The sequence below is a fragment of the Podarcis tiliguerta genome, assembly GCF_965153285.1.
Source record: "Podarcis tiliguerta genome assembly, chromosome: 5".
In the NCBI taxonomy this organism is placed as follows: Eukaryota; Metazoa; Chordata; class Lepidosauria; order Squamata; family Lacertidae; genus Podarcis; species Podarcis tiliguerta.
Genome location: NC_139538.1, coordinates 66,713,782 through 67,002,139, shown reverse-complemented (window position 1 = coordinate 67,002,139; position 288,358 = coordinate 66,713,782). Strand labels below are relative to the sequence as shown.

The window sequence follows — 288,358 nt, the reverse complement described above, 5'->3', positions numbered from 1 at the left end:
ACGTACTGTAGCATTCAGCTCTTAAACTCTTGTTATGCCAAGGTGAGGATCACTAATCTGGTTTTCTTGTTCTTCATAGGTGATCACAGCACTGAAAGTAAAATATTACAGCCACGCTGTGGGAGGTGTCATTAAAACATTTCCAAATTGCATGCATCCTCTGTGCCCATCCTGAAGCACAGAGGATGCATCCATCCACTGCTCTGCTGAAAAGGCAAGACGCTTTTCACTTTTAAAAGCAAGTTGCCTCTGCAGCAACCTTTCCTCCCTCTTATTTTTAACTCCCCTGGCTTTTCAGGATCCTCTTTATTATTTTCATTTGGGGTCCCCAGCCAGGATAAGAATCACAGATCCACTCTGAAGCAAGAGGAGGGGACAGCCAATCCCTGTCCAACCTAATCGGAGCACAATCCTGCACAAAATGCGCCCCACAGAGCCAGAGGCAGCCCATCGGTCATGCAGTCTGCCAGAGGCTGCATGACCCCTTTGTTTGTACAGTTCCAGGCAGGAGATTTATCAAGCCCCCTCCTGGTGTGCCTGCCTTGCAGAGTTGTGGGCTGTGTTGGGTGTGATGGATTGCAGGTTGTACAGGCCTGATCTAATCTGATGGCATCTCTCATCCCGGCTTTGCAAGTGCACAGAGGGAGCTGACAGGGCAGAGCAGCTCTTTCCCAACCCGGTGACCTCAAGATGTGCCGGCCCACAATTCCCAGCCCTGCTGGCTGGGAAAGGCGGCTGCTGCAGAGGATGTTTTAGAACTCCTTCCCCGTCTCTAATCTCCTCCATTTCCCAGTTTGTCCTCCGTTCTCTGGGAGGCGATACATGATCCAGCGCCCTCACGCTCCAGCAATGCGACGGCCCAGACGATGAGATGGCACGCATAAGTGCAGCTACACACCACCAACAACAAAAAAGGCCCCCAATTTAGACAACACCGGGAATAGCGCAGAAACGAATCCAGCAGAGAAATGCCCTTTGCCCTTCGTGCTTGGATGTCTGGATGCTGTTTTATGAAGCTAGCCGACCGGGTGCATGAAGAATTAGCATTCATGGAGACCGGTTTGGCAGCTAGAAGGGGAGGCGGGGGGGGGGCAGGGAAACGGAGACCATCTCTGTCTAGACCAGCTACTTCTGGCAAGAAGCCCAGCTTTAGATTTCCTCTCAATCCCTTGAGCTATTGAGGATTGCTCTGGAGTCAGGAAGCAAAATCCAAACACGAGAAGAATCTCCCTCGGACCTCCTTATTTTGGCATGCACAGAAAGTACAGCCATCTTTATGCCCCCTAAAAACTGGTTGTGGCCCTTGGGTGCCCAACGAAGTGGTGAAACAATTTCTGCCTCCCATGTGGCCCTGCTATGCATGGACTCTGACCTGAGATACAGGCTCAATTCGGGGCTTACTGGTCTTATGCACAGCATCCTCGTTATGGATGGCAACGTGCATTACTTTGTATTCCTTCAAAGTGTGGCAGACCAGCTCTGTCGCATTGGGGAGCTCTCCCACTCGTTCTGCTGAGTGGGGCCTCAGACATTGGTGCCAGTGTCCTTTACTGATGGTACCAGTCAGACAAGACATATTCTCCCAGGCATATGGGCATATTTAATTCTATTAATGATGCAGGAACGCAATCTGGGCTTTAGGGTGTGTTTGTATAATGGTTTATTGTATTGATTTTGATCATTATCATGCTTTTATTATGCTGTATTAGAATCATTACACTATATATGGTTGTGGGGGTTGATTTGGACGATTTCTTCGGGTCACCTGCAGGGAGGTTTTGTATCTGGAAGGTTAGAGTCTGTAACAGAAGGAACTGCTCTTGTTAAGCATCCTCTTTACATGTCTAAAGAGTTGGTCAACTACAAGGGTGTTGTGTGTGAACAGGGTGAGCCTGTGACCTGGATTCAGGAACTAAAGTATTAACCATCACAAGAATGGCCAGGCTGCCCAGGTAAAGCAATCAGTGATGGTTGTCAGGTATCCTGGCAGGCAGGATTTCTGCTGGAGACTGCCTCCTTCTCTAATGTATGTATGATTTTTCTTTGGTAGGAGGTCTCTGGCTATAAGGTAGGCAACTTCAAAAGTCTATATAAGGGGAATGGGGGGAAAATAATAATAGTCAGATGTCAAGGAGATAAATTACACTTCAGTTGTGGTGGTAACCTGAGTGTCCTGTCACCTGGCTGGTTCCCTTCTACCCCTCCCATGAGTCATTTTCTGAAGACAAAAGGTAGTCACAGTTTCCTGCCTCCCCCGAGGGAAGATCTGATCATTGTCCTTTGTTCCAGTCTGTGCTGAATCCATTCCCATATGCAAGTTCTTTGTGATCTTGATTGTCTTCTGTCTGGGATCATCAGGGTTGGCATAGCAACTGGGCAGGGCTCCTGTGGATGTGCTGGGATGGTGAAGGGATTATGGCACCCTGTATCAAACCTTCCCCATTTTGTAGTCTTTCCTTCATGGAGTAAAATAAAAGTGGAACAGTGCAAATCCGAAAAAAAAGAAGAAGGAACTGCTCTTGTTAAGCATCCTCTTTACATGTCTAAAGAGTTGGTCAACTACAAGGGTGTTGTCATAGAAGCAATGAGCTTGTGAAGCCTTTGGAATGTACCATTTGTACAGGAGGCTAGTCTCTACACAAACTCACACATCCCTCTCTAGCATCCACCCAGCCCAGCAAAAGACATAATCAGAACATACTCCAGCCAGGCAAGAATATTTGAGGGTGCAAAGCCCCCCAGCCATAGGTGACATGTCTGCACTACCAAGCTCAGCTGCTTGGCACCCCCAAGCCTGGCATCCTCTCGGCCTAATGCTTCAGGCAGTTACCTGGGTTGTCTGCCCCTAAACCTAGCCCATCTGCAATCCATGTGTATTTTCTCATCAGTGAACCCTACACAAATCTGGAGTCCCTGAGATGGTCGCATGGCTCCTTGTAGTCCTCCTTCCAGCGACTCCTGCAGCCAAGCTGGTGACAAACGTGTTGCTCTGCTTTCCTTTGGACCACCTCAGCAAGGCCAAGAGGGGATATTGTTGTCTGGGCAGCCCTGGACCTCCGTACACACTGTCCAGGCTTGTTCCCCAGAGAGGTCACTTTGGTGCTGCTAACACAGCAAAAGCAATGCAGGGGAGGTAGCAGTTATGAGCTACCCTTCTCTGCAGCCACAGCAGGAGCTGTTAACATTCAGCAGTTCACCCTGAGTGGTTCACTCCATTGTCTCTCAAGGCAGACAACAACAAACTCCCTTCCCTCTTGTCCCTCCTACTGTTGATCTGTAGTTCCTTGGGGCGGAGACTTGCCTTTTTATTCACATTACTCCACAGTGCAACATGAATACTTAGGAGGAGGAGGACACTGTTGTCTCCTTCTATCTGTCCCCCCCCCCCCAAAAAAAAATCCCACCTCAGTGGCTCTTTCTGAAAAATGTGAGAATGCTACATGGAGGCACAAAGGAAGCTTGGCCCTCCTGTTGCTGTTGGACTTTGGCTCCCAGCCTCTCTGGGATGCCTGGGATTTATGGGTACCAGAGTTTAACAACATCTGGAGGGCCGCAGGTTCCCTTCCTGGCACACAGGAAGAACTTGATAAACGCAGGCAGGAAGGCTTTTTCAGTCATCCTTTAAGTGCATCCCTTCAGCCCTCAGGGAGTTCCCAGGACTGTCCCATCTTCTGCACTTCTGTATAGCTGCTCCTGCTTCCTTCTTTTGCTGTGCAATTTGAGCAGACCCCCCAACCCCCTCCCTCAGGTGAGCGAAAATCACTGAGCTCAGCACATGCCTGCCTTGGAGCTGGGTGGGAGGGCTAGGTTGGGGGGAGGGAGTGCCTCTTCTGCCTCGCAAGGCATGTCCCTGGCAACCCAAGAATTTTTGTTTTTGTTTTTAACCATTTCCAGGGATGGTAGTACCACAGTGTGTGCTACTTTGCTCTGGAGTTTGATCTCCTTCCAGATGAATCCCAGCTACTGCAGACACGTCAGACAAAAGCAGACAGGGAGGCGGGAGAAATGAGCCAATTGCACAAGGGCAAAAATAGTGTCACTAGGTTCATTCTGACTGCCAGGATCACTGCCATAATTCGCCTAGGCTTTTCTTCCACCATGTGATCTGCCTGGTTTTAATTCCAGTGGCTTTTGCTGCTTTCTGCTGGGTTAAGCATTTGCATTTGAGGGCTCTGCTGAATTCATTTGTGCCATTCTTATTTACATGCTTATCTTGGCAGCGGTCGGTGGTTTTAGGACCGTGAAAGTTAAGACTGAAAAGAGCGGCATATAAATCTTTTAATCAATCTTTATTTACTCATTTAAAAGATTGATAACCCAGCCTTCACTAATACTGATATCAGGGCAAAGTTCAACAAAAGGTCAAATAGCCAACCAATTTAGCGGATAAACAACCAAGGCTGCAATTCTAAGAGGGAGACCAAATACAAAGGTGGCTTATCCACAGGAAAATTAACTACGAACCCCAAAATTTGGGATCCTCTCCAAACCTGCGTCACAAGTTTTGCAGGTTGTTTTGCAGCGAAAACCCCACATTTTGCAGCACCCCACAAACTGAGCAACTGATACATCAAAAACGGGGTTCGTACTTAACATTAACGAACCCCAAAATTTGGGACCCCCTCCAAACTGGTGCCAAACTGTTGTTTTGTAGTATTTTTTTAGTGAAACCCCCAGGTTTTGCTGTGCCCCACAAACTGAGCAATTGCTACTCAAACCTAGGGTCATAGCTATCCCCCAAACCCAACGTTGACCAATTTGCTTCAAAACAGTGCCAATACCAAGAAGGAAGGATGTCTCTCCTTGCCATCTTCCATGGGCCAGAGTCTGCTCCGTCAGATAGCATCGACTGCTGCTGTGTTTGAAGAACAACCTCCCTGAAGGTTACAATCTGCTGGTTTTCCTCTGTAGAAAAGGAGAGGAAATAATGATGATAACACAGAGGACACAATTTGTGTGAGAGCTTCACATCCTCCAGTCTGGGCAACTGGCCAGAAGGATAAAGCTGGGCTATACTAAAACTCTGGCCTGTTCATGGGTATACTTTGCCGAAGTACCATGTTGGAGGACATGAAACAGAACTTGGGCATGCACTTACCAAGGTCAGATCCAGGTGGTTGGGGTCCCTGGGGCAACGCAACACATGAAAGAAGGTACCACAAAGAAAAGTCTTGTGGTATCTTAAAGACGGGGAAGGAACCTACCAGCTCTCTAGTTTGCTTTCACCTGCCTCAAAATCACTCTCGTCCACAGGAAGGATGCAAACCAACACATAAAACTGAGCGGGGGACGACCAGTGCTATTTTTCTAGAAAAAGAGGTTCTAGAATTTGCCGTGAACGCCTCCCTTGTTCTCTTATAATATACTGTCCAACATTTCTCCGATGAAAACAAGGACATCTCATTCCATAATGATAATTTTAGTATTTACAGTATACCCCACACATCTTGCTGGGTTGCCCAACATATATAAAAACGGAATAAAACATTAATTTTTTTTAAAAAATGAAACATTTCCTATACAGCATTGCCTTCAGATGGCTCGGGGGTCAGATAACTCCATACCCTCCAGCATTTCTCCAAAGAAAATAGGGACATCCTGAGGAAAAGTCGGACATCCCGGGATCAAATCAGAAACCGGGACGGCTTCTCTAAATCAGGGATGTCACTGGAAAATAGGGACAATTGGAGGGCAATGGCGCCCACCTGAGAAGTGCCAGAACTGAGTTCCAGTGATTTCCAGCTGAAAACAAATAAAGCCTTGGTGATGGAGGAAGCGACCTCTGGCATCATTTTCCTCCTAGGCAACAGAATATGCTCCTTTGCCACCTTTTGCCTCCAAAAGGCAATGAGAGTGGGAGATGATGACTTCAGGGCCAATCAGGGTGGGAGGTCCTTCAGACTTCTGGAAGTGTTCTGCATGAAACCTGTGTCACCAACTTCTGGAAAACCTGCTCCCCTGTCAGGTTACACATTTTAATTCATACCTTGCCTTCAGGAGGGGACACACAAATATATATAATGTAAGTTCAGATGGCAAGGACCCCTTGCAGGCATTGGCCCTGCTGCAATTACTCCAATTACACCGTGGATAATCTGGCCTTGCAGGGGATCTCTGCATGCCTAATGATCCAAAAGACCAAATGAAACCACAGGTAAGAGCAGGTTGAAACCACAGCAGACACATGCCCCAACTTGCCCCAAAGGGAAACAGGCATCAATCAGCTTGGATGAGTCACCTTCAGTGCTTCAGACTGCTTTCTTTTCTATTTGCCCATTTCTTGGAGTTAAAGTCGCTGGGTGCCTCTTCTTTCTATATAGCCCCCCCCCCCTTGGAAATGCCCCTGCTCCCTTCTTCCAGAAAGTTGTATCTATAAGGAATAACTTAATGGCAATTTTAAAAAATGTCAAATTGCTGTTGTTTTTCTTAAGGAGCAGTAGATGTAGGTATGCTAGATCTGACTGGGCATGCAAACATTGGGTGTTTTTTTTTCCCTTCCTTTAAAGCTGCATGAAGATTGGCTTACCAGTTTTTCAGCCAGCCACTGTAGCTGTGCCTTTAAAAACAGCTTGATCTGTAGGCACTGACAAGTGATTGTGTTGATCCCCATGCTGAGAAAAGCTTCACTTGCTGGTTTGTGAAGTGTTCTTTACTCTGCACAAGATCAAGCACCAGAACTGAATTCCTAATTGTACTTTCCTCAAAGTAAAGTGAGGTACGATCTGATCCTAAGCATGTCTCCTCAGACTGGAGACAAACAATAATTCCTGAGAGGTGAAAGTAACACAAGACGGGCATTCTTCCCCGTGTGATACTCAGGATAGAATTCAACAAAGTTTTACTCAGTGTAGACCCCTGGAAACGAATATACATAACTAAGTTAGGTCCATCAGTTTCAATGGATCTACTATGAGTAAAAGTTAATTAAATGCCACCCTCATCTCTGGTCAAACCAGTTTTGTAGGATTTTAAAGAATCACTAAAATCTGAGGGATAATAGTGTATGGTTACCAGATTTTTTTCAATGAATCCGGGGATACTTTTTTTTTTTAAGCTGAGTGGCAACAGGGAGTCAGTAGTGAGGATGGTGAGGAAAAGACCCTGGGCTCAAGCACACATGCATATTGTATAAAGGTGCAAAGCCCTTCTTTTGCAGGCAGCTGGCCATTGCCCAGTTTTTTAAAAACTCTGTGCATTTATGTTTCACAGGGTGCGAAAGAAGGGCTTTGCACCTTGCCTGGCAGAGAAACCGTGTGCCTTACGCCCCTCCTGGGCAACAGCTGCCCACCCACGACTCCCGAGCCTCCCTTGATCTGCCAAAACAAAGGGGGAAGGGGGCAGGAGATCTGTACCACCAAACATTCCCGATTCTCCTTTGGCAGTGGCGGTGGCAGCGAGCAGCTCCTGAGGCCAGCCAGAGCCAACTGTGCTACCAGGCTGGCTCTGGGCTGCTGAGGCTGCCACTGCCACGTTTCCCAGGGACAGATTTGCAAATCTGGGGACATTCCAGGGACGGAACTTGTCTGGGGACAGATTTGCAAATCCAGGGACTGTCCCCGGGAACCAGGGACGTCTGGTAACCCTATAATAGTGTGATGCATCTATGCTGTACACATTATTTTTTTAAAAAAAGGTTCTGTCTTCCTGTCTTCAATTCTCTGGCTACTTTTGAGAATCATAATAACCATGGTTTATCATTAAAGAAAAAAACACCTGGGGTCAAATGCTCTCCTTCTCTAGACAGCCACAAGGAGGAGATTGGAAGCTTTCACTTCCATTGTCTTACTAACTACAGCGTGTTGTCTTCTTCAATTCTAACAAACTGCAATTAATCTAAATACGGATAGTTTGAAACAAGCCAACTTCAAACCATGGGTTATGAAGATGGCCTGTTTCAACAAAACACAATTAAGACAAACCACAATTTAGGGTTCAGATGGAATATGAAACTGTTTTTTGTTTTTGTTTTTAAATGTTATTGATTTATAGTACAGTGGTACCTCGGGTTAAGTACTTAATTCATTCCGGAGGTCCGTTCTTAACCTGAAACTGTTCTTAACCTGAAGCATCACTTTAGCTAATGGAGCCTCCTGCTGCCGCCGCGCCGCAATTTCTGTTCTCATCCTGAAGCAAAGTTATTAACCTGAGGTAATATTTCTGGGTTAGCGGAGTCTGTAACCTGAAGCGTATGTAACCTGAAGCGTATGTAACCCGAGGTACCACTGTAAAAGTAAATACAATCAGAACAAAACCAAAACGGGAAGCAGGTGGGAAGGGGAGAGAGAAAAGGAAAAATAGGTTCCAGCAAAGCCTGCTGGTCATTACTTCATGTAAACAATTCCAAGTCCGGGTCCCCTCTTTCTGAGTGTTTCTTTCCTTTTTGCCACCTGCTTCATGTGGCTTTTTCATAAATCACAAAAGTAGTCATGTCTTCTGACCACTGAGCAATTGGCCGGGGTGTGTGGAGACATATGCTCCTTCCAGTGTTGTGACACTAGTCTTTGGGCCACCAACGGTGCACACAAAGCCCAGTTTTGTTGCCCCTCTGAGATGACACACTAAACTGTGGCTGGTTGAAACTGGAAGTAAAATTTTCCAGTCTCTTCCTTGTGGCTGCACTATAGAATGGTGGGCGGTGCATGCGAGCCCATCAAAATAAACCGTAGTTTACAACATCCAAATGCAGCCTCTAAAGAAAGCCAACATTTGTTTACATACTCAGATGGGCAGTCCAGTGTGATCCACCGAAGTTCTAAAAAGAGCACATCGGTGATTAAATCCTTAGCAACGGGTGGTGAATGCATTTACACCTGGGCAATTCAAATGTGCCTTTGAGTACCTGCCACACTATGAATGCATGGGGTAGAATGTAGAAAAGAAATGGAAACTGTTTTGCAAGAAATATAGCTTTTGCATTTGGTTTTAAAGTTTAGGTCAGGACTGTTAGAATCCTCTGTTACAAAAATACCCAGCATTTTACTTACTCTACAAAAGATGACAGAACATAGTGCTGTTGTGTTTTTTTCAAATTTGGTTTTAAATGAAGAAGGTTTGGGGAAGCTATAGCTACCAGAATAATACCATAATAAATTGCTTGCACCCTGGCTAGGGGGTAAATCCTGCTTGCCACCAAGCGTGCAGAGGGTTGCAATGGCAGTCTTTAAATTTATGATCCATACTTAAGTATTTTTCAGCCCTTGCAAGCCCCCATCCTATGCAAGTCTACTCAGATGTAAGTTGCTTTCGGTTCAATGGGGCTTATTCTCAAGTGAGTGGGCATAGGATCCCAACCTTACTCTGTAGCTGACTCTATCTTTCCACAATGCGCAGCTTCAACTGTTGTCTACATGACGTCCTTGGAGGGGAAAGCTGTTTTTAATTTGCAGTAACTCTTAACTGTTCCTCAGCACCTCCCCTCCTCCCAAAGATCCCTGTGAGGAGTCTAAACCCACCCTCTCAGCTCTGCCTTCAGTCAAGTGTGTTGCTGATGCGGGGATTATATTCAGTTCCAGTGGACTTGTTTTTTTCGGAAGCACAGCACAGCGTAAAAAGCAAGGTGAAAACAGAAATAGTGTTATGCTGCCATTGATGGTTCTGAGAAAGACTGGTTCAAGTGTTCTAGAGACTGAAGGTACAGAGGCCCATTCACTGGAATGAAACAACAGGAAGCTGCAATAAAATGCTATTTTTCAGCTTTTGAGGAAAGACATCTCTTGGATGCAGCCATCAAGAGTTGCAGGAAGCGGGGGGGGGGGGGGGAATGAAATCTGAAATTAAGGAAAACTGGTCATCAGTAAATCATAAAGTCCAAAGACAGGTATATCATCTGATGTGAGGCTTAGAGAACCAGGATTTACATTTCTTTCTGTATCTAGATTTATCTTCAGCTTTCTCTTCTTACCCTGTTAGAACCCGGATAGACTTTTCTGTCAATGCAGACATGGGATGACTGTTTGTTATTTTAATGTCAGAGCCTTTCAGGAGCTGTAGAGCTGGCAAGGGGCATCTAAATTGATAAAATAAATAAATACATAGAATCATAGAATTGTAGAGGGACACCGAGGATCATCTAATGCAACCGCAATGTCAACTAGATCATACATGACCAATGGCCATCCAACCTCTGCTTAAAAACATCCAAGGAAGGATGTTTCTATTTCCCCACCTCCCCCTCTCATTGCATACACAAGCAGCCATATACCATGAGACTGAGAAATGGCAAGATGGACCTCTCAGGTGGTCTCTTGTGACGTGTAATGACAGGAACCTTGCAGGTAAGGCACCAACGCCCTACTCCTTCCTGGAGCACCAGAAGGACCTGCAAGTCATGATTCTAACATCACAGGCCAGAATCCTTCTAAATCTTTTGGGGGTAGACGGCCTCAGAGCCAACTCCATCCAACCTCCTAATAGGTAGCTCCATGGTCTGTTGTGGACATTCAGCCAACATTCTACTTGTGGGGAAATTCTATGTGTGACTCCGCCATTACCCCTGTATTATGGAATGCCCTTCCCTCTGCCGTATATAAAGTAGCAACCATCAGGTGCTGAAGACATCCTGCAAATACTTATCCATTCGCCCAGGCTTTAACCCAGGCTTCCTCAACCTCAGCCCTCCAGATGTTTTGAGACTACATTTCCCATCATCCCTAACCACTGGTCCTGCTAGCTAGGGATCATGGGAGTTGTAGGCCAAAAAACATCTGGAGGGCTAAGGCTGAGGAAGCATGCTTTAACCCATAAGATCAGTCCCTGTTCTATGTGGCTTTTATGCTGATGTTCCATTAGTTTTAGGCTGTTGGTTTCCCCCCCAGCTGTTGCTTTTATTCATGTATTTAGCCACTTGACAATTACCAATAATCGACAAAACTCCGCTCCCCCACAAAATGTTGCTTTGTCTCCTAATATGATGCAAGTAAATGTGAATCAACATAAAGACACCATCTCTCCTCCCCGCCCCCCTCGCAAAGAATGAAAACCTACATGAATTTGCTTTCGCGTGAGGAAATTATTTCGCTGACAATATATAATGGGCAGCCAGTTTATTCATGTGTTTATTTATTTCATTTACGGATAGCTTTTCATAAAAAAATATCCCAAGGCAATTTGACAATTAAAAAAAACAACCCAATAATGAAAAAGCCTTGATTAAAAAACAACAACATTGTTGTTGAGTCTGACATGGATACAGACTGGGATACAAATCTCCACTTGAAAGATTTCGGCCACTTAAAAGATTCAGCAAGGCTGAAACCTGAGAGCAGTGTGGGAGACTGTACTGGAAAAGGAGGGTAAGCTTTTGACTGCTTTGAAGTCCTTGTTGCCAGAACCATGGGCAAGAGAATGTTGTGGTTGTGGTTGTGTCTCCTTCCTCTTCCCCTGCATTAAGCAGGGCTAGGGTGGGGTCTTCTTAGACTTCTTTCTTTCTTTGTGCCTTTGGGCCTAATGAATACTGCTTTCCCACCCACCCAGAACTGCTATTTGAACAAGGAGAAAGAAGCTGTTGGGTGGGTGCCGGGGGGGTGGTGGTAAAGGGTTAGCCTCTTCCCAGCACCCTCCCCAGGCAGCAAAGAGAGCCATCCTGTGTATTATCGACACATTCAGTAATCACAGGTAGTCCTATGCAGACTGCAACCATCCTTCCTGTTCTCAGCACCTTTCCCTTCACAACGTGCCTCTCGCCATTTGCTTCGCAGGTCACCTATGCTGTCGGCTATGATGAACGCGAATCAAGCCTGCCCTGAATTGTCGCCAGCTTGTCTGTAGTCAACACAAATGACTTCAGTAGATGGAATTGAGGTCAGCTGCAGTGGACCGATTGTCCTGAGAAAATTGAGGTCAAATGATGTACGAGTCCCCCCACAAATAATCTGCGGCCGGCACAAGAATCATGGGCAAAATAACAGGTTGAGCTTAAATCTGTGTCCCTCAGCCACTTGGAAGCCTTTGCCTAGCAGTATGTATCTTCCGCTCCATCATTCCTAAACTAATCCCTTAGGAAGGGACAGTGCTCAAAAATATATACTGACTTCCACAATGATCAAAGTTATCCTTAGCAATGCAGTAAAATAAACATTGAGGGTGTGCTACCAATGAATTAATACAGATGCTTACATTTCCATAGGAAATGCTCCTCAGCCTTTAACAAATTCTGATCTTTGGCTGTTTGATAATAAATTGCAGATCTGGACATACAGGAGCACCATTCAGGTATAAACCTGTCTGAGAGCACCGCGCAGGCATCAGACACAGTTTTAAATTCTTTTATAGATTGATTCACTGGAGCAAAAACCTGGTTCCTCCTTGTTGCCACCAAGGTGACATGCTGAGTCATTAGTGGGATCTACAAATAGAACTAGCTGGCCTAATTCCTTCCCTCCTTCTCTAACCAGTGCTTACATACAAACAGGAGAGGTGTGCCTGCGGTCAAGGATGCCATCTGTCCTAGAAGCCCCCGTTCCATAGCCCTAGGTGTGTGGAGAAAGGCTGTGGTTATTTGTTGGCCGTGGGGAGCAGGGGACACTCTGCACATGCTCAAAGGCATGTTTCGTTAGGATTATTTCACATTTTCCAGGACTCAGAGCCCTGGCATTAAAAACAGATCCCGAGGCTGAGCCCAGGGCACAGATGGTGCGCCATCTGTAGCATATAAAACTCATTTGCATCCTAGGGTCCAGTGGTGTCAAATGCTTAACTTGTCCAGTTCCTTTTCTTTGACTTTGCAAAACGTAAATCTGCTAATACAGCATGCTTCCTAGGTAAATGCAATTTTAGAGCATTTGCCAGACTTTTCAGGGGACGCTTGAAGGAACCATTTTCAGAAAATGCCACTTTTTTTTTTATTAAAGTTAGATGTAAAGAAATGGTCAGGTTGTTGCTGAATCACTGGCTTCAAGAGCAGAACAGTGCAGGTACAGCATGGGAGGAAACACTTCTGGTGCTAGTTCTTAGTTTTAAGGGCCTAAGTGGTTCGGGGACCTGGGCAACTTAAAGACCACCATCTCCCATATGTCTTCCCATCTTCCCCCCACCCCACACCTGCATTCCACTCAACACCTGAGTTTCTGCTGCATATTCTCTCACCAACCAGGGATGATGCCTAGGACCAGAATGACTGAGGCATCTGTCAAGGTGTGCTCTGATACAGGGGCCCTGCCATTCATCCCCTTTGCTGCTGTTGCCTCCTCATTCACCTGCTGGGGCTGCCAGCTAAAGAGTTCCAAAATAAAAGGAGCACTGTATGAGACCAAAAGAAAATGTTGTATTCCCTGCATCTAAACATTAACGACACTTTATTTGAATATACCACCTTTATAATGCATCAGAGCCTTTGCAGTGATGGTGCATCACATGAGCACACAGGATTTACAAAACCGTCCCTGGCAGCCTACCCATAAGAAGCAGGGCCTTTTCAGTTGTGGCACCAACACTGAGGATCATACCCAGTGTTAATCATAAACCAGTGGATTTAAGCAACATAAATGGATCTAATCTAACTAATGTTGGATACTACCCTGAATATTTCCAGCTGCCTAAATAAAACCTGCCTTTTTCAGAGAGGCCTTTTACTATCAGCCTCGGTCCCTTCTGTTTGCTGCCTTGCTGGGGCTAGGCTCCTCTTTTCAATGTTCTGCTTCTGATTTTACTACTTTTTATGACATTTATGAGCTTGCTTAGCTTTGGTTATCTATTTGGCTGCTTTTGCTCCTGTCTGCTGCTGTTTTGGGGCTACTTTCTTGACATGATTCTTGTGTTACTGGTCTTCATGTGGCTAGCTGCTTTAAACCAGGGTGCATGTTTTTAAAATAAAATCTTCATAGGATCTACTGGATATGACCCGAGGCAACCTGTGGACCCTCGGAAGAGAAAGAAAGCGAGCAAGCCAGAAAAAAGGGTGGCATTCAACTGAAAACATATGAATGATTGCATTGCTTTTCAGAGACTGGGACATTTATGGTCGTCCATACTCACAGCCATGCAAGGGCATGTGCTTTTTCAAGAGGGGGGGATTTGAAATGCTGCTTTCCTTTTTAAGACTGTATTTTACCATCATTTTTTTTTTCTAAAAGCAATGGGTGGGGTTAACCTAATGAACCCCTCTCCTCCATCTGTTTGCCCCCTGAACCCCACAAAATTAACTATGGAAGAACCCCCACAACAGCACTCAGGGTTGAGGGGGGATTGTTCTGTCTGGCAAGCTAATAGGTTTGTAGAGGTGGAATATTCAACACAGCATGACTTTGAATTCCAGCCAAGGGATGTGCTCATTTTGACTCATCTGCTGAAGTTAATGAATAGGACTTAAGTTAGCTTTATTCATTTCAACAGGTAAAACTTATTTGAGTACCACACACTCTTTTGCAAGCTTCCACATATCAAGACAATAATACGGATTTTTAAACAAGGGCTACATGTATTTTAACAGATGCAATGTAAATAGCAATAATGTGTTGCCTACACTGCACACACACACAAACACACCTTTCTCTGCAGTGTATATGTTTTTTTGGAGTGACTTTACAATCTATGAGCCACTATATAGGGGGTTTGTAATGCATATCCTGCGGGTCCCATGAGACAGTCCGCAAAGCAGTTTTGTGCGTCACACAGAACCAGAACATTGTGAGAATGTATAAAACCTTTAATTTAGCTTCTTAGAAAAACAGATTTTGAGTCCTCATTATTGCAGGGATAATTTTGAAGTCATAGTAGTAAAAAAGCACTACAGGAGCGGGGAGCGGTAGGGCTTATAAATGTTTGTCATATTCATTATTTTTCAGGTCTCATCATCACTGAAGGCTGGGCTGGGATGCAGGGGGTCTTTTTCCTCAGTAGAAGCCACCATTTTAACATCCATCTGTCTAGTTTATGACAGTGAACGGCTAAGGAAGTGAATTCCCTGCTACTGAAAATACATGCTACTGAACAAATGAATCTGTGGGTTGAACTATTTTGTGTGTCCGTGTTATCAGCAATGATGCTACACAGCCTTGATTATACACCCTTGCCGGTCAGTTTCACAACCCAGGGTGCCACGATATTCCCACACAAGGTCACATGACCACATAGAGAGAACCACATGGTTCTAAGTGTGGTCCGAGAGCTGCTACCTTTTCTTTTATGGCAGCTAATAAAAATACCTGTAAATTTCCATTGGAAGAGGCTTTCAATCATTTCCTTCAGAGTTGTCCAGGAAAGAAAGGCTGATTCATGAATCCACCTCCTCTCTCATTTGCTGTCCTAGGAACCCACCCCATCTCCATTGACATCAAGCCTCTGTAGCAATGCCAGTGTCTGCTTGCATAGAGAGAGAAAACCGGGGGAATATCTTAATAGAAGGCAATTGCTTGCAGTCACAACCAGGATGTCAGGTTCTAACGAGAGAGGAAACAGTGCTGGGCAGATGAAGGGGATAATCTTCTATATTCAACTTTGTTGGTTTACAATGCCTGATAAACATTGGCTTTATGAAGATAAAAGGAATCTGATCATTAAGTCATTGCCTACTTAATCCCTCCATCTTTCTGCTTTTAAATAATATTTTTTTTTACACCAGTTTTTGGCTGAAGAAGAGCTCCTTAGTGTCCAGCACTGAACCCTATCATGCTGCAAAGGATTCTGGGACATTTTATGGAGGAACATATCCAAGGCTAAACAGACACAACACAGGAGATCTGTAATCAAATTTCCTGACTTTCAACAACAATTAAAGCAGACACGGGTCTCCAGTTTTGTTCAGGGGCAGCGGCACAGGGAGAAGCAGATGTTTAGCTCTTCCTTCCTGCCATTCTTCAGCTCAAAATTGCCCTGCAGAACTGTGGGAAAATACAGCCATGAAACAACTACCTATATGATGCGCCCCTGGCCAAAATGCTTTGGACTACAACCACCATCATCCCAAGACAGCTTGACCGGTGGTCAGGGATGGTGAGAATGGTTAGGCCAACAACATCTAGAAGGCACCAATGTGGGGAAGGATGAGCGAAGGCTGACACAAAGGCCATGCAAGCTGGGATCTGAAGTTGCACACCCTCTGGAAAGCCACAGGTTCTCCACTTCTGACATATACAGCACTGACATGGCAGCGGTGGGGAGATCCTCCACCTCTGTACAGTTCTAGACTGCTGAATTTTGCTGGAGGGTTTTAAGCACCTACCAGAGCTTTGGGTGCGTGTTTATAAAGCTTAATGTGGATTAAAGTGCTCTGTCACCCTACAAGCCCACTTCTGAAACTCAACCTTTTGATGTGGCTGGGAAATGCACCCAAAAAGTGGATCCGGGTGAATGCTGGATGAACGCTCCATCGCTCACGGTCATACAAACAACATTCTCATTGTCCTATTGTAGCGCCTATATCACTTGCACCTCTGTTCCATGGCTTGATTTGGGTTAGACCACCAGACTTTTGACTTTGATTTAGCTGCACTCACTTAACTTTTTCTTGGCCAAAATGGCATAGCAGTCCGGAAACCGGAATGGATGGGAGGTGGGGGTGGAGGAGAATTCTGGTCCCGCTAGCATAAAACCATGCAAGGACTACCGATAGCACAGTAGGGCGTCCTCTCTCCCCACCCTATGCACCACTAAATTGGCTGAGGAAGCAGGATCAGAAGAAGCTGCAGGACGTGTGTGTGTGTGTGTGTGTGTGTGTGTGTGTGTGATTATTCCATTGGGCATGCAGAAATGCTAGGACTGATGCAACTTAAATTCTTCTGTGACTGCAATCCACAAACCACAGAATCTGGATTATCTTGGAATAGACGTGTATGTGAAGGGGGGCGAGGCTTATCCACAAGAAGAAAACCCCCGCTCTTTAGCTCTGAATTGGAACAAACAAATTTGTGGAAAACAAAAATGGACTTTTGCTCTGATTGAGTGCTAAAGAGTGGGTTTTCATTGGGGGGGGGGAACTCTGGGGCAAAACAAACAAACAAAACCACTGGACACAGAGCTTTCAAGTACAGTGGTACCTCGGGTTAAGTACTTAATTTGTTCCAGAGGTCTGTTCTTAACCTGCAACTGTTCTTAACCTGAAGCACCACTTTAGCTAATGGGGCCTCCTGCTGCCGCTGTGCTGCCGCTGCACAATTTCTGTTCTCATCCTGAAGCAAAGTTCTTAACCTGAAGCACTATTTCTGGGTTAGTGGAGTCTTTAACCTGAAGCGTATGTAACCTGAAGCGTATGTAACCTGAAGCGTATGTAACCCGAGGTACCACTGTACAGTCCTGTGCCTGGATACAGCAAAGCAAAAGGTAAGCGTGAATAAACCCAGGGAGAGTTTTATAGGTTTGGGCTGTGTTTTATGGCTGTTTTTGTTATGTATACTGTTCCTGAGCATTGTGTGATTGAGCAGTCTAGAAACCTTCCTAAATAAATATGTAAGGGCAAAACGAGATGCTGCCAGGAAAATAATTGAATGATGAGCAATTTGGGGTACCTTGCGAGGCAACAATGGGACCAGGCTAAGTTTAAATCACGAGGGCCATTCTGGAGAAAGATGGAGGAAAACAGTAACTTGTTGAAATAAGGAACACACACTGCTTCTTTTTGTATTTTTTTAAAATAAAAAACTTAAATTACAGGTGGAAATCAGTTTGAATGTTGGAAAAGCAACATGCAACATGTGACCATTTAAATAAATGTGCCTGCCTTTGATGGGAAATCTGGTCACTTTGGGATAGGGCGGACATGTCATTAGCAGCTGAATGACTCAGGATGTGAGCTGGGAATTCCCCAGGTTCAAATCTCACCTCATCCCTGAACTCAGAAGATGCCCTTAGGCCAGCTAGGATCTTGAAGCCTGCCCCTCCTCCATTCTTCCCACTGGCATTATGAAGGTAATAACACTGGCATGCCTACAGGGTTCTTTTAAGAACGATTGAGATAATGATATAGATTGAGTGCTCTGAGCAGTCTTCAAGCACTCTATAAAATGCTGAGCAGCATTATTACTATCAGGTTGAGAGACATTTTAATTAGGATTCTCTAGATTTCTTCTTCATCTCAGTCTCACTGTTTATGTGCATGTGGGGAACATAAACAGAAATACAAAGGCTATGGCAGCCTGGTGCCTTGCTAATGCTTTGGACTACAACTACTATCACCCCAAAGCGGTATGACCAATGGTCAGGAATGATGGGAGTTGTAGTAACAAAAAAATAAATAAATAAAATCTAGAGAGCACCAAGATGGGGGAGACAAAACTAAGGCAAATCTCCTGACACATGGATTTGGACTGGCCCACTTTCCTAAAACTTGCCAGGGCATGGTGGATTTTTGTCTGGGCATGTACCACAACACAGCCACTGATGTGCATGAGTAGGATGGAAATAAACCTAAGTTAGCTTCACACACATTTTAAATGGATTGCGGGGACCAGTTCTCAGGGGCGTCTTACCCATAGAAGCTAGTGGAGCAGGGCACCAGGGTGTCAAGTTCTGGAGGGCGCCAGGGAAGAGGCAGAGGCCTCTTTTGTATTCCTCCCTGCTCTGTTGTTTTTCGATTTATGCAGAGCTGTGAACTGAAACCCAGGATAGGTAGATTTTTAAAAAAAAGGGGGGGTGGGAAGGTAAGGTAAAGGACCGCTGGATGGTTAAGTCCAGTCAACGGTGACTATGGGGTACGGCACTCATCTTGCTTTTCAGGCTGAGGGAGCCGGCGTTTGTCCACAGACAGCTTTCTGGATCATGCGGCCAGCATGACTAAACCGCTTCTGGTGCACAGAGGACTGTGATGAGTACATGGAAACACTGTTTACCTTCCCGCCACAGCTATACCTATTTATCTACTTGCACTGGTATGCTTTCGAACTGTTAGGCTGGGACAGAGCAACAGAAGCTCACTCTATTGTGCGGATTCAAATCACCAACCTTCCAACCGGCAAGCCCAAGAGGCTCAGTGGTTTAGACCACAGCACCACCCGCATCCCATGGGGCACAGAACTCCCATACCTGCTCAAATTTCCTCTCCGTTTTGGCAAGCTTAATTTCACCCCCGGTTATTTTCATTTAAAAATGTATCTGCTCTCACTGAATATTTTTATTTTGCCTATTTGAAAGCATTTATGATATAAAAGCAAATAAAAGCAGGAGCCAAACTTATGGACCAGAGAAAGCGTAGCGAGGGCGGGGGAAGGGGGAGAAAACGAAAATATATGCAACTTGGTTAGCCATCTGCTAAGGCCTGCTGCCACCATCAGCAGATGGGAGAAAAAGTTTGGTGTGCCGGACACAGAAGTTACTGTTTCCCGAGTTACCATTTACCAGGACTGCCAGCTGTTTTAGTTTTGGTTTTGGTTTTGCTTGACTTAAGAACTTAAGAAGAAAGGTTTGGGGAAATCCGAACACTGGCTCATTGCTCTTTCAACCTAACCAATAACTTATTGTGACACCAGGTCGATGCGCTTAGTATGTTCAGAACTCATTTATTTCCCCCCCTCTAATTAATGTGTGAAGCCTGCATTGGACTGGACCCATCTTTATCTAAACAGGGGTCAGCAAACTTTTTCAGCAGGGGGCCTGTCCACTGTCCCTCAGACCTTGTGGTGGGCTGGACTATATTTTGGGGAAAAAATAATGAACAAATTCTTATGCCCCACAAATAACGCAGAGCTGCATTTTAAATAAAAGGACACATTCTACTCATGTAAAAACACGCTGATTCCCCGACCGTCCGCGGGCAGGATTTATAAGGCGATTGGGCCGGATCCGGCCCCTGGGCCTTAGTTTGCCTACCCATGATCTAAACTCAGTGCCCTCTCTTCCAGAAACTTCGGGTGAGTCAGTCCGGCCTTAAGCCCTCGAAAAGGTCCTGCAGTTTATTATATGGAGTTTCCTCCTTTCTGATGAAACGATATGCTTTTTTGCAGCAGCTCCGGGCGCTTCCTCTCCCCTCCCTCCCCCCTCGCTCATGATGCAACTCCCGCAGCAATTTACACGGCTGGGAACCCAGGAGGCGCTAGGACCCAGCCGAGCTCGCCGTGTGAGTTCTGGCTGCGGCTGGACTGCTCGGCTCGAGTTACGGAGCTCCCCGACGTGCCGAGCTCGCCGTCGCACCGACCGGCCTCCTCCTCCTCTGCCCGAGGAATTGCAACAAAACCCGCCCTTATCAGCTCCGCGGCGGTCAGTCGATAGCGCTGCCCTGCGCGCGCCAGCGCCCAGACATGAGCTGACGTCAATGCAGGCGCAATAATAATAATAATAAAACCCCTGTTATTTTTTGGAGATCCAAAGTGTTGGCAGGGTGGCCAACACTTAACGTGTGAACCCGAGTCCGACACGGGTCCCGACCCGTTTTTACATCACTCCTCTTGTGTATTGCAAGGAAAAGCCCGATGGAAATGCGCATAATAACAAGTACTTTTGCGGGCGGTGTGTGTGTGTGTGTCCTGATCTTCGCAGCAACAAAACACGCACACATCCCTCTACAGGCCGCTTTGTGGAAGATTCACTTCTTCGGCTGCTTGTCAAAATAATGTAACCTGACTGCTAATGCAACTGTTACTTTCGTGGCCATATACCTACACGGTTAAGAGCACACTGTAAATAGGAAACGGATCCTTTAAGCTTTGGAAGTGTCTGGAGGTATATTATAATTAAAGTTGGCAGCCAGATGCCAAACCGTTTCTACGTGCGCATCATGTAGATATTCCCTTGAAATCCAAGAGATTTCTCTGGCCTAGGATCGAGGTGTGTGACATATACCGGTGTCCTTCCTTTTAACTACAGATCTATTGTGTGTCTGGGGAAAACAAGATGCAAAAGGAGCCACAGCTTCATGAGAGAGAAAGAGCAGGCCGTGCGTAACACTGGGATTGAGAACAAAGCAGGTAGCTCAATCCGTAGAACTCAGAGACTCTTAATATCAAGGTCTCGGGTTCGAGTTCCACGTTGAGGGGGGGAGAGATGCCAACATTGTAGGGGGGGGGGGTTGAACTGGATGATCCTTGGGGCCCATTGCAATTCTTTTATTCTATGAAAACTACCTCGCCACTGACTCTGTAAGGCTGCGGTCCTAACCCCACACTTACCTGGGTGCAAGCCGCACTTGAATACAATAGGACGGGCTTTTCAGTAGACTTGCGCCGATCCTTTCCTCGTCCATCCTAGTGCGCGTTATAAGGAAGACAGGCCCTACTGGTTTGTAGCGGAGCCTGCTCGCTACGTGATATGGGCGCCCAGCGAGGGATCCATCGCTTGCCTTCCCCACTCTTAGAATCCCATGCACGTTTAAGGGCGTTTACTCAGAAGCAACCCCCCTCTACCCAGTTTGGAAGCTGCCTTATACTGAGACACACTACTGCTCCATCGAGACTAGTGCTGCCTACACTGACTGGCAGAAGCTCTTCTGCAGCCGTAAGCCTTTCCCATCCCCAGCGGGAGTTATTTACATGGCTTTCTCTGTCTGTCACACACAATTGGGGGCTTGATTTCCAGGTAAACGCGTTCGTGGGACCTTCTGCTTGCATGCACCTCGGGCTTCCTTGGGAGCGATGTCCCGTTGAACTCTGCAGGCTTTGCACCCGGGTGCAATTGCAAACGCGCAATTTTGCAATCGGGCATCGAGGGGTGCGAAGTTCAGGGGTGGGTGCCACACACATTGTTATGCGCCCCTTTCCCCCCTCCCCCCCACTTCCAACACCAGCCTATTGTTCTGCAGCCTGCGCCACCCCCTAGCCGCAGCCACAAGCCTCCCCCCGCCCCCATCTCCGTGCAGCCGCAGAACAAGAACAGCGCGGAGGAGGAGGAGAAGGTGGAGGGGGCGTGTCCCAGGCTGCTGTAACCGGGCAGGAGAGAACGTTGCGAACGTGCGCTGCCTCTCCATTGGAGGGGCCCAGCTCCCGCTCCCGGCCAATGAGCTGCGGCGGAGCAGGAGAGCCGAAGCGGCGAACGCGGCGAAGGGAATGGGGCGGGGCTTCCGAGCGCGCACACCCCCTGACCCGACTATTTAAAGGCGGAGCGACGGGGGGTGGAACCGCAGTGCCAACGAAAGGGCAGAGGAGGGAGGTTGGGTGGCAGTGGGGTCGCTCGGGCAGCTGCGCGCCTCTTACGGGTCCTACGGCTCAGCGCTGCTGCTACTGCTTCCACTAGGTTCCTCGACGGGCGCCCTGAAGCCGGTAAGTAGATAGGTTTTCCATTAGATGCCAGTTTTGCAAGGGTCCCGCGGTCGATTCTTCTGTCCTTTATCTTTGGGGGTTGCTTTTAAGACGTAGGGATCCGATCCACTCCGATCCTCACCTGCGCCCTCCTCTTTCCCTTTGCTACAGAGCCGTCGATCCCAGTAGCGGACACCCGTCTTCCGACCCCCGGTGTGGAAAAGCGGCCGTGGGAAGAAGGGCAGCGATGCCAGTCTCGTGGGACAGCTTCTCCTCCCCGCTGCCTCCCATCCCGGAGCAGAGGGAGAACCCGCCCGCCTTCGCCTGGGAGAAGGAGAGCTCCTACCAAGGGGCCACCGGCCGCAGCCACCGGCTGGAGAGCTCCGACTGCGAGTCCTTGGATAGCAGCTTGAGCTCCGAAGCGGGTAAGCGGGGTTTCTCCATCTCACCGGGGGGGTCTGTCTTAATGTCTGCAAAACGGGCTCCTAGGCCTCCATATGCGGGTCTGGACTGGGAGAATTGGGGCCGCGGAGCTGCTTGTAATGGGTATCACGTCTAAGCAGATTGGGGGGAGGTGACTAGGGATGCTGATGTAGGGGGAGCTTTGGGGACCTGCATACATAGACGGGGTGGGGGTGGAGTTCTATCATGTTTACTTAATTCCGTTTAAAAACTCCCCTTCCCACCCCTTTAAAGCAGAAAAGGAGCTCTTCAGTGATTCCCATTTAAGTGCATGCAGAATTGGCCTACTTTAATGAAGCCTTGGAGGAGGATGGGGGTGGGGGAGATAGTGAGCATTATGGGCAACTACAGGTCAAAACAGGAATTTAAAGTGCTATGTGTGTTTAATGGGCAAACCAGCAAGCAGCCACTGCCTTTGTTGCCTGCCTTCTCTAGCAGAGGGGTTGCTGAGAAGCGGCTGCCTTAAGCTTATAATGTGATCTTTTTGTTGCCCAGAATGGCTTCTACCAATTAAAAACAACGAAATGCACAAAGCTGTTTTGATTTCTTGGCGGGGGGGGGGGGTGGCAATAAAGGTATCGCAGCAGCATTAGCAGCAGAGTAGTCACGGGGCTGTTGTCTCTCCTTCATTTGCAGATGCCCAGGAATATCTGGATGAAGTGTCCTTGCCAGACTTTGACTTGTTAAATGATCCGGAGGATGAGCTCCTGTGTGCCAATCTCATGAAGCTAATCCAAGTCAGTCTGAATAAAGCGAAGATCAACTCCAACCGCTCCTCCAGGCTCCTCATGCCAAGCCAGCTGGTCGCCCAAGTTGGCAAGGAGCTCCTCCACTTGGCCTATAGGGAGCCCTGTGGCTTGAGGGGGGCCCTCATCGACTTGTGCGTGGAACAAGGGAAGGGTTGCCATAGTGTGGGGCAGATTGCTGTGGACCCCAGCCTGGTGCCTACCTTCCAGCTGACTCTCGTTCTAAGACTGGATTCCCGCCTCTGGCCTAAAATCCAGGGACTCTTTAGCTCCGGCTCTGCTTTTTCTCCAGGCTTCAGCCAATCGCTGAAGCTCAGCACTGGCTTCAGGGTCATTAAAAAGAAACTGTATAGCTCTGAGCAGTTGCTCATAGAAGAGTGCTGAGAAGTGTCTCCTGGTTGGAATTAAAACTGAGCATTTACTCTCTTAAAAGATAATGGCCAGCACCGGTCCAAAGTGGGGAGGAGGCGTGTTTAAAGGGCTGTGGAACACAAGCCGTTTCCAAGACGCAGCTGTCCTCTTGAGCCACTGTAGGTTAGATTTAGATGGAAGATTGACTTAACAAGTGATGCTAGGCAGGTAGTCCAAAGAGGAGGAGGAAGGCAAGGTTTGAAAATTAAAAACAACAACAACAGCACTCTGCTTTTTAGTAACTGACAAAAAAAGCCCCCTGGAAACAATGTGCTAGCTTTAAAAAAATCCTTGTCTGACACGTGGGACAACTTTAGCAGTATTTTTTTTCCTGACAGCTGATGACATAACAGCAGGGCTGCCACTAAGGATAGATGAAGGTTGCCTGCTTTTTTGTGATAAACTTTTCTTTTTTTAGAAATCTGAAAGAAAAAAAACTTAGATAGTAATCAATGGATATCTGGTGAGTGGTGAGGTGCATGGACAATTGTTTATATGTGTTTTAAGGCCTAAAGGGACCCAAGAATGTGTTGCATTGCTTTGAACAGAAGGGCATGAAGAAGCTCCACTACTGACACACTAGGGCAGCTAAATATAAGGACTTCTGAATGAATGGGGGCGTTAAATCCACCATGCATCATTTATGCAGCTCTGTTCGTGTTTATTTTTTCCCTGAATGAGACCAGTGTGGGAGGCACAGGGCACACAAGGTGGAGTGTGCTCTGTCATGGTTGGGTATCCTGGTGATGTATGTTTGAGGGAGGTGTGAGGTGATGCTGGGCTGGGGTTGGGTGGGGGGGCAGGAACCCTCGCAGTCGGTCTGTAGTGCTTCCATTGGTTACAGTTCACATGGAATACACTTGATGTTCAAGTTTTTGAAGACTCCTATGCAACTGTTGGTTTTTTTACTTTTCTAATAAAAACATTTCTAATAATCTGCTTCTCTCCTTCCTTTTCCTTGCCAGTGTTTTAACTGGGGCTGCAAAAAGGTGATGGGAGTTGGATGATTGACTTCTGAAATGGGCTTTGGGACACTGGAGGTTTCCTAGAATCAAATTTGGCCTGCGGCCTCTATTTTCAAATACGGTTGACTGAGGGGAAAACAATGCACTCAGTTCTCTCCACCCGAATCCCAATTTTCAAACATCTTCTGGACATACCTCCTTCCTTCAGATTGTACTGTCTTAGGAACCTGGATGCTGGGAGCGAGCTGGAGAGAAAAGGCCCTTGCTTTGATGTAACATTGGAATGGACACCTTGGTCAGCAATTCTGTGGTTGCCTCTTCAAATTTGCTAAGCCTAGGGTGCCAATTGACCTGTAGCCGAAAATGCCTGTTCATGACCAGGTTGTCACATGGAGTTTAAACCAACTAGCATATAGGCCTCAAAAGGATATGGGCATGTGTACCAGTACAATGGAGATCATTCCATCAAGGGCAGAAGGCCTTGTGTGTTGTACCTATCTGAATTATCTTCCTTCCCCACAGCTACTCCCAAAGCCACCACAGAAGGGGCCTTGCATCAGATGCTCTGCTGGGGCCATTGTTAGCCATTCTCCTTGCAGGGGCTGTTGAATAGAAGTCTTAAGTATCGTTATCAGCCCTTAGGGACACTCCCTCTGCTGAAAGCAAAGGGATTGGCTTTAAGTTGCCAATGTCTCATCTGTAGGAAGGCAGCTATTGGTATTCCTCCAGTGGTGAATGTGCATGAGAATTCTTCCCTAATGGCTGAAATCAGTGGTACAATAGAGGTTGTGTTTGCTCTAAGAAGGTTACTTGGGGAAACAAATCAAAAACCTCAACAAAAGTAACCAGTCCTGTGTGTAAGTCAGCTGTAGGTTTTTTGTTTTAAGTGGCAAGTTAAAGGCTAATAAAAGGTAAAAGGTAAATATTGAGCCATTGAGTGTGGCATAAGCTGCTGTAATGCAGAGTCCATCTCGTCAGGTTCATGAGTTGTACTTTTGGCAGATAACACCTAGCACATACAGAATTTGGGGAAGTGTACTAAAGACCCGCCTGGAGCCCCTGCAACATAAAGAGTAAAAAGGGAAAAAGCTGAGAGCGTAATCCAGCTGAAGGGCCATCAATTCTGGTGGAAATGTTAGACATAGGCAAACATAAGATCCCGGCCAGATGAGGCTAAAAGCCCACAATGTCCAATATGTTTCAAGAGTGGCCCGTCGGACAAAAAAGTCCACAGCAGAGCATGAGCGCAATAGCCCTCTTCCCACTTGTGATTCCCACCAACTGGTATTTTAAGATTTGGCTGAGTAATCCTTTACCTGACTTTAAGTAGAATCTGGGACTGAAGGGGGGGGGGACCACAAAAGGCAATTATACCAACATGGTATGGGAAAGAGAGACACCCGCAACATCCATGGAAACATGGAAACAGCCCTCCAAGTAGGGACTGTGCTGCCAATAATGGCCCCATGCTACCCAAAGGTGGAAAGAGACCATGAACTCCTGCAAATGGGGATATGCTTGCTGCATTGTGACACCTGTGGATGAGGGCAGCCCGGCAGCCTCACTAGCTCTAGCGCCACAGGCAGCAATGGCCATAACCGTCTGCAGACAAGTGTCTTCCCGATCATATGTGTGTTGTGAAGATGACAGTGGCACACACTACCTCTCTGTTTTTGCTACAGAGTTCTATTTGATAGGTATAAATACACAGAATATGTGATGTGCAGAGCTGAATTCTACAAGTGGCCTCTCGACAAAAGTTTGTAGAATCGCCTAACAAGCCTAGCAGTGCATTCCGTTTCACAGTGCTGACCACGAATGTTTGACTTCAGCTTGATGTCAGCACATTGCGGAATGGGCAACAGGCTTCCGTTTCTCCTTTATGCATTGCAGAAGCAGCATATGGTTGCTGCTAGACAAGCATATTTTCCCCAGGATGAGTCTATCTGCTCATGGATGATGTGAGGCCCTGACAGCTATCATTTTACATATTTATGAGATTCGTAAGACCCCCATCATGACATAACCAGAAAAGGCACCTTGCTATTAGTAAAAGCACATGCACAAACTCATTCCTTCTAGTGAGTGGGGGAAGAATAGCTTAAGACTTACTTCAGTGTTACTTATTCCAGGTACCGTAAGTGAATCGGGTTGCATGGGGCTCAGTTACATTTTAAAGGAAGGATGAGAGCAATCTACAACACAGGTACAATCCACATTCTTTCCTAGGGATGTCCCTGAAATACGACAAACTTCAACTGTGGTGGACCTGTGCCACCATCCTGAGCCAAATCTCTCTCTCTTAACTTAGAACATTGCCACTTTATTCAAGGAAAACTGCTGGAGATGGATAGAACAGAAACAAATGTTTAAAGAATCCCTCAGAAGCATTCTAGTACAGTCAAATGTTTAAAAACAACAATTGCTGTTTGTGACAATGCATTTTGGAATGTTTGGGCATCAGGATTTAGGTGTTCCATTAAAACTGACTTAGTTTTAGATTCTTAAGCAGAACCTCGAGTGAAATTGTTTTAGAGCTTGCTGCAATCCTGCAGAGGATCCTTTCTGTTGATCCTCTGCCTCGGGAGTATTGCATTTTCCATAGGAACCTAGGAAGCTGCCATTGGCCCACCTGGCTAAGTGTTGCCTGCACTGACTGGCAACAGCTCTCCAGGCTTTTGGACTGAGAACCTTCTTGACCTGACCTGGAGATGCTGGTGATTCAACCTGGGGGCTGTATGCAGGTGCTATGCCAGAGAGCTATGGCCCTTCATTGGTGCTGGAAAGTAGGGAAATATTGAACCATAGTATTATAGAGTACTGGTCTATGCAACTTTAAGCAGGACATACCTGCCCCTGTCCAGACTTCCCTCTACCTTCATGACACATTCAGCACATGTATTTACCAGCCATTAAAAAGCTTGATTTCAATCACCTGTCTTGCTTACACCTCTTCCAGTGTTTAGATGCATAAATTAAGTGACATTTATTCATTTAAATTTTAATTTGTAGCTTTATTTTTGAGGAGGTAACAGTATACCTGTGTAGGGGCAACTGCACACCAGCATCAAGGAAACATGCCCGACCTTAGTCCTGTTCAGTACCCTATTGTGAGCTGGTACCTCTGGCACTGTGGGTTAAACAACAAAGCCTAGGGCTTGCAGATCAGAAGGTCGGTGGTTTGAATCCCCATGACGGGGTGAGCTCCCGTTGCTCGGTCCCTGCTCCTGCCCACCTAGCAGTTTGAAAGCACGTCAAAGTGCAAGTAGATAAATAGGTACCGCTCTGGTGGGAAGGTAAACGGCATGCTGGCCTCATGACCCAGAAGCTGTACGCCGGCTCCCTCAGCCAATAAAGCAGATGAGCGCTGCAACCCTAGAGTCGTTCGCGACAGGACCTAATGGTTAGGGATCCCTTTACCTTTACTTCTGAATCAAGCTTGCAGATTGCACTCAGAGAATTTAGCTTTCCATGCAGTTGACTGGTGCACATATTACCACCAGTCATTTCTAAACGAATTAATTCCTCGCTGGGCTGCAGTTCAGTGTGAAGTGTGACAAATAAAAGAACCCAAATTACTTCAGTGGACAATCACAGCTGTTCAGGAGGACACCGAAATCCCATACGTAGATGAAAACAAAGCTCTTTCTCCCTTGCTATCCTGCTCTTCTTCTGGAGTCTCTGAAATGTCAAGAAACACATTCCGGTGTGTTTCTGAGAAGGAAGGAATCTGCTCTGCAGAATTCTGAGAACGCTAGCTTTGGAATGGGACTGGTAGGAGGAGAACAGATGAGATGGCGATTGGCTGCAGGAGGCGAGTCAGGCTAACTGAGCACAAGGCAAGCATCACACGATCCTCACAGGCTGATGGGAGGTCTGCTGCACAATGTAATTCAAAACCCACAGTTATTGCTCTGGAGAAGAAAGTAGGTACAGGTAGTACCAGCCAAACATCCTTCGTCTCTCTGCCAGATACCAGCTGTTCCTTTTGGACCAGCCAGATCAGAAGAACTCAACTCTGTAGGGTAACTCTTGAAATAAAGCCACGGTGGTGTTTTCCAAGTTTTGTAACATCAACGTAAACCCTTTCCAAACCAAAATTGTCCACTGAGGAACTCTCATATCAGGGGTAGCCACTGTGCACCCTCCAGTTGTTGTACTACAACTCCCATCAGCTCCAAGCTGGTATGGCTAATGCTCAGAGATGATGGGGAGTTGTAGCTGGCAACATCAGGAGCTCCACCTGTCTTGTCTAGTTGTCATGGAATCCATGCATGTTGCAAAGGATTCTGGGGACCGTTCTGAAGACACACTAAGTTCACACAGCCAAGCCTCTTAGGCTTCACCATTGAACAGAGAGCATTCTCAGCCTAGAAGACACCCAGTATGTCCTTGTAGCTGTAGGTTGCTGGGGATAGTAATGATACACACCCTCTGTCAATTTCAGTGCAACAACATTCCTAATTCTCCAGAACATGGTTCTGAAACCATGGCACAGAAATGCCTATATAAATAAATAAATAAATAAATAAATACATAAATACAATAAATAAATAAATAAATAAATAAATAAAAGACAAGGATTGAGAGCATATTGTCCTGATCTTCCTAATTTCCTTTGGTTTTCCCTTAGACTTGGAATGAGTGTCATGGGCATGCCTGAATGCTGAAATTGTCTTCTATGGGTGTTCCTGTTTTTGGAGGCAAGACTGCTGCTGCAAAGGCAAAGGACCTTCTTAGTGGTGGCTCCCTGTTTCTCTCGTCAGACAGATTCACCTATCATGTATTTCTTGTGCCAGGTAAACAATTTTTGTTGTTGTTTAGTCGTGTCTGACTCTTTGTGACCCCATGGACCAGAGCACGCCAGGCACTCCTGTCTTCCGCTGCTTCCTGCAGTTCGGTCAAACTCATGCTGGTAGCTTCAAGAACACTGTCCAACCACCTCAACCTCTGTCATCCCCTTCTCCTTGTGCCCTCCATCTTTCCCAGCATCAGGGTCTTTTCCAGGGAGTCTTCTCTTCTAATGAGGTGGCCAAAGTATTGGAGCCTCAGCTTCAGGATCTGTCTTTCCAGTGAGCACTCAGGGCTGATTTCCTTAAGAATGGATAGGTTTGATCTTCTTGAGGTCCATGGGATCTCAAACAAATATCCTATACCAACTTACCTGGAAGTATCATTCCTTCAATGGGGCTTACTTCTAAATAGATATGCATAGGATTACACAGTTGATCATTCCCCCCCCCCCCAATCTGTTTCATGCTATTGATCCTTTCAATCTGTACTGCTGCCTTGGCCATTGTTTTATAACTTTATTTTTATTGTTTTAACTATCTGTTTAATTCCATTGTAGGCCATCCTGGAAGTTTGTGTTGGACAGAAGGGTGCTATATTAAAATAGGGGAAGATGAACCAAACAATGGATTGGCATGAGGAAGTTTCCCTATTTTGGAGTGGTCCATCATGGTAGCAACATAGTGGCCGATAATACGAAATATGAACAAATGTTTTGACTAATAAGTCAAGGTCCATAATAACCAGATCATGCGGAGGATTACTAATAGTGACATGTTGAAATCAGCTTGTTCAACTGAAAATACAGGTTTAGGTACAAGGGGAGATGAGATGTAAAAAACAAAACAAAAACCTCTTTAAAATTCGACAGGTAGGGGACTTGGGAAGGGGTGCAGCCTGGGGTGATGGGGTGTATAATCGGGGGAAGAGTTTCAAGATTAAAAGACAGAGGCCAGATCTAAGATTCCCTATCCCTACTATATAAATTTACCTGGGAGTAAGTCTCACTGAATTCCGAGGGACTTACTTCTGAGCAGACAGGCACTAGATTCCAGTGTATGACACTGTCACTACCGAATGACAAGGGTTGGGGGGAGAGGGCTGCCCCCTATGTCAAAAGACAGCAGTTTGATGGTTAGAAATCATAACATGGGGATAAACAAATTATTTACCTGCTCTGGCTCCTGCCGTTTTAAAATCCTCCAATGCCCTGTAGCACTGGGCATTTGTGGGAGGTGCTTTGTGGGAAATTTTAAATGGCGGCAGGGTGACTAGTATAGGAAGAGACTCATGTTGCTACACTGAGAGCTGGCTTGCCACCACAGATTCCCTGGCTGGATACACACCAAACATTTAAAGCAACACCTCTCCTAGGTCCTGGGAACTGTAGCTTACCCTTCACGGAGCTGTAATTCCCAGCTCTCTTTAACAAATCTCAGTTCCCAGGGTCCTTGGGTGTGCGGTGTATTGCAGCCGCCACTTTCTTTCGCATGTTGTTTTACGTCCTGCCATTAATTTTACCTCAAATATATACAGAAAAGAGGGCCTGTAAACCTTTGTGAGAATCTTGCTTCTCTTTCCTCACCCCAACATGTCTCCCCTTCCTCTGTGAAATGCTAAATGACACCCTTTGCTGAGGCTCTTGGCTTAAAGAGCCTGAATATTGCTGCTTTTTTCCAGCCTCTCATTATGAAGAGCGCTTGAGAAAGCCACCCCCAAGGAACAGCGATGGCATTCTCACTCCTCTTGAGTCACGGCTTTAATTATACAGATGGGGCAAGTGTTCACTAGGCTCCTATTGATCACAGAAATAACTTGCCTTTTCCTTCTCCACCCGCCTCCCGCAACAAGGCTGGAGCAGTGGAGCAATCCTAATTGCTCACCGGGTGAGAGGCGTTGCTAGTATGACACCAGTCATCACCTGAGGTGCTGTAATTACAGCTTGCAAACAGGAGTTGGAGACCGGTGAGCTGTCGTCCTGGTCTTTGGTGACTGCCTTTTTCGGTTTCTCTGGCTGTAAAAGTGAGCCACTAACAGCTCTCTATTGCCCGACCTGCTGCAGGGGAAAAGACACACAAAAAAGACACAAAAAATACCAAAAAAGATAGACAAAACACCATGTTCTGTGTTTTAGTGAGGCGGCACTCAGACTTCGGAACTCCCTGCCTCATTACCTTAGGCAGGTGCCTTGACTGTATTCTTTCCAGCAGCTGATAAACATTTTTGTCTAGGCAAGCCTATCCAGATCCACATATGTTGACACATGTTTTAATCTGGTTTTAATTATTATGATTTGAATGTTTTAAATAGTTGTTTCAACTGGTTTTTTTTTGCTGGTAATTTTATTGTTTCGTTCTTTTTGTAGCCTGCTTTTCGTTGTTGTTGTTTTTAAATACACTCAAGCATTTTGAGAAATAATAATAATAATAACCCTGATGCCACAAATCTTTCCCTATTCCGCAACCTTTTCATCTGGGCACTTCTTAATCCTTCCTTTATTATATGGAAAACATAGAATCATAGAGGTGGAAGAGACCACAAGGGCCATCGAGTCCAACCCCCTGCCAAGCACTTTTACGAATAACCCTGTCTTGTATCCAGAGAGCCTTCTCTGAACAGTGTGAGTTAAGTATCAATTCATTCATGCTCATTGGAATCACAGCTCTAGGGCAGGGGTAGCCAACATGGTGCCCTCCATATGCAGACTACGACTCTCATAATCCCTGAGCATTGGCCATATTGGCTGAGGCTGATGGCAGCTGAGGGCACCATGTTGGCTACTCCTACTCTAGGGACAGATAGAGCTTGCAGGCTCAAAGATCTGCCAATAGTCCCCCAATCTTTCATAGAGATGGTGCTGTGGTACTTGACATTGAGGGCTTTTAGAATTATGTTTACTTCATCTCTTGCAGGCCTGCACCCCGGTATCGAAACAGAAGCAGGAGGTTGGTTTTTTTTTGTTTATTCAATAGCCAGGTTCAATCCCTGGAATCTCCATCAAAAGCCATGTTCAGAGCCAGGGTGGCATAGTGGTTAGAGTATCGGATGGGGACCTGGGAGAGCAGGGTTCGAATCCCCACTCAGCCATGAAGCTCCTTGGGTGACCTTGGGCCAGTCACCATCTCTTAGCCTAACCCTACCTCACAGGGTTGGCGTGAAGATGAAATGGGAAGGAGGAGAACCATGCACATCATCTTGGGCTCCTTGGAAGATAAAGGTGGTATAGAAATGTAATAAAGGAAGAAATGAAATGTTGGGGAACCTAGATGCCCTTCAGATGTTGGATTCCAGCTCAGCCTCAGCCAACATAGCTAATGGGCAGGGATGATGGGAAATGCAGTTCGGCAACATCTGGAGGAACACATGTTCCCGGCCCCTGATTTAAAGGCTCAGGTAGCAAGTGATGGGATATATATATATATATATATATATATATATATATATATGGTATATGATATATGATTTATTTACACATATATACAACTGGAGCCTACAATGGAGGGCCTCACAGCATTAACACCCCAAGAAGGTCTTGCTTCTCCCATAGCCACAACCTTGGATCCCAGCAGAAATCAGGCAGGGCTCTGTCTCTCAGCTGTCCAGTCTGCTTCTTTCCTTCTAGCTCACACACCTCAACTCTGATCTTTTGTCTTTCTAACTGGCAGCAAGTTGAAGTGGGGGCTCACTCATTTGTCCTCAGGCCCAAAGCCATTTCATCTGTTACCTTAACTATCCATACTTTGGCCGGAAAGATATATTTTTGAGACCCCGAGTGCCACTCCCCAGTCAGAGTAGACAATACTAAACTAGATCTACTCAATCTGTCTTGGTTGGCCTCCAAATACCCCACAATCCTAGTTTATCCTTTGCAGAGCTGCAATCGCCAGCAGCCTTAACAAACTACAGTTCCCAGGATTCTTTGGGAGGGGGGATGAAGCCGTGTTCTCCAAATGCATGGTGCATGAGCAGCCATGGTGTGCGAGAACCTCTGTCATATTATGTGCAGCCACCTGTGAACAAGACTCTGCCTACTTTGCATGCTCATCGACATCCTGTGCTGTGCTAAATCTGGTGCAGAATGTGGCTTCCTGAGACACTCAGTGTTCTCTCCTTTAACAAAAATAATAATCTCAAAATAGTACATTACTAGCCTTCACGGTTGTGGGGGAAGAGTTTGAAAACGTGTGACTGGCACATCGATAGACCTTGAAAAAAGAAAAGCCGGGGCAATGAAAAATAATAATAGAGATGTTCATTCTATTGCATGCAGAAGTGAAGAAACATTATTAAATAAAAAATCCTGCTGAAGGATTCTCACCAGGGAGGTGTTTTAGAGTGGACAGGTCTTCTGAGCTCAGGTTCCAGGCAAGGGTTGGCAACTTGCGGCCCCCAGCCTCATTTCAAGTGGCCCTCTGCAAGCATTCAGTTCAGACCTCTGGCCAATGTGATTGGTGCTGCCCCTGGCACAGCAATGAGCAGAGCAGGGAGGAAGAGGAGGGAGGGAAGGGAGTAAATCGGTGATAGAAAAAGACAGCGGAGGGAAGGTAGCAAAGAGAGAGAGACCCTTTTGGCTCTGGGGCTGCTGAATTAGGCTGCTCATCAACATGAGGCCCCAGCTGATCACCCCAGAGGGACTATGGCCCTTGACACAAGCCTACCCCTTCTGCAGGTTGAAGGGAAGCAAATGGTAAGCTGATGCTCATGCATAAATACCCAGGAGCTCCCAGTTTTGCCCAGTGTGGATCTTGTGTTTCCATCTTGTGCTCTGCTGTCCATGTTCCCTGGCAGAATGTAGGCACCATTCAGTTTTGTCAGGTAGGAGATGGATAGGGTCATTTCGACCCCCCTGTGGTAGAGACCACCACCTCCCAATTGGGTCTCTCAGAGCACATGGCCACAACCATGTTGCTAATAGACGAAGCCATGAAAAGGAAGGCTACATTCTGCACCGTCGCTCACACCTAGTAAGCTGGCAGAGTTCAAACGCTTTGCCGCAGCTGGGAAAAGTCAACCATCTCAGTTTAAGGCTGCTGTAGCAACTCGGTGCTTTGGGAACACAAAATCCAGCCAGATTACCTATGCGTGGGCTGAGCTCAGAATCGCACTGGGAAAGTTTCATGAACACCATAAATTCACTCAGTTTCTGCATGGCACATTTCAAATGTTTGTTATATAGCCCAGTTGAGGTGTTCAAAAACACTTGACCAGTTGCAGTTCCAGGGTAGGTTTTTAGAGGGAAGGGGAGGAACCGCTTGGCTAAGAAATCTTTGCAGGCTCTTCCTCCTCTCAATAGTCCCACATCACCATTTCCTCGTGATGGCTGCTGGTGTTTTGTTTGTCCTGTCCCTGTAGGCCAAAGTGCCCAGGAGGAAAGGGCAATATCTGGGCAGAGGCTGCAACTCTTCCTCCTTGCCCCTGTTAGCACTCACCTACCTGGAGAGGACAGGTGAATAGGCTAGGAAGTAGCCCAGTCACAAGCCTCTGGGGTTTTGCCCTGTGTCACCTGCTGGGCTGTGGGCCTCAGAGATACCTGATCCTGCCGAAATGGCCCTGTATGTATGTATTTCTGTATGCATATACCGCCTGATCAGCAAAAGACCTCTAAGCAGCATAAAACAATACATGGATAAGAAAATACTAATAAAGGCAAACTTTGCAAAACAAATAAAAATAATCAAAATAGAGATACTGAGCAGTTTTGAAATAAATATACATCATAAATGTATATTTATAATGTGTAAATTATAAATAATAATGTAAAATGTATATTTATAAATATACATTATATGGTCTGAAGCTCAACATCAAAAAAACGAAGATCATGGCCACTGGGCTCGTCACCTCCTGGCAAATAGAAGGGGAAGAAATGGAGGCAGTGAGAGATTTTACTTTCTTGGGCTCCATGATCACTGCAGATGGTGACAGCAGCCACGAAATTAAGAGACGCCTGCTTCTTGGGAGGAAAGCAATGACAAACCTAGACAGCATCTTAAAAAGCAGAGACATCACCTTGCCAACAAAGGTCCGTATAGTTAAAGCTATGGTTTTCCCAGTAGTGATGTATGGAAGTGAGAGCTGGACCATAAAGAAGGCTGCTCGCCAAAGAATTGATGCTTTTGAATTATGGTGCTGGCGGAGACTCTTGAGAGTCCCATGGACTGCAAGAAGATCAAACCTATCCATTCTTAAGGAAATCAGCCCTGAGTGCTCACTGGAAAGACAGATCATGAAGCTGAGGTTCCAAATACTTTGGCCACCTCATGAGAAGAGAAGACTCCCTGCAAAAGACCCTGATGTTGGGAAAGATGGAGGGCACAAGGAGAAGGGGACGACAGAGGACGAGATGGTTGGACAGTGTTCTTGAAGCTAAATTGACCAAACTGTGGGAGGCAGCGGGAGACAGGAGTGCCTGGCGTGCTCTGGTCCATGGGGTCACGTAGAGTCGGACACGACTAAACTACTAAACCACAACATACATTATAAAAATTAGATATCTAGACAGGCTTGCTCCAACTAGAACATTTTTAGCACGCACCAAAAACCACATAGCGAAGGTTCCTCTGTCTATCTATCTATCTATCTATCATCTATCTATCTATCATCTATCTATCTATCTATCTATCTATCTATCTATCTATCATCTATCTATCTATCACCTATCTATCTATCTATCTATCTATCTATCTATCTATCTATATCTATCATCTATCTATCTATTCAGTAATCTGATCACCTGACATGCCCTGCCAGGTAGGGAAGAAAGTCTCAGCAATCAGGTTGGATTCTTCTCACTGCTTGCCAGGGCTGCACAGACTATTGGCTCACCGAGTGGCGAGATGCAGCATGTGATAATTTACCACTTAAGAAATGTCTCTGTGTATTCACCCTGCATATTCATGTCACTGAGACTGTGTGGGTGCCTGAGGAGCTAAGGAAATGGTGACTTAGCTAAAGGCCACCCACTGCGTTTGCAGCTCAGGCAAGATTCGAAGCACAGCGCTTGCCAGTTTACAGTTCACACTCAGGTTACTTATGTTGCTACAGCTCTTGTTTCTTGATAAACACAGGAGGTCCCTGGTTAAAATCTTGCTATTTTTGCTATTGGGTGCTGCTTGTTGTTTAAGTAATCTTGTTTGAGTAATTATTATAATTGCTATTGTTTTGCAAAGTCATTAGGAAATTGTTATGCTATTGTTTTGCTATGTTTTTAGAACAGTGTTTGTGTAGTGTTTGTTTGAGTATGATTTTTTTTGTGGCACACAAATAAAATGAATGAACGAATGAATGAAAATCTCTCCAGTTCTTATATTTACTCAGCTCCCCAGCTGCAATATAGGAACATAATTTTGGCCTCTTTGGGGTAGTTATGAGAAGCCCTTCTTTAAAATGTTGTATAAATACAACGATTCAATGTTGAATTACTCTGCACCAGTCATTCTCCATTAATCAAGTTACCTGGATGTAAAAATCAATTGTATGGTATACAGAAATAAACAAACATCCCCAGGCACTGTCTCCTCTGAATCTTTTCTGTAAATTCCATTAAAGCTGGAGGCAGAGGTTACTCTGCTGAGAAAAGCCATTAGTAGTTCGCCAGCATCAGATTGTTGCTTGGAAATCCAGAAGTTTATTGCTGCAAGATAAACCCCAGGCAGTTTTTAAACAAACCAATATTGCTTGTTTAAAAGGTCAGAGGGCAATGTGTGCACTCGCTCAGGAAAATTATTTTTTGTTATCAATGGATAGCCTGTTAGTTCTCAAGGTGAACCACACCATCCATTGCCCTGACCATCTTGGAAGATTGACAGGTGTGTTCACGACTATAATTATTTGTGCCAAAAGCTCTCTCTAATAATAATAATAATAATAATAATAATAATAATAATAATAATGCCTGAACCAAGGAAACATAAATTCTACTCCCTCAAAGCCAGGTTTTGCAGCCTGAATACAAGTTTGCAGAGAGCTTTCCTGCTTCCTCCCACCTGATTCTCATCTTTCCCTCTCAACCACCTAACTTGTTTAACTGGCAGAAATGGTGCTGGGATGAAGGAGGCAAAGAAATTCTCTCTGTGTGTGTGTGCGTATATGTGCTTTCCCCTTCCTTCTTTGGTGCCTAACATGAGGGGTATTGGGAAATGTAGTTCACCCTGTGCTCCTAAAATACACTTCTCCCTTACTCTATTTGGGTTGCCATTGGGGAAGCAAGGAAGGTTCCTGGCTCAGGGTGAGTGAGGTAGACAAATGGGTGGGAGGAAGGAATAACTCATTCTTATCTTGGTTTGGATTAAAATCCAAACTGGGAAATGACTTTTGAGGTGATCGTTAAGAGCTGATGAGATTTGGATTTCTGAGCTGGAAAATACTAGGCGTGGCACCATCTCTAATGTTCAAGTCTTCTTTCTGTATAGAAGCGTGCCGCATTATCCTTGTCAGTTTTGCCAGCACAGATTCCCTTAAATAACGACTTCCTCTGATCTCCAGTGAAACTGACCAAATCAGGGGCTGACAGTATTAATTTTGCTAGTGCCCATTTCCTTCATTATCTCAGCTTCTTTGCTGTCTCATGAAAGCATCGTGAGGGCAGGCAACGAAGAAAATGGTTGTGGTGGAATATATCTTCCACAGTTTATTTCAAAATATATACCTGTGGAATTTCCTCTGCAGTAGTGCATCAGATCAACACCCAGGATAGGTGAGGAGGGAGTGTCTTCTCCTACATTAGCTGTGGTGACATGCAGTTTAACACGAGAACAGTGGTACTGTGTGATCACTTGAGTGGAGGAAGAGACCCAAGCGATAAATTGTTTCAGCCTAATTTTGACTGGATCGAGGCCTTAAACTGGTTTAACAGTCTATCCCTGTCCTCAGGGAATACCTGGAGGAGTTGACCTAGGCGTCTCTAAGAATATCTAACCGAGGATTCACAACATGCCCAGTTAAACTGCGGAAGTCACTGTCACAAGAGGCAATGACAGTCACCATTTTGAATGGGCTTCAAAAGAGGATTAGACAAATTCATGTAGGATAAGGCAATCAATGGCTACTAGCCATGATGACTGTGTTTTGCAGTAATTATCCAGCGGTCAGCAAACTTTTTCAGCAGGGGGCCGGTCCACTGTCCCTCAGAACTTGTGCGGGGCTGGACTATATTTTTTTTTTTGGGGGGGGGGGGGGGATGAACGAATTCCTATGCCTCACAAATAACACAGAGATGCATTTTTAATAAAAGGACACATTCTACTCATGTAAAAACACGCTGATTCCCGGGCTGTATTGAGAAGGCGATTGGGCCGGATCCGACCCCCGGGCCTTAGTTTGCCTACCCATGAATTATTTGGTTGCAAGATACCACAGGAAGGAGCGTCTCTTGTGCTCAAGCTCTACTTGTGGGTTTCCCACAGGCCTCTGGCTGGCCTCTGTGAGAACAGGACTCTGGACTAGATGGGCCATTGGCTTGATCCAGCAGGCTATTCTTACGTTCTTAAAGTGCAGTTTTGCAGGATTTATTTTTTTATTTTTTTGTGAAAGTGATGGCAGTTGAACTGGAATAAAGCTGATATACTGTAGATAAACCTATAGTGACCCGGGCATAGCCTATCAGCATGCTCTTCCTCATCAGGGCATCATTTAATAATGCTTCACCTCCAATTTTCTGAATTGTTGTGCTGATAGCAGGCGGCTAGCTCCTAGCTCCTTTGTTTTACCATCCATTTCAAACCCACTGAAACATTAGGGCATATCACTTTAGGGTCCCGAAAGCTATACAGCTTTATCGCCTTTAATTGTTTGAAGGAAGATTGCCTGGGGGCCTTGATACCTTGTCAACAGTGTTGCTTACCCAGCTTGTCTTCTGTCAACTATCCTTTTCACAGGCAGATAAAAGACCTTGTATCTGGCTCTTGATAAGAGTTAGTTCAGCCTTTCCCCCTTCCCCCTCTTCTTAAGCACCCCTCTCCTCATGTTGAAGTTTCCCTCCTTAGTCAAACAGTCTCAGAAGCCGAGGTCTATGCACTGCTGAGTTTTAAAAATTGTGCTGACATCTTTTCTAATGTACCGTGTTGAAATGAGACCCCCAGATAAGACTAAGGCACAAAGATAAAATCTTAGTCCAAAAGCAAAAAATTAAAAAATAGAGAAAAATCCCTAGGTCAGAAGGCCATTTCAGACACAACTTTTTGTTTCATACTCAGAGATAACTTCTATGTTGTAGAGGAAAAACAGATATGCCACCACGAAATGCTGAAACAAGCAAGCCTCTCACTTTACTTTCAAAACCCTTACTTTTTTAGTATTCAGTGAATATAAACTTGTGTAAGAGAGTTTTGCTAGGATAAAAACCCAGGAAGTTATAGCATATACCAACTTCCCAATCCAGGAGTTTGTATTTTTTTAAAAAAATGTATATGTGTCACAATGCAGCAATGACAGCTTGCACTTCACTTTCTGCATGGAGTGCTTATTTATGTATGTATAGACATTATTTGATTTTGCTATCGTTGTTTAATGTACATTTGATGGGCAGTTGCGCATGCAAAGAGATTCCACTGAGAAGCACTTGCAGTTGAGGTATATTGGTTCCATCAGAGCCTTCCCAGCATATTCACAGATGCAAGTCAAGTCAATGTCTCTGGGCGTTGCAGTCATCAAATAATTGCTCAGGCTTATGTGAACTAGACCACAGACAGAATATTCAGGTCAGTCACTTGAACCTGAAATTGGTTCACACACTCATAGGGAACTGTATGAGAAATCAAATTATGTGCACCCAGGTAAGAACCAGAGCTAAGATTGTCTCCAACGTAGAAGAATAAACTGTTTTAAAAATTTGGAGAATAAAAAATTTGCTTATTGCAGCATTTAGAAACGTGGAATTATATTTAGTTAAATGATGCTTAGAACAGACATGTGATGTAGGTGTTATTGACTAAAAACCTGGCATGTGGCCCCTTTAACAGAAGCTGCTAGCTCAGAGGGCTGCCTACTCTGTGTAGGCTTTGAGGCCTCATCAAGAATACAGTTTCTTTCGCCACTAACTCAGCTGATAGGAGTTTCTACCCCAAAAGCTGAAGACAGCACATCAACCCAAAGCATTTAAGTCAAAAAGCACTGTTGTCAATGGGTACTCATAGGATTACCTCAATAAAGTTATACTTTCCCAATGAGTGTCTACAAATGGGCATATCTATAACAGTTCTAAGCTATGCTAGCAATTGCACCAAAACTTTAAATGAATTAATTGGGAATTTTTTTAAAAAATCATAGATTTCAGCAGGAGACTTGAGCACATACTTTGAGTCAGTGGGCCTTATAAACATGACTAACTTTTTTTTGTTGGCGTATAGACTTTTTTCCATATGAAAATTTGTCTACTAACAAATTCTCTGGAAATAAAATGGCGGGGAAATGGTTAGGAAGCTGCCTCATACCCAGTCAGATCACGGGTCTATCTAGCTCACTGTGATCTACATGGACTGGCAGCAATTCCCCGCAGGATTTCAGGCAGAGTTTTCTTTGAGCCCTATTAGGAAATGCTGGGGATTGAACATGTGACCTTCTGCATACAAAGCAGATGCTAAGCTATGGACCTTCTTCGCCAATTGAATGAATTGGTGCAAGTCTCCAAGGTCCAGCACACAGAGCACAATAAGCTGCTATGACAATCCTCGGCCTTCATGCTCCACGACAGCAAGTTGAAATAATAGAATCATAGAATTATAAAGCTGGGAGGGAGCACGGGACTTCATCTAGTCCAATCCAGTTCCCCTGCAATGCAGGAAATCTTTTGCCCAACATGGGGCTCAAACCCACAACCCTGAGATTAAGAGTCTCACGCTCTACCAACTGAATCTGCAGACCTCTGCAAAGCCACATTTCCACCTCTTAATTTCCAATAATATCCTATACATGAGGTATATCTGACCAGCCAAACCGGTTTTCAGACATTCCTTGTTTCAGCGAAATGAACCATCACTTTGAATTTCTCTCATTAATCTCCTTGGACAACTGCTAGCCCGGACCTAATTTTTGTTTGGAATGGGATCGGTTGACTTGAATGAAATTCACTTCCTCAGAGGGAAGGTTAGTCTCCCACACACATCTGGGCAGATCTAGTTTGGCATGTATTTATGCAAGCATTGTGGTCCAGAGACTGCCCTGGAAGTGATTCCACAAGCTTTCAGAACACTGGACACTTACAAGTGAGACAGGGAAAGCCAGAATTAACCTAGCTGCCCCTCCTCACTCACACATGGGAAGGTGAGAGTAAGAGCCTATCATATCTGAAGTAGCGTCTCCACACCCATCGTTCTACCCGGACACTGAGGTCCAGCACTGAGGGCCTTTTGGCGGTTCCCTCACTGTGAGAAGCCAAGTTACAGGGAACCAGGCAGATGTTGGGATACTGCCAGGGAGACAAAGTCCATCTTGACCTCCACGTCGTCTCCGGACGTCCATTGATCTCCCGTAGACACGCAGTATCATCAATTAGCGACACGAGCTCTAGAAATAGCTTCCCACATTCTAGAGCCGATGCACGCTCTTATCAGCAGATAAAGTACAGCGAAAGATGCACCCAGGAGAGCATGATTTACAAGTTTATTCAGCGTTGATCAGAACAAAGAAAATCATGACTGCCTGCTTGAGAGTTTCCGGCAGAGAGAGAGAATGAAAGCAAAGACACAACAGAAACATCCTGTGAGACAGGAAATGCGCAGGCTGTGACACAAACATCCTGCTCCCTTTTAAGGTGGAATGGAAATATCCTAACATCAGAGGGCCTTCTCGGTAGTGGCACCCGCCCTGTGGAACGCCCTCCCACCAGATGTCAAAGAGAACAGCTACCAGACTTTTAGAAGACATCTGAAGGCAGCCCAGTTTGGGAAGCTTTTAATGTTTGATGCATTACTGTATTTTAATATTTTGTTGGAAGCCACCCAGAGTGGCTGGGGAAGCCCAGCCAGATGGGTGGGGTATAAATAAATTATTATTATTATTATTATTATTATTATTATTATTATTATTAAGGGGTGGGCAACCTCTGTTCTAGGACCACGTGTATCTCTCAGTCTCATTTCATGCTGGTAACAAGGTAGAAAGTGGTTGGCAGAGAGGGGAAAGGGAGCTGTCTCCGGTTGTGGTTCCATCCATTGCCAGCTTCTGCCCTGCTCACCGCTATTATGTGCCCACCTGGCAGAGCTCCCTCACTTTTTGCTTTTGCTTCCGAGTTATTTTGCCAGTTTGCCACGGCATAAAGCATGTCCCCCATCTTTGTGGACGGCAAGTATTTTGAATAAAAAAGAGCCGAAGTCTTATTACACCAAAACAAGGTTTATGCAAGAAAACACCACACACTCTTGGGCATGCAACCTATGTGTGTGTACGTATAATCTCCAAATAAAAACATTTTTAATAACTAATGCCCTTCCAAGACGATAAACAGGAATTAGGGTCAATATCTTAAAGGTCTCAGGATCACGATGTCAAAAAAGGCATCGTATCAGCTTTTGGCAGATACTGCTGAGCAGTGCGTGTCTATTCAAACGAAAGTGATGAGTCAAGATTCTGACAACCTTGAGTCACATAGGATGTTCTCCTTGCGAAGGGAAGGCCACTACAATGCCTTGTTGGAAACAATGAGCCCGATATTCGTTTGAAGTCCTTATGAACAATAGGTATTTACATATGGCTGAAACAACTGCATATGGCTGCCCCAGGAAAGGGAAATCACATTGGGAAGAATCAGTTAACGTAATTAGGCAGTGTTGCCCTAATTATAGATGCAGAAGGTTCTCACAGGAAGCCTCAGACTACAGGGAAGCCAGAATTGCCACCACAGATATTCCAGACCAGAGTTTGTAAGGCAGAGCCTATGTAAGTTTTACAATCCAGAATCTGTTTTGAACAGCATATGGTGTATGTTGTGGTATGCATTAAGACTAGCAATCCCTCTTTAAAAAAAGAATATTCCTTGCCTGATCCTGTCAAGGAATATTGCTTACTTTTTGAGGAGGGGAGACAAATAGATTGCTAGTCTTCTGGAGGCTTGACACAAGCTAAGCAGTTGGGAGATTACAGAAATATTGCAGCAGAGTGCTCAGGGCAGCAATATATTAGGGTCAGCAAAATATATACTGACAATTTTAAAAGTGTGACATGCGGAGGCTGAGAGGAGCAACTATTTTCAGCCAGGATTGCTTAACGGGGAAAAGCGCTTGGAGGCAATGCTAGTTATGGCACTAAATACCTGCCATGATTCCTGGTTCCCATGATTTCATGTAAGATGTCTCGAGACCCTTGTGGTGTCAGGCCATTCTCCAGGCAATCTCAGCGAGAGAAGACGGTCCTCAATCTCCTGTCCAGGACACCGGAAAAGAAATAAGTTTGTTAAATTGAATTTCATGCATTGCCTATAAGGCCATTTTACTTAGCTGATGCACCTCCATTTTATACCACATACCTCCCAGACAGTCACTGTCAACCCCACACATCCTAGAGATCCCTCGCCTCTTTTTCCTCAATGCTTTGTTAATCCTTTTGACCTTTCCCTTCTGGTTTTTATGTACAGTGGTACCTCGGGTTACATACGCTTCAGGTTACATACGCTTCAGGTTACACATTCCGCTAACCCAGAAATAGTGCTTCAGGTTAAGAACTTTGCTTCAGGATAAGAACAGAAATCGTGCTCTGGCGGTGCGGCGGCAGCAGGAGGCCCCATTAGCTAAAGAGGTGCTTCAGGTTAAGAACAATTTCAGGTTAAGTATGGACCTCCGGAACGAATTAAGTACTTAACCCGAGGTACCACTGTATAAGTATTATGTCTGCATCCTGTTTTGTTCTTAATTTATTGTATATGGAATGACTTTCTGCATAGTAGGAAAGAAATTATAATGAAAGCTTGTTGAAAACTGAAAGAGAAACAGAAGAACAAAATGGCGACCCCACTTTCCCCATACAGAATCACACTGGAAAGAGGACAAACAGTGCCCTTTATCATACCTGCAGGCAGCAGACCAGCTCAGGGAATGCAGGGCAGGCTAGTTTAGGAGATGTGGCAGGAAGCCACCTCCAAGCACCCGCTGCCTGAAGCAGCCACTTCACTCTGCTTAATGGTATGGCCGGCCCTGCATTTCAGCCAGCTTTTTTGCCTCTTCCATGGGAGGCATATCACCCCATGGAGGGTGGAAATGTTCCCCGAAAGCTTCATGTTTAGCTGGAGAGATGTGAAATTGCTGCTGGCAGCTGCTGGCCTGGAACATGCATCATATGCAATCTCTTACAACAATAGCTTCTGAAAAAGCAATGCTGAGGCTTTGTGGGAAGCTTTGGGAAACAAACATTCCCACTAGAAGCAAGCCCAGGTTTAATCCAGCCTTCTCACCACCTTCCCCCATCCCGTTTATTTTCCATATTGCCAAAGCCACAGGTGGTCAGGTTCGGCCCACGAGCAGAAAAATTGCCAGTGAGTGGGTAGAGGCCGGGGAGAGGCAAAAGAATAAACAACTCACAAACGCTGTCCCATCAGCAACCCCCACCCCCAGCCAACAAAAAAAGGAAGAAGAATCCATGGACAAGAGAAGCTAAGTGCCACAGAGATGCTTCAGCCACAATATTACATGAGATTTGACAAGTGTCTTCATCTTAATGCTTCACCTATCTTATTCATTGTTGTGTGGGGCAGAACACAACATGAGACTTGCAGCTACTAAAATGGCATGGTGGCAGGATTTAATTTGATAGCGGGATCATGGGACTTAGCGTGGAATCTGCTTTAGTGCCAAAGCTTTGGAGTATGTAATAATCAAGTATATGTACAATGCAAGCAGGGCTGGGGAACTTGCAGCCCTCCAGAAGTTGTTAGATTCCAACTCCTATCATTCTTGGCCATTGGCTCTGCTGGCTGGGGATGATGGAAGCTGGAGTCCCACAGCATCAACATACCCTCTAAAATACCTCTAGCCAAAACTGGGACACTCGGGGGTTTTTGGTCCCGAGTTCTTGCAGGAGCCAGCTGATTCATGCAAAAGGGCAAGACCATAAAACGAGTGTCTTTTGGTGACTCGCACCAGAGTGGGGGACCAAAACAATGGGACATTCCTGGATTCAGTCAGAAGCTGGGATGGCTTCTGTAATTCCAGGATGTCCTATTTAAATCGAGACGGGTGAGAAGAAGAAGAGAAGAGTTTGGATTTGATATCCCGCTTTATCACTACCCGAAGGAGTCTCAAAGTGGCTAACATTCTCCTTTCCCTTCCTCCCCCACAACAAACACTCTGTGAGGTGAGTGGGGCTGAGAGACTTCAAAGAAGTGTGACTGGCCCAAGGTCACCCAGCAGCTGCATGTGGAGGAGCGGAGAATCAAACCCAGTTCACCAGATTACGAGTCCACCGCTCTTAACCACTACACCACACTGGCAATATGCATCTGTAAAGCTATAGTATCCTCATACCACCCCCAGGCCTCTCCTGCGCTATATATTTAAATCATATAACTTTAAACAGTCAAGGCTTCCCCCAAAGTATCCTGGGAACCGTAGTTTGCTAAGGGTGCTGAGGACTGTTGGGAGACCTCTCTTTCCTTCACAGAGCTACAGTTCTCAAAGCAGCTTAGCAATGAAACCTTCTTCCTAGGGAAATCTGGGAAATGTAGCATTCTGAAGAGAATAGGAGTTCTCCTAACAAGCTCTCAGCACTCTTAACAAACTGTAGTTCCCAGGATTCTTTGGGGGAAGCCACGACTGTTTACCACTTTAAATGCAGAGTGCTGATGTTGCTCCAGAACAGCTTGCAAAAACCAGGAGTTGAGACAGTCGCTGCCTGAGGGCTTACAGTCGAAAAGGCGTGACACACATACGCCTCTCAGGAGCTGAAAAACAATATCAGGCAGTAGTTCTTAAATTACAGTTCTTAGAAGAACCGGTCAGGAATGAAGCAGTCCAGATAGCCTGGAAAAGTGTAGGTAGGCACTGTGAATGTGCAGTGTCTTTCCTGCACTGAGAGCCAGTGTGGTGTAGTGGTTGAGAGTGGTAGTCTTGTAATCTGGGGAACCGGGTTCGCGTCTCCGCTCCTCCACATGCAGCTGCTGGGTGACCTTGGACCAGTCACACTTCCTTGAAGTCTCTCAGCCCCACTCACCTCACAGAGTGTTTGTTGTGGGGGAGGAAGGGAAAGGAGAATGTTAGCCGCTTTGAGACTCCTTAAAGGGAGTGAAAGGCAGGATATCAAATCCAAACTCTTCTTCTTCTTCTTCTACGAACTAATCCCAACTTTCTCCCGTGATATAGTAGAAAGACTTTCGGACCACAGAGTAGTATATCCAAGGAAACTTCCAGCCTAGCAACTTTGTTTTTAGTAATTAAACCCTGGGTTGGGGAAAGAAGAACAGAGAAGCTTAATCTGAAAATAAAATTGCCTGAGTGCATCTTCCTAATAGTAATGACATAAAAAAGCTGAAATATTATTATTATTATTTATTGAATTTATATACAGCCCTATACCCAGAGCTCACTAGCCAACCAAATGCCTATTCAATGCCCACAAGCAGTACATGAGGGCAAGAATGAGCCCTATTCCATGGTACAGCATTCAGGCATGCTGTTTCCGATCCTATAGGCATCAGGACTGGTAGCCACTGGAAGTAAAATGTTTGGGAGCCCCTGATTTGGAGTAGTGCACCTCTGACGCATGAAAGTCATTTTACAATGAAAGGTTTGCTAGCAGGACCACATTCTCAGTGCACCCTCAGCTGCAGATTCCCAGAGCAGATTGGCTTGGCTGCTGAACTTTGGCTGGTTCTGTTTGCACGCATTTCAGTTGTTCATTTTAGCTACAGGCTCCTGATGTTTTCACACATGTGCCTTTTACTCTCAGGCCTGGTACACCATTGTTTTTCATTGTCTTAAGGCATGTGATATCCCTCAGCCCCACACTCTGAGGCCAATAATACCCACCTACCTTACAGGGCAGCTGCAAGGATACTTGTGATCACGGATGTAAAGTACTTTGAACCCTTAAAAAGAAGAAAAAAACCCTACAAGTTATCATTCTGTTTGACATGAGCTAAAAGCTCTAGGTCCTTTGTTTGTTTTCCTACAGGGGCGGGTCATGAAAAAAACCGACCCCCTACCTGCAGCCTGAAATGGTATTGCCCATTTGACCACTACCAGGACTTTACCATCACATTCTCTTGATGGGTAGACTGGATTGCTGGGAATATACATGGGAGCACTCTGGGTAGAATTCCAGAAAGAAAGGAAGACAGACAGACTCCTACTTGTCCCAACCTGTTTGTACCTAAGCCCTAAATTTGGGGGAGCAGGGAGCTGTTTCCAAAAAAAGAAGCTTTTCTGTGGCTTTTCTAGGAGCCACCAGCAGTTCTTTGTATCGACTAAGTTTTATTTAGCCAGCTCAGCAGTTGGAGAGGAGCCAGAAGCCGCACAAGGTTGTTTTCACGCTGCTGAGGAGCTGGGAGAGTTCAGCAGAGGCATCTGATTAGCCTGGTGGCAAGAACAGGCACTTGGCAAGGCTGACATCAGATTCTGGCCGAACACACAAGGCAAGCGACTGGTGCCAAGATCTCCTTGGCAAGGCTTCTCCGAGGAAGGATTGCACACAGAGCCAAACATGTTTACTACTTCAGGCCCGTAACATGAGACACGGCCCTGGCGAGGGTTGCGATTGCAGAGGAGGGAGCGGCCTGGAGACGGGCATTTTCTGGAACGATCTGAGGAATTTAAGAGAGACGGGGATCTTGATCTCTGAGAAAGGGCCCTGCTTGTATGGAGTCCAGCTCCTCGTGTGGTTTTGAGCAGATGCCAAATTATTGTTCCTGAGCAAAGGGCTGGAGCGAGTACCAAGCTCTCGGCAGGGAAATGCTGGATCCTTTCCCCAAAGTCTGCTTTTGAGGAACTGACATTTACCCTGGCTTGGGTTTCCCGCAATGAGGACTGCACCCTTTAATGCAGTACATCACAGACTCTCTGCTTAAGGAATGATCAACGACCCATCGCACGAGAGGCTTTTCTTTGTATTACTGGCCCCTTCTGCACTGTACATGCGTTATAAGGAAAAAAACTGGTCCCTTTCCCTTATGGGGGACACATGCAAAACAGTATGGTATCCCTGTTTAGTCATGGGTTCTCCCAAAGGATCCTTGGAACTGTGGCTTGTTAAGGGTGCTGTTAGGAGACCCCTATTCCCCTCACAGAGCTACGATTCCCAGAGTGGTTTGACAATCAATCCCTTTTCCCAGGGAACTGTGGGAACTGTAGCTCTGTGAGGGAGATCAGGGTCCCCTCGCAACTGTCAGTCCCCTTAACAAAGCCATTACTCTTTAAAATGGTACAACGCGGGCTCTGTGTGATTGACTGTTCTTGCTTTCCCTCAGGATTTTCTTTTTTTTAAGTAGATTTTCCAAGTGCGCAAACTCCCAATTGAAAGAGTGAAGCCCGGCGCTTCTCATTTCAAAGATAAGATGGCAACATGCTCCATCTTCTTGAGGTGTGGCACGTGCTGCTTTAACTGGTAGGCCCGTGAATTGCTCCATAAAAGCGACATATTGAGAGCCATTAACGTTATTGTTGGAACGATTGCAAGACCTGGTAGATGAAGGAGATCTGGAATTAATTTTAAGTATTACAGTAAGGGCAGGAACAGAAGCAGCTGCGCGAAGACGGATTGCTCCAGACATCCAATAAAGTGGAAAAGGCTGTGAGAACCCTGGACCTCAGCAGAGTCGGTGACACTGACAAGTTCAATAAGCATTAGAAACCTAAGAGGTGCCATCAATAACGTTGAAGCAGAGTGGACTCCCTTTGGAAACTTCTGGAATGCATATGTTAGAAGGAGGAACCTTTGAATTATTTTCTTATAGATGTGCGAGTTGCTGCGGATGGTTTGAAAAACATTTGACCAAAAGTGTACGAACCGTATAGCTAAAAATGTGTATGCGTACTGATTCTTATTTTATTTTTTATAACAACAAATGATTGGTCAACTAAATCTGGGCAGTGCAATGCTAAGAAAGTCTTTGGCGTAGGCAAGGTGGGGGCAGCTGCCCTCCCCCGCAGATCAAGTAAAATAATAGAAATACTTAACTAACAGACCAATCACGTCGGTTCTGCTCCCCCCCCCCAATTTCTGGCTACGCCCATGAAGATAATGTACTAGGGAGTAAGCCATATAAACTTGGTGGGACTTTTCCCCTGAGCAAATATGTGTCCCTAGTTGACTATTCAATAGCAGTAAATTTTAATTGTGGTTGTGATGGAAAGTTGCAATTGGGGGAGGAGGGTTGGACCCCTTTTGGTTCTAGTAACTGTAATATAGTTTAGAGACCTGTGGCTCTCTAAATGTTAGAATCACAGAATTGTAGAGTTATAAGCGACCCTGAGGATCATCTAGTCCAGGGGTTCTCAACATGTGGGTCCCCAGATGTTGTTGGACTACAACTCCCATCATCCCTGAGCTCTGGCCTTGCTTGCTAGAGGTGATGGGAGTTGTAGTTCAACAACATCTGGGGACCCACAGGTTGAGAAAGGCTGATCTAGTCCAACTCCCTGCAATGTAGGAATATACAGCTGTCCTATACAGGGATTGAACCTGCAACCTCAGTCTAACCAACTGAGCTACCCACTTGAGTTGTTCTCCAACTCCCATCACTCCAGGACAGTGTGGCCAGTGGTCAGGGATGATGGTAGTTGTAGTTCTGCAAGGGTAGCCCCTACTTTAACTGCATATAAACTTGATTATTACTTGCTCCCAAAGCCTGGCACTGAAAGTGGATTCCAGGATTTAACCTTGGCAATCATTTGGAGGGCTGCAGGTTCCCCACCCCCGCTGCAAATAAAACATTTATGAAAAATAAAACATTAAGGCAGACTTTCCTTCTAACAATGAGCGTGTGTGTGGTTTCTAAGATATTAAGTTATCTCGCAATATTGTCAAAAGCGAGCTGACAGTAAATCACACTGTGCAAGTTGGAGTTAACTCTTTATCCACAAGAACACAATCTGCACAGACTTGGTGGAGTGTTAAGTCTAATGAGCACAGAAGCTCATCCCTGGTACGTCTGACCCCATGGATCAGTCTCTGCCTCCCCACAGCCATCTACGGTAAGTTCCATCCTCTCCAGGGTTTCCCCCAAGCAATTGGAGACTGTGCCTACGTTAAGCCAACCCTCTCCGCTGCCCTTTTCATGCCTCTTCTGATTCTTGGAGACCAGACTCTCCCAGCTCACCAAGCCCGTTGCCTCTTCAACATCCAACATGTCTTCCTCCCAGTCTTCTCCCTCCTCTCTGACCACTCATTGTCATCCTACCACCATACCCCCAGCTGGTTCTTCCCACCATTCCTCTGCATCCAACCAGCCCCTGACAAATATCTCCTTAAGGGCACTTGCCTAGATGGAGGTATTGGCGCTGTGCAAGTTATATTCCATATGCTCAATTAATTGGCAAATGAATCAATTTAACAGGGATTAAGCAACTAAGTAATATTTCTGGGGCACATAGCACATCATCCACACTGACTGACAGCGTTTCTCTGGGACTGCAGACTAGGGTCTCTCCCAGCCTGAGCTGGAGCTGCCAGGTTTTGAACTTGAGACCTTTTGCATGCAAGGCAGCTTGTTCTGCCACAGAGCCACAGCCCTCTCCCCTGATATGAAGGGCCAAGGCTGTTACCACTCAATTCAGTCAGCTAAATGAAACCCAAAACCCCAAACTGCTGGCTTTGCACAGTCTCTCTTCCCCAAACCAGAGACACCCAGGCCTCTCTCCTGCCAACATTCATTGCTCTCTGTGTTGCCCCACCTTTCATGTCATGCTCTTGCCTCATTTTCACACATGGTAGTGATTACCTTTCTTCTGCTGCTTCACACACACACACACAAACAAACAGAGCGCTGCAGGATCGCTCACCCGCCATTCAGCAGTTCCTGTGCACGGATATATTTTCTTATTAAGTCAGAAAAGGGATGTGTGTGTGTGCCATCTTAAAGTTCTCAGAGGAAATATTAAATCTCTGGAACCTGAGAATTTGTTATTAAAGTATTAACAGCATGTTACATGGTACACTTTGTGAGAGAGTACCAACAAAGCAAATCTGGTCAGAATGTGAGCCCACAAAAGTCATCTATGCCCTTCTACTGGCCAAAGATGCCTTTGAGCATCAGCTGAACTCCTCAAAGCTGTCAAGATACACACAAACTGCACTGGCCCACCATGCTGTAATGTTTAAGGGAATCCATGTTTTATGCATTCCAGTTCACTGGCCTCTAGAGTAGATACTGCTGGGTTCTACACAAAGCTCAGCAGCTCTAGAGACTAAGCCCTGAGGCAATTGGCCAGAGAGAGAGAGAGATCTGGTGGCCTCTCCTCAGGCCTAGTCTGTGCCGAGTTTGTTTCTAAATCAGGGGCCCCCAATCCAGTGAGCCGCATTCAGGAGAAATAATTGCATTCTGTACAAATGCAATTAAAAATCATACAGCATCTAGTACAGCACGTGACAACTGCTGCAATAGACAGAAAAATCATTAAGTGATCCCCCAAGACCCTCAGTAATTTTCACATGATGTGGTGGTGGTTGGGGTTTGGGAACCCCTGTTCTAAATAAAGTGGTTTGGTCATCATCATTCCTGTAAATAATATATCCGCTTTAACCTTTTTATATGTTTATACTGTGTGTCTTTACGTATTTTTTATGTCAACCACTTTGATATTTTTATGAAATAGCAGTTATAGTTTTTAATCAATAAATTTATGCATTTGTTTATTTATATACAGTTTAATGGATTCTCAGCTGTTTCCAAGTATTAAAACTATATCAAAAAACTGTATCAAAAAACTATATAGTCACTAGAAGAAGTTGATATTCAACTTGTTTGTTTTTATTTGTATACCGCCCTTCATCTGAAGATCTTGGGGCGGTTCACAGAATAAAGATACAAAATGAAAACACAAAATACATAATAAGAACAAGAACAAGAACAAAAAAACAACAACCCAGATGCAATGAGCATGGCTAAGAGAAGTCCATTAATTTCAATGGATCTGCCCTGAGGAAACTTTAGTAGAGCCATGATTCAAAAGAGGACCTCAGTCAGCTCCTGTCAAGAACAGTGACATATCTTAAGACTTAGACAGCACTTTATGAATGGCTTCTTCAGCACTCAACATGTTGGGCAGCAGCCCAGGGCAGGTCAACTTGACCCGGGTTGGCACAGCTTTTCTAAAATACATTTGAAAGTACCCATAGGGATTTTCACATAACAGACTGCAGGTCCCAGGATAGCCTGTTTCCATCACATGACAGCAGTGGCAGCATTTAGATTATCAGGTTTACCAGGCAACCAAACAATGGTAAATCACTCCATTGTGCTTCCTGTAACACCATCTGCTTATTGGTGATGGGTGGCATATGTGCCTGAGGACATCTATGCATATTTACAGGTTAAAAATAGGGCTGTCAACCAACTAAATAATATTTAGTATGTTAGCTGCCTATTAATGGATGCATGGATCAATTGTTTGTGGTTATTACTATTCCTTTATGAATTAATCACCTTATAAAAGGTAAAGGTAAAGGACCCCTGGACAGTTAAGTCCAGTCAAAGGCGACTTGGGGTTGTAGCACTCATCTCGCTTTCAGGCTAAGGGAGCTGGCATATGTCCACAGACAGCTTTCTGGGTCATGACTAAACTGGTGCAACGGAACACTGTGACGGAAGCCAGAGCGCACGAAAACACCGTTTACCTTCCCACCATAGCGGTAGCTATTTATCTACTTGCACTGGTGTGCTTTCAAAGTGCTAGGTTGGCAGGAGCTGGGACAGAGCAATGGGAGCACACTCCATTGCGGGGATTCGAACCGACCTTCCGATCGGCAAGCCCAAGAGGCTCAGTGGTTTAGACCTAAGGTAACTTACATCAAAGTAAAGAAAGCCAGGTAGGAGTACTATATTTTTTTACCTGGACCCAACCAGCCAAGCAGGACCAGAGCCACTGCAAACCAGCCCTGCTCATCCTCATCACAGACAGTCACACCAACAGGATACCATGGTTGATGGGAGCAAAAGCCGCTGAGAGATCAAGAAACAGCTGGCTCACATTCCCTCTGCTTTTCTCCTGACCAAGGGACCGGGTGGTCAAGGTGGTTTCAGTACTAAAACCAGGACCCTGGACTGGGCCTAGGAAATCAGTCTCATCTGACAGTGCCTTGGTGGAGGGAAACAAACAAACAACGGAATGATAGAGTTCAATGGCAAAATAGTAAACATGGTGTCAAATCTGTTAATGTTCAAAGTTCAGTTTTCTTTTTACCCATGTACCTTGATGATATGCCTTCATTTGTGTACTTTTTTAAAAGGTTCAAAACATGGTAGAGGAAGACAATCTAATAACCTAGACGTGATTTCTTTTGTGAGAGTCAGCAGAGAAACGGTTAAGAAAGCTGACATTTAATAGTCATCACATCTGATCCCACAGTTGACTGTGCAGGGGGAAGTTCATACCTCTCTTGGCTTTTATTTTTATAGCCTCTCTGGAGACTCTCAAAGACAAGAAGTCCACAGTCAGACTTTTGAAGGTTATCTGAGCCGAAAGAAGTGGCAGGTTTTTCCTTCCTTTGCTCTTTCCCTCAAATGAAAAAGCCTTGTAAGCCAGCAAAAACAACAAAACTTTTGAGGGAAAATGTGTGCTGCGATCCCAAATCACACCCACTGATTAATGCAAAGTCCAATTTGCCAGCGTCAATAATTTGTTCAGGGAATTTGAGCATTGAAATGCAAGGCAGGAGGAACCCAGCCTCGCCCTTTCCCCTCATTTTGAGAACTGATCAAAAAGAGGAAAAGGGACAAAAAAAAATACGGTAAGTCACCTTCCTGGTCAGGGCCTGCCCAAGACATTATGCTGCCTATAGGGGCAGGAAATGGTTCTCTCCACCTTGCAAGGTCAAGGTGGCTCTGTGGTTGTAAAATGTTGCATTTGTTGCATAATTCTATTGTTGTAACCTGCCCTGTGACCTTGTGGCAAAGCTGGGTCATCCACACTAAACATTCTCCCAAAGAACCCTGGGCATTATAGTTTGTTAAGGGTGTTGGGGACTGAAGCTCTGTGAGGGGTAAATTATGGCTCCCAAGATTCTTTGCAGGAAGCCAGGGCTGTTAAAGTGGTGTGTGTGTGCTTTAAGTGTACAGTGTGGACTTCACTCAACAATTAAATGAAAGTGCATAGCACCCAAGCTGGTTAAGTCATTTTTGCACATGTGGCAGAAAAGATCCTACAAACCTCCCTTTCCCTTGGAAGTAGAAATATAATGATGTGTCTCTTCCCCTACTGCATATTTATGAACAAAAACTCATTTTCTCTTTATTTGACCAGAGCTGAAAAGAGGAATGGATTTGAGACAAACGTTTGGCTTTTCCTTGATGCAACGTATCCTAAAATGTTGGATCAGAGGGGGGAAAGTGTGTGTGGCCTGTCTTTTTGAGAGACATGCCTGACTGTGATGGAGACTCTGGGTGTGGTTCTCTCCGTAGCTCAGTGGCAACCAGTTGGAACCTTTGTTTTCTTCCCTATGGAATACGTCACAATTGTTTTGCTGAGCTGTTTTTTCACAAATAAGTACAGCTATTGAAATTTCATTGACTCCTGGTATTAGGATAGACCCATTGCAAAGTTTGCCCACATATTGAGCACCCTTCACAAACCCACAGAATACTACAGAGGCAAGGTGCCACCTTGACTTTGAGGCAATGAGCAGCCATGAACCAGAAATCATTAAACCAAAGATTTTGGATTTAAGCCAACTTGCTTTCCAATCCTTTGTTATTGTTAAGATAGGTCATTAGAAATTGAATGCTCAGAGTTAAATATTCTCCCTGAGTTAAGGAACACTGGGTTGCATCCAGCTAAGTTATATGCAGAGTAGATCCACTGAAATGGATAGACCCGAGTTCATGCCCATTCATTTCAGTGGGTCTACTTTGAGTAGGACTAATATTGGACACAGCCCATCAATGGAGAGAGGGGTGATTATGCTACGTTTACTCTGAGATATCTTAATAAATTAACACCAGTGTCAACTTCCCTCCCAAGGCAAATAGCAACCACAAAGACACCAGAGTGGAACTGTAGCAGAGACTAATGTTAAATTCTTCCGGACTGTGGTCCCAGTCTGGAGCCTCCTCCAGCAACTGTTATTTAGTAAACGAAAAGCAAACACACAAGGATCAGTCACATGACTGACATCACCATTTGACACCTCAAAAACCCCTGAGGCAGTTTGGATGAAAATCTGCTACCTGGTCATGTTCAAGGTACTGGTATTAACACAGGGGTCAGCAACCTTTTTCAGCCGTGGGCTGGTCCACTGTCCCTCAGACCATGTGGTGGGCTGGACTATATTTTGAAAAAAAATAATGAATGAATTCCCATGCCCCACAAATAACCCAGAGATGCATTTTAAATAAAAGGACACATTCCACTAATGTAAAAACACGCTGATTCCTGGACCGTCTGTGAGCCAGATTGAGAAGGCGATTGGGCTGCATCCGGCCCCCAGGCCTTAGGTTGCCTACGCCTGTATTAACATATAAAGCTCTATACAGCTCTGGGCCAGGCTACCTGAGAGACCATTCAATGAATTGCTGCCGAGAGGTTTTTTTGCTGCAAATCTCAAATATCTCAGAAACCAGCTCTGCAATAACTCAGAGTAGGGCTTTAAGCATAGCTGCCCCTGTTCCATGAAATAGCATTCCTTTTGAGATATGGCAGCCACCCACTGCCTGCAGTTTGTGGAAACAATGGAAGAGATTTTTGTTCCAACAGGCTTTCCCAGCCAGATAAATGGGCCATCGCTGAGTGCCTATTTTGTATGGTTTTAACATGTATTTGCCGTTTTAGAGTTTTTAATTATCTTTAGAGTAAATCACTTTAGGATGGTTGTTTAGAAGGCAACTGATAAACGGATGGAGAATATTTAGCTCAGTCTGTAGAGCATGAGACTCTTAATCTCAGTCGTGGGTTTGAGCCCCACGTTGGGCAAAAGATTCCTGCATTGCAGGAGGTTGGACTAGATGACCCTGGGGGTCCCTTCCAACTCTAGAATTTTACGACTCTGTGATTATGATGTTAACAATAATAATGAGAGTTTAGTACAATCAAGGAAGCCACAGCAGCCGTTTAGCAGTTGTAGGTCAAGATGAACCAGGATTGCTAGGCAGGGTATTTAAGGCAACCATTGACTCATAACTCAGCTAGATAGGATGAGCTGTCAGCGGTGAGCAGAGCAACCCAAGAAAGGCCTCCTGTCTCTCATGACACCAACAGTTGAAGTCATGTGGCGCTGGCATGCATGCTGCAATGCAAAGCAATTCCGTGCAACACAGGCCACCGCTTTTGCCGCAGCCGTTGCATCATGAAGGCATGCTCAGTAAGCACTGACATGGGCAGTATCTGATTTTCAGAAGTGAAAAGTCTTGACTCATCCCACTTATTAAGAAAGTTCACGAGGAGAGGAGGGGTAAGTTCCTTATAAAGGCATTCACCCCAGGCACACCGAGGTTAGCTGTGGCTCATGTTAACATTATCTTAGATCAACCTAAGGCCCATGGGCCAGATGCGGCCCAATCGCCTTCTAAATCCGGCCTGCGGACGGTCCGGGAATCAGTGTGTTTTTACATGAGTAGAACTTGTCGTTTCTTTAAAATTCTGTGAGGCCTGCCTGGTGTTTTTACATGAGTAGAATGTGTGCTTTTATTTAAAATGCATCTCTGGGTTATTTGTGGGGCATAGGAATTCGTTCATTTTTTCTTCTTCAAAATATAGTCCGGCCCCCCCACAAGGTCTGAGGGACAGTGGACCGGCCCCCACCTGAATAAGTTTGCTGACCCCTGTCCTAGATGCTATGGATGAAAGGGGATCTTCCACAGGTAGTAGCAGTGAAAGGCTGACCAGGCTAGGTTAGCTGCAATGCATCTTGGGAACGTCAAGATGATAAACAAGACTATCACAGCTCCCAGGATTCTCTGGGGAAAGCCATGTGCTTTAAATGTGCACTGAATGTGCTTTACAGTATGGATGTGACAAGTACTTGCTTTCTCACCTTGGTCAGTATTTTGTGGGATAAATTCAAGTACATACAGTGGTACCTCGGGTTACATATGCTTCAGGTTACATACGCTTCAGGTTACAGACTCCGCTAACCCAGAAATAGTACCTTGGGTTAAGAACTTTGCTTCAGGATGAGAACAGAAATTGCACGGTGGCGGCACAGCAGCAGCAGCAGGAGGCCCCATTAGCTAAAGTGGTACTTCAGGTTAAGAACAGTTTCAGGTTAAGAACGGACCTCTGGAACGAATTAAGTACGTAACCAGAGGTACCACTGTACAGTAATTATAGATTTATGCAATTAAATTGGATGAAAGCGTTCTGTCACCTTAGTGCAACAAATCCACTTTAAAAAGCATCAGATTTTCTGTGCTTTGGAAAGTGATGGGAAAAGGTATTGAAAGGTGTTTATTGAAAATTCATCCTGATTTCCTTACACAGAGTCTGACTACGTTCTGCTCTTTTATTGAGCATTCATTCTTTTATATTTGTGGGACAGTTATAGGACAAGGAACACTTATCCTGATTTGCTTGTGTGGGAGATTGCAGTCAAACATAATTATCCACAGCTGCTAGTTAATGCATGAAGGGGTTAAGTACCACAGAGTAGTATTGCTAGATTGTCTCAGTTAAGCCATGCCCCCTCTTCTCCAGAGAGGAAGTGAAGCTCCCTTCCTCTTCCTTCCTTCCTTCCTTCCTTCCTTCCTTCCTTCCTTCCTTCCTTCCTTCCTTTCTTTCTTTCTTTCTTTTTCTGCAACATTTAACCAATGAAGGAGGACATGTGTAAGGTTGCTTCCAAGCTTACAACAAGCGTTTGGAACTATATTCTGTATTTTCTACCTGACAGTATTTCCCCGGTATTATCCTTGGTGCTGCATGGAACAATGCACGACTGACACCTTAAATCTGTAAGTAAATCATTTTAATCTTACCTCACAGTGTGTGGCCTGCTCATTCCCAGAGGGATAGAAAGAGGTCAGCTGTCTTGTGCAGCTGAACAGGATAAAAAAGGTTTAACAACCTTTATTCCTAACCCTATACAGGCAACTCCCCATTTACAGGGGGGGTTACGTTCTGAGGCACCGCGTATTTATGTGAAATCATGTATATTTGAAACACCATTGGAAAAGCCTGCAAATACCCTCTAAACATTTGGAAACCCTCAAATACTCCTAAAAAAAAAACCAGCAGCACTTACTAAAGGAGTTGGAGACCTGAAAATAATATCAATATATTTTACATCTGACAACCAATGCATCCCTTTGGTTTCAGATAGTACATGGGTAGATGAGTCTAAAAGGCCCGCAACACACATTTTCATGCCCCTCTAGCAGCTATGGTAGCTCATTTACCAGAGGTGTATACTCAATTCTGACCAAACTACAATACAGTGGTACCTCAGGTTACAGATGCTTCAGGTTACAGACGCTTCAGGTTACAGACTCCGCTAACCCAGAAATAGGTTAAGAACTTTGCTTCAGGATGAGAACAGAAATTGGGCAGCAGCGGTGGCAGGAGGCCCCATTAACTAAAGTGGTGCTTCAGGTTAAGAACAGTTTCAGGTTAAGAATGGACCTCCAGAACGAATTAAGTTCTTAACCCGAGGTACCACTGTATACATAAGGAGGCTTAGTTTGGTCAGAATTGAATATACACTTCTAGAGTTAACACTAAATTAACTGCTTCTGTTGCTGGACTACAACTCCCATCATCCCTGACCACTGGTCTTGCTGGCTAGGAATGATGGGAGTTGTAGTCCAACAACATCTGGGGACCCACAGGTTGAGAAACACTGTGCTAGAGGGCTGTGAAAATTTGCGTCCCAGACTTTTAAGGATTCAGGTAGTTTTGAGCCAAGAACATTCAGCAAGTGAGGAATGCAGCGAGTACCTGGACTGCAGCTAGATGCACCAGTTTGCAGCTATCAAATTGCTCAAGCGTCCCTTTGCTACAGCAAAAAAAATATGCTGGACTAGACAGGCTAGTAGTGTGACTCAATGTAAGACAGTGTCATAAAGTCGTATAGCACCGGGAAAGAAAAAGTGCGAGCGGATGATTACACAACACCAATTGAAACATTAAAAAAGGGGAAGAACTATAGCTCAGAGCCAGCATTTTCTAGGCTACATGCAAATGACCGTTTGCCTTATGTGAGGTCAGATTCCTTGCCCATCTAGCAAAGCACCATGTGCTCTGATTGGCGGCAGAAGCTTTCTAGGGTTTCAAGCAGAAGTCTATATGACAGCAACATTTAAAATGAAGATGGTAAGGAACAGTATGGTAGTGGCAAATTCGGAAGTGCACAGCCGTAGCCACGCCCCCACAGCCACACACCCTTATAGCCACGCCCCTTCTGCAAACTTCTAAGTTAAACCATAATCCTGTCATCATGCAATAATTATTATTAGGGATGTGTTGCAACAATTAGTACAGATTTCCATGTGTTCCCTTTCAGCGAGAGCTATTTTCTGTGCATATTTTATTTTGAAGTCACTTTGTTTCCCTTTAAGTTCCATTGCACGTAACGGAACTTGCACGCTATTCTCTCGAAATGGAAGCCCCTTGTATTTTTAGTTCTTAAATGCTAAACTTTGGAGCATGTGGAACAGCTCCTCTGTGTTCTTCCCATGTACTTTCTCCAGAGTGACCCTAGGAACCAATTCTCTGTGACTGACACGCCTCCATTGACTGTCATTGGCTCCAATCAGCACAAAGGGGGATAAAATTGGTGTTTTTAAACTGTTAAAAAACCCTGTGATCCTCAGATAAATGGTGGTATAATAGTAATAGCAGTAGCAGTAGTAGTAGTAATAATAATAATAATAATAATAATAATAATAATAATAGCTCAGTTGGCAGCACATGAGACTCTTAATCTCAGAGTTAAGGGTTCAAGCCCCACGTTGGGCAAAAGATTCCTGCGTTGCATGGGGTTGGACTAGATGACCCTTGTGGTCCCTTCCGACCCTACAATTATATGATTCTAATGCTTATTGTAAGTGTCTAAAAAGCTCCCCTTTCATGACAATTGGGCAGTTCTAGGACAATGGAGACAGGGACACTGCTGAGTACTGAAGAAATAATAATGGGTCTTCAACCCTCTACAACTTCAGACCACTTACACACCTTTTTTAAGGGATGAATCTGGAATCTTCTGAATGTGAAGCATGTGCTTGGAAAAGATCATTCTAGGCTTGTTGTTGTTTAGTTGTTTAGTCATGTCCGATTCTTCGTGACCCCATGGACCAGAGCACTCCAGGCACTCCTGTCTTCCACTGCCTCCCGCAGTTTGGTCAAACTCATGCTGGTAGCTTCGAGAACACTATCCAACCATCTCGTCCTCTGTTGTCTCCTTCTCCTTGTGCCCTCCATTTTTCCCAACATCAGGGTCTTTTCCTGGGAGTCTTCTCTTCTCATGAGGTGGCCAAAGTATTGGAGCCTCAGCTTCACGATCTGTCCTTCCAGTGAGCACTCAGGGCTGATTTCCTTCAGAATGGATAGGTTGGATCTTCTTGCAGTCCATGGGACTCTCAAGAGTCTCCTCCAGCACCATAATTCAAAAGCATCAATTCTTCAGAGATCAACCTTCTTTATGGTCCAGCTCTCACTTAAGGCAGATTCCTATATTAACATTTTCCCCAAGGTAGTGTTTGTTTGCCTGTAGGCAAATTACCTGTGACATTCCAGGCAAGGTGCAGCCTTTTCCCCAACCTGCTTCCTCTCAGATGTTTTGGGCTACAACCTCCATCAGCTCCAGCCAGGATGGGCAACAGGCAGGGATGATGAGAACTGCAATCCAATAATATCTGCCTCTTAAGGAAGGCTGTTTCTAGGACCACACACTGAGGCCTCATCTGCACTCTCTGTTTTTTCCTTGCACCAGTGTCCACTCATGAGGCGGACTGTAGAAGCCCACTTGAATGGTGAAATCCTCTGGGGTGGCACCCCCGTGGGTGCCCACCCACCTCGGCGATGGCGTCTTCCAGTGAGGTCTCATGAGATCTCTCAAGCTCTTGCGAGATCTTGTCAGAAGCTGCTGCTTCATGACCCTGGTAAGTGAGACTTGGGCAAAGCGGGCAGCAGGGGACAACACATTCCTGTTTTGCTTCAGGCGGTAAAATGGGATGGGCCACCTGAGGCCTGCACCTATATTTAAAGCGGTATCACACAACTTTAAACAAGTCATGGCTTCTTCCAAAGAATCCTGGGGACTGTAGTTTGTACAGAGCTATCTGGGAATTGTAGCTCTGTGAGGGGAATAGGGTCTCCCTACAACTCTCAGCACCCTTAATAAACTACAGTTCCCAGGATTCTTTGGTGAGAAGCTATGACTTTTTAAAGTGTAATAAACAAAAATCTGCCCTTATTCCCTTATAGGGGACACAAGAGCCCTTATAGAGTCCTTTGTAGGTTCTCCATCGGTCGGAAAATATAACAGAAGCCAACCAGAGAATATTGAGAAGCAAAGCAGCTCGTAAGCTTGATCTTTATTGAACTGTTGCAACAGGGTGCTCCCCTCACACGCAGGAAAGGAGGAGGACCCAGAACAAAGGTGTGCCCGCCCTTATATAGACATTTTAAATTGCCCGCCCTGGAGTCCAAGACCACCCCCAGAAACATCATACCTACATCACAGAAGAGGCGGTCTGCAACAGAAAGCTGAGTGCGTTGTTTATCTCCTGTCTGGCAGGTTACCTGTTAATGGTTACTTGATTGGATACCCTGGGGAGCCTGGCCAGTCTTTTGCAATGATAAATACTTAGTTCCTGAGCCAGGTCACAGGCTCACCCTATTCATACACAGGCATACCCTTAAGGCAGGATTTGTGAATGAAAAGACAATGGGGAGGCTTTTCCATTTTCCTTCGACCTTGCAGAGAAATATTTGAGGTCAATTTGGGAGTCAAAATGGTTTCAGGGTGGTTTTCCTGTGCTGTTTCAGACATGTGGTTTCTATATTTATGTACGTGTTTGCCTGGTACATTTATGAACATTTATTATATATATATAAGACCTTAATTTTTTTATTTCAAAAGTAATATGATCCTGCTTTAAAAGTTGGCTCTGGGATCCAACAGGAAGTATATGTAGAAAAGAGAGTGAAAGAGCGATGTTTTCCTGCTTTAGTTGTGTTGTTAGTTTTTATTGTCTTATATTGTATTTATTTTGCTTTGTGGCCCATCTAGAGGCAGCTATATAGATTCAGTTAATAAATAGCTAAGAGTATTGTATGCAGGATCCAGGCACGTAGCTGCCAATTCCTATCATGTGTGAAATGGGTGTTGGTCAAGGGGTGTGTGTGGAGTGCCTTCTGTCTACGTGGAACAGCCTGGGATTTCCTTCTTTTTTTTACTGGACATTGGCTAATAGCATCTGAAGCAATTGTAAAAAGTGAATAATGAGGAGTCAGGGTTCTCTAAACACTCCCCAGGTGGCTCCATGAGTCACAAGAAGCCTGTGAATTGGCTTGTAACTGGCAGGAGCTTATGAAGCAACAGAGGCAAAGAGGTGCAGTAAGAACTTTTTTTTTTAACCCTCCTCTGAACAGAATGGTCAGTGTGACATTCATCACGTATTTTCACCCCAGGCCATTAAGGCTGACTCTCCTGCACTGTCTGGAACTTGCAGCAACTGAAACCTTCCAATTCCAGTACATTGGTTATGATGTCCTTTTCAAAAAACAGACGCTTTACTTAATGCTCTTATATTTCTGATTTTTGTTCAACGTAGCTTATCTGGCCTGCTAGGTAGAGCATTTAAAATAGGAGGGATTATTTATATAAAGGTCGTTCTATGGGTGGACAATTTTGCTGCCAGATTCAGGGGACCCTCTTATCCTGGACAAGGGGGAAATAAATGAATAACATAGCTGTTTCTGATCTTACTTGGGTGTCTTGAGAACTGAGCTCTTTTCCATTTTTTTAAAAAAAGGTATTTATTTCCCAGCTTTCTTCCCTAGGAGCAATGGGAAGTACAACGGTAGGGATCATTCAGTCTGTAATGTAAAGGGTTGAGTTTGTTCTCACTCAGCTACCCATGGGTGGTGATGGTGTCGCTTAGCAAACAGGCTGAGTAGCATGATCTGCACTGAGGTGGCACATGCTCTGATTGGCCTGTAGTTCTGAGGGAGTTTTCCTGTGGTATGTTTTTGCTGAATGTCTTCCTGTTATGTACAAGGCCTGAACTAAGGAAGACTAATTTCTCCTTAAATTGTGTATGGTTTTGTTCAGTTTCCTCAGTAAAGTATTCTCAAGACTTTTGTCTCTTGACTCCAGCTGTGTTGTTCATGTGACTTCACTTAACAAGGGGTTTTCAAGTACCTTCCCAACTCCAGGATTTCAGATAGGGTTCTCTCCTGGTCCTACCTAGAGATGCAGGGAATTGAAACTGGGACCTTGCAGATGCTCCACCATTGAGTTATGGTCCTTCCCAATAGTAAAGGTAAAGGGACCCCTGACCATTAGAACCAGTCATGGCCGACTCTGGGGTTGCGGCATTCATCTCGCTTTACAGGCCAAGGGAGCCGGCGTACAGCTTCCGGGTCATGTGGCCAGCACTTCTGGCGAACCAGAGCAGCGCACGGAAACGCCCCTTCCCAATAGTACTAGCGTACAAATCCCTAAATGGCTTGGGACCCAAATACCTAAAGGAGCATCTTCCCTTGTATCAACCATCTTGGACCTTATGATTGCCAGGGGAGACCCTTTGGGTGGTTGTAGTGTTGAGTGCTGCCCAGTTAGTGTTAACCCACGCCAGGACTTTCTTGGTGATAATTCCCTGTTTGCGGAATACCCTCCCTGGTGTAGTGCAATTTGTTCCTTCTCTGTCGCTTCCCTTATTATTAACATTCAGGATTTTTTTTTTTTAAAAAAACCATTTCTGTTCATCCAGTCGTTTGATAGCTGAAGGATACTGTTCCTGGCAACCTTGAAATTATTAGCTGTGTGGGTGTGTGACTGTTTTGAAATGTTGTTAGATGTTCTTAGTGTTTTGTTTTTTATTTTAAACGTATCTTTATTTTATTTTTAAATGTACAGTATTGTTTTATTAGTTCTTTGTCTGCCCTGGGCTCTTTTAGGAGGAAAGGTGAGATAGGGATTTAACAAATAAGTAAATACATTTATAATATTTGGACTAATCCAATGGATGCTTCTCAAGGCTCCTACGGGTGAGCTGTTCATCGTCCTGATCTCTTTGCCCAAAGCCTACAAGGAGGTTATATGAAGTCCATTCTTTATTGTGCATTGTGATTAATCTGTGGAAGTTATACGACAATCAGCACCCGTCATAATTTACTTGTGTGGAGGCTATACATCGTCCTGCCAATCAGTTGTTTATCTCACACTTTTTAGTGCATTTCCTTATCACTTTTCTGTTTTTCAAAAAGGGAGTCTGTTGCACCAGAGCGCTTAAGTCCACTTTAATCCTTCAAACCTCATTTTCTAGTATGCAAATTCCGTATCCCTCCCACAAAATGATGGAGGAGGCAGTAGTCGTAGATACTCTGTGTCATTGTTTCAGCAATGTTTCGTGTTAGGTGCTAGCTCTTCTGGGGCGTTTTGGCTCTGGGGGCTGTGTGGTTTCACGAAAAAGTAAGATATCCTGCTGAGTCAGCCTTGCTTGAGTCTTCCAGCCTGTTCATGTCATCTGATGATTCAAAGTTAATTGCTGGTGTAACCCTGGAGGTGTAGTAGAGATGGGAGGGCTCAGCCCAGTCGCCTGATGTAGAGTTCCACTGAAACACTCCTCTTCTGCCTGCAATATGGCAATCAGTGACATCACATCCTGGCCACACTGTCGCTTCCTGCTGAGAAGAGGCTCAGATCACAGCTTGCCTGAAGCCTTCCAAGCTCTGTGGCATCTCAGTTCCGTTCGGTGTAAATTGCACCGGTCCTGTTCCTTCTGAGTTCAGCTTCTTGTCAGTTACGGACTGTCAGGACTACGGGGCATACCCTTTAAAATGAAAATAGGGACATTTCTCATTCCTGCCCCCTCCCCAAGTGATACTCCTCAACCCACCGTTTTTGTCGTGGAGCATTTCCTATCAGAAAGAGGACAAGTGTCACCGCCCCTTCATCAATGGGACTCAGCACACATGTTCTTCACTGTCCTGAGAAAACCCCTTAATTCTTGTGTTACTTCATTTTATTCTTTGGGAGGTTTCCGTCTCCTAACAGCAATAAATGAATTTTAGAAAGGAGCAAGATTAGATGTGGACGCACAAAGCATTTTTTCAAGACTCCTTGCGCCCTGCTGCACTCCCCCTTTCTCCCCACCCAGGGTGGCCCTGCCCTCTGCCTACCCCCCTGAGCCAGAATGTCATGTGGGGCTGGGCCTTGTTGGTGGCAGTCTCTCTTCTGCCTTCTTGCCTGCTTTCTCTGCTTTGAGCTGCCCAAGGGAGAAGGCCAGCAGCAGCGGCCACGGAGAGAGCAATGGGATGTTCCCATTGCTGCTGCCCCTTAGGACAAACGCTGGCTCATCCTCCTCTCCGAGCTTGGTGGCAGTGGCGCTGGCGGGGAAAATAGGGTTTTCCACTTACCCTGCGCTTTCTAGGCATGGGTTCAAGGGCTTTTCCCTTTGCCTGCCACCCTCCCTCAGAAAACCTGCTCTTTTGCTGTAAATCAGAACAAACAGCAAACCCAGTTGCCATTTGTTTGCGGGTTTCCCTGCGGTGGGGGGGGCAGGAATTGGAGGTGTAGCTAAGCCCATAGTACAGTGGTACCTTGGTTTAAGAACAGCTTAGTTTATGAACAACTTAGATTAAGAACGCTGCAAACCCGGAAGTAGGTGTTTTGGTTTGTGAACTTTGCCTTGGAAGCAGAACATGTTCCGCTTCCTGTTGAGTGTGTTCCCTTTGTAAATTGAGTCCCACGCCGTTATGAGAAAGCACGTCTTGGTTTAAGAATGCTTTGGTTTAAGAACGGATTAAGTTCATAAACCAAGGTACCACTGTATCAGTGAACATTGTGCACTGCCTTGAGGGTGAAGAGTCAGGCTGTAATATATATATATATATATATATATATATATATATATATATATCCCACCGGGTGCTGTCTTGGATCCTAAAATCTTTAACTAAAGGTAGTTTTGGAACACTGATTCCTTTGACAAACGCTAAATGCATATTGTCATTTTGATTTTTCTAAAAAAGAACAAGAAGGCTCCGAGCCGCGGGGCTTGTGTGTGTTTGCCTTGGATCAAAATGTAGCTCGGCCAGCTGAGAGTCATGCCACACTGCACCAGCCTATTTTGAGTCAAGGCATTGGCCACTTAGAATAAAACAAACAAACCCCTGCAAGGAAATTAGTCACCCGAAGTCTCAACAGGTGAGGAATGAATGAGTCCTATTCACGTGAGCCCTTCCCTTGCCATTCGCCAGGAAGGGTGTTTGTGATACCAGTCAGGCAACAATCCTGATTGTGATGACAGGCAAGCAACACATTTGGATTCATTTCCAGTTACTGCACCTGAAGAAACTGACCGTGTTTGTCCCTAGCATTTGTGCGGTGAGGCTCAGTGCTTTGAAGATACAAAGTCTTGAGGGTCAGCCTTAAGTTAAAAGATCTCAGAGACTGAGGCGAAAATAGACAATGGAGATAGGGTTGCCATACGTCATAAAAATCCAGACATATAAATTGTTTGTTTCACAGCAATTTTGCAAAAATAAAGCTCAACAAACTTTTCTGTCCGGATTTTGAAATATGACTGGAGATCTATGGCCACCTCTCTAGTCTAGGGTGACCTGTCATGCCCATCTCAATGAGTCTACTTTGAGTATGACTAATGCCAAATACAACCTAGCTACTGTAATTGAAATTGAAATTCGGTACATCTAGGCAACAGGGGACGCGGGTGGCGCTGTGGGTAAAAGCCTCAGCGCCTAGGGCTTGCCGATCGAAAGGTCAGCGGTTCGAATCCCCGCGGCGGGGTGCGCTCCCGCTGTTCGGTCCCAGCGCCTGCCAACCTAGCAGTTCGAAAGCACTCCCGGGTGCAAGTAGATAAATAGGGACCGCTTACTAGCGGGAAGGTAAACGGCATTTCCGTGTGTGGCTCTGGCTTGCCAGAGCAGCGATGTCACGCTGGCCACGTGACCCGGAGTGTCTTCGGACAGCGCTGGCCCCCGGCCTCTTGAGTGAGATGGGGGCACAACCCTAGAGTCTGTCAAGACTGGCCCGTACGGGCAGGGATACCTTTACTTTTACCTTTATATCTAGGCAACATCAAAGCCTCTGCTATTCCTTTTTATGGTTCCTTTTCTTTAAAGCAGACTTGAACTGACCAGCCAAGGCACTTTAATGATTATTTGTATTGTTTTTTGGGGGTGTTTTGCATTTTATTGCTGTAGAGGGCCCTAATATGGCAGTACAGAAATACTTTTAAAGGCATGAATGAAGGAATGAAGGACCCCTTCAAAACAGAGGACTCTCCTTTATAAAGTATATCTGCTTCACAGCCCTCAGAATCCTGAATGCAGTGGGGTATTTCAGAGCAATCTGGCAATGCTAAAACGATGCTTGCGTGTAAGTGAGTTTCAAACATCCACCTTCTTGGGTCTTTCCCACGTTTTTCAAGCCGCATGAGAGTGGCTCAGTTGTACCTGAGTGTTGCAATTTACAGAAACTTTTAAATGAGTGCAGGGTTTGCAAGTCCCCCACCCAAAAGTTGTTAAACATCGGTGTGCTTGTTGAGGCTCATTTAGCAACTTTGTGGGACTGAGGTAGGTTAACAATTGGGCAACTGTGGCTGTGCTTTTAATGATGGCTTGAAATGCAGACATGATTCATCTCAGTGCTGCGAAAAAAGTCATCTGCTAAGTACTACAGTTAAAAGCCCCGGAGCAAACTAGGCCCTTTATCTCTCATCACTTGGCAACCCTAGAATTACAAAGGATAAGCAGGACAACCCACCACCACCAAACCTTCACTTGCAGGTGAAGTTGGCAGCAAAGTGCATAGGCACCAACTCCTGGGGAGGTACAATCACCCCCCCCCCAAAAAAAAACTTGAGAGGGCCAAGGGCCCCCAAAATTGATGGGCATTGCTGCTGCATCTTTTGATCAATTATGTGGGGCGGGGCTTACCTGTCCCCCCGCCCCTGCTCCAATATTTTATTCAAGTTGGCACCCTGGCAAAGTGTATGGGTGTGTGTTGCTGACAAGGCTTGCAACGTTCGCTTGCTTTGCTGAATATTTGTGCCTACTGGTTTACTCTCAAACCAGTGGACGATTGCGCCTGCACAGATACACAGGTCATTTCAGCAGTGCAGGGGAAGAGCTTCAGCTCAGTGGTAGAACACACAGGCTTTCCATGCAGACAATATTGGGTTCATTCCCTGGCTTCTTGAAGGAAAGCTAGGCAACGTCCCTGCCTCAAACCCCAGAGAATGGCTACTGATTGGTAGACATGTAGGGCACTTCCAGATGACCTGTTCATTGAGCAGTCATCCTGATTGGATTATCTTACATCAAAGCAAGGGCTATCTCACACTTTCCAGGGCAATTCCCCATCACTTTCCTTGCCACAGATGGGTTTGTTCTGGATAACGGCCCAATCAACTATAGTTGTGCAACCTGTATTTGCTGGCCTGTGATTGATTCCTGCCTGAAAATAGCAACAGTCTGGAAGCAGCTACTTGTGTTCCTATGCATGGGCTTTATGTGGACTCCAAATCAATGCTGGCTTGCAAAAAGTAAGTAAAAACTGATTCTACTGTAACTGTATTCAAATCACCTGAAATAAGGGAGGGAGTGCCGCTTCTACTGGCTTGTTTTCCTTTTCAGTGTAAAGAAGTAGAAAGGGTCCTTAAAAAACCATGGGAGTGGCTCTGAAGTTCCAAAAAGTAGTTCCCCCAACTTGGGAGTGGGGTGTATTGCAATTTCAGCATGCATAAGTCAAAGTATTTCATTCATTGGGGATTGTGAGGCAGAATATATAAACTCAGGGCTATTTGCAGTTGCTCATCTTTCCAGCAGCAAGTGTATGCGAATGAAGGTTACCAAATTTTTTCCAATGAATCCGGGGATACTTTTCAACTTCCTACTAAATAAATAGGATTTTGTCAGGGGACTGATTTGTAAATCCAGGGACTGTCCCCAGGAAACGGGGACCTCTGGTAACCTTAATGTGACCGCTGGCTCTTGTGAGATGGAGGTTATTTCAGAGAGATTTTCTCAATGTCCAGGAGTATGACTGGGGACCCCTGAGGGGTGAACGAAGGACACCATGCTGCTGCTGCTGCTGCTGCTGCTGCTGCTCTCCTTTACCCCAGTATTCCAGGACCTCAGCCAATGTGGCTCCCCGCCCCCCCCCCAGGAGCCAAAGTTCCTGCTCCCACTTCTGTAGTAGCTGGCATCAAAAGGGAGAACATCTCTCCTCCATCCCCAGTTCCCATAACTTCTGTCTCACTACTTCTTCATTCTTCATCTCCATCTGAGCCTGCCAATCCATACCCAGTTCCCCATGGGTCATGGGACTCATGCTAGATTCCATCATAGCAATGCCATAACACCACAGTCCTTGGGGAAATCAGAGGGACTAATAAGAAATTGTGTGTGTGTGTGTGTGTAGGCAGGCAGGCAGGTAGGCAGGCAGGCAGGCAGGCAAGCAGGCAAGGAGGTCAAGCCAGGCCTTTCCCAAAGCTTCCCATTTCTCCTGCCCTAGTTTGAACTCTTCTCATTCCAACCACCAGTGTTGCAATGGAAAGATGGAACTACATTACAGTCCCATAATAAAGGCTTTCTTTATTGGAGTCCCACAGAGAAGAAAGCAATTCTATGATTGTAGAGTTAACCCACTAGTGATGTTGATGAGTCAGTGGCGTAGCGTGGGGGGTGCAGGGGGGGGCCAGCGCAACATCGGGGGGGGGCGCTCACACTTGCAGCTCTCTGCCCCTGCTAAAATCCACGGGTTAGGGGGCGCAAATTACTTGCCTTGCCCCGGGTGCTGACAACCCACGCTACGCCACTGTGATGAGTCAATGAGTTCAGAAGATGGAAGTTGCACTTCTTCCTATTGCAACACTGGTGGATGAAATTAGTCAGGGAAGAGTGAGCTGAATGCTTTGGAAGAGATCTGGGCTGTCCCTAAGTATACACACGCATGGACACACACAGAGAGACACACACAGACAGACATGACAGTGAAATCTGTTTCCTATTGGGTCAGGGGTTGGAAAACTGCAAGATACAGATTAAATCCTTTGTACAGCGCCTTCCATTAGAAATCCTAGAGTAGTTAAAAACAATCTAAAAAATCAGTAACAATAAAACCAGAAAATATTCAGTCCACAGTAGATAACATACATGCTATAAGCTAGGCAGAACAAATGCTTACCTGTTTCAATATGTGCAAATGTAGAATTGCCCCATTAACAGCACGAAGGTTGATTTAAAGAGAACACTCTTCCAAGCTTGTTTCTATGGGTGGGTGGAGGGGAATCGGGTACCAAGAGAGGAGATAGAGTGTTGACTTGATGAGAAAGGAGGAGGACCAAACCTCCACTCAGAGCCACAGAGTTCCTTGGCTGGCTTTGGGCAAATCATGTTCCCAGGCTTGCATGGGAGAAATTGTCTCTTGCTGAAGTGATAGGGAACCAGTATGGTCCTCTAGGTGCCAGTGGACCACATCTCCTTGACCATTGACCCTGCTGTCTGGGGCTGATGGGAACCAGAGTCCCACAATGTCTGGAATGGTCACAGGTTCGCCATCATTGGAATGAATGGACCGCTGGTCTAAGCTGGTATGTTACATTACAGCGAGAGATCTACTGGCTGTGCTGCCTAGGGCTGATGGGAGTTGTAGCAGAAAACCTAGGGTCGGCAAAGGCTGCCTTATAACAAGGCTTTTAAAAGTAGCAAGTGCTTGCTGTTCCAGAATAACCAAGAAGACACGGCCATACCATGCTGATTCTTCCAAAAATACCGCAGACTCCAGGCTGTAGAAATGTGAGGAACTCTTCTGACACACATTTTTCTCCAGTGATGCTTTGAGTTCCTTTTAGTCTGCAATAGAGGATGTTTTAATATGTTAAGAGTCTGATAAGCCATAGAAGAGAGCCTTTTGAAACAACTGAACGTCTTTTCCAGCCAATGAAGAGTTTACAGATCTGGAAAGCGCAAAATCCAATTTACCATATTTACTTGAGTCTAATGCGCCATTGAACCTAATGTGCACCTCAATTTCCAGAACCTTGAAACCAAAAAAAAGTATTTGCTGGCAAATGTAAATGTGCCATCGAATCTAATGCACACCTTAATTTTTGCAACATAATTTGGTCGAAAAAGGTGAGCAATAGAGTAAATACGGTAAGCACCACTCATAAAAAAACATGCTGCAAGTATAATTGTTGGGGTTTGGGTTTTTTTATGGCGATGATGATAATGAAGGAGAAGGGACAAGCGATACGTAGATGGAAAGGGAAATGGATTTTCCAGGTCAATCACAGGATGGATTTTAGTGCTTTAATGAGAAATGTGCTTTTAGCCCAGATTGCTAAATGGAGTCTCCACATACGGAGTCCAGGGACAAGCAAGAAGGGGAGCCAGTCGCCTTCAGGCCCTGCTTCTGAGCTTCCCTATCAGACGAGAGATAAAAGTTGGGCAGTTGGACCATGGCTAGGCAAGTCATATTCCTGTGGAATCCCAAAGTGCAATGCTAAAGAGGCGCAATCTGATGACTGATCATGCTCTGGGCTGCACCCCACCCCAGCAGCAGACTCAAATGCTTTATGTGCTGGGCCACTGCAGCAACGATCGCAGATTGCAGACCAGGCCTGTGCAGGTGCTCAGAAGTAAATTCCAGGGAAATTCAGTGGGGCTGACTCCCCAGCAGGACTGCTGGGAATTGAAAGAGGGATGGAGGCCAAATGCAGCCCGCTCTGGCCCTCAGGAGTCCCTCCAGGCCACCTCCCCCTCACAGGCCACACCCACTTTGAGGTGTTTTCTCTTAGCTGGAAGGCGTTCTTGAACTCTGACACTGCTTCTTGCATGCCTGGATGGACAATGGAGAGCGGTGCTTAGGTCAAAACCAGCTGTGCAAAGGTAATATTTGCATTCCTTGATCCACCCATGCAGGCCTCTGGCTCTGCCCACCACAGGCTTGTGGTCCCCAGGAGGTTCAGTTGCCCAAAGGGAATGTGGGCCTAGGGTTGGAAATGGTTCCCATCTCGCTGAATGAGATGAGCACACCTCAGCAAATTGAGTAGCATCATAGAATTGGAAGGATATGCAGCTGCCCTTTAAGCGAATCGAACCTGTGACCTTGGGGTTATTAGCACCATGCTCTAGCCAGTTGAGCTATCCACAAGTAGCATCCGTAACTGTGCCTGATCTGCTCCTCCTATCGCTGAATTTGTCTCTCCTGGCTCCCACACTGGAAACTGCTTCAGCAGGGCTGCCTTTCACATTTGGCTTTATCAGCGGAGCTTTGTGCCGTTTCCTGGGCAACAGCGTGCAAAGGGAACACCAGGAATGCGCAGGCGGCAGGCCTGAAGCCGTCTCCTGACCTGCTCCCTGCAGGCCCCAACGCAACCACTGCTCCAAATGGAATTTGTTCCCGCGGCACTTTATAGACAGAGTGTTCCCCTCCCGGCAGCGCTTGCATGGCACAGAGGCAGCGTGACGACAATGGCAGCTGAGCCGGCTGCCCATTTATAACAAGGGCTTGTTTATTTCTCGACTGGGGACACATGCGCGGAGCAGGGAACAAGGGTGGGGCTGTTCCCACAGCTTTCTGAGAAAAGGGTGAGCTAATGTGTCCTCGCCAGAGAGAGGCACAAAACAAAAACAGCAACAGCAGCAGCAGCGCATGCAGCAATGAAGATTAGCAAGGAGAGAAGCGGAGCCCAGAGCTGGCAGGGAAACAGCAGCAAAGAAAGAAATGCAGGGACCAAGAACAGAAATGGAGAAGGGAGCCACAAGCCCATTTATTGGGGAGGTAGCCCAAACGGAGCTAATGCAGCTCCTGTTTGTCTATCGATCCGACTCTCATCCGGGAGTTGGAAGGTATCTCAAGGGTCATTATTCCGATCCCCTGCAATGCAGGTATCTCAGCTAAAGCATCCATGGCAGATGTCCCTCCAACCTTTGCTTTAAAAAACCCACTTTCCGAAGAAGACCATTCCACTGCTGAACAGCTTTTGCCACCAGGAAGTTATTCTTGAGGTTTAGTTGGCATTCTTGTAACTTGAAGCCTCCAGGGCAGCAGAAAACAATTGGTTTATGCAACTGGGATCTAGATCATTGTGTGTGATGATTGCACATGTTGTTGTTGTTCAGTAGATTAGTTGTGTCTGACTCTTCGTGACCCCACGGGCCAGAGCACACCAGGCACTCCTGTCTTCCACTGCCTCCCACAGTTTCGTCAAATTCATGTTGGTCGCTTCTGTAACACTGTCCAGCCATCTCGTCCTCTGTCGTCCCCTTCTCCTTGTGCCCGCCATCTTACCCAACATCGAAGGTTTTTTTCCAGAGAGTCTTCTCATGAGGTGGCCAAAGTATTTGAGCCTCAGCTTCAGGATCTGTCCTGATGATTGCACATACGTGTGACAATTCTGACACATGCATGACCATTACTTGATGGTGTGTTTGTGTTAATGAACATCCTAGGTGTAATCCCATGGGTATAACTTTTATTATTATTATTGGAATCAATTCATACATGCAGACAACAGTCATCAGACACTGGGTCACAGCCAATCACACTGCAGCATCATGGTGTTTTACATCAGTGAATTTAAAATCACACAAAGAACTTAAGCATTGCCTCAAATGAAATGCTCTTTAGTGGATGTTCATACATTCAGCTGCCACAATACAATGTTCCAGTACAGGGGAGAGCAGTTATATCTGTGCAATGCCTGAATCAACCTTCTGTAATTTCTACATAAATAACAGTCAAGATTTATAACAATGGTAGGACATATTCAGGAAATATGGCAGGCCATGTCAGCAATATACCGATGACACACAGCTCTGCTAAAGGTGTGGCAGTGGATTGCTGGTGGACCGTTGTCTTGCCTCGGTAATGGACTGGATGAGAACCAACAAACTGCAGCTCAGTCCAGATTAAGACTGAGGCACTGTTAGTGGGCGACTCTCAGGAGGGAGACTGTCTGCTTTTAAAGGGGTTACACCCCCGCTTAAGGAGCAGGTGTGTAGCTTGTGGATGCTCCCAGATCCATTGCTGTCACTTGAGGCCCAGGTGGCCTCGGTGGCATGGAATGCCTTCTGTCAGCTTCAATTGGTGGCCCAGATGCACTCCTATCTGGACAGGGGTAGCCTAACTTCTGTGGCCTATGCTCTGGTAACCTCTAGGTTAGATTACTGCAATGTGTTAGACATGGGGCTGCCTTGGAAGATGGCTGAGAAACTTCATCCGGTGCAAAATTGAATGGCCAGGTTGTTCACAAGGCCAAGATGAGTGGAGAATATAATACCAATCTTGGCCCGACTGCACTGGCTGCCGATTAGTTTCCAAGCCCAGAGTGCTGGTGATGACCTGTAAAGCCTTACGTGGCTCAGGGTCACCTCCCTACCTTAAGGATCCTCTCTTCCCATACGAACCAACCCAGACTCTGTGCTTGTCATCCGAAGCCCTTCTCTGTGTCCCCCCTCCAAAGGAGGTATGGAGGCCAGCAACATGAGAACGAGACTTTTCTGTGGTGGCTCCCTGTTCGTGGAATGCTGGCTCGCTTGATGCAATCATTACATGCCTTTAGATTCAAGGGGAAAATATTCCTCTTTACCTATGGCCTTTGGCCATAAAACAATCTATGGGCTTTAAATAGGGTGGGGACTGTTATTCTGATACTTCTCTGTGATTCTTTTATTTTTATTATTTGTAAATTGTTTTATAATGTTGTGCACCACCCTTGCTTGATTTGTGAGCTATCAGGGAGTAAATTTTTTCACAGCGCAGCCTCGCAACCAGAGAATCTAGCGGCAGCTTAAAGATTAATACATTTATTGGAGAATAACATTTCATATCTGCATTGTCTGATGCATGAAGTGAAATCTTAATAGGCAGGTCTACGAGGAGGAAATTGGAAGGTGGAAGTTAAATGGCAATGATACACAAAAACCTCTGATAATTAGAGCTTAATTATATGCTAAATAGGCATGCCTTTAACCTTTTACAGCAGCAGGTGATTGTTAAAACGATAATAGAGTCATCACCTCTAATGGGACAGGAAACCTTGCCCAAGCAACAGTCATAAGATATCCTGGGGTAAGCCATCACATGTGTAGAGCCGTGGCATTAAACTTCAGCTGTTTCCCTTGTATTTTCCCATTGAAGTTATTTTGTTACTGAACGGTCAGTTACAGGACATCCTAGGAGGTTAAAATGTCTGCTCACTGGCTGTTGCTGACGTCAGATGTATTCTTTTGCATGGAACTCCCCTGCCTATCCTTTCATAGTATCATAGAGTTGGAAGAAACCACAAGGGCCATCGAGTCCAACCCCCTGCCAAGCAGGAAACACCATCAGAGCACTCCTGACATTGTAGAAGGCAGAAGAGCATCTTTGGCGGATGATGGCATAAATCACTTTGGAAGAGGGTTAGGTGAACGTTGTTGCAGATGACATTACTGGGTCCTGTTAAAGGAAGGCTTTTTCATGTGGCACCCCCCCCCCAAAGCATTTATGGACATAACATTCAGTTCACATGCTGGTGGTTACTGCACACATGTGCAATTCATTGCATGCGCCCACACTGAGAAGTTACAATCAACCGCCGCAACTTCCCAGTCAATGAATTGCAACTCTTGATGCCCATCATAATCTACATGCCTTCTCCACCACTGCGGTGTTTTCTGATACGACAAAGCATAATTTGTGGAGTAGTCCTATCTCTTAATTGTATAATGAGGAATAAATATTAAGGAAGTTTGCTGGGCATGCTGGGCATGCCTTTGATAGATCCGCTACTAGTCTGGTGATGATGCATAGCAGCCCTTTTTTTTCTGTGGTGCAGCCACATTTATGGAACACCACGTTTATGGAATTCCTTCTTGGAAGAAGCCCTCTGGGCTTAGAAAATTTAGTTAATTAAATGCTGCATTTCTTCCAAGCCAGCTTAAAACTATGGGTGGGGGAAGACTCAGAAGTTTTGGTTGCCTTTGCAAAGAAGGAAAGCTCTTCTGGGAGAACTTTTTTCCTGGTGCAAAAAGCAGACACAGGATGCCCCCCCCCCAATACTGACTAGGATCACAGCAGGGGGCAAATGGGACAAGCTTGGGAGCCCAGGGCCTCGTTTTAAAAAGTACACATATTCACGTAGCTGCTAATCGCTTGAATAGGGATCATGTCTCATTTGGCCCAGAGACCTTGGCGAACTGCGCTGGTTCGAGGAGACAAGCGTGTTTTGGATACACACCATATGTCTGACTCTGTATAAGGCAGATTCATCCATTCAGATTATATAGGTGCAATGCCCCACAGTGCTCCTTAGTAAATGAATTCGCTTGGCACAATAGTAAACCCTCAAAATGGCACCGCGGGATAAATGAGATCGCCACCCCAATCTTCAATGCATCACATGGACCGAATCTTAAGAATACTAATGTAGTTTGGAGGAAAGCTGCAAAATGCTAAGGGGGGGGGGGGGAGAGACTAATATCCAGTTACATCCTTTGCCTCTTTCCAAGCCTAACACATCCTTTCTCTTCTCATTGCAAAATACAGTTCTTAGAAATATAAAGGGTGGCCTTTGGCCCACAGTCCAAAATCAACATCTCCCCTCTCCACCCCCAAATTCCTATCGTACTTCACTTTCAGTCCAAGGGCAATTCTACATATTGCCCCTCTCATAGGGAGGAAGCTGGATTTAGTTTCTTGGTGCTCAGATTTCATGAGCTGCCCTAGTAATGAGGTACGATCAAGAGTTTCAGGACTCGCTCTCTGCATGCATCAGAAGCGATGCATGAAAGTTATCTGAACTGGGGCAGAAGAAACACAGAACCGGCCAGGCTACATGGAGGAACCCCCCCCCCCCAGGCCATTGACAGATTTCTCAAGCTAGCATGGAGCCTGGCCATCAGTTTTCCTTTTGACTGCAATGTTTTGGCCGCCTCCACCCCTCCTGTCAAGATATATTGGGGATCCAAGGCAAGGCATAAATCATTTGTATTTTGCAAAGTGGTGAGCTGAGAATTTCCTAGAAAGACCCTGTTGTCAGCCTCCTGATATTTCCACCCACGCCTAGTTGTTGTTGTTGTTTTCTTTCTGGAACAGCCCTCCCTAGTAAATGGAAACGTACCATCGAGAATGCCAAGAGTTCGCCGAATGATTTCACAGCCCCGTTTGTGATTCTCAGAATCTGGATAATAAGAAGACCTAGGGGATGTAATACAATCGCAGTGCCAGCAGAACGACCTTTGGCTGAGCTGCTGGGGACAGCTATTGGAACATTTGCCACTTAATGGCTTCCTGCAAGATCAGGGAGGTGGCCCACATTCCCAGCTCTCCGTGGGAAAGCAAAGAGACAGAAGTTCATTTTCAAACATGTGAAAGTGCCTGCATGGAACGCGCTAGCCGATTGGGTATCATGCCGAATCCACACGTAGGATTGAACTTGGGACTTTCTGCATGCAAGGCAGATGTTCTGCCGACTGAGCAATCGATGTCCCGACTCCCCTAGTGGTGCAGCAATAAAACTGCAAGAACATTTGCAAAGCTCAGCAGGGTCTGGTACGGTTTCAAATTGGATGGGAGACTGTTGAGATTCCTGCATTCAAGAGGGTTGGGCTAGAACTAGATGAACCCCCAGGATCTCTTCCAGCTCTACAATTCTTCGATTCACTGGCATTGCGTGACATTTGCACATGCACATTTCATCCTATATGGAATAGATTTTCAGGTTAGGAATTACTTGATGTTTGCGGTGGTCCTAAGATTCCAGATGCATGCCCAAATGACACTGATGGGATTCAACTTTATAGCTTGTCCTTCCATTGTAAAAGTTGGTCTGAAGCACCGGTAATACAACAATAGGCAATCCAGACCCAAAAAGAGTTGAAAGTTCTTAATTACCTACTTCATTGTATCTTTGTCATGGGAGAGGAAAGGGGGTGCCACAGGGGCACCACAATTGATCTTGAATCTGGGCATCCCTGCAGGCAGAACAGATAACCTCTCTTCCTCATCCCTCCTTCTTGCAATCTTCCCCATATTCCACACTTCCAAGCTAGATCCAGGCAATGGGGAAGAAAATAGGTTGTGGAGAGAAATCTTAAGGTGGATTCTATATGGATGGACCCTAAATGCATAGAATTTGCAGCACATTATGTGCACAATTATCCATGACTGGGTAAGGTGGCCAGATGGCAACTCAAAAGACTCCACTGGTTCCTTTCAATTCCCTGCTGACTCGGAGCTGCAGCTGTGGTAATTGCTCCTTCCACCTCTTTTTTCTCTCTAGGTCATTTCATCTGCCACCGTTCCCCGCCTGCTGTTCAACCTACCTTCTGCAACAGGAGGGAGAGGGGCAGAAGGAGGAGGGGAGGAATGAGAGGGAGAAGCCACCGATTCCTTGTTTATCGATTCAAGTGGGGATTTAAAAGTACACTGAGTGTGTGTCTGTGCACGTTGTGCCAAGAGAGAAATTTCGAGTCTGCAATCTGCCAACCCTCAGCTTGCTTTCTGTATAGGAATTTTGTCACACGTGAAACAGCCCATTTTCTTTTGGATTGGATGCCATCTGCGATTTTATAGCAGTAAGATGGGATTCTGTAGTAGAAGGAACTGCTGAGGCGATCAAACCAGTCCCATTGTTAAGCTAACGGGCCTAGCAAGCCTCCTAAGCACCCCTTTCACATGACTAAAGAGTTGGCTGTGTTGTCATAGAAACAACTAACCGGTGCTGCTGCCAGATGGACAGGGCAGGCCTTCACCCCTCACCTGGCTGGGCCCACATCTGAACAACCCTTTACAAAATTAAGCCTCCCTCTGAAATCACTCATAATGGGAGCACTCGAAGCACTGTCTCAGGTGCTCAGGCTGACAGGCTCTCCAACAAGTTCCTCAGCCTTGCTGTGTCTAAGGCTGCCAGGCAATGCACAATTAATTACCTGGGAGCAAGCCCAGGTAATTGAGAGACTCAGGTCTGAGGAAACATGCATGGGATTTTAGCCCACAGGGTAGTGCCACATGTGAATCCATGGCTTCACAGTCATGTGGTGTGTGTCAGCTTGAGTGAGAGGTTACTTAAAATCCTGATGTGCACACTCACTTACTCACTGACACACGCATGTGGAAGGCAAACAAGCCGTGGAGATGCATTGGAACGCTTTATTTAAACAGATCGCAATATAGATCTGCGGCTTATCTCAGCACACAGGACGTTCTCTTAAAATACACATTGATTTTTAGATGTAGCTTTTGATAGCAATGGAGTTCAGAATGATTACCAGTAAAGCTTCCGTTTATCATACCCGGTGCAGCGTAGTTCATAGTTACGCCGAGTCTGTCAGCATTGCGTACTGTTCTATTCGAAGCTTAAATCTGGTCGCAAAGAGTCGAGGGAGAAAGAGCCCCCTTATATTTTGTGATTAGAAAGGTCTGGAGTGGGGCGGCAGCATGGTTTGGTGGGAGTCAGGGGTTGGAGCTTGTGGATTTCCTAAAATCCGCTCTTAAATTTGACTGCATAATCGGAGGTGTCACCCATACATCTGATGGGATGGTGATGAAAGTTCAGGAGCAGACTTAAAGGCTGCTTTCTCTTTGTGACGGGCCATTTCAGGTTGCAGAAGAGAAGGCGGCATTGTCCTCCCCGCTTAGGAAGCACGTTGGTTCCTACTGACCTAGAATGTCTTCAAATGCTTCCGGGTGCAACTAGATATTTGTGTGGGCGTGAGCCAGACTCTAGTCTCCTTGGTCTTGCTCTGGGTGGCTGCCTGTCAACTTGCTTGTTCCTGTTTCTCTCCCTCCCTTTCTTCCTGTCAGTCTGCCACCTTCCCTAACCATTCCTTGTTCCATCCTTGCTCCATCCTACTTTGGGTGGACTTCTTGGCTTGGAAGCAGTAGACTTTGCCTTCTGATTGACCCTCCTATAGATCTGCCCCAAGAAACCCATCCATTGCTGGTCCCGATCCTGCTGGGATTCATTCTTTCAGCTCCCTGACACCACCCAGTGCTGACACGGGCAAATTATTTCTTCACAGTTCCTATCTGTTGCAATCACCCGCAGCACCATTTGGACAGAAGGCTTGTCCCGTGTTAAGGAAACAGTCCTATCAATTAAGCGATCCTGTTCACTGCACCAAAAACATAAAAGGAAGTACTGTTAAATCCACACTTTGCTTTTCTATAGGCCATTTTCACATGCATATTAAATAATTCCCCCTTTTTAAATACAGTGATTAAGAATGGCCATGTGATTCTCCGATGAAATAGTGTGGGAATTCAGGAAACACCTGAATTGCACTTTTCTGTGGGGTGTTGACATCTCCCCCACCCGGCTTGGTGGATGACATCCAGCTTTTAGATCACTGGTTGCTTATCTATCCCTGATATGAATGGTTATTGCTAGAACTGTGTCCTGTTTTGAAGGGGTCGTTGTTTGGGAGTGGAAGCTATTCAGGCAGAAATTCAATTGGTCAAAAATTGTACCCATTTTTCCAATTCCATGCTACAAATTCTACCAGAAAAATTTGATTGGTGACTGGCCAGACAGCCACAGACAGATGGCAATCTGGCTGCTAATTATATACAGTGAGCAAAAATAATAGCAGGTATTCCTCGCTAAGGTTTTTTTCCCTACACAACCTTCCATTAAGCCAAACTTCTCCTGCCTTTCCCTTGTTAGCAGAGATGTCAGAGTTACAAAAAGCTGCTCTGGCAAACCTGTTCTGCAGATGGGAAGTATGAGGTTCTGTCTGATAGGTCATTCAGTGCTAGATAACAATGGTTTACAGCCACCCTCAGTTCCGGGACATTTAAAATGTGGGTTGCGCAACACGCTACGTCAGTTGCAATGTTAATCTCCACTGGTTGTTTTCCTGCCTCTCCAGCACCTGTAGCAATAACCCTGAGGTTGTAATTAACTCATCGTAGTGGTACCACTTTTAAGAGGAGAGATGGAGAAATTGAGAGTGCAGAGAGTTGCAGGCAACAGTGTTGGGTGTTGATCTTTTATGGTAGGAATGCCCACTTCTGTGTTTTCATGGGGCTCTTTGTTCTGCAGACAATGAGAATCATAGAATCTGAGAACCATAGAATTGTAGACTTGGAATATGCAGTTATCCCATATGGGATCAAACCTGCAATCTTAGTGTTATCATCACCATGCTCTAACCACCATTCTCTAACCAACGCCAAGTCTGTTCAGTTCAGGAGCAGACTTAAAGGCCACCCTAGATGCCATAGAACTTAAAATGTATTTTTTTTGTATAAAAAAAACAAAATGGCCATTTTTCATGTTCCTAAATACCTAGGGTTGCCATATCTCCAGCAGAGCTCTTTTTTTTTTTTTAGTAAAAGCTACAAGAATTTTTGAGTTTTGGAGGTTTTTAAAGGCATTTTTAGCACAATTTAACTCCCATTGCCAGTTTTCCAGGACATTTGCCTATATTTCCAAAAACAATCCAGGATGCCATTTTCGGAGGCAAATTCCAGAACATGGCCTGGAAAATCAGGATGCATGGCCAGCCCTATGTAATCAGAGATCAATAAGACTTACCTGGGGAAGACTTACCTGGGGAGGAGAATCAGAATTGCAGCGGCAATTTTAGACGCTATGCTTAGAAGAACAGGAGTGTAAATTGACAGGTCTCAAGCAACAGGGACTACCATTGAAATGTGGCATTCTAATAGAGCTCTGAAATCTCACGAGGTTTCCTAACCATGGAAAAGCCTTGCTGGTCATACTACAGGCAATGGCTTGGACCCCAAGATGCCGTCAATTAGTGGAAAGGTTGTTGTTGTTGTATGGTCGTTTAGTTGTGTCCGACTCTTCGTGACCCCATGGACCAGAGCACGCCAGGCACTTCTGTCCTCCACTGCCTCCCGCAGTTTGGTCAAACTGATGCTGGTAGCTTCAAAGACACTGTCCAACCATCTCATCCTCTGTCGTCCCCTTCTCCTTGTGCCCTCCATCTTTCCCAACATCAGGGTCTTTTCCAGGGAGTCTTCTCTTCTCATGAGGTGGCCAAAATATTGGAGCCTCAGCTTCACGATCTGTCCTTCCAGTGAGCACTCAGGGCTGATTTCCTTAAGAATGGATAGGTTTGATCTTCTTGCAGTCCATGGGACTCTGAAGAGTCTCCTCCAGCACCATAATTCAAAAGCATCAATTCTTCGGCGATCAGCCTTCTTTATGGTCCAGCTTTCACTTCCATACATCACTACTGGGAAAACCATAGCTTTAACTATACGGACCTTTGTTGGCAAGGTGATGTCTCTGCTTTTTAAGATGCTGTCTAGGTTTGTCATTGCTTTTCTCCCAAGAAGCAGGAGTCTTTTAATTTCGTGGCTGCTGTCACCATCTGCAGTGATCATGGAGCCCAAGAAAGTAAAATCTCTCACTGCCTCCATTTCTTCCCCTTCTGTTTGCCAGGAGGTGATGGGCCCAGTGGCCATGATCTTCCTTTTTTTGATGTTGAGCTTCAGACCCTATTTTGTGCTCTCCTCTTTCACCCTCAATAAAAGGTTCTTTAATTCCTCCTCACTTTCTGCCATCAAGGTTGTGTCATCTGCATATCTGAGGTTGTTGATATTTCTTCCGGCGATCTTAATTCCGGCTAGGGATTCATCCAGCCCAGCTTTTTGCATGATGAATTCTGCATATAAGTTAAATAAGCAGGGAGACAATATACAGCCTTGTCGTACTCCTTTCCCAATTTTGAACCAATCAGTTGTTCCGTATCCTTTCCATATGGAAAAGTACTTCTGCTCAATTCCTCCTTCCTGCTGCGGGACATTTTTTGTACCAGGTAATGTCTGGAGCCTGACAGCTGCTGTGTTGTATGGCAATAGGGTTCATTGGCATCCATTTGTCTTGGGAGAAAATGGAAGAGTGGGAGGTTGCAGCGCTTGCTGTGGCTGTAGAGACCGATATGGGAGAGACATGTTTTGTTGCAGCCGAGGCACCTGAAGGTCTCTAGTGGTTCTGCTGCAGATGCACCGTGATGTTACTTTTCTCTGCGCTCCTCCCAGCAGTCATTCCTCCTCTGGCCACTGCTATGGATGCACAACCTGTCTGTCTCCAGGCACTGCAGTCGCCTGCAAGGAATTCCCACATGGCAGCGTTGATGCTGCCAGCCTTCATGTGACACTTGCAGACAACTTTGTAATGCAGAGTTGGTCTGCCTACGGGCTTGGTGCCTGAGACGGCTCCCTGTTGATCATGTCCTTGGGAGATCCTGCCAATATGCCTTATGGTAGAACCTCATAACGGGCAAAGGCTTAGGGCTAAAAAGACAACAGAGACCCGAGCTATAGGCTTACTGGAGGGGTTGCCATCCTGGCGCTTGTTGGTGCCTGCAGAGGTCTTCCCTGGCACCCTCTGGGTCCCTTCTGCCTGCTGAAATAAGGCTTCAAAGCCCATATAATAGGCTGTGGGTAGGCAAACTAAGGCCCGGGGGCAGGATCCAGCCCAATCGCCTTCTAAATCTGGCCCATGGACAATCCAGGAATCAACATGTTTTACATGAGTAGATTGTGTCCATTTATTTAAAATGCATCTCTGGGTTATTTGTGGGGCATAGGAATTTTTTCAATCCCCCCCAAATAGTCTGTCCCCCCACAAGGTCTGAGGGACAGTGTACCGGCCCTCTGCTGAAAAAGTTTGCTGACCCCTGTAATAGGCTGTCATCTGTGCTTGGTTGTGGGGTGTATGTGGTACGCACAACAATTTGCAAATGTGCTCATGGACCCCAAATGATTGGTGACCCCTGGGCTTAAGGGCCATAGCTTGATGAGAGGTCAGTGTGGGCTATGCTGTTTGCCTTTTGGCCTGTGGCACCTCAATGAGGCAATATGAGTATCGCCTTTAGCTCACCTGCCACTCCTAGGCAGCTGAGCTTGCTCCTGATCTAGCGAGGAGATGTGCAGCCACAAGCCTTCCGAGTGGCGCACCGCACGCCAGCCAACTGGGAAATGTGTCAGGGAGTTTGTTTGGATCCATTTCGGGACATGGTCAGATCACTGAACGTGCACGCGTGGGGGACATGGGAGGTCAGCTCCAAAGAAAATAAGGGACATAGTGAACAGGCAGAAGAGGATAAGTTGCTTGCCAGAAAGGCTTGCTTGCACCACTAGCAGGCATCAAAAAACGAGCCCATCAGCCACCCAGGCTGGCCTAAGCTAGGGGCTCAGTAAACTTGTCTGGGTTTAGTTGTTTTATTGTTTTCGGAAAGTGAAACGTAGCTCATAAATAACTTAGAACATTTGCCAGAAATCAGGAGATCCCAGAAATCACGCATTCCTAAGGGAAAGAAGTCATACCTAAAATATATTTATAAAGGCCGCATCAGAGCATAATTCCAGTTCTGAGCTGGTGGAGGGCAGCGACTAGAGGACTGCTTGTTTACGTGAGTGATAAAAGGAGATATCATGCTGCAACAAATAAATCTTGCTACCTTAATCAGTAAACCTGCCTGAGGGTGCCAAGTACCTTAGCAGACGTGGTTAGCGGACTGTGGATCACAGTTGTGACGACAATCTTATCTCTGTTTCTCAATGGATTGTATTTTGTTTTACAACATCACTGCCCCATGTTCCATACCATATTTTTCTTCTTTCCCCACTTTATTCTATGTTGGTCAGTACAACTCCTCCAAGGTGTAGCTTTTTATTTTCTTACTTCCTTTAGACTTTTGTTGATTTGGGCACCTGAAAATTCTAACTAGGGTTCATATGAAATAAGATAAAAAGAAGAAGAAATTTGGGGATTCTCACTAGAGCAAAATAATTTTACTGGGTGGGGTGACACGAGCATAGTCCCGTCTGCGTAGGCCAGATGGCAAGAAAGGGAATGTGGTTTGGCTGTGTGCTCGGGGAAAAAACATATATTTGGGGAAACAGGAGGGGACAGATGGAGTGTTCTTCCAGAAAAACAATCAACACTTTTGATTGCAGCTTCCCTGTGTCTTTTGACAGCTGCACAACAGGAAGAAATGCATGCACTGCAGCTTCTCTGACATTGCAGCATCTGAGTCCTTGAAGAAGCAGCACCAGGTGAGTTTCTGCCCTGGCCTGGGTGGGTAGGTAAGTGGGTGACAACACCCCTGTTTGATGACAACCCCACTTCACTGATTCTGATATCACCCCGTCGTTATTTTAAATGAAAACACCCATGGAAACTTATTTTGCAACTCTCTCGCATCTCCTGGATTTTCTTTGTATTGTCACACCTTAAAATCATCAGCTGCGAAGTAGAATTCAAGAATAAATTGACATTCCCAGTTTGGGGGAGGGGGAGGACAGGATAGAAATTAATTCAACTATTATTATTATTATTATTATTATTATTATTATTACTACTACTACTACTACTATCCACAACTGATATTTATGCTTTGTTCTGCTCTGTAACCTTATAACTAGCAGTTTCATTTATCTTAAGGGGTTTTAAAGCAACATAAGCCTCTTAAGACACTCTATCACTTAAAGCAGAACGTAATCACATCACCACATTTTGTTTGGCAAACACACACACACACGGACAGAGACAGGGGACAGGGACACACCAGGAAAAGGAAAAGGACGCAAAAAGCCCAGATGGTTCAGGTCAAGGCAGAGTGGATTTTCCACATGCTAAAATAAAACGCAAAACTGATGCATCAGGGCTTTGATGAGCAGAGGTCCCTGGGCAGGCATCTGCAACAGGAGCTGGCGCTGTTATGCCTTCTCCCTGGGACCTTACAGGCATGGAGTTTATGGTGGGAAGAACAGCTGTGGAAGGAGGGGGGGGGAAAGAGACCCCTTCAGGATTTCAGAGAGGGCACGTAGCTCATGTCCCACATGGCGAAGATAAGAAATGTTGGGGGCGGGGCGGAGGGGGTTGTAGGAAATGGCTTAGGAAAACCCAGCAGCACAAGCTAAACTGCAGCTGCAGCAACAGCTCAGGGTGGCTGGGGGGCGGAGAGGAAAACTGCACACAGTCAGCAGATTCTGCTCCTCTCCAGTGAGAAAAGCAAAGGGCTGCCAAACAAATTCCTGCCTGGAGGGAGCGGGGGCTCCTCGCAGCTGCTCTCCGAGCTGCCTCCAGCTCTCCAAGAAGTTGGCTCCGTGCGGGAAGGGCAGAGTTAACTCCGCAAGGCCTTACATGTGGTTCATATCAACAGAAGGGAACTTGGCACCAGGAGAACACGGGCTATCAATTTACCCCAGTCTGGATGACGTTTCCTCCTCTCTCTGCTTTTCTGGGTCCTTGCACACTCAACACACAGGAATCAATACATTGGCTGTAGGTGGATTTATTTTTTTCTGGGCAGCAATGTTGTTTAAGGAAGTTTGGAGTGTGTTTTCTAAAGTCACCGTTCCACTTCAAAGTGGACAAGGTGCTATAAATAAGCATGTTAACTGTATTGAAAACACTCAGAGGAGTCAAAAACTGAATACAATGCTTTAAACAGCAGATCAAATGTCAGGGGTCTACTACACCAGGAAAATGCCTTTGGAAAACCCAAATATCCAGCCAGTTGGACATTCCATTGGAAGGATTCCACAATGCAGATGTTGACAGAATCATCATCATCATAATTTTATTTATGCCTCGCCCATCTGGCTGGGTTGCCCCAGCCACTCTGGGCGGCTTCCAACATATAAAAACATAATAAAATGTCAAACATTAATAATAACAATTTGATCCAATACAAAAAAGTCACAATAACTTTAAAATAAACCACTTATATTGAAACAACAATCCATTAGAATGAGAAGGACACGGGTGGAGCTGTGGTCTAAACCACTGAGCCTCTTGGGCTTGCTGATCAGAAGGTTGGTGATTCTTATCTGCATGACAGGGTGAGCTCCCATTGCTCTGTCCCAGCTCCTGCCAACCTAGCAGTTTGAAAGCACACCAGTGCAGGTAGATAAATAGGTACTGCCGAGGCGGGAAGGTAAACGGTGTTTCCATGTTTCTGTTACGGTGTTCCATTGCACCAGAAGCGCTTTATTCATGCTGGCCACATGACCCAGAAAGCTGTCTGTGGACAAATGCCGGCTCCCTCGGCCTGAAAGTGAGATGAGTGCTGCACCCCATAATCACCTTTGACTGGACTTAACTGTCCAGGGGTCCTTTACCTTTTACCTTTTTACCATTATAATCTAATAGTAAGCAGTAAAATTAAATATCAGCGTATAATAATTAAACCGTTTACACTTATAACAATAAACAATTGTTAAACTATAATCAATAAAACTAATGGCAAGTCGCACTGCACAAAATACCATAAACATTACAAGGACATCATCCTGCCAGTGGCCAAACCATTTTTTAGCCAACAGGAACACCCTCACAGGCGGATGTGGTCCTCTTGACCCTGGTCTCATTCTCTAGTCTGAACGCAAACTATGGTTTGCGGTTCAGTCGTCATAATAAACCATAATTTTTGCTGTGGGAAAAATATGAGCTGTTGTGGGGCAGGAGGTACAGGGTGCTTTTCTCATTGCTATCCCTCGAGCTACAATTCCCAGTACGCCCAGCAAACTAAAGTTCCCAGCATTCTTTGGTGTGTCGGGATGTGCTTTAAATGGATGGCATGTAAGTAGCCCAAACATCTCGTGGTCTAGAGAGGGAACTTCTGAGTTTACCCTGAATGCTAGGGCAGGCACTCTCCTTTAACCGAGTGTGCATGGGCAGAAATGGCAACATTGCTACCCAGTCACACCAATCTGGATTGATTCCTGCATTGCAAGGGGTTGGACTAGATGACCCATGGAGCCCCTTCTAACTCTAAAATTCTATGATTCTTTGTTGTTTTCACTGGGTAGGTCTCATGCCCAGCTCTCCTCCTATAGTTCCATCCCTGCTATAATGCAATAAAACGTTTGGGCAATCCTAGGCCCTTTAGCACCATATAAAGGTAAAGGGACCCTTGACCATTAGGTCCAGTCGTGACCGATTCTGGGGTTGCGGCGCTCATCTTGCTTTATTGGCTGAGGGAGCCGGCGTACAGCTTCCGGGTCATGTGGCCAGGATGACTAAGCTGCTTTTGGCGAACCAGAGCAGCGCACAGAAACAGTGTTTACCTTCCCGCCGGAGCGGTACCTATTTATTTACTTGTACTTTGATGTGCTTTCGAACTGCTAGGTTGGCAGGAGCAGGGACCGAGCAACAAGAGCTCACCCCGTTGCAGGGATTCAAACTGCTGACCTTCTGATCGGCAACCCCTAGGCTCTGTGGTTTAACCCACAGCCCACCCGCATCCCATTAGCACTATATAATACTGTGCTAAACATTTGGGGAGGGTAAAAAAAAAAAGGTGACCAGTATGAGCACCCCAGACATGACTCTTGTTCCAGGCTGAATAGCAGCACTCCTGTTTGGGGCTGGAGATACGCTGCAACAATTTGTTGTGGGTCCCTGCTCCCCTTACCACCACTAGCCAATTATATTCTATGTCGGATTTTAATCATAGCCAGACTATGCCTGCGCTGTGGCCTTTCTCCACACCAGGTCAGGTTTAGATTATTTGATGGCGCTCTCTACCCCAGGCCTCGCCTGCTTTCTTCCTCTCTGCTCCTATCTTAATACATCTCCCGCTGAGTCTCAGCCAACAAGGAAGTTGCATCTTACTTCAAGGCAGCTATATTTCCTCTCTTAACAAAGGCAGGCTAGAAGTCTGCTTCTCCCCCACCCATCCAGGCCCAGGCAAAGCCAGGGACGGGGGTCCTAAGGCAATTTCCTGATGAGTGTCAGCTGTCACACTCTGTCGCACATTCAGTAAAGATCTGAAGGGCCTGGCGATGAGTGACTGACCGTAATAATGCCACACGGAAGAGAGAGAGAGATTTGGGGCTGGCCCAAGACGTCGGGTGGAAATCGAAATGGCACTCCTTGTCACAAATTAAAATTGTGGTGCCAGGCCCTCAGAAAGTTTTCTTTTGGGGATGGCCACAAGAGGACTTGCCCTCCCCCAGAACCACCCATAAAAAGCAGGAGGGTGACAGGGCAGCAGAGGTAGTCCTGAGGCTCTGAAACCAGTTGTTAAAGTATCTATTGACTTGGACCTTGCTTGTTATTTTTTTTGACTGAACTTGCCTAGAAGGAGGTGAGGATTTTTCAAAAGAAGGCTGTGAGCCAGTGTTGGTTAAAATGGGGGCAAACCACTTCATTTGTACTCGTCTTCCTTTAAAATGTGTTCCCAAGACTTTAATCAGACGTTGTTGTTGTTTAGTCGTTTAGTCGTGTCCAACTCTTCGTGACCCCATGGACCAGAGCACGCCAGGCACTCCTGTCTTCCACTGCCTCCCGCAGTTTGGTCAAACTCATGCTGGTAGCTTCGAGAACACTGTCCAACCATCTCGTCCTCTGCCTCTTTCCCAACATCAGGGTCTTTTCCAGGGAGTTTTCTCTTCTCATGAGGTGGCCAAAGTATTGGAGCCTCAGCTTCAGGATCTGTCTTTCCAGTGAGCACTCAGGGCTGATTTCCTTAAGAATGGATAGGTTTTATCTTCTTGCAGTCCATGGGAATCAGACATTATTTATTATTAAATTTTATATTGCTTTCATATCCCACCTTTCATTGAAGAAGCTCAAGGTGACATACAGAGTTGTCCTTCTCCCCATTTTATCCGCACAAGAACTCTGTGAGACAGGTTATGCTAAGACGATAACACTCTGGCTAGTTTTTACTTTTTAAAATGCTTTGCATAAAACAATAAGTGTGGCTCTCTTGTTCCATTTTCCTCTCTTTTCTAGCAAGGCTCCTGTGCTGCTGTTGTTGTTGCGCGTCTGTGCGTGATTTTCTTGGGTTGCAAAAATATGTGCATTGACTCTATATTCAGGTCGTAAAGTCTCTTCTACAAATCATTAATATTGTGCACAGTATAAGGCTGAGGAGCATCGTAGGCAGAAAATTAAACAAGGGAGCTTGCCACCCACTCACTGCACACCTTAATGTGGCGTATCACCTGATGAATTTCTGCCTGGCACATGCCAGTTAAAGGCACAGCAACCCTGCCAGCAAAGAAAGTGGCAACTCTATCAGCTTGAAAGCATACTTCCCTGTCAGCAAAACTGGTGCGAAAAAGGATAATCTGAACGACTTTCCTTTTTGGGGAGAAGGGAGAACCGAATACCAGCCACCCTTGTAACAACTGTAGGTAGAATTGCTGTTTTCGATTCTAATTTTCCATCCCTTAATTGAATGGATTGCTGCCAAGGACACCCACTCTGTTTACATTCCATCTGCTTCTCCTGTTTTTCAGTAACAGCTTGGTGCAACAGCCTGCAGCTTCAGCTCCAGGCAGCTGGGGAATAGACACTCTCACTCTTTCTCAGCATCCCATCGCTTGTACTTAAACATCTTTATTAATGGCTTGAAGGAGGTGAGTAAACAGCACATGATGTTCTCAGCGCCAGGTAAAGGCCAATATATTTTACTTCCAGCTGTCTATCAGCTACATATTACAGATGGAAGTTGCAGACCAAGGGAAATCTGTAAATCACCCAGGAGAGGCAGTTTCAGGAGGAGATGCTCAAGCCAGGGGCAGATTTTGGCAATATGGCATGCAAGGGCAAAAATCCCACCCACCCCCAATTTATTTTCACAATAATTCCTTTTGGCACAGTTGCTTTTTTATGGATCTTCTCTCCAGGTACCCATATAAATACAGTGGTACCTTGGGTTACAGATGCTTCAGGTTACAGACTCCGCTAACCCAGAAATATTACCTCGGGTTAAGAATTTTGCTTCAGGATGAGAACAGAAATCGTGCTCCGGTGGCGCGGCGGCAGCAGGAGGCCCCATTAGCTAAAGTGGTGCTTCAGCTTAAGAACAGTTTCAGGTTGAGAACGGACCTCCGGAATGAATTAAGTACTTAACCCGAGGTACCACTGCATTGTTGTTGTTGTTTAGTCGTTTAGTCGTGTCCGACTCTTCGTGACCCCACGGACCAGAGCATGCCAGGCACTTCTGTCTTCCACTGCCTCCTGCAGTTTGGTCAAACTCATGCTGGTAGCTTCGAGAACACTGTCCAACCATCTTGTCCTCTGTCGTCCCCTTCTCCTTGTGCCCTCCATCTTTCCCAACATCAGGGTCTTTTCCAGGGAGTCTTCTCTTCTCATGAGGTGGCCAAAGTATTGGAGCCTCAGCTTCAGGATCTGTCCTTCCAGTGAGCACTCAGGGCTGATTTCCTTAAGAATGGATACGTTTGATCTTCTTGCAGTCCATGGGACTCTCAAGGACTACCTATACCACTGCATAGGTATTGTTATTACAAATACTCCCTGGGCTCTGTGGGGAGGGGGGAACGACCCACACTGCCCTAAATCGGGCACTGCTGAAACAAGTAAATTTGCATGGGCTTGTTTTTTTGCGAGGAAAGGCCTGCCAAACTTGGGGTATCCTCCTTCAAGCATATTTTTCCAAATAATTTTCAGATTCCACCCCAGATGACTTCCTTTCCCACAGGTGCTACTTATCACTGTGTGGACATTCCCTTTGAATATGATCACTAACTTTGGGCCAAAGCTGTCCTCTCAAAGGTTTAGCATGAGCTGCGCCCCGGACAAATATGCAGCAGCATGCTGTGTGGCTCAACAGCCACCTCCGTATCTCAGTAGGGAGTCCCTAAACATCACCACCCGTCTCTTCTTCCTGCAGTGCTTGAGTCCCTGAAGGGTTGAGAGCCTTCGTTATGGTATCCCATACCATACAATGTGCTCTGTGTGTTAAGCACATGCTGGACCTCTGCCACAGCAGGGCCTGTGTTGGTCAAAGCCAATCCACTTCAGGGAAAGTGGGCAGGTTCCAGACCCTTTACAACACTGTCATCCAATGCAGTTATCCCCCCAGAATAGCAAATTATTGCTCTTCATAATATTTCTTACCCACCTTTCACCCGGGGTCAGTTACAACAATCTAAAAATACAGTATTAAAGGCAGCTGAAACGCTAGGCATTCACTTATACGAAAGTAAACAAGGCTCCACTTTGGGGTTTTGTCTTCCTGCAAGCTTTAGCCAAAAATGTCAGCTAGCCAGTGCTTAGGCCTGAGTTTTGATTCTTGGTCTTGCTAGAGTAGGACAGAATATCAGGCAACAGCACAGGCTGAAAGTTGCTGCGGCTGAAAATGTGTTCTTTGTTAGATAGCCTGACAAAAATGCTCAGCCTACAGCAGCTTTTCACATACAGAACTAGAAAACTCTCTGGCTTATGTTGTTTGTACCAGCAGGACACTTAATCCCTTCTGCTGCTAACAACTGGGTTTTGCCAGTCTTGAAGGGCAGAAGTATGTGTTCAGCACTAAAAACAAGTATCAGCTCAGCATAGTTCATTGTAAGGGCACTTGGCCCAGGAGTGCGCAGTGGGGCAGTGAGTGGACGACTCCTCTTTGCTTTGACCCTTGCATGACATAAATGCTGGCAGACAGTTTCCATGTTATAAATCTTTATTTATAGATGTACAATTGTATAATTCTAAATTAACAAACACAGCCTTTGCAAGTATCTCTCAGGATCTATGCTTTTTTATTGCACATCGCTCATAACATCCATGGCTATCTATCTACTTAAGAAATCAAAAGGTTTGTGGACAGGTAGGCACCGGGATTGCCAATGCCGTTTTCCGAGACGTCGGCAACTTCATGCTGAATGGGGTGACCCTCCAAACACAGTTGGAGCTCAAGGGATCACTGCAGGTTAGTTAACAGGACTGAGGTTTTAGACAAAGATGTGGCCCGGGTCTTCCATCACAAAACAACATGGGGCAGGGCGGTTTTCTTGTGGCTTTAAGTACACACTGAGCGAATCCGTCCTTCAGTGTGGGCAAACGTATGGCAGGTAGCAAGACTGATTAAAAGGCAAACTCAGTGGCTTATCTTAAATGAATATCCAGTTTGTCAGCTCCAAAAGAACAGGATGAGTTAAAAGGATATATTACCAGTTACACCTAACCTGTCATTTGGTACCTGGTATTCTATTTTGAACAAGCGAATTTCCAGAAGGAATTCTGAATGCTCTGTATAGAAAATGCCAATGGATGAAAAGGAAGAGCAAAACAGAGAGGAATCCAGCTGGTGTGGTCAGTGGCAACTCAGCGTAACTAAGTCTTCTCTTAACAGGACACATTTGCCTTGGTCAAGAGCACCTATTTAGTTCCACGCAAGAGGAATGAATGCAGGCTAACCTTCCTCCTTAGATGACAATGGAGGATCCAGCACAGAGACAGGAGGAGCACACAACTAGATTCGTCAGAACTGTGAGCATAAACCTTTACTCAGCTGCATGTAGTCATGTTAAAAGCACAGTATCTGCTTCTAAAAACACAAAACAAAACAAAAAACAGGATGGGCATCACTAAGGGAAATGAGTTACTATTTTTTAAAAATCCAATGGAAAATAGACTATACTGTCTGGTCAAGTAAAAGGAATAGTGCCAGTCCCTTCTTTTAACTTGCTCAAGCAAACAGAGACTGTAGCAAAACCTCTTCTGACAAAAAGACCCTGTTCTCTTACAGAAACCGATAAAGGGCAAAAGCCAGCAAACAAGGCTGCTATGCCTTAGACCTCCCTTCCTTGGGCTACCAAAGCCCCACCAGTATGAATGGAGGATGTGTATCAGGGGCAACCCACTTTGCTCACAGACACCAGGTTCCTGGAATGAAATCAGCAGTCGCTGTTTGCCAAGAAAAGGAGGCAGCTTTGCTTACAACTTTATAGCACTGCAAGATGGAAATCATCTTGGGGGTGGGGGGGATGGCCAGGAGGAGGTTTCCACGAAGAACGTCCATGTACCAGAATGAACACTGATTAAAAGGCAGAGAACACAGGGACTGCAAAACATAAAAATAAGAAGTTCCACGCGAAAAGCACAAGCAACCTCAACAAAGTAAAGGGACGAATCTCTCTCCTCGCTCTATGAGCATCAAGCCCTCTATTGAAAGGTCACGGATTTAGACCACAAATCCAAAACTGGGCCGAAAATTGTGTGTAGAAAAAACTTCCCTAGCAATTTTAGTGATTCTCTTATACAAAAAAAGGGGGAACAATTTCTCCAGTAAAACCAAGCTATTAAAAAATACAAAACTTGTGTGTCATCAGACAAGGTTGCTTTATGTAGGAAAGTTTTCACGGGGTCAAACAGAGAGAGAGAGGGAGAGAGGGGAAAAGGCTAAAATTCACACATCTTGGGCTATGAAGTTCGGCGAAATAATGAAATAATTTAATTCTATCCCTGCATAGTTTAGAAGTACAACATATTTACAGCTATAAGTTAATTCTAAATAATTTATCTTGCTTTTTAAAATTGATTTTTTTTCTTTTTCTTTTTAACTCCTACAGATCTTCCAATTTCTCCCACTCTCTTCGAAGTGACCAGTGCAATTTCAAAAGCTCTCTGATTTTCTCCAGGCTTTAAAAGAAAAACAACTCAACGCTTGCTCTCAGAGACATATGACAGTTGATAGTGAAGGAAGCAGAAAAAAGACATGGTCTCCCCCCCCCCTGTTCTAAGAAATGTCCGAGTCTTAACGCTGGACAGAGACACACAGAGAGAGAGAGAGAGAGAGAGGAGCGGGCAGTTGTGCGTTGCTAATTCTCCAATTCCATTTTAATTTAAGGTCTGATTCTTTAAATAGAAAGTCTCCTTGGCTCAGTGCACTTCCCCCAAAGTCTTGAGGCATCTGAAGAGTCTGAGAATAAAAGCAGTAACAGTATTAGAAGGATAATGACAACCCCAGAGAGCATGTTCCACAGTTTCTCCCACCCCTATAAACTGGACTAACTGGAAATGCTAATCTGCACATTTAAATATATATAGTCTTGCCATTTGACAACTTGGTACATGGGGAAATTCCCATAACAGTCAACAATGAGGCCTTGCCACTTTCTAGGTAGAGGAGCTATTAAAACAGCATGAAGCACCAGAAGAAAGAAAAACCAAAATGTGCCCATAGCTTCCGAAACAACAGGTGTAGCGATGCAGTCCAAGGCGTCCTTCCAATTTGTGTGGGTTCACCCAAGCAGATGTCTGCATGCATGCCTCAAAATACAGAAGAGGGTTTGGTGGGGGTGGACAGGTTTGAGAAAAGTGATTGCGCATTTTACTTACCCCAGGAAAACCAGTGTGCCTTCACTACCTTCTGTTAAACAGAGTTGTCTCACTTCCGAAACCCTGACCAAAACTCATTTGTGGCTGGGCTGAACTACTTCAGACTGGAGTTGTAACCTAGCCATAGCTGTCAACGTTTCCCTTTTTAAAAGGGAAATTCCCTTATTCCGAATAGGATTCCTCGCAAGAAAAGGGGAAAGTTGACAGCTATGAACCTAGCCTACTCCCATAGTTTTCTACATAGAGGGATTTGTTTTCTGTATGGAGATGCATTCAGTCATGGGAACCCCCATCTGCATTCTGAAGTGGTACAGCCCAGGAACAGGTTTACCACCCCGCTGGGTCAAATTACAGACTGTCCTCCTGACCTCCTTGCCATTGCTTCAACTGAAATGCAGCTGCAGGGCATCTGAATGGGATTGGGTGTTGTGTTGTCTGGGGAGGGGGGCGGGGTGTTAACCCTTTCTGATGTCAAACCTACCCCCCAACCACCCAAAGCTACTATTAGCCTGGCTGGAGAAACATGGCAGGTGCCTGCCTTTTTTCCTAATTGGCCTAATAACAGATTCCAGGGCTGAGCAATTTTGATTGGACAAAAACGGCCTGGGGAGAAAAGGTTCCCACAGCATCATAGCCCTCATCCACTCGGCCCCCCTACTGGCACAGCTGCTTTTAAATTTCACAAGGTTTTTGAAACTGGAAATTTCAATCACAGCGCTTCTGAGTATTATGCAGTTTGACCCTTAATGGGGAAGGAGAAGATACACTCCTCACTGGCATATTTTTATACAGATCTTTTTTGAACTTTGCGCTGGTTTTGTATTTTAATTTCCTCTACGTCTCTCTATTCCAATATTTACAGGGAAATCTCACCACAAAGCGATAAAATCCTTGCCATTCTCTGCAACCTCATTTGCACACATTGTATGCCACATTTGTACACCAAGCAGCTCCTCAAATGGTTCCGGAGATGTCACCATGCTGCTGCAAAACCTGCTTTTATTGATTGTTTGCAACGACACAATGAAAATCGCAATTCCTCTTTAAAGAGGACCCCCCCCCCAATTTCCTAGTTCTTTCGAGTTCTGTGCTGGTACCAAAGAACCATTTTTCCCATTCAGGAGGCAGCAGGCAGTACAAACGGGCTTATCACAGGTGGGCAAAGTGGCCCAGTTGCTTGGAGCAGCTTCAGATGTCAGAGAAGCACCTTCAACGGAATGAGAAGTTACTAAACTGCTCATTCCACTAACGGCGCTTCCATGGTAGTAGCTGGAACCGCTTTCTTTTCAAATAAGTTCTGAAATTCTCAGCTAGATGAGAAAGTAGGAGGATGCTCTCAAATAAACATGTGACAGGCAAATCAGCTGCAAGGTCATTTTGTTTTGATCCCAAATGCTATGGAGGAGAAGCTGAAAGGACCCCAAAAGGCTAAAGTACAAACCAAGTCCTGGCATTACGTGTGACTTCTTGATTAAGGGATGTCTGTGCGTGGAAAAGAAGACCTACATCTATAAGTTAGACTAAGCCAGCAAATAAGGACTATGGTGCCGTGCTTGAGAATCATGGGGGGGAGGGGGGAGGCATTAATCACCAGCTCTTACTTAGCTCTCTATGGACTGTTTCCGCAATAGTTATCCATGCATAGATGCCTGAACTTCAGACAGCCTGCTGCAGCTTGGCGTGCCCATCTTCTGTGCTCTCTGATACAGATCTGAATCTCCAAAGTAACGTGCCCGGTACAGCAAGCCTTCCTCTGCAAAAGAAAGCCATTACCATTGAAGCAATTGTCACGAAGGCTGGCAAGCATAATTATTCCCTTGGGCCTGTATAATACTTGTTCCCAGATACTCCCCACTGGAGAGATGGTTTGCTTCCTAGTTGCTTCTGGAAAGAGGACATTTCCCATCACCTATCCCATTTTGTCATGAGCGGGGAGCTGTAAGGGAGTCAACAAAAATATTCATCTACTGCTATGCACCTACCTCAGACATTGCAACTACAGCTTATTTTGGAACAGGGCAGACACCTTGGTCGCTACTGAAAGCACATCAGAACCTGTCTTTGTCTCTACCTTTTGGAGGATTATATCAGCAACGTTATTGTGCTGACCATAGGTGATGATGATCAGCTTTGTCTAAAACAAGATTTAGCTGTAGCAACTGAATACACTGGACCGAGGTCCTTCCGTGAACCAGACTTGTAAATATGTCAAACTTGTCTTTTCTTTAGATCAGAACCTTCCAACACCTTTGTCAAGCTCTAGGGATGGAAAAGTCAACTTGGAGAGACAGCTTTCTCTAAGGGATGGCCCAGTAGCCAGCCTGAAAACCAGATCTAGCTCCACAAAGGTCTCCACTCACTTTGTTGTTTTTCCTTCCAACAGTTATTTCGGAGATTTGCAATATAGTCGTCTTCCACGCTCCTCTCCACGTTTTTCAGATTTGTCCCAGTGTATTCTTCTGCAAAGTTGTCAGCTACAAAGTAAGATACTTTCAAGTGTTCGGTTGTTCTCTTGTATATATGGCCGACCGACCTGGGAAAGGGGAAGAAATAGAAAGATCTAAACCAACAACACAAATGGGTTTGAATAAGGAGATAATAAGCCATAGATCAGTCTTGCTAAAATGAGAGGCCCACCCAAACCAAATGCAGGACCCTCGGCCATGTACGGTGGCCTGTAAGGTGGAAAAAACAACAACCTCAGTTCCCCCCTGTCTAGCAAAACCAAAGTGGTTGTGAAGTACCTTGCAAGCCACAGTACCTTGCTCAATGGGACACAAACTGCAAGGGCAGAATGGACTAGGGACACGGGAGGCATTCCCAGCAGGATAATACTAAATCTATTAAGCAACTACAATTTCACTTACTGCACTGAAGTACTTTGAAAAGTGAATAATAGTACACATATTTTGGAACAGAAAAAGTGTCATTGACTTCATCAGTCTCTCCTCAGACCCAGCAGTATGCTCTTGCACCTTCTTTTGCCATCCCCCCCCCCCCCCCATTTATCATCCTATGCCTGAAAGATGTTCGGTCGCATTTATCAGCTTGGGACCTCTGGGCTGTCAACTGAGGCAGGCAAGCCATCTTCAAGAAAACCTCTTTGCTCTGCAAGCGAACTCCCGATATAGGTTCCAGTACAAGAGGTGGGTGCCCATTAGCTCACATTCACTTAATATGGCTGATGACAAGAGGAACATGGGGGGGGGTTCACCCTTCCTGATGGCAACCAACCCTAAAAACACCAGCTTGTGCTAACAAGAAATGACTTTCAAGTCCCATTATTCACCTGGAAAAAGAAAAGATCTGCTCTTCCCCTAAAGCAACAGGAGGCCAGACTAAAATAGGCTGCTGGCTAGATTGATAAGCTTGCCTGAAAATATTCCCTAACATTGTCTCTAATAAGCAGTTTTTCTTCTTCTAGGGAACAGAGTATAATTTCACAGTCTTTTAAACAAAATCAAAATACATTCAATTTTCTTTTTTAAAAAAATGCTGCCTTTTATCTCTAATGCAAGAAATCTGCCCATGGCAAAATTTACAGGAGCTTGTACTCCTGGAAGAGGAATTTTGAGTGATCATCTGTGGAGTGACTCCATCTCTCCGACTGACCCCCAACAGACACACACTAGGATGAAGAGCATGAGGTCACTTGGCCTTGTATCAAAATCCAGCAACAGGCCAAGGGAAATGCAAAAAGCAAGACTACCTGTACCCAGAACATAGGGTAGTAGCAAATATTAAGGGGGGACTTCTCAAGGGTTTATTTACACAGGTGACGATTTACAAAGAGTATTAAACTGATCACTTGGAAGCATTTAGATGGCTTCTGAACTTTTCAGCAGCAATGCACTTCCTTTTACCAGCCAAGACAGATGGTGAGCTCAGCTTAACAGATTTCCCCAAGAGCAGCAGGGTCTAGTGCAAAGCAGTAGCTGGCGAGTCAGCATCGCCCCCTGCTGGCCGACACTGCACATTTGTCAGTCATAACTGCTGCGGCTGCAATGACGGAACGCTAGCAGAATGCGTTTATATTATATTCAGTTGCTCAGACAGGGGATGGGATCGCTGCCAAGATGTTTGCCACTTGGATGAGGCAGCTAATTTGCTTGTGATGAGCCAACAGTGGAATTGATGCATTTGGCTTTCCATCCAAATCTCTATGGGGGAAGGATATGCAGTTTGATAAAAGGAGTATGAGAAAGGAGGCAGCTCAAGGGCCCTAAACACAAAGGGGAAATCACAGGCTTAAGGGTTCGGACCCTTTTCCTGGCTTTTTCCAGACTACTAAATATACAAAGGGACCCGGAACAAAGTATCAAACCTTAGCAACGAAGGTAACGTAAGGACCACCAAAATGAATTAATCCAATCCTTACCATTGATGGAGTGGAAGCAGTTGAGCGACATCACCCAAAAAGCCTTTATTTAATAAATATACACAAGGGAAAGCCTGTGTTACAAGCTACTAGCTTCCTCCTGTTCGATGCTACTTTGGTAACTGCTTTCGACATGATGCTGCAGCAAATGCACGTTTGCTGCTCAAGGAAGCAAATAGTGCAGATGTGGATTTTCATTCAAAATCTACCCCTGCCCCATGGCTTGTATCAAACAGAAGCCATGCACTCAGTACTGTGGGCCCAATTCTGCAGAACTCCCTCCTCAGATCAGACCAGTTCCCTCCCTATTGGATCTTCTGATTCTGGGTGAAGACATTTTCTTTTTTTAAAAAAACAAAAAACAAGCCAACAAACCAGCATGTAAGCCCCCCCCCCCCCCCGATTTTATAGCTGACTTCAACTGTATGAATCTATTGTGTCTATTGTATCTCTTTTGCAACCTTATTATGCACTGCTCAAAAATTAGAGTCTTACATCTATGTAGCATACATCCATGTTGCAGTTTGTAAAATGGGGTGGTAATATTTTAAATCTAATCATCCTCCCTGTGTTACATATTTGGGCTCCTGTACATATTCCAAATCATTCAGATGGCTCCCTTCTGTCAGGGGAATATCTTCCAAGAAATAACAGCACACCCCTGGGGGTTTCCAACCTACTTAATAAGGGTGGAGACAGATTTCACTTGGGCATACAGAACCTGAGCTCCTTAGCAGTAAGCTACCCTTGCCTACTCAGCCTAATTTTCAAACATCCCATCTCACAGATAAGCGCCACAGCATCCTATCATGGGCACAACATTCCCAGTGAGCCACTCCAAGTGGAGTTTAGGCCAGAAAGGCGCATTGCAAAGGACAAGCCCAAACGGAGCACTCTTCTCCGTCCGTGGCATCTTGTTCTCCTCGCCATCCCTCCCTTCCTGGAAGGCAGAATGGAAGGGAAAGACCAAAACAGATCAATAAAAGAAGGACACCTTCTCTTTCTCATGGGCTCAGGTGTCCAGATGCCCTTTCCCTTCTAGAAGTGGAAGTAGCAGATGAGAGAGGAGACACATTCATCACAGGATCAGATCCAGCCTGTGGCTTGCAGAGAAAGCATGGGGGGGGGGGGAAGAGTCCATGGAGTAAACATTCAGAAATGTTCTCCTTGCAGTATATCTAGTTCTTTCCCAGATAGCACCATCGTCAGCCTTAATCAGCTGGTCAACTTGGTCACTGCACCATGAGAGCTGAGCTGAGCTTATAGTCTCAAGAACATTACAACTACTGAAACCTTTCACATGGCAGAGAAGACGCCAATTATTACGGAGGATACAGGTTTTGTCTTTCCCCACAAGATTTGATAAGCAGCTTGCAGGAATCAAGAACCTCAACTTGACACCACAGGGGAAAGCCTGTGGGAAGAGGTGAAGGGTTCTCTTCACTCCTGCAAAACCTTTTTCCCAGAATAGTTTTTTCTTAACCCCTGCATAACTTGGAATGCCACCTGACACTGATCCATGGAAACCATGTGGGATCCTAGAAGCTTGTGCCACTGTCACTTGGAAAATTTATAAAATGAATGCATGAAAAATTCCAAACCGAAGATCTGCCGATGTGGAAAGCAACACAAGGGATTTGTTAAGTAACACATTCATTTGGGCAATGACCACAGAATGTCTCTTTCTGAAACAGCAACCGTTTTCATGATAACAGATATAGTCGGGTTTCTACAGAAGACATGTGCAGACAGATTCTGATCTAGGGGAAGTTTCACACAAGTGAGTCCTGCCCCACCATGCCTCTTGAAGTATTCTGACCACGTGCAGATCTAAAGAGTTTAATCAGCATGAGAGAAAGAGACGGAAAGGAAAAGAAGCAACACAGGGGAAAGAATGCATCAAACAAAAACAGCAATTGGCAAAAGACTTAAGCCAACTGTGTAGAAGAGTAAAGGGAACTAACGGTCTGTGGCTCAAACTGTAAGGTGGACTGGAGACCATCATCTGGCTGAGAGCAGAAACGATGATGAGGATGAGAATAGGCATCAGCTGGACAAACAGCCCAAGGCCACCCTAGGGAGGAAGAAGGGAAGGTCATCAGTGCATGGGCATTCACAGAAGGGCCTCATCATTCTTGCTCAGACCAAGCCCCGGGTGAGGGGAGGAAAGGAGGGACTTGATGTTGAAAGACCAGCCATTGCAACGGTAGTAACACCAAGCACTTTCACAGCACATTAAGAGTACTCAAAAGTTATTCTGAAGGCATTATCTCAGCCATAATTGTAACGGAGATGTGGCCCTCCGGATGTTGTTGGAGCTACAATCATAAGGACACAAGGAAAGCTCTGATGCCAGCGGTTCTCAAGGCCAGAGCTCAGGGATGATGGGAGCCGTAGTCCAACAACATCTGGGGACCCACAGGTTGAGAAAGGCTGGGTTAAACCATGGAATTCTTCAGTCCAGCATTCTGTTTCCACAGCGGACAACCAGATTCCACTGGCAAACCCACAAGCAACATGTGAGTGCAGTCATACTTTCCCACTTGCGTGCCCCAGCTACTGCTATTCCAGAGCACGCTGCTTCCAATACTACAGGAAATATACAGCCATCATAACTAGCAGCCACTGGTAAGTCTCAATGGACAGCCATCCACAACGGTTGGACATACTGGCTGGGGTGGCAGGCATTCTGAGCCCAACATCATTCGGTGGCCCACAGAGCCCCCAAACCTGCCTTTTAACATGGCTGTAAGGTAGGCCAGTATCATAATTATACCTGTACACCAGATGGGGGCAGGGACTGAGAAAAGTGTCTCTCATGCCTAATGCCCCAAGCAAGTCCAGAGGCAAGAGGTGAACATCCTAGTTCACAGCCTGGCACTTGGCTCTTCTGCATTTGAATTATGAAACTTTAAAAAGGTACTCAGTGCAGTGCATCGGAGGATGCAATTGTACTGGTAGTTAAACACAATTGAAGACAAGCAGTCACTCGATCTCTATTTGGCAACTCAGTCCTAAGGGCGAAAGCTGCAACCTGGGGGAAAAAATCGCAATCAAATATAAAAGCAAAAACCCAATGGGGTTGCTTTAGCTTTCGGTTAATTAACAGTTAACAAACCAGCTGGGACAGAGGAGTACGGAGAAGCAATGTTTTACTGGAACAGGTCAGTATGTTTTGAAGCATTTTTACTTTCTCTTCCTTCTGGCCGCAACTTACATCGCCTTGATGCTCCCGCCTGTCTTGCCTCTGGTGGTAGGTATATCGCATCCTGCCGTTGCTGTATACGTGAACGTTACCTGTGGGTGAAAGCGGGAGTTGTTAAGAGCAACTAATAATACGGTGTCAGCAAACTGAGACAGCGTATGGCCGAGGTCACAGCAAAATTTGGAATATTTCACTGCTGGAATGGAATTTCACCAGGCCCTAACAAGTGCAGCGACAGGTTAGAAGGTGACAGTAAGAGCCCCATGACAGGACAAACTCCATAATGGGAGAGATGACAGGCTGGGTTGTTCCAAAGGCTGCAACAGAGAAACCAGCTTAACCAAGACTTTATACTGAGTTACGCTCATGTGTGGAAGATGCGTTCCACTGCACTAATAGGCAGGTCGTATTTACGATCAGGGTTCTAATCCTTTAGCAACTAAGCCCTTGGTGCGTCAAAGGAAATATGCATGGAAGAACAATGCAACTTTAAAGGCTTTCTCAAAAAGTCACAACTGCAAAAGTAGCCTAGGCTATTGACATAGGTGCAGTTCGGCTCGAGAGAAGAATGACAAAACTTTGTCTTATTTGCAACTCTTACTTTTATCGCAGGGCATATGCCACCGGGCAGGTAGGTCACCCGGCGCAGAGTCGTGAGTCTCTCGCTCAGGAAAGATGGGCGGTGGTCATAGAAATGGACCTTCACAGTCCCTTGGCGTTACTTTTACAAGCCTGTTCCCCTCATTCCTGCATGTCCCACTTTGTGGCTCTTAAGACAAAGGATCCCCAGGCGGTTGCTATTCAGCCACCCCACTCCCTGAGCCGGGGGGGCTCTGGTTCCCAGGAGGTTCATCATCTCACGTGGCTCTCCCCGACGTTCCCTCCAGGCAGATTCCACCACTCTCGGAGGCTTCCTGCTGCAGGCAGAGACGGTGCACTCCCTGTGTCGTCTTCCTTTGGGCTCTCTATTAAGGGTGGGGCCTGCCAGGGAGACTCAGATAAGTACAACCCCCCTCCTCTCCTCCAAAGCCCTTCCTCAGTTCTTGAGAGCCCTACAAGTCACTCGGCCTCCGTCTCATCTCTCTCCCCCTTCCCTTTCCTGCTCTGGCTGCCTGTTCACCATATCGTCTCCTAGACGTGGTCAGGAGCTGGCACCAAACTGACACCGACACGCCGGTCAGAAATTACTCCTTAGAAAGAGGAGGGAGAGGACAGGGGTTTTCTTAAGACTGGTGCAGGCAATGACACCTTTGCTCCTGGAAATCTGCCTCCTGATTTCTTGGCTAGGCTCCCTTGCATCTGTCACACATCTGCCACTATGGAGCTTTCCAATCTTTAAGGGACATTTAGTACTTTCAATAGCCAGGCTCTAAGGCATGCTAAAATCCCTCCAAAAGCTTATGATAGAGAACAGCAACCTGCTGGGGATCACAATAGGTTAGAGAGCCAAAAGCTTTGGGAAAGTGGAGGGCAAGGAGTACATGCATCAGTCTGGTCCCTAATTTTTGTTTCTTAAGTGCCTTTAAAGCTCAGAATTCCAACATGCATATCAGGCATAAGACACACGGGAGAGATGGCGAGTAAACAGTGCATGTTCACGGATGTTTTGGAAACTGAACATGTGCTTGCCCCCTTTGGATCTGACATTGCTGCTCAAGGAGTACTTTTTGGCGAGGATCTGTGCTGTGGAAACATTGAAAACAAATGTAATTTGGCCAATGTGTGTTTTTCTTTGAAAAGCACCCTAATATTGCACCTGTACATCATCTAGGAGTCTTTATCAACACATAAATGTGCATATTTAACACACTGGCTTTGATGCTATATAAATATTTTTAAAGATTTTTTTAAAGCTGTAATTTTCCATTTGCTTTTTTCCATTTGTTATTTCCATTCAGCTGCAAGCTGTAATATTAGAAACACGCTTATTGTTTTTATGCCCTGAAGATTTGCGAATTCCTACAATGGGCATCTCATCAATGGGCCGCTATCCATTTCTCTCATCTACCTGAAGGGCTTTTTCCACTGAAACATGCACTTCTTTTGTAACACACAGCTATGGAACTAATAAAGCTTTTTGCAAAGGCCTGGGATTTTCTGCCTTTAGGAATACAGTACATCAGACTTATATTTCACACGAGTAAAGATAGGAGCGGAGATATGTTAACAGTGACTATTGTCCAGGCAGCACAAAAGCACCAGCAACTTGCATTTTTAAACTAGAGCAAGATATGGTGGTTTAATCCAATCCCTGGACCGCAAAGCCTTTCTTTGTGGCATGCAAAACATTTAGAAAGCCACAGAGTCTTGTTTCAATGCCAAGCTTCGTTGAACACAAACACCAGCGAAGTGACCAGGGGAAGAAATCATAAAACCACAATGGCCAGGGACCATAGAGAAAAAATTGGGTGCTCTTTCTCCATGTGTAATCACACCATAGTGCATGTTTTAGGCGAGTGGGCTGTCAAATGGGAGCTGAGTAAATATTGTTTCATCGCATCAGTTTGGATCCAAATGCTAGTACAGAACTGAAGGTAGCAGGTCATAGGAAGCGCATATATATACAGGGTGAGTCTTTTAAAAGAGGCCCCATGGAACATGTGTACTCTGTATCCACAGGGCCTCTTTTAAAGGACTCACTGTGTGTGTGTGTGTGTGTGTGTGTGTGTGTGTGTGTGTGTGTAGGCTAGAATTCAAGGCTAGAACTCCTCTCTCTGATATGTCCGCTTTCTATGTGCCAAGATCTTTTTTTATTCAAGGATCATTCAATCAAACAACCCCCCCATCTGTACTTTGAAGTGGTACAGTTCAGGAACAGTTTTGCCACCTCATCTGCTGTTTATGTGAACCCAAGAGTGACTTTAGACCTGGTTAATGTGTTGGGAGGCCTACGGCACCATTTCCTATATAACCTGCTACCCTTGAGAGGTTGAACTTTAGCTAGATGATGCAGATCAGATCCATTCCTGCTGGCAGATGGCAGAGCCTCCGAATTATCTAGTGCGGAAGGAAGAACAGGAAGGAGCTCTTACGAGGGCAAATGGCCGCGGACTAAGCAATCTGTCACCAGCAGCTCTACCAATTATTGAAACCACAAACAGTGTACGCTGCGGAAAAGGAACCGGGACGGCAACTAATTCCAAAGGATTCAAGCAAGGGAGCCAAGGCACATGCTGCAGGGAACTCAACCTCTCCCAAACACTCCATCCTTCACCTCTCTAGTCAATTTTGACCCCAAGGAAAAGGCCTTCCTAGTATGGGGATCATATTGGGCCTCAGGCACAGCACCTCTCTATGTTGTGAGTTCTGCAGGATGAGAGGGGGAGGCCCACAACACCTCCACTCAGCTGGCTGAATAATCTGTCCAGTAGGCAGCAATGATTTTCCTTTCCTTACCCCTGGGATGGGGACCCTGTTGCCCCCCTGATGTTGGTGGACCTCAGCTCCCTTCATCCCCGACCCCTGGCCATGCTGAGCAGGGATGATGGAAGTCCAACCACACCTGGAGGGCGACAGGTCCTGTCTTCCACCTACAGGGAGGGAAAGCGTACTTCAAGCACAACACAGCCCCTGAGGGAATCTTTCTCACTCAAGAGCTCCATTTTCGCTTGTGCAGCCCAAGAAGGCAACCGCACCGTTGCTGGGCTGGAGTTGTGCAGCGCTCAGGAATTTGGGTGCCTTCAGCAAAGGACAAGATGGCGTCCCCTCTTCATTTCATGTGCAGAAGCCAACTGGGCTGGCAGGCGACTCTTGCGCCAACGCCAGTGACAGGATCGTGTCCTCCACCATACCTAAGGCAGCAGGTCATATCAGGCCTTGTAACAACAGAGAGGAGTGGCTGAGGAGGAACCGCCAGGGAATGCTGCTGCCCACCAATGTCCTCTACCTGAGGCAGTTGCCTAACAGTAGGGCCGGTCCTGGTTGCACCGATAAGGAAACCTAGGAGGGTGTATTGGGTCAGAATGGTTTTCATTTTCATGCAAGGTTAGACAGGAGAGAAAGGAAGCTTCCTTAAAACAGTAGTCTCTTTCCAACTCAACTTTAAAGGGAAATGCCACCAAATACCTTGCGGAAGGGTCTTTCACCCTGCTTGCTAGAAAGTCGAGTTGTTGCTCTAACATCTGGATTCTATTAGCACATCCCTGCTCAACTGGGGGGGGGGGGTTATCTTGCCTTATCTAGGGCCTGCTTTGGTTCTGGTAAGTGACTGTGGAGGGAAGCCAGCTGAGTGGGTGACTCCTCATTTCCCCAACCTTCTCCCCACCCCCCACCGGATTTAAAACAAAAGGCTTACTAGAAGGAAAGCCACCACCAAAGAACATATTGAAGAGGTCTTCAGGAGAGATGTCGGCCTCAAAGCCTCGGTTGAAGTCCGTAGGGCTATGCCCGTGCCGCGTGGGACTGACTTTTGCATCTCCAAACTGGTCGTACTGCTTCCTCTTCTCTGGATTACTCAATACTGCGTATGCATTGCCAATAGCTGAAATGTAAGAAAGAAGAAAGGATTCGTATTTTTGCCTCCAGCGACAGCAAATGTCAGCCAGTGGCCTAAAGCCAGCAAACTGGGAAAGTCCCCAGTTCGTATCTCACATCAGGCAGGAAGTAAGTGGGTGGTCTCATTCAGCCCACCTGTAGAATGGGGATAGTGAATGCAGATATACCCTACATATTCATTATGAAGTGCCTCGAGCATTTAAAAGAATGTGTTTTTGATACTCGTAATAACAGCAGCCTCTCTTCTGTCTGCTTTCCATCCTTCTCTAAGTTGATTTTAAAGCCCTTACTAAATCTCCATTTTAAAAAGGCATCTAAAGGATAAATGTGCATGAAAGAAAAATCTGGCCTACTGATGCAGTGGGTGCAACCGGTTTGCTAAGTTCATGGAATCATAGAATTGTAGAGTTGGAAGGGGCCCCAAGAGTCAACTAGTCCAATTGAATAACAATAAGAAGTTTTTGTTTTAATGGCCTGCCTTTTCATAATGGTTCTGCTTTTATTGGAAAGGGAGTTCATAAATGATGAACGAAGTCCAAGCGTTCCAAACAGGCTATGCCAAGAATTTGATAAGCTATTAGGCCCCATCCTGATCACCTTTATGACTTGACATATTCTTATGTCCTGGTTCAATTTTATTGAGGATATATCTGTCAGTGGCTCTACATTCTGATGCAGCAAAGCAGTTATTTTGTTCTTGCAAGCACACTCCTAAGAAAGAAGAGGGCCATAAACAAGGTCCGAAGGCAAAAAATGTCACACTTATCAGAGATCACTGGGGAAAAGGAACACTAAAGCACCAGCTAACCTCTGAAAAAATATTAACCAAGAGATTTCCAGAAAGGAGTGCATGCCTCTTTCCATTCCCCCAAAGGTAAAGAGGTGAACTTTAGTGGGCACGTGGGTGCTAACACAGAGAGGGTAAAAGGAGGAATGAAATCGGCTTTGGTAAAGATAACCTCCTGGAAAATGGCCCTGTCAGGGAGGATAAAGCATTATCTTGCTTCATGCCAGAGTTGTGACATGCAACTCTTAGTAAAGCCTTCAGTAAACATAATAACAAAGTCTACAGGTGAAGAAACCTGCCTTTCGCCACCCTGGAGGACACACTATTGAAGAGCTCTTTTTGTGCCAGATGTCTAGACAAGTGCAGTTTTAATATAACCTGAGCACACAAAGGGTCAATTGGACCCTTTTCCTGTCAAATGAAACAGGCCTAGATTTAGGATCCCAAAAGGAACCGAACAGACTTGCTTTCCGTTTTCCAATAACATATGGGAACGCATTCTGTATAATTATTCCTCCATTATCAAATGAGATCTGATCCAGTTCCAATTCTGAAAATCAGGAGGGAACCCCCCCCCCAACCAGAACCTTTGGATTTTAAAGCTGTGTTTGAACTCAGCCACCATGATGATTTCCAATACAATTAGGAGTAGTAAAGAAGCTATTAAGAACCTAGAGAGGTAGTTTAACCCCCCTTAGTGCAAGGGTAACTTTCTGCCACTGAAATCAAGGGGACTTGCAGGACAGTCTTAGATGCTGCAATTTTAAGAAGTGGTAGAAAAGTCTCAGCGTCAGATCCACGAATGGGACAAATAAGCTGGCCTCTCCTATTACACACTCTCTCTCCTAGATTTTTCAAGGTGTTTACAGTGGCAACAAGCAATACACTAAACCCCCGATCTCCAAGACTTAAATGCAAAGACATCAACAACAAACCCACTAATTCTAACCAAGAAAAAGCTACTAACCCTCATCTCTTGACCTCTGCCACCCCAAGGTACTACCTTTCATGGTCCCGAGAGACGGCTCACAAAAAAGAGACTACCTTTTACCTTTAAAGGCCTCCGTTGCACCAGGTGCATGATTCTTATCGGGGTGAAATTTCAGTGCTAATTTCCGGTACGCCTTTTTCAGATCCTCGTCGGAGGAGTCTCTGCTCACACCCAGAATTTCATAATAGTCTTTACATTGTTTTACCCTAAAAAGTAAAGAGAAGAGCACATAGCAGCTGTTAATAAGAGACAGAAAACCTACTTTGAAAAATAGTTTAACTTTCCATTTCCCCCAAATTACAATTCAGACTAATACTGTCCTCTAGTTTAATTTCCTCAACTGGTTCAAAAGCATTCACTGATGCTACACCATTAACTGGGACATCCATTCACCCTTTCCCCATCAGAGGTTCAGCTACCCAGCTTAACCATTTGCTACTCACCTGCAGCAAGCAACACCTGACCCCTTGCAAATCCTAAATTGCCAGCTGCACCTGCCTTCCACACAAGGATTTCTCTTTTAGCCTTCAAGCTCTACTGTCCCTTTAAGGCCAGAAGAGAGAGAAGCAGAGTTGTGTGTGCAAGCTGGCTCAGCCCTGAGCTGCGTTTAAGGGATGCAAGCAAGGTTTCTCACACAGTTCTGAATTTGAACCTTTTAAACTCTTCTGTCTCAGCTCACTGATGACTACTTCTTTAGCACGAAGGGGCACAGATTCCTCACACGGAGCTGCATGTCTGCAGTCTGCTGCTATGCATGTAAAAAGATCTGTGGGCTTGGACACTAATCCAACGCCAGCTCTCAAAGAGGAGCAGGGCATCCCTGACTCTCTCCCAAAACCAGCCAACCAGGGAAGAAGTTCGGCCGCCACCTTAAACGGCCATATGTTCCCTGTCCCTTTACGAGGTGTCTGGAGGCTGCAAAGCTCAATGTCTGTGGTCAGGAGGAATGTTTCTTTTACTCTCCAAGATGCAGGATAGTCAGGCTTCATGACATGGAATTCACTTTGGGGAAGAAGGGCCTTTGCAACAGCAATTTCACTCTCCAGACTCTGCACTGCTTCCAGGCGTCTGGTGCTGCCACCGTGACATAGCACTGTCTTTTCTGGATTTAAAGCAGCAGCTCTCAGGTGGCAGGACAAATTCTCCCTCTAAGAAGCAGCAGTAATGCAGGCAGAAGCTGCCTACGTTCTGTCCATAGCAGATACATTTGAAGTCTACATTAAAATAGATTTCTATGGTCACAAAAGCTGTGGAGATGCTGCTACCCTCAATGGCTTCCCTATCCATCCCCAAGGAATAAGCAGGTCTACATGCACATTCATTGGTGCAGGAAGAGGTCTGCTCCCTATCCTGAAAGGAATGAGGAAGTCTGTATGCAAGTAAGCACATTATGCACACGATGAACTGGTTTCCTACAGTGCAGGTGATAACCCAAAGCTTGGCTACAAAAAAAACAACCCAAACATACAAAGTGCAAGAAAGCAACTTACAGATAAGCATTTGTATGCGACTTATATGTGACTTCTGGGTTCAGTTCTAGAGAACTGGCCCTCAAAGATCAGACGCAATGCAGTGAAAATGCTGCCCCCAAGTGACACAACCGTGCATTACGCTAAAAAACAACAACTCGGAAACAGCTTGCCTTTATCCTGACCCAAACTTTTGGGCATGTTCTGTTAGCTTTAAAATTCAGGGCTTCAAGACGAACTTCCTTCATATTAGGGCAAAAAACACAAAAGACCAAATGGCCTTGTATAAAGAAATACCCTTCCTCGTTGAAGGTCAATGACCAAGCAGACAACTGGTTTTGTAATATAAGAAACCAAAAGTTAACTGAGACTCACAGTGCAATCCTATACATGTCTACTCAGCAGTAAGCCCTACTGATTTCAGCTGGACTTACTCTCAGGTAAATGTGTAAAGGATTACCTCCCAAGTCTGAAGCCACATGATGCAGTTCTATTCCTGAAGCTAAAGGGATCTGTCTCTAATGAGAGATCATCTAGGAATCACATGTAAGCCATAGAGAGTTCTCTGGAGGAAGAGCGGATTGCAAGTGTAATTTAGAAACCATACACAATGCCCAGCAAGTAATTAACCCCCATAATAAAAGACAAAAAACCACAGGGCTCTAGCCCTTAGATCACAGCTTGCTTAAATTCTAGTTGTAAGGCTAATGGGTGTGCAATCTCTGATACTGAAAGGGGTGCTTGGATAAGGGTTCTCTATTGGGAACGGTCCTGCCAACCGCTGTGGCTCACCTCTTCCTGTTTCAGCCTCCCCAGGTGCTAAGGTCATCAAATGAGGCCCTAGTCCACCTGCTAATACTATATATATATATATATCTCAGCTTGTCTGGCTCAAGCGGTGGCACTTTTTCAGTGTTAGTATCCTTGCTACACAACTCCTTCTTCAGAGAAGCTTGGCGGGTTTACTTGAATTGATTCTTAGAAGCCAGCAAAGACTGTTTTCTTTTGGAAAACTTTGAGAGAAATTACCCATTGCCCACGCCGCCTTAGGAGAATTTAATGGGAATATTAAGTTGTTTTGATGGACTTTGACTGCATTTTTATAGCTTTATGGTTTTGTTCTACTTCATTCAGCTTTTACAACCGGATGCTGTTGTTTTTAGGTCTCTGTCTAGGATCGTGGGTTTTAAAACAATGTTTTCCGCATGCTTTTAAAACACATTTTTAGTTGTTTTTCTTGTAAATCACATTAAGACTTTATTGCACATTAAGAAATAATTAAAAGAAAAATAATGCTTTTAATGTACTGTATTTTAGTACATGTTTTATTCACTGATGCATATATTGTACGCAGCCCTAGGGGCTCATCTGAGCTATTTGGAAGGGTATAAAGTTCAAAACGGGTGGCGCTGTGGGTAAAACCTCAGCGCCTAGCACTTGCCGATCGTATGGTCGATGGTTCGAATCCCCGCGGCGGGGTGAGCTCCCATCATTCGGTCCCAGCTCCTGCCCACCTAGCAGTTTGAAAGCACCCTTAAGTGCAAGTAGATAAATAGGGACCACTTTATAGCGGGAAGGTAAACGGCGTTTCCGTGTGCTGCGCTGGTGCTGGCTCACCAGAGCAGCTTTGTCACGCTGGCCACGTGACCCGGAAGTGTCTCCGGACAGCGCTGGCCCCCGGCCTCTTAAGCAAGATGGGCGCGCAACCCTAGAGTTGGACACTACTGGCCCGTACGGGCAGGGGTACCTTTACCTTTACCTTTTTTAAAGTTCAAAAGTAACACAGGAACAAAAGGAGGCTGCCTTAATCAAACCGCTGGTTTATCTAGCTCTGTATTGTCTACCCCAGCGGTTCCCAAACTGTGATCCATGAGCTTCATTCAGGTAGTCCGCAGCCTGCCTGTGGATTTGCAGTTGAAGGTGGGAGACACAGCCATCATGCTAAATAGTCATGTTTCTTTTTAACTGCATTTTTATTACATCTTCTATTTCTTCTGTTGTAATTTACTGCATTATAATCATAACCAGTATGGTATCCCACAAGACATCCCCTCCAGCAATTTTCAAGTGGTCTGTGGGGGTGGAAGTTTGGGAACCAAATAAAATAACAAGTCCTTATTGTGGAATTTCAGCAACTTCAGCAAAAGCAGCCCAGCTCCTCTTTGGTGAATGCAAAGAAGCAATTTCTAAGGTAAACAGACCTGTCTTACAGTAGATGTTGCTCTCCATGACTACGTTGCCATAATTCATTGTAAGTCAGCACCTGCACCCTGAACCTACCTACCAAATGTGACCAAAAAATGACTCTGTGATAGCAAGCTAGGGCCCTCCAATACACAAACAAAATCTGATGTGTACACTTACCTCTTAACTGCATCTACCTGATCTTGAGTGTAACCTTTACTGATATCCCCACCTGCCTCTCCATTGGCTGCAGGGATGTCCCCACTCATTTTTCTAAGGTGGGGGTTTGTGGATTCCTTGGTTTGCGAATGGCCATTTGATGATTTTTCACTCCTGGTGAGAGAATCGAGCAGCACTGCAAGGAAGAAAACACAGCAATGGGTCAAATTTCTTCCGCTCTTTCAATATTTTCATTTCTTTCATAGTTACTACCAAACGTTCTCATATTCCCCCCCCCCCTTTGCTGGTCCACTTCCAAAAAGCTTCAGTAATTTCATCCAATTTTATTTTTAATAAATCTAGGCAGCTGAGATGTTCACTCTTTTACATCCTTACAGAAAGAAATGCAAATCATTTGTTGTCTAATCTACTTATGCCAACAAATCAATAACCCCTTAAGCTTTGAATGTATCTATGGGTTCATGTTCAATCAGAGGGCACAAGAGGAAAATTAGAAAAAGACAACCCGGTGATTAAAATCAAATATATAAAGTGATTATAATATTTAAAAGAAAGCACCAAACTAGACAGTGTTCAATAATAAGCAGAACAACCACCCCGAATTGATACTGTTAGCAAGATCCACATGCCAACAAGATCCTTCTGCTAATGATAATGATAATAAATAATAATAATAATAATAATAATAATAATAATAATAATAATAATAAATAATAATAATAATTTATTTATACCCCGCCCATCTGGCTGGGTTTCCCCAGCCACTCTGGGCGACTTCCAACAAAAGATTAAAAATACATTAAAACATCAGTCATTAAAAACTTCCCTAAACAGGGTTGCCTTCAGATGCCTTCTAAACGTCAGTTGTTTATTTCCTTGACATCTGATGGGAGGGTGTTCCACAGGGCGGGTGCCACTACCAAGAAGGCCCTCTGCCTGGTTCCCTGTAACTTTGCTTCCCACAGTGAGGGAACCGCCAGAAGGCCCTCTGTGCTGGACCTTAGTGTCTGGGCTGAACTATGGGGGTGGAGACGCTCCTTCAGGTATATTGGGCCGAGGCCGTTTAGGGCTTTAAAGGTCAGCACCAACACCTTGAATTGTGCTCGGAAACATACTGGGAGTCAATGTAGGTCTTTCGGGACCGGTGTTAGGTGGCCCTGGCGGCTGCTCCCAGTCACCAGTCCAGCTGCCACATTCTGGATTAGTTGTAATATTGTTTATACTATCACTCATCCTACAATATTGTATGCTTGACCTGCTTTTACTATCACAGAATCATAGAGTTGGAAGGGAACCTGAGGATCATCTAGTCCAACTCTCTGCAATGCAGGAATATGCAGCTCTCCCATATGGGGTTCGAACCTGCAACATTGGTGTTATCAGCACCACACTCCAACCATAGTTGGAGTGAAAAAATCTGAGGTAGCTATCAAGTTCACAGGGTAACCTTAGGCCAGTCACTCTCTCTTTCACAGCGTTGTTTTGAGAATGAAATGGATGGTGGAGGGAACCGGGGAACGACTATAAATGTCACCTTGAGCTCCTTGAAGAAAAGGTGGGATACAAACGTAAAATATAATAACTAAAAATAATTTGCTAGCCTCTGACAGTGAGTAGTAGTTACCCACATGGGATAATGAAATAGCATAAGCTAAGTGGTTGTTCATTTTCTCTCTTTTAGGCTAGCAGCCTTTAAGGCTACAACAGCAAGAAGCACAGCCATGTGGCTAGATGACTGTACTCTGTCCACTGCTCAACACAGGACAGCACTGAACCCAGGTCCTGGGCCCAAGGGAGGCAACAGCAAAACTAAAGGCCAGTCCCTGTATTCCTCCTACTGGGAGGAAAGAAAGAACAAAGGGATCAATATCCATCACCAATTCCCCCAAGTTCTTGGGCCCAAGAAGCTAAGGTTGCCAACTATAGATCTGACCCAGCCAGGCTGTGTCTTTTATAGCTAAATGTGCAGACATCAGCAAGTGGAAATATTTATCTCTATGCTATGAAACATTTTCAATACCAAACTACTGTTCAAGGTGCAAGAGCAGACCAGGCTGCGTTTTTTTGTCCTGGTCAGTTGGCAGCCCAATAGCACTGTTCAAACAGATGTGTCTATTTCCCCAGCTTTAGAGGAAATAAAGCAAATAAAGGCTTCCCATAGTGGCACCGCCAAAGCCAGTCAAAAGAGCACCATTAAATCCAGTCACAATGATTTTATACAACTTCTCAAACACAGTCATGTCACCTCCCTTCAGATTAGTACTGCTGTATGCTTTACCCTTGGGCAGGGAAAAATCATCTCTCTATATCGCACTGGTTGGAACGTTGGACTAGGACCTGGGAGACCAGGCTTTGAATTCCCACTTGGGGTCATGAAGCTCACTGGGTGCCCTTGGGCCAGACACTGCCTCTCAGCCTAACCTACCCCACAGAGTTGTTGTGGGGACAAACTGAGGAGGGGGAGAGTCATGCATGCACCATGAGCTCCTTGGAAGAAAGGGTGGGTTATAAATGCCATAAATAAAGGAAGTATTTCTAAATAAGTGCAAATAGGTTTTGTATCAAATCTAATGTAAGTTTCTATATCTTGCAAAGGGACGCGGGTAGCGCTGTGGGTTAAACCACAGAGCCTAGGACTTGCCAATCAGAAGGTCGGCGGTTCGAATCCCCGCGATGGGGTGAGCTCCCGTTGCTCAGTCCCTGCTCCTGCCAACCTAGCAGTTCGAAAGCACGTCAAAGTGCAAGTTGATAAATAGGTACCGCTCCGGCGGGAAGGTAAACGGCGTTTCCGTGTGCTGCTCTGGTTCACCAGAAGCAGCTTAGTCATGCTGGCCACATGACCCGGAAGCTGTGCAGCAGCTCCCTTGGCCAGTAAAGCGAGAGGAGCGCCGCAACCCCAGAGTTGGCCACGACTGGACCTAATGGTCAGGGGTCTCCTTTACCCTTATCTTGCAAAACAAAACAAAAACAAGCACCAAATCTGGAGAGTGGATACAATAATTTGTTCTGTCAACATTTATAGGCGAGCCAAAGTGGTCACTGGCACTATGCACACCCCTTCTCCCCAGTTTAAACACCAGATCATCCATTGACCTAATGGCTGTAGGGAAGCCACTGCCTCCTTGCCTGAGTTCCCTATCAGCAAATGGGATTTTTAAAACGACCCATTTCACAGGGTAGATCTGATGATGAAAAATAAATTGTAAGGGATTATAATTCTAAAGAGGTGATTCACAACTGGGTGGTGGCGGCAGTGGGGAAATAAGCACTTATTGCAAGCCTACATTATTGCAAGCAATTGCGCAGATTGAGCTACAGTTCCCATAGGCATTGGTTGGCCACTGTGAGAACAAAATACTGGACTAAATGGGCCACTGAAGTGATGTAGTAAGTTCTTCTTAGGTACTTAATTATACATTTAAACTACAGAAGACATAAGTGACACCTTATCAAAAGCCTTCATTTTGTTTTGTTCCTGTCCAGCCTTAACGAGCCATTTTTAATTAAGGAAAAATAGGTTAAAAACAAACTTTTTAAAATGTTCCAACCCAAGGAACTATGACAGAAACAAAAAAGGAAGGGAACATGTCCACAAGCAGAACTATAGGATTGAGCTGCTTATGACTTTCAAGAAAGTTCAGGTAAAACCAAAGTGATTTCAGTAGGAGAATGCCGTTTGTTATATTTTCCCTGAATGCCACAAAATTCTTAAAAAGAAAGCACTTCTTCATAGAAATTAGCATAGCATCCACATGTGGATTACCAAATCAATCCTAAGTGTGTACACACCAAAAACTGAAGCCGAGCAGTTCTTCCCAGTCACACACACCAAAATCTGTGAACACTATCCCCACACAGGCATTCTTGTATAAAGTTAAGCTGAAATATAGAAAGGGCCATCTGCAAAAACAAACCTCCTCTTTTGCTTATTGTTTGTATTATCCTGCAACACAGGATAAAGCATTTCCTCATTCAAAGTGAAAACAGGAAGAACATCATGACATCACTGTGTAACCAAATCTGATTGGCTATGAGATAGGCTGACTACCTGATTCCCAATTGGCTGGGATCACTTTCCATGAATCAGCTGCTCTAGTTTTCTTAAAGCAAGATTGAGGGCCAAGCCCCCACAGCAATATTTTAAGGCCAAAATAATAATAATTTCACATTTGAATATTCAATACATCCTTATTCTGTAACTATTTTATTTCTGTCTTTCTTGGTAAGGCTTTTAAAGATTGGTCTCTTAATATTCATTTCCTTTCTCTCAAAGTTGTAAAATATTCCTGTTCCATGTCTGAGGGCTAAGGTGAAATAAATAGATGTTAGAAAACACTATGTGAAATTTTCTCTGCTCCACATCACAAAATTGACAGCAGCAGAGCAAGGGGCGGCAACATTTCCTTTTTAACAGTTGTATGACAAACAGAAATTCAATACGTGTATCTATCCCTAGAGATGAAGCAACTAGAAAGTGAACTTGTTTACTCAACTTTCAAAGACAGAAAAAGCAGCCACTCTAATTCTGTATTACTAGATTGCATCTGTTTGGCTCCCCGCAAAAACGTGTATTGTAGGAATGGGAAATTAGACAGTAGGAAGGTGTGGGGGGGGGGGGTTTGAAGCTGAGTGAAAGACAGAGGAACCCCATATTTCTGTACTGTAGAGGGGTTTCTGTGCTGTAACTAAGAATATAGAGCAATGCTGTAAGTTAAGGGGCTGGAAAGTTGTAATGCTCCGAGAGATGGGTGGCAAAGTGCGAAGCAAGAACAGATGAGATGACCACTCCATCCAGGGGGGGAAAGAGAGGAAGCTGAGAAAACAGAACCACAGAAAGCAAAGATTCTGTGCTACCATCTTAGCTTAAAGCTGGACAAGTTGCTTAAGAGCTGAAGGGTCAACCGGAGACCAGGAGATTGGGGGGCAAGCAGTGGGCAAGAATGTGTGTAACCATTTCAGAGAGGATAAAGAGCCTCTCTCTGAGGATCAGCCCAAGCAATCCGTACAGCAGTAGGCCAACGTCCTGCTTCAACCCCAGTGACCAGCAAAACGACTCTCGCAGAAGCCCACGATAAGGGAGGGCATGGAGGAAGCAGCCTCCAATAACACCTAGTATGCTTGAGACACACGCGATTTCCAGCGATACACTGGGGGCCAACGGTGGTAGATTTCTGCTTACCGTATGGATTTGGCGTCGTTTCTAAAAAGGAAGTGGCTAAACAGGGGACGGGGGAAGATGCTCAATTGTGGGGCTGAAGGAAATCAGCTGCTACGGATACAAGAGCGAACGGGGGGCTTCGGGGAAGGGCTGGGGGACCACGATGAAGGGGGTTGGGGGGCGAAACCCCAAACTAAGGCCTAGAGGAAAGATATAGCGAGCCACTGATTTGGGTGCCGGGGGAGCCTAAGCGTGTCAGATCTAACAGAGGAAGCAGCAGAGAAAGGGGGCGCCGGGGGGCATACAAGGGGGCTATTCCGCTCCCTCTATTGATGTAGTGTTGCCCCCCCTTCACCCGCGGCGCGGTGGCTTCTGGGAATTGTAGTCTCCCCAGCCCAGCTTCGCAAGGACCAGCGGCTGACTCCTCCTGCTCAGGACTCCCAGGCGACTCTCCCAGCCAGGTCTCCCCTTACCCCCCGCGCCCGCCGGGAAGTCTCCCTCCAAGACCCGCTTCGCGGCCCGTATCCCGCTCGCGGCACAGAACCGCCAGGGACTCCAACTCCCACGGTGCCCCGCGGCGTCGCAGCTCACTGCGCACGCGCAGTGCGGGTGAGAGGTCATTCCCCAGCCTCCACAGGCCCCGCCGGCCTCCCCAGCCCTTCCCGCCCCTCTCCGCCCCCGCTCACCGCGGACCCGCTGAGACGGGTAGAGGCGCTGCGCCTTCTCCAAGAAGCGACGCGCCTTCTCGACCTGGCCGGCCTTGATGGCGCCCACCGCGATAGCGATACAACGCTCCGCCTCGTCCCTGTTGGATTCCATGGTGGCGGCGGCAGCGGCGGAGGAAAGCGCCGGCGCGCGGTGATGTCGTCACGCGGCGATGGCGCAGCGGCCCCTGCTGGAATCTCCCTAATTGCGCCCGCTAGAGGCTCTACCGAACTCTTTGGGGTAGCCGCGGTATTAGGTGCCGTATTGACCAGAATAGCCGGGCAATAAGCGGATAGGGAACCTGTGGCGGATGCGCAGAAAACCAGCCAGAGTACCTGGAAATCTGCTCTTGAGAAGCCCGAGGGTTCGTGCCGTGGCGGAGAAAAAGGATCCCGCTGAGAAAAGCTTTGTTAACATTGAGGTCGCGATTCTATGGCCAATACAAGGGGACTTCCAAGGAAACCCGCCTAAGATTGCTGCAAACTGCGTAATACGTTCTTGGTGTGTGCATTGCTCAGTTATCCCTGCATTGCGGATGCTGTGTAGTGTCAGATTTGATGGCAACAACGAAGGGATACTTTCATGCTGGATGTTTCATTGTGTCAAAATTCCAGCTTTCATGATCGTTTTAAACAGCAAACGACCAGAGTTGCACAATTTCAGTGTTTACCATTGTTATCAAATATCATTCAGCTTCCCGGGGTGCTTTTCTACACCATTGGGAAGGGGTTACAGAAGAGAGACCTCGTTTTTTTAAAAGCTAGCCTTTCACTTTGTATAGTGAAGTCTGCAAATTTTTTTAAAAAAGTTTCTAGCACTGTTATATGCAGCTGTATGAGGAAAAGTGCAGGCAAGCTTCTACCCAAACTTATCTCACCATCTAGTGCTCTCACCAATGAGCGCAAAGTCACTGGAATGATTGACAAGCACTGGGCCTTGAGTGTATGTCAAATCTTAATTAACATTTAAAACTAGCTCCCCAATTTGAAATTCATAGAATGCATGCTTGCTCAGGAAATATAACTAGTTGCTTTAACATTTGACAGTTTCGTAAACACAGTAGCTTTTTCTGTGTATGTTTTTCTGGCACTAATTTTCCACCACATTAAGCGCTCTAAATCTCCAGCTATGGGCTTGGCCTCCATTCTTTATAATTCATGAGATGATCATTCAGAATCTGAAGCTTAGCTGAAAATTAAACTGCAGTTCCATGATAATTGGGGACTTGGATATATGTGCCTGTGATGATTTACCACCTTCAGAAAGTACCAGTTTCATTATGTTATGCATTTGATAAGATGAACTATTGCATATGAAAATCCATGCCATAGTCAATTTGTTTCCAAGATAGCAAATTATATTAAATCAGGTCAGAACATTGGTCTGACTCTGTTTAGCTCAATGCACTGATTGGCAGTGGCTCTGCAGAATTTCAGAGTGGTGAATTTCCCCACCCTTGCTGAAGATGGCCAGGGACTGAACCTGGACGGAACTCTTTGCAAAACATGTGCTCCCACCACTAAGATATGACCTTTGCCACATGTAGTACCAGCACTTTCTGGCTTCTTAGACAGGTATGTGAACACTCTTAGACACATGGCACACATATGCAAGAAAGGAGAATCCAACTACAAATACAAGATGGGTGACACCTGGCTTGAGAGCAGTACATGTGAAAAGGATCTAGGAGTCTTGGTTGACCACAAACTTAACATGAGCCAACAGTGTGACGCGGCAGCTAAAAAAGCCAATGCAATTCTGGGCTGCATCAATAGGAGTATAGCATCTAGATCAAGGGAAGTTATAGTGCCACTTTATTCTGCTCTGGTCAGACCTCACCTGGAGTACTGTGTCCAGTTCTGGGCACCACAGTTCAAGAAGGACACTGACAAACTAGAACGTGTACAGAGGAGGGCAACCAAAATGGTCAAAGGCCTGGAAACAATGCCTTATGAGGATCGGCTAAGGGAGCTGGGCATGTTTAGCCTGGAGAAGAGGAGGTTAAAGGGTGATATGATAGCCATGTTCAAATATATAAAAGGATGTCACATAGAGGAGGGAGAAAGGTTGTTTTCTGCTGCTCCAGAGAAGCGGACACGGAGCAATGGATACAAACTACAAGAAAGAAGATTCCACCTAAACATTAGGAAGAACTTCCTGACAGTAAGAGCTGTTCGACAGTGGAATTTGCTGCCAAGGAGTGTGGTGGAGTCTCCTTCTTTGGAGGTCTTTAAGCAGAGGCTTGACAACCATATGTCAGGAGTGCTCTGATGGTGTTTCCTGCTTGGCAGGGGGTTGGACTCGATGGCCCTTGTGGTCTCTTCCAACTCTATGATTCTATGATTCTATGATTCTATGACTAAACATTGGGAAGAACTTCTTGACTGCAAGAGCTTCTTTGACAGTGGAATGGACTCCCTCAGAAAGTGGTGGACTCTCCTTCATTGGAGGTTTTTAAGCAGAGGTTGGATGGCCATCTGTCATGCATGTTCTAGTTTAGATTCCTACATTGCAGGGGGTTGGACTAGATGACCCTCAGGGTCCCTTCCAATTCTACAATTCTTTGATTCTATCATGGGCTATTAAGATATTCTCCCCACAGTTCTCCTTACAATAAAAAGCAGCCTTCTGAAAGTTTAGAAGATAATCCTAAATTCAGTTTTAGGCGATAATAAGTTTGCATTAAATTCAGACTTCATATCTAACCAGCATTATTTTTAAATGGAAATGTTTATATGTGAAGCTTTCTAATTTTTTTTAAATCAATTTTGATCCAGCACACCTACTCAGAGGAAGGAAAGCCGAAAACAAACAGTGAGCATTAAAGTATTGATAACTTGGCATACACAGTATTATTCCCTTGATCTCCTGTTACAGAACTAATATCTGATTTCTTCCAGCTTGGATACTTTTCTCAAGTGTGAGATTAATGTGCCCAATAAAATAAAAGCAATTTTGACACACAAGTATCTAACCCCTTGTAGGAATTCAAGTAATTTTGAGTTCTCTCTCATTTCTTTTTGTTAGTGATCACTGGACAGAATGATAGTTCTACCACGCAGTTTTCCAGTACTTGATTTTATTCCCTTTACAATCCACAAAGATGGTCCAAATGATTACCTTGCATCTGACGGAAAGGAACAAATGCTGTGGCAATTAAGATGGCTCCCAAACAGTTTCAGACACTAAATTCCCATGGTGTGTTCTGACAACACATTATATATAACAACCTTGCTGAAGCTAAGAAGGTGTGTCTCTGGACCTTTCAGTGAATGGGAGGCTGCTCAAAACCTCTTGTAGGCTCCTCTTTGAAATCTCTGGATGGAAGGAACCAGGCAGAGGGCTTTCTCAGTAGTGGTGCCCGCCCTGTGGAATGCCCTCCCATCAGATATCAAGGAAATGAACAACTATCTGACTTTTAGAAGACATCTGAAGGCAGCTCTGTTTAGGGAAGTTTTTAATGTTTGATGTTTTATCGCTTTATTATTATTATTATTATTATTCTGTTGGAAGCCGCCCAGAGTGGCTGGGGAAACCCAGCCAGATGGGCGGGGTAATAATAATAATAAGTTGTTGTTAGGTTGTGTATAGCTGTAACAACTTCTTATGTTTGGTCTTGCTCTAGTATTATACTTTCCTGGAGTTTTAATTTTAGAGAGGTTCAAGAGGTTCACTGGGATAACGTTTGTATGGGGGAAAAGATCCTATCAGAGGAGGCTTTTGAATGCTCAGGTTCCAAAGCCCTCACATTCCCTTTTTAAAAAATAATAATATGTTATTGGTTTTCAACAACAACAACAACAACAACAACAACAACACAAATTGACGTCCCTCTAGTCCCTTCCCTGGTTCCATTATTTGTCAACATGCTGCATGTCCATTATTAAATTTATAACATATTTAAATCACTATTATCCATTCATTGTAAAATTACAATGAATTTTAAAACCCTGCTAATGTATTAACCTGTGTACAATGCTTCTGTATGCTTGCAATAAACACCTTCCATTCTTCCTTAAATTCATTGTCGTCTCTGCTTCTTAGTTTCATTGTCACAAAGCCCTCCCATTCCCAGCACAAACACCCCTGACAAAATTGACAACTACACCACCAAGCAGTTGTAGTTAATTTCCACCCCAACAGAAACAAATGGGATTGATCTTGCTTTTATTTTCCAACGGGGCTTTGGAAGTAGTTCTTCCTCTACCACGGACTCTGTCTCCTCTCCGACGGCTGTAGGATTGCTCTGTTAGTTGCCTGGAAACTAGGTTTGTTGCACACCTACGACCATTTACTTTTAAAAGCCTGCCTTTTATCTAAAATTAAGGCCCAGTTCTGATGGTCAGGGTCAAGCCTTATTAAGTGTTCCTGTGGTGAAAGGGGGAAAGAAGCGGAAAGAAGTGGCAGACAACATAAGGGAGGTCTGCCAAATGTTCTACGCACATTCATCGCTGAGTTTACAACAGTGGCAAAACATGACGACCCACTCCAGCCCTACACATTGCAGAACTCAGCAGATGGCGTCCGACTGCTTTAGTGTTTGCATATGAACTCAGGTCTGTGATGAGCTCCAAATGCATGTGCTCAAGCTGTGTATTCTAGGCAAATATGGTAATAAATACGTATTTCAAAAATCATATTATTTGCCAATATTGGCCCAGATTATATTGGGGCAGGGTAGAGGTTAGATTCTGTGCCCTGCTGCAGTTATGCAACTCTGCATCCTTTTGGTTATTTTGAATAATGTATTCAATTTCTGGTCATCACGGCAAGAGGCACTTCGTAACTTATAAAGTAGCACTCTATGCGTTGGCAGCTAAGAAGAGCAGGAGGAAAGAACTTGATAAAATAGTGGTCAACTGCAAAGGGGATTCGGATATTTAATTTGGCACATTTTACTAGAGAACCTTCTGCTATTCTATTTTATGCAGCAAGCAATCTTAGTAGTTGTGACCGTGGTTTTTATTGTATGTGTGGCGCCCAATGATTTTTATGGTTATTGCTGTTTTTCCTTTTGTTATTTTTCTGAATGATGCCATGGCCTATGGCTAGGGCAATAAAAGTCGATGATGATGGAAAGAGGCAAGGAGATATGCAGAGTACTGCATATCATCCATTTCTTATTGGATTCTGCCTTGTATTTTATTATTTTATTGGTTTTATATTTTTAGTGATGTAAATCAATAAGCTGTGAAGTCTACAACTGATAACCAAATAAATTCAAATTAATCCATATAAAGATTACATTTATGAAATGGGAAATGTTACACTAGCAAATAAATAAAAAGTACGGTATATAAAGCTCCCAACTCCTTGCATTTATTTCATTCCCATGATGCAACAGATAAGATTGGCTCAGCCTGTCTAATATGCCAAAAATAGTAATACCCAGTTTTGTTTTCCAAAACCTAAGAAGGGTGTGGGTTTCAATTTCTCCCTTCTTGCTGAGTGGAGGTTTGTTTACTTCAGGCATAGGCAAACTCAGCCCTCCAGATGTTTTGGGACTACAGTTCCCATCATCCCTGACCACTGGTCCTGTTAGCTAGGGATCATGGGAGTTGTAGTCCGAAAACATCTGGAGGGCCGACTTTGCCTATGCCTGGTTTACTTCAATCCATAAGCTTGAACAGTCTTTGAAAGGGGAGATCACCTGAATCTACCTGGCCTGCCAAGCAGATGGGGGGGGTGTATGTGAGAGTCACTCACTCTCATCAGGTTGAGGTTTTTTGGGTTTTCCCCTCTGCTGAAAGGTCACCCATTAGACATGCTGAATCAACTGCCCAAGACATTCCTGTTTGCAACAGGCCAGAATTTAATTATGCACCTTCATTTTGTAGCTATTGTATCAGAGAGGTTAATTAATTCCAAAGCTGACGAAGCTTGGAACCTATTAGACTGAATTCAATAGAGGCCAAATGGCAAATGAGAAGGGAGAGAGTGTGAGGCCCTTGTGTCCTAGAGATTAATTAGGACTTGGCCACTCTTAATGCAATGAGGCAATAAGTTGGATTTTTGCCGGCTCATCTTGGAGCCAGGATAACACAAGGTTGTTGCCCCAGAACAACTCACAAGAGTTTCCAGAGGGGCAAGAGGTCTGTAAAAGAAATTATTATTTGAACCAGGAGCCAGGAAAATCCACCCATGAATGTTTCCATGGTGAATTGCAGAAGTCTAGAACACTAGATCTCAAGGTCACCCAACAAAATAAAATAATAATAATAATAATAATAATAATAATAATAATAATAATAATAAAAGGTAAAGGTACCCCTGCCCTTACGGGCCAGTCTTGACAGACTCTAGGGTTGTGCGCCCATCTCACTCAAAGAGGCCAAGGGCCAGCGCTGTCCGGAGACACTTCCGGGTCACGTGGCCAGCGTGACAAAGCCGCATCTGGCGAGCCAGCGCAGCACACGGAAACGCCGTTTACCTTCCCGCCGGTAAGCGGTCCCTATTTATCTACTTGCACCCGGAGGTGCTTTCGAACTGCTAGGTTGGCAGGCGCTGGGACAGAGCAACGGGAGTGCACCCCGCCGCGAGGATTTGAATCGCCGACCTTTCGATCAGCAAGCCCTAGGCACTGAGGCTTTTACCCACAGCGCCACCCGCGTCCCTCTAATAATAATAATAATAATTTATTTATACCCCGCCCATCTGGCTGTGTTTTTCTGGAAGCCAAGCATGCTCCATTTTGAGTGTTACGCTGGCGACTTGAGTGCCACACTGAGGTCCGTCTGTTTTTGCTATTTATTTTGTGTTTTTGTTTTTGTGACTGTGTGGAACCCAGTTCTGCTACTGATTGATTGATTGATTGTGTGACTGCAGTACATTGTTCATTGCTTTTGTTTTTATGGATCAATGGTCTCATTAGATAGTAAAATTCATGTTAAATTGCTGTTTTAGGGGTTGTTTTTAAAAGTCTGGAACGGATTAATCTGTTTTGCATTACTTTCTATGGGAAAGTGTGCCTTGGTTTTGGAACACTTTGGTTTTGGAACGGACTTCTGTAACGGATTAAGTTCGAGAACCAAGGTACCATATTGAACCCAAACTTATTACATGGACGTATTTTTCCAATAAAGCCCCATCATGCTGATTGAGGAGAATCACAAGAACTGGTGTGGCCAAGCAGTGCCATCAGCAGATAACTTATAGTCCAACCAGAACAGGTCATTTCCAAGAACAGAGGAAAGAGAACAGTTTGTTAATGGCACTACAAGCACTTAGCAGTAGATTTTTCAAGCTTTGATGGATTTGTTAGCTTTATCATCTGTAATAAGGAAATAATCAGCTGCCCCACCACCTTGCCAGCACAGACCTTGCCCTGAAGTGCTGATTACCAAACGCCTCTGACAAGACACACAGCTCTGATGAGCCTATCTGGAGTCATGTCTGAGTGAGAGCCACTTAAAAAGCCATCAAGGATACAGAGTGGGCATGCCATATTAATAATAGACAAAGCCCAAAAGGAAATTAATGTTGGAAATTATTAAGACGGGAATTAAATAATAATATGTAACATCTGTATAGCGGTTTCAAGTGTTCAAAGCACTTCACATGCATTTTTTAGCTGTAACACTTTTTACACTCTTGTAAGGCAGGGCTAGCCAAGGTGGAAAATGTTCTTGGACTTCCAACTCCCAGCCAGCATGGTCACTGGTCAGGGATGATACTCCAACATCTGTGGGGAATCACATTGCACTTAAGTCAGCATTATCATCTTCCATACTGCAGGTGGGCAAGTATATGAGGACATTGTTCTAAACCTGTCAGAAGACTGTGTACATTTCTCAGATGGTGCCGTCCCAAAAAGGATATTGGTGGGAAATGACAACGATTAAAAGAGTTGGAGCATCCATCATATGAGAAATGTTCAGAGCTTTATAGTTTGAGGGGGGGAAATGACTAAGGGAGGCCATGAAAGAGATTTATAACATTATCAACTATGTGGAGAGAGGAAGAGAGAGAAATTGATTTTCAAGTAGTTGTGGGACCAACAGAAAAAGAAAGTACATCTTCACACAAGTTATGGAGTCAGTTACGGAATTCACAAATATATTGTTGCATATGTTGGCTTCCGTCTGTCTCGGGAGACAGTGGAGGAGAGTGCAAGTCAAACTGTTGGAAGGTTACAGTTTCCATGTGGCTGTGGAGATAGATACAGGAGAGACATGTTTTGTTGCAACTGGGGCAGATGAAGGCTGTAGTGCACCAAAAGGGGAAAGCTCTTGTCTCATAACATCTTTCTATGTGAATCTTGGAAGACATTTCCCCCCTCCTACTGTAAGACTGCAACCCTACACAGAGTTATCAGGAAACGCACCTCACTTAACACAGTGGATTTATTTCCGAATAAACATGCATAGGATTGTGCTGCATTTAATCTTACTGGCAGGATTCTTCTTCCCATTGCTCACCTCTTCTTTTCTACTTCCTTTCAGCATCACTTTGGGTTGGAGAGGCAGGTCTCTCTAAAACAGGGGTTGCCAATGGGGCAACCATGGGAAATTAGGCTTGACATACGCATTCTGTTGTAGCCCATAAAATACTTGGTTGTGGGGTGTGTGGGGTGCTCACAACAGTTTCTCTGGTTTGCAAATGTGCCCATGGGCCAAAAAAAGGTTGGCAAGCCCTGCTTTAAAGATATTGGGGAGAGGGGGCAAATCTCTGAAAGATGTGCCATGCTCTGTAAAGTGAAGAAAGGATGTCCTTTCTAGACTAAAGTCTAGAAACCACCTATATGCTGGGGTATGGGGTATGAGGGAGATAAAGAGGAGAACAAAATATAGCAGCCGTGAGATCACACACAAAGCTGTTTAGTTTATTTTAAAATGGTCAAGGTCCTGGTCAAATCATGACAAAGAGTGATTTTATGGAGAAAATGGCAGACTTGTCGTTGTCAGAGTTTCTCTTCATTGCCATTATTGTGGAGGAAATATGGAAGCATGGCTATTTTAGTGTTTTCCACAGTGGAAGAAATTAACAATTTGTTTTGGAATTCCCTGCTGGGCCATCTCTGCTAATGAACACATGTGATAGCAGTGATGAGTGCCATGACAGAACACTGATAAGATGAGGCAATTTCACACAGTAATGAGATAAGCTCTTAAAGTCACCTTATAGTTACTATGGCTTTTTTTATTATCTAGCATTCTGTGGAGGAAATAAGAAATTTCCAAAGCAGTTAATTTGTGTAAGAATTCAGCTGCAGGGCTTGGTGCCAGGGGCTGAAGTATGGGTTTTCATAAGGCACTTAAATAATTTCAGGGTGAAGTGAAGCTCTTAAGTCTGCGAGAGACCAACATTGTTGGAGGAATATACTTAACAGAAGTGTGAGGCGAATGCTGAGAAGAAGAAAGGAGGGAGGGGCAAAACAGGGATAATCTGTATTCAAGCATGCCAGCTTATTCTAAAAGAAGTGTGCTTTGCAACGGCAGTGTTGAGAGATAACACTTTGTGAAAGAAACTGTTACCCTCAACACCGCCTCTGACAAGAAAGACAACATGGGGGAAATATGTCAGTCAGAGGGAATGAGCCATAGACATTGTCTTCCTGCAAAAGCCAAATGGACTTTTTGTTCCAATTTTAGCTCAGGTTTGTCACTTCATACACTCGCATGCCCCTCCCTGCAAGATTCCTGGGAACTGCAGTTTGTTAAGAATGCTGGGATTGCAGCTATATGGAGGATAAATTACAGTTTCAAGGGTTTTTTGGGAGAGAGGTTGTGCTGTAAATGTATGGTGTATATGCTCAACCTAAATTTTCCATTGGGAGGGGAAAACATAATGGTTTGCGTCCAGCAAAGTTGTCCTGTTAGTGCAAGGGCTTCTCCCTGCACAACAGGACTTTCTCTTTTCACTTCGTCCCCCCAACCCAACCCAATCTGCTCCAGAAGGTTAGAGGAAAACCCAGTACAGTCTGGGGAGAACACACGGGACAGGAAGTCCTGTTGTTCAGGTGAAAGTCATTTGTGTCAACAGGACAACTTATCTGGATCCAACCCCATTGGTGCCCCAAGTCAATGACCTCCAAGAAGTCACTCTTGCAGTTCCTTTTCCCACACCACAAACCCACCTATTAAAAAATAACAATAATCTAGGAGAGAAAAATAACTTCTGTTCTCTGTTAAAAAGCTCCCTGATTCTGCAAGTGACTGCTGTTTTATCGGATATGTACAGAAGCACATTGTCCTCCTGACTCTCAGTCGTTCCTTATCAGGCACAAAACTGTTTGACAGCTTAAAATATCAAGTTACATTTGCATTTGGACAGAGAATGTACAAATAACTGAGACAGAGAGGCACTGAATTGCCTCATTTAGATTACCCTTGAAATCATCCAGGCACCTTCAATCGGATGCTTTTTTTGGTCTACATAACTATTGACCATATATAATAAGGAGTAACTGAGCGACGTGGAGCTCAGTGGAGTGTAAACAGCTTCCCCTGCTCATTGCTGGAGCTATGGGGAAAGTTACACTCATCATCTCCATGATGTATGTGGGGTTGCTACCCTATTTACCCAGTCATCAGCTCTGAATGTTCAAAATGCTGGAGGCATTTTCCGTGTTGACATTCATACCTATTGTACACATGGATTTATGCCTCAGAAAATGCTTGTGCCTTCTGCGTTGGAAAAAAAACATGAGCTCTGTCACATGCTAGATTCTGTAAATGAGTCCTTATATCAAATGTCACAGTATTTATTGTAAGAAAACTGGTTTTCCCAGCATGAAGCCTTGGCTTGAATTCATCCTCTGCTCCAGTTATTCAGTCTACCGTAACTAACACAGCAGAATTGGGCTCCCCACTCTCTTATCTCCTTGGTCAAAATCCTGGTCCATACTCTGATTGACCTCTGTGGCCTTGGCCGTTTCTTACTGCATCTCGCTGCTTTCTCCCTTATACCCAAACACTCCACTGCCAAAAGCATGTGCCTTTATCCCTGCCCCTTCTCAAACCCATATACTGGCTCTCCTTCCCTTTCTCTTCCTAACACTAACACATTCTCTCTCTCTCTCTCTCTCTCTCTCTCTCTCTCTCTCTCTCTCTCTCTCTCACACACACACACACACACACACACAGCTCTTTCTGACTCTCTCTGGCTTGCTACTTTTCTTCTCAGTCACGTCACTGCCATGCCCTACGCAAAATTCTGGCTTTGTCTTCTAATCAGCCATGAGGTGGGGCCCCTTTTCCATCTCACACAGAAGTCCCTTTCCTTTGTTTCCCTTAATGGCCCGTCACCCAAGCTATTACCTAAACATAGGAAGCTAGACTAGCTTATATTTCAACATTTGCTGGATCCAAGGGTTAGAAGGGTCTCTCATACAGCCAACTTCCTCCCCTTCAACTCATAAACAATATCCTTGCCACCTTCAGCTACCAGAATTATCAACCTCCCTCAAATTGTTGTTGTTTAGTCGTTCAGTCGTGTCCGACTCTTCGTGACCCCATGGACCAGAGCACGCCAGGCACTTCTGTCTTCCACTGCCACCCGCAGTTTGGTCAGATTCATGTTTGTAGCTTCGAGAACACTGTCTAACCATCTCGTCCTCTGTCGTCCCCTTCTCCTTGTGCCCTCCATCTTTCCCAACATCAGGGTCTTTTCCAGTGAGTCTTCTCTTCTCATGAGGTGGCCAAAGTATTGGAGCCTCAGCTTCACGATCTGTCCTTCCAGTGAGCACACAGGGCTGACTTCCTTCAGAATGGATGCATTTGATCTTCTTGCAGTCCACAGGACTCTCAAGAGTCTCCTCCAGCACCATAATTCAAAAGCGTCAATTCTTCGGCGATCAGCCTTCTTTATGGTCCAGCTCTCACTTCCATACTGGGAAAACCATAGCTTTTACTATACGGACCTTTGTTGGCAAGGTGATGTCTCTACTTTTTAAAATGCTGTCTAGGTTTGCCATTGCTTTCCTCCCAAGAAGCAGGCGTCTCTTAATTTCGTGGCTGCTGTCACCATCTGCAGTGATCATGGAGCCCAAGAAAGTAAAATCTCTCACTGCCTCCATTTCCTCCCCTTCTATTTGCCAGGAGGTGATGGGACCAGTGGCCATGATCTTCGTTTTTTTGATGTTGAGCTTCAGACCATATTTTGCGCTCTCCTCTTTCACCCTCAATAAAAGGTTTTTTAATTCCTCCTCACTTTCTGCCATCAAGGTTGTGTCATCTGCATATCTGAGGTTGTTGATATTTCTTCCAGCAATCTTAATTCCGGCTAGGGATTCATCCAGCCCAGCCTTTCGCATGATGAATTCTGCATATAAGTTAAATAAGCAGGGAGACAAAATACAGCCTTGTCGTACTCCTTTCCCAATTTTGAACCAATCAGTTGTTCCATATCCAGTTCTAACTGTAGCTTCTTGTCCCACATAGAGATTTCTCAGGAGACAGATGAGGTGATCAGGCACTCCCATTTCTTTAAGAACTTGCCATAGTTTGCTGTGATCGACACAGTCAAAGGCTTTTGCATAGTCAATGAAGCAGAAGTAGATGTCTTTCTGGAACTCTCTAGCTTTCTCCATAATCCAGCGCATGTTTGCAATTTGCTCTCTGGTTCCCCTGCCTCTTCTAAATCCAGCTTGCACTTCTGGGAGTTCTCGGTCCACATACTGCTTAAGCCTTCCTTGAAGAATTTTAAGCATAACCTTGCTAGCGTGTGAAATGAGTGCAATTGTGCGGTGGTTGGAGCATTCTTTAGCACTGCCCTTCTTTGGGATTGGGATGTAGACTGACCTTCTCCAATCTTCTGGCCACTGCTGAGTTTTCCAAACTTGCTGGCATATTGAGTGTAGCACCTTAACAGCATCATCTTTTAAAATTTTAAATACCTTATTTTTCGCTCTATTGGACGCAGTTTTTCCCCTCCAAAAATTGAGGGGAAATGTGTGTGCGTCCTATGGAGCGAATGCAGGCTTGTGCCATAGCCGCGCGCAACCCCTCCGGCAAGGAGAGGCTGCATGGGGCTATGGCTTCTTTAGCCCTGCGCAGCGTCTCCCGGCAAGGAGAGGCTGCAGGGGGCTAAAGGGGAAGGCAAAACAGCGAGTGGGATCCATCCTGCTGGCTGCCTTGCCTTCTTCCATAGCTGCGCGCAACCCCTCTGGCAAGGAGAGGCTGCACGGGGCTATGGCTTCTTTAGCCCCACGCAGCCTCTCCCGGGAGGGAAAGGCTGCATGGGGCTGAAGGGGAAGGCAAAACAGCGAGCAGGATGGATCCCACTCGCTGCCTTGCCTTCTTCCATAGCTGCGCGCAACCCCTCTGGCAAGGAGAGGCTGCACGGGGCTATGGCTTCTTTAGCCCCACGCAGCCTCTCCCGGGAGGGAGAGGCTGCACGGGGCTGAAGGGGAAGGCAAAACAGTGAGCGGGATGGATCCCACTCGCTGCCTTGCCTTCTTCCATAGCTGCGCGCAGCCCCTCCGGCAAGGAGAGGCTGCACGGGGCTATGGATTCTTTAGCCCCACGCAGCCTCTCCCAGGAGGGAGAGGCTGCACGGGGCTGAAGGGGAAGGCAAAACAGCGAGCGGGATGGATCCCACTCACTGCCTTGCCTTCTTCCATAGCTGCACGCAAACCCTCTGGCAAGGAGAGGCTGCACGGGGCTATGGCTTCTTTAGCCCCACGGAGCCTCTCCCAGGAGGTAGAGGCTGCACGGGGCTAAGGGGGAAGGCAAAACAGTGAGCGGGATCCATCCCGCTCACTGCTTTGGCTTGTTCCATAGCTGCGCGCAACCCCTGTGGCAGGGAGAGGTTGTGTGCAGCCTGTACGCTGCTCTTTGGGGCTGGGGGGGAAAAATATTTTTTTCTTGATTTCCCCCCCCCCTTAAAACTGGGTGCGCCCTATGGTCCGGTGCGCCCAATGGTGCGAAAAATACGGTAGTTCAGCTGGAATACCATCACTTCCACTGGCCTTGTTATTTGCAATGCTTTCTAAGGCCCATTTGACTTCACTCTCCAGGATGTCTGGCTCAAGGTCAGCAACCACACTACCTGGGGTGTACGAGACATCCATATCTTTCTGGTATAATTCCTCTGTGTATTCTTGCCACCTCTTCTTGATGTCTTCTGCTTCTGTTAGGTCCTTGCCACTTTTGTCCTTTATTATCCCTCAAATTACTGCCCCCCTTTTACTACACTGTCCCCTTATTCCTGGGAACTTTTCCCCATTGTGTTACTGCCAATCTTCCTTCACATGGTTCCTCAAAATCTGCAAATCTCTACGTCATAAGTGTTTTGGCCTACTCTTTAGTCCTGATGTCCAATTAAAATGAAGTCTAAATACATGTAAAATGTAAATCTGGATGGCTAACCTCTTGGGCTCCAACTCCCATGAGCCTCAGCTGTTGCTTGCTCTCTATACCTCCTCAAACTGCAGTCCTCTTAGGGGAGGTTCTTTAAATAGCATCAAGACAAAGTGAGCTTTTGTGTCTACAATCCATGGTTCTGACAATGGCCTCTGAGCTCAGCCAGGCCCTTTCAGAGGTGTAGGTCACTTCCAGCTTTTGACACACAAAAACAAGGTAAGGCACCAAAAAAAGAAGTGAGCGATTTATTTCTATAATCAGCTGATCTGAGTTCATCAAGATCTAATCTTGTGCCATCAGAACTGGCATATTTTTTATTAATATTTATAAACATTTTTAACCATTTAAAATGATTAAATGCCCATCAGTCAACGAGGGACACATGTGTTTTACCAAACATTTATCAGTTTTGCTGCTCTAAGCTGAGAGTGTGTGCATGCCACATTTTGGTCTGATGTACATAAAACAAGTTGAGAGACTTATCAAGTGCCAAAATAAAAACAAAAATGATCAAGTGTCTAAATCAGAGTTGTCATCATCCCCCACCATTTGAGCCTGAGGCTCAGGTCACATGGCCTTCCTGGCCCCCCCATGACCCCCCCCCAAGGAAAGGTGCTTGCACCTCCCAGCAAAGCAAGTTGTATGATGAGCCCTGTAGAACTGGGTCCCAGGGACTCAGCCGCTGCCTCATTACAATTACACCTATATCACCTTCACACGCAGCCATACATCACCCTGCTTGTCAAGAGCTCCCTTCTCTGTAGGAAATAAAGCCCTTCATGAGGAATGATGCATTACCATATATTTCCCATCATCCAAGCTTTATCTGTACAGGTCCCATTACTATGGTGCACGTCACAGAGGCATTGGTATTATGGAGGCAAAATTGGTTTCCTTTTTTCGAATTTGGATAACCTTTATATCCTGATAACGAGGGAGCAGCAGCCCATTAACCTGCAATATGCCACTAAAATCATAACCCTTTCCCTGGCTTTTGTCTCCGCTGCTATCAAATGCCTGTCATTTGTGGATAATACGGCATTCTCTTAAAACCTGGGGGCTTGGTATGAAGAGGAGGTTTCCATACATTTGGAGGGGGGACGTACCGTCAGACTGTTAGCCCAGTCTTGTCTACTATGACAGGAAGCAGCTCCTCAGGGTCTCAAGCCAATCTTTCTCCTTACCTGCCACCATGAGGTACCAGGAGCTTGAATCTGGGACCTTCTCCATACCTGTGCTCTGCCACAGCTCCTCCTTAGAGGCCTCTGCTGATAGAATGGGAACATGATGTGCTGACATCCGTATTGCTTTATTTATTTATCTGAAATATTACTAAGCCACTCTTCACCCAGCAGTTTTGTTTTAATTCCTTTCCTAGGTGGCGCTGCGAGTTAAACCACAGAGCCTAGGACTTGCTGATCAGAAGGTCAGTGGTTTGAATCCCCGTGACGGGGTGCACTCCCGTTGCTCGGTCCCTGCTCCTGCCAACCTAGCAGTTTGAAAGCACACCAGTGCAAGTAGATAAATAGGTACTGCTCTGGCGGGAAGGTAAATGGCGTTTCCGTGCGCTGCTCTGGTTCACCAGAAGCGGCTTAGTCATGCTGGCCACATGACTCGGATGTTGTACGCCGGCTCCCTCGGCCAATAAAGCGAGATGAGCGCCACAACCCCAGAGTTGGCCATGACTGGACCTAATGGTCAGGGGTCCCTTTACCTTTAGAGACCCCTAGCAGGGAATCTTGTTTTTCCACAGCTGCCACACCCTGCGTCGGCATCTTCATTGATCTATTATGAACCCAAGGTCTTGTTCCTGGTCTGTCACTGCCAGGGCTTTTTTTTCAGCCGGAACTTGCCGGAACTCAGTTCCATCCCCTCTCAGGTGGGCACCATTGCCATCTAAGATAACAAGAGAACATTCTAAGAGATTCTAGAATAATAGCACCGGTCACTGTCAGTTCAGCGAACTGGCCCCACGCTGACATGAGCCCAGTATAATCCAGCCATGCTCCCATCTAGGCACCAACCAGACCAAGGTGGCTGCAGCATGTGTGTGCTTTTATGTTCACACCATGTTCCTTGTGCTTGAGTAACAAAAAGTCTTGGATCTCCAAAGCAGGCTTTTTGTTTTAGATATTCTTTCAAGCTTGCAGCACTACTGGCTCCCTTTTGACCCATTTACCTGCCCAGATATTTTTTATTTCCACAATGCCTGACCTATAAAGCTGTATACCTCTTCCCATATTCACATCCCTGTGCCCTAAGATCCTTAATGGAGGCTCTTCTCGGAGTGCCACCTCAGTATAAAGGCTATAAAGGAGGAGGCCCCTCATGGGGATTATCTGGCACCCACATTAATAACCTTATTGTGTCAGGTAAAATGTCTTCTATTCTCCCAGGCCATTGAACATCACTGAATATCATTTTAACATTAGTCTCTGCTGATTGATGGTGGTTGGCTGGCTTTAGCTCCTATAAAAGGTGGCATTTAGCTCTTTTCTGATGTGTTAAACATTTCTGTTGCTGTAGCTGGCCATTGTTCTATTCTTTTCATTCTGGGTTTAGATTCACTGCTGAATTGACTGCACTTCTGTTGCATTCTGTTTTTGATCTGATGTATTGTATGTCGCTTAGAGGAAATTGTTTTATGAGGTAATTAATAAATATGAATAGGTAAATGGATGATGATGTAGGAGGTACAGGAAGGGGCCTGCAGCACCCACCATTTTAAAAATACTGAGCTCCTTTCTCATTGGACTCAAACCTTATTTTAAACTGCCACACAGTTCTGTATAACACCCTGCTCACTACTCACACCTCTGCCATGGCTCAAATTCACACTTTCCCCATTTCTTTTATCCAAGCCTCTGCCTTATTCTAACCTCTAAAAGGTAAAGGACCCCTGACAGTTAAGTCCAGTTGCGAACGACTCTGGGGTTGCGGCGCTCATCTCGCTTTGCTGGCCGAGGGAGCCAACATTTGTCTGCAGTTTTTCTAGGTCATGTGGACAGCATGACTAAGACACTTCTGGTGAAACAAAGCAGTGCACGGAAACGCTGTTTACCTTCCCGCCGGAAGTACCTATTTACCTACTTGCACTTTGACGTGCTTTTGAACTGCTAGGTTGGCAGGAGCCGGGTCCGAGCAACAGGAGCTCACCTGTTGTGGGGATTCGAACCACCAACCTTCTGATTGGCAAGCCCTAGGCTCAGTGGTTTAGAGCGCAGCGCCACCCACGTCCTGTTCTAACCTCTGCTGTTGTCTAAAACTGCCATTCAAAAGCCAGCCTTCTGCATTGCTCCCTTCCCCAACCTGACTTTATGCAAATCCCCCAACCAGGTGTGTATGATGACAGCCTTACATGTTGTTATGTACTGAGTTGAATAGGATCCAAACTGCAGCAGTCTGATTGGTCCTAGAACAATAGGATCCAAAATGCAGCAGTATGATTGGTCCTAGAACAATAGGATTCAGAATGCAGCAGTCTGATTGGTCCTAGAACAATGCAGCAGTATGATTGGTTGGCAGGAACCACTCAATCATGCTCCAGATAGAAGTGAATCCACAACCTGATTGGCTTACAGTAGAATTCCGGAATTAGCCAATCATGTGCAGCCCATTGTGTAAATAATGTATATAAAGCAGATACTTTGAGGGGACTTTCATTCATTCCTCCTCACCACTATGAGCTGAATAAAGAGCATGAAATCACTTTGCGACTCTGAGTATATTTCACATGTTTATGTTTATAGGAAGACGTTGTCCTATATTTAGCAGCTGGCTTAGGTTTTATGGAAAGTTATCCAAAGTTCCAAAGGTTTGTGAAGCTCTGGGCTCCTCCACACTTCCGCACATCCCGCTGTTTTATCCCAGGAAAAACCTGCTCTTTGCCGCTGAATCGGGCTCTCCCTAAATTAACATTTGCTCTGATTCAGTAGTAAAGAGTAGGTTTTCCTGGGGAAAGCAGTGAGGCAAACAGAAAACTGCTTGTACCCATGCCTTAGAAAGCACAGGACAAGCAGAAATCTCATCAGACCTGTGCTTTCTAGGCACAGGACTGGCAGAAGTGTGAGTGAGCCCTCTCATTCTACAGTGTATTCTGGTTTTGTCAGAGCTATCCCTTCTGGAGCTTTCTCTTCAGCAACACCAGTGTAATTACTAAATACATGAGCATGCAACACATTAAGCTGAGGTGGTGGTGGGAGGAAAAGAAGCAGCCAAGACTGGGGCGAGAGACAAGTTTACATCTTGAGGCACCTTACACCTGCTTCAGCTCATTCCAATTTATTGGCAATATCCTCTTTTTCAGAGCTAACTGTGTTTAATCCACAATCTTAAATTGCCTTTTCACATCCAAGGGAGACTTTGGGGAGCACTGCTTGTAAAAACAATAATATGGGAAGAATGTTGGATGAAGAAAAAGGCCCGTGTCTGTTTACGGATGTAGGCCGGAATCCTGCTTTGAAGAGAGCCCAGGGAAGCAAGCAAGTTACAGAACTGAATCCGTGTGAGGGAGATTTATGCCCTGCTGTACAGTCTAGAGTATTTCACAATTACCTAAACAATCAAGTTCTGGCCTCCAGTATTTCAGAAGTACAGCACATTAGATGAGTCTGCAGCCAGCCTGGATGGTTTTCCGTGTAGATGCAGTGTAATTTCTTGCAGCCTTCTGGGCCTGATTCTGTACCTCAGCACATTGCTACTGGAGAATGAATGGGACAAATATTTCAACATCCATATTCTGAACTAGGGATGTGATTAGTACCCTGGCCCAGGAGCCCGGCTTCTATGATCAGTTTTGCTGTGCCACTGTGCCCCCACCCCAAAACATAGCACCTGGTCTATGGTAGACGTCATTTACTGTTGCTAGAAAAGCAACGAGTAAACCCAGTTCCCCCTCCTCCCTCCACTGGTTCTCTTTAAAACAAATAAATTTAATTGTTTCATATCCTGCCCTTCTTCCCCAAGGAGTCCAGGGAGGCAAACCACAAGTGATAAAACAACAGAACCATCATAAGAGCAATTCCAATGCACATGCAGACTAGGAAGGTCTCAACTTAAAAGGCTTGTTGAATAAGGAAGGGGTGCTGAAAAGAAAGCAGAGATGGTGCCTAAGAAATATTCAAGGGAAGGGATTCTGTACTAAAGCCCCAATTCCTACGTATTGCAGTGCTTCTGTACTAAAGCCCCAATTCCTACGTTGTGCAGAAGGAAGCTCCTGATAAGAGGGCCTTCTTGGTAGTGGCGCCCATCCTGTGGAACTCCCTCCCATCAGATGTCAAGGAAATGAATAACTATCTGACTTTTAGAAGACATCTGAAGGCAACTCTGTATGGGGAAATTTCTAATGTCTAATTTTTTTACCATTTTTAATGTGCTGTAAGCCCCTCAGTGGCTGGGGAACCCAGCCAGATGGGTGGGGTATAAATAAAACTAGAACTACAACAACAACAAGAATAATAAATGATGACTATCTTTGTCTGCAGAGCCCACAGGTCGACTGGATATATAAGGGATGAGATGATATTTCAGGTATACTAGTCCCAAACTGCATGGGGCTATAGACACCAAAACCAGCACAGCACCAGATTTGGGGAGGTGCGGGCAGGGCCAAGCCAAGAAGGCTAAAATTGAGAAGATCCAAATTTTAGCCTTGCTTGGGGCGCCATATTACCAAAGATGACCAAAGTCTGCCCTGACCAGCACCTCAAACTTAGCCCAGTAACTAAAGATTTACATGTTATATTGATAAATAAAACTTTTGTGCTGGTTCTGCCCAGCCACTAGATTATTCAAGAGTTGGCAAGTCAAGCTTCACTACAAAACAAGGTTATTAACTTCATGAAAGCCATTACAAATCCACATGTGGATTTCTGTAAAAATAAAGGGAAAGTGGGGTGCTGTGTTTGCAAGGTATCAGTTTAGTTGCGGAAGCAAGCATTTGTGTTGCCATAGCTAAGACAGGTGAGGGTCTGATGTTGTTGGGCTTTAACTTCCACCAACTTCATCACTGACCATGTTGCTGCAGCTGGTAGGAGTTTGAGATTCTCTTAACATCTAGAGGGGACCATCTGGCTTAAATTTGAATCAGATCACTCACCTTTAAATAGCAATGTGTAAAGGTAAAGGGACCCCTGACCATTAGGTCCAGTCATGGCCAACTCTGGGGTTGCGGCGCTCATCTCGCTTTATTGGCCGAGGGAGCCGGCGTAGAGCTTCCGGGTCATGTGCCCAGCATGACTAAGCCACTTCTGGCGAAACAGAGCAGCGCACAGAAACGCCGTTTACCTTCCCGCCGGAGCGGTACCTATTTATCTACTTGCACTTTGATGTGCTTTCGAACTGCTAGGTTGGCAGGAGCAGGGACTGAGTAACGGGAGCTCACCCCGTCATGGGGATTCGAACCGCTGACCTTCTGATCGGCAAGTCCTGGGCTCTGTGGTTTAACCCACAGCGCCACCATTTGAAATGTGTAGATTTCAAAATAAAAATGGTGGACTATCCGAACCATATCTATATACTTTGTTCCTGATAGAACAGTCTTGCTCCAGAAGGATCTTGTGGTACCTTCATGGTGACTTGAGGGATTTCCCCTTCTCCACAGACTCTGGCATAGAGGGCCCAGCATTTGGATCTCAGCAAAGCTTTAATTTATACCTGTATGACATTTCCACTGCTAAATATGAATGTATTGACAATTTAAAAATCACTTGAGGCCTTCTTCAGTTCAGTGTTAAATCGTTGCTTCTACTTTGGGAGTAGTGGCATTAAGCAGTTGCCAAGTTGCCTGCAACTTCTTTTTCCCCCTCACATTGTCTCATAGCGTGACTCCATTCCAACAGCCACAAATTCCCATCCTCTCAGAAATCTCATAAATGAGCTGCAAGCTCATTTGGCCGGCAGATGGCAGAGTTGTTCCTTCAGCTTGGAGAGCTTTGATCATTCCAGCCACTGTATTGTCCTGGCAGCCTCAGGGAGGAAGAAGGTCTTTAGCTGCAGTGCAGGCAACTCCACTATGAAAATATCCTTCTTATTTATTTGTTGTCCGGACTTTGGCTTCTTATGTAATGCGCTCCTGGCACCGCACACACCATTTGTCACAGCAGCTGGGGCTTATGGTCAAGGAAGTGTGTTGACGTAAAGTGAAGCTGCTCAGTCTGCAAAATGTGCAGGTGTCTAGAGGGAATCACATATACATGCTACATGGAGGCACACGACAGAAGACAAATTTGCATACAAAAAATGTGCTGCAATCAGCAGGGCAGCAAAACACTGCAGTGTGGAGTGCTTCTGTTTAACATCCTAGTCACTCCATCCCATCACTAAAACCTGTTTTCCAGTTGCTCTCCTGCTGTCAGTGTCCCATGACCACTGAGCATGCCTTTAAAAATAATATTTTTTAAAATTAATTTTCCAATATTTACCCAGTTTTCCCACAGCTTTGCCAATTATACAGATTCCAATATATATCAAAATAATTCCAATTATTTCCAAATTTATACAATTTAATCAAAGTGGTTTCCTGTGCTCCTTGATGGATGTTTTTTGTCCAGTTCTTATATTGCTGTGGGTCATATTTTTTATTAACATCTAATTACATCTCAGTTGGTATATTAATCATTAAGATAACAGCTGCATTTCTAGCGATTACTATTCATGTTAATACCTTATCTAACTCTCCATAGGATTTCAAATGAGGTGCTCTAATTATTTTCCTTTTCTCTGCATGTGTCAGTCAGGGAGCAGGTGGCGCTGTGGTCTAAACCACCAAGCCTCTTCAGCTTGCTGATTAGAAGGTTGGCGGTTAGAATCCCAGCGACGGGGTGAGATTCCATTGCTCTGTCCCAGCTTGTGCCAACCTAGCAGTTCGAAAGCATGCCAGTGCAAGTAGATAAATAGGTAAATGGTGTTTTCGTGTGCTCTTGTTTCAGTCACGGTGTTGCGTTGTGCCAGAAGCGGTTTAGTCATGCTGGCCACATGACCCGGAAAGCTGTATGTGGACAAATGCCTGTGGAGGTGCCTGTTGAGGTCTTCTTGGGTTTGGTTGGTGCCTTTTGGGGATCCCTAAGCCATAGCACTCAACAGTCTTAGTATGAGTAACAGAGGGAATGATAATGTATTTTTAATCTCTGTTGGAAGCTGCCCAGAGTGGCTTGGGAAACCCAGCCAGATGGGTAGGGTACAAATAATAAATGATGATGATGATGATGATGATGAAAAGGAACCCCCAAGACCCCTGGAAACTCTCTCTTCAAACTTGTTTGAAAACTATTTTGTTGGCTGCAACCTCTCTCTCAAGGAAAGCAATCAGCCTTGGACCAACGCTGAACACCATTAAGTTTCAGCTCACTTATTCTGAGCAGTTGCTCTTTCATGCCAAATAACACAGTTTCAGGACAAATCTATATATACAGATAATCATGCAGTTGCCAGCTCCTAGGAATGTATCATTTTCGATGGCAGGTGCGGGAACCAAATGTTCCCTCACCTCAAAATTTCTCTGCTCTTCCTCCTTATCAAATGCTATTTTTTCCATCACAAATAGTGTCTTGTTGTCTTAAGGTGGGGAGAATTTAAACATATAATGCCCAGTCTGCTGGAACCTAATGAGATTGGCTCTTCTCAAGTTCATTCACAGTTCTTGACATTACTGCAGGGGTGATTTAGCAGAATTTAACCTTTTCCTTTTTCTCTTTAACCTATAGAATCCCAAGCGATGCGTTGGATCTTTAAAGGAAGAGTGTTTTTGTGGGTTTGGAAAACACATTTGAGATTTCCCCATTTTGCATATAGCTTCACTGTGTTTGTAGAATTAAAGATTGCTTCTCTGCTTAGGGCATCATATTATGATATGCTCTTGAATGTCATACCTTCTCCTTTTAGGGTAACAGAAAGTAGTATTCCTGCTACCTGTAAATTGGGGATAAGGAAGAGCATATCCTTGCCCCTCCCCTTTAAGCCAATTTCTATAACCCAGTATAACTATCCCTGAATATAAAAGGAGCTAACTACAATATATTTCATTGCTTTGACTGGGGAAAAAGAAATTGTCAATTTTATAATGCGATGGCATTTTTTGCTAAATGTTTTCATATCCACAGATGGGCCTGTAACAGCCACATCCCTAAGCAGTTAATGTCTGCGGATCCAAACAGCTCTGTGTTCATTACAATGAAACTAATGAGGGTGTATTTTTCACAGAAAAACATCTATTCACATCTAGCATATTCCATGGTGATATTGTTGAACAGGTCCAATCATAGTTATCTTTGGGCAATTTTTTCAACACAGGGCAGCTGGGAAAGAACATTTTAGCTTTTAGGCTGAAAGATGAGTAATTTGTCCAGAATATTATCTGATTTTGGAGATGCAGCCGGAGAAATGTGTGCTTTCTATCAGTGAAACCCAAATTATATTCTTGAATACAATATGGGGCCCAATCTGCACCACACATTTAAAGAATAATTGGTCATTTTAGACACCATGGCTCCCCTCACTAAATCCTTGGAGCTGTGAGAACTCAGTTCCTCTGACAAAGCTACAATTCCCAGATCTCTCTGGTAAGAGCGACTGTTAAGCCACTCTGGGAATTGTAGTTCTGTGAGGCGTCTCCACACCTCTCTCAGCACCCTTAACAAACTACAGTCCCCATGATTCCTTGGAGGAAGCCATGACTGTTCAAAGTGGCATGATAATGCTTTAAATGTCTAGCGCAGTTAGGGGCCTGGGTCTTAAATCTGGGGAGCACAGTGCTTGTAATCTGGAATTCAAAACCTAGTACAGAAAACTGTTTTGGATAATCTGAAAGTACTTCCCTGCCAACCTATGCTGGAAGTAGTAACACAAGCACATTTGCGTATTTTAAATTCCTGTCTCATGATCCAAGCTATCAGGGAGGATATATTGCCCAATGTCAGGGGTTCAGGAGCAGAGGCACAGGAGAGGGAGGAAATGGAGAGCGAAGGGGAGGAGTCCGAAGGAAATGTCAGCGGTGACAGCGATCCGAGGTCTCTGAGTCTGTCCAGTGAATCAGAGGATTCACAAAAAGGGGCTCCCATGGTCAGGGCAAGGGGAGTACCCAGGGGGGCACTTCAGGGAGAAGGGGCCAGAGGGGACTCAGAGAGCAGCAGCTGGAAATCTGGACCAGCGTCCACACCAGAGGGAAGTAGGGGGGAGGAGTCACAGGCATCGGGATCAGGCGGCGCGCTACCAGCGGGAGAACATGAGGCAGGAGTGACCACGCCTCCGTCAGGGAGCGAGGAAACGGTTAAGAGGAAGGTTAAGCGCGCGCGCGCGCCAAGTTCAAATGTACAGGAAGGCGGCACAGTTGGCAGCCCGGGTAGGGAGCCAAGTCCTAAAGCCCGCCGAAGAGAGCGGGAGGAGTCAGGAGGGGCAACGTCTGCATCAGAGGAGTCCAGGAGGGAGGAGACCCCGGGGGGCAGCAGGACCCAGAGGAGAAAGGAGAGAAGGGAGAGGTGGAGTAAGATTAGAGTCTTAAACTGGTGTACAGGGGGAGGAGATTCAGACGGAGCTTCGCCGGTCTAGACTCCAGACGTAGAGCTGGGGCGCTGAGGCTTGGAAATGGAAACTATTCTTCAATAAAGACTTTGATACTTTACTACCGGCTAGAGTTGGTCCTTTGTGAGCTGGGACCAGGAGCCAGCTCTGACACCCAAGTTGTGCATTAACGAACAAATTTCAAATGTGGTAGTGAAAAGGAGGGTCACAAAATAGGACAGAGGAAGGCAAAAGTAACCTGAGCTATGTGTTCCTGAGTTTACTACCTTGATGGAACAGACCAGGGCTTCCCAAACTTGGGTCTCCAGCTATTTTGGGAACTACAATTCCCATCAACCCTGACCACTGGTCCTGCTAGCTTGGGATGATGGGAGTTGTAGTCCAAAAACAGCTGGAGACCCAAGTTTGGGAAGCCCTGGATCAGACCAAGGATACACAATTACACTTCAGCACTGAGTCGCCCGTATATCACAAACTCTAATATACTCAAAACAGAAGTTGCTTTGGTAGAAGTTTGGGGTGGAAAGCATCTGTGAAAGAGAGAGGACGTAGTTGGATACCTAGCCTCATTACTGGCATGCAGTGTTTTTGTATGACAACTCAAGCAGAGCAACTGTCACCAGTCCTAGTTGAATCCCAGCCCATCGGGGGCTGCACAGCAAGAAACAGAATTATTCCTAGGAGAGTAAGCTGTCTTTGCATCAGTGACAATCAAGACTTGCAAGGAATGCTACTTGCTCATGATAAAAATGTTGTTTCTTGCAGAGGGGGCATTAACTATAATTCTGCTGTGATGTTTTCATATTGCAGGTTTCTCCGTGCACCCGAAACACTGTTGTTTCAGTCACCAATGGTTGAAATGATAGAATGTATCATTCTGTGGCTTTTCTCAAACTGCAGAGGTGAGAATTCCCCATGGAGGCACAAACTGTTGCTAGGGAAAGCTGGTTCCACGCATAAGTGTTGTTTGGTACTTTGTTGTTCTATATAAGAAAATAACTTCACATTTACGAAAATGTAATAAAGAAGTACAGTTCCCAATACAAACGCAGGATCAACCATATCAAAAACTTAAAATGATTCAATTTAGTAAGTATTCATAAATTGTGCCCTAGCAGAAGACAAGCAATCAGCAAGAGTGCTTTGGAAACTTTAAAGTCTTCAGCAAACTCTTTCCACACTTACCGTATTTTTTGCTCTATAAGACGCACCAGACCACAAGACGCACCTAGTTTTTGGAGGAGGAAAACAAGAAAAAAATATTCTGAACCTCCGAAGCCAGAACAGCAAGAGGGATAGCTGCGCAGTGAAAGCAGCAATCCCTCTTGCTGTTCTGGCTTCTGTGATAGCTGCGCAGCCTGCATTTGCTCCATAGGAAGCACACCCTTACTTTTTAGGAGGGAAAAAGTGAGTCTTATAGAGCAAAAAATACGGCAATTTGTCTGCCAAGCCAGTACTATGTAGCAGTCATTGAAAGCCTGGGCACTGCAGATTCTTGGAAGAGGAATGGTCTTGAGCACACACTCAATTCACAAGAAGGGCGACGTCTCTTGTGCCTCATTGTCTTTTATATGTATACTGAAATTGTGCCCCATAGCAGGGGTGTGCCAAAGGTAAATCTGGAACTTTGGGAGATCCGTGGGGACTTCACAGTATATCAACCAAGGATTCTGACATCCAATTGCATAACAAAAGCTGCAACAAAATGACCCTCCACATAAATTGTACTAGTGAAATGGAAAACCATGGGGCCACCAGGAATTATATTTCATGTGGAAGGACTGTGTGAGCTCCCTGCTCTGGAATACAGTTCGCCAATCTCCTATGGCTGCACTTGGCAGAAGATGCTGGTGCTGGTGAACAAGCCGTCTTTCATCTCAGATACTGGCTTGCCATTTCTAATCTTCTAAGACTGAGAGCCTACTCTCTTCTCTCATGTTTGACAACTGTTCCTTTGTTTTGCTTGCAGTATCTTCCAATGGAACCATGTCCCATCCTTGGAAGTTGAACAGAATCCATTCTGGAAGTCCATTCAACTTCCAAAACATTCTAAAACCAAAGCGTGGTTTGTGACTGGCTGCAGGAAGCTGCGGAAGCCCCGCTAGATGTTTGGCTTCCAAAAACGGTTCGAAAACCGGAACACTCACTTATGGGTTTCAATCATTCCGGAGCCAATTTGTTCAGGAGCCAAGGCATTCGAGATCCAAGGTACAACTGTATATAATTGCTAGAAGGACACTCCCCTGTTGCACCGTCTCCCGTTTCCCCCGCTAAGGAGTTAACACACATAGTTAATACACTAGCCTGCACATTCCTGTGGCAAGCCTCTCCAGCTCAGAAGAAATGGAATCAATTAGCCGTACAAGGATCTCATTAGAGACAAGCTTTTTTTGAAGCAGGGACACAAAAGCTACAGTCTGTGTCAACTGTAGTAAGACTGCCATCAAAACACAGACAAAACGAGCGTTATCAAAAGAGTTTCAGCACCCTGTTGGCTCAAAGAGACATTTGGCTGCAGAAATCTGTCTGCTTTTCCAGAGGGTTTGGCTGCAAAGGTCAGCTCCGCTAGGTGGATAGCTGCCAACAATTTGCTGTAGGCAAATCAACTCACCTTGCAGCAATGTGTGGGCCATCTTTGTAACCACGGAGAAAATTTTAAAAACACGCACCATGTTTAAAGACACACAGCAGTTTATTTCCTGCATCTGCTCCAAGTTTCTATCTTGGGGTGGAAATACTGTCAGAGGAGGAATGCTTAGATGTCTCACTGACCTGATTCGCTAAAGGCTGTTGCCATGTTCCAATGCAGTGGCAACTCCAGCAGCTGATAAGGTTACACCTGTGTGATTGGAGTCTCCTATCTTTCTCAGCCAGTGTGAGATTTTAATGCATACCAAAAGGGAAGCCTGAAAACCAGAGATACTCTGACCTGCGGAAGCAGGATCACTGCTAGCACATATGGAGCTATTTAGAAACAAGTCGGTCTAAAAGATCATTGTTGAAAAGTAAGCAAATTAAAATGCAACCCTCTGCATTAGGGATGGGGGACATTTTCCAGCACAAGGTCTAATGCATTTCCTTCTAGGCAGCCTTTCAGGAGCCACAACTTTGTGGAGCAACTCATATAAATGCTACTTTCGCACAGCAGGCTTGTTTCTATATGCAAAGGCACACTTCCATCTCGAGCTTCTAGCCACCCGGGGAAGCAGGAGGCATTAGCAGACGTCAAGGACACATTTCAGCCAAGGAAAAACATTCAAGGAGGGTGTGAAGCCAGGAGGGGGTATGGTTGGGGAGTCCCAGGGGCTTGGAGTATCACATTCAGACCCCCCAACCTGAGGTTCTCCACCCTGCCTCCACATTAGCACGACCCACTGCTTTGGACTGAAGCCTGAATCCATTAATTTGAAGGTCCATTTGCACCTGAATGAAATAAGCTGGCAAAAGTATATCCAGGATTATTATTTATTAAATTTGTATACGGCCCTATACCCGCAGATCTCAGGGCGGTTCACGGCATAAAACCACAACATAAAAACTCATAGCTGAATGTGCTCCAGACTCCAGAGGCAGCCAGCGGAGATGGACTCTCCACCTCAAGGGATCCTGTGGTAGACCCGAACCAAGATGTAGCCTAGGGAAGAATTATTTGCAGACCACCCAAATGAATGGTGCAAAAGACTCTGATTTTTGAGAGTGACCTGGGCAAAGGGCCCTTTTGGTGGTGCCAGTGGGCCTGGCTGAACATACCTGCCAAGGGTGGTAGCACTCTGAGCAGTGCTAGGTGGCTGGGTCTAATCACCCCTCCACATTTCCAACAATCCTCAGGAGTAATGCCAGATTGGGGCATTGTGGGATATTAAAATGGTGGCTAGATCTGGCAGCCTGTCGCTGCTTAGAATTGCGGGCCAGAAAAACAACAACAGGGAAGTCCTAGACATGGGTCATCAGCAGTGGTCCCTGCAATGGTCCTGGCTGTTTCTCTGAGGTTGGGAGTTTCAATGAGGAACCAGAATCCATAGCTTCATCATGTCTCCAATGGTCCAAGACTCCTCAGTCCTTTGTCAGTTCTCAGCAGAAGAGGCAGAGGAGCAGGTGGGGGCTAATCAGTGATGCTACGGTTCCAGAAAGAGTGCTGCCTCTTCAAATTCTTGGATTTGTGACATGGAAAGCCTCAATACTGTGGCAAAGTCTCCAGGACAGGGAGAGCTACATCTGTATACCGACATGGTGGACATCATTCCAAAACAGCTCAACCAAACAACTGCTCGTTGACCTACCTGGGTAGCTGCCGCTGCTGGACTTGTGCTATAGATCAGCCTCTTCCACTTTGCAAAGTCACTTTGCTGCAGCAGGAGAAGGTGGAGGGATCCTGCTACACCACCATCACCCAACGGCTAGGGGATTTCTCTTGGTTACTGCCATCCTCTCGGCACGTTAGTGACGTCACCACTGCCTTGGTTACATATGAATAAGTGTGCCTGAGGAGGATGTGTGCATGAGAGAGAACGCGAGGACAGAAACAGACAGAATCTCTCTAAATTCTAGAGTTGTAAGCCCAGGCCCATGGCATTTGTTGTGTTTTGTTTTGCAATGGGATACAGAACAGTTTTTCACCTTTTACCTTTTTTTGTCTCTCCCTCCCTCCGCCTTTCTCACCCTATCACAGCAGATGCAGCAAACAGCTTCTTCTGTTTCCATAAGGCTTCCCAGTGCCATTTGTGGAAAAGCACACATCCAGAATATAGGGAGTTACCTCCGTAGGAGCCCCATTGCAGGTCCTCTGCTCAAACCCGAAACCTCCTGGTTTGAGCAGAGGGACTGATGCGTTGGTGATGGCAGCAGTCCAACTTGTGCAGAAGAGGTTTAGAGGGTGGTTCCTTGAGCTTGGCCTTGATGGAGCCAGCTGCCAACACAGCCACTCTGTGCTAAAATTGAGCAGCAGTCAGCTTGAGTGGTGGAGCTACTATAAGTCATGTAAGCAGAGAAGACATGCCACTCCCCAAGCCTTGTCCCACTCCCCTTAAACTGTAAGTGGCCTTTTATTCTCGCCGTTTAAATGATCTAATGTGGAGAGATGAGATCATGGTGGGAGATGTGTCTGAGGAGGCACATCCTCAGGGAGACTCATCCCATCCCTGCTTGAAACTGAAGGAAAGCAGGCAGCAGATCTCATGTTTCCTTCCTTCCAGCCTAATTCTCAAGCCCAGCTGGTGAAGGAGTTCGGAGATGCACAGTTCACTAGTCTCTGCTGCCAACATCCAGAGGCAAAAAGCACACATTCCCCATCATATTTCATTAGCGGGGAGAGGTGTTTATATTTTGGGGCTTTTAAAAAAAGTGTTTTGAGTTTTCTCTCTCTGCACCCTGTTCTCCATGCGTGCGACACACTCAATTTTCAGAATGCAGTGAACGATGGAGAACACTGAAGCAGGGGAAGCAAGGATTTCCCAACACCAATCTAAGCCACGGAAGATGTTGAGAGCAGCCGTGCCAGGTTAAGAAACATGCGCCGGCCTGTCAGCTTGCTCAGCTGAACTGGAAATCAGGCCACTTTAGAGCATTGCACAGCAGGTTCCCTCCCTCAATCATGACAGCTGGACTGTGCAGCGTGTGGGGAAGGGTCAGATCCAAATGGCAGCACATCTGCTTTGCATGCAGAAGCTCCTGGGTTCAATCCTTGGCATCTCCAGGGAGGGCTGAGAGAGAGCTGTGTCTGAAAGCCCGATGACTAAGTTTTACCACTAGCCCCATTGAAATGTATGAGCATGACTAAGTGAGGTCCATTCCTTTCAGTTGCTCTGTCCTGAGTGCCACCCTACTGTATGTTCTTGCTGACTATGTGCTGCTATGAGGGACACAGCTCGGAGGCTGGCTTTACTCTTGAGATATCTCTGCAATCAACAAGGGTGTCCGAATTTAAACAAACAGCAAAAATAATACAGGCAATTTTCTCCGGTAATGAAACTGAACACCCCACCTGCCCGGCTTTCAGACAAATGGGCTATTTTCTCAAGGACAGCTTTCTTGCAGCACTTACCAGCGCCCCGGCAATGGGGTCCAAGAGCTTCTTAGCAAAGCTTGATAGCAAAGTGTGAGTTTATATAGGCTGAAACACATTTTTTCACACAGCTAAATAGGCAATCATGGAGCAGGCCTTTGAGCCTTGCCAGCCTTTCAAATAAGTGGAAGAGTGACAGACAAGTTAATACAGTGGGCAGGAAGGCGTAGATCAGAAAGATGAATGAAAGCCTTGAGATGACCGACTAGTATTCAATGTTAAATTGATAGTATGAACTGCTGCTTTAAATTAAGGAGACAAGTTGTGCCTATAAAGGAAGAAACAAACAAACCAACCAACGCAGAAACGGCTTCTGAGCTTTTAAGCCCATTCCACTAGCAATTCTGGCTGGATCTTCAGTTTTGCAAATTTTTGATGAGTGGCGATACAAAGGCTAAATGCGGAAACAGGAGGCAAGGCTTTTAGTATTCCAGGGTTCCTCACATAGGAAGGCTCATCATCTTCCATCTTGCTCATGAAAATAGGGCTGTTGGCTGATGAGCCCAGAAAGCCGCCAGCTGCCTTAAATAGCCCTCCTCTCTTTTTGCATCTGGCAGCAAGGCAACTGTATTTTATAGACTGGCTGCTGATGGAAAGTCAAACCTGGTTAAATTCACAAAGCTTCCCGGAAAGAGAAAGATGACATAGGAAAGCCTGGCTGTTTGTTGGGAACCATTATAATTAAAGTAATATTTTACAAGCGCTCGAGAACTCTGTAAAAAAGCAGCTTTAAAACTATATTGGGGGGGGGGGACACAATTCACGATGAGCAAACACTCTCATTTAAAAGGGGGGGGGGAGATTATAAAGTGGGGCATATACATCGGAGTGCATGTACAAGTCGGGACGAAAGGATTGTGCAGAAAAGCCATAAATGCTTAGCCAAGCCTTTGAGCGTTTAAAAGAAAATGAAACAAGGGCTGTCCTGCTCTTGAGCTTCCATACTCTTCTCCTGCAGAGGATGCTGATAAAAGGCAAATACAGATGCAGAAACAGGCCTACCGTAGCAATCCCTCCCCCGCTCCACCCTTCCCTGGGCATATTTTGCCTTGGAACTCATGGGCACTGAAAAAAATAGTACCAGCTTTGACATTTATCACATATGTCAGGTTATAGTCCCCTTCCTGCACGTTCTCTTTAATAAAAAGCCCCACCATTTCAAAACAGCTTCAGGATCAGGACAAGATGAAGTGTTGAGTCAATCTGATGGGCATTTCTTGCCCCAGCAGTACTTAAAATTCTAGCCGCTGCTGATGCAAGCAGTATTGTTGCTGCTGCTTTGAAGCATCCTTGCTAAGCTGTTTTGCTGGAATGCAGGAGTTGGTTCGGGAGAGAGAGAAAGAAGCTGCAATGTCCAAAGCTAATTTTTCCGGTGGTCTGCTTAGCTTCCGTCCTGAGAGATTAAAATGAAAAGGAAAATATGGAAACTGTGCGGATGCATGGCGGGAAAGGGTGGGGAGGGGGCAAAGCGGTCGAGATAAATGCTGAAGGCAGAGTGCGCTCGCATTTCTGCTTAGGTATTTTTAAAGGAAAAGTTGCTGTTGTTAACAGTCTTTGCCAGAGTTTGTTTTTCAGTGCAGCAACGGAAGGAATGCTGTCATTCCATGGGAGGAGACCTTTGTCCACAGAACACCGAATGGGACGACGCCACTTATCCGGCCGAGGCAGCACAGCAGCATTCGTGATCCTCACATCTGTGTTGCATCTGGGTCATTTCTCCTGGCCCGTGGCTACTGCTTGGGCATGGCGAAATCCCACGCCGTCTCCTGAGCACATTTCCACATGGCCCTCATGAGACGTGTAAAGCCCATGTCTTTGGGCTTCTCCAAGCCCCTCATAAGTCTCTGCTTCATAATGGCAACAAACTCCTTGTTGCTTAGCTCTCCGTTCCCTGTTAGAAGAGGGGTGGGGTGGGGGAAATCAGTTAAGACAATTTTTAAAAATGCTTCAAAAACCTCAGAAGGCATCAGCCAAAGAGCTCTGGGAGTAGAATTACTTTACGGCTCACCTACATTGGTTGGCTCCAGACTGTGAGAGGGATTCAAGCACACATACTGGAAAATTTAGATTTGCAGAACTGAAGTGGATTAAAGCGCCCTCTCACCTTAGTGCAATAAATTCACTTTAAGAACAACAAGAACATTTATTTATTTATTTATTTTGCAGTTAGGAAAGCGAGAGACAAATGCATGATTAGCAGGAGAAGCATAAACACAGCGCAAACAAATGAGGACAAATGGTCATATGGTCTCCCTGCAACTGAATCAGAATGAATACTCTTGTTGGATTCAACTGTGATGCAACTCAGCTTGCTTTATGGCTGATGGGGTTTGCATGGAGAAAAGGTAGACAGAGAGAGGGGAACCTCCAAGCTTCCTAGACTCTCTTTGACCTAACCTGTGCTGAACTTCCTTCTGACGTTGATGCCTCATAGGTTTGCTGACCTCATTTCCTGCTCCTCTCCTTCTTCTTCATCCCACCATGAGAAAGGAGACACCTTGTGTCTCTCTGCTGAGATCAATGACCAAGCACGGTTGCTTTGCACCTCCAACTTAGTTGAACTAGGAACTCTTTTACTTGTATATCCTGTAATTAACTTAGCTTTCCTATTTTCAATGCTAAAAGTCTCAATGTGATTGTTTTGAAAGGTTAAGCATGATCCTCCAAGGCATTTCGGATTTCTGCTGATGCATATAAATTGTGTATGTTTTCAGGTTTTAGGCCCAGGGTATAAGCAGCTTCCCTAAGCATTGTACGAGATGAGGATAGGAAAACATAAGAAAGGCAGAACAAGTGCTTGACAGAGAATGGACACGATATTCTCTGTGTGTGCTTTGTTTAAGGAAATCAGGATGAATGCTCAATAAAGAGGTTGTCTGAAGGAGCCCGCTGACACTCATTAGCACCAGCCATTTATTACACTTTAACATGAATTTAATTGCACATCTTATTTGTGATGTTTGAACGAGCCACAGGGTGGGTGTAGCCCGTTCAAGCCTTCCTGGATTACAATGGAAGTTAAGTGTACACTGAAAGCTTTGAACACTAGCAGAAATTTCATTTTGACCCAGGGAAGCTGCCTGTCCTGTCTTCACCTTGTTGCCTTGACCTTCTGGGCTAAAAAGATGGATTTTCCTATTAGTTTATGTCTTTATTCTCTTATGAAGACGACACTTTTCGGCTGTTGTGCAAATGTGTCGTTCTTGTAAACCATAGGCGAAAGAGAGAGAAAAAGGAGGGAATGTCTATTTAGAAGAACGACAGAAGAAAACGCCAATTCTCTTATCTCAAGCCGTAGCCCAGAGACCATGTAGACGTATGAGATACAGGTGTCACAGGGTGATTCAAGGAGACTCCAACCCTTTAAAAACTACAAAGAACTCAGATTTCACAGGCACTTTAATCAAGGCAATTCCCTGTAGACATGGAAAAGATGTTATTCCACACAGCAGTTAAGGTGGAGCGAAGTTTTTGAAAGCTTATATAGCTCACTGTCCCCACCACAGGTAATTAAGCAGGTAATTACTGCATCAGAAGCCATGCCCAATTTACTCCCCTCTTCCTCATTTTCTAACTCCATTCAGAAGTGAAGATGCCATTTCTGACTAGGCTGAACTTGCCAGTAACTTAACTCACCTATGTCTCCATCTTAACTCTCCACAGAGCAAGGGATTACCCCCAAACACTCACAACGTAAGCCTTTTTCACGTATTATGAAAATGAGTTGTCACATGAAGTGGGGGGAAATGGGAATGAGTTTGTGCTAGCTCTGTGCTCCTCCCTCTGTGTGCCCAATAACAAGTTTGAAAATAACTTCTACTCTTCTATGAGTATGATTCAGTTTATGGCTTTTCAAAAGACAGCATGCTGAGCCACATATGGGCACATCTATTGTAGCATTTGCTGCCCACCAGAAGTTAACGGTTTCTGCACCCTTTTTGGACAAGTCCAGTTATTTGTTTTTACGGACAGAGCTGATTCACTGAGCCTGTAACTTAGTGCTGCTCTGCTATCTTAGCCAGATATAAACTCTGTTAGTAGTGCAGATCAATGTATATTCTCAGGGAAAGGTAAGCAGCTTTCCATTGCCAGTCTGATGCCTATGTCCTTTTAAATGTGTTTGTGGAAGGTTTGTTATTGTTTTTATTATGTACTGTGTATTCCCATTTTGTATTTTTATGTTGAGAGCTGCCCTGTGATCTTCGGATGAAGGGTGGTATACAAATTTTATAAATAATAATAATAAAGTAGCAATGATAATTTCAGCAGAATGAATCAGTAAACCAAATCTCACACACCTTGGTTTGGCAGACCTGCTATCGAGACCATTGGGCCATGCTCTGACAGCTTCCCCAAGATGTGTGTACTCACAGTACAAAGGAAAAAGTTTATCTTATTTCAGGTGCAGCAGAAAAACCGTTTTTATGGTATTATGGCCTAGGTGGGTTTCTACACAGCCAGTGTCAGGCAAGTTTTTATATCTGAGATTCCTTTTGTGTAAGCGGGTGGCGCTGTGGTCTAAACCACAGAGCCCAGGGCTTGCAGATCAGGAGGTTGGCGGTTTGAATCCCCGCAACAGGGTGAGCTTCCATTGCTCAGTCCCTGCTCCTGCCAACCTAGCAGTTTGAAAGCACAAAGTAGATAAATAGGTACCGCTCCGGCGGGAAGGTAAACGGCGTTTCTGTGTGCTGCTCTGGTTCTCCAGAAGCGGCTTAGTCATGCTGGCCAGATGACCTGGAAGCTATACACCGGCTCCCTCGGCCAATAAAGCGAGATGAGTGCCGCAACCCCAGAGTCATCCGTGACTGGACCTAATGGTCAGGGGTCCCTTTACCTTTAAGTTCTTTCTAGGCTTTTATTTGAACACTGGAATGGCTGGAAATAATGTTCTTTCACCTTAAGACCAAAATGTGACTGGGAAGGCAGTCTAAAATTAAGTTAAGGGGAGTTATTTCCAAAGCTTGGTGAAGAGGAGAGAAAGATGAAAGAAGAGTGAGAGAAGATGATCTTTGAGTTCTTTAGCCTTCCAAACATTACAAGCAGAAATACAGAAAAGGATGCTAAGCCAAGGAAAGGTACTGGAGGTGATTAAACCAGGCACAGTAATACGAGGAAGCATCATCTTGCATGTATATTACATTACCCTTGACCTGTTTGAACAAGGCTAGAATTCTTGTCTTGGACAGAGTTCCATAGATTGTTAATGCCTTGTCTGTAAGTTGATTGCCTGCTTAGATCTAGGCAGCATTTCCCTAGTCCTCAACCACAATGGGAACGCTGCCTGCTTCAGAAAAGGGCAAGGCTAATATACAAGGGTATTTTGGGAGGGAATGATAATTCTTAACATACAAAACAGGCATCCCTTTTGCCATTCCTTTCTGAAAATCCCTGCCTCTATAGAACTCCATCAAGCTGAACTTTCTAAACAAAAATAATTCTTTAGTTCAGTGCAAGCAGTCCTTTTCAGAACTGAGATAAAACCTTTAAAACTCAATTACTGGGAGTTGGGATTAAAGGCAACACACACACAATGAAACCGTGGGCTCTTTATGAAATCGTAATTTTCTTCTTCCTACAGCACCTATGTAAATGCATGCTATGGAGCGCTGCCTCTTGGACATGCAGGAACAAACAAGGTGAAAACAGGAGTCTGCAGGGGAGCTTTCAAATGAAAAGTGCCAACACAACAATGGTGACAGTTTATTAAAATGGAGGATGGGAAAGTGCAGAAGCTTTAGCAGGAGGGATACAACAGGCACCATGTGTTAATTTCAATCATCTCCAGGGCTGGGAATTTAAGGTTTACTTGCTGAAGATTGTAATGGGGAAGAGTCAATATTTCTCATTCTGAGAAGGGAAAGTCACCAACAAGACAAGACACATTATGCATTGCCTTTGACTGCTCCACTGCCTTTGAAATCCCACTCCAATTTCCTATCACTTTTGCAGGCATGTTTGCTTCCCCCAGATCTCTTGACAAGGAAAGAAGAGACAATTTGTGCCAGCTCTAATCCTGGTGCCTTTTGCTTATCACCTGGAGTCTCACCTAAGAGAGTTTCTGTCTCTTCCAAATTATTTCTTAGCAGCAAACGGTCCCCTTGCTCACTCTGCACATAAGTCAAGGAAGGCATGATGGAAAGGAGCAATTCAGAGACCATTCAAAGAAGCTCAGCCCTTTAGGATCAACTTTCAAATCACCTTCTGCAGCATCTCTTAAAACCTTAACTGCTCACTCAGTCCTCCTCTCAAGGTAGTTTCAACATAATCCGTTTATTCTATTTGGCCTGGGAATCCCAGACCTTTCTTGAAGATTTCAGCTTCTGTCACAGGGAAGCTAAGGCTACATCTCTCTTTCAAAAGATGATCCTCTCAAAAGGATCTTCCATCCCCTTGCCCTCAGCATACCTTCTCTGGCTTACAAACGTGGCAGAAGTAAGAAATAGCTCTGGATTCAGAAGCCAAAGAAAAATGTAAAAACTGTCATTGCTGGATCAGGTTAAAGGTACATCGCCTAAACCCACATGGTTAGACGAGTGATCCCTGGGCAAACTCTCTAGCAGGATGGCTGCAGCCACCTCATTTGTCCCGGTCCATAGTATACTACCTTTTGACATTGTCAACTATTATGCCTAATGGACACTGATGGACCTATGCAAAAATATGTCCCGACTTCTAATAAGCTATAGGAAATTGCCTAGAACCTCCTGGATGGCTCCCTGGAAGGTCCCATAAGCCTCCTTTTTAGTAATGGCTAGTGCACACAGGAACTGATGGAGAAGGCAGAGGGACCAACAGTAGCCAGCTTCTTCTAGTTTTGCTCCCATTCTCCTCCCTGCCACTTGCCTCCCTACAAGGGTGTCAGACTGGTGAATGTAAGTCTCCAGAGCTGTAGAAACGACTGTGTTACTTTGGACAATGGAGAGTTATTTCCCTGCTGTGTGAATTCCTTGGAAGGAAAGCACCCTTGACAAAGAGCAACAGTGAGACTGAGAAACCTGACAGCCAGTGTCACCCTCTGGACTAATTGTAAGTAAGTAAGTAAGCAGGCAGGTGGGGATTAGCTGAGGGTAGAATAAGGTTGGTGGGGCAGAGGTTGGTGGGACAGAGTCCCTCTACGGCTCTTTTGTGAGTGAGCATCCATTGCTTAAGAACGCACACACTGTAGGAGAGAAATACCTGGTAGGACCTGGGGCACCTCTCAGCCACGAAGTTTACTGGGTGAACTTGGACCAGTCACAGCAACTCAGCCTAACCTGCCTCACAGGGATGCTGTGAGGACAAAATGGGGGGGGGGGGAGTGTGGATGCCGCCTTGGGCTCCTTGGAGGTAAGGTGGGATATAAATATGATAAATAAATAAATATTAAGTGACTAAAGAATAAAAGTTAGTCTTGCCTGTTCATTTTTATGGGTCAACTATGCACAAATCATAGAGTTGGAAGGGACTCCAAGAGGCCAACATCCTGCAATCCAGGAATTTCAACCAAAGCATCCATGACTGCCACCCTATGTTTTTACGTTTGAAAACAAAAGCTACCAAAATATTACTATTTATTGTAATTCTATCCCATCTTTCTCCCCCAAGGAGCTCAAGGCAGCTGCCACACCTATTTTCTCTTCCCGACCTCCTTGTGACACCTTTCAGAAGAGGCCGAAAGACGGCAACTGCCCTTAAGCCACCTGCCTGTCAGCTTTATGGCTGAGCTTGGGTCTCCTCAGTTCTAGACCAAGAGGACTAACCGCTAGCCCCCAATGTGATAGAAAGAGAAGGGGAAGGGCTGTGTTTAAAATATAAAAGCACTCACCGTCACAGTCGAAGAGGGCAAACACCACATCGCACACGTGGTCTGACAGCTCCACTTTCGCCACAGTCTTGGCTACCTGCTGCATAGTGTCTGAAAGATTAATGAGAACAAAAGGAAAATCAGATGGCAATAAGGCAGAGGCGATGGGAAGAACGCCACCCGACCCTATTGATGTCTCTAGTTGTCTTACTGCTAATGACAGCAGTCAGGATTTTCTGTCCCCCAACCCCGACTTTGCCCTGAAGGGACGAGTCTTCTTCATACCCAATACAATTGGTAGTTGGAAAATGTGCTGAAACCAGCATGTAATTTCTCATCTAACTGCAGTGCTGAAGTCAATCACAGCAGATGCAGCCTGCCTGTCCTGCTGATGGGCATTTCGTTACAATCCATTGGACACGGCAGTGGAGAAATCAGGAGAGCGCTAGGAGGGTCCAGCAAAGGCAATGCATAGAGCTTCGAAATCTCAGAAATATGCAGGCAATCCACTCCCCGGCCGCCAACATGTTCAGCAGAGCATTGACGGCTTGCTCCCAGAAGCACAAAGCTCGCCAGGAGTCTTTGCCCTGTCAGGTAGCCTAACTGAATGGGTGGGAATGGTCCCTGAACAGCTCCCATTTGTCAGAATGGGGGCTGCAGAAGAGGAAATCTTGGTGGGCTGCACCCTGTGTTAACACATTCACAGCCCAGAGCCTGCCCCTAACAACTTTTTAAATATTTAGTGACCATAGATTAAGCAATATACCATAATCAAGACAAGCTAGATGAAACTTTGGGTCAAGGAGACGGAGAAAATGAAAAAGCCTAATTAATGATCAGTGAAGATACTCCTCTCCAAGGGTTTTGTCCAATGTTACTTCTACTCAGAGTAGACCTATTGAAATTACATTCATTTCAACAGGCTTGAGTTGAACTTCGTCGTACTCTAGTATTTATTGTGCACACACACACAAACCCATCTGTAGTTGAATTGCCTGGCTTCCTTTTTGAAATTCTAGTGGAGAGAATTCTGCCCCAAAACATCCATGGGATGCTAAAGAAAATGAGAAGTGAGAAGTGAAGCCCACTCAGTTCTTACTGGACCCCACGCAGGGAAAACAGAAGTGATCCCCAAGGAAATGACAGCACGCAACAAACAGGTTTCATAATGTTTGCTATGTGAAGCATTAGTGATAACTGGAGAGCCAAGATGCCCAAAGACATGTTGACAAACAAATTTGCCCACAATAAATGGAATGCATTTTATGACAAATATTGAGATTCATTAAAGATTTCACATGTCATTGATTAAAAACAGGCATCCAAAAAGCAAGATAGCATATCTAGGATGAAACTTGCATCTTCAGCTGCTCCGGCAGCTACTTGTTATCCACACTGCTGTTATCTATATAGCCCTATTCAGGCATTATTCTCTCATATGATTAATAACAAGTGAGGAGCCTGCAGCTGTCGGCCCCAACCCTGCTGTCACATCTCTTCACCCTTGTTGCCCAGGGGAAGGAATGGAGAGGGGAGACTGAGCCAGGCATATTTAAAATCCTGGGCAGTGATGGCTGATGCAGATTGGGACTGGTAAGGCAGAAAAAGCAGGGAGACCTGCAGTAGGCACAGCCAGAACTAATGAAAGGCAGAGCCAACTATGTTTATTTTTGTTCCCGTCCTCATCCCTGTTGATTTCTACTAGGAGGCCACGGAGAGGGAGGAGAAGGAGGAGGAAGTGCCACGCCATGGACTGGCTGTATATGGGGCAGCTCAGTTGGAAAGCTCAGCCCCAAGTTGATTACAGAAACTGAAGAAACTAAAACTAGTTTCTTATAACAATGGAAAAGATCCACTGTCACATAATCTCTAGGACAATCTCTTCAGAAATGCCAATTCTGTCCCTTTGCCCTTTTCTACCCACCTTCTCCTTTTGCTCTCCTATCTATGATTGCTCTCATTAGTTTCCTTCGACCCACACCTGTGCTAAGGAGGACGTGAGGCCAGCAGCAGAAATGCTGTTTCTCAGCAGATTTCATCACGACGAAAAGCAAAACCCTGCAGTGCCAGCCATGACCTAGCCCCCTTTGGTTTCTTCATCTTCAGTGGAGGAAAGCAGGCCAATTTCTTCCATGAGCTTAATAACCTGAAGAAGGGCTCCCTTGGTTGGCAACTTGCTGATTAGCATAATGGAAACTCCAGAGCTGCCAAGAGCATCAATACTCATGCTTAAAAGCACAGCCGCTGAAGAAAAATAACCAGTCTCACAGGCACATTGGTGGTTTTATCTGTGTCCCGTTTTCAGGGTCAATGAGCTAATTCATTTGCAATTCCTCTCCTGCTGCGTCCTCCAGGTAAGCCACTCAGTATCGCAGGGTTTCTAACTTTTATTGCAGGGTTGAGAAATCTGTGGTCCTCCAAATGTTCATAGGACTACAACTCCCATGACCACTGGCCTTGCTGAATGGGGATGATGGGAGTTGTAGTCCACCAATATCTGGCGGGCCAAAGGTTAGCCATTCCTGCTTGTTTGTTTACATCTGGTCTAGATTCACATTCACTGGAATCATATACATTCCGAGACCAGACATGTACCAACGACAAAATTATACAACCATTGCCAACTGACGATATAGAGTCTGGTCTCATCTACATATAGATGGAGCCTCACTCAAATTGCAACAAAACACACAGAGTGAGCATACTGAATTGCAACTTCCTTTTAAAATGTTTAATAGCACTTTTACCTTTCTCAGAAAAAGCAATTAAAACACAGACACATTAAAAAAACTGAACGTTATGCTTTACCACCACAGCCACCCAACCCTTTGGTCAGTTTCAAAACCAAGGCAGTTGCATAACCAGTGTGTGTGACCCTGGGGGTCTGTGCCCCTCTTTTACACCCACAAATGTACCACCATTACATCACAGCCTTGTTTAAAGGCAAAACAAGATGCAACCTCTATGGCACACCTTTTCTACTTTGTACAGGAAAGAGATGGAGGGACACAAAACTCTGGAGGTTGCAGCTTCTTCTTCAACATGTGCTGCACTTTCTCAAACATTTTTAGGCGCAGTAAATTCTGGGCACGTGTCTGCGTATTTCAAACACAAGGCAAGATGCAGTCCTGATAAAAAACCAACTTTACGCAGTTTGGATTTGATATCCCGCCTTTCACTCCCTTTAAGGAGTCTCAAAGCGGCTAACATTCTCCTTTCCCTTCCTCCCCCACAACAAACACTCTGTGAAGTGAGTGGGGCTGAGAGACTTCAAAGAAGTGTGACTGGCCCAAGGTCACCCAGCAGCTGAATGTGGAGGAGCGGAGACACGAACCCGGTTCCCCAGATTACGAGACTACCGCTCTTAACCACTACACCACACTGGCTCTCCTCTGCACTTTGTCATGGCTCAGAAAATGCCAAGCCATTTGGTGGCAGATCACACCCTTTGTGTACCAAAGGTCTCAGGTTCAAGCCCTGTTATCTTCTAGCTGCAAAAAGGTCTGTGCAGCAAATGATGAGAAAGACTTCTGCAAGCAAGCTGCCACTCCGCATGGGAAAATTAGACTAGATGCATTGCCGCCTGCCTGGATGTGGCCCGCAGCCAATGCCCAGTCAGGCAGCAAGGTACTGCCCCTCCAGTGGAGTCTCTGATTGGCCCATTTAATGTTGACTTTCTGGTGGGGAATTCCACCCCATATTTCTGCTCCCCAAATGGCTCGCAAACATGTAGGCTTCTGCTGGTGGGGACGGTGGAAAGGGCCAAGGTCAGCAACACCTGAGAAGGGTGAGCAGCCATTCTGGGATAAAAACAGCTTCCTATGATTTTTATTCCCTACATAAAAAGCAATAAAACCCAAGAGGCATTCATAACTGTGCTTTACTTGCTGCACTGTGATCTGTTTGTTTTTGACCTTCAGAGAAATAAGAGTATTCCTGCTTTAAATCTTCCACCCCTTAGGCCCCTTTATGTACAATTGCAGACGAAGAAGAAACTCCATTGGGCGCTCCTTGCATTTTACAGGCTCTGTATCATGCACTGATGTATTTGTGAATGCTCAGGAGTGGGCAGGGTGTATGACAAAACATATTCTGTGAAGGAGGAAGGGGGGGAAAAGCTTAATTTCCAAGCAATTTCTGCAGAAATTCTAGCTCAATTGGGCTAAACAATTCTGAATCAGTCTTTTGCCAAGTGAACAGCAGGGAAACCTCATTATGTGTAACCAACGCTCACATGGAGACACATGGCAAATTATGCTGCATCACTCGAGGTTTCAAGGCGAAAACAAGTATAGATACGTCAAGAGGAAACGCCAAGTCCATTTACAGCTTGCCAGCGTTTTAAGCTATTAAAAATTATAAAACATGCACACTTGACCTATCTGAAAACATGTCTTTCTTTCCAATGCTCCCTTAGGCACAAACCACACTTGGGTAGATGCAAGGCATTTGACTTTATAATGAACTGTAATTCAAGCTAATGGATGCACCGGATGAAGGCAATTCAGCCCTAGAAAGAGGGCTCCGCGATTGCCTATTGTGACACAGAACATTTGTACGCACCTTAAACACCCATGAATCATAATTAAATTAGGGCAGCCAAGTTGGTTTCTCCTCCCTACATTTATAAGGTAGTCAGAGCAGATTAATCCCAGGGTTCTTGCATATATTGCCACATAGTCCTGAGTGTTAGTCAGGTTTCACCTTCCCATTTAAGTTGATAAGGACATGCCAACAACAGACAGAAACAGTGAAGGTGTTGGTGTTCTTTATGCTCCAATCCTCCTTTCCAAAGTGCCTCTGGAGTAATGAACAAAAACAGTTTGTTACTGTCCTGAAGCCTAATGAATCTGAGACCCAAGATGACACAAAACAGATGGGGCAAGCACACCTCTGCATAATGTTGTTGATGATCCTGTATTCACAGATAATCACTTTGCCAGAGACTTGTGACCACTCCTCTTGGGATGGCTTTCAAGCTCCACATTTTGCAAGTATCCTCTGTACCAGCTAGCAATGTCTAGGACATGCGTTTTGGGTTATTGACGTGTTATTTAAAGCAGCCCATATGCATACCAGTCAATTTCTGATCTAGCATCAGGAAACAATAAATTAACTGGTATATTTTGCCCAGGATCTAAAGAGCAATGGGCTTTTACTGCCATATAGCACTGACCTTTTTCTTTGAGCAGCTGACTTCCATGTCTCAAACTGTACTCAAAACTCCTCAGTTTTGAAGGGGTTTGTCATGTAGCATAAATAAGGCAGAAAAACAAGCCTGAACCCTGCTGGGCTCATAGAATGAAACACATGGTTTTGGGGAGCCTATCAAATCTCCAATATAGCTCAAGCTATAAAATGCAGTGTGCATTATACCCATGTACACAACAGTGCTAGTGCGGTATAGTAGCTAAGAGTGCCAGACTAGGGGGGGGGGCAGGAAGAAGATCAAGGTTCAAATTCCTCTTAGCTATGAGGCTCACTAGGTGACCCTGGACCAGCCACTCACTCTCAGCCTACTCCACAAGGTAGTTGCTAGCCTAAAATTGGTGAAGGGCAATTGACGATTATACTGCCTCTACCTCCTTAAAGGAAAGGTAGGATACAAATGGAGTAAATAAATAAGTAGGCCTTATCCATCACCTAAAGCATTTCACAATCCTTCCTCAGCTAGTGTAAACTTTTCCTTTGAAACTAGGGCTGGGCGATATTTGGTTTTCAAATCAAATATATCAGCAGCTAAATACAATGATATGCTGCTATATCACAACTTCTGACAGGAATGTATCTTGGCTGCTGCTTCTTCCCCCTGTTAGGAGAGGAAGAAGAAGTCAAGCTTCATCACCCAACTCTACAAAGCCCTAATACACACAAGTTGGAGGGACATTGGGGCTTCGGGGTGGGAAACCTTCTGCCCCTCATCTGAGCAAGCTCCCACACCCTTCTGGCTCATGCAAGCTGGAGGGGCATGGGGCTTCCTCACAGGTGCAGGCAGGCATCTGCAGGCAATTTGAACTTGTGCAATTTATAGCCAGCTAAAATGATCTGAAACCGGTATCGTGATCGGAATGTCATACTGGTTTCAGATAATTTATCAATATAGCGTCCAGCTCTATTTAGCACAGCATTTTGTTCTGCCCACATAACTACAAACAAAAAGCAGCATAAGTGGACTTTTCCTCTTGGCCTGGGGGGGATCAGCCTTGCTCCTGTTGATCCTCCCTCCCTCGTCCTTTCCTACACTCCTCCAAAGTGATTTAAATTCACACTCCCGCGGAGTTACAACCAGGTCAGAAGCAAATAGAAAAACCGTATGTGTTCTGGCTACTGCAGATTTTGCAGAAGGTTAATAAAAATTACAAGAGTCCTGCAAACTGGGTCACTGTGTTCGCTGAACGCTCTTGCTAGGCTGCCCTGGGAAGAGCTATTAAGCTTTTGTTCACATGAAGGCTTTTATAATTAATTAAAAGCTAACATGTTTTCAACTAACCCATGCTAATGAGCTTTCTTCGAGATGTTCAAACAGAAGCCAGCATTCCAGGTGAGCCAATCTGGGGCACGTCCTCAAAGGCATTAACAAGCATGGAGCTTGCTGTTCACTAGGCCAAGTGTTCGCAGTTTACATCTTTCCTTTGCTTGTGGCAAAGGCAGCATCAGCATTGATATGGCTACAGTAACTGCAGAACATTTTCAGATCTGCTGACTGCAAAACGCCAAAGCAGGAGACTTGGGGCTAAATTGGGCACGTGCAATTTTGCCTACAAAGAGATTCTGGTACCATCTATCACACAGTGATCTAAGGACCTCACTGCCCTAGCTACATTGACCACATTTCATGTAGACATCATTTTTTCCTGGATACCTATTTGGACATTTGGAGGGCTTATATGAACATATGCTTAACTTAAGATATACGGATGGTTATTGCATCCTTAACGTGAACTGGCGGCAGTAACTTCTGATCTATCTAGGTATCTCTTGCGGAGCTTGTAAAAAAAGAAAAGATGGCCAGGATCTGTTGGAAAGGATCTAGATATCTGTGGGGAAATTCAGAACGAAGCTTAGGTTTAGCAAAATTATCCTAGCTGCAAATGAACACAGGTGTTGCAAGGGTTGCAGAGGACCTAAACTGATATTGTATATTACCAGACCCTCAAAGTGTCCCTCTTTTCCAGGGACGTCCCTGATTTAGAGAAGCCATCCCGGTTTCTCATTTGATATCGGAATGTCCCATTTTTCCTTATAATGTCCCCATTTTCATTAGAGAAACATTGGAGGGTATGGAGTCATCCAACCCCCAAGCTATCTGAAGGCAATCCTGTATAGGGAAGTTTTAAAAAAGTTTGATGTTTTAATATATGTTGGAAGCTGCCCAGAGTGGCTGGGGCAACCCAGAAAGATGTGTGGGGTATCCAATCCTCTGCCAATTAAGTTTGTTCCATTATGAGGATGGGGAGGTGTGGCGGAGAGAGATGGAAATGAGAAACCATCTGCAAAAGCACCCCGAGAACACCCAGGGATTGAGGAATTATGAAGGATGCTTTAGTAGGCCCAGTTTTCTGCTGGTCAAAAAACAAACACATTCTAAGGTCTCTAGTGGACAAACAAAACCAGCAACGAAATTTAATGTTGAAATAAAGAGTTGAGGCAGCAGCCCTTGGAGCATTTCCATGTTATTGCTTTTGAAGCAAAGCCCTTTCTAGTTATGTCAAGGGTGATATATTCTGGACCATTTTTCTTTACAGACAGACACACACCCAAAGGGAGGAGGTGTGTGTTGAAGCTGATTGAAATAACTCCAAAAAGCCTGAATGATGATTTCAGCCTACTCTAAAAAGAGGTTAATGAATCTCCTGGCCACAAAAAGATATTTGGGTGGTTCAAAGGGACATTTGTATAACAGAAAACAATCAGTTACCCAATGCATTTCGTGCAGTTCTGTATAACATTTCTGAATGATTGAAGAGAATTTCATATCCTCTCCCCCATCCCCTGAGACTGCTCACTTTATTCAAACATTTTACGAAGCATGACTTGCATACAGAGGGAAGAGATTAGCCCAGATATTCTGGGTGCAAACATCTTTAATCAAATATTCTGTCTGAACTCTTATTATCAAGATAGATACAAAACAAAACTCAACTAAGCAAGTGGCGGTGGGACATATCAGTGCCTACAATACCTGAGAAAGGCCTCAACAAAAGTATGTTCAGACTTCATTCAGAAACAGATTATACTTCAAACAACCCAAAGATCAACAGAGTGAAAATTCAGATGTTAAACTGTATATTTCTGTCAACATATGTGATATAATATACCACATTAAAATCACTTTTGGATAACTTTAGGTCAGGAGTTAGGTAAATTGTGGGCCTTCAGATGTTGGATTCCCATGAGCCCCAGCCAGCTTAGCTAATGGTGAGGGATGATGGGAGTTGTCAGCCAACAACATTTGGAGGAGCACAGCTTTCCCACTCCCACTTTAGCTCTTCTCCATCACCAGACATAGGATGGCTCATAAAACTTAGGAGTCAACTACCTCAGCTCAGCAGGACTTCAGCCCAAGAAGTCCTGGAGGACAGAACAATGGCTCTTGCTATATAATATACGCTTTCCTTTGACCCATCGCTTGCTGCTTATTACCCAGTGTAGTTGCCCGAGTTAAGACACCAACTTAGTGAAAAGCAAGCGCAAACTTATCTCTAATTTGGTCGTCCTTCATAGCCTCTCCCCCATTAATATGATCGGCTCTGTACTCTGCCTGAGGAGCCAAGCCTGTGTTGCTGAGCTGGAGCATCATCATTAGGGCTGCTCTGCCAATATTCAGGGAGTACAATTATATAGGACAAGAGTTTTGGAAGGGCACAGAGGAAGAACCCAATGGGCCACATCCTAAGACATCAAAGTGCCACGGCTGCCTCAGTGCTCGTGCAATGCTGAGACAGCAAAACACTTCTATTCAGAGGTCAGAAGAACTTTTAGGACTCTGAACCATTCTTTCCTAATTCCCAAGGACAGAAGGTCACTTGGGCTACCATGACTTGCCCACATTTGTGCCATGCAATGTTAAGTTAACTCAATACCGTACAATCAAGCTGTACATTATTTGGTATAGAAGAATGAAAGCATAAAATTTCAGTAATTATTACCCACACTTGTTCTGCTGTGGTTTCATTTTCCCTCCTCAAATGTTGCATATGCTGCCTGATTTATCCTTGCCTTTAGCCAATGTGAGCCTATTTGCTTTTCACGGTCCTGGTTTTTATAGCTTTAATTAGAACTCTTACCTTAGTCAATTATAACTGCCTGTCTTCCTAATCCAACAACAGAGTATTACCTTTGCTTGCTTTTGATATTTTTTAATTGATGCACTTCTCTGCTTAGCTCTAAGGCTCATATCAATCCTTCCAGCCTTTCCCAAGTTTCATTCAAATGCAGATATATATTTTTTTGCCTATTTTCTTACCCAGTCTATTTATGCTTTTCTGAAAGATTTGTTATTTTATTTTTTCCTGAACGGTGATAATGAATCCCTCAGCAATTTGATTCTTCTCTTTGTGCACGCTCACTAAATCATGCAACATTCTTGATGGCAAAGATAACATTCAAGGGAGCCCTGAGACAGACAGATGGGCTTTCAGGATTTATGAAACAAAATCAAGTTTCTCTAGAGGAAGTTCCCTCATAAAACAAACATGTTCACATTCAAGGTTTCCTAAGTACAGCATCGATCTTTTCATATCAAAGCCAGCTTGAATCTTAAGCCATTTCTAAAGCCTGTATTTTTAGAACTTACCTTCCATCACTGACTAAAACATTTGTCAACATGTGTAGCAGCTTATTTTACATCAGCAAGCGCTGAGAATCGACACACACTGCCTTCAAATTCTTATTGTCTCTTTGAAGCTAGTGCTTCAAATCCACTGTATGCACAGTTCTCCACATATCAAAGGGCCCTAGAAGATTCTAGTTAGATCTTATGCTTTTATCATCAAAAACTGCAAAATGTAAAAGCTGCTGATCACAATAAGGTTTTATCTATCAGGGTCAGGAGGGAGTAGTAGTGCAATGCCCTGGGAATGAATTGGCAATGCTGTTACTTTCTCCAGCCCAGTAACATATAGTCATCCTTCCTGTGTGACCTTTTCAGATCTACCGTATTTTTCGCTCCATAGGGCGCACCGGACCATAGGGCGCACCTAGTTTTTATGGGGGGAAATAAAGAAAAGAAAATTTATTCCCCCCCCCCCAGCCCCAAAGAGCAAAGAAGCCAAGACAGCGAGCGGGATCCATCCCGTTGGCTGTCTTGGCTTCCTCTTTAGTCACACGCAACCTCTCCAGCCGGGAGAGGCTGCGCGCAGCTTTGGCAGAAGCCAAATCCCACTCACTGTCTTGGCTTCGTTTTTAGCCGCGGGGCTGGGGCGGGGGAAGCCCGAGCTTCCCCAGCCCCCAGAACAGGTCCAGGAGCGGTGGCAAGATTGCGCGCAACCTCGCCGCCGCTCTCGGAGCTTGCAGGGGCTGGGGACGGGGCGGGGGAAGCCTGAGCTTCCCCCAACCCCAGCCCCCAGAACAGGCAGCTATCCGCAAGCCTTTCGAGCACAGCGGGAACTCCTGCCAGGCTCTGAAAGCTTGCGGATAGCTGCCTGAAGCTTGGAGAACGAGAGGGGTCGGTGCGCACCGACCCCTCTCGCTCTCCAGGCTTCAGTGAAAGCCTGAATCCGCTCCATAGGATGCACACACATTTCCTCTTCATTTTTGGAGGGGGGAAAAGTGCGTCCTAAAGAGCGAAAAATACGGTAAGTGTGGCTTACAGTACCATTCTCACCAGTGAGGCTTTCTTGTCACCTTGCAAGCAGAGAGACTAAGGAGGCAGAGAAACGGCTTTAGCCATGATTTGCAAACCTGCTCCAAACTATGGGTTAACATTCTGGTTTTCAGCCCATCCCAGACTATGGTTTAGGAATTCAAAATATTGCATAAAAAAACCTATTGTTAAGTAATGCATCTATATAGGTCCTAGTTAGCCTTGGGCAAATAGTCCCTTCTTACACCAACAAAGATATTTGTTATGAGGATAAAAAGTCCTCATTAGATTCTTGGAGAAGGGTGAGATACAAAAGTGGTAAATAATTGAGTTTGACATAGGATGCAGACTTTAGAATTTCTTCGGTAGCAACACTGTTTTTCTTGATGCTGCTTCAGGGGAGAAAAGAAATCTCTTAATTTATAAAGAAAAATACACTCTGGCAGATGACACACTTATCACTTTAAAATTGTGAGTCTTGGTGCAGCTCTTTGCAGAACTGGATGCCAGAGGTTAAACAGTCAAAACAACATGGCCTGATTTGTCATGCTGCTGGGCAGCCACATAGCTAAATGCGTTTGACAAACTTAACTTGCAACCAGAAGACCAGAAAGTTAATCAGGATTTTCAAGTTTTTCAATGTGCTTAATTTGACAGTAATATTTAGATGTTTGTGGGACAGTTCGGGATTTTGAAATCAGCCCATTATTCCATGAATTTCTGCTCCGGACACACTCAAGTCTAAAAGAGAGAGACTATTGGGGAAAAGAGAACTGTTTAGTGCCGAGTCAAATTTTTGTTCAATTTTGTGCAATTTCCATATCAAATGCTGCTCTTTTGATAAGGCAGGACTGAAAATATTATCTGCCAAAAAGAAGCAAAAAAACAGGGACACCTTACGTTCACCCTATGCCAAAAGTGGTTCCAGTAGTTTTGGCTGAGCCATAGCATGTGATTGTGCAAAGTTAACATAAATGTATTCCGCCCTGTGGAATGCCCTCCCATCAGATGTCAAGGAAATAAACAACTATTTGACTTTTAGAAGACATCTGAAGATAGAACTGTTTTGGGAAGTTTTTAATGTTTGATGTTTTGTTGCATCATCATCATCATCATCATTATTATTATTATTATTTTGGGAGCTGCCCAGAGTGGCTGGGGAAACCCAACCAGATGGGCAGGGTATAAATAAATTATTATTATTATTATCATCATCATCATCATCATCAGAAAGTTACAGCTGATCTTATTTCAAAAGACCTGAGGTAAATATAGCTTTGTCCTCCTCTTTTTCAACCATAGTAATTGACTCCAGGGTGGGGAACAAAATGAAGAATTCTTACCAGCAGAGATAATTTTCAGTTTCCCAAGAAAAAAATTAATTAGCAAGAAGCTCCTTCAAGGTCACTGATTAGTATGTTAAACGCATTACTGACAAGGGTTTTGCCCATCAATCTCTCCATATCGCCAGCATTCCTTGATTTCCCCCCGAAGCTTCAATCCAAACCTTACATTTCCCTCTCTAAAAGAACTGTGAGAACATGAGTTATGACTAGAATTGCATTAATGTTTTCCAGCAGACTTGTTAAATTGTCCTGTCAGCTCTTGATGGGTCATGACTATAATTCTATGTTCACTAGAGCTAAAGACAAAAGAGATCTCACTATGCGCTGCCTGTATCCTGCAATTGTGGCAAAAATATTCCTCCACAGGGTGCTGCCAGCCTCCCCCCAAGAAGAAAAGCATCAATCAATGCCAATTATGAGAAGGGCTTCTCAAAAGAGCTAAGCACAACAAGATAGATGGCAACAATAACTGGTCTCCACTGAGCGCTGCATTTATGAACAGAGACAACAGTGACTTACGTTCTAGAATATATTTGTGCACACCGTGTGGAGTTGTGGACTTGGAAGAACCCTAATTTCAGTTATTCTGCCCCCCCCCCCCCAATTCTGGTCAAGAGGACAGAAACAGCAGGAATGTGACATTGAACCCAGGGTGCTTCTCCTCGTGTCTTGGAGTATAATGGCTGCACAGAGCCCAAAGAGCTCCGTAACTGACTGAACACTTAATTAGATATTGTGCTTCTGAATGCAGTCGTCTTCCCAAGAGTCAAAGCTTTGCAGTGCTTTGGCCAGCTGGTTCTCATCACATATTTCTCTTCCTCAGACTTACTGTCGGGTCAAATGACCGCTGGAGACTATTGCAGGTTCTGCTGGAAACTGAAGGACCTTCAAGGCTTCTCCTGACATATCCATGCAGATCAACAATCCCAAAAAGAACAGAGACATCTCCATTTAAAGGTCCTGGAGCTGGACTAGCAAAGGCTAAGAACAGAGACTTTGGAGAGCTATTGCTAGTTCTGGATTAGGTGGGTCTAGCCGAAGAATTGATGCTTTTGAATTATGGTGCTGGAGGAGACTCTTGAGAGTCCCATGGACTGCAAGAAGATCAAACGTATCCATTCTTAAGGAAATCAGCCCTGAGTGCTCACTGGAAGGACAGATCGTGAAGCTGAGGCTCCCATACCTTGGCCACCTCATGAGAAGAGAAGACTCCCTGGAAAAGACCCTGATGTTGGGAAAGATGGAGGGCACAAGTAGAAGGGGACGACAGAGGATAAGATGGTTGGATGGTGTTCTTGAAGCTACCAGCATGAGCTTGATCAAACTGCGGGAGGCAGTGGAGGACAGAAGTGCCTGGCGTGCTCTGGTCCATGGGGTCACGAAGAGTCGGACATGACTAAACGACTAAACAACAAAAGTCCAGGGATGGGGAACAGCCACTACAATCCTATCCCCTCTGCCCAGAGGCCATGATGGCTGGGGGTGATGGGGGTTGGAGTACCACAACACCCAGAGGGCTGCAGGTCCCACACCTCCACCCTAACCTGATTCAATACAATGCACTTTCATATAATTTGCCAGGGACAAAAATACAGCAGCAGTGAACGTTATGATATCCAGGTTCCCCTTCCCTTGCTGAGTTCATTCCTAATAGCCCTTCCTTGAAATAGCAGCCTTCCCAGTTGGAACTATTTCTCAACTTCCACATAGGAGGTTGCACTTTAGCACAACGGAATCAAATCTCAGTGGGTCTTGGGTGCAATGAATCAATGCAGCATCATTAAAAACGCAAAGCATAATGCCGACACAGAATGGGAAGCTGGCCAGATACCTGCTTTCCTCAGACTTGTGCACTGTAGCATTTGTTTTCAAAACACAGAGACAGGAAATAGGGCAGAGTCACAATTTCCCATCACATCCACGTTGGTTCATCATGCAATATTTTTTTGGGGGGGGGGTTTGCTTACTAACAATGCTCATATTACAATTCTAACCCACAAAATATATTTTTAAAGGGCTAAATCAAGCTAGAGGAGTAGATCCCAGCAACCAACACTTGTTTTTTTTAAATTTCTGAGGATCGTTCATCCAGCTTGATGGGTGTTCTCTCAAATAAAGTGGCATGCTTTGGGGGTGGATACCTTAATGTAAAAAAAAGAGAAATAGATTGCAAGACATAATTGTTGTTTTTTTAAAATGTGCATATATTTTACATAAAAATGGGTTGCATTTAAGATGGGCCTCCCCAAAGAATGTCATAGCAAAAAAGAAAAAAGAAAAAAAAGGAGCTGCAGCCAAGCTTTAGCATCTGAATTTTGCTGGGAAGCTCAGCACCTGAGTTTCATTCTGGACAGCTGCTTCCTTATAAACCCCATGCTGCTTCTTAAACAAAAAACAAAAACAGGGAAAATCTGTTCTGTATGGGTAGTTGGAGGGGAGAAAAAAAAGCATATATGTTGGCAGCCTTCCCCCTTTATACAAGCCTGTACTTTTGCTGAAAGGAGGTGGGTGGTAGAATATAACGAGCCGTTTGGTGGTTCTGCAATAGGAAAGAATCTCTCAAAATAATTTAGGTATGTTTCACCCTTCAACATGTGACCCTTCTATTCAGAACTGTAGGTCTTGGAAGAAAAGGTGGTTTCATAGATTTAGTACTGTACTTGCCAAACCCAATGGATTGCTGAAAGTATTTTGATGGATAAAGTTTTCTGAATGGTTGCCATTCCGCTGATAGAAATTATACCTTGAAGGTTTAAAAAACTAGACTCACACATCATCCCATTCCTACAGTCTTCCCCCATCCATGGTGGGGGCAAATGTCAGCTATGGTTCAAGGACGGAAATGGGGAGCAGGCAATAGCACTTTATACTACTCCCTTCCCACCCACGCATTTTGATTTATAACATTTCTAAATCTTTACAAACGGAGTATGCTACCTTGGGGGCTGGATGGAAGAATGATTTATATGGCACACATAGATTGTGTTTAATGATCAAATAAAAGGTACTGTTTCAATAATCAGAAAATCTATTTCTAATTGAGCACATTACTGGGAGGCGGAATATTAGCTTCTTTTGTTATTTAGGTATTTGTGCGAGAAACAGCAAGCATAGCCTTTCCTTAATTTAATGGAACTACTGACTTGTTTGGGAGATCCCATTTACAACCTTAGGTAAATGTACCATGTCATCAAACTGAGAAGATCTTGCCTGTATAATGATATTATTAATCACCATCAGAGGTTAACTGTCCCGAATCCTGAATATCAAACATTAATATTGCCTTTGCAAAATTGCACCCAAATCCAACTTCCTTCTTCACAAGCTTCAGTTTTTCTCTGTTACGCCCACATCCACTGACAATATGGAACACTCACACAGAATTGGGACAGTGTAAAATATTGATGTTTACATCAGCATGAAGTATGCAAATACTGTTTTTTTTATATTATTTATATCCACCCCATTTCTAGTTCTCTCTCTCTCTCACCATATGAAAATCTTGTAGCAACTTTTGGAAAGTTTAGGACAATCCTCTGCAGCATAATTTAGCGCAGAGAACAAAATTGTGCAGTGAAATTTAAGTTGATCTGCTGCAAATGAAATCACTTATTCATGAACTCTGTTGCAGACATTGTCTGTATTTGCTATGCTAATATGTTCTGGATGGGAAATCGGGACGCTCTACGTTTTGTAACCAGTGCTGCAACAAAAATGGCACCTCCTCTGCAAATGGGAATCCAGCAAATCCAAGTGATGACCACACAGAGCACTGGGAGAGAAGCATGTGAGCACAGGACTCCCCAAGTCATAACATGCTCATAACCTCCAGGTACAGGGTGGTACATAAATAAATGAAATAAATAAATAAATAAATAAATAAATAAATAAATAATAAAATAACCATATTGTTTCCCGGTCGTCTGGATATGCTGAGGGTCAAGTTGGAGCCAAGCTAGTCACAAATATTTAAGAGGTTACAAATTACAGTGAGTGTCAAGATACTTTGCCAAAACGTCCTTAACTTGGACCGCAATATAACAAACTGTGCAAACATGCAGCTCACTACACAATTCATGTGGTACAGTCCTTCCTATAATGTACCACTTTAGACTGCAGTGGCTGTCTCCAACGTCCTCTGTCTATGAACAGAGAGGGGGGAGTTTCAATTAATGCTGCACAACAGAGGAATCCAATACAGTCGCATCTTGGATCTCGAACAACTTGCAAGACAAATGTTTTGGGTCCCGAATGCTGCAAACCCAGAAGTGATAGTTCTGGTTTGTGAACGTTCTTTGGAACCTGAACGTCTGTTCTGACTTCCGGAGCTTCCAATTGGCTGCAGGAGCTTCATGCAGCCAATCGGAAACCGCGCCTTGGTTTCTGAACTGTTTTGGAAATCGAATGGACTTCCGGAACGGATTCCGTTTGACTTTCAAGGTACCACTATTCAGCAGTTGTGCTAGTTGAATCTCATTGTGCAACACACGCTTGCACAACATCCTGATGGTACAAAACATTATGTCAGCAGAATAAGTAACTTTAATGCTACATTGGATGCAACCTTGAATTCCAAAAGAAGAGCTCATTTTTCACCCCAATCCATCTTTGAATGTTACCCTGCCTAAAAGAGAGCTCCTGGCATGTACAAACTAGCACAGGAACAAGATGGTTTGCATATAAACTCTTTCCCAGATGTGCTGTTTTTCTACAAGAAAGGAACACCAGCGCTATGTCACCTCCAGTTGGCAGAGCTGGTAGATCAGACTAGGTGGCCTGCAAGGGCTAATGTTCCGCCAGCCCTTGAAAAAATATGTATCTAATAATGATTTCATGAGTTTTCAATACACTAAATATCCCAAATATTGTAATTGAAGGAAGGTGTGGTGATGTGAACATGTACACCTGGCCTCCCTCTTAAAGAAAATACAACATCAGGGGCATAAAATATTCCATACCTTTATCAAGAGATGCTCCAGCCATGTGATAAAAGCTTAAAGCTGTATCCACATCATTTATGTTTTTCAGGAAAGTGAAGAAGCTCTCGACCTCCTCAAACGTCAGGCCCTGCAATGGGAATGAATTTGCTTTCAGTCTAGGACTTGAACAAAGAGAAAAAGGATAGTGAAAATGCAAGGTGTTTTAATTATCACCATATCCCCCCTTTTTTGGGGGCCCAGGGGGCTGTGAGAACTTTGAGAAAACATGGAGGCTCAGTGCAATGCGTACTTACTTGTAAATCAGTCCTACTTCCTTTAATGGCTTGGACCTTAAAAATTGCAGCCTTAAATATATGTGGAATGATGATCCCTGTGGAAAGCTTCATCACAACCGGCACAAAACAATCATGCTAAATGCCGTGTTTAGGCTCCCCCAAAACCTTGCCTGCTCCAAAGGAGGAAAAAATAAGGCATTCTCTAGCAGCACAAAATGAAAACAACTTTGATTACTTTTGCTTCTCTTAAGATGAAGTGTTGCTGTAACCTTCCTCATGTGGAAAGCAAGGCTTCGCTGACAGAGGTGCGTAGGCTTATGGCTCCACAAGAACTCAATGGGATACTTCTATGGCCCTTTTGACAAAGTGTGGCCTCAATTGCACAGGCTCCCTCTGCGAGGGCAGTGAAGACGATGGTTTTCTCTTAACATTTGATGGCGGGGAAGACTAGATGGGTCCTTCCAGCTCCACGATTCTAGCAGGCGTAACTGAATTAGAGGGAATAAATGGCTTGGATGACAGGAGGTGCTACCATAAAAATAAATCTAGCGAGCCGTGAAAGGGAGAGGATGAACTTCCAACATTTCTCCCCAAATGTTCTCACTGCCACTTTCTCCCGCAGGTAACACAAAATTCAGTCACATCAACTGGCTGGAATATATGAGGTGAGATGGATGAGTGGTTTTGGCAGCGTTTCCTGGGACCCAGGAGATCAACAGAAGAGAGTGCTGGCCAATCTTTGCTGCTTTAAACTGTAACACTGGGTCTTGAATCAAGTTTAGAAAGGCAGCTTTTTTCTTCTCCCCTTCAAACGTACTCAGATACAGAGCAAGAACAGGATGCTACAGGGCAAGTTTAGGGAATCAGTGAGGAGAGAAAAGGCTTTTGCCAGGAACTTTACCCCTGGCCTGCATGCCTGATACCAAAACGTGAAGCCTGAAAAGCAGCATAATGCTGCTAAGGGATCATAAATAGAACTCGGCCAACTGATGAACTTGTCTGAAATGCTATTTAACTGAATAGAATGCCAATGAGAATTGTAAAAGACTCCACAGGTTTAAATGTGTTTTCCTAGTAAACCCTTTTTACTGTAAGGTATCATGCACCTTCAACTTTTGAACTCTTCAGTGTCGATTTTAGCAGTGTCAATTGCTTCGCCCATTTATGACATTTAAGTTTTGTTTTTACTTCGTTGTAAAGAGCTTTGATAGGGGTGATAAATAATATCGTAATTTCCTAGACGTGGGCCTCAGAAACACAAGCAATAAATGCTTTTTTCAAGCTGGTCCCACCGCTACTATATTACTTCAGAAGAGTGAATTTGATGGTCTAAAGCAGCAAACACAAAAAACATAATTAAGATACAACCTGGTAGGAGGAGGAAAGGCTTTCAACCACAACTGGCCTAAGGAGAACTAAATAAAAAACAGACGCTTAATAGTAAAGGTGGCTTTCTCAACAGGACTTCCCATGGGAACCAAAATCTGCTCAGGAGGTTTCCCCAACCATTTCAAGCAATTTTGAAGGTTGGGGGTGGCAGGGGAAAGGAGAAGAGTGGAGGAATTATGGTGCATAAGGGGAGCTACAACATGGGATACAACTAGTATCAGGAATTTATGTTTGCCACCAACTGTCTAGTTCTGTCCATGGGTAGCTTTCAGGACTGAAACAACACAGCCCCAGCCAATGGAGTGTATTCTGCCTGTACCTTTTAGTACCTTAACAACACAGTGGAAAAATCTTCTTGGACAAAATAATTAAAAAGCCACAATTCCCAATCATCTGATGGATGTACCGGCTTCCATGGTGGTAAACAAACTCTCCAATTCATGGCACCAATGTGCCATGGCTGCCATTTTATGATGCTGGCATGTCACTGTGCAATTGCTCTTGTGAGATAAAAGAAAGGTAAAACAGTTTTTCTTTATTGACATTTTTTTCTTCTTAAATGAAGGATCTGAACCAAAGATGACTTATCCTGGCTACAAACAAGCATTTTGTACACACGGACATCCAAGGCAGGCAGATAACAAAAGTAATTTTTGCAAGGGCAACCAAATCCAGACAATGAGCTGGAAAGACAAGAACTGAATGTGAGCAAGCACTATCTGTGATGGATGGCAGCTCTAATTTAATTAGTTACTGCATAACTCTGCAAAAAAGCTGTCAAACATTTGCTGTGTGATGGTAAACACAACTGGCTACACTTGCAACTCCTATATCCGTTCTAAAGTCCTTCCTAAAGAACAATTTGCTCCAGGGGTTACTAATAAAGTGGCCTTCCAGGGTACAGCCTTGAGCATTTAATATCTGTTCTTCAGTTTCAGATGCTATGCAATTTATAAAGAGCTTTCTTGTTAAAACAGCACATTTTGATCACTGCACACCAATGCTTGGGGACAACGAAGAGGTTGCGGTGGATCTGCGCATTAAGATCAATTGTGCTAAATGCATGGATAGCGTGGCCATCTCTCCGATGCCAAGTGAAAAAAAAAGGTTTTTCTTCTTAAAGTCATGTTGCTTTTCTTTCTCCTTTAATGAGAAAAGGGACTTGACCACTTACACTTCCTTCCCCAGCCCCACACCTTCACGTGTCAATTCCACCTATTCCTCACATCCACAATTTAGTGTTACCGTACTTTTCCGTCTATAAGACGCCCCCTATTTTGGGGGGCTCAAACTTAAGAAAATAGGAGAGGGCTGCCCATAGTTGTTGAGCTTTTTTGTGGGGGTGGGGGAATTGACCAATTTGTGGGGGGGGGGGGGGTTAGGGCTGCAATGGTCCTGCAGGCACTAACATAGTCACATATGTTACAAAAAGTTCCCATAAGAAAGAAGCAGGAAAAAAACTAAAAAAACTGGAAGAAAGTGAGAAACGTATTTCCAACTTTGCAAACTAGGCCCGCAATTGCCCCAATGACTGAAGAATTATTTAGGTAGAAGAGGAGTTATATACAAAGAGAGGAGAGCATTTCCTGACACAAAGCAAGCAAAGGAAAAGACACGTTAAGTGACTTTAAGGCTCTGGCTAATCCAGAGAGGGAAACATTAATAGCAGGGATGACTTCCAGGTATTAGCTGATAATGAATGAAATGACACATGCCTTCGTTGTTAAAAGCAGATGGGACCTCTTGACAGTCCTGAAAAAAACATGCAATAGTTGCTCAAAAGGACACAGTCCTTCCTACAAACTATTAATGAACCACTGTTCCAGACAAGTGCCCGGAATTGGAGTATTACTGGAGCAATATTTTATTGACGCTATAAAGCTAAATGGACCTTCTGAAAAACTGAAGTCATCACTGACACTGAGACTCTACCAAACAGTCAGGATGGTTAGCTCCAGTTTAGAGAGGCACATTTTGTCTTGGAGGCTCCCTTGCAAAAACCATTCAGGCTTAGAGATGCCGGGAAGAATATATTTCAGGCATCATTAGCCTCCACTAGTTTTACAGGATGATCCCCAGGCGACTTTGCTAGTATCTGACTCAGTTTAGTAAAATGCAGCTTGCACTGGCAGAATCTTTTAGGCAACGGAATCATAGCCCAAGTTATTTTAACGAGGCCCCAATAAAAGCTTGTTTTGCAAAAGGCTTTGGCATGCTTGCTTATGTCATGTTTTCCCACAAACAACTTTGATATGAAACTCTGTATGTTATGATTAGAAGATGTAGGTTAATCTACAGGGGAGTGCATTAATGTGCAGAGTAGGTGTGCCTTTGTGTTCAGTTAGCTAACACATGTCCTGCTGAACAGCCATGGGTTTCCAGTCTGTGATACAGAGGTCCCACATTGCAGGAGGAGGAGACTTTGTAATGCTAGAAAAGCTTCCCTGAAAAGTCTTGTCTAACATTGCAGGGGAGACTTGGGTGTATTCTGAGTGATCTCAGTGGATGATAATAAGACTCAATACAGTGGACACTCGGGTTGCGAACGTGATCTGTGCGGGAGGCACGTTCGCAACCCGCAGCGTTCACAACCCACAGCGGTGCATCTGCGCATGCGTGGGTCGCAATTCGGCGCTTTTGAACATGCACAAAGCACGATTTAGCACTTCTGCGCATGTGCGAGCGACGAAACCCGGAAGTAACCCTTTCCGGTACTTCCGGGTTCAGCACGGTGCACAACCCGAAAACACACAACCTGAAGCATCTGTAACCCAAGGTATGACTATATAAACTTGAATTGGTATCTTAGACCTAGACTATACCCTGATTCCTTTGCAGCATGCAAAAATTCATTGGAATAAACTCTGGGTATCCTCAGCAGACATGCTGATGTAGAAAGGATAGCCTGGAGCAAAGAAGTTTGAAAACCTTTGTCTTGGACTAAATCTCAACCTTCTGTTTCTCTCTCATAGGCTGCCTTTTTTTTTTTTTTTTTTTGCTTTTTTTTCTGGGAGTGAGGCCCACTGAAAACAGGGTGACTTACTCTTGAATGAACAGGAAAAGATTTGCTCTGTTAACAAATTAAGTATTTATGTGAATGACTTCATTGATTCAGCTGCTTTCGAGATTCTCTCCCTAATCTCTTTGGCTTGAAACCTGCACCAGGTCTCTCGCTCCCTGCCGTGGTTATTCTCTTCATCTTGTCTCCAGCAACTGCTCAGACTTTCCACTAAAGAAATTCCCCTTATTGACCATTAGTTTGCCACTTTCAGTACTGCACACTCTCCATCTTCCCCTCACACCAACTCTACCTTTTGCTCCTTCTATGACCTGCAGTCTATCATTGCAATGGCTTTCTTTGAAACACTGTTCCTTTTTTAATGGCCATTTTCAATTGTGTATTCTCAACTCTGATTTGTTTGTCCCACAGTCCCATTCAACTGTTTGCTCCATAATCTCCAGCCCCAGCTTCCCTCTGAACTCACTATCTCTGTTCACACTCTTGAGTTGCTGAGCCCCTTCGGAGGAAGTAAACATATCAGTCAAACTTCATTCCATTTTAAAAGTCCATTATCTCTTCTCCTCTGGCCAAGCACCATCACTATACCTCCTCCTAAGCCAACCCATTCATTCCAATAATCCTCAGAGCCTTTTCTCTACCTTTTATACCCTACCAAAGCCTATTCCTTCCTCTCCCCCATCCTTGGACCAAGATCTCATCACTCCTCCAATTCAAAAAAATGAAAGCTCTCCATATTTCTCTTGCCTCTGCCACAATTTTTTGAGGTGCCTTGGGGTAAACCTACTATTGCCAGGCCTCAAACCTGACCCCTTGAATCTTCAACATGGGAATAATTTTGACTTGGTTTGAAGGCACACTAAGCCAAACCATGGTCATGTTGTTGTCATGCCAGGCTTAACTACCCTAGGGCTTGGACTCAGGATTGTCAGACGTCCAAATCCAGTCTCATGGTTCAGCTCTCTCCAGACTACTCATGAGATGTAAATAAGGTTTGTTCTTCGTTTATGGGTTGCAGTTTGTTTGGGAGAAGCTAAGCTAGGTTCAGACGAGGTGACCTCAGTGTGGCACAGCAGAAAAACCACTGGGGAGCAGTGCAGCAGCTACAATCTGCTCCCTCAGGGGGGATAGTTGCACTGGCCAGCTCTGGACCCCAGCATCTTGATATATTCTCTACTTGGAATTGGATTACAGCAATGGAAAAATAAGAAATGGCTTTTCAATGCAGAAACAGAGGTTCTTAATCAGTTCTCATTTTGGTTTAATTGTTACGTGCAGATAATAGTTAATCAGAAAAGGAGCACTACAGGTCTCCTAAGGAACTGTCAAGCCATTCTTGTGCTGCCATAACTGAGTACTTTCATTAGCAGATTAAAATATGTCCTTTCACTTTTAAGTGTTTTTATTCAAGGTCTCTCAGCGTGCATTTAACTTCCGCAACAGCTCCAACCTCGTTCCCCCCTCAAAATTATGAGCCTACTTTCCATAATTTATTTTCCCCACATAAGTTCATAATATATAAATGACAAATTACCCAGTCAAAATGGATAATTAATTCAAGGTCACGCCAGTGGTTATGCATCTTTCCCCAGTTAACTCGGGCAAAAAAAGAACACAGGGGCATAGCGCTATGCAGAAGTGTGAGCTTTGAAAGCCAACATGTTTGTCACTCCTCCGTATATTCCCCCCCCCCCAACTGTATGGCCACATTTTCTTCTTGCCACGTACGACCAAACAGTGGTGATCCATACGATTATCCCTGTCAGACATGCCAGCCCACAATCCAGCCAAACATTATTTGCGCTCACAGTAAGTCGCAGCCTATCTCCGTTCCACTGCCCAAAGGCTACTCACTTCTCCATCCTGGAAATGCTTCTTGAGTTGTTTCAGCATGAGAGTAAGCTTTTTCGACTGCACTCCACTATAAGCCAGAAGCATGCTGCCAAACTGGCGCTCCGTGATCCGGCCATTTACTGGATCGTGCCTTTCAAACTGGAACAGAAAAGGAACAACACCGATTTGTCAGTTTCATGCATCAATAAACCACAACTTTTTGTGTCCTTTCATGATTAAAAAAAAAATATTAATTTTTGCTGCAGCAGTAGCAAAGATAAGTCGACCTTTCACAATAGCACTCTACATTTCTCAATTATCCCTGGAAGGAATAATTCCCTTCACAATTCCCAGCAGCCATATTAAAATGCTGATTTCCATTTTATAGCCAGGTTTTCTAATGGGGGGGTCTCCATTAGGTCTTGATTAGCCTGGCATATACATGTAATTGTTTTCTTCTAGCTGCTTGTATTTTTCAGGACGTAAGGCATTATCTTATTAGATACCACCACAATGGTCTACAAAGACGGTTTGCTTGGCTTCTAATGGGTGTACATGGTTTTATAATCGGTTTTGGTTTCTAAATGAATCCAATATTTTCATTCATGCTAAACATGTGAAGAGTATTTTTCCTTCGCCATTAAATACATTATGCATAATAAGCCTAAAAAACATGGCATTCTACACATTGATGTGTATGGGGTAGTCAGACTGCTTTGAACTAGAAGTGCTAGGATAAAGAGATGGCAGTTCCTTCAAGGCATCTTTCTTCAGAAGGAATAAGTCAGAATTTCTGACGAAGACTTGGTCACATTTTTCAGATGTCACAGCCAAACATGCTGTGAGCTCCTCGGTATTCCATTCTGAGTACTCAACCAGCACACTGATTTCCTTTTTGACTTCCTGGCCTGTGGCAAGCATAGTTTGCTGTGAGATCTGAAGCAGGTAAGCAATGGGTGTTATTAACCACAATTTCTTTCCAAACCGGAATTTTGGGTGTGTGTTCTTTTTTGTATATTCTCTTGTTGTAAATCACCTTGTGTATAGTAATATAGAAAGGCGGTATATATAGTAAAAGTGAAATGAAATAAAATGAAATGAAGACTCTAAAACCTATTTAAAACTGGCTTCCCAAGTATCGTTAATATAGTATAATATGGTATAGTTTGCCTGATCTGGATTTCCTGTTTGCTGCAGCTCAGGAAGTGGAGAAGGCAATGTGCACATGTTCCATGCTTACAATATTCAAATATTTTGGCTATGACACCTGAAATTGAACCTCAGGATAAATGGAGGCATTTACTTCTAAACACTCTATTGTAGGGACCAAGTGTTTCACATTGATCCAAATAAGTGCAATGATAGGTGCATGTTTTTGTGGGAATGCTGGAGGAAGAATGCAAGGAATTTATAGAGGACAAAGCTCCCATCTGTTTAAGCTGTTTTCTACCACATGCATCAGGTGAATGAGCCCCAAGCTCACATGTATTCTCAATCCCAGGCTAATAAATTCGTATTTACTTGGACAGCTCACTGAACACACATACTTCGACTGAAAGTAGAACACAGAAAGCAGACCTTGGGAAATCCCAAGTACAGATGAACTGGGCACTGTGTGATTTCCAGTCATATGGAGAAAGACAGGTAAGAATTCCTATTAGGCCAAGACTTGTTTCCCTCCAAGGCTGGGTCAGGGCTAGCACAAGTGCAAGACATTTTGCTGCCTGAGGCAGAACAGCAAATCCCCAGGTCAGGGTGCACAGTACACTACTCATGGCTGCCCAGATTATTTCTGCACTTGAGACAGAAAAGTCCTCAGGTGCCTCTCCTTGGTTGCTAAAATAGAACTATCATAAATTAAGTAACTTGTTAAGAAATAATTTTCATGACATCCTAAATCAACTGCCTCACTCTGTTAAATGGTAGGGAGGCAGAAACACGAGTGGGTACAGTCTCCTTGTACTGTAATGTCTAGAGTTACCCTAGATATTTTTCTAATCCATTGTCATTATGGAACAAATATATACATTGAGTGGCTGTGTGGTATGTTAGGGTTGCCATATTTCAAAACGTGAAAAACTGGACGCAAAAGTTGTTAAGCTTCCTTTTTTTGCAAAGTTGTTGTTGTTGTTAACAAAAAAGAAGTTTTTGAGCTTTTTTGAAAAGGAAAATTACCAAAATCTACATTTCTGACATTGGTTGCCATATATCCGGATTTTCCAAGACGTTTCAGCAATTTCTGCCCCGAAACTGTTTCTGATGACCAAATCAGGGCTATGTCTAGGAAATTCCGGATGTATGGCAACCCTATCGTATGCTGACATTTTCACACAGATTATGAAATAACCTGTTACTATCCAGCACCTTTCCCCAATAACAAGAGCACCTTGCTCAGAGGTTACCTGTTTCCATGTACTTGACACAGAAACTCATTCTGCCTTAGTTTCCAGTGCCACTCATTTTAAAGTGCAGCTCTTGAATGCTATACAGATGAAAGATTAAGAGATACTTGAGGACTGCTTCCTCCCATGCCGTCCTGCCCGCTCTCTAAGATTAGGAGAAGAAGCCCTTCTCTGTAACCCACCTAGAGTGAAAACGATGCTTGACAATGGTAACAAGAGATAGGGCCTTCTCAGTGGTTGTGCATCAATACTAGGAAATATCTTGCCTCTCAAAGTACACATGGCACTCTCTCTGGCTGCCCCCCCCCCCGGCTGGCTGGTAAAGAGACTTTTATTCCAGAAAGCTTTTGCATGCTAAGGTTTATCTGTGAAGATTATTACTATCTGTAGTCTCTGCCACTGTTGCTCTGAAATGCATTTTTAATGTGCATTTTCTGTACCCTTGTTCACACACTTTTTTGTTTTCTTAAATCATATTTGTTGTATGCTACCCTGAGTGCATGCATGGGCTCTAGAAGAGTGGAATAGAAATTTTTGCATAAATATTTTCAAAGCAATCTATTGGGGCCACTCACCCTCCCCAATTTACAATATGAACAGACCTAGTGCATATCCACTTATTCCCCTTAACATGGAGGCAGCAATAAACATCTATCAGAACTCATAAATTTACACAAAGTAACACAGCCTTTTAAATCATTTTCATAGGTGTATTTAAACACAAACACCAAGCGTTGGTTTATTACGTTTAAATCACACAGCCACATGGGAGCAATTAAACAAAAACTGCTCCCAGAGTTGTTGTTGTTTTTTAAATAACTTTTTTTAAAAAAGAGAGAAGGACATCCATCACAACCATCTGCAGTCACAATAAGCTGCAAGATAATGTGACCATTAGTGCCTGAAGAGCAATAACTGTGTCCTAGACTAGCCTATAAAAGAAGTCACAATAACTCTAAGTAAGTCTTAAAGTAAACTATAAAACGAAATAATATAATCCAAAGCATAAAGTTTTCGCCATTGGTATTCATGCAGTCCCTTCAGAAAACCCGCCAATGGAGACACAAGCCACCGAAATATAACAAGCCCAGTGCTAACCTGACAAACTGCTCTTCAAAAAGATCCCTGCCTTCATGCTGTTAGAACCTCTCTGGAATACTGCTGTATCATTTAGACAGAACTGCGTAATAACCCAAACTCGCTCAAGCAGATGCCATTTGTCACTCAATCTGACAGCATTTAAGGTTTTCCCAATTTCACAGAGGTTCACCAGAAACTCGAGAGCAAGTGCCCGCTGTGCTCATCAAAACAGAGGAAGGCTGCAGTAAGCATGCTACATTTATGGCTTACGTAACCGGCAACCCCAATGCACTCTGTTTTGGCATAAAAATACATCAACTGTTCTCTATACTTGACAGGAGAAAGCCAGAAAATCCCTTGGCGGTCGCCATGGATCAGAATTCTCTGGATGTGTAAAAAGATGGCTCTTTTTTTACCACATGCCTACAGCTTGATAGGGCAGGTTAAGTATTGATGTTTCAAGAGAGAAATCTGGGATTTAAGCGCTCACCTGAGCCGCCTTCTGCTGCATGAAGAAAGGCAATGCTTTGGAGTTACCCCCAAGTGAATAAAGAGGCCTGACTTCTAAAATAAATAAATAAAACAGTATTCCTCAGCACTCCTAACTGAGCTCTGTTGCAAGGGCAAAAGAACCGCCTCAGGCTGTGCTGCCTGAACTCTCCACTCCTGCCATTCTGCTCCAGCACAGAGAGCTCCTTCAGAAGATGTGTTTATTCAACATCCATCCAGATTTGCTTTCACAAAGCTCACAAAGCACTGCCTATATGGAATGTTGTTCAGATCTGTTTATACTGCAACAAGCCTGCATTCTGATTTGCTAGCAGTGTGTTCACACATCTTCCCGTTAATCATTTGTTCATCCCACACTTTTCAACGCAGTTCCCCATCACTTCCCAAGCCTCAAAATGCCTGATTATTATTTTTTAAATGCTAGGGCAAAATAGCAATTAAATTTGATTTATTTATAAAAGTATCTCTATGCCATCATAACATAAAATATCAGAGTGGTGGCATACAACCACTATATATATATATATATATATGCTTTCGTAGATTTTCACGGGTACAGGAATGCAGGTTTTGGTGTCCTCGGGTGTCTTCCCGTGTAGAAGTTGGGGTGTCTAGGCGACGTTTCGACGAGGTCTCACTCGTCATCTTCAGGCTGGTTACAAGAAGCCGAAAGCACCAGCCTGAAGATGACGAGTGAGACCTCGTCGAAACGTCGCCTAGACACCCCAACTTCTACACGGGAAGACACCCGAGGACACCAAAACCTGCATATATATATATATATATATACCCCATTAATCCACTTTAAATGTTCAAACTTAAAAGTTTTGGGGGTGTTTAATCCCTTCTGCAAAATACTGAGTCTTAGATTCACACCGTGTGAGGCATGACTCTGGTGTGAAGCGGTCCCTAAGGTTGCAATCTTAAGCTTACTAGGGATGGAGATCTATTGGACTCAGTGGAGGGGATCTATTTCTGAGTAAATAGGCTTAGGATCATGGCGCAAACAGAGCACTAGAAATTTGCGCCAAGGAGAAGCCATGAAATAAAGAGGAGTAGCACATAATCGGTTTCACACACACAAACATTTTTAAAATACAGATTGAAAGGAGAGCTATTTGAAGTTCAAAATTAATCTAGCGGAACACAATGCTTCAATACGCTGAATGCAAATACTTCATAAAAGCACTTAAATATGTAATAAAAATGGCTACTTATATAGTTTCTCCAAGGAAAGTACTCCTCTGTGAATAATCAAACCCAATTTATTTTCTGAGGTAGTATTTCTTTTTTCAGTTATCTTCTTTCTTTTTAGAAGTGCCCTTGTAGGCAGTTAAAACACACACACATACTTGCCCTGAGATCAAACCTCCATTGAGACTTTAAAGAATAAAATGTAGAGACCAGGGACAATCACTTTTCACTATAAGTCTCCCCACCACTACTGAATAAGAAACATTAAGGAGCTTTCCAATTTTGCACAAGATAATGGTGATGAGCCAAGGCTACATATAGTAAAACAATATCATAATAAAATAATGATTTTTCAATGTAGCTTTTGTCCTTTCCTCAAATGCTTATCAGCCAATGGGCAAGGACACTTAAGAAAAGAGGGGGGAAATGACAAGCTGGAACTCAATGTCTCCTCTTTTTATACACCAACATACTTTCTCTTCAAACTTCTGATTAGTGAGGAAACTTTCCCTGAATTAAATCTGAAAGCACGCTGAACTGTAAGAGTCATTGCTTAGACTGGAAGGAGGCAACCCCACAGAATCAACTCATGCAGAGACACAACAGGCAGCTTTCTCCAAATACAGGGCATTCCATTTTAATCACTCCTGGTGAAGAAATGTGAGACCCAACCATACCCAACATAGGGGTGCAATGGAAAGGCCCAACCTCAACAGGTGGTTGATTGCAAGGAGGCAAGGTCGGAAGAATGAATCATTTAATTGGCATGGCTTTCAAGATATCAAATGGTGGCCCCATTACCTACTGCACTCCATGAACCATACTGCTGGAGATGACCTGCATATACACAAGTACAAACCTGCCTCAAAGTTACTATAGGTCAGAGATTCTGGTTGCCTAAATGTGTGTGTGTGTGTGTGTGTGGCTTTGTGCTGCTGCTTTAGTTGAACAACTGGGAATCACTTGAAGATTTACCGGAATACACTGTTCAACACAACCTTGAAAATATTAGCTCTGAGGTTATGTGATGGTTTATTTTAAAAAAACCTGTATTACTTTGTTGTTTGCCACATTAGGATCCCTTGGGAAGGCAGAATAGATATCAAACAACACTGAAACCCATTCACCAATCTGTCTTCTGCCCCCCACCTGCTGAAAAGGTACAGCAAGCTGCCCGGGAGCAAGCAATTATTTAAATTTCTTGCAACATTCTTCCAATTCCAGCACTGAGCTAGGGAATGGCTGAACCAGGCCTGCAAAACCCCACAAAGACTGTCAGCAAACCCAAGGAAAAGGATTTATTATTTGTCCTTTGCTCCTGTCGTCTATCTCCAAGGAACCGAGACTGGCATCCATTTAGAGCCCCGCTTGCAAACACATGTTGCTTAAGAAAACATAAGCTATTTCACTGTAAAGACATGTTCAAAATAATAATCCTGGAAGCTTGCTCGTGTCAGAGGAAGTGGGCCTTGAAGAGGTGGAAAAACAGTACAGGCAAAAACACTGAGGATGATGGATTCGATTTAGATGTACGAGCATCAGCATTTCTGAACATCTCCTGCCTGCTCTAATCATTATAAAACAGCAAAATCAGGGAAAGCTCTTCATAGCTGGGACCAGAACTACCCTATAAAGCAAAATAGTTCTGCCCCAATAGCTCCTGTTTCAATTGAGAACAACAGAATTTCCAGGAGACTGGCTGCAGTGAGAAGATGAAACCCAGCATAGCACTGTGGGAATGACATTTAATTTACTTTATACTCCGTAATGTCAATAAAAAGCAAGGGGGAGAAGTGGGGGTGGGCAAAACACCATCTTGAGCAGAGCAACGCAGCCTGGAAAGGCATTCAGCTGGCAGTTGCAATTCTGGGCTTTGCAGAGTTCAAAAAGCAGATGAAAATTCTGGAGCCAGGCAATGCAAAGCAACAAGATGTCTCAAGGATGCTCGTGCCAGGCATTTCAAAGCAATCAGTTTGCTCCTTCTTATGCTGTGCTACGGTGGCAGAAGGGGAAAGCCTCAAAGCGATTGTCCAAGACAGACAGGTGAAAAAAATGTTTTCATTATTTCTAGCTGGACAGTGATGCCAGAGAGCAAAGATTAAGAAAGAGTTTCCTGATAAAGCCACCGCTTGGTATTTCACAGGCATTCATGGCTATAGGAAAAGGTTGCATTGGACGTGACAGGAGATGGGAACAATAAATCAATGTTGGTTGCATGAAGACAAAGAGCCGGAAATGCAAAAGGTTGCGTCCAACCAACTTTTCCTGTTTGTTCTTCTGCAATGGAACTCCCCACCCCTCCCCTGGGTAACCCTCTGGAGCAGATTTGCTGCTGGGGTGAGGGGAGAGGAGAGGGGAATCAGTTGTGGAAGCCCTTGCACACATGGAACATCTTGGTTGGGTGCAACACAAACAGGTTTGCAGCTTTCCATCTGGGGAAGTGATACTATGAGTGTGATGTGAACCCCTTGAGAGGGACCTGTTGTGGCCCTGAACGGAAGAGTAACATTACTGTACTTAACTAAATATAAAACAAAAGTTCCACCATGCTCCCTATGTGCTATTTTGTACACCTCTCCCACTTCCCCATATTCCAAGAACCTTTCACAGCATAGGCAAATTCATTGCCACCCATCCCTCCCTCTCAAACCAATGTTTGAGATGATGTCATTGGCCTGAAGCATGAGATGCCAAGATCCAGAGTGCCTTCGAACAGTGCAGCCACCTGCCCCTCCGCCCCACTTTCCAATCAGAAAGTTGCAGAAGCCCCCAAATGAGCATAGGAACTTCCCCTATCTAAACCCAGTCACAACACTGCTCTATCTAACTCGGTGCTGTTTCCTTTGATTGACAGCAACTCAAGTCTTGTGGAAAGGTATGTTCATGCCCTGCTACCCAAGATTCTTTAACGGAACACTGCAGAATGAACAAGGGGTGTTGCGTTCCTGTGCGGAGGGCAGGCTTCCAGGAGAAGTATGGTTGGCCACTGTGGCAAACCGGGTGCTGAACCAATCGGACCCTTGGTCTGATCCAGCAAGGCTCTTAACACGGGACGTTATGCCTACAAAGCATGCAGTTTACCACTAAGCTACAGCTCCTGGCCAACATCTTCTAACTTGCAGACCTGCTGTGCTCAACTCCTGCTGCTGCTGCCAATTGCATGCGCTTTTGGACAGCTCCCAGTTTTGATTGCATCGGAATGGGAATGGCTTTTGACAGCAGAAGACTGTTTAGATGCTTTCGAAAAGTAAAAGATGCCAGTGCAAAACATTAACAAATCTGCGTAGAGACACAGGTTTCTCTTTTTAAAGAAGCTAATATTTAAGTTTATTCAATAAACAAATACAGTGGTACCTCGGGTTACATACGCTTCAAGTTACATGCGCTTCAGGTTGCAGACTCCGCTAGCTCAGAAATAGTATCTCGGATTAAGAACTTTGCTTCAGGATGAGAACAGAAATCGTGCTCTGGCGGCGCAGCGGCAGCAGGAGGCCCCATTAGCTAAAATGGTGCTTCAGGTTAAGAACAGTTTCAGGTTAAGAGCGGACCTCCGGAACGAATTAAGTACTTAACCCGAGGTACCACTGTAATTATTTAAAATTTAATTTTAATTTTAATAAAATTTAAATAAAATAAAAATAGTTATTTAACATCCATTTTGCTTCAACCATATGCAATTTACCATACAGAACACAAAGAAGGTAGTGCCATATAGAACATCTACAAGGTGTAAAAACAGAACTATGAGCTGAATGAGAAGCAGTGAGGACAAGATAAGAGAGCTAACTGGTAGCAAAGGTGGTGAAGCTGCGTGGAGATCCAGTGAAGGGTTTGCTCGAAAAGAAAAAAAGTTTTGAAGAGGGCAAGGGAAATAACTTGTCATAAATCCTTGGGCTACCTCCAACATTCCCATCTCTTTTCCTAACTCCTAAAGACCCATTTAAAAATAATAATGGGCAGTAATAGGGTTAGAAAGTATCTCTCCTGAAGATAGCAAGATCTTCATGGATGCCAGGTGTTTGAGGGATATTTCTGACCTGCTACTGACCTTGCAAATATGCTGCAGTCTGGAACGGAATGATAGAATTAATAGCAGCCTCTGGCAGTTTCCAACACCTTAATGAGCAATTAAAAAGGTTATGTAAAGAAGCACTGCACCTTTAGCTTTCAAGTCATGCATGAAAGTAACTTAGTCTGCAAGAAGTAATCCGGGGCTACCCCCCCTTTTTTTTTTTTATCTGCAGGCTTCTTCTCCTGCAACCCTGGTTAGAGAAGGAGGGCAAGAGGTTTCTGGGAATGGGAAGTAGCAGTAAGTGAAGATTATAAAGAAAGATGGGACAGAAAACAAAGTACTTCTGAAACTGCAATTCATAAACTTAGCAGCACATATGAGACCATCAGAAACAAGATCTAGAAGTGATTCATGACTTAACCTTACTTTCTATTACTGCTACACAGGAATAAGTGACCAGAAGCCTTATAAGTATTCCTTCAGCTGCCCAATTGGATATAAGAAAAGTTTGTTAAGGGAAATGTGGCTGTGGCAACTGTTGGTTTTGGAGACGGGTTTAAGCTGTGATCATTCAAATTGAACAAATGTATCTCTGCTTATTAAGCCAAGATATGAAAGGGTCTTTTGCTCAAATACACAGCTCCTTCATTCCTCCTTCAGTGGCACAAGCAATCAAACCAGGAAGTCTCTAATCAACCATAGTTTCCTGTGTCCTCCAAACCAGGAAGAAGACCAGTTTCTGACCAGGCAAGGATACTAAGCCAATTTATAACTGTGGATTAATATGCTGCCTTTTTCTGAAGCTGGTAACCATAGTTTTCTGGTTCAGGGAAAACTATGACTTGCCAGCTTAACTGCTTGTGCTACAAAAGGAGTGAAAGGGCTATGTACATGAGCAAAAGACTTTTTCATATATCAACTTAAGAAGCATAGAATCAGGCCAATGTACCTTAATTCTTTCTCCCCACTACACATTATTCATTGCCAAAAAATATGCCAATATACACCAAATTGATGGTTTTAAGAAATGCATCTACAGAAGGAAAATGTCACATGGGAACAGACTGCATCTATGTTTCTTAGAATATATGTGTTTGGTAAAACCAGAGAGGATGCTCAGAACACCTGTCTGCTGTGATCTACTGTGAAATGACCATCAAAAATGGAAATTGGCTACTTAGCTCTACTTGTCTACATAAATTTCTGCTTTGTTAACCTACAGAACAACTGTAAAATGCAACATGGTCATTATTATTTAAATTTGTATCCTTCCTTTCATCCTAAGATCCCAGGGCCGTTCACAACAGAAATATTCACAACTGCCTGGCAGTTCAAGTGATCAATGAAAGTTGTTGATTCTACATGAATCCACTTGGACAGCCAGCCTAAACCCACCTTTGGGTTTAGACTTTCCCATTTTGCAGAGCAGAAAGATGTATGATGGCTCAACAAAAAAACCAGAAAAGAATCAATGAATCTGCATGCATCATATCATTGCAGGTACATTCCTCCGTTATCTTTTCTTTCAGTTGCAAACACTAAGCTCTTTTGCGAGGATAGAAATTGAATGAATAAATAAAAAAAATAAAAAATGGCATCATAATAATTTTCTCATCCAAGGTCAGTTTTCTAACATATTCACTGAATTGGTATTCACTGAAACAAAGCCACACACACATTAAATACTGTTTATGTGTATAGTAACTTGAGATTTGTTGTGGCTTTCATTGCAACACTTGGGCCATTTCACTATTCTCTCATTTCTCTTGTGATGGGGACACAGTCAAGATTTATAGAATGAATGAATGAATAAGTTTATTACGGTCATAGACCAGAAGAAAAGAAAAAAGCATAAAAACAACAGTAGTTTACGAGGGAATGATGGTGTCAATTAAAAGTTGTAAAATTATACATAAAAACAATACACATATGCACACACACCCACACACACGCACATATATACTCATATATGCGCTACAATATATGTGTAGACTTTAAAAAAGGGGGGGGGCTTGTCCAAGGGTCAGATCTTTTACTTTTTTACAACTAATGCCCTCCGCTTGATCGCGGCCGCAGAAAACTTGGCCACTTTCAGTGTTACTTCTGGGTTTTTATCTCCTAGTAGGATTTTCAGCCGCTGAGATTCAGATCGACCTGGGAATTTCTGAACGATAGGGGAGATAAACAGTGACCTGATATCCCCGTAGAGGTCGCAGTGTAACAACACATGTGAAGCCGTTTCCGCCTCCTTCAGACCACATGGGCAAACTCGTTCGGCATAGGGTGTGCCCTCGTATCTGCCCTTTAGTAAGGCAGATGGCAGTACATCAAATCTGGTAAGGGTAAACGCCCGCCTATATTTTGCGATTTGTAGATCCAGCAGATATGGGGTTAGATTAAACCCTTTTCCATAATCTTGGATAGCTGGATATTTATCTATCTTGCTCATATGGTCCTGAAGCTCTATATCTCCTATTCGCTGGCTCACCATCATTTTAGCCTTTTCAAAACCTGCGGCTATAAGTTCCTGTGGGGAAAGCCCCAGGCCCTTCAATTTTTCATAAAGCGACAATCTCCATTTAGACTGGAACGGGTCTAGTAAAGTCAATGGAGCCACTCCCACTGGGAAAAATATGAGTTTTAGCCAGAAGTGAATCTTCAGGATCCATATCCTGGCATTAATAGGGAGTTGACCTACCTCCAGCCTAATGGCAGTGTTGGAGACACAGGTAGGTAACCCTAGTAGGGAGCGGTAAAATTTAGTTTGTACAGATTCCAGGGACTTGAGTTTTTGGCAATTAAATATCTGGGTGCCATACATCAGTTGTGGAAGTATTTTTGCAACAAAGACCTGGGAGGCGGCAGGAACATATTGACCTCCTTTTCTGTAAAAGAATCTTATGATAGCTCTAAAAGATCTTTGCGCATTTACAATGGAATTCTTAATCTGATGGCACCAAGATCCCTTCTCATCAAAAATTATTCCAAGATATCTAAAAGATGTTACTTGCTCAATAGGTTGGTTATTAATTTTCCATTTATGTCGGAGTTTTCTCTTGGGGAACACCATAATTTTTGATTTAGTGTAATTTATTATTAGGTGTTCAGCTTCGCAGTACTCTGTAAGAGCTCGTAAAAGTTTTCTTAGACCCACACAAGAGAAGGAAATAAGTGCCGCATCATCTGCGTACAAAAGGACTGGGATTGGTATATTGTTTAGGTTTGGGGAATGAGTACTTGCTTCCTCCATCTTTCCGACTAAGGAGTTTATATAGAAGTTGAATAGAATAGGGGCAAGAACACAGCCTTGCTTGACACCATGGAAACTTTGGATTTCCTTTGATAGGTTCCCATAACGGTCGCATCTAACACGGATCCGAGTATTTTCATGTAGTCTACGGATAAGAAGCAAAAGACGTCTATCGATGTTTGTGGCATTTAATTTTTCCCAAAGTCTGTGCCGGGGTATCGAATCGAAAGCTGATTTGAAATCTATAAAGGCTACATAGAGAGAGCCTCCTTTCTTTGAGGTGTATTTCTCCACTAGATGTTGCAATACCAGTCCTTGGTCTAGAGTTGATCTATGTGCCCTGAAACCAGCCTGGGCTTCCTTTAAGACGTGCTCCTGTTCCAGCCAGTCCGCAAACTTTTCACGTAAGTGAGTTGCATAAAGTTTGCTGATGATGCTTAAGAGACTGATTGGTCTGTAATTGGCTGGATCAAGTTTACAGCCTTTCTTAAATATGGGAACGATGATTGCCAATCCCCAGTCCTCTGGTATTATTGCTGTTTGATCTATGCTGGTGAAAAGGGTGGCAAGGACTGGGGCCCACCAGTCAATATTGGCTTTGAGAAGCTCAGGAGAGATATTATCTGCTCCCGGGGCTTTTCTATGTTTGAGTGCCTGAATAAGCCTCCTAATCTCCGCAACCGACACCGGGGGCCACTCATCACCTGCCGCACACTGTATTAGTGGCTGTGTCAAAGGCAGAGCTGGATATAAAGATTGGAAAAATGCCTCCCAAGTCCCTGCAGGTATAGTATACTCCACTTCTGAGGAAGTAGATCGCACTCCATTTGCTACCAGTCTCCAGAAGGTGGCCGAATCTCTCTCTCTGGATGCATCTATTAGGCATTTCCATTCTCTTTTCTGTGCCAGGAGTTTTTTGTTTTTGATCAGAATTTTATAGTTTCGTTTATCTTCAAACCAGCCCGTGGGGAGTTGGGGTAAATTGGCAGATCTATAATTCTTGTATTTTTTCAGTAAGTTTAGCTTCATGTCCTGACATTCTTGATCAAACCAGGGTTTGGAGTTTTTATATACTGAAGATTGCCTACTTGGCCTGTTCCTTTTTTCCTTCAGGGAATCTTGAAGGAGTGAAGTTAACTCCTGAAATAAATTTATCTTTAGTTCATGGCTAGAGGAAGTTATGAGGTTTTCTCTCTTAGTAAGGAATTCCTTTGAGCATAGCCTACTTGAAATTTCCTTATGCAGTTCATCTGTCCATCTGATACGCGAATATCTGAGCTCCAAAGCTGTAGGGCTCGAATGCTCGATTTTCTCAGCGCAGGATAAATCCTTTCCCGCAGCTACGAGTGCACTTAATGGCAGATGGTCACTGTCTAAGCGCTCCTCCACTTTGCATTCCAGAACTTTGTTTTGAAGATCATACGACACGATTATATAGTCAATTGTGGAGGCGCCATTGTTAGATGTAAATGTGAATTCTCCGACCTTCTCCCCCTCTGTACGGCCATTTAGTATAACCAAGTCCAACTTGTTGACCAAGTGTAGTAGGCATAAGCCGGCATAATTGCAGCCTTTATCCTTTGAGACTCTAGCTGGTATTGGGTGGGTTTCCTCTATAATGGGGACTGTTTCGTGGAAATGGGCATACAAAGCCTCATCAGATTGTCCAGTTCTGGCATTTAGGTCGCCTGCCACCACTACAGAGGCATCAGGAAATTGATTTGATAGTTTGTCAAGATACTGTTCTAACTGAGCCCAATTGTTTCTTATCAATCTTTTCTCTCTTTGTGGGGGTAGGTATACGTTAATCAGCAGCAAGCTGTGGGTTCTCCACTGTACTTGCACAGCTGTGGCCAGATGGTCTAGTGGGTCTAGTTTTTTAAATATGGCCCTTAGCCTTGTTGAGATTAGGGTAACTAACCCACCTTTAACTCGCCCCCCTCTAGTACTTAAAAGACCTGGGAGGGAGAACGCAGAAAAACCATTTAGCTCCACTTCACTTGTGCTCCAGGTCTCCTGGAGAAACACAATGTCATGTCTCTGGATGTATTTAGCAAAGGATTGGTCAGAAACCCTCTTTTGCCAACCTGCAATATTCCAAGTTAGCAAGGCAAGGTTGCACGTTGTCTTGCCAAACATTGATCTTAGTCAATTTGCCTTTAAAAGATTTTTTGGGCCTATCTTTTTATCTGTTAGTTGGATTTCATTCATTTTGGCAATGTCCATAGATGTATTGTCGCCCAGGTACTCAATGGAGTCAATTGAAGGGTGCAGCGTGCTAACATTAGTGATCAGAACTCCTTTTTTTGGCGAATCTACCTTGAGGTGTTCTATTTGACTGATACCAAGTTCATCCTCATCCAGGTATCTCATGCTGGTCCAAGAGCGCGTTGTGGTTGTCATAGGGATGGTTTCCTTCTTAGATGGTAGATTGTTGCTGTCCCTTACGCACTGTGTTAGATCTGTTGCTGTCAGGTTTATCTCTGCAGCTGCAGAGGTATTATAAAGGTAGTCTTTCATGGTTGCCATAAGGATGGTTTCCTTCTTAGATGGTAGTTTGTCCCTTGCGCACTGTGTTAGATCTGTTGTTAACAGGTTTATCTCTGCAATTGCAGAGGTATTATAAGAGTAATCTTTCATGGGGTCTGTCTTGGCTTTTTCAGAGAGGTTCTCTTTCTTTAATTGGTCCGTTGCCGGTTCTTCCTCTCTTACTTTTTCCTGAGCATTCATCTCTGTTAGCTTATTTCTAAGGGTCTCCAATCTTCTCAAGATCTCAGATTGGGCAAGGGAAGGCAACAATCCAAACTGATTTATTAATGCCTTTTCTTCTGGATAGAAGTTATCCGTCCCCTCATTAGGCAGTCTCATCTCCTGTCTTAGTTTCAAGGACCCTTGCTCAGTATGTTCCAGTTTGTCTTTTGAGTGTCCTCTCTCCTCCTTTGGTTTACAAGAAAATCTTATCTCAGCTGTCGTAAACTCATCAGGGAACAATTTCAAACATGTGCTGTTTTCAAAGAATCTTGTTACCGTTATCCTTTTCTTTAACAGCAAATGTCTTGATCTATATATATATTTAGCCAAGATTTGATCTTTGAAGGAGGCAATCACTCGCAGAGAGTATCCATTGTAGAATATGAAATCTACTGAGGTAATGTCCTTTAATTTTATTTTCCCTGGCAGCATATCATCTAAAGTATTCACAAAATGCACCGAGCGTTCTTCCTGTGTAAGGAAGCCCTTTGGCTTCGGGTAGTTAAGAAATGCTAACTTCCTATCTGCCAACATCAGTTTCCATCCTTTATCCTGGGGCAAGTCTTGCCCTGCTACTGGCTCATCTTGAGATCTGCCATAATCAATGGTATGGGGTGAGTCTTCTTTAATATTTATGGATCCTTGGGGTTTCAGCATAGAGCACCCGGGTAGTGATTCCGTTTCCTCACTTGTTTTGTTAGGCAGCGATGATGTTTCTTTCAAAGACTTCAGCTGGATCTTTTTTCCTGGATCCACACTGTTGTTCTCTCTGCTGCCATGTATAGCAGGTTTGTTAGAGTTTGTTTTTGATTTTGTTGGGATCAGCTTATATAGTCTTTTCCAGCATACTTTACATGCACGCCGGTTTATAACAGATTTCCTTGCAATTTTTATGTTCTTACTTTTCTTTTTAATTTCAGCTTTCTTCTTATGGGATCTCTTACTGATGCCTCGCTTCTTTTGATTTACTTCAATAGGAAATTCAGTTTTAGGGACAGATACATACAACCCTATGTCCTTTCCTTGTTGTAAATGATTTTCCGCTGCTGATCCTTGTGTGCACTTGCTGGTCGCTGGTTGCTTTGTATATTCTGGCTCTTGAGGGGTGGTTGGTGGATTGACACCATGAAATTCTGAGCCTTTAGCTTGGAGGGGATAATTTTCCACTAATGTCAGAAGCAGCCCATTTGTTATTGTTAAGTATTTTTTCATAGCTGCCAGATCCAGATTTATAGAGAGCAGCCAGTCCTGAGGATAGCAGTCATTGTTTTCCGTCTGGGAGCCCATAGATGAAGTCTGGGATTTCTGGGAGTTTCGGGTTTCTTCCTGTAGCTCTGAAGATAATACCTCAGCCAAGACTATTTCATGGGCCAGGCTCATTGTATTTCTATTTTGGTTGTTATTCTCCGTGTCCTGTATTCCTCTAGAGAAGGTTGAGTGATCTTGAGCAGCAGAGGGAAAAGGAAGAGCCTCATCCTGCTTCAACTCAACCATCTCAGCCATCTTTTGCCCGTTTCCATTTCCATTCTCGTTGTCCCTTGTATGTAAAAGGTATTGCGTGATTTTACTCTGTTTCTCATAACACTCCTGGAACAATGGGCTTGTCGCTATCCCCAGGTCCCTACGTTTCTTTCTAGTAAGTACCATTTGTAAATCTTTGTTACCAATCAGGGTTATTCTTCCTATTTCAAAAACTATGCCTCTTAGGAAGTCGAAAGCTCCACCCAGCTATAGACTGAGGTCCAGATTGAGGCAAGATTTGGGATAGCTGTTTGTAGTTTGTAATTTGATAGCTTGTAGTTCGGAGCGTAACACGAACTCTGCAGCTAGTTCGGCGGCCATCCACTATGTGGTGATACTTCCAGACGGTGTTGGAAAACTGGGAATAAATCTCTTGAACACAGGGCGAACTCCCCTCTCCGGCAGCCTCCTTCGACTAGCTCTCCTTCTGCACCGGCGTCCTGTCGCGTTGGGTCTCGGCTCCCCTCCCCGCCCAGGCAATAAAACTATTAGCTCTAAAACTCTAAAACTATTAGCTTCAAAATCTCAGAGGGCAGCAAGGGGTTGCTGCTCCCTAGTCAGATTGAGCAGTAAAACAATAAAACACTAACTAAACAATAAAACAATAAAACACTAACTAAAAGTAAAGAGAAGCGAGGAGGTGATAAAACAGCTGGTAGGACGTTAAAACTAAGAGTTTAAAACCAAGAGGTGGCTAAAAAAAAAAAACTGCTAAAAAACTTAACTGAGAGCAGAAGAATCTAACCAAGCTGCAGCCTCCGTCGCCATCTTGTCCCAGTTTATACGCTTTAATTATTGATGCATCCGGGCATCTCATCCAACAACAAGTTTAACTTTCCAGGCTCAAAGCTTGCATAGTTCAATTATGATTAGCTCAAACATCAATCCATACTAATTGATAATGACACATAAACAGAGGGCAGCTCCAATTTCATGCAGCCCAAGACTTCCTAGAATGAAATAAAACATAAATTCACCTGGCAGAGAGAGATAAAGACTTTGGTCAACAGGTGTGCCTGTATTTATACCTACGGGGAGAATGCAAACGAACCAATGCAGCTTTAAAGCCATTCTAAATCACTTAGAGGAGACCGAATTAGTTGACACAAACACTTTCAAATGGATTGGGCTTAGTCAGCAATCTGCTTGCCTGCAGTGGTGACCGACACACCCTATGACATTCTGACATACTGACCTAAAGTTCGAGGAATGCTGTTTCAGTTTCCTGGTCTGCATCTTGTAACTTGGTTATCAGAAAGTTGCATTCGCTAGATTGTTGCTATGCTTTACGCCGACTTTATACCATGTTTTAGATTTGGAAAACCTGTACCTTCTCTTTAAAAAACCTCCCCCAAACCTATCCCTTCCTGACTTGCTTGGTTGGGTCTACATTTTTAAAAGCCTTGTGCCCAAAATATGGATGGGGGGCTCTTAAAATTAAGAGAAAGATACACTGAGGGTGACTGGATTATCCATATTTCTTACACAGGCTGCTACTCACACATTCTCCTCCCCATCCCCAGTTGAGGCCTCTTTGCAAGACTCCTGATACCATTCCAGCCACAATTGGGGTTGTTTTTTATTTTATTTCTTCACAAGATGCAAAACCTGAACACAGGGCTTCAATGAAAGACCACTAAGGACAGCATAATTACTGCATCAAACCATTTGGATAACTTCTGGTAGCATACGGCTACAATGTATGGCAATATAATCTTCTTTACACATCATCTAAAGCTGAGCTAGTATATACTTGATTACATTTCTCGAAGAAGCAGGATTAATTTCAGACAATTATGAGCTAAGTTGTTCATGAAAACGCATTCTAATTAACAAATGTAGTACTAAATCACAACGATCATATATAGCTCGAAATCTGATTAGCATATGCTTTTTTGGCCCTGTGAGACTTATGTGAATATTGATTTAGACATAAACCAGACACCACACATAATATAGATTTCTGTAAAAACCTGCTCAGCCACATTCAACTTGACACATCCCTTTCTGCATAACACCGAGCAAAAGAAATCCATGCAGCTTTTGAGCTCACAAGCAAAAAAAAGAACTATTGCCAGACACCACTGAGATTGGGGGTCAGGTGGGGCAACTAAAAAAACCCAAGACAATCCAGAACAAGACCTCATGAATACAAATACAATATTCATATCTTATGATGCAACTCCACCCTACTTTGTTCAAATTCATCCCATGCCACCCCCCCCCCCCAAATCTACTACTCAAACTATAGGCATTTCCAACACTTGGCCCATAACAGAATGGGTGGAGGGGAAAAGAGGAAAGATATGAAAGATATGCAAAAGCTAACTTGTCAAGCATTTAAAAATGAAACAGATAGCGGGGAATGCTAGGAATGCACCTGTCACTGATGTCACGAACGCTACCCAATAGGTGCTGACTGGCTAGATCCAATCCCCCACCCAACTCTGCTCTACAGCCTGTTTAGAAGGTGCTGTCCAGAAAGAGACTCTGAGTACAACATAATACAACATATTGTTGTAATACATGCAAAATAAGCACATGCAACAAATTGCCCCATTCCATCTAAGCACTTATGTCACTATGTCATAATACAGAGAAGGAGGTGGGCTTATTAATCCATTAAACTGATGGCTGTAACGAAAGTAAGCTCTGTGTATGTGGGGAGCGGGAGAGTTATTGTTCACAGATTGTGTTTCAAGTTGAAGCCAGAGCTCAGAGCTAGTTTGACCAATGCAACGCTTTGGCCGTGGGACATGTGCAGTAATAATAATGTCTGTGCATGTGCACAATATCCCTCCTTAGTGAATAAATCAGTCAGCTACACACATTGTTTTTAAATTTATATCCCGCCCATTAGGCTGGGTTTCCCCAGCCACCCTGGGTCGCTTACAACATATATAAAAGAGCAACAAAACATCAAACATAAAAAACAAAATATCCTATACTAGCAACAAATAAACCAATAGAAATCAATAATAACTAAAATGACAACAACAATAATAAATAGTTTAGAGTTATACCCAAATTAAAATAGCTGCCAACTCCAACTAAACATTTAACCAACACCAACCCGACAAAAACAAAATAGAGGAACCAAAATGAGAACCATTTAAAACATTTTAGCCAGTTGCCGCAAACCAAGAGTTGTTCTAGCAATGTCCCAGTGGCCTCCCAGGAGCCTCTTTTAGCTGTTCAGGGTGAGTCTGGGCTCCATCCCCTAAGCCAGGTGGAAATGGGCCTTGCAGCAGGGAGCGGTCTTCCTTCCAGCACTCATGGCAAGAGCAATGTCCCACAGGTGGGACTGAGGTTTCCTGATTATAGGGCATGAGTAAACAGGGCTGGTGCCAGTAGCTTACCTAGTGGTAACCACAGTTTCAGAGTCTTGAAGCCACCATTTTTGTTTCTCCACATAGCCCCTGACATAGCATCACTCTGGGGAATTATGGGAAATGTAAATGGCAACTCCAGGACTCTGTCACTTTTTGAAAATGGGGCACCATTGATGTGCTCTGGTGGGGTACTGGGGACATTGCAGCTGCCTGAAGACGACGTGTGTTGACACTGGCCAGCAACTAAAGAACTATAGCTTCTTTTCCAAAGCAGTATAGTAAGTGAACAGAATTATGTGTGCGGATCAGACACTAACCTCAAGCTTCAGAATGTCATGCTGAAGTTTGCGCTGGAAGTCCAAGAAGTGAGAGATGGTCAGTTTCCCCTTCAAATCAGCCCCAAAGAAGTAGGTGGTCAATGCAGAGTTGAAGCCCGTCTTCAAGGTGTTCCCTGTAGTTGAGCGGTCTCTATGACGCATGCCCATGCTAGTTTGGGAGCGAATGATGCTCTGAACCTAAGGGGTTTCCAAAGTTAAACACACAGCTATAACAAGGCAGGCTGCATCACATATCCCTAAAACCTAGGTCCTCTACAGATACACACCTTTGAATTGAATACAACAATATGTGTAGTTACATTATTAAACACATGGTAGGTTTCAAAACCCAGAAGTTTTCAGAAGTATGGAGTATCCCCCATTATGTTTCCGAGCACAATTCAAAGTGTTGGTGCTAACCTTTAAAGCCCTAAACGGCCTCGGCCCAGTATACCTGAAGGGGCGTCTCCACCCCCATCGTTCTGCCCGGACACTAAGGTCCAGTGCTGCGGGCCTTCTGGAGGTTCCCTCACTGCAAGAAGCCAAGTTACAGGGAACCAGGCAGAGGGCCTTCTCGCTAGTGGCACCTGCCCTGTGGAACGCCCTCCCACCAGATATCAGCGAGAAGAACAACTACTAGACTTTTAGAAGACATCTGAAGGCAGCCCTGTTTGGGGAAGCTTTTAATGTCTAACAGACCACTGTATTTAATATTTTGTTGGAAGCCATCCAGAGTGGCTGGAGAAACCCAGCCAGATGGGTGGGGTATAAATAATAAATCATCATCATCATCATCATCATCAACAACAACAACAACAACAATTTGAAAGCATTGTTATTTTCCCTGTGAGTGAGATGGGGGACATACTTTTTACTATGCCTTCATTAAAATTTGGAAGGGTTAGTAAGGGCCAGATGGCCACCCGCTGCTCCAATGCTGGAGGGCTGAAAATTTATCCCAGGGACCCCACCTCAAAGGGGGAAACCTGTCCAGAGTTAAAGATGACAAAGTAAAAATAGCTCAACACTCAAACCTGTCCGCTGTGTGACCTGAGCAGATTTCAGAAGGACAAAAAAGGACGGAAATGAACAAGATCACACTAGTGTGCAATATGCCTTCATGAGGAAGGGCCATGGAGAACCTAAAACCTTGTTAAAACACACACACACACAAAATGAAGCATGTCCCTCTGGCTCAGAGCAGTGGTTAACACATAGTGGGCTCAAGGACTATTCAAGGCATATAGAAAACCTGGACAGGCAAACTGGAGTTTGAAAAGGAAGGGTTCCTTTCTCCCATAGCAAGTGTGTGCAGCTTCCTTAAGAGCTCTCTTATAAGGAAATCACAGCATATAGGGATATAAAATCACACACGGAAGCAATGGCTAAGAGAGTGCATAGAATTCTATGACTGTCAGCAACACACAGGCAGGGAAATGATCAAGCAAATGCTTAAAATTATTCTTCTCCTCGGATTGCAGATTTCAAAACAGATAATAGGTCCAAGCAGACATGAATTGCCAGTTCACTGTCAATCATCAGATTACTGTCAGACAACCGAAAAGCTAGAGTCAAATCCTGGCATCTGGAAAACTGTAAACTCTTTTGACACCAGCAGCAATAATGTTCAATCCTCAGGATTAGGAAATGCAGCCTGACAAAAGCAAGCCTCTATGCCTTCACATATGCAGTGACTGGTTATTCGGCACTTCAGATGTAGAGAAAAGGGGGATAAGCAGGTGGGCTGAAAAGCAACCAAAGTAATCAACACAAAGACATAGCAGAGATAAGGCAGCAGAGTTCTGGTAGCATTCCTGGCCAGGTTTATTAAGGGATTCAATGGTGAATTATTTTTGTGATTTGTTGCATCTTTATTCTGTGACACACAAATGCTACCTACCCTGTAGCAAACAGGAAAGGCTACAACTCTAAGATAGAAACATATCTGCTGCTGCACTGACTGCTGTCTCGGTGCACCAGGGAGAAGACAACTTTCCATACCGATCAGAGGTCCATCAATTTTTAAATGCTCAAATGCCATAGAGATCATAGTAGCTGCAGTATGCCACATTTCCCCCATGAGGCAGGAGAGATGATGCACCTCTGAAGGGCATATTGTTACAGCTAATGTCACTAAATCATCTGAGTAGGAGGACTGGGATAATGTGCAGAAGATGGGGCCAATAAAAGCACAGGCCTGCCTCCTGGTTTTCAGACACAAGCTGCCTTATTTGCATTTTTCATCTCTTTTTTTAAAAAAATCACCTCTAGAAGGGACAGGTGAACTTCTCCCCACTCAAGGGCAGAAATTAAGAGTGAATTAAACACACGCACACATACACACCATACTGACATCATCAACAAGATGAGCCCCATCTACTACTGTACTACTGTGAAACAGCTGTGATTTGAGAATGGAGGAAGTCTTGTTTTTCAGGCAAATTATGAACAAAGGCTGCGTCAAAAAGGACAAGTATCAGAGTGAGCAGCACACAAGTCCCCAGCTATAGGACACCCCACCAAAGTGTGAGGCATGTGTCTTGAGGACACTTTGCAGAGAGTCCATGGTTTTGCAGGTGATATATGTGCTCTCAGATAACGAAAGAGAGCCACACATAGCAGCAGAAGAGGAGAAAGTGAGATTATTTGCATAATAATTTACATAGTAATGTTCTGGAGGTGGAGAGAACTTGCCTGTTCGAATTCTTCCATATCCACTTCCCCGTCACCATTCAGATCAAACATCTTGAAGGCAATTTCAAAGTTCCTTTGAGGAGCTGGGGGGGGGGGGAGAAATACATTATATTTCAAGTGTTATAAAGAAACAAGGCTGCAGGGGGGGAAAATGAAGTAAGAGTTGTATGTGTTCTAACAGTACATCCCAGGAACAGTCTTCCCAAACACGCTTCCCCTCCTGAAATTATTCTCTCTCTCTCTCTCTCTCTCTCTCTCTATATATATATATTCTCCTCCTAAACTGAAGTCTTTTTTGGTAAAGGTGCCCCTGCCCGTAGGGGCCAGTCGTGTCCGACTCTAGGGTTGTGCGCCCATCTCACTTAAGAGGCCGGGGGCCAGCGCTGTCCGGAGACACTTCCGGGTCACGTGGCCAGCATGACATCGCTGCTCTGGCGAGCCAGAGCCACACACGGAAACGCCGTTTACCTTCCCACTATAAAGCGGTACCTATTTATCTACTTGCACTTAGGGGTGCTTTCGAACTGCTAGGTGGGCAGGAGCTGGGACCGAAAGACGGGAGCGCACCCCGCCGCGGGGATTCGAACCGCCGACCATGCGATCGGCAAGCCCTAGGTGCTGAGGTTTTACCCACAGCGCCACCCGCTCAACCAGAGCCAGGGCCTTTTCAACTCTCCAAAGGAGGAAAGTATGGGGAATTCCCTGAAGTGACAAGTCCATTATAGAAGGCTGCTACATTATTATTATTATTATTAGTAGTAGTAGTAGTACTTTACGGAGGCAAAGTCTCCCTACCACCTGCACCATGATTCTCCTTGGCAAGGAATTTCTTGTGATGCCCACTAACATTCTGCTGACTGAAAAATCTTGCAGAGATGCTGTTATTTGTAATCCTACACTGATCATATTTCACAGTCCCAGAGAAGAATCTTTGCCTTAGGGTTACCATCTGGATGCTTTCGAACCAGCTCAATGTGTGAGTTTCTCAGTTCCCACTCTTGTTTATAACCAGGCATTTTTTGAGCCTGTTCAAGTCTGTCCACCCACTGCTTCTAGAAAAAATGGCAAGCCTAGTTTGCCTCCAGCACCATCGGCTTTGCTGGAGAAAGTAATTCATGTTGTTCATTTGCCAAGCGAGAATTCCTGATCCTGTCAGTTGGTCTCTTTCAAACAAATCACACATTATTGAATTGCAGTAATATAGAGTTATGCAATCAAATACAGCTTATAAGCACCGAAACACACATACACTAAAAAGCCCATGTGGTCTGTCTACCACTTTATTTTCTATTTCCCTTGTTCAACTTGGCAGTTTTAAGCAACAGTACTTCCAAGTCCCCTGTGCAGTGTTAAAATTTATTCCTACTTTTAAACGAAATGTGAAAGCAGCCAAAAGAGCAAGTATTATACACTTCTGAAGTCAACAACCATCCGTGACAATTAGCAATAGCAATATTGTGTTATTTCCCCCTTTGAGATTAAATGTCCTCAGTTTCAGCAAGTACTTCAAATTCTCTGCATTATGAGAACTGTCTAGATTGTAGAGTCTAGACACATTGCCCCTGAGCCACATTACGTTTTCCAATGTCAATTGGAAAAAGGCTAAGCAGAATTTGATCAAGTATGCACAGTTCTGAAATGGAGAATTAAAAGTATATTCAGAATGTTGATTCTTTAGTTTAAATGGCGTCATAGACATCACAACACCACTCTCTTGTGCAATACAGAAAAAACACATTCAGAATGCCAAATCCTAACGGAGAGTGAAAGGGGATGTTTTGCTTAAATATTCTGCACTATACTATTAAGGCTGGTATTTTTTTGGCAGGCAGCTTCCTACAAAAATAGTCATTTAATTATTTGGAAACCCAAGCTACCTATCGCAGCTAAATTTTTTTGCACTCCAAAGTTACACTTCTAAGTTCCCACAATGCAAATACAAAGTACATGTGCAGATCTGAAATCCAATATAAGGTAAAATAGAAGTTACTGCACATCTTGGTGTTTCCTTCCTCATGGCTATGAAACAGCAGGATATATGCCAGCCTCAGAATCAAAATACTTCTTATAAATAAGATACAGCAGAGTGTTCTTTCACACACAGTGGGAGGAAATAAGCGAGATACACAAACTGTACTTGTCTTCTGTGCTACTCTGTCTATAAAACCATGCTAGATGTCTCTGTTATATAAACTTACACCAGTGTTTATAACGACCATGGATTCCCCCAAAGAATCCGGGAATTGCTGTGTGAGACATCGCTGCAAATTCTCTGAGAACTCTACTGCTTACAAAACTAGTTTTCAGGGTTTGGTTGGGCAGCTAACCAAGTTGAGAGGTGTGAACAGGACCCAAGAGAGAAGTACCGTATTTTTTTGTGTATAAGACAATCCCCCCCCCCCCAAGAACTAATAGGCCGAAATTGTGGGTCGTCTTATACATAGAAAGCAGAGGGGTGATGGGTGATTGGTGGCAGCAGGAGATTGGCAGTGGCAGTGTGTGGTTGGACGTACAATCTGCTGTGGTTGCGTCGATTGGGCAAGGTGGGCTTTTGGTGGCCGTGGTGATGTATTCAATTTTCAATTGTGGGCAGCCCCTGTAGAGCACTTGGCGGTGGTGACCCCCCCAAAAAAGCTCAACAACTCTGGGCAATATCCCCCCCCCAGCTAAAAAAAATAGGGGTCGACTTACACCTGGGGGCATGTTATACAGAGAAAAGTATGGTACTCTTGGTTGCCTAAAACCAAACTGTCTCTCCCTTCCCCACTTCTTTCAGGCCTTCATGAAAACAACCCCACCAGAAAAGTGGTTTTCCTGTTCCACAAGACTATATAAATCAAAGAACATAACGCATTAGAAGTGAATAGTTTTGACAATACAGGTTACTGTATGTCTGTATACTGTATGTTAAGAGACTCTTAAGAGGGGTTGTGTATAGAAGAAACAGAAGACACTTACAACTGGTGTTACCACCTTCTTATTTAGACATCTTATATCGAGGAAGAGGTTGAACAACAAAATACAATGGAATCTGAGTTAAGATGTTTCACATGCATTACAGTAACACCAAAATGGCTGAAAATGATGCATGAAATACCTATTTAGATAAGTCGCTTAAGATATAATAGTAATGTTTTTGAAACTTGAGGTGGGTGAAAAAAGGGGAGATGAGATGATATAGGTTACTGTGACTCTAGACTTCTCAATTCCAACTTGCAATCCTAGGTTCCCAAAATGATTCCATAATTACTATTTATATTATATTTTTAATATATTAATAACCTTCAGTGTGCCTGTTCTAGAAATCCTGTGAAATGCATCACTATCAGAGCCAGTGTGGTGTAGTGGTTAAGAGCGGTAGTCTCGTAATCTGGGGAACCGGGTTCGCGTCCCGGCTCCTCCACATGCAGCTGCTGGGTGACCTTGGGCCAGTCACACTTCTCTGAAGTCTCTCAGCCCCACTCACCTCACAGAGTGTTTGTTGTGGGGGAGGAAGGGAAAGGAGATTGTTAGCCGCTTTGAGACTCCTGAAGGGGAGTGAAAAGCGGGATATCAAATCCAAACTCTTCTTCTTCTTCTTCTTCTGTTAAAGATGAGAAGCTGATGTTCAAATAGTTCAGAATATAGTCTGGAACTTGTTTATGGTAGCCACTGGGAGAAGTAAAGTACTATGCAGGGAGGCAAAACCCCAGCTTCTGTCCAATGGGAAACCTATTTAGGGACTGGTGGTGGGTTGCTGTTTATTAACTTGTCTAAAAACATTTTAGAGTTGGGGAACCATTACTATTTGTTCTAGGGACACAAAGTAAGTCCATTACAGAGACAGAACCTGATCCAACAATCCATCAATTGGATTGTTGGTATTGGAGGTCAATATTAACACTTACCTGCAGAGCAGGTAGTACATTATCATTCCAGTGTTCAGGGGAAATCTATATTATTTGAGATTTATGCAACAGGCAGCTGCAGGAAAGTACGTTCTCAAAGGGAGTTAACAAGTTACCTTAGAATAAAGCAGAGGTGTATTCTGTGCCCTTTCAACAACTGAAGAACTAAACAGCTGCTTTTCCATCTGGTGATACTACTAACAGGCTAATGGTATTTCCACTACAAAACAAAGGACTCAGCCATGATCAAAGCCACCAGCAGGCATCTCAGGACAGTCAGAACAAGAAATATCCAAAGAGGATTTCGTTCCAAGCAGAGTTAATATTATTCTACAACACTCCTCATAGTGAAGGTAAAGGGATGATTTTCTTATTATGCCAGTACAATATTAAGCCATGAAATTTCTTGCTTGAACAGGATTAGCTGCATACCTTTATGGCAGAGCTAGGTTAATGCTCAAAAGAATGCATTCATTTTCAGTGGAAATTCATAGTGCTGAAGATTTATCCTTCCCTCAAATGTTTGCATAACATGAAGATTAGCTGAATAAATGTGTGAATATTTCTCTCCTGGGACCTCCACAAGGACACATCTAAAATGCATGCTACTAAAAGGGAAAAGGTGGCTTGACATCTTGCCAACAGGCTGAACCACGCATCCAATATTCCATCTTGTAATTTGGCCATGTGTTAGGAACCTGGTTGGATTTTAAAGGCAGCATAATAGCATTTTCAACACCAACTAAGAAGGCAGGTTAAAGATCATCTCACAGAGAACATATAATCACCCAGATAATAGGTTATTTGGCAATTTATAAATAAAATATAAATCTACAAATAAGGCGGCATTCATACAGAAAACCTGCCTCTAAGGGGTTAAGCGGGGTAATATATACACTGCCACTGGTTCAGTGCAAGTGCTTATTGTAAGCAATTACAAGGGCTGGGGGGGGGGGGGGGTGGAACGGGGAAAATAATAAAAAACCCATGGTGCCTCAAGAGTTTGCAGTGAAGACAAGAGAAGTTTACAGTTTGTCTGAAGCAGAGGGGCTGTAATCCAAGCTTTACGTATTTGGTGCAATTTACACAGCTGTTTTTACAACAGACTTGTAAATCGCCTTGGGATAAAAGCAGGAGGAGATTCATAGAATCATAGAATCATAGAATCATAGAGTTGGAAGAGACCACAAGGGTCATCGAGTCCAACCCCCTGCCAAGCAGGAAACACCATCAGAGCACTCCTGACATATGGTTGTCAAGCCTCTGCTTAAAGACCTCCAAAGAAGGAGACTACACCACACTCCTTGGCAGCAAATTCCACTGTCGAACAGCTCTTACTGTCAGGAAGTTCTTCCTAATGTTTAGGTGGAATCTTCTTTCTTGTAGTTTGGATCCATTGTTCCGTGTCCGCTTCTCTGGAGCAGCAGAAAACAACCTTTCTCCCTCCTCTATGTGACATCCTTTTATATATTTGAACATGGCTATCATATCACCCCTTAACCTCCTCTTCTCCAGGCTAAACATGCCCAGCTCCCTTAGCCGATCCTCATAAGGCATTGTTTCCAGGCCTTTGACCATTTTGGTTGCCCTCCTCTGGACACGTTCTAGTTTGTCAGTGTCCTTCTTGAACTGTGGTGCCCAGAACTGAACACAGTACTCCAGGTGAGGTCTGACCAGAGCAGAATACAGTGGCACTATAACTTCCCTTGATTCATAAAACAACAACACCCTTGATTCATAAAACTTCCCTTGATTCATAAAACAACAACACCATTGCAGGGGCATGGTTGCCACTCCCTGGTGGGCTTTGAGTGAACTGGGTTGGAAATGCATAAGAAGAGGTCATCACAATGTGGGTTGCCTGGTCAAGTGGGCAATTCTCAAACCAGCCCTTCCCCTCTATTAGGGCTGCTACAATTTCTGTGGGAAGTAACTGCCTTATCAGTGGGGAACCAGTGGCCCCCCAGAAGTTGTTGGGCTACAACTCTCATCAGCCCAAATCAGCGTGGACAAAAGTCAGGGCTGATGGGAGCCATGGTACATGGTGCAACACAGTCTAGAAGGCCACAGCTTCCAAGCTCTGCTATAAATCTTCAAAATAAATATATTTTACGGGGTAATTAATTTCCAAATATTTAATGTCCAAATATGCAGATTATGTGTGGATTTTATGTTATTCAAAATGATACTGATCTTTGGTGAGAATGAGATTCAGATAAGACTATGAAGTCCTAGATGCCTGCATGCTATCCTTGCTCCTTCTAAAATTTAATAGAGGGTAGCAATACGTTACTAGTGAGCATTACTACTGGATTTACAAAGCAATCCTGTGCATGTTTACTCAGAAGTAAGTCCCATCAAATTTGAGGAGGGAGACTCTCCACCACTAAGTGTGTTTAGGACTGCAATCTAAGTCAAGATTTTCCAGCAGAGGCTCAGCACTTCCACAAAACATTAACTCCAGTCAGCAAAATTAAATCAACACTCGGCTGGCACTAAAAATTGGAACACTACAAACAATTTATACCCGTGCATTACACTGTAATTTAAGCAGACAAAAAGGGGAAAAGGGAAAGGACAAAATTGTTTCTTTACAACTCATCTTTACAACTTAATGAGATGGAAAAATTCCATTAAAAGGAACTTTAAACATATTATACTCCCCATCTCCATATTCAGAAAATAAAATGTCATATCCTAGCTAATATGAATTGAATGGTATTATCCGTCTGATTTGGGTTTATATGAAAAATGTCCTTTATGGGAAAGGGAAGAACAAAGCACCTTGAATTACCACACTGAAATTTGAGAAGAGAATATGGGTTAACTTGGCAGTAGCAAGGGGGGAGGGGAACACTTCTAGGACTCTTTATAGTCCAAGGCACTGGTATGTGCCACAGTTTGCAAAAAGTCAAAACCAAGTATTATATAGTGCCCACTGTCGGTGCACATGCATTCAATGTGCCTCATTTGTTTTGCCTTAAGTTTGCAAAAATGCTGGATTTTCTAACATGGTAAGCAGATGCCAGGAGCTGCCCTGACGGTCTAATCAATTCAACCAAAATCCCAGACTGTGTGAGAAATTCTGCTTTAGAACTGAATGCAGTTTGGCCTATAATCCAAAGCATTTATGGTTAGCTGAAGTGGACTCCTTGATCCAAACTAGATCCAAACTAGGTCCAAACTAGATCCAATGCCATTCATGCAACTGGAACAAGTGGGAGGTTTAGATCAGGTCCACAGTGTGAGGCAAAGTGCAAAATCCCCCCTAGCCTGCACATCCAGGCCTCTGTCCATATGAGGGTGCCCACAACCACAATTTATTTATAAGGCTTCTTTTAGGTTTTTTTTTAAGTTTTTAGTATACAAATATATTAAATAAATGGCAATATGTGATTTTTTTAAAGCACCAATGATGAATACAGTTTAACTTATCTCTCCTTTGCAGTTTGAAGAGATAAGACACAATGTTTAGATGAGAGTACAAGCCTTATCTTTTAGCAACATTACATCAGTTATTGGCTGACCTTCAAAGGACAAAAACAAATGCAAAGACAAAGCTTTCCGTAGTAAATTCATGCTCAAGTCCTGGCCCAATGCTATATAAATGGCTGTTCTAAACCTGCCTTGCTAGGAGGCTAGAATCCATCAGGTTGGCATGATGAAAATTGCATTATAAAGGGTTCACCTTATATAGAATCATTGCCACTAACCCACAACTACTTTCTGTCCTGGATCTACAACTACCATTGCCTGTGATCTGGGAGACCACTACTTTTGCAGCACAAAGCATACCGCTCATGGGTGATAACCAGCATATGGACCAAAATTCTCAATGGGGATGATTTTGAGATACTGAAATAGTGAGAGTGAATGTCCAATTTAGCAAAAGCTACTGTTCCCTTTAAAAGAACGAATACAACATTTTAGCATTTTCTTTTTCGTTCCCTACTGCAGAGTCCTCTAAGGTAGGGTGCTGGGGGAGGGCAAGTTAACCCTTTCCTTCTGCAGTACAAATCCCCCAAAGTTGCTATTTGTTCCAATATAGATCTCTGTATGTCTCCTCACAGAATTAAAAATTGTGAGTGGAAAATTGGCTTTGATGGGTCACATATCAAACAGGTGCGCTCTCTCCTGCAGCTACACCAAGAAACTCCAGCAGGTTAAAACTTACAAGTGATTTTTTTCATTTCTCTGGTTAAAAATAGAAGTTATAGCTATAGGACCAGAATCCTAAATATCCTTCCTTATGAGCTATTTTGAGTTAGATAAGTGGGATTTACTTCTGTGCAAATATAGCCAATTAAAAAATTGTTTATTAAAAATACAGTTATTTCACATGGGAGCTTACAACATTTTAACATGATTCAAGACCATTAGGATTGGGCTGAAAAAGCACTAGACCTATCTTTTCTCCTGCTGGTCTTGTTAGTGTCACATTTTCATTATCTCTGTCCTATAACTGCTATACCAGAAAGTACATCCACCACTCCAAATGTCTTTTCATCAAGTTCAATTCTAAAGAAGATAAAAGGGAAGTTCCACCTCTTTTTGTATAAGCAGAGACATCACCTTGCCAACAAAGGTCCGTATAGTAAAAGCTATGGTTTTCCCAGTAGTGATGTATGGAAGTGAGAGCTGGACCATAAAGAAGGCTGATCTCTGAAGAATTGATGCTTTTGAATTATGGTGCTGGAGGAGACTCTTGAGAGTCCCATGGACTGCAGGAAGATCAAACCTATCCAGTCTGAAGGAAATCAGCCCTGACCTGAGTGCTCACTGGAATGACAGATGGTGAAGCTGAGGCTCCAATACTTTGGCCACCTCATGAGAAGAGAAGACTCTCTGGAAAAGACCCTGATGTTGGGAAAGATGGAGGGCACAAGGAGAAGGGGACGATAGAGGACGAGATGGTTGGATAGTGTTCTCGAAGCTACCAGCATGAGTCTGACCAAACTGCGGGAGGCAGTGGAAGACAGGAGTGCCTGGTGTGCTCTGGTCCATGGGGTCACGAAGAGTCGGACATGACTAAATGACTAAACAACAACAACAGGTATCTCATCACTAAGGAAATTTGAACGGTGCTAATAAAAATTAAAATTGGAGAGTAGCTAAAGCAATGAAACTGGTGCAGCATCCTCCATGCTTTTTTAAAAATTTTTTGCTATAGCATTCATTTAACAGAAGACCAGAAGTTATCAGCACATTTCTAAATGTTATTTTATTATCTTTGGGGGGAATGGGGGGGTGGAATCATACAGCAGACTAGGAAACAGACTGCATGAGAGCAGTAAATTACTTATAAATAAAATATGGTGACAGACTTCATCTTCTATGCAGTAGGCAAACAGCTCTCTGCTTGTAAAATGCAAATGAGTTGTATTTAAGGTCTGGCCAGCTGATGAGCACTGCGGTAAGAAAAAAAACCAACCCCCAAAATGAGACCCATTTTCTAGGGCTTAATGGACTAATGATTCCTAACTTTATTCATTGGATTGCTAGGGGTATCCACTTAAGAGAGGACCCGTATGATTTTTGTAAAAAGTCATCACAATGGGTCTACAAAAGAAGGAGATAGACTAATATTTTGAAACAGAAAGGAGGGTAACTGGCAGAATAAAAACTGCAGATACCATCAAATCTCTTAATTTTGGCATTTAATTTTCCTTGCTTGTAATTAGGCTTTCAAAGGCTAGCACAGATGCGCTGAGTGGTGCCAAAATCAATGCCACATCGCTGATTAAATCTGAATTAAAATAAAGCCGAGATAAGCCCAATTTTTCACACCATCTATCTAGAAGAAGTTTATGATGCTGTTCCACTAGTTAGGATTACATATATTCTCACTCTACAGAGGTTTCTGTTAGATAACTTCAAATAAGCCATTTATGGTGCAAGCTTATTCATGTTTACTCAAAAGAAAGTTCCATTGACCTAAGTGGATCTTACTGCCAGGTAAGTGCACAAAGAATTACAGCCATCTTCCAAGCATATTCTTTTCTATCTTACCTTAAAACATTTATAGGCCACCTTTAAGAGTAAAACCTCTCCCAAGGCTGCTTTCCACCATAAAATATTAAATACAATAAACATTATCACGCACTAATAAAACCAGCAGAAAAGCAAATACATCTCACCCAGAACACAGCTGAAGCCAAAGTCAATCATAGCTACAGCCAGAGACTATTTGTTTTTGAACTAATTTGTGCTCTTTAAAAACAACGAAGCATCCTGCAATTATAATTACACATAAGTAGTTTGTTAACAGTCTGTTACTTAATAATGTATTAACATTCCGTTTTCCTCCTTCTTAATGGTTTGTTTTATTTACACGCATTAACTAATTATTTTATTAGAGGCGTAAACTAATTAGGTTTAAAACAAATTAACCGGAGCTATGGAACAAAGGGAATGGCTCGATTCGGAATCATGGCAAACCACAGTGAAGGAAGCCTAAGGAATCAGCTTAAGGAATCAGTCATGATTGCGCCAGCCCCAGATCAGGAGCCAAACATGTTAAAGGCAACTGGGTGACTTAGCATTGCGGAAGCAATCACCATAGATGACAGCGACATGAAAGGGCAGACAAAAGCGGAATGCAGAAAGGGCAGTAAAAGGATACGAAGTTCCTCAAGTTTAGAAGGTAATTCAGTAGCATCACAGAATTCAAATCAGGATGAGAACGACATCTGAGTTAATGGAAAATAAAACTTCCTGGGTTGGGTCTAACTAACACAGAAACTAAAAAAACCGAACAGGGTATGGACAGTGCAAATTACACCCAATAAAGAAGAATGGATTAAGCAAAGTGATGGAATATGCTGAATCAGCAAAGTTAACAGCTAAAAGAAGAGAACTTAATGATGATTGCTTTATTGAAGAATGGAAGCCTTTTCTGGGTTACTTAAAGAAATATTATAACGTGGTGAAACCGTGAGCAGGATTTGAACTATAAACAACAGAGAGAATTAGGGATTACTGTGTTAGGGTGCAGCAAAGGGATAGAAAAGAAGAACATCATGGGAAATGGGATGGGAAGTCGATATTATGAAAGGAAAATTCATTATGTATTGGAACTTTATGTGCAATATGTGGAAATTTAAAAAAGAAACAAATTAGACCCTTGACTTGAACAGAAGAAAACATGTTCTCTTGCAGTTCCATCTGCCCTGGCTGGGGTATCTTAGATTAGAAGCCGAGGGTGTTGCCAATAACAGTATTTCTCCTTAGGTGCAATTTAGAGAGACTGGTTGCCTTAGGTCACATCTATGCACTGTTCATTCACATTTGAGTTACATCCAAGAGATCAGGGAGGGCAACTGAAACATCTGGTGGATCATCATAGAGCATCAAAAAAAGTATCCAGGGGAAAAAACACAATAGAAAAAGATAAAATAGCCCTTCCTAGGGTATAAAGCAGCTATATATAAAAGAAATGTGTGTGTTGTAATCCATAAACTCATTTTCATTGAATTCTGCAGCAAGTCCTTGCTCATTTCGGTGGACAAACAACATTTTTTCCTCTCTGCACTTTTCTGGGCAAGAATAAAGCTAATGTGGAATTGCTCTTTTTGATGCCTCAGCACTTCTCAGTGCTACTCTGAAAGTACGAACGACTAATATATGTGCACAATGCGCACCAGAGAACAGGAACAAATATTCATATTTATGATTTGGCTTTTTCTTGCCAACAGGCTGTAAGCTTGGTTGCTTTGAAATGAGAGAAATTTCCTAACACACATTATTAGTGCAAATGGTATTTGTGTGTAGGTGGGGAGATTCAGGCAAACCTCTGCCAACTACTTCGGCATTACTCTTCTACTGTGAACATCCCAGTGGAAAGTGGAAAGGCAAGCATATAGGTAAGCATTTGGATAAGCACCTCTATAGCACAGTGAGAGCCAGGTGCTGGTGTCCCATAGCTCTGTGGCAGAGCACATGTCTGTGTTGGAATATAGCTCCGTTCCACCTTAAAAAGGGAACAGGCTGTTGTGTGTCACATGCCTGTTTACTTCCTGCTCGCTGGGAGTTTCCGTTTTGTATATAGCTTTCGTTCTGGCTGTTTTTCCTGGACATGGAGGCAAGCAGTCATGTTTTTCCTTTGTTCTGATCTACGTTGAATAAAGCTGTAAATATGTTCTCCTGTCTGAATCTTTCATTGTGGAGACTGCTAAAAGGATGTGAACGAGTCTTAGAATGTCTCTGAGACTCGTGTCGCTAATTGACTGATACTGTTCCACGGGAGACCGGTGATCGTCCGGAGATGATTGGGGCCTGCCTGATGGCTCCGTCTCCCTGGCAGTATGCCAACAGTCTGTATGTAGGCAGTCCTGTGTTCCATCCTTGCTATCTCTAGATAAAACTCAGAAAGAATCCTGTCTGAAACCTTGTAGTCACTGTCAGCAAGTGTTGTTGCAGGAACCCCCCCTCCCCCCAAATCATTCAGTTTGTACAAACACGACACATACACACTCATACGTGACGCTTCATTTAATGAAACTTCCCTGAATGTACCAATACATCCACAGTGAGCTCTACCAGTTGGCATGCCAACCTTGATGGTCCTAGACAGAAGATCATTACACTCACAAAGGACCTGCATATGGAAGTGGATTCAGTATGGACTGAAACAAAGGACAGTGACCAGCCCTTCCCTCTGGGGGCAGGAACAGTGAACTCCTCTTTATCCTCAGGAATGTAATCATGGGGAGGGGGAAAGGAGGAACCGGACAGGTGACAGGTTACCACCACAACTCCTCCCTGAACCCCTCCACTTTGTGATGTGTCAATGATGTAGTCATGATGTAGTCTTAGGGGTGTAGCATGGGGGATTAGTAGCTAATAAAAGCTGGGGTCTTCTTTTGTTCAGGGATTCCATCTTGTTTCACCTGGTGGCAGGTGGGAGTCCTGTCGCGACAGTCTTCAATAAAGACCTACTGGCTGCTGTTTTGCTCTGGTATTCCTGGCTGGTGTCCTTGTTTTTTGTCCAAGGGAGCCCTCAGATTTCTCCGTTAACAGTGTAAAGACTACTGATGTAGATGTTCCAATGGTCTGACTAGGTATACGACAACTATGGTAATTACATTCCTAGAAGGGCTCTAAAGATGCTTTCCTATTTCTATTGTAGAACCATAGAGTTGGAAGGGACCACAAGGATCACCTAGTTCAATGCAGGAATCTTTTTGCCCAACGTGGGGCTCAAACTCATGACTCTTGAGATTAAGAGTCACATGCTCTACTGGCTGAGCTATCCTGCAGGGCTTGGTAGAGTATAGAGCTGCTCTTTAATATAAAGAAACTTACTAAAATGCCCTTATCAAATAGTTTTGATGCAAAATAAGCTAAGCACCTCTAGTTTAAAGATAGACAAACTGTAAGGGAAAAAACACCCCACATTGCTATCATTTAAGGATTTATTATTATTTTTTTAAACACCCTCAGTGTTAATAAAATGATAAGGACAAAACATGTACTTACTGGAAAGAACTGTTGTGAGGAAGATATAGTCAGAAAAGGAGATCAAACCGCATTCTCCAAGTGCATAAAAGATGCTGTCTTCATCTGCAAACTTTTCACGTTCCTGGGAGATTCTCTATTTTAAGCAATCAAAAGCACGGTGTTCCCAAGAGAAGAAAAATAAACTCAGTTTAAAAAGCCAGGAGTTAAAACAAGACCACATCTTTTACACTTTTAATATTGTTGCCTCTACCCATCCCTTTCCCTAAATAAACCCCCTCCTATTGTCATTCTAGATAACTTTTCCAGCCTTTAAATTTGTCAGTTGTTTCTTGAAGATTAAGATAAGAATCAAGCTTTATTCTCTATCTTACCACACACATTTCAACCCAGAAGAGTCAACTCAAACGGCGCCTCACTGTTCCCTCCCACCAGCCTAATTGTTTGCAAAATGCTAAGGTATTCTAAGGGCTCTTTATTGCCATTCTTTATATAGTAGGCACAAGGAATTTCACTGTCAGTTTCGTGTTTCTGTTAAAATAAAAAAAAGTAACATGTTAGTACTTGGGATTGAGGGCCCCTGCTTTGAATAAGCAAAACAACAACCCTTTCAGCAAAGTTTCTTACAGCAACTACTTCAGTTGCAATGCAGGTCTGATACAGACCCAAGGATGCCCCTCTCTGAACCATGGTAATTAAATTGGGAGCAGGCTGCAGGAGTTATGGTAAACAATGGTTTGGGTTACATGTACACTGATGCAAACCATGGTTAATGCTAACCATGGTTCCCCTGAAACTAGAAATTGTAACGATGGCATGAAGTAGATTTGCAGAACATAGCTTCATGAGTTAGTCTCAACTGTTGTTTGCATCACTGCACATTCAATGCAAAACCCTTGTTAACCCTAGAAATGGAAAGGAGAGGAAAAGCTGCTACAAGGAGAGAAAGAAGTAGGATACACCTATGCTTCACTCCTGATCTCCGCACCATGGTTAAGATATCAACAACATCACATCCGAACTGGACTTTGGTGAAATAAAGCACACTTATGGTCATTGTACTGCAGACCACACAAGTGTTCTCCCTTTACCCTACCACACACACAAGATAAATTGCTGAACTCAAGAGCGCTAAACCATTTTGACAACTGAAGATTTAAAGGCTGAAAAGTATGCACAAAGTGGGTTAGAGATTGGGTTCTAAATTTACTAGTTCAGAAGTATTAAAAGACATCTCATACACACACACACACACACACACACACACACACAGGAAAGAAAAATATTAAAGGACGGAGTGGAGTTGTGGTTAATGTGTATGAAAACATGCAGGCACAGAAGCACCGAAATAGCAAGCTTAAGTTTAGGAACAATACTAGGGAACAAAGAGAGACACCACCAACAGCACACCAGGGGGCAGTTATACAACTGTCCCCTATCTGTTACCTCTGTCTAGCGAGGATCCCATCATATACAAGATAAAGGAAAGACAATTTGTTAAGCAATGACACTTAAAGCACATCGAAAGCACATCAAAAACATTGCAGCATCTTTTGATCTGTTAGTTTTGAAGACCTAAGGAAAATTTGGAGCAATTAACCAGTCCTGGTTACTGTATGTTCTTAATTAAGAAATGTAGACAAGAGCCCCAGGAGACACCGTCTCTTGAGGTTCAGATGCCTATGAAGGTTTTCATCCCAGTTCTGTCTTGCAAAGCTCATTGTATTTAAATTGGAAACAGTCCATTGAATTTAGATAAAAGTTAGGCATTATCTGGTCCGCAAAGTTACAGCGGAAAACAGTAATCACACTGATTAAAAACTGCAAGTTCTAATTAAAGCCAAAATCTACTAGGCTTACACAAATGTGCACACAGTTCTTATTTTGCCAATGAGAGACTGCAAAAATGTCAAATGAGAAATCGTTAACAATAATCTGAAACATTTAACAGTGCAAACACTTTTAGGGAATATCAGAATGCATCCTAATGCTAAGGGTACATTTTCAATAAACAAATGGTTTTTGCCTTACCAATACCATTTTGATACTGCTTCGAAAACAAGTAACATTGTGGAAAAAGTTTTACACGGGCTCATAATTAACTTATTAATTATGTTAATGCTGTATATTTACCTCTTTACCTGAGATAGTTTGCAGATTTTGCATCTTTTATAGCATGTATTTAAGTAACCAATGCAGTATTTATGATCCAAGTAATTCCCATTTTAACACCAAACGTTAGATGAAGACTATGTGCTATCAGTGATATATGGGAATACAATCACAGTATCACACATTTGGACTACGAGAATTTCAGGACCCTGATGTTTATCTTAAGATTAAAGTTCTGGAAACATGCATTTATGAACGAATTCCAGTGTTCTATTTTTTGGGGGGGGGGGAAGGTCTGGGATCTATTTAGATAAACACAAATGCATGGCCGCATCAAGAAATCGCTGACGTTCCCCCCCTGGATGGCAGACCCCGTGCCATTTGACAAACTACTTCCAAAGCTCCCGCCTCAGTTTCAAGCAAGGTTTACCATGCAGAATGGAAGGCTGAAATTCAAGAAACTCTTGTAAGGCCCCTTGGACACATGGAACTAGTCCCAAGGTTCCTAGGATCCAAGCCAAGAATTTGACCCTCCGTATTGATTAGCCATTGCTACTGCAATTCAATTTAAAGAAGGATCACGGCTGTGATTGGTTGGACCTTACATTCTTAGATGAGGCTCTGGGCAGATTTCCCACAATGCAATTAGCTTGGCATTCCCCCTCTATTTTATTATGTATCTTAAAGACTTAAGAATTTAGACAGTTATGATCCCAAATAGACTTAACTTACCAGTCTCCTTTCCAAAAGGATTTTCTCATAAAATGTATTTGCTGATTTAGCAAAACCATTGTGTTGTTATCGTTTTTAAAGGGGGTGTAGTTTCCAAATTAAAGCATTCAAAACACTTTCAACTTCCAAAGTTTACATGTGAATGAAACTTAAGGGGAAACCACCTCAATAATTATAATACACTTTCCTGTTCTGGATAACTTTTAAAATATACATAGTGAATGCGAGGTGGGGGGTGGGGTTGGTTAGAATGGGTTAAATCTATTTTACGAAACCATTAGACTAGGAAAAGAACCATATTCACCCAAAACTATTGAGAATTTTTTTAATGTCAGACTTCCACTGGAATTCATTATAGAATTTTCCCCTGCACTGAGAGCAATAGCTATTGATAGATAATAGGTATTTAAACATGGTCAGAATGCAAGATGCACATTTGTGTTATAGTCCTGAATACCACTGAGTGAGCTTCCTATTCCCTCTGCAATTCTGTATATTAATTCTACAGGCATAAAATCAATCGCTCAAGCGCACTCCATTAAAATGCATTTTCTCTTGTGTATAAAACTAGAGTTCTATGAATCTCAACACCACCCTCCCCCAATGATATTTGCTGCTGCACAATGCGTTGTTACATTTGAAGGAATCCAATGCAAGGTATTTAAAAAGCAAACTCAACATGCAAATGGAGATAGGGGGGAAAGCAGTAAGTGGTATTTTGTTAGTGTTAATATACCAGCCTCCTTGCCTTATCACCAGTATGAATAATATTAAAATAACTTCAGCACAACCCTCACGTGGTATGCCCTTTTTGCAACTGGATGCTAAATTAATTTCCAGCATCCAAAGCTAATTTAGTTTATTTGTCAAAATTAAGAAAGGAGTAAACACTTTATTATATGAAGCTCCCACTTGCTTTGGATATATTGCTCCAAAAGACCCTGGCTAGGAAAGGCAGTTTAGCCTACTGAAAAATGATGAATTAATCAAATCAATAGGGCTTGTTCAGAGTGTTGATCGAAGTTCACAACACAGATAAGGTGGAGAAAATGCACAATTCATTAGGACAGAGATTATTTACAATAACATTTCTGGAGCTGAGACATCCTGTTAGCCACAAGCATACAAGGCAAACATACAGACTTAGGCATACTTCAGTTAAATATATATATATATATATATCACCACAAGCAAGAATATGCATATACAGAAGAAGTGAACAATTCAGTTTCCACCAAATAGATTTAGACCATCGGCTAAGTGAACAATCAAAGCAATGCTTCTTGCAGATGTTGCTGTACATGAACCATGCGGGAGAAGTGAATAGCTATGACAAAACAGAACAGCCCATCTGTCAAAAGGACAGCAAGAAAGAATACCCATTTTGCCCAATGGGTTGAATCATGGAAGGCAATACTTCTACGTATTTATCTTCCGGAGTACTATGATAATGTTGCATCTAATAAAACAGAAAAGAAATCCACATGTGTGCTATTGAATTCATTTCAGAAAGTCATGATATGAGGGGAAATGTTGCTAGGACTGGCCCTCTTTGAGAAATGAGGTAGGACAAATGTTTTTCTTTCCATCCCTAAGAACTTGGAAGTACAGGAGTTCCTCTAGCTTCCTGCTTATGTTGGAAGAAAGAAATAGCAAATGCATTGTCACAATAGCAGAAACCTGAGGGTAATTCTACACTGGGCATATTTCACAATCATAGGATCAGGCTTGCTGTCTGGACCAGGAGTAGGCAAACTAAGGCCCGGGGGCCAGATGCGGCCCAATCGCCTTCTCAATCCGGCCCGCGGATGGTCCAGGAATCAGTGTGTTTTTACATGAGTAGAAAGTGTCCTTTTATTTAAAATGCATCTCTGGGTTATAGGAATTCATTCATTATTTCCCCCCCCCAAATATAGTCCAGCCCACCACATGGTCTGAGGGACAGTGGACTGGCCCCCGCTAAAAAAGTTTGCTGACCCCTGGTCTGGACCATTCAGGTCAAAAGGAGTTAAGATGTTTACAGAAGGGGAAATGGATCCACCCACTCACGTACTGTATATATGAGATATTCTGTTTTACTTCCTGTATCCCTATAGGTCTAAGGGGCATTATACCATGTAAAACCATGAGTCCATTTTGCCCTGTCTTATCTAGCTATACAGACTAGTAGGGGCAACCCAGGGTTTCACTACTTATATATTCACTGGCCAAACAGGAGTTGGTAGAGATGCTTTATTGTTCTATTCATGTGGCTGTTGAAAGGCAAGATAGATAGATGTATTCACTTGAACAAAGAAATATTCGCAGAGAAAGTGTCCTCTGTATTGAGGAAGAAAATGCCTGACCTAGTTTAAAGTAGGATTGCCACTTTTAACTCAACCAAATTAATGACAGCCAGGTCCACCACCACATGAATGGAGCAATATGAGGACGACACCCAAAGGCCTTATTGTAAAGCACAGTCAAGTGGTTTGACTTCTTAGGATTACTGAACACCGGCTAAAAAACAACAGCCCACCAATGTCTAATGGACTGGGATCTTCCTACCTAGCAATTTCAATTGTCAGAACAGATATAACATGGTGTTATGGGCTGGATTCAACTAAACAGTTGTGCTAGTGACAGCAAGCACAAGTCCTGCTAGTGGAACAGGGCTTCACCCCCACACTGTGCGCCCCCCAATCAGCTTGACAAGGGCTGTGGGGGGGGGAATACCTCCATAAATTGTTCCTTCTGAAAAGCAAATAATGTTTGCACTGATAGAACGCATGAATCTCCACAGCACTGTCCAATCAATAATGTACTCTGATTTATTAGTTTGTTTTTAAAACATACTTGGCAGAACACATATTTGAAGTGGAAGGCAAGACAGGCGATAGTTCTGGGGTGGGGATATTTGGCCTTCTGAGAAAATGTGAGTCAAACTTTGTCCTTAATATATGCTTTTGACTCATAGTTCCCCAACTATAAACACACTAAAATTATAAGAAGGTGGCAATCTTAGTTCAAAAGTCACTAGCATGAATTTCAATAGCTTGGCTAAACCCAGAATAGTACTTTCCTCAGTAGCATTTGTGCACCCCAGTTTGACAATTATTTCTCTGTTAAGTCATGTAAAACTGACCATTGGTATTGCGACACGAAAGAAGGAGGTGAATGTTCAGTGATGTTATCCATGCCACTAATGCTTATGCTTCAATACCATTTTTCTGTGTGTGAAAATATGCGATAATCTTAAGCAATCATTGCATAGCTTCCTTCTCCAAATCTAAACAATATATGCTACAGAAGTTTCCCCTCAATCCTTAATAATTTGGATCTCATTGTACATTCTTTCAGATTAAAGAAGCTGTATAATCTTTTTTCTTTTTTTTTTGCGGGGGGGGGGATGAATGCTTAAGATTCTGTGTGTTTTGAGTTTGCTGTAATGCCATTCTCTTTCAGTCCCCGTTGACCACATCCAGTTTTGCTAACTGCACAATATTACAGAATTCAATGTTCTTTCCATTTCATTGGCAGCTCAGGCAGCTAAGCACATATTTGGGAATAGTTTGCATTCAACTTAATGTGAATTGTTCCTGAGTAAATATGCATAGGAGTAGGCTGAAAAGATCTGGGAGAAAATAATGTATTTTAAAACGTTAGGTCTTCACTAGTTCAGTTCAGCGAAGACTTGCCAGGAAAGAGGCATCCCAAGTTTCTATAAGCGTGTTTAAGAAGAGACTGCATCTTTACCTGTAACGTCTTACTAAAGAGTGAACATCCATTTCTGCTTGCTACTTGACTAAACACTAAATTCAGGCAAGGAAAGCAGTTATCCTTTCCCAAGAAGATGCATAACACCTTTTCAATTAATACACTGTATCATTTAGTAATTCATACAGAGAGACACCTTAAATGTTCCTCTGGCTCCTTAGTTCTGTGATGCGATGTGATGTTTTAATGGGTGTTAATTAAAATGTGTTAGCTAAATATTTTTTTAAAAAATATCACCTTTTTGGGGGACTAGACTACGCCTGTGCAAGTACACTTCATGGCCACACTTGGATAACTATGTTTATTGTGAAAGGAATGAGTCCAAGCAAAGCTCAGGCTTAGGCGCCCACCCCCTCACGCCCATCCAGTGTGGCCAAAGGGACACGACCGGAAAACTTTGTTTCCAGTTTCATTTAATCATGGTTTAGTGCATATGCTTTGAACCTCCATTTCCTCCAGCCAGCATGGCCAATGTTCAGGAAAGATAGGAACTGTAGTCCAAAACATCTGAAAGACATTACATCTTATTGATCTTATTGCAAAAAACAAACAAAAAAACACAAGCAAGTTTCAAAACCCAAAGTTTGGACCTGGTGTGTTTGGACCTAGGTTTGTCCCTATCACAATTTGCAGCTATTACATATCATGGTCTGCTTGGGTGGTTTTAACTCTTTTAATTTAAATTAAAGAGTTTTTAATTTATCTCATTTAATTAGACAAACTTATGTTTAGACAATGGTATGTTGAGATAATCGTATCAGTTTAACAAGTCAAGATGCAAGCAAACATTTTTGCCTATGTGGCACAAACAATCGAAACCAACAAGAAAATAATAATAATAATAATAATAATAATAATAATAATAATAATTCATTATTTGTACCCCTCCCATTTGACTGGGTTTCCCCAGCCACTCTGGGCAGCTTCCAGCATATGTAAAAACACAGTAAAACATTAAACCTTCAAAAGCTTCCCTATACAGGGCTGCCTTCAGATGTTTCCTAAATGTTATATAATGATCCTTAACATCTGATGGGAGGGTGTTCCACAGGGCAGGTGCCACTACTGAGATAGCCCTCTGCCTGGCTCCCTGTAGCTTCACTTCTCGCAGTGAGGGAACCGCCAGAAGGCCCTCAGTGCTGGATCTCAGTGTCCAATTTATCACCTTCTCATTTTGTCAGAAAGAGGAAACTACAGAACAAGTCAGGCAATTAAGGCAACTTAATCTGAACAGGGAAATTCTCTATTCATAGTAATCTATGTGTATTTAAAGATGTTTCAAATGTGTTAAAAACAGCTGGAGGGACAAGCAGGCCCCAGGGTTATTTTAAGAAGTTAATTAAGGAGCTTGTTGGTTTTTCAAAAATGCAAGCAAACATTGCATGTTGTGGTAGCAATTGGGTTTAGCTTAATGTATACATGCTTATTTTGTAGCAGTTTTTAATTCTAAAAGAGAACTTGTATCAGATTGTTGCTGTCATTTTTCTAAGATTGCATTTGCTGTTTTATGGTGTAATTTTGAGGTTTGAATTATTGAACTCAGCCTTGATGTTTTTTGGAAAAGCAGGATTAAAAAAATTGACCAAATAAGTAAATTCACACTCATTTAAAAATACTACTCAGATATAGGACAGCTCTTACTAAAAGCAGCTCTTAAGGAATTCCTATGTAATTACACATTTTTTTAAAAAGAAAGAATTCCAATGATCCGTGACCAAGATATTTAATTTGGAGAGATCCACAGCAGACTCACCACATCAGGCAATGAATCCTTGCATCTAATTTTAAGAAATAAGAAATCCCAAGTCAGAGTCTCTGCTGCTAAGCACAGCTAGAGAAGCACGATGCGGTAACTGAATCTCTATGGAATCTCAGATACCGAGGTCAGATTACATCTTGCCTATCCCTAAATTCTACCCATAGCAACAATAAGTCCAAACTAAAAAAAAAATTGAACAGGGTGGGAGCACATGGTATTTGGATCAAGTTGTGCTTTACTTTAGCTGTAAAATTATTTAAGAGAGACAAACCTTCCTATGAAGTATCACAGCTTTTGAAGCCCTTTCTTCACTGATAAAAACTACTAGTAAAGCAACGGCCCAATGCAAGTCGAAAAACTGGAACTATCCCACAAAAATGTGAATATTGATCATTTTAAGCCAGAGGGATTTGCTTATCCCACTGGAACAACAAAACTATTTCTAAAGGTATCAGAACCCTAATCTACCTTTCCCTTTAAAAACTGAGTTCATTAAAGGTAGAACTTTAACTGGTGGTCTTCAGAGGCTAGAAAGAGAAATGTACATGTACCCACCTAACAGAATAGATATCCATCACCATTATTATTATTTTTTAAAAAGCTGCACCTGAAATGCAAGACTAGCATTCTACAGTCAAGAGGAAAAACGAAACAAGACACCAATGTCCCAAGACCCCGTCACAGGCAGCAGGAACCGAGCATGCAAGGGCCGAACCCTTGCAAAGAAAGCGAGAAGAGCCTCTTTAAAAAGGACAGAATATATTTTGCATTCCCCATTACAGGTCTCTCTGAGCATTCGCAAATGGTTCTTGCACTTCCGTTCAAACAAACTATTTCTCGCACCATCATATCGCCATAGTTTATTCTTTCATTATATATCTGCTCACAATGCTGGATGCAGTTTTAAATCTAAAGTGCTTATAAAACAAAAATCCATGCAGAAGAAATACATGTGGTTTCTTAACGTATTTTTATGTATCAGAGACTGGAAGGTGAATGGCAGAATTGTCACTGAGCTTTGAGCATTCTCGGCAAAATTATAATTTAATCAATACAGTGATACCTTGGTTTGCATACGTCTTGGTTTGCATACATTCTGGATTACAAACCAGTCAAACCCGGAAGTGCGTGTCCCGGTTTGCAACCTTTTTTTGGATTACAACCCTTTTTTTTGGATTACGAACAAATTTATTTTGGAGGTCCCATTGACGAAAGCGCACCTTGGGTTACAACCTGTTTTGGTTTACAAACGGACCTCCGGAACGGATTATGGTTGTAAACCAAGGTACCACTGTAATAGGTAAGCAAACCAGGCACCTTCAGTGCTTCATTCCAACGTGGAAGATAGCCCTGTACCATTTCACTGGAGAGGCTACTAAATTTACCATGCCAGGCTGCCACAGCTGCTGTGCTTTGGTGTGCATTCTCTATTTGCCTAGGGGGCCATGGCTGGACCAGATCACCAGCAAACTGAGCGCAGTGTGATAGAACTCACCCTTGCAGAAGCCAAACCGGTTCTACTTCAACAAGACTTGTTCTTCTAGGCACTTGGTACTCCACTCTTTAATAATGTTTTTCCTAAACTTCCCTGGAACAGATGCTACGCTAACCAGCCTGAAATCTCCTGGGTGCCTATTTAAAAATCGGTATTACATCGACTAGTTTCCAGTCTTCAGGGACTGATCTTAGGTGGGATGTGACATAGTTTTGTTAGAGGACTGGCCATTTCACACTTGAAGAACTCTTTTAAGAACTCTTGAGTAGAATCCACTCAGACCCAGATTTGCCAGCTTTTTATTTTGTCAATAAGGCAAGCTTAGTTCCTTGTCATCACTATTTGCCTCAGTTCCTCAGAAGCCCTTCCTGGGAAGTTAGTTTAGACACAGAGATATGCCTTATATCTTCCGCTGTGAAGAAAGATGCAGATAATTCATTCAGCTTCTCTGCTATCTCCTCATCTTCCTTTAGCACACCTTTGACTCCCTTGTCATCCAAACACCCAATTACCTTCCTAGCTGGTCTCCTGCTAATAATGCATATTAAAATAAATGTTGTTGGTCTTTATGTTTTTAGTAAGGTGCACAGCCTTACAGCCTTTCTGTCAAAGTTTGTGTTCCTTTGTGTTCTCATTTGGACAAAACTTTCAATTTCTGATTGCATTTCTAATTGCAATTCAGCGCTTGTCAGTACAGATATTCAGAAGTCAGCTAGCAAAAGAGCCTCTCATAACAGACTTTTAAAAGTCTTCAAGTGCTACGGAGGTAATGCCCTATTTGCTTAGAGCATAATCCTTCATATTAAAGAAAGAAGTTCCTCAGGGGAATGTTCTGTCACAGCTTCCTCAAGAATACACATGCTTGTCAAGAGAGGCAACTCAACACAGTGCTGCTTCAATTTGAATCTGTGCAGCCTTATTTAAGAGAATTCATCAGCATGCCGGACGCTTCTCACTTGAAAAATCCCCCAAGGTATTAGAAGTGCATTCCAGGCATAAACATCAGCAAATGTAAGAGTTGGAAAGCTTTATAAAGTGATCACTGCATTTAATTAGAAGCATATTTTTGTCATTATCCTGCTTTTTCCTCAGTTCCCTCAGTACCTTTCAGTTAAAATCATGAGGTGAGAAGCACAGGGAATGCATTTTAATAAGCTGAAGTATTAACTGCAGTCAGACAGGCTTTAACACACTATTTACCTAAGGGAGACCCGTCCTTGAAAAGTGTCTACACTATTGGTTACACGGAATAAGTTATACAAAACAGGTAAATCAATATATCTGATTAGCTCACTCCTCATTCATGCAGTGTGCTACCTTTCAGAATGCACATAGCTCAGTCTCTCTTGATCACCACCTAGCCAGGTGGGAAAGGGCCCCACTATCAGCCTCATCCATGTGATTCCAGGGCTTCTAACGTTAGTGAAATTGTGTGGATGTGACTCCTGAGATGATGAGGGAACACAGGACTTTGGGATCCTACCATGGGATGAGAGAAGAGCAAATTTAGGGTTATACTGAATGCATCCTTGCATTTAATGTGCAGGGTGTGTGTTTTTTAAAAAATGCAAATTACATAAATTGGGAGGGCTGGTTGTTTTTGAGATCACAGGCAGACAGAATTTATCTGCAGTGGGAGAAAGTCCCCCATTGGCACTAGTTCAATACCAGCTTTGGAAGGGATTTTCTGCAGGACCACAGCAGAGGAAGAAAGCCTGAAATTCCCCTTCCCAATTTGCTCTGCGTTATGGCACACATAATTTTGTGTTTTTTTAAACAAAAAACTGCACATTAAATTTCTAAGATGTAACACTGATCCCAAATTAGCCTTCCTCAAACATCAGTTTTGGACCATCATTAGCCCCAGTCCATTCAGCTAATGACCATGCTGACCGGGGTGGATGTTAGTTGTAATCCTACACAACCGGAGAGCACTAGATTGGTAAAGCCTGGTATAAATCAATATGCAATATGTGGGTTTGCGAGAAATGGGAATCCCTTCCCTGCCCTAGGAGGAGAGGAACTAAATGGGAGAGTGCTTGAACTGTGTACTTCTCATACAGAAGCTAATTTTCCTAATCATAGTTATGGCTACTGATGCATGCTAACACAGCGATTATCATGTCTAGCTCAGCCCAAACACACCTCGTTTTGGAAGGCATGGTTGACTCTCTCGTGACACAGATCAGAGGTAGCTATCTCAAGGAAACTGATAATGTAAGCTGATCCTCTAGCACTCAGTTATGTTGAACGGAATTCAGTCACCTGTTCCATCTTCAAGTAGTTTGTGGCAGATAGATTAAGATAGCTTCAAAGTACAGGGATATGTGGTGAGAATTAGTTTACGCACAAAATTTGGAATTTTAATGTAAATATACCCATAGGCAAATACCTCCCATTCACACAAAATATAAATTAAATATTTGTGAAAAACAGATTTGCCTCACTCTCTTATGAATAGAAAGATAATTGTTTGATTTTATTAAACCAAAATGGAAAAATCAACCATTGCTGCTCAGTAAAAAACGATCACAAAAAGGAGAAGAAATTTAATGTAGCACCTAGTTGGTTTACCAAACGTTAAGTAATTCTGCATTGAATTGACTTACGGTAATACTGAACTCTTGCGACAACTTTTTTGTTGGGGAAAGTTAAGTCTCCATGTTTAAAAAAATAAAGCCTTTTTAGATTTCAAATGATGAAAGCCAACAGTCTTTTTAAGGTAATGGGGGAAATAAGAAATATATACTGTCCCTTTTAAAAGGAGGTGCACATATGGGATCTGAAGCACAAATTGGTTGAAGCACATGCTGACAAGTCAGTACCTGCCAAAAATCCTGATGAGAGGGGGAAAGGTTAGGAAGAAAGGGAAGAAAATGAGCAAAGGTTTGGTTACAGAAACAAAAACAAAAAACAAAAACAAAATAATTACAAACTGTACATCGTTAGAGGAACCACAGAATAAAACAAATAAAGAAAAAAACCCAATTCATGTCTCAGGAACAAGATACTGCTGCACACCTTAGAACCAAGAAATAAAAGGAGGCACAAATGGTCAGTGAGTTACCTGCCAAAACATAATAAAAATTAAAATTAGTAGTTACTAAATTAAAGGGAAAGAGAAAGAAAGACTTCCATAATTCCATCAGTTTATGCCAACAAAACCAATATGCCACAAAGCTTTGACAAGAGCTGGGAAGTGGTAGAAGGGAGGCTGCTCACAGATATAAAACAATGTTTGGAAGAGCCTACAGCATCTTTATATTGCAAGCACAAACCCTTAACAATATATTTCCTTATGCTTAAAAAGAGATGAGTCTTCCCTGATGGGCAACATCTGTATTGGGCCTGAGGCACAAACCAATTAACCACTGCAGTTAAAAATTAATGGCTAACCCCAGGTTAAAATCTAAGATCCAAATATATCACAGGCAGCTGTCCAAGTCCTCCTGTAGGACTAACATCCTAGGAATGAGCGCTAACAGCTGAACTTGAAGTGGACTGTAAAGGGCACAGGCACGTTTTTTGTCAATCAATACTTCTTCCTGGAAGATAGAATGGCCTAGTTCACATATAAGCCAAACCATGAGCGTGCAGGGCTCCCGGACAGATTGCAGGTGCTTTGCTCCTCCTCAATCCTGGCGCTCCACTGAAGTGAGCTAAGCCATGGTGTGCCTCAGTGTGTTGTCCATGCTTGAGGTTCATCTCCTTCCAAACAAGCCACCAGCTGTAAGCACGGTTTATTTTTGGGTTACAGCTGGTGGCTTGTTTGGAGTAAGGCAAACCATAAGTCTGGGTTTAGGAGACATGCTGAAGTCAAACCATGCCTTAGCTCACAAAAGCAGCAGCAAGAACTGAGAAGAAATGAAGTGCCCACGATCTCCTCTCTGAGAGCCAGCACACTCATGCTCAGCCTTTCATGTACACTGAGCTAGGGAAGCAGTATGTCAACTGCTGATCCTTTTCAAGCTGCTGTATATTGTAAAGGCAAAAGCAGCAGTTTCATACATATTGACATGCACGGCTCACAACTAATGCATTCCGGATTTGGGTTTTCCATGCCCAAGAAGCCACCCTAAATCAATCAGAACAATTTGCTGAAGCAAACAGCAAACAAAGACGTCTGGAACTTGACTGAGGGTGGGAGAGCAAATGCCCACTTTATATTCCATTATGGAAAAATATGTTCTTTTAAGCAGCCCAATGGAATTTCTCACAGGTTACGTCCTTAACAGTTCGAATTTTCTGTCAACGGTGTGGTACAGTAAATAAATATGCAAAGAACCACCTGACAGAGCACATCTGTCACAAAAAAGGTCATCAAAAAGAGCTGAAACAATTACGCAGCACAAATTCAGATTATCTGGATAGATTCAGTAGGATTGGTGGCATTATATATATATGCACATAAATAAAAACAGATCTGTAGCAAGATCTGAAATTTCAGAACAGCCAGTCCGCAGGGGCAAGAAAATATGCTTAGTGTCTATTATTGCAATGTCAATTAGCCAACTTGCCTTCAGGCATATCCTTGTCCGCAACACTATAAGCAGCAGGGTAGACTATTGCATTCAATATTATATTCAAAACAGTCATAAACAAAGTCTTGATCACATCCCAGGATAACCAAGAAATAGAAGGCTGTACAAATTAAGGTGTGTGGCCATGCAGAGAGGATTAATGCCCTATTCTCCAGGCCCACCCATATTCCTGCCATCACTGCTGTGCCCGACAGCAGCTTAAACTGAGAGCAGCTCAGTCCAAGCCAGAGTTACTATTGCCAAGTCAAAAAGAGTCCACCCTCCCCTTCAGCTGGCCAGGAGCAGAGGCAGATGGTGACACCATCCCATGTGTGCAATGAGCAGAGTGGGACGGGAAGGAAGAGACCAGTTCCACACCCTACGGCTGCACAGCTTGGCGGAGAAAGATGGTTCCCCTCTCCTCCGGAGGCAGGCTGGTGGGAATGGCACTCCACCTCCAGACTGAGCAGAACGGGCCTGCCTCCGAAGAAAGGAGGGGGGAGCGGCCAAGGGTGTATTCTGGATGTCAGCTCTTAAAAGCACAGCAGCAACTGTTCACTTCATTATAGGTCAGCCCAGTAATGAGACAAAGCAGGAAAGCAGTAAGCAAATTTGCCTTTGCCTGAGAGTGCTGCTCAATGAAATAAAGAGCAGGAGGGACAAGGAGGCAAATGCAGCTTTGGAATTCTGCATCTCTTTCTTATATATACAGTGAAAGAAGTTAAAAAGAGCTCGGGGAGGGGAATTCCACCTTCCCATTGATGGTATTTGGAGTTTAAAGGTTCAATTTAACACTGAATCACTGTGGGAGGAACATGTTTTACCCTAGATATAATATCGCAAACAAAGCTATGCTTCCTGCAGGAAATCCATGATTTGAGAGGAAAGATCCTAGTCCTAACTAAGATGGAGAATGCAACAAGCTGCGCTTGCTCTTGTGTGTCAGCAGTGGAGACACAAAGGATGTCTGCTCTCCCAAGGTGAGGAGAAAGGAGAAAATGAGGTCAGCAACTGCAAGAGTATCCATCTAGCCTGAAGGAAGGGCAGCACAGATAAAAGGGCAGTCTAAGAAGCTTGGAGGTTCCTTTCTCTTTCCCCATGTAGAAGCATCAACCTCCAGCGCAAGCTGACTTGTATTCAACACCCATTTTGATTTTTAAGAGACATAAGGATTTCACACACTGAATTTCTATCACAGGTGAAAAGAACACCACTCAGGTGAAATTATCCCAAATGAGAAAGGAAAAGCCACAACTATACTTTGGAAGCTGCAGCTAAGTATTAAAATTAACCGTGCTAAATCAGATCAAAGATCCACCTAGACCAACGTTTTGTTCCCACAGCAGCCAGCTAGACGCCTATGGGAAGAGCTCTGTTTTTTATTCTTAGATATGGTTCTACATTCTTGGTGCTGCACAAGCTGGGCCAAGAGAGGCTGTTTAGAATCTCAAATTTAGTCCCCTTCTCCGTGGTGGCCCATAAAAATTCCCTGCTATAATCACCTCCAAAATTAACACAGCTTTGCTTACTGCTAGACAGTTTCACAGACAGAGAGGAGAAAACAAACAATTCCTTAGTAGCTAAAATGGTAATTAGCATGCACCCACAGGTTTAAGAATCTCACCTTCCCATCATAGCGTTTCACCACAAACTGATCAAGTCCGAGGTCTAAAAGAAACAAGAGAAAAGCAAAGGTTTATGTAGCGCGGATTGAATGTTATGAAATATATTCACATGGCTCAAACACATTAAGCTCTAACCAACCAAAACATAGAAAGTACAGGAAAGCTCAGCTTAATAGTAGCTTCATCTTATATCTTATGAAATGTGTACAGATCTGGGGAATAGTAGCTATAGCTATATCAAGACATAATGGTGGTGCCACACCTTGCTTCTCTTAGAACAGAATATACAAGTTATTTCTCTACCCTTCCCTACTACCTTATACATTAACCTCTGTCCTTCAATATTTATACTGCCTTAAGCAACAGATGCCATTAACAGATTTCAAAATTGCCATCAAACTTTAAGTAACATTCATTTCATAAAGCTGAAAGCAAACGGTGGTCTGTGAGCTCCAAACTAAGTGGGTAGAAAAGGTAAATTTGAAAGATGCTGAAGGGAGAAGACAGTAATCAATAGTTAATCTTACAGAAGGAGATGAAACTAAGGAGCAGATGCAACAGTAGATAAAGGTACTAGAAATGTTGCAGTAACCTGCCATTTGCCACCATGAAATACAGTGCACACAAAATGGTGTGCTGTGGGGACTCAAGACCAAATGGGTTATATTCACCATTTGCAGCCTTGAAGCTTCCAGCACGGACTCAATCCATTATACCAGCGTTCTACTTGCGGTAGCTAAATTGAGGAAGAAGCCACGCACGGCATTTCCCCCATCACTGCAATCAAGATGCAATGAACTGGAACCTCAGAACCAGGAAGAAAAATAGCAGCCGGAACTATTCCGCAAATGCCCGCAAAAGAGATTATGCATGTGTTCAAACCGTGCTGTAATATGCAGGCACTATAAGCCATTCTTGTGCTTCTGCTTGAAGCTGTTCTGCTTGTGCAAGAGGGTCCACATCATCTTAGGATGTAATTTTACCTTTTCCAATCAACAGTTGAGCGGTGGATGTAAAAAAGCCTTCCATAAGCAGAGTAAACTCTGCAATAGATTGTCAGTGGTTCCAGGTGTTTTGTAACGCAAAAGGGTGGGCAAATGACTTTATCCGTCAGATTTAAGGGTGAAAAACTTGCTTAAAAACATACAAAATTCAGCTGGATCCCAGAATGAATCAATTGTTTTTATTACGGTTCAATCCTAATTAAAGCTAGAAGCCAGAACAGAAAGCTTTGAACAACAAAATACGATGAGGTATTTGAGAATCTCTCATACTAGAAAATCACAGGTAGTTATTAACATTGAATTATGAACCAGTAATCAGAGGAAGAGAGATGAAAGATTTAAAATGATTAGAAAGTTTGACATTGCCTTTGTTTGTTTGATGAAATTTATACACTGCTTGATTGGGGAAAAAATGCCTCAAAGCAGTTTACAAAAAGATAAGACTATACAAAAGTTAAAATATTAAAATAGATTAAAATTACTTCAACTTTCTAAGCATCTGGGTAGGCTTGCCTAAACAAGAATGTTTTTAGCAGGTGCCGAAAAGAATACAGTGAAGGCACCTGCTGGATCTCAATAGGCAGGGAGTTCCAAAGGGCACAGAGCACTGTTAAGAAACTGACGGCTCCTAAATTGCTATTCCTCTTTACTATATTACATCGTGTTTAGTACAACCCTAAATGTTAGCAGATTTTGTATGGGAGAAAGAAGCAGCAAGGATTAGTTCTGAGATACTGTGGAAGAAGTAGTTTACGAATAAGTTATATTACTATAATCTTAACTCACATAAATAGTTATTGACTGATTTAAGACTTGATGTGGTATAAACAGCATGGGACCTCTGCAACACTGGAAACTTTAATAAGGTCCAGGAAGGGAAGAGAGAAAACAATTCAGTGAGGATAAACTAATCCACAGAGCAAATACACTCCAACTGAGAAAAACAGAATGTAGAACCAGCTACATTTGAGACAAAAATGCGTGTTAAGAATTTCAATTTAAACCAACAACCTGGTCTGTTTGTTATGTGGGAAGAATATGATCTGTATACTTAGAATAATTTGATTCACAGCATATGAGAAGATAGATTACCACCCTGCATATTTTGTTCTGTGTTATCACCATTGCCTACAAAATCAGACATTTTATTATTCATAGCTAAGAGAGAAGATAGGACTCATATGAAACAGCCATATTTGGCAAGATGCTTGCTAATGCCCATTTAAGCACTAAAATGTCTAAAATACAATCTACTACACTATTAGAAAGACAAGGAATGCCAATTAAGTTTTTTCATGGCCAACTTCTACACATTTAAACACAAAAATGGGAATATATTCTTGAAATATGGAATGATTTTCATGAAGATTAAATTCAAACCCATGGCAGTATAAGATTATTAATCATAGCCATTAAATCATAAAAAAGACCTCAGAATGATACCTACAGAATGGCTATGGAGGACTCTTACATTCATGGTGGCTATGCCTTCCAGTTGAAAGATCTTGGTAGATGTTTTAGAAGTAATACACCAGATCTTAAGGCAGCAGAACCCAGTGGTAGTTCTGCTGAAATGGTTGAACAAATAATGGCTGGGGGAAACCCAGCCAGATGGGTGGGGTATAAATAATAAAATTATGATGATGATGATGATGATGATGCTCCACCACTATGCATGAGCCATGTGTGTATGCAGCACCAACTCTGTGCTACTCAATCATTTCTCCATTATGTGTTTAGCTTCCAAACTGGCATATTATGGTTAACATCTAGGGCTGCAATCTCAACACCACTTACCCGGGAGTAAGCGCTATTGAATTCAATTGGATTACCTTTGAATAGACATGGTGAGGATTACCACCCAAGCCAGAACTGGTAACCAACCACAGGCATGCATATTCAGTCTATTTGTATTTTATTTCTTTTCTTTCTATATACACATATACAAAAAGAATTCCAGATGAAATTTTAAATAATGACATTGTCGTCTTATTACTCAAGACTGGCAAGATGTGGGGAACAGGGAGAGAAGGGGAAACCAGCAGCCGTTGATCAGCAAGGCAGATATATATCACTGCCACCTGTTTATGACTAAACATGATAAAATGCTTCCCATATATTCAGAAGTTCATAATGGTCATGGTGCAGGAAACAGAGTTATTAATCAACTCAGAAGATCTCTGAGACTCTCCTAAGCCAAGGCAATAAAATCTCCACTGTCATCAGCTTCATAAGCTGAGGAAAAAAGTTATAAGACTGTCAAGCAGTGCATTCGATTTGTGGATGCTGTGCTGAAGAACGATCACCTGAGTACACTGGCTTTTTTTTTTAAAAAAAAAAAACTTTTGCATGTCCAAAGACACACACTTTTAATGGTAATTTAAGTTGAACGGGAGAGTTAAGCACCTGCTTGAATCTCTCCCACTGAAATCAATGGGTTCTAGCTTGATAGGGTCTAAAGAATTTGTGCTAAGTTTATTGCTATTTTATACAATGCCCTCTATGCATTTTGCAAAGAAGAACAAGTTACTACCCCAAGCAGCTTACAATTAAAAACCCCCAGACAAAATGGAGACAAAAGAAGGAGAGGGAAACTGAGAAGAATTTGTGGTTATTTCAGTCGCGCATGCTTAGGCTTGGTAGGATATTGGAATTTGGGGTTTGTTCCAAAAGCATCATGGAAAATAGGTTTGTTTGATGATGCTCTTGGGAGCACATGAGTCACCGATAAACTAGGCCCAAGTAGTCCTGAATTTTGTTTTAACATACTCACATGGTATGGCGAAAGACTTTCCCAGATGTCATGTTCCCAGCATCTGGTATTCATAAATATATTCCCTCTTTACAGCAAAATGCCATTTACCTATCATGAATAATTGCTGCTGATAGTCCTGCCCTACCACTCGATATGTCTAAATCTTTTAACAGAAAAACAAATTTTAATATGGAGTGCTTTTTATAGCACACGAGGGACAAAAAGTGCCCTCTTGTCATTTTAAGCAGCAATGCCATTTCTTAAAATCCTTAGCTTGGCTTCATGTATGTGCCTTTAACCTACACGAGCTGCTTCTCCTTACCTTCAACCCCTTCCATGGCCTTGTCCCGCCTCATAACTCACTGCCTACAGACCAAGACATCCCTAAGTTTGACTTTTGCTTGTCCAGTCCACATTTGTGCAAAAGTCTCCTGCTCCCTCAAATGACTTATCTGCCGCTTTTAAAATTATATTTATATCCCAGTTTCTTTGACGTGGTTCACATGGTTCACCCCATGTTCTATTTTAACTTTCCAACAACCCTGTCAGGTAGGTTTGGCTGAGAGACAGTGCCTTGCCCAAGGTCACCCCAGTCAGCTGCAATACCGAGTAGGATTTGAACCTTGGTCTCCCAGGTTCAACACTCTAGCCGCTATACCAAACTGGCTTCATATCTACGTGGGACTGCCTCTGCACAAGGCCACGGGTCTTGCTTTACTCATGAAACCCACCTTTACAGCACAATCCTACACATATCTACATGGAAGACAGGTCCATTATGTCTCATAAGCCTTCCTTCCAGGTAAGAGTGGATAGCACTGCAGCCTAAATGCATTTGCTTGGATATTGTAGGGTCTTCGATACGACACTTAACCAACAGGGTAATTAGAAGGATGAATAACTGAGTATCATAAAATACTTCATATACCTAGTAGCACGGAAATAAAATTTCTGTATTCTGCCATCAAACAAGTTCTAAAGAATGTTTATTTTTTAAACAGCTACTTCTGCCCAAGATATATAGTCTTTAGGGAATGTGCATAGTTCACATAAAGCATACTAAACAAAACTACCGTAGTCTAAAGTGAATCAAAATGCATTACTAACACACTGCACTTTCATACGCTTAAAAAAATATGACAGCAGTTGGGTCAGATATTTCAATTTACTGGCTTCTCCTTAGAAATGCTTAAGTAGAGATCAAGAGGTATACAGGAGGTTTCAGAGAAACTACTTGGCAATGATCCTTTCACAAGAGTTATTCAAAATCCATCAGACAGTAACCCCAGGTCACTAACAACCTGTGTTTTACATAGTAAAGAGCCCCTCTCAGATCTTAATTACTTCCCGTAAGCATCCCTTCCCTCCTAATACCTGCTCCCTCACATTTTCTCTCAGTAAAGCCTGTCGTTATTCTGTAATAACTTACCTCTAACCATATGTCTGGAGCAATTGCACTGTCTCGAGACAAAACGGCTAATGTCTGTATGTTTCAATATGGGTTGCACCAGCAAAGTCTTTCAAGGACCAATTAGCTCCATTAAAGCAAATCCAAGAATCTCACAAACCTCATTTAAACATCCTGATTTGGGGGAGAGAGAGAACTTCTCAACTGGGAGAAATTGTCAGCACTTGAAGTCTGAGCAAAATGTAGACTGGGGGAAGTTTTCCTGGAGTGCACCTCCATGTTATCCATGTGGAGCAGATATAATGTAAGGGACTTGAACTATACTGTATAGAAGTTCCTGGGTGCAACCCCCAGTTGGTCTTATGGAAGTCCACCCCTTTTCAGCCTCTGCTATCTACACATCTGCCATTTGAGGATAACATTACTGGCCCAGCTTACAGGGGTGCTGGTATGTGTTTTAAAAAACCCCAGATAAAATATGTGAAGCTCTTTGAAGCTTTGCATCTTTTAGGACTACATAAAACTGTATGAAGAGTCTCAAAATACTTTTCTTTTTGCAACACGATCTCATGAACTTGTTCTATAATAGCCACTGGAGAATGCTTCTTGTTTTTTCCTTTAATTTGTTTTTGGAAGGGCATATTCTAAGATGTTTTTGTCACCTGAGCAGCCAAGCCTAGAGATTAGTGATGGCCTACAGTTTTCATAAATTTAGATTCCCCCCTCCCAACAACTTCCATTATGACAGGGAAGCATCCACTTATATTTCATGGTAGCCTTAAGCTAAAAGCAAAATTATGAGTTGAAAGTCTGCATAATTAGCTTCTATTTCCATCTACTCCATGCTCTGTCTTCAGGGGAGAAATTTGTTTCTGCTACTTCAACTTTTCAGTATTCCCTTCATTTAAGTTGCCCCCTCAACAGCACCCAACATTGTGGGGAGGCCCTTCGGTACCTAAGACGCAACCAAAGAAGCTGAAAATTAAATCATCATCCCTGAGCCTCATTTCAGGAAGACATAGCCAGAGTCAATATCTCTACATAGAAATTTATAGCTATTGATAGTTGACAAATGAAATAAGCCAATCAACAGATTACAATAACCAAGAATTCACTTCTGCATAATCACATATACTTGCTATCATTATATATAAGGTCACTTACTTTCTGGTTGCTTTTCATTTGGAGTTATAGATCTCACAAAATCTTGTGGGGTCATAAATACTTCTGATTCTCCATGTTCACTTATTACTTTCAAGGTTGCAAAATATCGAAAGATTTTATCTGGAGTTGAGTACGCTCGGATCCTGTTTTCATACTCCATTACCTAAAAAATATAGAGAAAGAGAACATCAGATCAAACACCACAACTATTTGCTTTGACAAGTGTAGGTAATTCCATATACAACCCCTGCAAAATGCTAACCAATAAAACAACTTACTGTACTACATATAGAAAAGGGAATGATTTAGTGATGGGCAGAGTTATTGTTAAACATTGACCCAACCAAACACTTTGGTTCTTCACTTTTCTTTGGGTCCTTTATCACTATTGTATAGTCTCTTCTAAGCCCTCAAGCATGATAATTTCAACAAGTCTTTATTGGTCTGTGACCAAAATCATTCATTCAACAAGTCCATATAGTGTACATCAGTAAAAAGTATTTGCCTCTGTTCCAGCAGTGTGGCATTTAATAACAACTACCAAAACTGCCATTGTGACAGGCAGGGGGTGTTGAGAAGGCTGTGCATGTCTAAATAATGGGGACACATGGCACATATACATGATATGGAAATCATCCACTTATATGGGAAACATATTGGGGGCTAAACTTGCTCCCTCTTCCTGATGACCACAATGTCTGGGACAGGTTGCAGGTTCACACCCATCTCACCTGTGCCAGGATTGTGTTCACTGGCCATGCTAGAGTGTGACTGAACGGTCAGAACTAGTTATTAAAATGTTGCATTTTGAGCACTAAATGTTGTGGTCCTTGCACATACACCCCTTTACAACTCATTTAATTCCATTTATGAATGGCTTCCCAGCAAATATTCTGAATCAATATAATAATAAAAATCACCAGCAATATAAGAAACAATGTCAAATATATTTAAAAAATCAAATCCAATTCAGGTACACAACCTGGGGAAAAAAACTTTATTTATAACTATTGTTGGAAAAAAATTAAAAAGGTGACTGTCTGATACATAACAGAACAGATTTCGTTACCCGGTTCCTATACTGAGTCAAACAGCTTTCCCTAAGGCCATTCATCAAATTCATGGCATAAGTGAAAGGGGTACATCCCCCACGCAGACACATGATTAGTTTGCCACATTAGGCCTTTAATCAACCAAATGGCCTTTTTTCAAAATGCTCTCACTCTCAAATGTCCATCTCCACCAGGATTTGCACATTAACTTTAAGAACTCTGGTTAGGGGCAGAGTGAAAGTGCTTGACTATTTCATAGAAAGTGGGGAGGAGGGGAGTGACTATATAAACAGGTCATCAGAAAACTACCTTCAATCAATACTCTACAGTATATTTTAAAGAAATTCAATTCAAGGCACATAGCAGCAGAGCAAAACCACCTGAAAGTTCAGCTTACATCAGCTTCCCATCTTTTGCATTCTTAATAAACTGCAGCTTAAGGTCAGACAAATCAACTGAAAAAGGAAGCAAGTGCTAACAACTCTTCCAGCTGTTTATCTTAATTTAGCATGGATCTAAGCCTGGCTAAATTTTGAAAAATAGGACAGGGAAAAGCTGACACAGCAATTTCATGACCAGTTGCAGTATCTGAAGTCCTCTGTAGCCTAGTTGTGCTTTCTCACTGCTGTTAAAAGCCAAATCATTCCACGTTACGGATTGTACACAACTTATGCAACAATTTGATTCAAAACTTTGCAGGAACATGAGTAAGAATCTGTCTGCTGTTGTCACTTACTGCAGTCATACCCTACCTCTCCTTCAAATAACTCAGGACACTGTACATGGGACATTCTCTATTTTCTGCTCACAATACCCAGTGAGGTAGAGTTAGGCAGAGAGGTCTTGGCTGGTGCAAGGTCATCCTGTGAACATCATGGCAGAGCAGGAACTTCATCCCAGATCCTTGCAGTCTAGGTATGACACACTATTGTCTACAATGGCTTCTTGTATACCTGAAGGAGTGTCTCCACCTCCATCGTTCAGCCTGGACACTGAGATCCAGCACCAAGGGCCTTCTGGTGGTTTCCTCACTGCAAGAAGTGAAGCTACAGGGAACCAGGCATAGGGCCTTCTTGATAGTGGCACCTACCCTATGGAACACCCTCCCATCAGATGTCAAGGAGATTATATAACCTTTGGAAGACACCTGAAGGCAGCCCTGTATAGAGATGCTTTCTATTTTTTATTGGTTTAATGTTTTATTATGTTTTTATATACAGTGGTACCTTGGGTTACATACGCTTCAGGTTACAGACGCTTCAGGTTACAGATTCTGCTAACCCAGAAATATTACCTTGGGTTAAGAACTTAGCTTCAGGATGAGAACAGAAATCGTGCTCCGGCGGCGCGGCGGCAGCAGGAGGCCCCATTAGCTAAAGTAGTGCTTTAGGTTAAGAACAGTTTCAGGTTAAGAACGGACCTCCAGAACGAATTAAGTTCTTAACCCGAGGTACCACTGTATGTTGGAAGCTGCCCAGAGTGGCAGTCAGAAGGGTGGGGTACAAGCAATAAATTATAATAATCGTCATAAATATGAAAAATACCGAGAGCTAAGAGGACAGCAGAAACCAATCCGCTGTGTTTCCTGAATATTACAAGAATACTTCTTAACAGATATCTTTGTCAATTACCTAAATGAGAAGGAAAGCAATGAGTATGAAACATACATTTTACTGGAAAAGCAACCATAGATGTTGCTGAACTAAAACTCCCGTCAGTTCCAGCAAGAATGGCCAGGGATGATGAAAGTCATAGTTGACCAATATCTAGAGAGCCCACGGTCCCCCACATCTGCCTTAGTGCAACTGTGTGCCCTAGAATCCACTGGAGTTCCATAGCAGACCATGCAGAAAAGGCTTCTGAAAGGCTGAGGAGTTTGAAGAGAAAAATGGCTGCTAACTTAAAACCCACACAGCTCGTCCCATTTAAAAATGTTTCATTTGGCTCGCAGAATCTTTAGGAAGACAATGTGCAAAGCCAAGAGCGGGGTGCCAGCAATCTGAAGTTCCATGCTGCACTGTAATGGCAGAGATAAGTTGACATTTATTTTCATTTGGCAGCTTCCTGCAGTGCTCTAATGGCTAACGGGGTTAAAGAAAGATGCTCTAACATCTCACCTTTTGGCAGTGCTCTGAGAGCACAACTGTTACTTCAAAATAAAGGGACCGTGGGCTACTCCGCTGGACCACAGAGGGCAACAGAAGGGGCACAATGCACAGCCACCATCTGTTGTGCTATTTTAACACTTGAAAAATAAACCTGAAACAAGATCAAACTCATAAGGGATATTTCAGTTTACAAAAAGGGACAGAAACTTGGCTTTGGGCATTTGTACCTTCCGCATCTGCAGCTCTTTAAGACAATCCAAAAAGGTTAACATACAATCAGTTGCTTAATCAACAGAAGCCACCAGAGGCACAAGCAGACCTTGTTAAAATATATTCATGCTACAATATCAAAACAAGAGTAATAGTTTATCACAGGATCACAGAGAAGAAAGGGTAACTTAAAAAGTAAGCACGATCAAGAGAAAAACATGACAGACTATAGACTCCTTGACTTCCAACATCAATGGAACAGTTAGATCAGCACCACTTGAACCACCCAGACCAGAAATATTCCTCATTTTCAGACTCAGGGCTTACTTTTAATCATAACTTCCAACAGTGGAACCATTTTATTTATTTGACGTTATATATTGCTCGTTCTCTGACTGTCTGTTGATTCTAATAAAATGAATATTATGCTATGTACTGCTCCCATTTGGTATACATAATGGATCAAGACAGCTGACTGCATTTTTGAGCTCTCCTTTTGCTGTGGCTACGGATTATTTGGGGGTGTTCCCTATAAGACTGCCATGATGAACTCCACCACTTCAAAATTTACTACAGCATCATCAGCTACAAGTTTATTAGTTCATTTTACCATAATAATGATTTTAGTAATATGTTGTAGACAGCTCCATGGTCATTCAGGGCAGTCCAACTAAAGAAAAACTTTACAGTTTTATTGACAATATCCTGGGAATTGTGGAGAGGGAGAAAGAAAGAATGATAATACTATGGCCCAAAATGTCCAGTCAGTTTTGGGGGTTCTTCCAATGGTTTGATTTGCCGCAGCCTACATATGCTTAAAATATCAAACCGATTTGGTACAGTTTCTTGAGATTTCCTTTCTTCATGCAGAATTTTTAACCAAAATGCAATCATACCAATAAAACAGGTATCAACAATTCACCTCCAAAATTTATTAAGAGAGAAGACTCCCTCAGCTAATTCTAGCTACTCAGATTTACTGGCTAGGAAGGTTGCTCTTCTGGCAAATAAAAACAGAGAAACATGGATATATCAAAATTGTTTTTGATTTTTAAGTATTTGTAAAAACCCAGCCATTTCTGATCACCGTATTTCAGCAAAATGGAAATCAAAAGTCCAGCAACTGTCAAAACAGAATAAAATACAGGATTCCTCAGAGACAAATTCCCTTAACTAAAAAAGAGAAGTCTCATCATATTAATACCCATAGGGCAGTAACACTTGGAGGAGCTAATAACTTTTCCCAGACATTACAGAAAAGTCCTACTGCTGTATAGAACCCCAAATGAATTACTACTCCTCACACCATTCATATTTCTTTTTACTGGTCATTAACCCTCAGTCACATCTGCACCTTTGCCTTCTCCTGGTGTTCCGAAGACTCAAGCGACGTGGTTCACAACAAGTTGTCAGTCCCTGAGTTATTCGTACATGAACAAGTCGCAAGGATTTATCTGACAAAGGAACTATTATATTCTCACTTCCTTCACTACCGAGTCACACTCCAACATGCCTTGCGTGTCAGCTTTGATTTACTCGGCCATTTTTAATTGCCTTCTTTAATGGTTTCAAGACAGAAATGGTTTCTAAGCCCTAAAGCTTAAAACAAATTTCATCTCCCTGCAACCCTCCTTTTTAGGTATATAACAATCATAAAACAGTTTGCTGTCGATTGCTCCACATATAAATTCATTAGCCTACCAAGAATGCCAGGACACCCGAGAAGCTCTTCTGCATAGATAAAAGCACACATCCAAAGCACACATTCTCCCCTAGGATGCAATGAAAGAGCAAAGAGCCTTTAGATGTGTATCTCAAACAGCAACACACCACACAGAACCTAACTGCAGTTTATTTGCAATGGGGCAGAAGTACGTTCCTTTTAAAGACAAACACATCCATTAGTTCTTGGCCAATGGAACACCAGCTCACACCCGAGCTCTGGTTCAGACAAAATGCTAAACTAATTAAAATATACACCCAAACAAGGTCCAAAAGAAGCTCTTTGAATCCCAGTCATCATTTTCTATTGATCCAGAATCGTATAAACCACCCACAAATTGGTAGTGAGACAAATGGGACATAAAGCTTTCTATTAATGACTGCCTTAAGAATGTCCCAAGAAGAGACATGCAGAGCAGATGGAGACCCGTGTCATTCCAGATGTGGTTGGTTTCTAATCTGCTATCAGTCCCAGCCAGTATGACCAGCATGAAATGAGCTGTGGTCTATCCTATCTGTAGAGCAAGAGATCTCCTATCCCTGCTTTACATTTCTACACACACCTCAGCAACTGAAGGCCACAACAATTTCACACCTCTTGATGGTATAACTGACTGCAGTTTAATGCAGAATATTCCAGTGCAACAAGAATACATACCTTACGGTCCCGAAATCCAGACCGCTGCTTCTTCTTCTTTTCTTCAACCGGAGCATCTTCATCGCTTGACTCAACAGCTTTCCCATCATCACTTCCTTCATTCACTACTTCTTCTCTGTTCTTCATTTTCTCACCAGGCTCTGCCCTTATGTCATGTTTCACAGATGATGGTGCTTCTGCATGGGCTCTGAGAGAAAACAAGAAGGAAATGTGAAGCAGGAACGTCTGATCTTTTAAAATGCCTGTCGGATTGTATTTTTGAAAAGCTATAAATTCAACAAGAACTTTGCAATTAGATCCTTCCGCAGAGAAGTGAAAACCTTGTTCTAGGTACCCAACAAGCATCTTCTGCATTTAAGGAGTATTAGCCCGACATGCAACCCTTAAAAGCTAAATAGGATTTCTTAGTGCAAGGTGGACCTAAAAGATAATAACCTGATCAGATGTTGATTGCATTCAGACAATAGTCTGTGGCTTCAAAAACCATGATTTATGAAGCTATAGCTAAGTATTACAGCTATGCGCTCCTCAGACCTCCACTCTTCCTATGCCAGCTTTGGCCTAGATCTCCATGCCAAAGTAGGTACAGGGTGGGAGAACGGAGAAGCAGGGCATTCAACTAAGGCTTTCCAAGCATGGTTTATGAAGCAGAGGCACAGCATCCAATGTAGCGACTGAATAAAGATAACTGAAAAGTCACTTCTTATCGAGTAGCCTAAAGGTTTCCCCCCAAAATAGCAACTCCCAATGTCAACACTTTACACCCAATATCCACTCACCACGTATACCTTAAATGGCAGATACAAAACTTCCCAGGGCAGAAGCAATAAATAAATCTCACTGTAAGTTTAAAACTCCTTGGCACGATGATTGAAAAAACACAATTCTACTGACCCCAGTGAATGGGAACTATTATACTGGTGCATATTCTCAGCAGCATCCAACAGTCTCACTGAATGTCTTCAAAAGTGGTGGAACAAGTTTCAGAGCAGTTCTTTCATTCAATTGAAACAATATTTTATAACTGCCTACACAATGGGCATTTTCCTGACTGTGACTTCCATGGGAATGATGGAACTAGGTTGCTAGATGTAATCAACTTTCTCTTGCCTCCTTTTCATGGAGTTTCCAAATACCATATCCTATGCTAGGGGAAAAGCAGACAGTGTATATTGTACAATAAATAGATGAATGCTGTATATTGTACAAGTCAAGATTTTTCAAAAATCATTTTTTAAAGGGAAATGCAGTGCAATGTCTCTCTTTATCGACTCCACCGAACCCAAGTAACTAAACTGTACTAAAATTGCTTTATTCCGTTTTTTCCAGAATATTGACTGAGTCCACATTGTTAGGTGAATTTCACACTTCCTCATCTGCTCTACTGTATGATGAAAGGGAGAGGGCACTAGTGCTTTCTCCCCAGAAAAATATTGATCAGAAAATGCTTCTCACACAAGCCCGAATATTCTTTTAACTTCTCTGCCCCAAAATAAACAAGCAGTTAAAGCAATAAAGGAAGGATCATAAAAATTGGTTTTGCCTTCAGAACTGCAGCGTTCACAACAAACAACCTGCTCAGCCTCCGCTCTGTTGATTTATTTTTGATCCCCAACAAGTGATGAACTGGCCTGCATTCCTTTCCTTTATGAAGCCGCAGAACTTGTAGAGCAAAGGATTGATGATAATGGTAACTGAAGCTCCTTGGCCATAAGCTATGAGACTGGAACCCAGATGCATGGCACAGGGAGTCTCTGCTTTGCAAACGCAATTCCTGATACCATCAGGAGGAGGAAAGTTAAGTGCTCAAAGTTATTTCGCAGCACAATCCTATGGATGTCTATGCTGAAGAGTATGCCTGTGAAACTCCAACTTTCTCTATTTTGGGGGAGCAAGAAAGGGCATTTATTACACTAAATAAACAGGGCACTTTGTAGAGTAAGATGAGCAAGAAGGAAGGTCCCTGTACAGAAGCGCTTGCAATCTAAATTTCAACAGAAAGTAGGACAGGGCAGAGAAGAGAAGGGAAAAAAAAAGGAGCAAAAATTTGTGAATTCAAGCTTAGTTTGGGAAAGAGGTGGCTTAAAGCCTTAAAGTCAAACCTTCATGGGAAGAGCGAGTCTTTTGGTACCACACTGGTGTTCTCGAAGGAAGCTCTATAGACAACCAATAGCAAGGGAATACAGTCATACCTCAGGTTAAAGTAGCTTCGGGTTGAGCATTTTCAGGTTGCGCTCCACGGTGTTGCTTCCGGGTTTCGTCGCTCGTGCATGCGTAGATGCTCAAAATGTCGTCACGTGCATGCGCAGATGTGGCGAATCGAGACCCATGTAGACACGGGTTGCATTCGCTTCAGGATGTGAACGGGGCTCCAGAACGGATCCCGTTCACATCCAGAGGCACCACTGTATGGGCAGAGTCATTTAAGGGTGCAGAATACAGGGCTAGGTAAGAAACGGGCATAGAGATTTTAAATAGGAGAGACATTCCTCAATATACTGTAGTATTTTCACAAATATTTGCGAGTTGCTAGATTTTCAAGTCTGACCTAGAATCAACTCCGATTTTTAGGGTATAGATGTACACATATCCAAACACACACAAAGTTTCCATTAAAATGCAACAGAGGGATCATGCGCTCTCAGTCTGAGAAATCACAAGGAAGCCATGAAGAACAAGGCTGTCTCCCAGGAGTGATGGCCTCTCAAGTCCAGCTCTTCACACATATTTCCTCATTGCAAATATATGAATTTTAAACAGATTTAAGACCGGGGGAAAACTAGGACATCTGCTTCAGGAGAGGAAAAACCCATACACCCATTTCTCTTCATGCTAGCTGCTGATCAACCTCTGACACGTAGTGTATGTGACAGACTTGAAAGCACTAATAAATTAAAGCACTCTGCAGAACACTAGGGAAGTATTAAATCGTAGAGAAATGCTGCCAGCGTCCTTTAAACAAAGTCACCATTATGAATGCAAATTAACATACGCCTAGGTTATAATGATAAAACAGCAAAGCATCTACAATAATGTAAATCATAAAAATTTATGAAGCTTCTGCTGAGAAGTAGTGTTATTGGCTCATAAGGTGCTGGGCAAAGCAATATAAGAAAACCAGATTTACAGTGAAATCCTATTCATATCTCCTTGGAAGTACATTCCAACATGTTCTGAATGTGCAGCCTAAGTCTGCAATCCTATACCCAGTTTCCTGGGATTAAGACCTACTGAACAGGACCTCAGTGCAAACATATGCAGCATAATGCAGTTAATCACCTACATGAATTTGCCTACACATCTGTTAGTACCAAAAAGAGAGAACGTCTATTTTAAGAAAATTAATTATTTCGGAATCTAGGCAATTATATGAGTGTCAGGGATGGGGAGGGAAGCTTATCTGAATGAGTTTGTTAAAAGAGTAATTCCACATACGTGGCTATCTCTACATTTTTAATACTCTTAAAAAACCAACAAACTTGTAATTGAAAACATTGGGAACATTATGCAGTGAATAATCAATCTTCAATCTGCTTTACAATACATCTCACATTATTGACTACCTACAAAATATGACTTATGCAGCCATATTGTCGCTTCAGCAAACATGACCCAGAGCACTTGTTCTGGACTCCAACTTCACTACTGGGCATCCTTAAAAATGACATGAAGACTTGCTATTGCAGTTTTGATCAGGGTATTCCAGAGTTTGGCTCGTTATCACATCAGCAGAAACACAGAGAGACTCTATAATAGTACTTTCTACAGTCTCTATTTTTATCAGTCTTTCCCACTGGTGACAATAATAATGGAAGGTAAAGTACTGCAACCAGATAATAAAGCGTATGCATCAGAAATTATGGCAATTATTGCAGTGGAAGGCTAAGAGATATTTGCTTATCTAAGGACAATTTCACTCAGGCTCAGGCAGAGGTGAGATGCAAATGGGGGCCTATCTGGTTCACAACCAGCTCTCTTAACCACCTCTTCCTATCAGCCCCAAGGTAAGTTTATTAATAGGTATCCCCATAAAATGGGACAAGAACAATGAGCATTCAATCACCAGCCAGGCCTCTGTACTCTTTTTTAATGAGGTTTTAATTTAATTTAGTTTTCAAAAAGATCTACAGAAAATGGTGAAGTGATCATGGAGGCTCCTAGGAACCGTGCCAGGAGTTTTAAATAGGAATACGGCGCAGCTTCCGACTGATAGAGGATGTAAATTCTTCCTTGCACCAAAGTGATAAAAGCCCATTAGTGCATTAAAACATGAAAACTCTGTGTCTAAGAGGAAAGTGCTCATTCTTCAAATCCAAACAGAGCTGCACTTGCCAGGACAGTTTCAAAAAGCCGCACTAGGGGCCCAATTGCCTTGCAAATAGGCAAAACACAAGGGAAACTCACTACGTGTCACTTGGGCTCATAAAAAGGACAAGTTGCTATTCAATTGTGTTTTGTCTTCTGCAGAATGCTGTACTCAGGCTGGCATGGAGGAAAAAATTCTAATATATATTCTTGGGAGATATTCTACACGTCAAATCCACAACTGGGCAATATCTGTTTTAGCACTAAAGTGTCACAGTATTGTGAAAATCTACAATTCGCTCTGAGAAATGAGAGCTGGCTGTGTAGCTCCTCTGGAGAACATTTACCACCACTGGGGAATGCTTTAAAATACAAATAGTATATAGTGTGCACCATGATTTCCTCTCCAGGTTTACTTTGTAGGCCAACTTTCCCCACCCAGCGATATGTGTTTTTAGTTTAGCTCCTAGTCCAATAGCCCCAAATGAGAAAATGAGTATTTTGAATCTTGAAATTGAAAAAGAGGACAACCCACTACCACAATCTGTTTTCCTATCCTTTACTGCCTTTGAAAACACTTGGATCAGCCATCAGCAGGCCCTCTGCTTACTGACTTCTCTGATGATGTACAAATCTAGGCATGAAGGCTATACTCTGCCTCCAGGAACCTCTGAATATCAGTTTGATGGGAAAGAACAGTTGCTGAGCTATTGTGCTCTTGAGGTTCCCAGAGGCATCTGGCTGGTCACTGCAGGAAACAGGATCTGGACTGCACAAACCTTTGTTCTAATCTAGCAGATCTCTGATGTTCTTGTACAACAGAAACCCTGCAAGATGCAATATATGCAAGGGCATATCAGAATTTCTATGCACATACAATCTTGCCTAGTTCATTTGGGACACGTTGGGGCTCCTATTTGATCTTTCTCTTGCCCCACAATAACTAAAAGGGAAGCTCAAACCATTACTACAATCATTTTGGGGATCTAATTTGGTCCAGATCCACTCACTGCTTCATACTCTGCCTGAGGTTCTACTGTTCTACTTCTCTCAGTATGTTGCTTTGTGAGGATTTGGCCCTGAAAAGCAATCAGTAAGAAACAGGAATAAACTGATCTCCCTACTGATGCTTCCAAGAGACCACAGAGTTTCCCTGAACACAGAAGTCTACAGTATTAAATAAGACCCTTGAATTCTGAAACTCTCTTCCCAACAGCACTTACCAAATAGAGACCACAGGCATTCCTTAGCACTTATCTTTCCACCACAAGTCCCTTGTCCAGGCCCACTCACTGGTGTCAAGAGATTTGGAGGACATCCCTGAGTAGCCCCCACCTGCTCCTCACTAGGATTGCCCATTCACTTGAGGTGGGAACTGGAATATATTTCTAATCTACTCCTAGTAGAGACAACTATGTAGGGGATGGGGATGAAGTAATTGAATTCCTGCCCGTGTGCATAGAATATGACTGAAACATGATTTATATGAAATGGGGATGGCAAGGCCACTTTGCCAAGTATGCTGGATTTTCAGAGATATATGCTCAGACTATGGCATTTCCCAAAAGATTTATATCTGTATCATATTACTGGGAATGGAAATTCCCTTACACTGTACCATATAAAACTGTCAAATGTGCAGTAGCCCTTCTGCTCATTAGGCATTTTTAAACTGTTTCCTGCTGACGAAGACATGCTAATACAGAGCTAGCTGATGATGAGTCTAAAGTACATATACCAGGAAGTTAAAAGCGTAGCTAGTTAATTTGAGCAATAAAACCATCCTTTACTCACTTTGAACCACAATATTATCCCCAGAAAACAGTCATTATGCTGTTACCTCTGCTCTGCTGTCCACAGTTTGCAAACATACATTTTCAAAGCTCATCAGCTACCATTGGCATTGACTTTTTATGAGGTACACGTTTGGACTATGAGCACTAACATAGCATTACAGAATTAGATAGAACGGATTTCATTAGCAATTGTGGAATTAGAATTGCAAACCGGTGTGCCACCTAATAACTTTAAAACCTGTACTTTGAGGATGAAGATGAGAACCACCTATTCACCATTAATATTTTTATGTTGTTTTTAGTTTGTGGATTTAAGTTCTTATACAGCAACTAAATACTTTAAATGATGAGTTTCAGTCCCTAATTTCTTCTGTGAGGTCCCAAAAACTTGCTGTGCAAATTTTTCCTTCCAAGGGATGTCACAGCGTACCTTCCTATGAGATCTGGAGGTGATACAGAATTCTATTATAAGGACTCTTTTCCCTGCACAAAGCAAACAAGTGGAAATTGGGGCAGTATTCTTGCTCCATCAGCACAAGGACTTATGCTTGTACAAAAAACCTCCCCCCTCATCCCCTCTGCACCCCCTAAACATGTTCTAGGGTTCCAACAACCCCCCAGAGCAGTTTTAGGAAGAGCTCAGGCCCGCATAGCGAGAGGAGGAAAAGAAAAGTTCTTTTTTTAAAAAAAATAATTTTTATTAACCAGCCAATCAAATCAAATCACATCACATAAATTCCGAACTACAAAGCTGAATTTTAAATTTTGCTGAAGGGACCCATATTTCAAGATCCGAAGGGGGATTCTGATCATCTTCTTGCTACTGCGTTAATGTCCAAATCAGTCCAAACAAAGTTCATAATTCTATCCAGTCTTATCTTGCTGTTTCCACATCATATCCTGTTCATATATTTTCTCTTTTTTCTTTATGATCTCTTCTGATAGTCTCCTTAAGCCGATAAACACCAATAATAATCCTGTGTGAATTTTTCCGTTCTTCCAATCCTCAAATCGAGATGGTTTCCATATATCATCGCCTTCATAGATAACATCGCTCTTTCCATCATTAATTACAGAACTGTCGTTCTTAACCCCCTCTGAGGAGTTTCACCCACAATATAAAAACAGCTCTATTTCTCTATTTCTCCTCCCAGACTTAAGTCCTCTGACAGAACTTCCCAATATGGCGACGGTATTTAACTGCGTCATTCCAAAGCCCTTATACATTCCATGCTCTTCTTAAAACATGCTTTGGTTCGAAAGTTTATCTCCACACAGCCTTAAATCCACAGCTTAAGTCCTTAAAACGACATTTCTGACTTGGGGGGGGGGGGTTCTTTTTTAATCACATAAAAGAAAGAAAGGAAAGGTTTTCCCCCCTCCCCCATCAGTCCCTTTGCCATACCGAGTCTTGGCGTATCTTCTCATGATTTATACTTGTTCCTCCAACTCGTCTTGTTTTATCAGAGATCTCTTCTGTTAGCAGTCTTTACTCCCCCTCCTTCCTTGAAATATGTGCATTCGCTTCATCCAAATTGTTTCTTTTGAAGTTCTTGCAGCTAGTGGCGCGGATCAGAGACGGCGTCCAGGAGCGCCGAAATCCCACAGGAGGGCATTGCGCCTAGTGCCCCCATCCCCACAAATTCGGGGGTGGTATAGGGCACAGCAGGCAAGGGCAGTTCCCCCCCCCCAATCCTGGGGGGGTAGGGAGGCTATTTACTCCCATCACAGCCTCCAAATTACCTCGTGTGGGTCGGAGAGATGTTATTGTCAGCCATCTTCTGATGCGCCCCTAGTTCTGTTGTGCAAGTGGAAAGCCTTGTGGTGACAGAACAGGTTAGTTGGTTAAGTCCTGTCCTTCTAAGCAACTTTAACCTACGTTGCCCAGAATCAAAACTTATCATACAGGATTAAAACATATTCTGAACCTGAAAACCTGTTTTACCCACCTGCCTGTATAACTGGGTTGGTACACATACAATGGCAAACCAAGGTTTACTCTTACCTGAGTAAGCCTTTGGTTTATATGCTCTGTTGTTCCCTAAATGCTGCACCTATCTTGCTCAAACCAAAAGGTGACACTACATCTGGCAAAATCTGGTTTGCTTTTGTCCACCCAAATCAGAATAGGAAACCACATTCAAATCATGGTTTCCAAGTCTGGCTCGGAAGGCAAGCGCAAGCCATTGTTTGCTCACTAAGATGTAGCACAAACAAACAAAAATAAAAGAATAAGAGCACAGGAGGAATGGGACCACATCAGCCCAAGGTCCACACAAGTAACTCCAAATTCACAGTGAACCAGTTATATATATGTGACAGCTCTGACCAGTGTTAAAACTTAGGACAGTAAACAAGAAGAGGAAGTGTGTGCCTTGCCTATAGGAACACACTTCCTAAAGTAAGGCAGAAACAGCAGAACCCCAGTTGACTTTCAAGTACTATAGCAGGATTTTCTGTTTCTTCCCAATCTAGATTCATCTCCTACTTGCAAATGTACAACAGTGCCACACAGCTCATTAGTCACCACCTGGATGCACAAAAACAACCTTGCTTTTAACACGGCATGTTAAATTATGCAATTATGCCACTGCCTTAAATGCCTGTGCAGTTGCACTGAAGAGCCTTGCTCACACACCTACACAATAATTAGCGATGTCAGAGCAAAACCGTAAACAAATTTGCCCAAGTCTGTTTGACTGAAAGCCACAGGCAGCCTAGGGATTTCCTCCTTGCCTCTCTCAAAGTACATTCGGATTTTCAAGGGGAGAGCCTAGGTCACAAGAGTACCCAACGGTGTGTTGGGAAAGACACACACATTTTTCTGTAATGGGCCACATTCCCCTAAGGGTAATCTGTTGGGAGCCCCATGTTTCTTTCTATCGCTTCCTTCTCTCCCTCCTTCCCTCCTTCTCTCTTCCTTCTCACCCAGTACAAGGAGAGGTGGATCAGTCTGAACTGATCCCTGTTGAAATTAGGCAGAGGGTTGCATTTGTGCCTAGGGCCATATTTTGCCCAACTCTACAATAGTGGGATTAATGCAATGCAACAGTGTGATTACTATAATGAAGGCGTGGGGAACTTTTTCCAGCCCGAGGTCTTCACTCTCTTGTGGGCAACTTTCCAGGAGCTGTGTGTCAGGGATGGGCAGGGCCAGGATGAGCAAAACAACTGCTGGGACTCCTACCTTTGTATGTTTAGCTACATTCCAGTCACACCAGAGCCGGAGGCCACACACACCAGGAACACCCTCTTCTATCCAGGAAAGTAAGACACATGTCAGGAAGGCAAAAGCACGTGAGGAGGGTGCAGAGGAAAAAAATATATATATAAAGGGCTAAACAGGAAAGCTTGGAAAGCTGCATTTCACCTATGGAGCAGTGGTTCCTCATCAGTCCACTTTCTGTATATAAAAGAGACTAAGTACTAGCTAAGATGGAGATTCTGAAACAATATCTAATAATAATAAAAAGATCTGAGCTTGTGGGGTGAAAGAGAAAGAATAGCAGAGTTCCTCACCTGGTCAACAGATCACCTGGGACAACAGATCAGTAGCTGAGCAATTATGTGCCGGCAGAAGATTTCAGGTTCAATCCACGGCACTGCCAATCAAAAGGATCCCTGGTAGCAAGGCAGGGTAAGAATTCCACTGATACCTTGTAAAATTTCTACCAGTTGGAATATATAGTACTCTATCCATGAGTATCCCAGCGCCTGCCAACCTAGCAGTTCGAAAGCACCCCTGGGTGCAAGTAGATAAATAGGGACCGCTTATTAGCGGGAAGGTAAACGGCGTTTCCGTGTGCTGCTCTGGCTCGCCAGAGCAGCGATGTCACGCTGGCCACGTGACCCGGAAGTGTCTCCGGACAGCGCTGGCCCCCGGCCTCTTGAGTGAGATGGGCGCACAACCCTAGAGTCTGTCAAGACTGGCCCGTACGGGCAGGGGTACCTTTACCTTTTATCCATGAGGAAGGGCTGAATTTCAGTAACAGAGCACCTGCTTTTGATATAGCCTTCTGGGTCAATCCCCAGCAACTCCAGGTATGACTGGGCGGAAATCCTGTCTGAAATCTGGGAGAGGTGCTGCCAGACAATACTCAATTTGGACCACTAGACAGACCCAGGGTCTCAAGTAATCATGCAACAACTTCACAGGATGCCTTGCAAAATTTATATAAATATTAGCCAAACATTTCAACATGCACACAAAACTGCCATCCTGTAAGAACTCTATAAAAGTGAAAATTTGGGGGAGCAAATTTTCACGAATCTTGGAGAACTGAAGTATGTAAACCACCCAAGTATTGCAACATATTTGCTTTGACAAAGACAGAAAGAGGAACAGCCTTGCAATGAATGGTAAGCAAAGCGTTATCTAATATCATGTTATTCAAATCAGCAGCTTCTCCCAGCAATAGTAAATGGTAGAGAATTGTAGGAACTGCTTGCTCAGCCCTCACACTCACTCAAATTGTGACATATACCAACACAGAAGGACTGGATTTAAACATCTACACTATGCAAATCATAAGACTTCAAAATATGATGGTGACGGAACCTTTCCCTGCCTCCCAAACAGGAAAAAAAATTGCAAGAAATATTGTGGGGAGGAAAACCCATCTGCCATAAATCTGGCATAAACTGATGGGCTGTTGTAGCAGAAATAGAGATGGAAAATGCCTCAGTTAAAGAGGAAGGACAGTGGTATTTTCTAGGAGGAGGAGGAATGGAGGTGGAGAAGATTCAGATTTTCCAAACAGAGAGAATATTTACTAAACCTTCTGCTCTACTATGAAAATCATTCAGACTAAGACCCAGTCAGATGTAACAGTCACCAACTCTTAAACAGAACCAGGACAGGATGTTGTGAGAGTTGCTTTCTTTCCTCCAACAGATGGATTATCTTCTTCTTTTATTCCCCTCAACATAGGAATTTTCTTCCTGTCTCCCTTTTGACACTAAATCATAGTATATATGTACTGATGTTAATTCTACTCATAGGTAACTTGAAACCACAGTTTGAAGGAGGTATTCACATTTTGGTTAGTGCAGGTGTCCCCTTAAAACCAAAAACAAAAAAGGAGGGAAGAAACCATGCATTAGAGGAGAAGAGGGGGAGAATCTCATAATACCCTGTTCTCCTAGCTACACAGTTCAAAGAGCAGGTACACTGCACCCACACCAAACCAACGTCATTTATAACTTTTCACTACAAGTTTATCACTGGCCTCGCTGTACGTTATCCTCACACACAGCCAGGCAAGGAAAGTGTCTGCAAAAGCCGTGATATAGTTATAGGTTATTTCCTGGATTATTCTGGACAAATACAATTAACCTCACAAGGCCAGACACACAAGCCACAGGACAACACAATTAAATGCAGGCAGAAGTAGATGGCCAATTGTTTTGGAAAAACAGATGCTACTGATGCCCGCTAGTGGACCAGATGTAAATCATGCTATGCTTGCGCATGTGTTGCAAGCAGACGTTATAATTTTAAGAACTGTACAGATAAGAGCAATATAGGGAGCCTTACTTTGAAAAAGCCTATAAATTCAACTCCCCAGATGTGTAATAAAAATCTAATAAAGCCACCAAAGAAACAAATTAGCCAGTTTCCTGGAGGCTGCATGCAGATGTTCGGAGGCAACACAGCTGAGATAGATACCAGCCATCTGCAGAATGCACAAAGATTGGATGACAATGCTAAAATGAGTTGCAAATACTCAAGATTTACTGAAATCAATGCATCGTAGGGGTGTGCAACTGTTTGATTGCAGATCTCGCACATTTGTTATGCTTTGATCAATCTGGAGTTTTTGTTTACAAGCCTTTCAATCACTCTGCTTCCAGCTTCCCTTGGCAACTGGCAGCAGCATACTGTTTACTTTTAATAGGCAGTAGACGTATTTGCCACACAGGCTTCAAAGGGACACAGTGCCAGCCGATTCATAGTGGAATGTCTTTAGCAAGCCAAGATCATAAGCATATTTTCTGACAGGTCAGAGTGCAACAAGCTTGACTTTATCCTCACAATTCACAACAGCAAAAGCAGCAGGCTGAACTGAGGCAAGAGGAAAACTCCTCTGGTTTGGAAGATACAGGTAAGGAAGGAGGTCAACAAGGAAAATTGGGATTAATTGATTTCATGAGCAAATCTCCAGGTTTGATCCAAAGAGATGCATTATGTAGCATTAAGCCTTCTGGAGGGATCAACATTTAGTACCACTGAGTTTCTTAGCATGATTGTGGTTCCCTAAACAGGATTTACCAACAGCCACCAGTTTAGAAGTTGTTTCCCATGTTATCCACCAGAGGGTGCCCGTGCTGCTCTAGAAAAACCAACAGACACAATTAAAAAACGATGTTTAAGTTCCTGAGTTTGGAGTTCAAAGAAAACTCATTTGCCACTAATACATGGGGCATGGACATTTTCATCTTAGAATTACTTGCAGCAGTTTCCTTGCTTCAGGTGAAGAAACTGGCGTGGCACAATTACTACACCTCAAAGCATACTTCATTCTAATAATAAAACACCAATTATGCTACTGATTTCCGAATGAGTCATTAAAGCATGCACAGCCATAAATATTCAAATGTGCCTAATAAAATCCCTCTGCCTGACAAGCAATTCCTATCTGTTGAGTCAGATGCAATTGTGCCACACGGCGAGAGGACTTTTTTTTTCCTGTGGCAATGTATGAGTAAGTCTCTTGCCCTCAGCTATTCAACAGAAATAAGGGAAGCTAAGTTACTAGCATGACTTTAGGACTTTAGGATGTCCTCCAATCCTCTTTGAACCCAGAGCTCCAGGAAGAACCTATACAGCAACACTTGAACCACCTACAGTATACAGATTCTTTAGTCTTGTCAGCTTTCTATTTAATTTGGGGGAAGAGAAAGAATATTTACTCAAAGTTTATACTTGTAGCTCTGAGGAAGCTCCACATTACTAGCTCAGGGCAAGTAAATTGGACAGGATTCTGCAGGCGCAGAATAATATTACTAAACTAGAGACAACCATCAACTGTATCTGGAAAATAACCATACGAGGGACCACCTCACACACATCAGCTTTTGAAGGGAAGATAAGTGCCTATTACCCAGGCTTGCAAATAGCCACTGGCCTGGGTCACTTGTGATGAGCAGGACTCTCTTCCCGGGTGCTCTCAGGTCATCTACACACCCCTATATGTCTGCCAAATGTCTCCCTATGTTTTTAGGACCATGCTGTTCACTAAGAAGAACATAACTGTCAGGCAGATGCCTACCAGGCATGCAACATATGCATTAATATTCAAAACAAGGCTTGGAGGAGTGAATGAGTGTGTTACAGAAAATCTGGCCCACAGAGAACAAGCCTTCCTTAGTCACTGCTTGAAAATCTCAAAAAGCCCTAACACTTAATGAAGCCTTCTTCCAGCCCAATAGTATTGGAGATGGGGAGAGGCTAGGGAATTGAAGAAAAACTGCAGCCGTAGACATGGAACTGAAGCAAGGATAAATGCCTTCTAGCAATGAACAAGCTAGATGCAAGATTAGTATGCCTGTCAATGTTCAAGAGCCTTAATTTCCATTTATAGAAAAAATTGCCCTCCACTGTAAAGTTTAATTGCTCTCACCTCAGCCTCATATAGCTGAGATAATAACCGGCTTTCATTCTTGTAAAAGTAGATCTCTCAATATCCATGTTCCTAGGTTACTTCTACTGCCATTATGAAACCTTAAGGGTGGGTTGGGAGAGTCCGCTCTGAAACTGCATCATGTAACCTCTACAGATGTATTTCCATTCGTGAAAGACAACTCCCATTTCAGCCAACCAGAATGTTAGAAATGTTTTCCCTAGATGGGTTAAGAACTGCAAGTGTCATTTTGTCAGCAACTTCTATTGCCCATCAACAGACTCTGTATTTGCAGCTGGTAATGACTAGGCACCTTTACCACTGATACAACAATTGTCTAGGCAGCAAGCTGTCTGGGAACAACTTCTAAAAGCATCACATCTTAACTTTAGCTTTGCCTCTTCCAAGCTCCTGTCCCATAGTTTCCCCTTCTAGAAAATCTTGTTAAACTACAACTGGGAAAACATTATTGTTTAGCCTGGTGCAGAAAAGACTTTTGACTCAAGCACTGCATAGAAAACCATGCCCAATCTTTCTATGCCAGGGAAGAGGAATGTTTTTCAGCCGCAGGGCTACATTTCTTTCTGGGCAACCTTCCAAGGGCCACATGCCAGGAGTGGGTGAGGCTAAAAGCAACAAATGTAAGTTTTACCTTTGTGTAGTAGGCTTGTTTCAATGCGCGTGCACACAGACAGACACATACATACACAGAGCTTTCCACCCTCCAACCAGACAAAAAAAGGCATGCTCTGACTCCAAGGACACAGTCCACCCAGGAGAAAACATTCACTGTGTGAAGCAGGGCCAATGAGGGATGCGGCCTGGGAAGAGTTCTGGGAAAAGAGGCATTTGACCCCCAGGCCTGAATTTCCCCACCAATGCTCTGTGTGATCTGGACACAGAGTCAGGGGCTGCAGAGGCCCCAGGTGGGGAGCAGGGTCTGGGTCAGAGCAAAGAGCTGACTGTGGAAGATAGCGGGACCCTTGCACCTGAGGCAGTTGGATAGGAACCTACCAGACCACCTGGGCTCATAGGGCCAGAACCTGGATTCTCACAGACATATTCCCCTGAGTCAGATAACTCCCAAAACGCACCACCACTCTGGCAGCACTGGAAGCTGTGAAAAAAAAGGAGGAGTGGCCATCTTCAGGCCAGAGGGCTGGCCCTTTGAGGCTCTGAAGTTCTCTCAACGGGAAGCAGGCTGGAGACAGAGGTATAAAAGGTCTCAACCTTTGTTGCAGCCAGCTGCTCACTCGGAGCTGTCCGTGGTCCAACACCCTTCCTGCTTTCTTCTATGGGTTCCAGCACAGGACCAGAATCCAACAGTGCCTTTGGTCTTCCAGCTGGAAGATCAAGGCCTGACCTAAGGCGAATTGCAAAAGTAACGCTACAACCAGCATACAGTAGCAAAGAGAATGTGCTCCATGTTGGAGAAAGTCCCTGGCTCAAGTCTTACTTGTGCTATGTGCTTACGGAAGACCACTGCACTCTAAGCCTCAGCCTGCGTGCCCCACCATAAGAACATAGAGTTCATAATAGTGCCCTACCTTATAAGGTAGCAGTAAAGACTACTGAGAATGACTGGGTAGCATGTTGAGGATTTGGGGGAAAGGACTAGATGTAGTATTTCTTGAGTAGCCATGAAGTCAGCTCATGCAGATTTAAAAAGCTGAATCCATGTATTTTTACAGTAGATCCATGTAACAGTTAATTTGCAAATGGGTCTTTGGCAACAAGGTTTGAAATCAGAAAGTCAGGCACCTATACTGTGCTTTACCCTCGGGATTAGTTAGAGAGCACAAATGTTGATGTGTGAGGATGCCCATGCAGCTGAAGTTAATTTCTATTGCGAACACACTTTCTGATCCAGATTCGCAAGCAATACTAATCCCTGGGAAACCAAGAGGAAGGAAGAAATACACACCACACCAAGGTAGTTAAAAGAAGTGTTTTCCCCAAGAAGCCATTAGAGTTGTTGTAGAAAAGCCCACAAAGCCAATTCATCTTCAGGCACAAAGGGATGGGCCCCCTGCAGTGGACAAGGATTACTATAATGGGCCTTCTCATTGAACTCTTGATTAAGTGCCACAGCTCTAGAAATAGACTACTCAAGGTTAACTGGAATATTGGAAGCCACACACTCCTTATTAGTGTCACATATCATCACAGTCTGTGCAATGCAAGGGAAGTTTTGAAAAAAAAAGAAGCAAAACCACTATCCTCCCACCCCTGAGGAGGTTGCAGTTTTGAAGCACAGCAAGGATTCATATACCAATGAAAGCATATTTGCTTAACTAATTGAAGGAAAACAAGCACTGTGTAGTGGGTGAACTTCCCTGATAGAATATTTATACAAAGCCTCACTTTGAATTAGTTACTGTTCCCAATTAGAAGGATCCCCCTCCAGAAGTTTACATAACCTTGAGAGGCTTCTGACTTTACCTTCAGGTGTTTAAACAAGTGCTTGAGAATTCCTTTTTCTTTATTCCCATTTCTATTAGATCTGCCTCTGTCCTATCATGACCCCTAACATAGACAGGGAAGGTCCTCTTAATGCTAACACGAATCAGGTCCACAAGAGATTTCGTATTGGCTGCTCAACTGTGGAATTCCCTTCCCTTAGAATCAAAATCCAAGGTCCCTGAGGCTGCAATCCTAAGCATAGTTAGGAAATCCCACTGAACCGAGCAAGGCTTGCTTCTGTGTATACAGTAGTACCTCGGGTTACAGACACTTCAGGTTACAGACTCCACTAACCCAGAAATAGTACCTCAGGTTAAGAACTTTGCTTCAGGATGAGAACAGAAATCGTGTGGCGGCGGCGGGAGGCCCATTAGCTAAAGTGGTACCTCAGGTTAAGAACAGTTTCAGGTTAAGAATGGACCTCCAGAACGAATTAAGTTCTTAACCAGAGGTACCACTGTACGTGCTTAGGACTGAACCCAGAGTCTTCCAAAAGAGTGAAATGAAACTGGCTTTTTGACCAGGATAAGAGGTGTGTTTTGGGGGGGACGCTGGTGGTGCTGTGGGTTAAACCACAGAGTCTAGGACTTGCCGATCAGAAGGTTGGCGGTTCGAATCCCCACGATGGGGTGAGCTCCCGTTGCTCGGTCCCTGCTCCTGCCAACCTAGCAATTCGAAAGGACGTCAAAGTGCAAGTAGATCAATAGGTACCGCTCCAGCAGGAAGGTAAACGGCGTTTCCGTGCGCTGCTCTGGTTCGCCAGAAGCGGCTTAGTCATGCTGGCCACATGACCTGGAAGCTGTCTGCGGACAAACGCAGGCTCCCTCGGCCAATAAAGCGAGATGAACGCCGCAACCCCAGAGTTGGTCACGACTGGACCTTATGGTCAGGGGTCCCTTTACCTTTAAGAGGTGTGTTTAAATATGATAAATTTGGACAGTTATTTTTCCAAGTGGATTACAGCAAAGAGAAAGTGGGGGGCAGTGAAAAAGCACCTTAGTCCTTTCCAAACCTCAAATAAAGGGCCACATCTTCCCCTTCCACTGCCAGAGACATCATTTTCTCCACAACTCTTCTCTAAGTTGGAAACTGGGACTAGGTAGCATCTCTGCAGGCAGGGAAGCATATTTGACTCGAAGATGTCTCTGTGGCATTAACAATAAGCAAATTGCTTCCCAGTCAAGTTACAGAAGGAGCTATTTCCAAGAAAAACCAGCAACTGTACTTAGCCACTATGCAGGTCAGAGCCAACATGCTGCTTCAAGTGGTTTCAGAATACTATACAAGAGGATAAGAAAATGCCCTTAAAACCATTCAAGCATATTTGACAAGAGCTTCCTTCGGCTTGCCCAACTCATTGACGAAAATACACTGGACATAAAGAAGTGGTTGAAAGATTAGCCCTTCAGATATGTAGCCCATATTATCAGTGCCATTCTGCACATGGGACAAGCCTCCTATACCTTTTCTTTGTCACACGAAAGGGGAAAAGTATGCAATAGTGTTGCAGTTGTGACTTCTCTCCTTTATGCAGCTAACTAATAAGCAGTGGCGGAGCTTCATGCTCCGGCACTGGGGGCCAGAGAGCAGGTGGGGGCGGGGCTGGTGCACCGCCTGCAGGGGCGTGTCGCGTGTCCTGGGGGCGTGGTGCCCAGAACGGGGGGGGGGGGGGGCGGCAGCTGCGGTGGCACCCCACCGGGATTGCGCTGCCGGGGGCAATGCGCTCCCCCCACACTCCTCTTCCTCCACCAGTGATAATAAGATGGCTTATTACACAGGTAGTCTGGCAACAGATGGCCAGTCTTGATGCATTTTTAAAAAAGTTATCAACTCTGAAATATATCTTTTTCAAAGCTTTTGAACTATACATGCTGCTTTTGTGTTCATTAGCATAACATAGCTCTTTTTTTTTTTTTTAAAGCACACCATACAGCCAATTTGGAAAGGGTGGTAATTGAAGGGATGTGGAGCACAACCCCAGTAGCTACTGGAGCTGCCCCTTTCTTTGTCAGCTCAAATAGAGCAAAATGAATGGCAGCTGCACTGCGCAATCAAGGAGCAAGATGTGTTCAAAATCAGCTTAATGGCCACGACAAACAGTAATTTGTTATCAAAGCAAGAGCCTGAAGTTTAGTTTTGAAAGTCAAAGAGAGCTGCAATGGCAGTTCAAAGCACTTACCTTTTCCAAAGAAGTCCAGCACTTGCCGTTACAGCTGTTGTCCCTACAAAAGCCACCATCATGAGCCTACGCCGGCTGTGGAGGGAATGCGCTATTCCATAGTGACGTCTAGAAATGGCAGCTAAACCTGCTGCGGCAGGGAGAAGGCGGAAGCGCAACATCCTGAGGAGGAAAGCAAAGAGTGCGATGAGGAGGGCACCACGGCGAGAGCTGAATATTTGCATTATAACTGTCCAATCGGGTGTCTTTCAGGGGAACCACCTGCATGTGCAGCCACTAAGTTCAGGAGTGGGGAACCTGTAATCCTCTAGATATTTCTTAGTTTCAACTTCCATCAACCCCAGCCAGCATAGCCAAAATGTCAGGGATGATGGGTGTTGTAGTCCAACAGCATGTGGAGGGCCACCATCTATGCTAGGTCGTAAACAGGCCATAATGTGGAAGCTGAACTGCAAGTCATAACAGCAGCGGGACAAGGGTTGGATGGAAAACTGGGGGAGATCCGGAAGAGGAGGGAATCCTGCAGCAAAACTAGTCAGAGGCTGAGGTCTGGGACATAGATCCCATCTAAAAGATGGGGGCTGGACTGAGGATATAGGCAATGCTGCTCCAAAGGGTAATGCTGACAAGCAAGGAGAGGAGGAGCAGGAAGGTAGACTGACAAGCTTCTCCACATGGGGCAAGGCCAAGAAGCCACAGAAAGACTAGAGCCTACTAACACAGAACCTGGACCTGGAAGCATGAACGGGCAGGCAGGACAGCACGGCTTCTATAGCCTCAGAGAGGGGAAGCCAGTGGTTCACAGCCTAAGAGGATCCCAGCTTGAATCCTGGCATGAATTCTTAGCCTACATTGCACAGGTGCTATGAAGTCAGAAAGTCTGACCCTAATCTAGTGGCACACATTTCTGTCTAGCACTCGTGTCAGGACCCTGCTATTACACTGGTGAATCATCAAGCACTTCACAAGGCAGGCAGAGGTACTATTCAAACACTTCTCTCTCCCAAGATGGAGAGACAAGACCCCAGTGTGCAATTATCAAGTCTTTGTTAAGCCTCCAGGCCTCAGGAGCTCACAGCCTCAACAAATGATGGCTTTTTTAAATTCCACGGTGCATGTTTTGACTCTCAAAGAACACTTATTTTCATTTTGCATATTACATCTTTTCAAAGCATTAAAGCAGATCATTTTGCCTAAGTTTCAGTTCTAGGTGAGGTGGGGGGAGGAGAACAGCAGTTCAGTTGAGGCGGCCTGTCTAAAGAGTGTAAAAACCTAAATTTGGCTACTACTGTCTATTGGGATTCATCTGTAATTAAGACTTTCCTTTTAAAAAAGCTCATCTTTTATAACCAACAAAAATTAACCCAATGACCAGATGCAGTGAAAAGCTGGCTATTGACCTAAGTGGTATTTAAACATGAAATCTTTAAAGTGGAAACATCGTGTCCAAGCACAATCAACAACCTATTTAAGAGGCACCTGTGGGAACTGCAAAAATGGAAACAGTTGAAATGATAATGACTCCGGTATGTAAGTACCTTTACTATGAGGCATGGTGTTTCCATCTTGCTGAATACCCATAGGTGCCAGACTTTTAAATAGCAAAGCTACCATCCTAATGGACATGGTTTACTGAAATTCTTTATGTGGGAAATACACAAGTGAATTTGCTGCCTTTTCCGAAATACACCTCTTTTTACTGAACAGAAACTTTGCCAATATTTCCAAGATAAAAATGAAGCCACTGTCACACCCTCAGGTCCAAGGTACACAAAAAGTTTACTAGCATCTTAACCATGGTTAGGACTGTAACTGTGTGTGCGCAACAAAGCACTGACTTCTTGTCCAAATTCCCTCCTCTCTCCTAGAAAGCAAGCATGGTGCAGTGGTGTAGTGGTTAAAAGCGGTAGTCTCGTAATCTGGGGAACCAGGTTCGCTTCCCCGCTCCTCCACATGCAGCTGCTGGGTGACCTTGGGCTAGTCACACTTCACAGAGTGTTTGTTGTGGGGGAGGAAGGGAAAGGTTAGTCGCTTTGAGACTCCTTTGATAAAACGGGGTATCAAATCCAAGCTCTTCTTTTTCTTCTTTTCATCATCACTAACCATAATGAATATTGGCATCACCACCATCAAAGTCAACACTGCCTTCATCCCAATTCACAGGCCAGTTTACAATATAAAAACACACACAAAAAAATCATAATGACGAACATTAACAATGCCCCTACAGACAGTTGAAAAGGCCATAGACTTACCCTAATTAGCCAAAGGCCTGGTTGAATAAGAAGGTTTTTGCCCGGCGATTAAAGATATATAACGAAAGAGTCTAGTGAACCTTCCTGGGAAGAACATTCCACAAATGGGGAGCCACTGCAGAAAAGGCCTGTTCTCCTATGGCCACCCCTCTGGACCTCTCACAGAGAAAGCACACAATTAAGGGCCTTGGATCGGTGTATTTTGTGTCTGTGACATGCAGAACTAAAAGACTATTATCCAGTAGTTAAACAGATTACTTCAATTGCATCTGTCCTGAAAGCACTGGTGCAAACTAGATGGACTGCTTTAACTATGTCTCCACTACTCAACCACCTACGGAGAAAGTCAATGAAGAGTTATGATCAAGGAAATTACCTGACTAAAATGGAGACATACAGTTGTCTCCCATCGTAAAAAGCCTTGAGAATGAGAGAAATTGTGAGAGCTAAGCGAAGGTACTTCAAGCAAAGGGGAAAGCCACACAATTCCACAAGCTAAATGGACACCTGGCAGAAGAAAACAAGTTGCTAGATGAGAGAAAAGAGGAGGCGAAAGTGAAAAAACACAGCTGCTCACAGCTCTCAAATTGTTCATGTTTCCATCTGGAACATGAAACGTCCCCTTTATTCACCAAATGTCTCCTTCATTCTGTCCCCTCAAACCTTAATGTTTGCGCCTAACATTTGTGTTTGAAGGGACTGCAAAGCACTGGAGGGGACCTACATTGTTGAACTCCCATCAGCCCCAGCCAGCATGGCCAATGGCCAGGGATGAGCAAGATTCGGAGGGTCACGGGTTCCCCATTCCTGCAGCAGAGCCTTAAAGATCAAGCTCTTGTATTGAATGAAACCTATGCCTGTTGAATTTTAATTATGATATGAAGGAAACAGAATTTAAAAGGCTCCACCGTTTTGCGAGGGAGATTTTTTTTTTTTAAGGCAAGCGTCTTAATCAGACAGTGAGCTGAGTCAGTAGCATGCTATTTTTAAAATCAGTTTTATGCACAAAATTTTATTCACATGCAGCATTTTTCAGTAGGCCTCTGTCTCTCTCCAATTTGTTCATTCTTCATCATAGGCCTGACAATATATTATGCACTCTTGGCCTCTTTAGCACAGCTACTTGGCAGGCAGATCTGCACTTTATAAGATTACTTTTCAAGACTTACAATAATACCAAAGCCCCTATTGCCTTTGAAGTCAACACTGGCAAGCTAAGTTAACACAAGACCATTGCCCACGCCTGCTTTTCATCTGACAGCTGCAGACTCGATTTCCCTTCTTTAAAAATATGCTTGTAATATGCTTGTATTCGCTTGTGCTCATGCATGTACGCAAGGGAGTAATAAGGTAAGCATTGCTGACAATTGTCCAAAATGTTCATAGTACATAATGTCTGGGGAGTGTTAGCAGTCTTCCCCAACCTGGTGCCCTCAGATTTCTTTTCAAACTACTCCCTTCATCCCTCACCACTGGCTACCACTCAGTCACAGTGCTAGAAACTCAGATATATAAGCTAGGCGCCATAGGGCTCCTTAAACCAGGGTTACAGTCGCCAAAATAGAATGTCTAGTTGCCATTGTCGGGCCAGAGAGCTCGAAAGTCGTATTTTTCAGTGCGACTTTTGGGTGCCTGAAATTCATTCTGGTTGTGCAGATAAAATATAACAGAAAGAATTCTACAGGCTGTGTTGCTACTGTGTGAAAACAGTCAAGATCCAAGGATTCCTAGGCAAGCACCTCCAGATGGTGAAGATATCACAAGCCATTCTGGGACCTGAGCATCTTCACTCGGTCGCAAGTGGCCAATAGCCAAGTGCAAAATGTGCTTGGTGCCTGGCAAATTTTGAATGCTAATGGGTCACAAGATGTAGCCACCTCGCTAAAGCTGTGGGGGATATGGGTCTAGTCAGTGTCTGGATGGGAAATGACAGAGGAATTCTATGTTATGCCACCTTGAATTCCATGTTGGAAGAAAAGAGGGATGCAAATGTCCTAAATATAGCAATAAAAAATCTTGCCAATCTGCTTAGCCAGGGTGGAAAAGCACAAGCAGAAGCAGGCTGCAGGATTGCTTGATCCTTCTCCTTTGGCAGAACTCATTTACTCTTGCAGAGTTTGACCATGCTTAGAGCTGGGTTCTCTCTTAAGCTAGCATCTGAAACCAACCGAGGTGTCAGATCATCGGATAAGCAGAACTCTGGTTAATTAACTACAGTTCACACCGATGTCATGTAACAGCTAGTCAGTAAGGGCCTGAAGGGGGAATTTGCACTCCAGATGATGTAAGGAAGGAGCATGTTATCTTGCAGCCTGCACCCAATTACCGGTACTTAACCATGATTAAGCAATTGGGCAGCATTACATCTGAACTGGCCCAGGCAGTTTATTGCCGGAGATACACATACACACAACACACACACATACCCTAGGAAGTCATAACGAACACCCACCACAAGTCAAATTATCATAAGTGGACCATGAAAAAACTGAACAAGCTTAGCGCAAATGATCTTCCCATGCAGGAAGGCAGGAAAGAAAGATCACAGCAGCAGAAAGGGCTAACTGCGGGGAAAGCCAAGAATTTGTGAATGGAACAGCCCCCAGAGATGCTACGTTAGACCCATTACTAAACTAGGTCCTTTGAATCAAAAAATGCAAGAGCCCCTGAACAGCAGCTGGTGCGTTATTTTCTAAAGAGGCAAAGCAACTGAAGGGAGCTCGTCCCTGCCCATAGCGAAGCTCTTGCATTCTTTTCTAGCAAGGCTCATGCCCCTGCACTGCAGGTTTTGCAGGCAGCCTTGTTTGGTCAGCATCGGAGATCAGAATCGAAAAACGCATTACAGCGGAGCAAATCAAAGCAGCTTCTCTGAAGGGAGGGAAGGGCAGGTACAAAATAAAGGGGGGCAGCATTCTCGTCTTCAGCAGCCTCCTCAAACCCGGTGTGTACAGGGTGCCACCGGGAGCAGCTTCCAATGGGAAGGAGGTGGGGACAGATACAGAAAGGATGTAACTTTTGCATGGGGCTTAATTCTTGAAGAAGTGGAGACGCAGGGCTCAGGTCATACCTGCTGACCAACTGGGAGGGGGTATGTTTCTCTGGGGCCATTGTAGCAAGGTATACCCACAGAAACCCTATAAATTAGACAGCGCAGAAATGGAATGTCAACCGGTGAGTTTAGTGTCTGAATGGGGACCTGAACTCATGTCTCTCCAGTCCAAGCACAACACTCCATTTATTTACTGTTATTTGAATTTTTATATCCCTTCTTTCTAATGTGTTTGTATTAGTGTAACTTATAAGCATCAAAATGCTAAAATCCAAAGCACACACAAACACAATATAACAACCAAACCACATTAAAATCAAGCTTAGCAAATTAAAAGCCCTGAACAAGGTTCACCACATAAAACATTATCTGCCCAGCATGACAAAAGCTGGTTGACCAAGAACATTTCCAGCAAACAGTGGAAAGTGGTGAGGAAAAAGGTAAGTATCCTCTAAACTTTACACTTCTAAGTACTAGAAACACTGGTGGACAGTGGCAGAGAGAAACCAACAAGGCTGGTTAAGAATCAATATAAAGAGCTAATTTTAAAAAGTCAAGGAATACTTGTGCTCTCCAAGCAGTATTTAGCCTCAGTGTATAAACTGGCCGAGATCAACGAGATCAATAGTCAACTTCTAGGCAGCTCAAAACAGGTCAAAAGAGGCATGCCCTTCGTTCTTTCTTCCACCTGTGCTTCATCCCTGCTGAGATTTGGGGATTTGCAGAGCAGGGACAAGAAGTTAGTTTTAGTCAGAATAACTGGGCTAAAAAATCCAGGTTTTGAAGAACAGAAACAAAAATTAAAATCAAACTTGTCCTCTTCCAGGATTTCAAGAAACGGTAGCATTTGAATGGCTTCTGCTTGTAAAAGAAAGAGCAGGTGGTTTAGAGAAGGCTCTAAGAATGCAAGCCTACATGCAGTGGGTGACAGAATCACATTCCACACACCTGCTTCCTTGCCCCATCTCTGGACCCACTAGATGTCCAGTGCACTTGATAAAATATTTGCATAGGACCTATGCAACAGAATTGTTCCTTGGGAATTATTTTCATTAATGACCACATAATCCAGTATCTTAACAATTTCATTCACCACTGTTGTCCTAGTGAGTGCCACAAGTCCAGATCCACCTCCATAGCCTGGAGCTGCAAGTGGGAGGATGACCACAGCACCACTCCCAAATGTTTTTGAATTAAGTGTGTGATTTGGCTATGTGGTCCATCACTCTGTTCTGGCTCCAGGGGGTGGGATGTAACAGAGATGCCTTGGTACCATACTCCCTAGGTGCCCCAAGTAGCCAACAAACACAAAGCCAAGGCAAACCCAGCTTTCCCTTCCTGCTGCTGAGCTTGGAGTTGAAGCTGGCAGCAGGGAAATGTCATTGACATCACATTGTGTTTCACAGGTGCACCGTCAAAGAGAACATGTCCATTGCTTAGTGGTCCACAAAGTTTGGCTTGCTCTTCACTTTTAATTTCACTCAATCACCCTTAATAATGCTATAGCATACTATAGTATAGTATAGTATAGTATAGTATAGTATAGTATAGTATAGTATAGTATACACATGAATATTCAAGTTGCAATATATAGGTGGCTATTGTGAAGTTTGGGGAAAGACAAATAGAGAGGAATGAATTTGCTCAGTGTCCCACAAAACACTCAATAATTTTTGTCCTGGTATTGCACTGCACCAACAGTCCATCTAGCCCAGTATTATCAGACACAGGTTTTCCCCATCCCTACTTCCAGGGATCTCAACACTACAGCTCTCTTTTAATCTATTCAAAATTCAGAATAGCATTGCCCGCTAGGTTTAATAAAGCATAAATATTCTCCTCATTTTAAAGCTCATAACCAGTGACAGATCAGAGAAGATGATCACTGTACGATAGGTGCCCCCAAGGGAGCTAATCAGCAATACTAGACACTGTGTGCAATATACACTTTCAGAAAACCACATTCTCATCTCAGTTAGAATTCACAAGCCAATTAAGTGTCAGCAGGGAGAAAAAGCAAAATGTATGCAAGGCTGTTAAAAAGAATGTTTAACGCCATTAAAAAACAACAACCCAAATACTGCATTTAACAAAATGTTCTGTGTTTCTCGCCAATTTTAATTGCTTTGCAGCCATACGCAAGTTTCCTTCTGAAATGCAAGCTTACAAAGTTTCTAGCCCTCACAGCTAGGGAAAACTGGGCAAGCCCGACGGCGGTCTGAAAAAGTAATCAGAGGATAAGAAGAAGATCTATACTCTACAGTATAAGTTCCAGTCAGGTCTCTTCATTAGACCTCACATGCACTTTTGAGGCCTTAGGCCAGAGCTTTCTAAACTTTTCATGTTGGTGACACTTTGTAGACATGAATCATTTTGCAACACAGTAATTCAGTTTAACTAGCAAACGGGAGGTTAAACTAACCCCTTTCCAGCCCTGGGAGGAGTGTGGTGATCATCCGTGTGACACATTTACACTCTGCAGCTGGCACACTAACAGGTCGTGACAGACAGTTTGGAAAGCTCTGCCTTGTGCACTTCCAGACTGTTATTTTGTGGACAGAATTTAGCTGCATACCAGCAAATTCAAGCTGTGCATTTAAAGTGCATTTGATGATCTTGCCCAAGAAACTTGCTTCCAAAAACAGCCTCTGGACTTTTTGAGATAAGGAAAGTGATGGGGAAATGTGCTGGAAACTGTGGGGTAACAATGCAATGTCTTTAAACTTCTCCGCAAATCAGGATGAACGCTCAATAAACAGGTAATCTGGAAGTGACCTTCATACGGCAGGATATGCACAATTTATTTTATTGTGAGTGCTGAAAATAGTGTGTTTGTATCTTCCCAGGTTTCTGGTTCTAACCTTGTATAGAGGCTCTAACCTCTACCTATTTCTGCCAGGCAAAATAGCCTCTCCCCAAACAATACAAGGGTGAAGTAGCTGAAAAAGAGCACAACTTTGTGGATTATCCTGCCCTGCTCTTATGCCAGTTGCACTACCATTCTGCCTGCTAGAAAGGCACAACTCCACCAACCCCAAAGCAAATGGGGTAGGATCAGGGTAGGAAAATCCATGGTTGTGTTAGCTTTCATAGCTGACCGAGATGGCACAAAGCTGGAGCAGCTGCAAATGAGATAACATGACTCTCAAACAAAGGAAACAGAATCTGTGACCCAACTGAAGACAGGTGATCATGCACAGGTGCATAGCCTTTTGATTTATGGTGGAGGCAGGGGAGCGGGGGGAAGCAGGATAACAGGCAAGGAAAGCAAACAACACAGCATCTGCTGTATCCTGTTCAACCACCACAACGGTCAAGCCTTTCAAGATTTACATGTGGCGTTTCCGTGAAGCAATCCAGGTTTTAATATCTTTTTCAGTATTGGTCAGTTTCAAGTGGAGCAAGTCAAGCCTGCACCCAAACTCCATTGTGCAGGTACCACAAATGAGAATTAACTGCACATTCACATGAAATGGGGCAGCAGCATAGAGGCACTGATATAATGTATTTGTAGAAGGCAGCAGCAACAACAGAAACCAACTGCAGGAAAGCTAATTCAGCTATGATGTGGACATCCAACACTTGCAATTCACAGATCTCAACCTTCAGCACAGCAGTTCATGTGTCTGAGTGGGCAGCAGTGGGCAAGACAGATTGTCGCTGCTGGTTAAGTTGCCTAGAGCTGTCTTTCCCAGGACTGCTTCACTGCCGCCTTCATTCACCTTGACATTTTTTTCCAGCATCACTAGGTAAAAGATTGCCCACAGTGCTTGCATTATTAATCTGAATTACATTTCTGAAGATGATGAAATTTTGTACCAGCATAATTTCTTTGATGGTGCTCAAGCTAATATTTCATCGTACTAATTCCAACCAAGGGGGAAAGCCTGAAAGCCATCACTCCATCTAAGTCACTGCCTGATCCCCTTCAGAAACCCACACCGCTACCACCCCACAACTAATTTTCTCCCCAGCTATTATATGCATAGCCTTGCCTCCTGTCATCAGCCTCTGCCCCAGGCATGAGATCTAAAATGACAGATGCCAAGATTTTATTCATCCTTTCACCTAGGATAACTTATTATCTCCTTGGGTCCAGCAGATTCTGCTATGGCCTTGAGGGGACACCTTTCCTAGAGAACACCTGCTCTGAAAACCAGCAACTCCAAATGCATAATGCAATTAAACCTGAAATTATATAAGAAGACAAACAGGCTCAAGATCCCTAGTGCTATTTCCATCTCTCTCAGCAAAACACTGCATCAGTCAGCCAACAAAACTCGGATTGATTGACGTAAGTGAGAACACAAGTATACTACCCACTTTTTTTTGGCTAAAACGTATTAAGGATCAGGTTATCTAAACTCAAGTCACATGGATGTAGCACCAATTAGAAAGGCAAGACCTTCAAGGCACTATGTAATTAACATTGCTGATAACCATTCAAATCAAAGTACTATGCAGCTACTTACAATGCCCACCTGAAATTTATTAGATGTAATTAGGGATGCTAGAGAATTCTGACAAAAACACAAACACAAGCGAAAATTGCTGGCATTTGCTAATTCATCCTATGCCTGAAATGGAAATTGATCAAGCAAATACCAAATGGAAATTGCTGCTGTTCTTCTCAGTCCACAAACAATATGTAATTCATGACTCCCCTATCTCCATTTGAATCATGTTTCCTTGCATTGAAAAGAATGCTATGGAAACAACTGCATCATTAATTTCATTAAATTTGTAACTTACATAAATGACATAAATAATAACAAAGTACATTAAATAGAGGACAGTGAGACAAAAAATGTACCATTTGGGGGGAAATGAACTGCAGCAGAACAGAAACAGCACTGATTGTGACAAAGACCAGTCCACTCTTCAAATGCTCCCCAATATGGGGGATAATAAATGTTGGCTGATCTGGCCAGGTTGCTAGGGATTACAACTAGACAATGCATGTGAACTGAACACTTGAAAGCACTACACAAGTGCTAAGTAGCATTGCATTATTATGATGATTAAGATTAACCACGGAGCTAAATCCAACTCTCAATAAAAATAAAAATGCATTTTCATGTACCTGCCTTACAGCTCAACCTTCTTTTTCCATGTTAAAGAACAGAGAAGCAGAAGAAGAGTAAATGTGTTCCATGTTCAAAAACAAGATTGAATTCCACAACTGCTTCAGTATTTACCAGTATTACTGTTAATCAGGATAAGACAATGGGCCAAGTCTTCCCAGCAAGCCCCAACTCTGTTCACTGCCTCAGAACCCTGGTGAACCCAAGTGCCATTTCCATGCAGCACTTTAGGCTGAGGTTGTTCATCCTTGCTGGAGGTGCAATTCAAGCATACAACAGTTTTCCAGCATAGCTAAAATCACTTCCAAATTAAACAGCCTAATCTCATGCACATTTCTACTCAGAAGCAGAGTCATACTGAGTTTTATGGGACTTACTCCCAAGTTTAGGGGCTACAGGATCACAGCCTAAACCTCAATTTCTTTCATTCTGCAGGGCCAGGCATAAGACAGGATTAGTTTTGTATTATACCTTGTGATCCTTTGCTTCTGTGGGAAAAGCTAAGTCAACAAGAGATGTCTGCCTTACCACTAACTTTTTTTTTGTATTTAAGGAGTGTAATTCATTATGTTTATTAAATAGCAACCCTGCAAATTCTACTATTTAAGGAGCAAATTTACTATTAAACTGAGCTATGTGGCACCAAGACAATTAGCACGACTATAGAGTGGCGATGCTATATTAAAGACAAAACAGTAAAGAATATCTGAATAAACCTTTGCATATGCTTTCTTCCATAAGTAACAGGTGTTTTATTATTTCTAATTAAACCTTTTACGCTTATACGATTTTTAAAATGATGAATTTTTACACATGACTCATTCTTCTCATCCAAACAGCTAAGCACTTATTTATAATTTCTTGAAGACAAACCCAGCCAACATGATGAAAATCAAATTATCGATCAAGAAAAAAAGTAATTAATGTACAAAATCTATATCCCATTTTCTGACTAAGCCTCACAAATAATGGATTCAAGCTCACTCAGTAAATCTTCTTATTCACAAAGCAATTTTCAACCCAGAGGAAGCAAGGTTTCCTCTGCAATCCTAAGCACAGACCAAAAAGCAGGCAATGTCCAATGATCTCTACCTCTGTAAAATGGTGCAGAATTGAATTGGAAGCTGGAATTGTGCAAAAACCCCCAAAAACCTTCATTAGCAATGTAACCACTTCAGACACTCTTGTGAACAATGGGCATGCTGTTAAGAGTTAAATACAGATCAAAGAAGCAGAATTTATGTCTTTAAATTGCTGTCTTGAGTAGGCTTGAAAAGTTGCTGTAGCTAGCAAGTGCTATGAGTGTATGTCTGAGGAAAATTGAGCGAGTTGGAAAGAAAGAGAAGAGGAAAAATGAAAGACGTTTAATATACCATTGATTTCATGAAGAGTGAATGTATTGATGGTGCTGTGAATAGATGTGTGTCGATCCGAACTTTTTCTATGATTTATTACTGTAGGTCATGGCATGAGTAAAAAGGTTGGCATAACTTAATATGACAAGAGAACCTTCGTTATTAACTTTATTGACCCTGGTACTACCAGTCTGACCTCAAGACGTGTCCTGGAAGGCATTCAGAAGACAATCATCATATGTAAACCTAGCTACTATTAAAATCTACTTAACATCTGAATGGATGTCATTCTTATTTATTAAATTTATATCCCACCCTTTATGTGCAGATCACAAGATAATGTCAGGACTCAATGGCATTCTGGGTAAATTAGGAGAGCAACTACCACTGCTGTATTTCTCTTATTAATGACAGCAATATTTTCTTTAATCAAAGCAAAACAGCTCCAGCAGGCCTCCTGTGTCCCAGCATGCCAGATAATGGGCAATCTACAAAAGCATGCCATCATGAGGCTTACATTTGCTTGACACATGCAGGAGACTGAGGTGATAGTCTCCTGGACCATACTACTTCAGACTGCAGGTGGGGATGAATGATTTCTGAAAGTCCTTCACATGCAACCATTTCCCTGCAAGGAGCAGCTCAGAACCTGCCTGGCCCACTTCCTTCTCTGCTAGTTCTCCATTTCTATCATTGTGATGTTTGTCTTTTAAACGTAGGGAGATCTTTTTAGAAAATTATTGTGGCGCTTGTACTCTGAAGCAGGACACTCCAGAGCTCCATTATAGTCTCACGACTCAGTCGCCTCATTTCACATGTATAGCCCAGGCCTTAATGCTTCCTGCAAAGACAGAGCTGCATTGTGTCACGTTTTAATGATGGAGATCTAAGCCAAGCACAAATCTGTTACAGTGGTACCTCGGGTTAAGAACTTAATTCATTCTGGAGGTTCAGTTCTTAACCTGAAACTGTTCTTAACCTGAGGTACCACTTTAGCTAATGGGGCCTCCTGCTGCCACCGCTGCGCAATTTCTGTTCTCATCCTGAAGCAAAGTTCTTAACCCGAGGTACTATTTCTGGGTTAGCGGAGTCTGTAACCTGAAGCGTCTGTAATCTGAAGCATCTGTAACCCGAGGTACCACTGTTTTTTTCATTTTGAAATATCTAAGGATCCTCCCCTGTAAAAATTTAGCCAATCCATCCCAAAATAACCCTTACCAGTTCATTGCTATTGATGCCCCCCATAAAATTCTCTCTCTCTCTCTCCAAATCACAAAAGGAAGAAGCAGGAGCTGCAGAAAAGCCACAAGGGACTTTCTTACTAAACCTGGCAAATAATACATTCCATTTCTTTAATCTTTGGTCAGGAAGAGGGAGGACCTTCATTCTCTCTACAAAAGATTGATAGCGATGGATTCTGGTCTGGGGAAAAATCTGCCCACTTGTCTGCCCAAGGAGCTGAAGAAGAAATGTATTAGTCTACATTTATTTATTTCTCTTAGTCACTTGCTACAAAAAACCTGGAAGCAACTATTGTTTTAATATTGTGTTACCTACCGTGCATTTATTTCTTTTATTTCTATAGCATCCTTCATAAGGATCATGAGGTGGTTTACAATATAAAAACCACAAAAATGTGTAACATAGTAACAAACAAAAACAATACAGTTTGAAAGGCCGTAAACTGTTTAATTAGCCAAAGGCCTGAGAGAAGAGGGATGTTTTTGCCTGGCGCCTAAATATATGTAAATGTTTAATAAAAAGTTACAAATGTTAACTATTTATAGTACTTAAAAGTTAACTATAAACTATTAAAATAAGTAATGGCATCTGGCCTTCTTACTAAATTGAAGGGCCTTCTTGATTTAAGGTGGTTCTAACAACACACGGTTGTTGGCACACGGGTGGCGCTGTGGGTTAAACCACAGAGGCTAGGACTTGCCGATCAGAAGGTCGGTGGTTCGAATCCCCGTGACGGGGTGAGCTCCCGTTGCTCGGTCCCTGCTCCTGCCAACCGTGGCTGAGGGCAATGACTTTGGCATCAGGCTCATGCACTGCCCTGTGCAGATACGCCAGCCATACGTTCAAAGGGTTGTGGAGTCGCCTCCTAACCAGATGCACTACTTGTGTCGAGCCAGCATTGGCGTCGGGAGCAAGGGGGGAGAGAGCGGTTGCTACTGAGGAAGGGGCAGTGCTGCTGCCCGTGGAAGCTGACCACTGTAGAAGAGGAGGAGGAGAGAGCCTGGTTTCTTTTCCAGAAAAAAACGGTGTCGGGACTGCACATACCGCCAGAAAAAAGCACTGGTTAAAAGTGAGAGTGCATGAGGTCAGAAATCTACATTCAAACCCACACATAGCCAGGAAGCTCCCTAGATTACTTTGGGATATTCACTATCTCTTTAATTTGCTACATGGCATTGTGAGTACTGTATAAAAGTAAGAAATGATGCACACCACCCTGAGCTACTTGGAGAAAAAGTGGAACCTGAACATGATGTAAGGTGATAGTTGCTTGTATGCTACTATTAACCTGGTCTATCAAGGGCTAAGATGATGATGATGATAATAATTTATTTATACCCCGCCCATCTGGCTGGGCTTCCCCAGCCACTCTGGGCGGCTTCCAAAAAAATATTAAAATACTGTAATACATCAAACATTAAAAGCTTCACTAAACAGGGCTGCCTTCAGATGTCTTCTAAAAGTCTGGTAGTTGTTGTTCTCTTTGATATCTGGTGGGAGGGCGCCACTACCAAGAAGGCCCTCTGGCTGGTTCCCTGTCTTCTCAGTCCATTTTCATTTACCTATGAAAACTCATCCCACTATGGTCCATACCTGCCCTGCTGTTACAAACTGATTACTGTTCAATCTCCCTTGCATATTTTATAGAAAGATGGGGTATAAAGATCGAAGACTCTGGAGTGTGGAACTAGGGGAAACCTGAGTTCAAATCCCCATTCACTTACAAGGCTTACTGGGTGATCTTGGTCTAATAGCTAGCTCTGCACGTAAACACACAAGGGTTCTTGTGAGGATAAAGTGCAGGTGTAGGTTACTGTAAAATCCTTGGGGAAAGTGTGGGATAAAAATATAATTGTGAAATAAAATAAATACTGTGGCATTTGCAATCCTGATTTAATATACAGAGACAAAACACAATATTACAGGAGCATAAGCTGGAAAGCATTGTCTCTTAGCTGGAGACTTCCCAAACCAGGTGCCTTCTAGATGTTCTGCACTACATTTCCCATCAGCTCCAGCCAGCATGGCCAATGGTCAGGGATTATGGGAGTTGTGGTTTAAAAAAACTGGAGGGCACCAGGTCAGGGAAGGCTTCTTTACTATAAAGGAGACCTGACCACCTTAGTTATACCACAAGGCAATTATAATGACAGAGAAAAGGGAGAGTTGCCAGGATCCATATTAGTTTCACTGTGTGAGATAGCGTTTTCCAACCAGTGAGCACACAAGGCCCTATCAAGAGGCGGAAAAGTTTCTCAACATACCAATCATATATTTGAGAAATATGTCAGACTTACTAAAATAAAGTCAATTCTGAAGTATAAAGGCTACAGTCCTAAGCACATTTACAAGAAAATGAAGCCTACTTAACTCACTGGAGCTCATCTGAAGTAAACACAAATGGAACTAGACAGTAAGCATTTTTCTTTAAGCTATAAGAACAGATGATTGGCTTAAATGGGCTTTCTAGGATGCAGGGGGTGTGGCGACTTTGCCCATTTAAAGTAGTTCTGGGTCAGTTCAGAATAGATCATTCAGTCTCTTTCTGAGGAAGCAAGAATATACAGTTTCTAGGTAGAGTTGCATCGCTAAGTTAAACATGCACAGCCACCAGTACGAAATAACCCCAACTTTTAAATACGTTGTAATACAACCAAAGGGGAAGGGGATAATATGAATAAAGAAACCACCTTCTGCTTATGTGATTCATGTTTTCCTCGTGTCACTTAAACCCACTTACAGAATATCCAACAGATTATATAGAGCCAGGAAGCAGGATAAGGGACACTATGCTACCAGGCAGGTAATTTCATGGATGCACCACATAAAACATGTTCCTGCATCATACTCATAGCTCAGTACTTCTATAGAACCCAGAGTGCAAACTGCTTTACAGAGCTGTTCTTTTTATTCCGAACTAGGCACTTATCGCCTACCATAGGTTCCATAAACAAACACAGGCATCAGCAGCGTCCATAAAATATGTCAAACAACAAGGGGGGTGGGGTCAGGGTACCAAAATCATAGCAAAGGGGTTTCTTAACCAAAAGAACCTTCCCCCCCCCGGCCCGCCTGCCACTTCTCTCCTTATAAATATGATATAAAGAGAAAGCTTGAAGGGAAATCCCCTTAATACATTAGAAGATGAAAAAACCTAGCCTGTCCCTGAATATGCAGCGGGGAGGGACAGCGCCAGGGGGAGCAAACATGGTTGTTCAAGGCTTGGGATTGAAACCACTTCCCGTGCTAGGACGTAAACAAGGCAGAGAAAGCTTCCTGAGCATGTGCAGAGTGGCTTGCGTTTCTCAACACCGAACAGCTCCTAAGCACCCGGGGGGGCGGGGCTTCCAGACGAGACTTCCAGCCCCGTTTGAGACTCGCCGCCAGCATCTGCTACCGTGAATACGGTGCCAGCCCGGAGCTCCCTCCCGCCGCTATCTCCGTCGGTTTCTTGCCGCCCGAGCCTTACCTGGGCAGCAGCAGCAGCCTCTGGGCTGAGGGGTCGGGGCTGAGGCGATTCCGCGTCGAGCGCCACCGAGACACACAGGCAGCAGCGGAGCAATAGGAGGCCAGCTCCGCTCTGCCAGGCAAGGATGGGAAGCCAGGCCGCGGTGGCCTCGACCACGCCCCCGTCTCCAGGCCCCGCCTGCGACCCCGCCTTTCTGTCAGAGGGCGCGGCGCGATGGCATCACCACAGCCGTCACTCCCGCCCCGTCCGCGCGCTTTGCCCCGCCCACTCCCTCCCTCCCTCCCGAAGAGTTTCCTCTTGTCGTGTTGGCGACGCTGCTGCGTCTCGATTCCGGCGCGGGCGCGTTGCTCTGCGTCGCCTTAAAGGCTGCTCAATATGCTGTGGGCATGAGGTCTCATGGGCTTCATTGCAATGGGAGTAAGCCCCATTGAATTCAAGAGGGCTTACTTCTGAGTAGACATGGCTAGGCTTGCGCTGTTAGCAATTATTTATGTATTTGTGTTATTTATTTATTTCATGGAATTTGTATGCCACTTGAATGTAGGGGTAAAAAACCCCAAAGCTGATTACAAATACACACACACACACACATATAAACAATAAAATCATCACTAATGACAACCATTATTTAAAACGTACAGTTAAAAGCACAATAGAATAGACTAAAAAAAAAAAACCCACCTCATGCGAGCTTCCTAAACATCTGGCTAGGCATGTCTAAATAAGAATGTCTTCAGAGCAGGTGCCAAATAGAGTGCCAGACTGTGATACCAATAGCCAAGGAGGGAACATGGTAAAAAGTTGTCATTAACTGAACTTACTAGTCACTATTTGTATAACTCAAAAGCAAGTTAGAAAATATGCATTTAAAATGCCTCATAAAAGTATGCATACTTTTCAGCAAAAAAAAAATTCTGCTGAAATAAATAGAAATCAAACTAAAACAATAAAACAAAATTAATTAGGGGAGGTGTTAAGTATTATCCTAAGGTGACAGATAGGTAGATGATACATCCATATATATGGATATATATGCACCTGCCAACGTATCCATGCACCTGATGAAATAGATGGTTAGGCCACAAAAGGCTATGCCATAACAGATCTGATAGTGTTCAAGATTTATTGGTTTTGTCCTAAGGAATTTTGTAAATGCCCGCCTTGTAGCCTTTGTGTATTGTAGTCTAAAGCGCAAGATGATGTACAGGTTCTTGAGTTTTTTCATAGGCTGAAGCTGCAGTTTTAAAGACACGTTCTGAGGAAGGAGGAATTCCTTTCAAATCAACAGATCCAGTGAAAGCCCTAAGAACAAGACCTGGATTTAACAAAGAAACCAAGTCCTTTCCTTTTCCTTTTCTTTTATAACACTCAGCAATCAGTTGTTTTCACAAGAGATATAGTGAGATTGCTCTCAGCCAAGATTGTGTATCTTTGCTCTAGATAAAGTGCAACCATGGAATGTTTTCCCATGTGCATGTGATTGCAGGATGGTTTTTAAAAGTAACCTTCCTCCCCATGATCTTCACTGTGGGACAGAAAGTATAAGAGCAACTTCAAAGTCAGATTTTAGCTTATTGGTATTCAATTAATTTAATGGGTAGCCTCAATGGTTTCAGAACCTTATATGCAGTGGCTGCATTAAGGTCAAGTTTTGGAGAGATTAAAAAGAGGGGAGGAGAAAGCTGAGGGAAAACTAAAGAGGGTGACACAAGAGGAGAGAGAAAGAGATGAAAGAGTAGATACATTTTAAAGTGGATTCCACTTTTGGAACCTGGGGTAAAAGGTGGTTCAGTTCAGGTATGGGAAATGATGAAGGGCCCTGTTATTGTCTGTCTAGGTTTGCCTTTACATTTCAGACTCCGTAAATGCAAACAGAGCTTTTTGTGCAATGTGAACATATCCTTCCTGTTTAGCAATCTCCACAGTCAAACCTCAACTTACTTAATGGTTGCTAGCACCCCCCTCACACGCGCACACACACAGCTAACTTCTGAAACGTTCCCATTACTGTCTCTTTTATCAGTGATTGACTCATCAGCAATTGGCAGAGTATAACAACCTCACCTGCTGATTTCTATAGATCAGTCCTCTCTTGAAAGCACAGAAGTTGGCCAGTTGGTGATGATTTTCCTGGTCAGCTGACAACCCAGAATTTAACTGTTCTAAAAATATGGTAATTGTTCTGAATCATTTTAATATTATCAGTTGCCTTGGAGGACTTTTGACACATTGGGGGAAAATAAAAAATAAAAGCCCTAGCCTTGGCAGAACTCCTTTGCCTTAAACTGCTTATCAGCCAGAAACTGTACATTAAACTTTTCCATTACTGCCATACCTATGCCAAAAAACAGCAACTGGTTTTATGTCTGGCATACAGGTGTTTTATATTTTTGTAAACCACTTAGATGTTTTCTTACAACAGGTGGTATATAATTTTTGATAATAACAGAAGAACCAAAAAGTACCCCAAAATTTGGCACAAAATACTCTTGAAATGTTAACTTTTTGGGTGCAGTGAAAATTTTATGCTAGAACTTTAACATCTCCATGCAGTGAGTAAACATATATATTTTCAGCACTGCCGCAAATTAATAATCCCCATGACACCTAGGAGATGGAAAGCCATGACAATGAGATAGATTTCAAACTTGTACTGTATATCATTATAATATGCATGTGCTTTTAATGTTCCTACCTAAGTAGGAATTAGTATTAAATTGAGCCTTAGAATGTTTTCAAATCTTTCACATATGTGCATGTTTCAGTTTTGAACTCTTCACAATAATTTGATCCAAAACACACTTAACTAAAGGAAATGAAGGTCACATTGGTATAACTGGAAATTATAAATAAGCTAAGAATCTTGGCCAAAATCTGCCTAACCCAAAATGTTTCTCTCTTCTATATTGCAGGCTGCTCAGTCCATACCAGTCCGACGTCCCCATTTTCCAGATATGAATGCTATTTGTTGAAACAAAATGAATCAATTCTTTTAAGCAGATATTGAATCATGATGGCAGCCTTCAAAATGCCATTATAAATAGTATAGATTGTGGACTAATCTCTCCTGGGAAATCCAGAATCCTCCTCTGCTTACAGTTTCATCCAGCTAAGAACTTTCTGTTCCAGCAGACTTTTCATTTCTGATGTCTGCTCTGTCATATTTGTATTGCTTGTGTGATCTGTTTATATTTTGCTTTTATTGTTTTAATGCTCTATTTTTATTGATTTAAATCTGTTAATAACTTGGTATATAACATAGAAAGCTGTGTTATAAATACGGAAAACTGGAATTCTTGTTAAATGGATAGACCTTGAATATATCACATTGAAAAAGGAAATGGGAATTTTAATGAAGCTAACAAAGTCTTTAATCCAGTGTACATGGAATCACATATAACCAGACAGACAAGGCAAAAAAATTATTAATGGGGTGAGAATTCTATCATTTGTTTTCCACTAGAGCATGAAATTAACATTGCTTACCTTTCATTGTTGTTGTTTATAGAAAGACTAATGATCACCATACAAAGACTTTTGTAACCAAATGGTTCATTTAGAAAGCAAGCAAGAAGAAAATATAAGGGAAATGGGTTTGCGTAGATATTTAGAATATTGCTTTATATGTCATTTGAAAAATCTGTTGAAGGAATGACATGAGGATACTTGAAGAAAAAAATAAGGTAGCATTAGTTTTGGACTTCATAAAGTGCATTTTGCTTCAACCCAGTTAAAATGACCCCATCCACTATTTCTCCCCTCTTCTAAAAAGCAAAACTGCTCTAAAAATCCACAAAAGAACATTTTACTGAAAGTCATATCTGGAGAAGCTCAATGAAGGTTATTTTCTTTTATTTTTTAGCCAACAGCTGGTGTTTCTGCTACAATGCCATTTTATCTAAGAATTAGTATACTAGCTTGTTCTTCCACATATTTGGGAATGGGAGGAGAGATGGGCAAAAAGGTGAGTTGGTTGGTTTGTTGTTGCATTTTTTTAAAAAAGCATCTAAGATTATAAACCCAGGTAGACTGGTAGGAGATCTGGTCTACTTTATAGCAAAAATGTTTGTACTGTCATCACATTTTATAATTAGGTTATATTCACTGTAAAAGTCTTTTCATAGCCACTGTTGGGACATAAAATGATATAACACAGTCACTGACATGACACAACTTAGCTATCCCACTAGTCAGCTTTGAAAGTGTAAACATCATTCTGCAAGGCCAACCCCTACACTGGATCAGAGGACATTTGGCAGTGGAGGCTGTTAAAATTGACTTCTAATGAAAATCCCTCCCTTCCTTCAGCAACTATCCTTGTATGCTTTAGCTATGAAGCATTCTACTCTGCAGCAGAATACATGAAGTAATAAATTATACATAAACACAGCTTCTTCCTGGTACATATGGCTCAGAGAGAGCACCTGTCCCTGTGTGTTACTGCAAAAAGCACAGGTGCTGGAGCTTATAATAACAGGAAGCTAAAAATAGTGCATTTTCCCCACCCTAATTTTTGTCTATAATAAGCCTAACTTTCTCTCTTACTAGCTAGGGCATTAAACCTAAACCAGATTAAGGGTTTGATGAAGTAGACTTCTTCTTTGTAGTAAATGGTTTGCTTTCAAGTACGCGTTTCATGACTTTGCAATTGCAAAGTATTAATTTTTCTTAAGCACTTCACCCTTCTGTTCACTGTAACATGAAATAAGGCACAATTTACATATTTCACCAGTTTTAGTGTAAATAGATGCAGGGGGGTTGCCTTCATCGGGGTGAGAAACCTCAAGCCCTAAGGGGCTAAATGCAACCCTGAAGACCTTTCTATGTGATCCTAGCCAAACTCAGGCCATAGCTAGCTCTGCTTCAGATCATCCAACGGTACTTTTGCCTGGCAAAAATGGGCCCTTGAACTATGATCTTGACTCCCCTTTACTTGGATGTGGGGTGGAGGAATGTGGGTAGAGGATGGAGAAACCTTTCCCTTTTGCATAGGTAGAACATAGCCTACTGAAAATGGTATGATTCTCAGGCTATAATTTCCTAAGCAGTACGGGTAGAGTTTTTACAGCGCAATCACCCCACTGCTATCGGTCCACTTCCAGTATACTCAGTGGGCTTACTCCTCAGGAAGTGGGTGTTTGACTCCAGCCTCAGGTTGTGATTTTAAAGACTGTGACTTAAAAGTCCCAATGATTTTTAAGTGGATCTCCCAGCATTCCAGTAGACCTTCTAGGCAATAGTTCTTAGAACTGGGATGTTAGTAAACCACCCAAACCCATGGATTCAAGTTACAAGAAAGGAGATTTCTTGGAGGTTTTTGAGCAGAAGTTGGATGGTCATCTGCCATGGATGCTTTAGTTGAGATTCCTGCTTTGCAGGGGGGTTGGACTAGATCCCTTGAGGTCTCTTCCAGCTCCTCAATTCTATTATTGATGGCCCAAGTCATTTCAAGTCTGATAAGTGTTCCTCTGGCTAGCCCCTGTTTCTTTAGCAGCGATTTGATATGTAAATATAAGCAGTTGAAGCTTTTCGTCACATCAGGTCTATAACATGAATAAGGAATCTGTGAGCCTCCATATGTTGTTGGACTATAACTCCTATCAGCCCCAAGCCAGCATGGCCAGGGATGATGGGAGTTGTAGTCCAACAACTTCTGGAAGGTCACAGGTTTTCCATACCTTATTTTCATAGGGCTGCAATGTGAGTTATTATGAGAGCAAGAGCACAGACCTGCACATATGTGCTCAGATGTAAATACCACTGAGTTCAATGTGATTTACACTTAGGTAAGCAGCTAAAGGACCACAGCTTGATAGTGCAATCAGATGCATGCTTAAAAGTAAGGCCTGTTGAGCTTAATGGTACTTTTGTTGTTTAGTCGTTTAGTCGTGTCCGACTCTTCGTGATCCCATGGACCAGAGCACGCCAGGCACTCCTGTCTCCCACTGCCTCCCGGATTTTGGTCAAACTCATGCTGGTAGCTTTGAGAACACTATCCAACCATCTCGTTCTCTGTCGTCCCCTTCTCCTTGTGCCCTCCATCTTTCCCAACTCCCATGTAAATGTGCATATAATTTAATGCGGTGGCTGGTCTCTTCTTTCACCAAGTAAGTGGGAAGCACATTTCCTCTACATGTGATCAAAGTGACCGAAAGGAATCTGGGATACAGGTAGAAGCAGCTACAGAAGCAGATGCAATGGCAGCAAAGGTAAACAGGTGAGACTGAAGTGTCCCTGTGGCATCAGCAGCAAGAGCAAGCAAAGGATGGCTTTTGTGCACCACCTTTATGGCTGGAGCTTGGGACAGTTGTTCCGTATGCCCAAGGGCAGAGAACCCCTACCAGCACTGCTGTATTATTTTCGAAATCATGAAACATAATTAGCCCAAGATGCTGTGTTAGTTCTTGTTTTTGTATTTTAATGCTGGTTTCCTTTTCTGTGAGACAATAAGACTATTATTTTATGCCCTGGGATACATTTTGATACAGCCTTTCAGTATTGAGTATACATACTACTCCCTTGGATACAATTGTCGCACAAAAGCCGCTCTTTAAAAGTCCTTTGAACTGTTGTATGAATTTATGAATTTAGAACAAAGGTAATGGTACCTAAGAAGGATTTCAAAAGAATATTGAGTGACTAAAGAACTGTAGGACAAATCTGACTATATTGTCTCCCAGGGAGTGATTCAGATGTAGAAGAAAACAAATAGGGCAAACTGGCATGCTTCCTTGTGCTAAATATTTAGGTAACACTGTGGGCCTATTGCAGGCATAGCCAACGTGGTGCCCTCCAGATGCGTTTGGACTACAGCTTCCACCACTCCTAAACCAGCACATCCAACTGTCATGGATGATGGTAGCTGTAGTTTAGCAACATCTGGCGGGCACTGTGTTGTCTATCCCAGGCCTACACCTTCGTTTATTTCAACAATTTATAATTCTCACAGTATGGTGAATTATCTTGGAGGCAAGATTTGGAATTGATTTTTCTCACCTTGTACAACTATACATCTGAGACACATTCCTGAGAATATTTATGTAACCACTAAAGTTCTGCTAGATTCTGCTCCTAAACAGTATCACACATATAACACCCCAAATTTGACTGCACTTTTTGAGTAGGTTCAAGCCACATTTTATTGTTAGCCTGTGCTGCTGTCTGAAATCCGGATAGGTGTGATCACAGGACCAATTTAGGGAGGGGACTTTTGCTTGCTTGGATGGAAATCCTATCTGCCGGCCTGGAAGTCCTTTCCCCTAATTCCAAGTTTTTGGTAGGTGGGGTATAGTCAGTTCAGTAACAGGCTTCGCTCTTTTCCTTATTGGCTCACATATTCATACCTGGGCTGGTGCTCCCATTAGGCAAAGTGAGAAGGGCCACTTCAGGAAGCAAGCTGTGATCATCATAAAAGAACAGATTATTGCTATATACCAAATGAAA

General features: G+C 43.7%; 3 protein-coding genes and 3 long non-coding RNA genes across 11 annotated transcripts; 2 read left to right on the top strand and 4 right to left on the bottom strand.

Annotated features, from left to right (window-relative positions):
• Window positions 1-11,148: 11,148 nt before the first annotated feature.
• On the bottom strand, window positions 11,149-13,415 carry LOC310678125. The gene is made up of 3 exons (XR_014511634.1): window positions 13,057-13,415; window positions 12,400-12,467; window positions 11,149-11,823 (listed from the first exon to the last, which is right to left on the bottom strand). It is a non-coding gene; the product is annotated as an uncharacterized lncRNA (long non-coding RNA).
• An 8,048-nt stretch (window positions 13,416-21,463) lies between these two features.
• On the top strand, window positions 21,464-24,648 carry DDIT4 (DNA damage inducible transcript 4). Its single transcript, XM_083441467.1, has 3 exons — window positions 21,464-22,115; window positions 22,266-22,519; window positions 23,193-24,648. Exons 2-3 carry the CDS (start codon window positions 22,342-22,344, stop codon window positions 23,684-23,686), a joined length of 672 nt encoding a protein of 223 aa, XP_083297593.1. The 5' UTR covers window positions 21,464-22,115; window positions 22,266-22,341; the 3' UTR covers window positions 23,687-24,648.
• Window positions 24,649-84,609: 59,961 nt separating this feature from the next.
• Window positions 84,610-95,179, top strand: LOC310678117. 3 transcript variants are annotated; one of them, XR_014511619.1, is made up of 5 exons: window positions 84,610-85,103; window positions 85,672-85,775; window positions 90,526-90,839; window positions 90,949-91,068; window positions 95,023-95,179. It is a non-coding gene; the product is annotated as an uncharacterized lncRNA (long non-coding RNA). The 3 variants fall into 3 exon arrangements; XR_014511620.1 differs by having other exon boundaries at window positions 85,672-85,779; XR_014511621.1 differs by lacking the exon at window positions 90,526-90,839 and having other exon boundaries at window positions 84,614-85,103; window positions 85,672-85,779.
• Window positions 93,114-119,844, bottom strand: DNAJB12 (DnaJ heat shock protein family (Hsp40) member B12). Of its 4 annotated transcripts, none has more exons than XM_083441425.1 (10): window positions 119,324-119,511; window positions 113,480-113,654; window positions 109,707-109,852; window positions 107,669-107,854; window positions 104,236-104,355; window positions 103,387-103,466; window positions 102,134-102,243; window positions 98,152-98,324; window positions 97,393-97,544; window positions 93,114-95,372 (listed from the first exon to the last, which is right to left on the bottom strand). In XM_083441425.1, exons 1-9 carry the CDS (start codon window positions 119,454-119,456, stop codon window positions 97,423-97,425), a joined length of 1,245 nt encoding a protein of 414 aa, XP_083297551.1. In that variant the 5' UTR covers window positions 119,457-119,511; the 3' UTR covers window positions 93,114-95,372; window positions 97,393-97,422. The 4 variants fall into 4 exon arrangements, with proteins under 4 accessions (XP_083297551.1, XP_083297554.1, XP_083297553.1 ...); XM_083441428.1 differs by lacking the exon at window positions 119,324-119,511 and adding an exon at window positions 118,659-118,973; XM_083441427.1 differs by lacking the exon at window positions 104,236-104,355 and having other exon boundaries at window positions 119,324-119,844.
• A 14,461-nt stretch (window positions 119,845-134,305) lies between these two features.
• Window positions 134,306-138,339, bottom strand: LOC310677619. Its single transcript, XR_014511338.1, has 3 exons — window positions 138,200-138,339; window positions 135,360-135,541; window positions 134,306-134,910 (listed from the first exon to the last, which is right to left on the bottom strand). It is a non-coding gene; the product is annotated as an uncharacterized lncRNA (long non-coding RNA).
• Window positions 138,340-150,880: 12,541 nt separating this feature from the next.
• MICU1 (mitochondrial calcium uptake 1) lies at window positions 150,881-281,114 on the bottom strand. The gene is made up of 12 exons (XM_083441417.1): window positions 280,916-281,114; window positions 264,462-264,623; window positions 246,097-246,283; window positions 240,347-240,509; window positions 234,015-234,058; window positions 218,038-218,152; window positions 204,674-204,756; window positions 201,980-202,177; window positions 181,632-181,769; window positions 175,113-175,221; window positions 158,026-158,115; window positions 150,881-152,112 (listed from the first exon to the last, which is right to left on the bottom strand). Exons 2-12 carry the CDS (start codon window positions 264,620-264,622, stop codon window positions 151,952-151,954), a joined length of 1,449 nt encoding a protein of 482 aa, XP_083297543.1. The 5' UTR covers window position 264,623; window positions 280,916-281,114; the 3' UTR covers window positions 150,881-151,951.
• Window positions 281,115-288,358: the final 7,244 nt, after the last annotated feature.

What these genes read in the sequence shown, in the direction of transcription:
- DNAJB12 (XM_083441425.1), bottom strand. Translation starts at nt 119,456, where the DNA reads ATGGAATCCAACAGGGACGAGGCGGAGCGTTGTATCGCTATCGCGGTG. An exon ending in CCCGTCTCAGCGGGTCCGCG is followed by an intron (nt 113,655 to 119,323) that starts GTGAGCGGGGGC and finishes TCTTCCTTGCAG; the next exon opens with TGCTGCTCGATTCTCTCACC. An exon ending in CAGGTAGATGCAGTTAAGAG is followed by an intron (nt 109,853 to 113,479) that starts GTAAGTGTACAC and finishes TTTACTTTTTAG; the next exon opens with GGTAAAACAATGTAAAGACT.
- MICU1 (XM_083441417.1), bottom strand. Translation starts at nt 264,622, where the DNA reads ATGTTGCGCTTCCGCCTTCTCCCTGCCGCAGCAGGTTTAGCTGCCATT. An exon ending in TGAAACGCTATGATGGGAAG is followed by an intron (nt 218,153 to 234,014) that starts GTGAGATTCTTA and finishes TGCTTAAAATAG; the next exon opens with AGAATCTCCCAGGAACGTGA. An exon ending in TGCCCTCTTCGACTGTGACG is followed by an intron (nt 152,113 to 158,025) that starts GTGAGTGCTTTT and finishes CTCTTCTAACAG; the next exon opens with GGAACGGAGAGCTAAGCAAC.
- DDIT4 (XM_083441467.1), top strand. Translation starts at nt 22,342, where the DNA reads ATGCCAGTCTCGTGGGACAGCTTCTCCTCCCCGCTGCCTCCCATCCCG. An exon ending in CAGCTTGAGCTCCGAAGCGG is followed by an intron (nt 22,520 to 23,192) that starts GTAAGCGGGGTT and finishes CTTCATTTGCAG; the next exon opens with ATGCCCAGGAATATCTGGAT.